The sequence below is a fragment of the Harpia harpyja genome, chromosome 2 (genome assembly GCF_026419915.1).
Source record: "Harpia harpyja isolate bHarHar1 chromosome 2, bHarHar1 primary haplotype, whole genome shotgun sequence".
NCBI lineage: Eukaryota > Metazoa > Chordata > Aves > Accipitriformes > Accipitridae > Harpia > Harpia harpyja.
The window spans coordinates 57,207,368-57,495,725 of NC_068941.1; the positions used below are offsets into that span (position 1 = coordinate 57,207,368).

The following is a 288,358-nucleotide window of genomic DNA, read 5'->3' on the forward strand; positions in this document are numbered from 1 at the left end:
TAGAGGATGACTGATTTCACCTTCAGAGAGCATGTGTAACCAGATCTTGCCTAGCTAACATGTGGGAGGAGGCTAGCTCAGAGAGGCAAAATCTCTCCTCAGCTCCATGATAAGGGTGACTTGGCTCCCCATGGCTGCTCATCAAACTTCTGAGCTATAACGGTCTGTCAGTGACCTGTGGGATGAGTGGCAGGAGTTAAAAGCTTTGAATCAATGCCTTTCTGGATTACTTGGCTGCTTTTCTTTCCCACATCCTCTGAAGTCCAACATAGGGCCAGTACAGAGAACAGTTTTGTTTTCATGCAGACACAGAACTGCTCTATTGAGAGAGAATAACTTTTTAGAGTTCTGACCCAGCCCAAAAGCATGAGCCATACTCAAGCTACCTTTCCGTAGCCATACTGTAGACCTACCTTTACTTTAGGCCACTATATCTCACCTTCACCCTGAACTAAGTAAAATATGTATCTTCTCCATACCAATAAGATTCTATGGAAGAGTTGCTTTTAGTCTCATAAAATTAGTCCCAGAAAAAAAAATTCTCAATTAGCACAGCAGATTAAGGATAACGGTAGACTGCAACGCTTATACCTCAAAAAGTATGTGTCAGTGAATAAATGCACGCATTTCAGCTTTCTAGCAGCTTGTCAGCCATGGCCAAAGTTATTTTGAATGAAACATTTCTACAGCAGCTGACAGGGATGAATCTTAGTACTGGAAGAATTGAGTGCTTTATGATAAAGTTGAATAGTAATGCTGATGCACACCAAAATAAAAAAATAAATAGCAAGCTTCTGCATAGAGTGCAGTTTTTCATCCACTTCTGTATCTGTTACGTGGAGAGCTGACGTTTTCACAATACTGCAGATGTGTTTCTATCACCTTTCTTTAAGCAGAACCTAGGTGCAGGTTTTGGTATGGAACAGGATTTTTGTTTGAAAAGGAAGCTGCTCTAAGAAGGGTAATTTAAAATTTATTTTTTTTACATTATTAGCTTTTTTCTGATTAATAAAAGCATGAATACTTTCATATAGGATATATATTCCCTGTGTCCACCTCCACTAGATTTACTATAATCAGCTTAGCCATGCAAAAGAGATAGTGAAGAAGAGGTGCAAGAAACCCTGTCTGGGGTCTCTACCTCTGGGCTTGGGAGCTGCATGTAGGCTTGGGCCCTGCCTTGGCGCCTGGTCCCAGCCCTGCAGGACCTCACCCTGACTCTCCTGGCTCCATGTCCCAGCCTGGTGCCCAGTGATGGCCGTGGATGACCCCAGTCCCTCTCAGCAGCCCTGTTCTTCTCGCCCTGGCTGGACACTGGGAGCCAGGTCCTGCTGGGGGACATTCCCTGCACCTCAACCTCACCTGCTGCCCCCAGCTCACTGCCCTTGTTGGGGAGCCCACTCCTGTTCATCCTTGGCAGTCATCTCCCACCTCTCACTAATGGTTTTAGCAAGGGTTGGTGGTATAGCTCAGAGATCATGGGTGTTCCCAATGTGTATAATGTTCACAAAATTCCTGAAAGAAAGATTTGTCTGCCACCTCTTTGGCTAGCATAGGTTTCGAGTCTATGACTGTCAAAGACAGTAGTGAGCTGATAGGCACTTGGTTGGATGCTAATATGGAAGGACCTCCGCAGAATTAAAAAACGGGGTAGGAAGGAATAACATGATAAATATGAAATATATTATGGAAATCCTGGAAAAACGAGATCACATTACTGCAAACAAAAGTAATAGTTGCATAATGGACTTAGGTAAGACAGTCTAGAAAATACTATCAGCAATAGGTCTGAAATGTCCAATTTGAGATGATCAGCTCTGTTGGGCTAGAAGAAACTGATGGAAAGCTAAACCCAGGTGTTGGAAGAGGTAACACACAAAAAATAAGACAGTGCCTTAAAGACACAAAATTTCCATCTCTGATTTCTTTTTAACTTTATATGATGTGAAATTTTGATTATATAAACTGATTCTCATGTTACTAGTATGGAGAAAGACACCTGCCTGTGCGCCAAAACAAAATAGATCTCACTACAAATAGCATAATGTACAGAAAAGGAAAATATAAGTTCATTTTAGTCTTTTATAGATAGGATGTGTTCCACATTTGTATATACACATAATATATGTAAACTGTTCAAATACTCACTTCCTCTGCTTCTCAAGTGCACTGCAAACAGTCCACCGCTCTGCTAGAAGATTAGAACACTTTGCCTCCTGAAATCATGATCAGAGAGATCCTGAAATTAGGAGTAGAACTCGATGATCATCTCTGGCTCTTTGCACATATGTAGCTCTACTTATCTCTTCCATTCTTTTTTCCCCCAAAGAATTGGAGTAGGATTTCTAGACTAAAAGTAAAGGTCATTAATAGTAGAGGACGGCGATTTAAAAAACACTGCAGTTCTTTTTTTTTCAATAACACGGTAAGAGTTGTGTCAAAACACTTGTGTCAAATGAAGCCTATTTGTTCTTCTAGCTGTATATGCATTCATTTTGTCCTAGTGGTAATTTTAATTACAATTCAGGTGCTATAAAGAAGCTGATAACTTCCTAAATTTATAGCTGAAGAACTGGACCAAAGCTAATTTTTCTTCTCCAGCACAGGGTTTGATAAAGAGCTTGATCTTCAGTTTTATTTTTTTTCTTAGATGTGCTTAATTTTTCTCCTTTGTCAAGGGTTTTGAGCTATCTCTTCCCATGATAAATGGGAATCCTTTCAAAAAGCAGTTAGGGTCAGACTGCATACTGCCTGCATGTGTAGGAAAGTTTGAAAAGGTTTCCTTCTTTCAAGTGTCCATTCCCATTACTATAGCTCTATTGCTTGCATGGCCAAGGTTGCTAGCTATGGGGACTGTTCCTATGGTGTGAGCCGAGAAAACCCTGACTCTCTAAGAACCCTCTTCTGAGAGATCAAAAGCAATTGTTCTTGTGATGGCTTTTTCTTCTGAAGTATCTGATTCACTGAGTTGCTTATACAGTATTCCCAGTCATATCAAATTTTAGCGTAAAAACCCCCTTAGTGTTCTTGACATTAATATAGGCTGTTTAAAAATAGTTTTTCTGTCATTTCCATTAGCTGCTTTGTTTATTAGAAAGCTTTCATAAATCATAACTAGGTAAATCTAGTGGATTCTAGGTATGGTCAACAACCCCCACCAGCAAAAGCAGAAACTCTCTACCTTTATAGAGACTAAATGAAAAGTTACTTTTGTTGCATCTGTTTTAATCTGTCAGTCTTACTACACTCCTACTTCCTCTGCTTTGATATTTATGTCAGGGTTCAATTTTTCTTTTCCAACAGAGACCAAATGCTAATCACATCAAGAAAAATTAATGGACACATTTTCAGAAGTGCTAATTAATTTGGCCTGATTAATTCCTGGCAGTTGATACTTCCCAGTCTTGATTTTCCAAGGAACTGGGCACCCATTTCAACTCTGGGTGCTAACTGAAGCAGCAAAACGACAGAATATCTATAAACCAGCCCCAGATCTCAGCCTGGGCATTCACACAAATGAAGGCATTTAGTATCGGTGAGTAATCTGGTACAGGGCAGTTTTAATTCTACTGAAAGGCTGAACCTGGAAGTCCAAATTTCATTTTTCAACTCAGTATCCCTGCTCTGAGGCCAGGGAATGCCTTCTGTATTCAGGAGTGAAAGGAAGCTGAGTCAAGATTTCAGCCTTTCGGTTCAATATTTAAAGCATATTTCTATTCATTAAGCCAGGCAGCAGGATGACTTTCTAACAATTATGAAAGATAGTATTCCTACTGCAGTAATACACCTGCTCCAGATCTGTCATGAATGATCTATCTCCACCATCTGAAATATCACTCCAGAGGATCTTATGTCTTTAAAGTCATGTTCCTAAACCAAACTTTTCAGCATTTCATTGACTCCTTTTCTCATTTTATTTCCTTTCCTTTCACCTTCTCATTTCCCTTCAGCTTGAATTAAGAAACCTATCCATAGCTCATCAAGGAACAAAAATAAGCATGCTGCAGATAACACTTTTTACAGTAACTTTTGAATTTGCTAGAAATTATTTCTAGACAGGCCAGCTTATTTCTGCTTATCGCATAGCATGAGGAAAAGTTTTAAAATGTGGCTGACTGTGGACAACATTAAAATATTTGGCCAATGTGGAACAGGAAAAAGTGATGTGAAAAGGCTATAATGAAGCACTAGATAATCTGTCCAAAATTAATGCAGTCCATTTTACTGACCGATATCCTATGGTACAATAAGCAAGAGACACAAGATGTCACTGTAGAGGTTTCTCACCAACCTGTCTCCCAGGTGTTTCCAGGGGTACTCAACACATCAGAGGGCACTTCTCCCTTCGCATTGCACCATGTGCAGCCAACCCCAGCCAATGATATTTGCTTCCAGTAAGTGACAAGCATGCTCAGCGGGATGGATAAGCTATCTGAATGCTAATATAGGGTAACATATTTGGATTCTCACTGATGACTGCATGAACCAGTTTCCAAAGGAGGGTCTTCTGGAGCAAGTAATGTGTTTAATGCATTTGTTAGTGCTGTGCACTTAATGCATGGTACCTCATATTTGAATCCTAGGTGTTTTAAATATATGGAGGTTTGGGCTTGTTGGTTGGGGTTTTTTTTAAATAGTATAGTAGGGAACTTATGGGCAATAGTATTCCAAATATACACGTGTTTTACTGTTTGCTGTGTCAAACCAAATTTCAATGTCATGTAACTAGAAACTCTTATGAGAGAATCTCTCAGTGGTCCCCACCCTGAGAGTCAGCTTTTTTGAAAAGTTGTCATTTCTGACTTACTGTGTTAGTCTAGTTTAGCTGTTGTCAAATCAGCATTTCAATATTTAAGCAATGTAGCTTTATAAATTATGATGGTAAATTTCTCATCTGTGTCTCATTCTATAATTTGAAAATCTCTTCTCCTGCCAAGTTTTTCTTAAGCACTAGGAATGTACTGTAATAATAAACATCAGAAATAATTATACAGATAGAGTTTGTCCTTTTGGGGGATTTATTTCCTTTACATCAGGTAAGCACTAAGTATACAGTTATATTTGCTGGAAGAACTAATGTGGAAATTGTGCCTAACTGGATAAATCAATGGATTGTTTGGGCAATAAAGCAAAAGATATTGCATAAGAAGCTGATAACTAACAGTGTAGGTGCTAGACAATTGAATGATTAGTTGGTCTAGTACATGTCTAGTGACAGACTTTTCATATATTTAAAATTATTTAATGAAATTATCAACCTCTATGTAGAACTAATGGAGTTTTCAATTTGCAATACTATAATTTTAGCATCTTTAAAAAAAGTGGTAAAGCTCAGCCCTGTTTCATATGTTATTGCTATTATATAAGCTAGATATAGGGAAGTTTGGGAGAGGAAAGGTTGTCTTTGAAGCAGGAATAGCTATTTGCGCCATTGCCTTATGACAGCACTGCCTCTGCAGGGAGAATTTACCTCTGGATTGCAATTACGGATAAGAAGTTGTATGGGAAACTCACTCTAGCTTTATATTCACCATCTTGCTTAGTTTAACCTTTAAGCCTTCCTTGGTGTGACTAGTACCTAGCATTTTGCATTTTTTTGTCTCTTCAGCATTCTCCCATAGCATTGTTTAAAACTGGACTGTAGCATCTTGTGTCCGACCCTCAAAGCCAGTTCTTATTCCCCAGTCTAAAATGTCACAGCCTGGGGTTTTTAAAGAATATTAGATAATTTTTCATGCTCACAAGCAATTTCTAGTACTCTAAAATTTTGAACGTAAATTCCAATATTTTACAAAGGAACTGGAAGAAGATAGTTTGGCATAGCATACTTCAGCCATCCCAGCCTCTCAAGATACTTTTGTTTGAAAGGATGTTGCCCTTCTATTGATACAGTTATAGACATATTGATGGCATTTATAGACAGATTCCACATCATCCCAACTTTATGTCTTCTGTTGTAATACTTTAGCAAAAATTTTTAAGAATTAATATAAAAGTCATCATGCTCTGATGAACTAGAGGTTCAGATACCCATTCTCAGCCAGCCACCAGACTCCAGACACACTTTGTGCAAGGGCTTAACAGAGGACAAATTATGAATCTCCTGGATAAGAACTCATACGCAGAAGGGTGCTGGAGAAAATGTGAACTCAGGATAGCTATGCTACCAGTAATAATCTAGATTAATCTTTGGATTAAAGACAGAGTTAAGTGAAGAGTAAACATATCTGTAGTCTTAAACTGCTACTATTACACTGCTAGAACATTTGTCTAATTTCTTCCATAGGTGGACATGCTTTGTCCAGCTAATCTCATCTCTGCTTGGTGTGACAGAAACCTAATTTTTAAAATCATATGTTTTGAAATTGTTGCTCTGAATATTCTACAAAGCTGTTTATCCAATATTTATGAATATGAAAGTCTGCCAGCATTGAGTTGTATTTAATAACAGTAGTTTAATGTTATTTGCAGGAACTGCATGATGGTTTTTTTACTCAAAACCAGAACAGTCTAAATGTTTTAAAACATTGCCACAGTGTAATTTATGCAGCAAAGTTTTTTCTCCAAAATAAGGAGAAACCCATATACAGGACTGCTATTTACCAGTCACATGGAAGGCATTGTATCAGTAAAAATGACAGATTATACTCTGTAATAAAACCACAGGTGTTCATTTGGATTTGGATTTGAAATTATGTAGATGAAAATAAAACTGCACTTCTTTCCATGACAATTTCAATTCTACTCCACTTTTATAAGGAAATAGTCTATGACATAATCAAATTCCTAAATTAAGTGAACATCTGTGTTTTTTAAAAAGATATGAATATAGCCACTTAAACCCTTAGGCAAAAGGAACACCACAGGGTTGTATTTTCATGAGCTCCCATTCCTTCATACACAGGCATGCCTGTCTGGTGAAAGAATCTCCAAAGTCTCTCTCTTTCAATAAAAAGAAACAAGAAAGGAAAAAAAAAAACCCAAACAAAACCAAAAACCAATCCCAAAACCCCAAACCCCCACACATAACAGAGAAGGATAAAATGCGGAGTCAATAATGGAGGAACTTCAGAAGCTGTTGGAATTCTTTACATTTCACAAAGATATTCAAAAATTCTGATATTGTGAGAACTTCCATAGTGGGAGTGCCAATAGCTCAACCTGTACTGAAAAAGGACACTGCGAAGGCATTTCAGCTCTGACCTGCCCATTTCAGATTTGAAATCCAAACTGGGCAATGGAGAGAGGTTTCTTATGTAGCAATTCAGATGTCAGTATAAGGTCCTTGGCACTGAATACCTTTGAATACTGCTGATCATTCACATGCCAAGTACTGCATTACTGGGCTTCAGAAAATGGAAGTATCTTGAACTGGAGGGCAGTTGTTAGTTAATTTTCAGTTTCAATTCACTGTGTCAGCTTCTGTATTGTAAATTTAGGATAAACATATGTTACCTCAAAATAATTAATTAATTAATATTAGTAATATACTACTTGAGAATATGTTTCCAATAATATTGCCATCTTTGTTCCCATCACTGAGTTAGGTGCTGTTTTTATAGATCTAGAATATAATTAGGCTATTTTAGTAATGTTCCACAATAGACAGGATCCAGTTCTAGCTCTCTAGCCCTATCTCTCATAACTGACATCCAAAGTTTTTTGAAGGGGCTTGTATTATTAAAGATACGATTCAGATCACCATTTTTTACGTAAGCAAACTCAGAAGATATTTTTCTTTATGTAGCTAACACTTATTTTAGAACTCCTGATCAATCACTATCTTACTATCTACTTGTTTAAGCAAGGGGGTTTTGGAGCGTATGAATTACTATGGTTACAGTCTGAATGGTAAAGAATGATAGATTGCCCTTGACAGCATTGCTTTGCAATAATGTTTGAAATAGTGGAATAAATTAAAAAAAAAAAAAAAGAAAAAAAAATGTTGTTCTTTGGCACTTTTTTTGCCTCATTATTCCTCAAAAAGTGCTGCATTGATTTCTATTATGACTGCAATTAATCAAAGGTTAATTTCTGATGTTCTGGCACTTTTACAGATCAGATAAATAAAATGAAATTCTGAAAGTGTCAGCAAAATTATAAGGTATTGGAAGGGTTAAAATATTCTTGCAGGTATGAATTTTTTAGCAGACATGAAAACAATGCCTAGCCTTTTTTCCTTACTCCCTTTCATTTTAAGAAGAACTTCATGTTTGAAAACTAATAGCTTCCGGTATAGATTTACTTTTCCAAGAGATTTAGAAAACAAATGTAAACTCGTGTGACCTTTTCCATAAGTTTTGAAAATAACAGTGTATCAATGAAATTGTTCAATATTGCTGAATGTGATTTCTGCCAACCGAGACAATGTATTAACAAAATCCTTCTCATACAGAATACCAGAAAAATAAATGAAACACCTCTTGATCCATTTTGAGTGAATTCAATGGAAGTTATATTAAAACTGGGTCATTTTGTTGAGGCATCTGTCTCCCTAATAACTTTTCCATGTTTTAAAAACTCATGCTACACAATTCTACAAGAGACCTTACTATTTGAAACAACATTTAAGCATCAATCTTGGACTATGAAGGAAGGAGGAGAAGCATTTTAATTATATATTTAAAAAATGCTCACTGTATACTTGGTTTCATTTTTCATTTTGTTTCTCTATTCAAAGTAGACTTGCTCTTAACAACAATGGCTTTTCTTTGATTTACATTTGTATTAGATGTGTTTATTAGAAAAGTACAAATTCTGTGGGATTCCATCTGTTCTGTGATCTTCCTTGAGACTGTTCTTTCAAAGGCTGGTTTCAATTCTCAAGACTTTTCGGTCACCCCAAGAAAGTACATGTTTTAGCATATATGCAAATGGTTAGGCCACGTGTTTTTATCACTAACTTCGACAATAATATCAGCAAAGCCAATCTGATCGATTACCTACATACATTTTATATTAGTCTTATCATAACATACAATTAACTTCTGAACAAAAGAACTGTGGGAAATTACCTCACACCTGAAAACAATAATGTAACTATCTGGTGTGAACAGAATGTGGCAAAACCATAGCAAGCATGTGCTTGTAGGTAGGGGGCTGGAAGGTACGCGCTGCCTTTTTTGGCTGGCTGCATTGTTATCTCTGAGTTCACAACTGAGAAAACGGCCTCTGCTACCCAGCCTGACTCTGAGAACTAGAGAAAGCTGGGTCTCAGTAAGGATCTATTCTGCTCATAATAGGCTCAGAAAAGATGGGGTCAGGCTGCATAGTATGAACACAAAGCTTTTAGGTGACCTTTTTTTTCTCTTTTCCTGTTAACTAAGTCTATTTCTCAATATTACACCAACCTGTCACATCCCATGTTACTAATGATACACTGACTTCGGAGGAATTGTTGTATGGAAGCACATCCAGGATGAGTCCAGGCTACCCAGAGAGGAAAGGTTATGGACTCCTTCATCAGCTCAGCAGCTCAGGATTAGCCACCTGAACCATCTTTTCAAAGAGTGGGAAGAGTCTAAGATGGGAGTGTGATGATTATACAATAGTAGATTGCTTTAAAACCTTACTAAATTTGGAAGTGACTGTTCTAACCCAGCACTTGATTTTTATTTGCTATTATAATGGAAGTTCAACAATGATGATAAAATCTCAACTGTTTGTATAATATTATCTGGGGGTTTGCAAGAAGTATCCACCGTCTTAGACAAGTGACATGAAACTAAGTATATATCAAGCAAATCCACAGTCCAAGCTGCCGTCCAAATCAGTGTTCTGGGAACTAAAATGGGGCTAAACATATAAATTATTTTTATTGTTGTTGCATGAACACAAATATTGGCAGATATTTTTCTGAGACAACCTGAAGTTAATTCCTTTATAAATGTTATTAAATTGAATAGCACACTGCAAATCCCCCCTAATAATTTCTGATTGAGGAAATATGTTATTTGACCAAATATGAAACTTCCCATTCTATTTTCTGTCCCTGTGTTTTAGTTAAATCAAAAGAAATCATGGAATTGAATTCCTCTTGAAAGAAGAAATTAAACCATTTTTATTTGAAAATGGTAGAATCAAGCATTTTGAGGTTTTCATTACCCCCCAAGCCCTTTTTTTCAGCCAAAAGCTGCTCTCAAATTTTGTAAAAGTGGTTTAAGCTGTTCTTCTGAAAGGGTTGTTTTTTTTTTTGGCAAGCTTTGGTCAGTTATGTCAGTAAGCTGTATATTGCACACATATTAAATGAAGAAGAATATCTAGTCCTCCTGCTGAATGAGAGAAAATGAAGCATGGACTTACCCTACAAGTAGCCACTTTCAGACCTTAAAGTCAAGTGACTATGTGTCCTTCAACTCCACCTGGCAATCTCACTGCAGGCACCTATGGTCACAGAAATAATGGCACCAACTCACAATATTTTCCCAGAGCACTAATCCGTGCAGTCACTGGGATCTCAGTTGAACCTTCAGCAAGAAGATAAACTTCCAGATATAATGAATGTAAGTAAGAGCTTGGAAATGTGACTCAAATGCCGTATAAAATTTCAGAAACTAAAAGTGATTCCACAGTCCCAGGAGTATTATCCACAAACGCTGTGCTTTTCAGGGGAAACAACCCAGAATTTTCAATGTGTGAGACCAGCAATATTGCAGAAGGCAGTGTAGGCAAGGATGGTTGAATGTTGTAGGAAATGTGGACCAGGAAGTGATGGCAAAAAATGTGGAACATTGTCGTGCCTTATAGAAACAGGGGTGAAGGAGGCCCTACAGGCATAAGTATGATATGCTCTGCGGTATTTGGATGTTTTGAGGAGCTCCAGAGAAAGGTTTGCAGAAAAGCAGAAGAGTGTCTTTGTCATTGTGTTAGCAGGCATTGTAGACATAAACACTGTGAGAAGCAATATACACCAAAAGTCAGATTTTAAGTAAGGATGTCATTGTTTGGGGATGTATGTATGAGACACACTTTATATATGGGAGGTAAGCCAATGTATCTCAAGCCAAGCAACCAATGCCTGTGTCAGCAAATGAAAGCATACTTCTTTAGGATTTTTGGTTTTGTTTTTGCAGATTTTAATCTTTTTAACTGAGACACAGCAACAACTAAATGCAAGGTATTTTTCTGCACCTTATGCAAAAGGATGAAATATGAAAGGAATGCTGCAGACAGTGGTTTTGAGCACCAGTTTTCTCTTATTTTTGTAATTAATCCCAAAATTTTGCTAGCAGAAAATGCAAGTGCTCTGTTGTGTTCTGACAGAACTGAGGTCACCAGATAGCTGTCACCAAATACTAATACATAATACATCATATAGAAAGATAAACTTGCCTTTTTCAATGACAAGATTTGATCTAAAAAGTTTTAAGGACTTCTAAAATCCAGTCTATAACACGTAATATTTCAGAGTTGGGGAAGTCTGTTCTCTCTTTTATTAATCTTCCACCTTATCTACACAAAATTTCCCATAGGCTTCAGTCAGAAAACTTGTCCTAGTGGAGAAGCTTATGTGAATTGCACCTGGTTTTGATTATTTTTAGCTTTTGTATCATATACTGATTCTCATTTGAGATTTTTCATTAAAGTTCATAGATGAAATCAATACAAATCAAATGATATCAAAGAAGTTGTTCATTTCTTTAAAATGTGCGCATGGTGTTCAACTTAAAAATGAAGTCTGGCAATTGAAAGCATTACCATTTTAATTAAAATGACTTTGTTAACAGATTGAAAGGTCGAACCTTGAAAGGTTAGGTGCTGTTTGCAAACTACCAATCTCCAGGTAGGTAAATTAAGAATGAGAAGAATAAGAAATGAGAATAAAGTAAGAATAGAAATCTACTCATACTATTATATAGTAATATCATGACATTTTCCAAATGGAAAGCTATTCCTAGCTCCCAAATGACATCAAGTTCAGGGAATTTCAAACCATGTCAGAGGAGTTCAAGTTTTTAGGTCTTTTTTTTTTTTAATAAACTGCTAGTGTGCAATGACAACTTTTGTATAAAACCAGCTTTTATGCTTACTGGAAATCTGAGAGCGTGTTGAAGTCTTACACGTTCCTCATCTTTATTATTCTGGCTTCAGAATATCCTGAGCTGAAGCAGTCAAGTTCAAAATCACACATTTGAAAACACAGAGTGCTATATGTTTCTTTCATCAGATGATGGGTTTGGGGCTTTGTTTTATTTCATAGGGTAGCCATTGTGAAAAAGGACCTGAGGTTTACAGTTCACTTTACCAGTAATCCATAAGCTGTGTGACTTCTTGTCCTGTTTTCAGCTGGGATAGAGTTAATTTTCTTTCTAGTAGCTGTTACAGTGTTATGTTTTGGATTTAGTATGAGAATAATGTTGATAACACACTGATGTTTTCAGTTGTTGCTAAGTAATGTTTAGACCAAGTCAAGGATTTTTCAGCTTCTCATGCCCAGCCAGCAAGAAGGCTGGAGGGGTACAAGACATTGGGAGGGGACACAGCCAGGACAGCTGACCCAAATTGGCCAAAGGGGTATTCTATACCATGTGATGTCATGCCCAGTATATAAACTGGGGGGAGTTGGCTGGGAAGTGTGGATCGTTGCTTGGGAACTAACTGGGCATCAGTTGGCGAGTGGTGAGCAATTGCATTGTGCATCACTTGTATATTCCAATCCTTTTATTATTATCATTGTCATTTTATTATTGTTATTCTTATCATTATTAGTTTCTTCCTTTCTGTTCTATTAAACTGTTCTTATCTCAGCCCATGAGTTTTACCTTTTTTTTCCAATTCTCTCCCCCATCCCACTGGGTCTGGGGGAAGTGAGTGAGTGGCTGCGTGGTGCTTAGTTGCTGGCTGGGGTTAAACTATGACACTTCTGTTTACTAAATGTTTGCCCTACATGTTGTGAAATCATAATTTCTGGTTGTTTGTTACTTTTGATTGGGTCCTAGCACATGGTTTACACATAAAAGAATTCTTTTCTCTTTCACCCTTCAGCAGAATTAGGCAAAGCAGTTAGCAACAGAATTCAAACACCTGGTAGTTTTTCCATAACTTCTATTCTTCCTACTGTACAGTGTTTTGATTCTATGGCAGTGGTGTCAAAATGTATAGTTTTTAATTTCAGGATTGCTGCATGAATGTGCTGTACATCATATGGATCCAGTTCCTTATAGGTTTAACTGTTTGGTAGTGCACAAGTTTTGAAAGCTTCACAATTTTTTAGGAAAATTATTCCTATTGACTTTTGGTACAAAACCCATGGAGCTTAAAATTGGTAGAGCATGGAAAAAAATTATAATATTACTTTATAACAATAAAATAACTAGCAGTGATGGGAAGAGTGAAATCCAGCTACAGCCACTTATCTTCCCTTACAGCTTTAACTCAGAACAACTTTACATATCTTAAAGTTACAGAAAATAGTGCTATACAGGAACTGTCTACCTAGGTCAGCCTGTTCTGTTTGAGGGGGCTTTGGTGAAAGAACTCACAGCTCTTATAACTGACTTATTGCAATTCATTGTTATTGCAGTTTTCTCTGACTATAGTCAGATCTGAGTTGTTTTCTTGTATGGGTTGGCTTGTTTCTAAACATTAAACTTTTTCTTTTAAAAAATCAAAAAAGTCTTTTTCTTTAGGATGTAAAGAGTGCAGTGGTGAAAGGACAACGTTGTGGGAAAGAGTCACTTCTGATCTAATGAATACAAAGGAGACATTTCTACCTCAGGAGGTGAATGTGTGGTCATTATCAGTCACATAAAATATTTTAACTGCCCTCTGGAGTTGTGACTTCTGGGCTCTTATAAATCAGATGAGATACTGGTGGTCAGACAGACTTATTTATATTCCCTGAGTCAAAAGAACTGTTTTTCCACAATCATTTTCACCCTGCACTCATCATCTAGTCCTATTTTAAAATAACTCTAAAAGTTATTTTCCACTGCTGGCTGATTTCCAGCAAAGGAAAACTGGTACCTGACTTCTATGGAGTGAAAAATGAGAGCTTCCTAGTATATCACTAACCTGATCTCCCATGAAATTCTACCATTTACCAATCAGCAGGACTTAGAAACCTAAATGCCTTTGAATGTGTGTGAGCATACACCTCTTGTATATGTACACAAGTGCTAACACTGAGAGCACTCCAGGAGATCCAGAAATGTAAGGCTACCCTGCTAGGAATAATGTCTCCTCCCACTCTTCAAAGAGCTCTTACATCTGAAAGATAGCTGAGCCCCTACTAGTGTCTTCTTTCTGTAATAACTTCTTGCTGAGCCTTAGCTTTTTCTTGTTGCTTTCTTCACATTTCAATAAGATGTCAGGCTCTTGGGGAGCTTGGAGATCAAATGAGTTTTATGTGCATAATGCTAGGGCAAATAAAGTGTCAAACTACAGATGGCACAGGAATGAAAATAAAAGACAAAATCAATCCCAGTGCCACAAAAAACAGTCCAGACAAATTAAAAAACAAAAAGGGAAATATCAGTCCACAAGGAAATAGTTTACCATGCCAGGGAAACTGAATGTGGTAAAACCATCTGATTCTGACTTGAACAGGACTGTCTTCAGCTCTGATCTCTTTTCAGCTCCTCAAAATAAAGGTTGAAATAGTCCTTCCTCAGGTATCAAGAAAGCCCTCAAATAATTTTTTTTTTTTTTAAACCTTTAAGAGTAGCAGTATTGGCCAGAATTATGTCTTCTTCCTTTCTTGAAGATGATTTGTGGTGGTATTATAGTGAAAAGTACAAAATCCCAAACCAAATGTGTGCTAGTTTGGGAAAGCAGGATTCTATTTTGTTTGAATTCTGTTAAAAAGCTGGCTAGTTTGTTTCATTACAAGTATTCATCAGATTATATAGTTGGTTAGGAAACCCAGCAAACATGGTATCAGAAATTAAATTCTAGCATTCAGTTCAACAGAGGGCTTCATCATTTGCTGTGAAAGAAGATGGCTATTTAAAATGCACTGTGAATAAATCCAGCTTCTAGGAGATGTAACAGAAGTTCTGTATGCAAAAGAGAATGAAGCATATTAAAAAAGCAAGCTCTTTTTGTAACTGAGCCATCCACCCAGAATCTGCCTTTTCATCCAGTGACCCAGCCAATATTGCAGCTCAAAGAGGTGTGGTGGTTGACCTCTCTGCTGTAAGTGCAGCTTGGTTTCTCCTGATTCACCAAGCACAGACAACCTAAAGAGCACAGACAGGATTGTAAGGACTGATGACTTGTACTCCCCTGCATGAAACTGGTATCAGGTCATCAGATGTGCAGGGTTTCTGAAGGACAAACAAACCAAGTGCTGGTGTGTTACCTTGTAGTGGCATAGACATACCATGGCCTCACAAAAAGAACTGCTGCATGTCAGGCATCTATTGAGTCTCAGCCCCTGGGGATGTTACATGCTGCTTGGTTGCTTGGTCACTCAATTACCATGTAGCCTGGAACTTCTGTAAAAGCATTAGACATGTCTTCATCACAGTTAACAATAACAAGAAGATAAGTAAAACCTTAGACTCTTTACCTGTGTGTCTATGTCCTGCACTACTCAAAAATAAAATTCTTGGAAGGGAAGAACTGAAGGTGTTCCTTGAATGGTAACTGGAACTGGAGTTTTTAATCTGTCCAGAAACTTTAACCACCAGCTAACAATTTCTCCTGAGGTGTAAAATTTGTCACTTTTAAGCATCCCAAGAAAAATACTTCACAAAATCTAAAGATGAGGCTAGACAGACAAACTGCATTTTGAAATACAGCTAGTTTTGCAGTATCAAGTCACATTTAACAATCAAGTAGATGCATTAGGTATCGACAAATTTATGTTTAGGTAGTGGATGGAATTCAGTGTTTAACCAATGGAGGTTAATCAATATGATCTCAGTTGAATTCTTCTCATACTAAAATAAGCAGGAGTTTTACAACTGGCTTCAGTAGTTGTAGAAATCACCCCCTTCCCAGCATAAATAAAAAGCAGAGCTGATAGTAAGAACCTGGATTATCTGAACTATAGAAGAAATAATTTGTAGTTACTGCAGTATGTAATATTTTACTCTCAAGTTTAGTGGGGTTTTTTTGAAGAAATTGTGACTTCTAATCCTGTCTACTTGCAGAGTAATAGTCATCCCTTTTAACAAACACATTGAATTTGTCAGCTTTATAATTTAAAGAGATAGTATTACATAGTATATAACTATTTGCATCTATATATATGCACATATTTTTATGTATGATTTATCTACATATATACAATACAGCTGAAAAAACCCTCTATACCTTTCGAACCTTCTTTGTATATTTTGAATATTCATTCCTCAGCTGACAAGTGAAAAAACTATTATATGCAATCTTATGAAAAATATTCTTCTAAAACTTAAATGGAGACTCTCTGAGGAGCCAGACTAAATTTTATGAAGAATTTAGCTACAGGGCAAATGCTTCCTATTTTCAATTTTTACAAGTCATCCCTCTCCCAGGATGCTCCCTAATACACTCATTTATAATCCAAATGATCTTTCCTACTGGATGGTTTTACCTAAGCTGTGTTTCTCATACCTGTGAGGTCAGAGAAGCCAATCTCATCAGTATTAAAGCTTGTCTAGAATTTTGAGTGACTCTTCTTAAGTTCACTGCAGCATGTCAAAAGCTCAAAAGACTCTTTCCAGCTTCCCTGGGAGTTGGTGGCTATACATGTAATTCCCCTCCCTTTCCTCAGCTCTCCAAAAATTGTATATTTGTAATGCTCTTTGGGCTCATATGTGGCCTTAGAATAATACAATTCTGGAATTCTTTCAAAACATACAGTTATTACACACTCTACATATCCTGAATAATTTCATAAATAACCAGCATATCACATGGTAAAACAAATAGGATATATTGAAGTGCATGGAGGGAGTGGTCAGTTGTGTGAGGGCCTTCAAAACCATATCCAGAGAGGATTATGCACCTGCTAAAATTGAGATGAACACAAGCTGTCTCTCTCTGCTGTGCACTACTCTACTGTTCCAAACACTGCATTCACTATAAAAAAAAAAAAAAGTCTTTGTGTTGACAAAACTTTCATTAATGGGTGTGTTCTCTGCAAGACAGGTTCTTGGTTTGTGCTAAAAAGACAGCCACATCAGGAAACTGCTGTGTTTGATACTAACGTATTAATAGAAATACAGTTTTCTGAGGAATGTTAGAATTGTTGAGACAGGTTGTGGAGGTAGTAAGAATACTGGATGGGACCTCAGGAAATCAAAGCAATACTCCTAATTTCACTAAATAATCCCTCTGTGACTTTTAGCAAGTTATTTGGGATACATTTTGCAAAAGCTCATAAGGAATTCAGATGCCAAAATCCCACTCATTTTCAGTGAGAATTAGTGTGCTAAATGTACCCGGGTCACTCACAGATGTGGGACATGGCGTCTGAAACTGCTTAGGGAAATGAGTCACTAGGGAATTAGGACGGCAAATTTTTTAAAGAACTTATTTGTAGAACAGTGTTGAATGATACTAACCTGTTTCACAGAGGTACAGGAAGAGCTCAAATGTTACAGAGTTTAACAGCTTAGAAAGATATATGGATATATATGCACAAAATGCATGTTTTCTATGTGACCTAGAGGCATAGTCTGCCTGGCTTCTCTTGATCAGGGTTAGAAAGCTCACCCTGCACAGCTGGAAATGAAGAAAGGTGATAGATCCCATCACTTCTGAAAATTATGGCCAGGTCATTTAAGTTACTTGAGAGAGTGCTGACTTCTTGGAAAATTAGGACTATTAATGCGTTGTTTCAGGTGACCCAGAAGTATCACTGAGGAAAGGGAACAGCCTTTGCTTTGTTTTGTTTTCTTCAGAGAGGTCATTGTCTGGAAAAAAGCTGATTCTATAATTCAGTTGATTATCCTGCTGATAATGAGGACAGGAAAGCACTGAAGATTTCTCATGTAGGACTGTTCCTTGTGATTAGCTTTTAATACTCCTAACCCAAAAGCAGCTTTCTCAGAGTCTAAGAGAAATCATAGTGTTTAATCATCTGGGACTGGGAAGGAGAATGCAGCCCTCACTGGATGACAGGAAAGGGTAGCACAGAAACATTCAGAGGCTGGTGATAAAGTAGGAGTTATTTCATCTTGTTTTTTGCTCCTCTGAAGGAGCACAGATAAGTTCACTGCTACAAGAAATAGGAAATGCCCTCAGGCACTGAAGATCTCAAGAGTGAGTGTGTGTCTCTCTCTGCCTCTCTCTCTCACACCACTGAACAGAGTAGTTCTTTAAAAATCTTGTTCCAGACAAATAACTGAACTCATTCCATAGAGCCAGGAGAGAAATGAAACTGCACTAATTTCCAGGATTAACTGTTGAGGAGGACTTTCACATACACTGGTCCAGCAGCTAGGGATCAGAAGACTGCATTGTGTTTTCCTAAAGGTAACAGCTGGTATTTCTGATTCACAGTCTGGACAAAAAAACAGACAGAATACATCATTTTCCTTTCCCTCTCCCTCTCCACTCCAAAACCTCCACAAATACATGCTCAAATATTTCTAAAAGAGGCAAGCATTTTTTTGTCTAAACCAATAATCCAGAAAAGCAGGTGGCCCTTTGGAAAAACGTTAATTAGAGAAAGTTTCTTTATTCTTTTGATGGTGAGTCAGCAAATAGGAGTAAACAGAGGCTAACGAGGAAATCAGAGGTAAGTGGAGGCCGTGCTCTTGGTGTTTATTTTTTTTGTTTTGACAATCTGTTCCCCTGTACATTTGCCCTCCTTTTGGGCTTCCTTCACCTTCCCCAGCTGGATGGTGCTCCTGGGCATGGACCTGTGTGCCAGAGCTAAGAGCACTCTCTCCACGTGCACCTGAACAGGCTCACCAAGGCACGACCTCTGAGAAAGAGAAATACCTTTACTGAGGGCATCTGACAGAGTTTGGGTGTGAGCCACACATCCAGCTGTTCGGCACTACCCATCTGGCAGGGCTTTAGGGATTATCCTGAAGCTAATTTTTAGAGACCTAGGGAAAATTAGTCTTGGCACCTGATGTGCCTGGAACTTTCAAGCATCTCCAGGGTTAAACAGAGGCTGGTTTTGAGGAGTTTGACTGTGTTCTTGTATACAATCCTTTTGGATGTAATTTTGTGTATGTAATTTATGTTTTGATGGGAACACAGGTGCTATTTGAGGCTTTGAATTCACAAATTAAAGTGCACCTCAAGAGGCATATATCCATGTAAATTGAAACTAATGAGGTTCCTACAAAGCCTAGCCAAGTTATGCAGCTTCATAGAGCTCTGCAATAAAGGCATTCTATAAAATTGAGTTAAATGTATTAATGCAGCAGTGTGCTACCATATTAAGTTAACATACTGCAGCATGAAATGAACTTTATCCCTTTAGAAAAACAATTATTATTCAATGTAATACAATTTCCTATGTGTTAGTACTGCAGAAACAAGGAACCATAGTCAAAATACAACTATCATCTCAGCAAGATAGCTTTACAGATTCCACTTATTTACTTGCCCTGGCTTTTTTTTTCAGCCTTGGACTTGCTAAATGTAAACAAACCAATATGAATTTCAGACAGTCATTTTCCTAAAATTATCTAAAAGAATAATACATTGCCCAGAAAATATGTAGATATGGTTGTATTGAATGACATTTCTAATGGTTACTCTAAGAAAACTGAAAATCAGCTGCTTTATAGTGTTTCTAATTTGCATTGGAATTCATTTTAAGCCAATTTCCATTATTTCAAATGTAACTGAACATGAGGGGTACTCCACCATTTATTTGAGGGATAATTCATGAACTTCTGTGCCTCTAAAATGAATATTCACTTTACCTCATTTGCAAGCTGATTTGTTTTAATACAGAAACATGACTGAGATCTACAGTTTCATTCATATACTGATTTATAAATATGTTTATTTCTTGTACTCAGTTAAATGTGATACATAAAAGGAACTTGACTAGAAAGCAACAAATCTTCTTCTGTTGCTAGTGCTCTATCAGAAATAATGTTTCCCATTTGTAAGTTGTGGTTTAGTTTGTATCCAAGATAATAAGCTATGTGATCTGTTATGATGATTGGCCAGACAAAATAAAAGATTTGTCTTCTCTGAGCTGGTACCAGCAGTTCAGCTGCAGATGTCACAAAGAGATAGAATACTGAATAGTTTTCCCTCTTTGAACATTACCTTTCCTATTTGGCATGGACCGCCCATCAGGAGCAAGCTTAGCAGGCTGTAGTGTCTAACCAGATTATTCTTGTGACTTTTTAAAACACTAACTGATGTAGCAGATTTTGCAGTTTACTACACCATGCCACAAAATTTACTTTACAGACGCATGAATGTATATGATTAAATGTTATGTTTAAAAGGCAACTGAATAATTAAAACTTTGCCTTCAAATGATGAAGTAAATGTGGTTAGAGGCTGAGATGAGCTAAGTGTTTTATTCCAAGGCACAATAGTACATTAATATCTTCACTGAATTAACTATCTATCCTAACAATCTTCTCTACTACCATCTCTCAGCCAACCTCTTTTCTTATGTATTGATCTTCACAGTAGCACTGTAAAATAGGAAAGTATTATGTCCCTTTTAGAGATGCAGAACTACTGGGCATACTTCTTAAGTGTAGGCAGTTAGCAGAGGTGTCTAAGTCAGGAGCCTAGATAAGTCAGGACAGTCAGGAGCCTAAGCAGTTTATAGAGTCAATGTATACCTTGCTCACATAAAACCTGAGTTTGTCTCTGACTATGTCCTTCTCTTGCATCTCACTGCACCAAGTGTTTCCAAAGACAGAATCTGAGCACATCTGGAGAAGAGCAAGGAGAAGAAGAGAAATGGGTTGTTTATTTTTGAAAAGTGTTGATTAAATTACCTTCATCATATGTTTCTTTAGGGTTTGGGTTTTTTTTTTTTCATGCTCTTCTGTGATATAGATGATCAAGGAAAAAACAGTGATATAAGATTAAGAGCTTTTCGTCTGCTGCTGATGCTGCAAATGCTAAGCCTGATAGGTGGGTATGTGCGATGCAGCTATTAGCTTGAGCTGCACAGAATTAAATAATAGGGCTCATTTAGAGAAACTTGCAGGAATTTTGTGAAAGTGGTCTGTGAGAGGGCTCTAGGTGGGGACTCTTTCACTATGACAAGAGTAGTCTATTGAAGGGACACCGGTTCCTTTAACAGGGAAGCTTGGCCATTTAGGGCCCACTTAGCCTACAGTCGGCTGCACACATTCAATTATAAGACCTACTGGGAAAGAAACCGGTGATTATAAAAATCAGCAAGTGGCTCAGTTCTGACTGAGAGCTGCAGGAGGGAAGATAGGATTCTGCAACAGGCCTGAAGCAGGGGGATTAAAGAGAAGACAGTGGGGAGTATATGTTTCTTCAATTTCCTTACCTGTGGTAGGCAGGGGAACTGTTTTGTTTTGATGTTTGCCTAAGTTTCATGCTGGAGAATAAATTGTATCCTGAAAAAGAAGCGTCCCTCCTGTTCTGGGGAAGGCTAAGCAGGTCATCTTTAATGAAATCCTCCAGTGACACTATGATTTAGCTGATAATATTACTTTAATGCCTCAAGTACTTCCAAGAATGATAAAAGATGGGGGGGTTTGTGGTTGTTTTCCTCTTTTCTTCTGTTTAACATACATGTGTTAGTCCTTGTAATATCCCTCTGGGCCACATCCTGTCCTGAAAACTATCCTTTCATGCCACCTATGGCATAATGGACCTGTCAGACTCTCCATATTACAAGTGCTGTGGATTCTGGAGTAGCATGAAGTTGCATTGACATCTCCATTGTCCCCAGAGGAAAGTGAGATTTTATCTTTCTCAAAGAAAGCCCTGGGAATCCTGAGCATTTATATGACATAAAAAGATACTTACCTTTTTGTCCCTTCCGCACTCACATTAGGTTGTGCAAAAAGCAGCTACTTCCTACAGTCTTTCAAATATATTACTGCTCAATGATTTTAACATGGCTTTTTCCAACAGGAAGAAACTATCTAGGGCATTTCCCAAACTATTTTATTTCCAAGATATTACTCATCTTTATTTTTTTAATAACTTTATAAATTAGTTTAATTCTAGAAAGCAGCAAAACCTGCTGCTCAGGAAGCAATTAGTGCTTATTAGCATGCAGAACTGGGTATTATTTTGCTTAGTGTGCTGTGTTTTAGAATAAACAATAACAATGTGACATTCAAATTCCTTGAGTATGTTGACAAAAACATATTTAGTCAATGGGGTTGCCAGTAAACAGCACTTTTTGAAGAGCAGGATATCCTGCTTATCACCGTTCATATTCGCAAACGTGACAAATTAACAGACATTTTGAAATACAGAACCAGATAGCAGATTAAAAAATACGCCTTAGGAGTTTCTGGCCCTAGTCCTCATTTTTGGTCTTCAGAAGACATCTTCTTCTCTAGCAGTCCACATGTCCTCTTCTTCTCAGATAACTAAGTAAATGTAGAAGTCACTGCACATAAACTAGGTGCATCTGGTTTACCAAGCATTACCCGGCAATATCAATTGCATTCTGTATTAGTCACTAGTAGGATAGTAGCTGAGGTACTACACTAATTTTGGAAAGACAGACACTTCTATCATCTTAGTTAAGTCTTGAACAACTATTTTTAGGTAAGTCAAAAAAAGTAAGTCAATACTACTTTCTGCACAGAGAGAAACAATGGCAACATACAAACATACAAAATTATACTATGAAGGCAGCAAGCTGTCACTCTCATTATTCAAAGTTTATTAGACATGAAAATTGTAACACCAAAAACTGCTCATTAATCCTTTATTTTGCCAAGTGAAGAGGGGGAATCACTGTATCATCTTCTAGCCAAACCTTCATAAACTTGGGGTTCACACTTCACTTTTCTCATTCTGTCTAAATGTTGGGCATGATTCCTACAAACATCTATGCCTGTAAATACATTGTCCTCACTCACATTAAGAAGGACATGAGTAGACTGAAAGGCCTTGAGAAGCTAGGATGATCAAGATGTCTAATCTCCTGTATAAGAATGGTCATGGAACTTCCCTAAATTAACTCCTGTTTGTATTTTTAGGAAAAAATAGTGCTTTATTTTAAAATTGCCAGCGATGGGTGATTGTTGCTTTTGGGCTTATGTTTTGTTCTCTGTCATTTAGTGGAGAGTAACAATAATTAGCAGCTATTGAGAAAATCTGGAGCTTTGGCGTAATTCCAAGAGATGGTTCAACATTTGAAGGATTACCTTTAGGGATTATTTATTCATCAATCCTCATATTAAAATACAGGAAATAGTGTGATGGGAAAAGGCAGGATAAAACCTTTAAAAAGAAAACCAGTCAAATTTTAATGCTTAAAAATATGCTTTAGTTTTGAGTAGCAAAGTTCACTCTATGAAGTTTGCTGGCTATTTATCACTCAAATTTCCCCACTGTGAAGATGCACTGAGTTACATTTGGGATGCCTTTAGTCTGTTATCTATGTAATGAAAAAGCAACATTGGTTTCACCCTCACATAACTTAAAAGAGAATGAACAGAATTTTCTTTACTTTTAAAAAATTCTCCTTCCTCTTAAATCAAGATTGGACCAAAAGTGCAAAAATCCAAACCCACCAGTTTCTTCTAAAAGACCTAATGGAATACTAACTACAGAGAAGGTCTGTTAACCAAATACTGTAATTATTTTCTGTGCATATGGGTACTTACCATTTGTCTTATCTCATCAGCTGAAATTTCCTTAGCCATCTGTCCACAGGAAAAGCATCTTTAAGATTTTTCAAGGTCACGGGTAAGCATTAAGTTCGGTCACAGTTTATGTTTCATCAGCTCTCTGTTTGAGACCACTGAACACATGATGCTCAAAACCAAATTTTCTTATTTTTGCACAAATACTGATTTTGCTTCCACCTCCACTCTCAAATATATAAAGGCAGTGACAATCTGAAGTCACTGGTCATTGGATTTAGCATCAAGGCACAGCCATATGAAAGCATAGCAGCTAGCTAGCCCAGTGCTGGGCCAAAACTAAGCAACGTGATACCTGGGATGGAAAAGCTGCAGGGAGAAGAGGAAAGCCCCATATTGCTGACAGAGTTGTCAGTAGAGCCAGAAAATGCTCTACTGAGCCGTGAAGAAAGAAGGCTTCTGGCAACTCTGTATGTCAAAGTGCGCTGAGGAGAGCAGATGCAGATGTGGAGACCTGCTGGCAATGCTGACACATGGTGCCAGAGGCTTTCTCCCCTGTAAGAGGGAGCGCAGAAAGAGTTCAAATAGTGAACTGTAACCATCAAAGCCTTGCAGTGGGTGGGTTGAATCTGCTCCACAAAATAAGAATAAGAGAGGTTTCTGTGTGGTTGTTGCAGTGTCTTTTGGACACAGAAGGCTTGGAGGAAACAATGAAGTACTCTTCTCTGCAAAACCCTGTGCAAACTCTCAACCTGAATTTGGAAGAGCCCAAGCAACTTCAGTATCTGTAGATTCCCCCAGATAAATAACTGCAGTATGTTTGCAGTCCTCTAAGAATTGTCTTTGTTTAAAAAGGTGAAACAGAAGATTTAAGAAGTGAAAATCAACAGGGAAATATAAGGAAGTGTTTTGGAGAATCTGAATGACTTCGAGTAATGCAGATTTTGACCCATTTTGCTCATTTAACCAAGAGTAACTCAATGTAGTTTAATTTTGTAGCAAACAAGAAAAGGGGGAATTAAAAATACTAAAACTAAACCACTGTAACTACATCAAACCAGCAAAGGGTTAAACAACATAATTAGAAAACCAAAATAATAATGTCTTGTAAGCCAGTTGGCTGCAACATTGCTGGCTTATTATTCTAAGCAAACTGTAGCCAGTCATCACATCACAATCCTGAACAGAAACTTGCAGGAAGTGGGTTTCAATGTAATTTCAAATTATATTTATTTTTTTAACAGTCTTCAGATTATATAAATTAATCCATTTTATCTTACATTTGCAACGGGCTAATTGCAAGCATTTACTGCATCTCAGCAGTAAATCTGAGTAAAATACCAACAAGGGGTATTTCACAAAGTGATGGTACCTCAGTCATTTGCAGTCCTGTAAATATGCTCTTAGGCATTTCAGTAATAGCTGGCATTCATATGTTCTACAAATGCCCGGTGTGCATTCATTTCAGAAAGGAGTTTAAATAAAAATAGTTCCCTCCACAGCGCTTGAAGGAAAGAAAGCAGCCTCCTTTAATTGTCATTGTGCTCAGGTCCAATTCATGATGAATAAAAATAGAGTGAAATGGGGTGATAAGGATCAACAACAGCTTCTAAAGTTTATCATTTTGCACTAATGGAAGTTCTGGGGTAAAAGAAATGGAGTTTATACTTCATGGTTACATACCATCTCCTCCTTTCCCTCAAGTGTGATCCAATCCACAGCCTTAAAAGCCAATTTTGTGATGACTTTTAAACTAAAGAAAAAGAGTTACTTCCCCTTCTGAGGGTTAATATTCTATTTTATTAACCTTTCTACTCATCTTTTTGTAGTTTTAATATACAGGGAGAAAGAAATCAGATAGATAAGGCACACCAATGGATAAAAGATTATCAGTGGTCAGGAGAATGGATAGAAAGCAGAAGGTACTCATACAGATGAGAGCTGTAGCCAGTTAGCTGAAACTGATAGTGAAAGATTAATCCAGCTAAGGAAATTAGTTTCTGGTCAGTAAAAAGTAATTGAAATGCTATTTATTAACACCAGCAGTCTCAGTGGCAAAACGGAGAAATAAGAATTGTTGGTGCAGGGCCTGAGAAATAATATTCTCCACCTGACAGAAGCATATTAGAACAGCAGCTGTGGCAGGAACACAGGTATGGAAAGGCATGCATTGTTCAGGGCAGACAGAAATAAAGACATAAGATGATTTTATCTTAAGGATATGAAAAACTTCAGGAAATAAGAAGATAGGAGATGCATAAAGCACAATCTTTTGGAGTCAAAAATCATGTGGAGAAGCATGATAAAAGATGAATTACAGGTAGGATACTGGGAGGTTATATATCAGATATAGATAAGGATAGAGATCTTCATGGAGTTTCTAGAGTGAGAAATATTACCAACAGTTATACATCTATGAGAATCTTCAGAACTACTGGAGGTAAACTGACAAATAAATGAAGCGAATATTCATAGGATCAGTTAGCCCTGGAGATGGTAGTTGAGAGATTTCTTCATCAAAAAGTTAGAGTACAAAAGAAGAAATGCTATTTTAAACTTAGTTTTGGTACGTACTTAAGATACAGCTGGTGTTAAAAATAACCAAAGTTGGAAGATTGTAAATTAAATGGTAAATAAGTAAGAATAACTAAGGTACTTGATTTTGAAATGGCAGACTTAGAGAAAAAAATATGAAACAAGTTGGGGAAGATCAAGCAAACTGCTGAGGGACAGAAGTGTGACAGAAGCCAAGAATTTACTTCAGTTGAAGGTACTATAAATACTCAGGATCTACATCTCAGAAAAAGGCAGAGAAATCCTTGGAGAAAAAAGGGTACACCTACCAGCATGAACACCTTGAGATAGATATTTGAACTATATATAGCATCTGAAAGGAGTGGGAAAAAGGAGGGATGATCAGCAAAGAAAAGTATGTCAAACTAGAAGTCAAGAAGTATAGGGAAGTATTAAAACAAAGAAAGCTTGCTCTTGGGGACAGAAGATGGAGGTGACTAAACAATGACGATATGTGAGAGAAGAGCTAGTGTGTGGTTCCCAAATTGAATTAATAGTTGGCTTCAGTGTTCAAGTTACAAAGATACTATTGGCCATGAAAGCAAACCCAAAATAGCCATATGAATGAATATGGAGATGGAGTTTACTCCCGCAAAGTGTACGCTAGTTGAGAAGCCTGGATAATCCCAGCCCAGAAAAGTTACTACGAGACACTGGGGGTCTCTTAGCATATTTTCTTTTTTTTTTTTTTTTTTTAATCTATTGTCTGATTCATGATTAGATTAGACTATTCATTTGAGGGTAGTCACAGTCATAGAGAAGAGCAAAGGTAGAGAGAACCCATATTAACAAAGAGGGTAAAATATCCTGAGGATCTCCCATTGTGTATCCCTTCACAAGATTTACAAAGGCTTTAAAAAAGGCTTGCAGAAGAGTAAAATGGAACCTGGACACAAATGGAAAACTGAATACAATGCAGCATAGTTTTAACAAATGAAGATCATGCCAGACTAATTTAATAACTTCCTTTGATTTTTCCATAAGTAAACTCATTTGACTTATAGGTAATAATTGATCATGGTGAAGACAGGATGGAGAAATTGGAAGATGGATGAAGAATTCACAAAACCTATTAAACACAACAATGAGAGGTTATTGTCTAGAAGATTAGTGGAGTTTCCATGAGATAAATTTGGGACTCAATGTTTTTAAATATTTTCATTAAGGATCTTAGCAGAAAAATGGCAGGGTATGGATGAAATCAACTGATATTACAAAATCAGTAAATGTACTCAGCATGAAGAAGAAAAGATCGATCTCAGAAAAAAAAAGGCACCATTGGTGAGAGTAAAGAAAAGAAATAGGATATATTCACCATTACAAAGGTGCAATTTCTGCACTTGGAGACAAAACATACTTCAGCTTATATAGGAATTCACTCTCTGAAAGAAACTGAAGAGAAAAATGTACCTCTATTGATAAAGAGATGTCCAGTAGACCTAGACAAAAATTGTATGAGTATATAGATCTTGAAAAGATTTCATGTCAAATATTACGCTCACTTCCAGTTGCTCTAACTGTCAGAGATGCAAAGATTAGCTACTAGGGGAGCAGAAATCGTACTAAAAGGAAGCCTAGAAAAGTTGGGGCTCAGCACAAAAGTTGGAAATACACATAATTCTCTGTGAAATGCATAAAATGCATTAGCTGGTGAATACTTGTCTTACCAAGAATGCCAAAAATTCATAGAAATTCTCAGATTGTGTCTTGAGGCTGAATCATAGTGCCTATCTCAATTCAAGCAAGGCACTTGAGTCCCTTCCATGTTATTAATGGTTACTTCGCCAGCTTTTTGCTGACTTCATTGCTGACCAATTCCTTCCATGCTTAGTCTGAAGGAGATGGTCCAACTATACATTTGGCATTGCTATCTGGAGATAACAGCCCCTTACATACCTTTGAGAAAATGGTCCTAGCTGTATAGATGAAGATTCATTTACAAGGTCTGTATTTGACCTTGTTCAAAACTTTGTTGTTATTTTCTACAAGCACAACATTGGATTAAAACCTATGCATAAACCAAGTTTAAAATACTAATAATTAATGTCCATTCTTATAAAGACAGCTCCTCTCACTGATACACAGGAGATAAGGAAATGCATTCATATTTGAAGCTATGCATGTCAGTCCTCACATAACCCTGAGGAACCTTTTCTTCTGGGAGCACAAAGTGTATGTGGTTGTTGCATTCCTGCTGCCAACCCCCCTGCTGCTTCCACTTAAGTAGAAAAGTTTTAGCAGTTACTCTATGCTATGAAATTTACATTGGATTTGCTACATAACTTTTTCCTAGCTGGCAACTGTCTGATTGCTCTGTTTGAGGCGATGGTGGGGCAGTCTGACCTAATCAAATCGTGCGTAGAGCCAGAGTTCAAGATGGTTTGGGGCTTCTTCGTCAGAAGAATGGTTCAGCAAAACTTAGTTCTGCTCCCGTGAGTTAGATCTGCTCCTTTCCCAAATCAAAATTAAGTTTCTGGAAGAGGCTGCAAACGTGAGAGAATCACACTGGCAGTGAAGACACCCTTTATGGGAAGATTTCATTCATTAACTGTAACAGCCAGGATTTTACTTGTTTAATTTTCTCTCCATAACATTTGATATTTGTTATTGTGTTTTGTGTAAAAATAATCAATTAATCTGGAGACTTTTTCTGCATTAATAGGTTAATAGCATGAGAAGAATTAGAAAACCAGCCATAAACTATATGTCAAGTAAGAAATTAGTTTATCCCAGCATAATCAGAATGGCACAAGAAAGTGAGATGGTAAAAGAACCATTCTGGTTTTGGTTCCTGGTGTCCTGAACCTGTGAGTACAGCTTTCCTCAATCAATCAATCAAAAAAACATGGAATTAGACCTTCATGCAAACTACCATGTCCTTTAATTCTTTTGAAACACCAGGCATTATTGCCAAAGGTCACGCAGGTTAATGAAGGTGGAGACCTCCTGGTCTCCAGGACACCTCTGAAACTGCGTGCTCTAAAAGCAGAGGATAAGTAGAAAATTCAAGTGAACCAGGGATGTTGCATCATGCTGTATGTTTCCACTTGAGCCTGTAAGATCCAATACAGTGGTTCTCTACCCTGGTCTCTTGCCTTCATTTCTAACCTGGGGCCTACTTATATCAGAGTTCAGGGAAAATATATTCATGAAAGAGTTAATAATGAGTATTTTGTTCTTCTTCACCACTTTCCAATGGTAATCTAAGAGCTGCAGAGAATGGATTTAAAAAATAAAAAAATCCAAGACATGGTTCCCAAACTGTTGAGCTGGTATAGTGAAACAAAGCAGTGGCTGAATATTGTCACTGTTTGCACAAGATAAGTATAAACAACAATTCAGTGTTTTTAAATACAGCAGCAAATAAAGCAAGCTGCAAAACCTGACTGTATCTTCCATTTCTCATCATATGTGATAGTATAAAACTAATATTAATTGCACCATTGTGAAAAGTATTCCATGGAAATTAAAGAATTTCCTGATCACCCATGTGTAGAGATTTTAACATGGAACCTGTCACAGAATTATTAAGGCAAGGTGGTAGTAGCCGGGATTTCCATGTTATCACTCGGCCCGAAGGGCAGAAGTAATTGGGATGAAGCTGGAAATTTTCTGGCTGTTTCAAGTGGCTTGGGTTTTTTGTTTGAAATATTTTGTTTTATAAATCAATAACAGAAAGCCCTGAGGACAGGGACTGAAACACTGGCACTGGTGAGAACATTATTCATCTTCCTCGGCTGGTTGTTCAGCCCACTGGCATACAATCTTACATGGAAAGCGATAGCCGTGCCTAACAGGAATGGATGATAACTTATCTAAAGGCTATATCTATTGAGTCTGTGTTATTATATTGCAGGTAAAGGGAGTTTTGCAATTGACTCAAATAAAATGAAGATTTGGCTATGAGTGAGATTTCTTATGAGTGGGGTAAAGTAACTTTAGGTTTTAAAGCTACATCAGAGATATAGTAAATACATCTTTTATTAGTAGAGGCTGAAACTCATCCATGTGTATCAAGCCAGCACAAAGTTTTTATACTGCTGTCTATAGTTTAGAGATTCCACTGCTGGAAAATATTATCTTATAATAATTTTTAAAGGTAGATAGGTTGTTATAACCTTAACATTTTTGCTTCAAAGAGGGAATCAGCTCCCCCCACAAAAGAAGTCTTATCAACTCTAAAAAAAGAAGGTAGTGAGGAGTTCTTACACCTATCTGTCAGCATGTGAAAGAAAATGTGATTTATTTTTCTGCACAGGCACTCTTATACACACAACTGACATGTATGTATATCCAGTTCAGTCACTGTTCATTTAATTGTGCTCCTTTTCATCACCCTTACCTATTCTATTGCATGTGGAAAGAAGGGTTAGGAGAGAGAAAAGAGTTTCAGAAGCACACACCCCACAACATATAGTAGAAGAAAGCCTATAGGTGCTGGTGACTCATTCTCGCCCACACTTCTGAAAATGTCCGCCTAAGTTTTCAAGCTCTTCAGAACAAAAACTTTTCTTTCCTAGTGTGTTCAGAAAACACTTGACACCATTATATATACCATTATAAAAACATCCATCATATACAGTTATTCCATGAATGTTGATTATTTCCTTCTGACTGATCTGAAAAATTCTTCTAACTCCTTACACTTGTACTTTGAGTATCTGTCATCTTACATCTATTCATTTATATCTGACAAAGCTAAATGTGCTCTGCTCTTTTCATCTTTCCTTTAGCATCTTCTTGTAGTCTTTTATGTTCCTCTCTGTGCTCTCTTAGATGTGTCAACATTAGTGATCATAGAAAAAGGGAAGACTTCAGGATGATCTAATAGATAGCTCTAAATCAGGAATTGGTTTGACAAAGTAACACAAGCTAACCTGCTCAGCGTGGTACACTGTGCCCAGTGAGGCAAATGGCAGAAATCATCCTAAGAGACAGCTAGACATTTTTATGGTGAGAGAAAATTGAAGGAGACAGTGACATATCAGAGGGTAAGGAGTAAGATAAGCTTAAGAGGGACAGACTCTTTGGGATAAGTTGGCTTTCCTTGTATAAGTAATTCTTATGCTTCTATGACACCTCTTACTTCAGCAGCTGATAATGCTGTATTTTACACTGAGGTAAAAAGTTTGCTAATAAAATCAAATTTGATTTTTTTTAGAAGCAGCACAGAGTTGCTTCAGGAGTTCAGAGCAGGTTAAATGTGACACATCTGAGATTTAATATTTGAAAAACTAGCTTTTCTAGCCAGAGATACTGCAGATTTAATGTGCTTGATAAATCACTGTCATTGCTACAATGGGACTGACATAGCAGGTATAGTAATAGAAGCCCAAAGGAAACACAACATGTTGAAGATGAATGATATCAAACAATACCTTTAATGGAAAACAACTTGGACAGGAATGCCCTGAGCTGCTATGGTTCTTTATCACAACATCTTTTAAAATGTTGCATTGTTTCAACAGTAATTTTGAAATTGATGTGTAGGTGTATGAATATACTGTAAGAATTCAGAAATGTAAGAGTATCTTATATAACATATATGTCATAAAATATTGAATGTAACTTTGTTTTATTTGCTCAAACCTATCCCAAAGTAAAATACATGAAAATAAAGTGGTAAAGGTTGGTTGAGTTCTAAGCCCTGTATACATTGGGATATTTCCGCTATATCCTTCAAGTGTTAGGCACCATAATGTAGAGTACGAGCAAAAAATACCAAGAATATTATGATACAGACTACAGAATGAATTTTCTGAAGCAGTTCCTCAGCTAAACAACGTAACTGCATTTGTACCTGGGCAAAGTTTAGCTGTGAAAAAAAAGAGGCAGAATTTAGGGGAGGTATTTGCACCACTTTGAACAAGTAACTAAAGTGTTTCTCATTTGAAAATTAGATTCCAAAAATTAAATCTTACAAACTTTGTCCAGACATTGTCATTGGTGTTTATAGTATAATATGAGAAGCCATCTTGAATCTGCAAGTTATAAGTGACAGTTGGCTCTGTTTAGTTGGCATTGTGCAGCACCTTAACATGCCATACACAGAAAAGCAATGATGTAGTCACTGACAAAGAAGTAAAAGTATGCAATTAAAAATCCATCTTGGGAAGCATGGTCTGCATTTAATTATTTTTTCTAATACACTCATTACATTTGTTTTGGAAAAAAAGATCATCACTTTCACACTCAGCAAGTTTGCCTCAGGGTGTGGCTGGATGTGTTATGTATGCCTGTCCATGATTAGTTGGTTATCTTTAGGAGCTAGAAATGTTTTAGGAGTGTCTCACTGCTATTTTTGCCCCTGGGCTACATTGACCTTATGCCAAATATAAATATTAGCAACAAATTGGATGACAATAGTGTAGGATTCCAGTATCATTCATCATATTGGTCTACATTTAATAAAATATTTTTAGGTTAAATACAGTGCAGCTTGGTCAGTTTGTGAAAAACAGGGCTCTGAGTGAGCGTGATGGGTTGATTCCCTCCACCAACTAAGCACCCACCCAGCCACTCGCTCCCTTGCTGCCCCCAGCAGGATGGGGGAAAGAACTGGAAGAGCAAAAGCAAGAAAAACTCATGGATCAAGATAAACACAGTTTAATAAGTGAAGAAAAGACACAAAACCCCCAGATGGTGATGCAAAGGCAATAACTCACTCCTTCCACAAGCAGACTGATGCCTAGGCAGTCTCTGGGCAATGGCCACCTTGGAAAGACTGCCACACCAGTTTTTATTATGAGCATGATGTTAGCATGGAATATCCCTTCGGTCAATTCAGGTCAGCTGTCCTGGCCGTGTCCCCTCCCAACCTCTTGCTCACCCCCAGACTACTTGTTGGGGGGGGCAGAGTGAAAAACAGAGAAAGCCTTGACACTGTGCAAGCAACAGCTAAAACATCGGTGTGTTAACAACACCATTTTAGTCACAGATGGAAAACACAGCACCGTACAGGCTGCTATAAAGAAAGTTAACTCCATCCCAGCCACACCAAGTCCCCTGTGGACTAAAACTTAATTTTAGTCTTCCCCTGCCAGGGTATGATCCCGCTGTCATTTGAGTAATTGCAAGTAGGCCCCAGACCCCAGTAAAAGTAGAATTAGATATTCTATTGTTTCTTGGAAGATCTAGCTACAATATTAAAGTTGCACCTGATTAAATGCCTTTGAAGTCAAATAAAATATGGAAGCAAATTAAATTGGAATAGTGAAATTTACAGAAAGTGCCTGGTGTAGTCCTTATGTCTCTCTGAAATCCAGCCGAAAAAAAAGAAACAACTGAAACCCTTACCACTATTATTTTCCCTATATCTTTTTACATGCATTTTCTCTTCAACAAAGTCTAGACAATCATGGACAACAAGACTATAAAGTGGACACTGTTTACCCACACTTGAAATATGCTAATTTTTGTCTTGTGCATGATTTTATGTAGACGTCATTCATGTTCAGCATTTATTGCCAATTTCAGATGTGCAAGTGGAAGTACCTGAGTCCGTCCCATCCCATTTGTTAATCTGCCTCCTTTCCTTCCAGCACTTCCCTGTTCTGAAGACTCTGAAGGTCCTTGTCAGGACTGAACAGTCAGATGTTGTTTTAACTGTATTAATCAGAAAACCTGTGGTTTCTGGCACAACCTGTGTCAGCTGAGCCATATGAATTAAATTTACTCCCCCAAATGGATAAAAGATAAAAAACCTCACTGTAGAGTTTTACAATTTGTGAAGTTTCTGTAACAGCAAGAAAATGAAAGTTGTAGTGTTTTCCTTTCTTTAAATGATTCAGAGTGGAGTGAAAATTGCAGATCAACTTACTCATTGGCGTAACTTCACTGGAGGTAATTTCTTTTGTAAGATTATGTCCTTCTGTGGCATTCTATCACCGTTGCCCTGCCTCCCATTTGCCCTAGATGTATTAAACAGCAATATATCCTTTCACGGCCTATATATGATATCTAAACTTAAGACAACACTGAACAAAGTAAGTTAATAAAGAAAATATATTCCATTCAAAATGTCAAACATCATAAACTCCGGAGACAGAAACAGTGTGGGTTTGGATCTAATAGTCAATAATATGTAGCAGCTTAAAAAACTGATCATATAATTTTGCTAAGAAACAGCTCTCTGAATATGTTAGATTTATGACTGCTGAAAAACATGAGCAATAAATCCTGCCTCGGCTGCATAAACATGGTAAGTAATGCCAAACTGGGAAACAACTTTACCTAACGGAAATGTAAACAAAAAATTTAATTGGTCCAAGGGGATTCCTTATGTCATTAAATATGCAGTAGAGTTTGTATGTAACAAACTTCCTCCCCAAACTGATAATAAGATTGGATCCACAGCAGAATTGCCTGCCCCAGCGCTAGGTACATATGTAATCAATCTGTTTGTATTGTCACAACTGATGCATTGGATTACTCACTTTCAATATTCTTCATCAAAAATTAATCAGTTCATAGCTGGTTGTACTGACACTCGTGTATTGACATAATCAGTGTCTCAAAATTCACTAAGCTGATGAGCACAGGCAAATAGAAGTAACTGGTTTTGCACAGCCATCTACCATATTTTTCTGTTATTAAAATTTATAACAGAATTTGAACATCACACTCTTTGCAAGACATCATTGTTATATTTTACGTATGCAGCTAGAATTATTGGCACTGTTGGTTGGCACTTGTCAAAAAGGCCGTGCTCTCAGTAATAACATTCTTCTCCTTTGGGAAACTTTCTGATTTTTTTTTTTCTTATTTCAAGAAATATCTGTAGAATAGAAGATTAAAAGGAGCATAAAGATCTTGGACCATCAGTATAGTATAGCTTATATAATTCATTGTACTATCATATTTTCCTTTTCTAGGATAACTGCCAATTAACAGGAACAGTGATCCCCTGTGAAACTTACTGATCATCTTAACTGACGTTCTTCTTCATACAGGTAATGATCTTTTTTTAAGATTAAGACCTGTGTTTACTCGTATAGGCTGTAACCATAGGTAGAAACAGCCATACAATAGAAATGCTGATGGCATTCCTTGTAGCATGGTAAGAAAGGAAGTCAGACATTACTTGAAATACATCAGAGCGTACTAGCTCTTTTAGTTTAAATCGGAATTGCATATTGGCAGTCACTATAAATACTGCTGTGATCTGGACAAACATAAAATGAATCATACAGTGCTGCACATGGCTGCATATTTGCTCCAGATTTTATCACAAAAAGTATTCTTGCTAGTGCCTGTATGCTGTACTCATGATCAAGATTAGTTTGTCAAAAGAAAATGTAAATAAAGGCAGGGCTAGAAATATGGGGCTTGCTAGAAAATGAAGTGAGAAAGATTGGTGATATATAGTGGAAAATGGTATTTCTGATGATGCATTCTTCTTTTTCCTGCGCCTAGGTTCATCCTGGAGAAAGGGCCTTTTCCTGGTGTGCTTGCAGGAGCAGTACTAACCCTGATCCCTGGTATGACTCCAGGTGGAGCAGACTGGCTCCGGAGCAGCACCTCTCCCACTTGCCAAGTCCTGATGACCTGCAGTGTCTTGGACCCATCCTGGATCTCAGGCTGAGCTCACCCCAAGCCTGCATCCCTGTACCCACAGAGGTCTGAATTCAGGGGAGGCAGGGAGACAGGAGCATTTATTTCTGTATGGATGTAGGATATTGCTTCTGTGGGAGGCAGTAATCCTGCTCTGATTACTTCACAACAGAGTGGAAGTCACAGACTTTTGCAAAGGTGGGATACAACCTTTATGAAAGGTGGTTTCTCCTTGGCTCCTGTCAACCCTCCAGATCAGTGAGAACCAGGATGCCATGGCTGTCAAGGTGGCAGGTTCTCACTGCTATGAAAGAAGATGCTTTATGCCCAGGTCCTTCTGAACTTGGCCTTAAACACTTTGGGAGCTGGAACTACATGTCAGAAGACATGATATTTCTCAATCGAAGCAGATCACAAAAGGAAGCGGGAAATGAGCACTAGGCAGAAAGTTTTTTGGACAGCTGAACAGATCAAAGAGCTACATCCCAAGCACCCCATAGGATATGATGGCAAGGATAGGCCATAAACTGTAGAGTGTTATAGCAATATTGGAAGCGTAGTTCAATCAAATAAGAATTAGCCACTTTTCCCTGCTTGGGTCACATGCTGGCTCAATAATTAGCGCACATTATCTTGAGAAGTGATGAAATTTCTAACGGAACAGCTTTCTCTGCACTTGTCTTCTCCTCCCCTTTTTCAGAAGGTAAATTACCTCTGCTTTTATCCAGTCTGGCTCATTGTTTGATTTTTCACTCCTCTCAGAGCTAACGTAGAGAATATTCATGAACATTTCCATCTTGCCCATAGGCATTATTAGCGTGAGGGTCTCTGCTTACCTTCTGTCAACTCTCAACTACATTGCTTCTTCCTAATACCATTTACCTATACAGAAACTGGTATCTTATTAAATTTAAAGGCATTTTTCCCACTCTCTCTTCTTTTCCTATGACAGAAAGCTCAGCTTTCCAAATCGGCTGTCCCCTGAAGGCATTTGGTAAGATAAGAAATAACCTTAAGGCAATATTGTGACTTTTGCAACTATTGCTGTTTTGGAGATGTAGGGTAATGAAGTCCATTCCTTCAGTTTTAGCTGCCAGAGGCATTCTGCCCACAGAGGACAGAGCTTATGTTTCACATTTCTTTCCTTTCATGGATAATGCTAGAACTAAGAAATCTTTGACATATTAAAGGAAATCTCATACAAATCCCTGTAGCTTCAAATTTTAAACATTTTTAAATAGGAAAGAAATATTATCTTAATCACTTAAATGCTGAGACATAAGGCTATTTCCAAACTTGTTACAGGAAGGAGGATGTGCTGTCCTGAAATTCTACTATACAGACTAGGTAATGGGGGAAATGAGGTGGACCCAGTAGTACCATGAGCTCTCCAGATGTAAAACTGGCATTAAAAAAAGAAAAAGCCTGACCAAGTAGCTAATCTTTGAGAAAAATATTAAAAATTACTGTCTTACTAAAGAAGTATTTCAAGGTTAGATCCCACAGCACTTTCAAAGACAGTCCCTGCTGTAAGGCAGTTATGATCCTGGAACATGACCAAATCTAGCACTGAATACAGTGCACATGGAAATTGAAATAGCTGAGATAAAATTTTGGATTATTCCAATTGCATTTATCTCAAAGACAAAGAGTTGAATCATTTGCAATATAGAAGAAAATGGGAGCTGAAATAAAAATCTGTAAATTTATAAAGTATAAAAGTTTGTTCTTATTCTGCTAGCAAAAACATTCAAATACTTCAGCATTTTCAGCTGAGCCCAAGATCATGGGGGAATTCATAGATGAGATTTATTCCCTGAGTTAAAAACATGGAATAAAATCATGCCTGGAACACAACATTAACCATTACAAGCTCCCTGGACAAACTGCCTATGGATTTCTGAGACTATGCTATGTGTTGTCAAAAGTGAGGAGGCATTGCATTCCTTCTCTGCATCCCTGTGAGCACAGTGCAGTGGGAAGCAGGCCCAGTGTTTTCAGAGAATGTGTAATAAAGGAGTATAACTGTCTACAGTGCTTATTAGTCACTTGCCACTGGTTTCCTGCTTGAGAATCACAGCACTGTGTAGTTCAGGTGTAGCCTGCTAACTACATTTCTTTTTTACTCATTCTTCCAAGACTTAAAAAAATCCCAAATGAGCTGAAGTGGGTCAATACATTCCCAAATATTCACTGAAGCAGGAAACATAATCTCATGGAATCCTGATTGTTTGCTCAAGAGACTCCTAAAAAAAGTGGATGCTGTGCATACTTGTTTAGGCTCAAAGACACTGAGACAAATGAAATTTGCTTGCATCTCACTCATCAGGATTTGATCTTTGTTTTTTCTTGCTGGTGTACAGATGTGACACTAACAGGAATTATTTCTGCAGACACGGATAACCACTAGAACTAATATTCCAGTAGCATTAGAGTCATATAACATTACAGCCAAGGCACAAAGTTCTAATATTAGCTAAGTCACAGCCTAATGAAGTTAATGTACTGCAAACATCATTTCAGGAAAACCAAACAAATTTAAAGACTTCAAAGAATACTGGTTACCTAGTTCTTCTAGATGAGAATATCAACTATGCTGCACTCTAATTTACTAGGAGTATTCGATTAGGCAATGACGATTTCAAATACTGAGTCTAAGTATTTTCCAGACAAGAGCATTAGTCAAAATTTCACTCAAACTATTGTCTGCTAGCTAAACTCAACAGCAAAAATGCCTAGGAAACTTAATAAGCTTAGTTTACACTGAAATAGAATTTCAGCCTAATGAGCGACAAGGGATATTGTTCAGTTAGTGTCCCACGAGAGACATAATCAAGAAATATGAGTTCTCTGTACTCTTTCCAAAGGCACCTAAATTTGCACTATAGTTGTGTGCATATTTCTCCATATCTATACATGATGCAAGTGCTTGCGTGATGAGTTGCCAAACTGGAGCAAATTGACTCACATAATCCCAATACATTATTTCTCAACCCAGGAACACCACTAGGGATTAAAGAAGAGAAGTCTGTGCATGTGAAACTCCTGAATACCTTCAGTGATGAGAGACTGTTTGGCTACAGCAGTCTCCATTTCTGCAAGGAGTCTGTCTGTCTCCCTAATGTGTCCCCTGGACTTAAACAGAGATTCCTGGTTGAGCATCCCTTGAACAAGTTACAAGAGCAAGCAAAACTGCTTCTGATCATATTCTAGTGTTGTTACCTCATCTATATTTTAGTTATGTTTTCCATCTGGAATTATTTTTAAAAATATCTCAAGAGTCCCTTCCCTTCCCTGCCCTTCCCTGCCTTGCCCTGCCCTTCCCCTCCCTGCCCTGCCCTCCTCTCCCCTCCCCATTGGCTTTCTGAAAGTTGCACAGCATTAAAACGCCTTTAAATCTCCAAAGGACACACCAAAAAAAAAAATCATGCGATGCATTTTGTTGAATCCTGGACACATCGTAATCATGTCTTAGTTCCTGCTATCAAAAAGAAAATCAAACCCATAATTGGATAAAGATTCTGACAGTGTCAAAATTTTGACAGTTGGGGCATCATTTTTTCTCTGTTTGGTAATGTGAAGTGCTGCTTTCTCTGCACAGTGGTAAATCTAAAATTATCTCATTTGCTACAGTCTGTTTGAACTTTCATTTCTCACCTTTCCTGTCAATCAGAGAATGAAGAAAGGGAAATAACTTCTTGGTGATTGGACACATGGAGCTTTAATCATCTGTCAGCTGCTGTAAATCAGCAGAAAGAACAGCCAAAGACTTAGTTCTAAAACTATAAACGAAGTGTCTAAAACTGGTCAGGTTTCTCTGATCACTGGATTAAATTAAAAAAAAAAAAAAAGAAAAAAAAAGATTAAAATTAAAATTAAAGTACAGTGGGCATCCAAAGATGTTGAATACCTAAGGGAGAAGTTGTAATGAGCCTACACTTAAAAGAATATGTATAACCTAGTGGTTAATTAGACTTTGGAGAACATAATGTGCTGAGGAATTTGGTTAAATGGAGAATATCATAAATTAATTCCTCTGCCTAGGGTTTTTGAATTTAGATGCAATCAGTCCCATAAACTGTATTCTTGCACTGGATATCCTCTCTGAGGGCACCAGAGGCCAGCCATCTCCTTCTTCCTACCACCAGTCTAGCACCAGAATTAAGAAAAACAGGTTCACAGAGATTAAACTGAAACAGAATTTGTATTAGGCAAGGTTCTTTCTAATTTAAAATGTGATCAGGAGATTAGGTGAAGGAGTGGTTGCTCGCCATGTCTCATCGCTGACATTTCCTGGCTCTTCCTGGGCTTTGTCATCTTACTCGGTCCATCCTGGCTGCAATGCTCAGCCCGTGCTAATGAGAACAGGGTGAGTCAGGAGGTGGTTTTTCTCTATGGCCAAGCTATTGACAGCAGTAGGTTATTTCATTTTGGCAGTTCCTTCCCCACTTCTCAAGGCCTTTTTTCTTTTCTTGCTTATCCAACAATTACTTTTGTTTCTGTTTCTATAAATGCTTGCTCATATTATTGTTTACATTGATTTTTGTGCTAAGTGTTTACAAAGTCAGATTTGTTGCTTCTTTTCACCCTGTAAAACATCAGTTCTCATGGTTAAAGGAATTCAAATAGTTTTCCTGAAGGAGCTACATTTTTTTTAAAGTTTTCCATTCATGAGAGAAAATGAATTTCAAGTCAAAATGCAGTTTAATGAATACTGACAATGCAATTAAAACTTTTCCTACGATGGGTAAATCCCAAGGAATTTGATGAGAAACAAATAAAGGTAGTTATGAATTGCAACTCCTTTTTCTTTGCAGAATAAAAAGAATGCAAATCAAGGGGCAGAGATAGTCATGAGCAAAACATCCCACTACATCGTCATCAGGGCAACTTATCTTCATTCTTTAAGTACATTCATATCTTTTTCCCCATTGCTTTAATGGTCCTCCATGGATCAGTGGAAATATTAGAACTGATTTCTGCTCTTGAGGCATTGAAAGAAGTAGTAATAAGAAATAATTCTGATAATATCAGTGATCGACAAACCTCCAAAAAATATGGAAGTATAGTTAAGATAAAGCTCAGTGCTCTCCTGTGTCGAAGATCCCAAGGCCCCTCTCAAGTGATGCATGCAGGCATTACAAACAAGCGCAAAGACCTTCGGGATACAGCAGTTGTTTAACAAGATAATATAATGATGCTATGGGATGCGGACAAAGTAAGGCAGATGCAGTTAGATTGGTGGGAATATTTACGTGCTTAGAAAATAAACAACTACAAAGTTGATGTTTACTTTTAGAAGTTCAAAATAATTCATTGCGTTATCCTTCCCCTTCTCAAAAAGTGATTTGTAGTCTAACCAATTTGTTATTTTTAAATGTCTAGAAAAGTGGAAGGGTGAGATGTGTGGCAGAACATAGGTGAGGCTCATCATATTTGTGCTATTTCAGAGCAATAAGGGTAGGAAATTCCAAAACCTTGGAATTTTATTGCAAACATCTAGTCAGAAATACTTTCAAAAACGTCACAATGGGCTCACACACCTCATGCACTGATTTCTGTGGTGCTCTGGGGAGAAGGGAGGAACATTACAGCAGTTTCCCTAGTAGCTGCATGCACTTATACACTGTGTGCCACCAATCCTGTGAGTGAGATCATAACAGTAACAGGTAAAAATAAATGTGACACAAAACATGAAGGGCATGGTGTGTGTGTGGGGGGAAATCAGTGATCAGTGATGTTTCATTATGTTGCTTGGGAAACAACACTTATCGGGGCAAAGTAGAGAAGTTGCCATACAAAGAGTGATCAGAGGGGGGAATGATCAGAAAGAAAAGATTCCTGGTAATGGATCTCCAACACACCAATCTCTACTAAACATTTGTGCAGCTTATTACTTTAGGAACATACTGATAAGATAACAAATGCAGACACTATTAAATATACTATCAGCATAAATAGAGTTATTTAGTATCAAGTTTTATGAACCTTTAAACTATTCCGGTTTCCCTGTGAATTGATCAGCATTTTTGTTCAAAAGTAACATATGGAATGGGAGAAGGAAGATCATTCCCTACAGTAATATGCATTTTATAAATGTATAGCTTAACTAACCAAAAAAGTTATCAACAAGCATTTAAGGAAGCATCTAAAAACACATTAATAATCAAAATCTGTTTACAACTTACAGCTAATTTCCTTGAAATATTTACACAACTGATAATTCTATTTTACAGTCAAATATTGCAACTATGAATATTTCCCCAGAAGATTTATGTGTAGTTGCAAATGGTGGGTAATTTTATCAATTGTAGTACTCTTCTACAGCTTATTAGACACAGCTTAGAAACAGCGCCACTGAATTCAACAGATTTGGTACCATTCTAACATATATTGATTAGACTCCAGCAGTTCGTTTTTCAGTTTCTTTGATTTATTTTATTTTGTTTTTTTTTTTTTTATTTCATTTCACTTTGGTTTTCTATTCTATTCTATTCTTTCTGTTTTGCTTTATTTTATTTTATTTTATTGATTCATCCAATCAATAGTTCCTAGTTGGCTCAGATTTTGGCATCTAAAAGCTCTCATTCTCCTTGGTCATATCACATCTTACCGATTACATGGGCAAACCACAACTGTGACTTGCATGTTTCTCTAGGATAGGCACTTTGCTAATTTTCATTTGTTTTCTTGATGTTCATAGAAAGAACTCACATTTTTTTATTCCTTTAGACAACTTCAGGGCCCACCCTTCTCCAACCTGCAGAATCCTACAGAATCAATGCAGTTTGTAGGATGCAGTATGAGAAATGTTGCAAGTATTTTAGTGTTATTTAATAAAGGTGAAATGCTTGGAGTTTAGTAAATAAGCACAGAGAATTTACTGTGCTTTCTGATTCACGAGAAAGCAAATTCCCCTGTTCTGGGCAGAGGCACATGGACTTGTCTCCAGAGGCAGGAAACCCTGCAGGTAAGGAAGGAGAGAGCTTGGGGAACGTGTGGTGGTGGCTCCTCCAGCAGACCTCCAGCCCGAGGAGGTATGGGAGCTGTGAGCAGAGCAGGTGTGCTGTAGACACCCTGAGCGATGCTGCGCTCCCCCTTTCCCTTCAGCCCTCCATGTCTCAGCTGGGCCAAGAGCGGTGGCTGCTCTTTGATCGCTGAGATGGACCCAGATAATGGTGTGTACACCTGGGGGAGGACAGGAAGCACTGGTGGGAAAGGGGAGTGGGTACCAAATGGACTGGCTATCCAGATTTGTGCTGGATACCCGCAGGGACTCAGCAAGGGCTTTTGCAGTAGATAGATGATGTCCATCTCTGTGGCCCTGCAGAGAGCAATGTAACCACAGGATGTCACCTACTGGTTCAGTCCTCTCAGCAACTGAACTTGCATTATTTTTGTTTTTATTTTTATTCCCACAAATTTTCCAGTCCTTCTTTGCAATTAGAAAAGGATGCAAGAACTTCACATTCGGAGTTGTGAGGACAGTAGCATTCCTTAACGTTGTTAGTACTTTTTCTTATAGAATCATAGAATCATTTAGGTTGGAAAAGACCTTTAAGATCACCGAGTCCAACCATAAGCCTAACACTGCCAAGTCTACCACTAAACCATGTCCCTAAGCGCCACATCTGCACGTCTTTTAAATACCTCCAGGGAGGGTGACTCAACCACTTCCCTGCGCAGCCTGTTCCAGTGCTTTTCTCTGTTACCGTAGAGGAAGAAGAAGGAAATGGATTCAGCCACAGTGCCGTTCAATAGTGTAACTACATCTCTCACCCTGGCAGCTAGCACCAGTACAACATACTTCATGAACAGTTACTTTGATGGACTGCACCGCTGTGACATTGGACAAGAGCAGTAATGGCAGGCAGTAAGTCCATCAAATGGATTCACATTGAAAAAGCTGCAGACCTTGTCAGAGGGTGACCTATGTGTGAAGGTATGACCATTAATTTTCTCTTTTGTGATTTTTTTTCCTTTTCATTAGCAAAGATTAGTCTTAATTAAACACTAGCTGTTAGATCAAAGGGAATTAGATCAAAGAAGGAAAAACCCCAATACATTAATGATAAAATATTTGGCATAATACTTTCCCAACAAGCCTGTGAAAAAAGTTTTTGAACCATACATTGGTAGCCAGAGCCTGAAAGATAGAAGCCTTGTGTTTATTTATAGCTAGAGTCCTGCAGATTACCTTTTCTTTTTTTCAAGTCATATAAACATGTCGCTTTCAGGACTGTCTCCCGTAAAGGTATCCAGTTATTGACAATCAACCTGGAAGTGGTGCCCAGCTTCAGTAATAAATACAGAATAGTCTTGCCTTCGTTACAAATAAGCATCTCCAGTTTAGGAGGCAAGTGAATTTGAAGATGATTAAGCGAAAATCTGCTCAAAGTTTTAAGAAGGGTTTGACAAGAGAAGCAATTTTCCTTTGAGCTTGTATTCAGCTTTGAATCTCACTAGAACAGAGCTTTCATTTCGCAGGCAGTCACTCACTGCACACCCGAGCTTTAAAATTTAATGAATGCACCCTTTGCAGGAGACTCTGGCAACAGCTCAGATATATTAGTAAGCGCAATGATGTCAATCAAAAAAAAGAAAAAGGAATGCAAGTGATGTCTTTCATTGTTATAATCATATTGGTAGTTTCCAGGCTTCTGTGTTTTGAATTCCAGAACTGTTCCCTATTTTGAACAAAACAGAACCTTAAAAAAAATAAAATCAGCAAATAAGATATATCTATTATTTTCCTAATTATACTAATTATATCATATTAATTAATATGCATATTTTAGAGAAAGTATTTCTAATTTAAAATAGCCAATGCTGATTTTCATTTAGCTGTTCTAACAGGTAGCCACAACTCACATATGTAACAATTTCAGCTAGTGTTATGATAGTGATTAATATTTATACATCGCACCAATAGGATTTACAAACATGCCACAGCAAGGCTGGGGTTAACCTCATGAATAAGGCAGGGCTGCAGGAAATGGGCTCAGCTGCTGGGAATAAAAGAGCAGGAGGAGGCAGATAAGGCTTTTCAGGGAGTCAGGAAGCCTCAGGGATGTGGAGGGGCTTGATTTCATGAGCCATAGTGGTATGTGACTGGTGTGGGGGAGAGCTGTGTTAGGAGGCTGGAGAGGCTCTTCTGGAGAGCAGAGGCTGTCCCAGGTACAGCTGTGGGATTTCTGCCCATTGCTGAGACTGTGCTGGCCTGTTGCCTTGTGAAAATTATTCCTATGTGAATACACAGGTAAACCTCACCTGTAACTTAGCATTATCTATCAAAGCACTTATTGCATGTCTTGTGGACTTGGGGGTTTTTGTGTTGTGCTAGGAACAGATGATAGGAAAAAATACAAGTTTCCTTTGTGAGAATTGCCATGTGTGACATGTGAAGCCATTTCAAGTGCTGTGTCTATCCGAGAGTCCTGATTTTCTTGAGTTGATCAGTGATAGCTGAAATTGAGCTGTTTCTATCTTCTCCTTGAAGTTAGGATGCCAAAGGCCTTGCTGTTTTTAAAGGTTGAGTTTTATTAAGGTACTCCAAATAAGAATGCACAGTGCTGTGTAAAATGGAACAAAAATATGAGTTATTTAACCTTGAGTTATCTTGCCTGTATCCTTGTACAATGGGCGATTTTCTTTGGTCCCAATGAAGTACGTGGTCTCTCGTGTGCTCCTGGGACAGGATGGTCTCTACCATAGCTGCGTTTTAGGTGTGGATCTGCTCTCTTCCACTTCTTAAGAGTGCCTTAAACCTCAGTCTATGCTGTAGATACCCTGCTTGCTTAGTCTCTCCCCAGCCTGCTGCCTGATCCTGTGCTCTATGAAGCCTGTGCCAGCAGAAGAGGTGCAGAACCCTCAGGGCGTGTCGTGTCCTTCACTCCTGGGGTTGTGTCTGACTGGGAGAAAGCTGCCTTTTTGTCTGTGCTCACCTCAAACAACACTGCAGGGCTATTTAGTAAATTGAGCAAACAACCAGTACCTTCCCTCACAATATCCAAGACAACTACGTGCAGATGGAGGAAAAAACCAGCATTGGTTCTTTTTTTATTTTCATTTTGATCAATTGATTTTATTTATCCACGTTCAAGTTACCTTTACCATCTTCTTGAGCTCACATCTGCTTGGAAATAATGGAAACTCATAACTTGCATTTATAACTGGAAATGTTCCATGTTTTTCTGTTTCATGTTGCCTGTTCTCTTTTGGTTTTATAGTCCTGGTTTACTCTGTTGGAAGTAATTCCTGAAATAATAGGTTGTCGTGGTTTAACCCCAGCCAGCAACTAAACACCACGCAGCCGCTCACTCTTAATCATGGCCCCGTTTCCGAAAACCAACAAAATAGAACCGGAGTCCTATTCCATTATTCCTAGCTGCAGTATGCTGGCGGCCCAGCTGAAACCAGGACATAGGTATAGGAGCCATGACTTGTAAATATAAAGGTGCTTTTTAGTATGAGACTTCTAAGCTTGATTTAATCTCTTTATCAGAAATACTATGCACTCTTGTTCTTGCCATGTCATTTTTGATTAGGACTTTGAAGATGATACTGATAATTAGTACAAATGTGTGCCCGCTGGAAGCATGAGTGAAGGAGAACTCAGCCCACCAGTCACCTAAACTGAGCAAATTGATAACCAATCAATTATTCCTAAGTAGGAAGACAACTACTTTGCATAAGAAAAGATTCATGTAAAATGTAATTGTTGCTTTTATAAGCCAGGATTATTCATTATTATGCATCTCATAAAGCTGTAATCCTAATTACATAGAAGGCTACATGTCAGATCCACAAGCCAAATTACTCCTATATCCTCTAGTCCTAAAATATTTACTCTAAAGACGTGGCTAATTGTGTAGTATTGTCTTTCTTTGTGAACAATAAGCAGATTTGCTTTAAAATTAATGTTTTATTGAAGCTAAATAGGATAAATATAATACATGTTTTAGATAATTTAGAGCAATGAACTGCTAAAGGGATGAGATGTTATAGGATCTAAGTAATATTTTCTGGATAATTCTTGCTGAATCCTGTTATGTTGGATGGGACCAAGAAAACCTGGCTGTATTCAGAAAAGTATAGTAATTCAAGAAAAAACGTTAGTAACACCAAGAGATAGTTACTCTAATGATTAACTGTAGTTGAAGAAACACAATAAAATGTCGATAAATTTCCAGTGCTTTGCATTGTATTAGATTTAACAAGGGAACACTGTGGTTTATATTTATGTACGAATTATGGATATGAGGTAAAGAGGTTTATTTTGAAGATTTACTATTGCTTTTAAAAAATAAAACTAATCATAAAACAGCAATACTGTATGTGTGAACATTTCCTTTCATTTTAAGAAGCATTACCTCTATGTAGAAGCTAACAAATTGCTCTTCAATTCCCCAAGTTACTCAGCAACTGGTAAGCGATTAGTGGTTTCTGATTTGTGCCTTATGTACACAGATCTAAATACCTTCCTTAATGGCTTTGAGTATGCATCTACTCCTCTTAAGCTCACAAAAGAGTTGTACTTACATATGCTTGTATTCGCACCTTTACAGGATCATGGTTTAGAAAGCCTGTAGCTCTTTGCATAATTTTTGGCATCTAGCTCTATAGTAGATGTGGTATTTTGTGCTGATCTGAAAGGCCACAGCAAGTGACAAACTACTACCTGATGAAAAATACTATCTGTAAACAGAATGAAGCATGCTTATTATTGTGTTTTGATATAATTGCAATCAAATTCCCATCAAAGCTGAAAATAAGACTTTTTACTGCTGTTCCTTAGGTGTTTTCTAGGATTTCATTGTTGAGAGCAACCACTTATGTTGTGGTGGTTCTTCCCCACAAACTGCTTTTAGAGATGGATTCTATATTTAATGATAAACCAGTGCTGATTGAAGAAGACTATCTGTTTTATTTACCTTAGCTAGTCTGTGTATGAGGTGTGACCCAGCATCCTGTATTGGTTGTTGTAGCCTATGTGATAAAATACCTAATTTGCAATATTTGCATTTAATCCATCTGCGAGGTGATGGTGCCATAGATAGCAAACAATATGTTGGTAGCAATTTTCTAAATTTTCTGCTTTGGTGGGCTGAATTAATTGGTTTAGAGACTTGGTTATCTTCTCCACTAGAGACCGTTGGATAATCTTTGTTTTATGGCTCTCTGGAAATGGAGAAACCTTCCCTTGGTGGAGTTAATAACACTGAAGATAGTTGTTTTCTTAAGCTCAAATCACCTGCAGCATCCTCTCTGTACAGAGTATGGGCTGAATGAACTCTTCCCAGCCATTTCCTCTAATGAGTATTATGCAAAAGCTTTATTTTGTGTTCGGTCTTCTAAAAATATTGCAGTTGGGTTCTTTGTGCAGGCTGTAGAACTAAACACTGAATGCCAGCAGTTCCTTACAACAAACGTAGCTTTCTGCTTTTAGTTATATTATTTAGGAGTACAATTTTCAGTTACTTACCTGAATACCACATACTGTTGACTGTAACTAACACATAAATTTAAATAAGGGATTATCAGCTCATAATAAATCCGAACGCAAATAATATCTATGGGGAGAATGAGGCCTAATTCCATTATTTCTTCACAATACAATCATTGGCTTGGGAAGTATGGCAAGTGGGGACACCAGGAAAGCTGGTATGAATATACTTGTTAGTAAACTGCAGCTAGCATGTGGTAACTGAGAGCCTGGTACGTATCAAGAGTACATTTTGTAGCTGTAATTTATCTATAAATCCACATATTGCGGAGTGCTCTTGCTTTTAGACTTCTGACACTCCTGAGAGTACTGCTGCCTGCTTTACCCCATCTGCAAATTGTCCTCAAAGCTAGTCTGTATGGAGGCATTCTATTATACATCTGCATTTATCTCTTATTATCTTGCCCAGTTTTTTGTCTTTATTAATGCCTGACACGCTAGAGCACCCTTCACTGCTTATTTATATTAGTGTCACAAAAATTGCGACCTGCAAAAAGGAAATTCTCTCCCTCAAAAGGATGATAAATATCTACTTAAGCCTGTAATGGCATTAAATATTAATGTTTTCCCAAAATGAATCAGACAGAAGAGGTGTTTGAAGGAAGAGTAACCCAGAAAGCATGACCAATTGAAACCAAAGTCTCTTAATGCACTTCTTCAGGTATCCCTCAGTGTGAATAACACTTGAAAGTACTAAGCCACTTCAGAAAGAAAAGTGATGATACTTGTGCGCTAATAGCAGTAGGGAGCCCCTTAAAGGAACAGTAAATTTTGAGGGTTTTTTAATATGCCTAAGATTTGGCAAGAAAGGAAGGTGAAAGAAAGACCATGAAATGAGGCTTTTAAGCAGAACCCAGGTTTAATACTGGATACCTTGGCTTATAGTGCACTGGTTATCCCTTCTTAAATTATGTACCGCTGTTGAAGAGCTCTTAGTGATCAAAATGTTTTTTCAGTTTTTCATGTAACTTAATGTCATGATAAACAGAGACCTCAGAGGCACTCAAGTGTCCCTGAATACTTAGGGAAAGAGGTGTAGGTTATTTGGGGTTGCTTCGTGGAAGCAATTTCTGGTGAGAGAGTTGCAAAAAAAAAAAAAAAAAAAAAAATCTGAATGTTAATTAATATCTCAATTGTTCCTGGCTTGTATCAGCTGGTTGTCCTGTTGATGATGATTAATATATCCCTGAAGAGCATGAGTTGTAGCATCTGTGGGGTTTTTATGGATATGAACACTAGGATGTAAGTAACCATGACTTGTCTGTCAGAGGACACTGATGTCTTGAGCATCCCTGAGAAACTGTGGAGACTTCAGATTTCTCCTAGCAGGAGTATCTGCGAGGACAGAGGTCTTGGGACCTTATGACATTTGCATAATTAAGTATGTAGCCACTTAAGACTAATTTTCTTGACCCCCTAAGAATTGCCTTGCCTGGCCACAGTTTAAAACATGAAAAATCCTGTATCTAAAGCTGTGGTGGCTAGATTTTTCAGGGTTATCTGTCTGCCTTAATTATAAATGATAGTGGCTTTGTCTGCTACAGTGATGCACTGGCATGAATGCTTTCAGTGTTTTTATTCTGTGAACTAAAATGTAGTCTTAGGATTTGTTCTGATGTGTGTGCCTGTGGCTTAGACACTTTTTTTTTGTGGAACTGGTCTGGGGAAGAAGCTATATGCCCAGCAGGAAATCTTGTCTGTCTTTGAGGAAATTCCCCCGAGACAGCATTTACGTGAGAACTGGGCACTGCTGGGCTACAGCTTTTGACAGGTGTGATTACCAAAAGGGATGTAGGATGAAGTTGTACCATTACTGTCATCAGTTTCTTAACTTGCAGCACTTTAAATGCTCATTAAAATTCTCAGAACTTATAAAAATTCCTAAATAACTGAGCTGTGAGGGTAAGTTTAACATCAACCTACAATGGCTTCAGGATAGAGGCAGCATTATAAACCCAATGAGCTGTGACTATATCCCGCTCTCACTGAACGAGAAGTGCTGGAGAAATGCTTACTCTGCTCTTTCTACGTGTTCTCTGTATTCAAGTATTTGTCTCATGATATGCTAATTGAAGATCTTAGGTGCAAGTAACTGCAGTGTTTGGATGAAAAATACTGTTTGCAAACTTTATTTTTGCAAAGCTGTATCTGTTGTTCTGTTGTGCTTTCAGCCTGTTCTCCAGAAACAAACGGGCCGCTACCTGTGGGAAGGCCACTCTGGGCTGATGCGACACCATACAGCAGAGGCTGATTTTTAGCTTTGTTTCCTCTTATGGCTTTATAATACGTAAGCTGTGAAAAGGAAAAGACTGTTCTGTTTCAGAGGGCAGGGGCATCGGGCCAGCCAAGCCCTCTTCTGAGAGATGATCACCATGGGAGGAGACCAGCAGGGAAGCTGGCAAAGGTGAGAGGCTGCTTGGGTCAGGCGGCCATGGGAAACGCTGTGTGTGAGGGCAGGGAGCTCTGGCCTGGGGCTGGGCACCTCTGGGGTTAATGAAATTCTCTGAGAAAAGTCACAGCACAATCCAGTTGAGCTCTGCAGCTCTGGCTTAAAAGTGGTGAGTCAGAGATGCAAGAGGAGAGCCTGGAGAAAACAGGGCATCTGAGCAGCAATTAGCTGATGAGGATTTTAAGTGTCATAGTAGTAGGGCCATCAACCTGCCATGACCCTATCTGAGAGGCAGGTGGGGGAAAGAATTGATTAAACACAGCTGAGGAGAGTGAATAATTATAGAAAAGGGAGGGCTAAAGGCTGTTCTGCACCAGGTACAATTATTCCTAGCTCCAAATACCTTGACTAGGGAGGACTTTCTATTGACACAGATGGACAGCCAAATCCAATCTCAGTATTGAGGTGATTTACTACTTGCCATCAGATGTGCTGGTGGTAGATAGCCCTCTCCAGGGCAAAAACTGGCTATGAGCTGCTTCTGATACTAATGATAACTTCCACTAGCTTTGACTAACAAAAATTTTCAGATAAGAAGCAAGCAGTTTTGTTTACCTTCATTCTGCAAAATGACTCCATTGCTAGTGAAAATACATACAATTACAAAACAAACTAAAACTGAACAGGACTTTAACAGCTCTTCTTTAAACATAATGTAAAGCTATCCTAATGTTCTCTATCCTTAAACCCAGAGAATGAAAATTCTGCACCAAGTGAAGTGAAGTGAAGGGGAAACAAATACTTATGGAAGTGTGTGCGCTACAGCCTAGATAAACTCATATTTTCCACTGTTTTTGCCTGAAGCACTCCTCAGTAATGACTTACCTTGAGGCTTTTTTTCTCTCTCGAGTAAGACTCCTAAAGCTAAAATGTAACTATTAGAAGAAAAAACAAAGCTTTCCCAAGTTGGGAACTTCTGAGGCCTCTTCGTTACTGTTTATACTTGTGAAGCATTTTTAAAATGCAAGGCAGAAAGGCTAAATACAAACCAGAGAAACATCCCTATTTAATTCAAGTAGTTTTAGAGGGACCAACACACGGCCTAGTGTTGCGGAAGTTACTAATCTCAGATAAAATGTACTGACCTGTGTTAATGCACACCTCCCTTGAAAATATGGAAAGATGCTTCTTTTGGCATCATACACTTCGGATGTACAAAGAAAGAAATTTGGGTTTGCTTATTTATGTTAGCTATATCTTGCATAATAATATAGCTAACTGGGGTGAATGGAGGACATGGAATTTAAATTTTTAGCATAGATAACAGCAACTTAAAAACCATTCCGCAAAGGTTTGCTCCCCTGCAAATACTGGTTTTATATGACAGTGTCAGAGAAAGCAAAAGACTTGAGCTGTTTGACCTAACCTTTCTTTATGGATGGTATTGGGTTCGGTTTGCCACATGACAGACAATAAGCTCTGAACTTGCGTGGCTTTTAGTGCAGCATGTATCTGTACTTCAGAGGAGAACATACAGTTCTCCTCTTCATACATGTACTGTGCATAGGTGAATGTTCACTCTTGGATTTGAGGGGTTTTAACAAGAAGTTGCCAGAGCTCCAAAATGTTTTCATTAAGATCTCCTAATGAGGCATTCTTGTGTATGTGTGTGTGTATCTGGGACGGATAGATATGGGGGTGAAATTCCCCTAGGACAGAAAATATAGGGGGGCAAAAAAAACCCCACAAAGCCTCAACAAGTGTATAAAATCAACTCATATTAGAGCATGCAAGAATACATCTATACTACATTTTTCTCACAGGCAAAACCATAAGCTATTTTTCTCTTGACTATAGTTATTTAGTACTACCAAACATAAAGAGCAAAATCTTACTCAGTTGTTCATGTATTACAAAGAATTGGAAGAATAACTACCAGAGTTTCTAACCTGGTCTAAAGACATCTTAAATCTTTTAAGGATGAGGTCCTGAGTTTGTGTATGACTCTGTCTGACCAGACACCTGCATCCATGTGGAGGTCTGTTCTAGATCCTTAACAGGACACTGAGCCTTGTTAATGTCGCTTACGTTACTGTGGAAAGAGTTTTATTTGGCTGTTCTGAAGAGTATCTGGAGTTGAATTTGATTGGAAAGAGAATGGTGATTTTTTTTTTGTTTTTTTTAATTTTTTTTTCACTTTCTTTGCAACATCAGTTGCAGGGCTTTGCTGCTATAAATCTTTATGCTTTGATCCTCAAGTATGGATTTCTTTTTTTTTTTTTTTTTTTTTTTTTTTTACAAGTTTGTAGGTGTCTACTGCTGCAAACATGAACTAGTGAAAAATGCCATCAAGATTTTAGTACCGTGCTCCTGCTCACTTAGAATCTGGGTAGTTTTAAGAAATACTGCTTGCTTATCTCCACTGCCAGATTTATACAGCATTTAATTTTCATCTAAATGGTCACTTTAATGACAACACATGCACCATTCCAACTACATCAACATCTAGTTAAAGTAACTAACAAAGTGCAGCAAAACAAATGTGGAGTGAGGTTTCCCCAGTCAGCTGGACCTGTGTAAAAACTTTAAGGCCCGTGATATAGAAAAAGGACACAAGGAAGAAGCTGCTGGTACACAAGGACGGAAGAAAACTGAGCTAATGCTTTTGAAAATGCTTGCTAAGGTCTATAGAAAAGTATCTAAAACTGGGTGTGGGAAGAAAGCATATGTGCCAGGTAGCACGCAGCAGAGTAAGCATAAGAAATGGAGGACTCCACATTGCCTGCTGCATGTAGACTTGCAGTTCCTACTGCCTGTGCTACAGCTGCGTGGTTTTTCACTGCTTCAGTTTGTTCTTTAAATCAAACTCCAACCTGTCCCTATACTGCTGTGAACGCTATAGTTAGGGTGATAAATTCATAGTACTGGAAGTGGTCACCTACGAAATACGACAGGAACTGAGTTATCAGCTCCTTATGAATGTAACAGGAAGGAAAGACTTACAACAAATAGCATTCACTCTAGCACTTCATAAAATGTTGTGCATTAGCATCAAAAGAGGATCCCAAGATTTTTGATGCATCACATGTGATGAAAATGTTTTGAAGTTGTTAATGACACATTCCTGTATATATTTAAAAACATGGTTGTATGTGTTCTTGTTGCTCAGCACTTGAGATCTAAATACATTGTGTATTTTTGTTCCGTTGAATTTTGTACTTTTCTTCCTATAGGGCTTGCCTGACCACATGCCTTGGGATTGGGGTCTTTTGAAAGGCTGCTTATCCTCCTGAGCTCTGTCAATACCTGTGTCTGCCTCTTCCTTGATTGCTGGTGCCTTCCAGTCCTGCTTATTTGTGCTGTCAAGAGAACAAAAGTTGCAGTAGATCACACAGGTCTTCTTAATGTCACATCCTTCCTCCTTCACAGCTCTTAATGAACTGACAAAATGCCTTAGGAGGTCAGACCAAAATCCCATCTAGCTCACTGTTCTGGCTGATTGGAGATACTATTTAGAGAGAATGTGGTCCATTTCCCTAATACTCTCTCCAGCATCCAGAATTACTGTATTAAGGATGGTAAACAGAGTATGCTTGCCTTTCCTTTAGAGTTTCTTGTGGAACTGTGACCATGAATTTTCTGACTGTATTCTGAACCTGCTGATATTATCTAGCTCCACAACCTCCTGTGGCAAAGAATTTGAAAAAGTAGAAAATTTTAAATCAGCTGCACACTGGTTCTAGTATTGTAGGATTTGGGAATGTTTTGTATTCAGCTTATCTAATGCATTTACAAACTTGTAAGCCACAATCCTAGTCGCTCTTCGGGTTTTTTCTTCTTTTCCTGGTGAAGAGTTCCGGTCTTCTTAGGGTCCCTTCATAAGGAGGGTCTCTATCTCCCTGATCAATTCTAAGTGCCTTTTCTGTACCTTGAACTGCCCTGTGTCTTTGAGGTGTGTAGATCAGAACTACATGCAGCACTCATTCAACAGGAGTGCACAGAGCTTTTGTGTAGTTGCAAAGTGTTGTCCTCTGTTTTGTTACCCATACCCCTACTGGTGACACCAAACACCTTCTCTCTGGCTGCCAGTGCACACTGACAATTCTGTTAAAATCTGTTCAATTATGATTCTCCTGTATCTTTCCTGAGTTTTAGCTGAGTAAGGCATGATTTATTTTTCTCTAGATGCATTGCTGCTCACCTGCCAACTTTTTACCCATTCATTGAGTTTTGTGAAGTTCTTGTGGACTTTTCTCCCCATCAGCACAGCACCACGAGCTTATCTATAATGCAGGTTGCACTGCACATGCCCTTCTACAGGTCACTGATGAAAATGTATTCAAGTGGTCCCAGCACCAGTGTTCAGGAAGGTCCCATTGCTGACTTTTCTGTCATGAGAAGTGACCATTAAGCCCCATCCTTTGCCTGGTATCTTTTAATTGGTTTTCAAGTCATGAAAAGGACATCTCTCCCAATTCCAGATTAGATTCTTTAACAAAGCCTTGCCAAAGGATTTTTATCCTTGTGCCTTTCTGACACTATTTTAGCCCTCTACAAGCTTTGTGAACTTAAATTCTCCTTTATACAAGTCATACACCTTTCTCAGCTGACTATGTTTAGCCTTGCTCTCAGTAAACTTACTCTTCATTGCAGACTTGACCATCCTGTCAGGATTGGAAATTGTTGATTGGTCTGTAGCTCAGTCTTCCCTCTAGACTCTCCTTTTTATAGATGACAGATGTGTTCACAATCTGTCAGTCCTCTGATACAGAGGCAATCTGTAATGATAGGTGAAGGCACCTTGCTCAGCAGTTCTGCAACCTCACGTCTGACTTCCTTCAGAGCTCTTTGCTAAATGCCATTTGGTCCTGAGGTCTTACCAGAATCTAGCTTATCTATTTAAAGCAATTACACAGAAGGTGCTAGACCACGTTGATCTAGATCTTCTGGCCTAGCTGCTACAGAGAGTTTGGCTTCTCTGTCACAATCTTTATCAGTGGGTGCCCCTTCTTAAACCTTTGCCATCAGCTCTCTCACTAGGTCCCTACCTGGTCCCCTGCTTTTTATGTATTTAAATAATTCTGTCTTACGATGATACCACCCTGAGTATCATCTTCAGATTATTTTTTTAGACCTGTTATGTTTACAGTTGACCTGTGATGTGCTGCGAGTTTTCCTGTTCCTCTTGCCACCATTCAAAATGCAGAACTCTGAGTAACTTTCCTACTGAGCCACGTAAGTATGTTTTATTTCTTTTTGAGTTGTGGCACATGTTTCACCTGGGCTTCTAATACAGTATTTAACAGCCCTAGGCCGGTTGTAGGCATCATGCTATTTGGACTATTCCTTTATTTGTTGTTTGTTGTGGGGTTTTTGTTTGTTTTTATTAACTGCCTTTATTTCTACATTGCTCCAACTTATTAGTTCAGATTTCACTTTGACTGCCTTCTCTTGCAACAGTATTAACCCTAATGTATTGTGGTTGCTATTATAGAGTAGCTTTCCCATGAATACTTCTTATGCTAGTACCCATGCACTACTCAAGCTGCTACTTTTGATTTGGTTATTATTTGAGATCTTCTAGTTCCAGGAGGCACTTATGTATAACTGGAATACTTTACACCTCATCATAAGCTGAACTACTTAATCTCATTAGGATGTGGTCTTGAGATCTCTCACTATGACCACCTGTCTGAAACTTGCACTTTCTCTAGTCTCACTTCCTGATTGCTATTGTCATCTTGATCAGGGGTCACAAGCACAGTTCTAATTCTTTTTTAGAATTAGATTTTTTTTTTTTAATTAGGTCAGTACAGACTTCCAATCATGAAGACCTACTGCTATGCTTTTTTTCTTGCAAGATGTCCATGCTGTTGTGCTTTATGTAATTTTTCCTATATGGTGCCGCTTTGTCACCTGCATATCCTGCTGTACCATTCTTAAGTCAGTAGCCTGGCAACAGTGTCCTACTGATTACTTTTTTCCCCACCAGGTCTCTGAATGTCTGTTATACCAGGGCTGTTGTATGTAGGCATATCCAAAGGTTTATGAGCAATTCATGTAATACGAGATGTGTGCAGCTACAAAAATGGCATTTTTAAATGGCATTACAAATTCCTATGCAAGATTTTCACAAAGCTGGGTGAACCCAGACAACTGGCAACTGCTGTAACTCCTGTTCCAACAGACTCATCTGTATTGCTTTACAAACATCATTCAGGATAATACATTCCTTCTGCTGCTACCTACGAAAAAAAGCATGTTGTGGATTACAAAATATTGTTGCCTCCCATCCTCTGATTTTACCACCACAGAGTCAGCTTAAAAGGATCTGAGTGCTGACTGATCTAAGCCTCCTTGCCTTTAAGATTCCACAAACTATTTTGAATTCCATCCTCTGGCATGAAAGAGAGATGAACTGGCAATGTATGTGCTCCGAATACTGCAGAGCCAGGAAAAGAAATCCAGGATGAAAATATGTAGAATATAATTTTATATTAATGGCTCAACATGTTTGAGATGATCAGAGACTACATATACATATACTGTTTCAAAACAAAGTCGTGGCAAGGTGCATATAGTCATTAAATTATAGTTTCCACCATGGTATTTCTCTTAACAGTAATTGAAGAACCAATGATATTTTGTTCAGCTCTAAAACACATCTCAAAACCTTGTAACAAACTTCAGGTGAAAAGTCTTGGCAATACCCTTTGGATTCATGTACTAAAGTTAATGACAAAGACTTAAACAGAAGCCCATTATAATGAAATTTATTTAAATTCTTGAGCACACTATATTCATAACTTTTTAGCACTTCCCAATGAGGTGTTTACTGTATTTTACTGTATGTTTCTATAAATTATGCATTCATTGCATAAAACTGCATTTGTGTCTCTAACAGCATACTATATAAATTATCACAAAAACAGGTGAACCAACAAAAGATTCTTGAACACATGTAACATTGGTGGGCAGATAATATCAGTAATAGCTTATCTTCATGGTAAGCAGCTCTAAATGAATCCCTCTTGAATTCATTTAATTAAGAAGCTGAAAAGAAAGAAAACAAGATTAAATGCTGAAAAATGCATATAAAACATAGCATCACAATTATTTGAAAAGAATAAACACAGAATTCAAAACATTCATTTGAAAAGTCATTTGACATTTGTGTAATAATCTCTGAAGTTTTTATATCCCATTTAGTAATTACTAAACAAGCATGAAAGTTATCAAATAAAACTTGAGTGACTGAAACTTAAATTTGCCTATTTAAAAAAATTAAAAAGCAAAATGCACTTCAAACATCTGTTCCCTTTAATCAAGTTCTGCATCTGCTCTTACTATTTAAAGGGAGAACTACCTCTCCCAGGATGCTTCCGATTTATTTAAAACATTCTTTTCCTGTTGAAGTTGCTCCAGAGTGGGGAAGGTATAGAGAACTTGGCAAGGCTCTGTAGGGTTGCAGACTCTTAAATTCTTAATATTTTAATAGATGAAGAAGTTTCAGATGACATTCCTGTTTCTTTACTCCTGGAATGAAACTTTGTATTTTTAAAAACGTAGACTTACATTGCATATCACACCTTTCTAAGTACTTTACCAAAGAACTGTTATCTCGTAAATTGGGAAATTGGAACACAGAAAGACTTGTGCATGACTGTAGACTGAGTTAACTGTACAAACACAAAGACAATGAACTACTGAATGGAAGGGTTTCTTCACTGACTCTAGCTTCACATGGAAGATCTTTCATCTCCTTATAGATATGCAGTGTGCTCTAGCATACATGTTGTAGTAATTTCATCAGTTTTCCATTCATGGCATAATTAATTAATCATTACAAAACATAAATACAAGTGCCATAAGCTTAAAAGACTGTGTCGGTATAAAGATGTTTCCTGCTGCAAAAAGCTGACAAGCTCATTAGGCAAGACATACAAACCAAGGCAAAACAGATGGCAACTGGCTGGGTGCTGGAGGGTGAAGTGATTATTGAAAGGGAAAAGCTAGCAAGAACAACTGCATGAAGAGGTGAAGCGTAGGGTGCTGTGGAATAATTGCTAGAGGTGACTTATTGATATGTCCCCCTCTTAAGGGAAGGTAAACCTCCAGGGTGGAATGCAGTGGATATGCAAGGAATCTGTTCCATAATAATTCCCTAAGCAACATAACCTTAGATGTTAGCAACACCAAGGGAGCTAGGGTCAGCACACCAAAGAAAGAGAAGCAACACAGAGGGTGGAGCGGAGTGGAGATGCTGCAGCCAGGCTCTGTGATATCATCACAGGGATAGGGAGCTGGAACTACTGGAACAAGAATGGAAGGTCCCTGCATTGAGTCCACTGAAGCAAGGAGGTGACACAATGGAGTTCTGTCAACGCTATTGCCTTACTTCTGATTTATAGTGTAAGTGCTCAGTTCTGGAGTAGTGACATGCTAAATCATGTTCTCTGGGTGACCTTTGCTCATTATAATCTCATTATAATACCAAAACACACCTCCATCCCCAAAACTACCTGCCTCTAGGGTGTGACCACCCCTCACTGAGCACGCGCTCTGAATTTTCTCTAGCATATACCTTTTCTGAAAAATCTAGAATGACAAATTGGACAACATGTGTTGGGATAGATCTCTAAAAAGAAACCATGTCCCCTTATGCAAAGCAGGGGAAAGCAGAACAGGAAAGGCTGGCCAAACTGTGCCCTTCCAGACATTAACCAGCAGGAAATGGGTAGAATAGGTTGGAGAAAATGGTAAACTGTAAGACTTGCAGGAAGGCCACAACAGCAAAAAGAGGCATTCTTAATGGTGGTAATCACAGAAGGAAAGCTCTACTCATAGAAGAGCATGCAAACTGTTTGCCACAGGAAGAAGTAGTATACACAATTTGCCACAATGTAATTTGCCACATTAAGAGAAGTAGTATAGAAAATGCTAAATGTTAGATGCTTTGTTTTGACAACTGTTTATTATTGTTCTCCCATCTTTTAAAATAATCCTGATTTCTGCCATTTTGAAGAAAATAGCTGATTTTGCTGAGCACTATAGACCTGAATGTGAATGCTGGTGTTTATCAGAAGTAGATTTACCAGTTCATAAACTTTATGCATGAAATCAACATGGAAGATCTGAACAGTTGTTTGTACTACTCACATTTATTTATAAATTTAATTTTATATGCTGCAAATACTATTTGTTCTACTTACTAATATTTTAACAGTATATCTCCAAGAAATAACTATTCCATTTTATTCACTTGCATTTAATTTCAATTGCTCAATATTATACAGGATTTCTTTAGTGAAACTAATTTAATTACAATGAGGGTAGACATTTCTTATATCGTGTATATAGTGAATACAAGGAATTTTCAAGCTCTGGGCATCTTGCAATTTGTCTGTTCTTGTTGCATTGACTGTTTTTCTCTAAGCACTGAATGAATACTTCATGTCTGACTTAACATTTATGTTTTTTTGATGAAAATAAGGCATCTTTTATTTATCATGCTTTCTTGCAGCTTAGTTCATTTTCTCTGCTAGTCAATACAGAATATATATTTTCCATTCCACCAATACAGAGTTCAGCAAGCTGATTATTTTTTATGGTTTAATTAAAAAGTCTCCACATTACCCTTTTCAATAATACCCAAATACAATGGCTATAAAGGATAATCTGATAATGAAACACTCAGCTGCAGGTATGAAAAAATTCTTTAAAAAGCTACTTAATGTAAGCTGGTTAATGAAAACTTATATCATAACTTTGAATTTTCAGGTGTTCACATCATTTAAATTCAGATTAAAACAACAGCAAACGATAAAATGTAGACTTGAAAGGACAACTGGAAGTGTCAACAATAATGAAACCATGCTAAAAGTCTCATCCAGAAAACAGCAGAAAAGACAACACAGGGCATTTAATAAGTTTCAGCCAAAGCTAAAAAAAAAAAAAAAAAAAGAGAAACTTTTTTTAAGATCAGTAAACAGTGGATAAGACTTTTGTCTGTCTGTCCTCTTGAAGAAACTAGTGTTACAAATATTTACATTCCTAACATTCCCAGCAATACAATACTGTGCTAGTGTGCTGATGTCTTCTGTTTTGTTCTTACTATCCTTCCTCATTCTTTTTAATATTCTGTGTGCTTTTTGGACAGAAACTGCCTAAAGTGAGGTTTCCAGAGAGCCCTCCAAGCTCTTTCCTGACTAGCAAAGCTAACTTAGAGTTCGTGTTTTTGTCTTATAGTTAAGAATAGTATCTCTGTCATTCCCATGTGTATTAGTTGACAGATAAAATTCTGTGTTGATATAATGAAATTATATTGCTCAACCACCGAGTATTTGATACTTAATATATCACTTACTCACTTTAAATATTGGGGTGAGAAGGCTTCCAAAAGAGATTGTCTCAGATATATATTAACACTCTTGTCTTACCCAGAAAGCATTATAAAGGGGAAAACGTTCAACGGTATAAAACAAAATTATTGTATTATCTTTCAACAGTTAATGACAGCAATTAAAATGAAAGTTTTAGCAAAATGAAAAATTTCATCTAGTTCCCATAAAAAAAGTGGATTAATACAGGCATGAAAAAGCCCTGCCATGGTAAAAATGGCTCTAGCAGAGAGATTTGTTACATGCTATCTCATCCATCACGATTTTGTTCGCTCAGTAAGTAACCTTCATTATGACCTCCATTTTGCATCACCTCTCCCCTTCCAAAGCTTTATTGTATAAGGGTATTTTAGCGGCATATTAATTAAACCATTTTTTCCCCAACCCTAGCCTTCAAGAAGAAAATTCTGTGGAAGGAAGAACCAAAAACTTAACTGGAAAGTGTCTGAAGTGGATGAAAAAAAATGTAAACAAAATGTTACTCTCCCTTCCTACATACATACCCTCTAAAGAGCACACTTACAGACCTGTGGACTTATCTAGCACTCCTCTGGACACTTTTCTGTTTGTCACAAATTAATAATGACAATGGCATTAGCAGGGTCAAAGAAATAACAGCATTCCCAGTACTTTTATTTATGCACATTAGAAAGGAAATAACAGTCTTTCTCCAGTTTTTAACTCCTGTTTATCCACCTCTGTTTTGATTTATCTTCACTACATAGAGGTCACTGGCGAGAAAGAGGATGCACAGCAGGATGTGCTACTTTTTTATTGATGCATGCTGCTTCATAGAGGACTTACTTGGTTGTTCGGTGACAGAGAACAGAAACAATTTACTATATTTGATTTTTTTTTTTTTTAAAGTAGGACAGTGAAGTTGATGCTTCAGATCTTGCATATGGCATTAAAACAATTTCAGTTTTCTTTAATTGTTGCTTTAGGCATGCCAACATAAACATTCTTTCTTTTTTCGGCCAGATCATTAGTATGCGTTGTTGTTAGTATTGTTAAAGGCAAAGCTTTACTAGCCTGAGGACAATTTATCACATAAAGATTGATAGTTTCAAGGTGAAATCTACAACCAGTGAAAGTAAAAAGACAGACATATTTCACATTTAAGATATATCTACACTGGCATCAATTGATGAGACATGGAAGTCCTTAGAAGATCCTAAGGAATTCAGATAAAAAGATTAATGTATATCAGCATATATAAGTGAAGTTAAAATGCAGGATATTAAGTTAAAGGGGGAACGAGAAAATAACAGAGTTTATATACTTGGTCCTCCTTAGTGTTTTGCATGTTCACTTAATTAAAATTCAGAACAACTATGCACATAAACCAAAAAGGCTTTTTTAAGAAACACTATGGCATTGTCATGAAGATGACATGGTTGAGATCACTGAAGTATCAAAGAATCAATAGTATGTTTATTTAAAATAATGCAACAGAAAATGGGGTCAGAGCTACCCAAGAGACCAACAGAAACCTCAAAGATTTAACATTGGAAAGGACCAGATAAGTAAATTATACATTTGGGAAACTAGCAAACGAAATTTGATAATAGCAAAGCAAAAGGATCAGTTCTAGTGACGGTTTACAGTAATTCTACATTGAGTGAGGATTTAAGATTGTATGATTAATTTATTGCCATGAAAAAATGAAGAATCTAGGACAGTCCAAGTAAGCCTGTAAGATCTTGCTTAATTCTGCAGGAGCAGTAACATTATAAAAAAACCAAAGAAAACTGCATAACACTTAGCCAGCTATTAAATGTTTCTCATGTACTTATGCATCCACAGGGTTCATTCTTTTATGAATTTACTTGATTGGTGTTACTAAGTTGTGATATTGAATCTACTTAGCTCCTTAAGACAGAGTTAGGTTTATAGATGTAATAATTCCTTCACAGTAATGACATGATGCAGCACTATCTCATTTTAACAAGATTGTGATGAATCATTCTTTTCAGCACTATGCTGGATTTCTTCTCTTTCTTCACCAGCTTTAACATACTAACAGGTGCATTTCTCTTCCACATGCATTGCATATCAAATTAAATTTCTTAAAATTAAACTTTTAATAGAATTCAGAAGTTCTCTTTCTCTTCCTTTTCACCCTACCCGATTCTTGATGTCCTTTATTCTTAGCTTGGATACGAACAGAGGAGTACAAAATCTACATAGTACAAAATCCAACTTCTGCTAGACACTCCAAAGAAAAGATGTCTGATATTTCACTAAATACAGGTTCAATTGTGGGGAAAAAAAAAAACTTAAAAAAAAAAATCCATCCCACCCAAAATTTACAGCAAACAGATTAGCGAGAAAAGAGGGAAAAGCCCTACATTACTTAAATTCTTAAAGCTTACAATATCTGATACTACAAGATATGTAGTAGACCTGAGCAATTAGGTCTGCAATAACATCAATGGTATTGTGTAGGCATGCCAACTCAGAGCATACTAATGTTCACAAGGTACTGTTCAACCTCAGACATCCTAGGTATCATACAGCAGTCAAAAAACCCTAATGCAAACACTCACAAAAGTCATGCAAGGTCTGGAAATTGGCACAGCCATATAAGCATGTTATTAATAGGTGATAAGAACATTCCTAAGATGAAAGAGCTAAAAATGAAACTAGTACAACTGTCAGGTGTTCTTTAATAGCTGTTAAATCACATGGCAAGGAACACAACAACAGCAACTGCTTTTTCCTTTTAGTAAACTTGTTATGAGAAGATGCCAGTGAGCTCAGGCCGTGGGTTGACATTCTTTGGGAGTGCATCTCAAGTGAGCTTACGAGCTGCAGATCAAGCTCATAATTCCTTCTTCATTTAAGTTTAAGACTTAACCACTTAACTGGAAGTAAGAATATCTCACACTTAGGAAAACTGGATCCTGTCTTTTACCTCAAGTCAGTCGAGCTAGAAGGTAGTCTCCAGAGATGATGCTGAGAGGCTGTACAGACTATCCCAGATGGCAAACTACTAACTCCATACTAGTGAAATCTTGCAATATGATACTACTGGGCCCTTTAGAGACCTCTTTCCTTAGCAGAAATGAGTAAAAAGCAGGAGCACATCTTCTGTGCATATTGCAAGGGGAAGAGTTTCCTTGTCTTGAGTATGATGTTATTAAATGCTAGAACTAATCTGAGGTGATCTAAACTAAATGTCAATTAATCTGTATAAAGAGACCAAGCTCAGTAAACAAGAAAATAGTTCTAAAGTCTCGCAGCAGAACCTAATAGAAAAATTTTATGTATTAGCTCAAATGTTAGATCTAAGTTGGCTTCGCAAGGCTGGATCCTTACTAGTGGAACATAACACAGAATATAAAGCTAGATGCTGCACTAATCGCAAGACCTAGTCATAGAAATCAAAGTATCTGAGAAAAACTGTAGAAGTATTTCTCATATGATTCTTTAACAATGGCTGTAAAAACAATAGAACTGTTAACATTAATACAGTTCTTTTGTTCTCTACTTATTTCAAAATATAACTTTCTGAATCTGTTGTACTAATGTTTCCCTTACATATGTATTAGTCGACATTTCATCATGCCAGATCTTTCAGCAAAATGTTACTATGTCTACATTGCAACACACATGCCATCCACTTACTCTTCCATACATGGTAAGAGTAATGTAGACTAATATTCTGTAAAGGATTAGTCTACTAGTTTATAGAAATTAATGTCACTGGAAATAAGGAAATTCTCATCTTTTTAAATGCACTGTGGCCAACTAGAGGGGGGAAAACAGCGCTCATGCATATTATCTCTATTGTTAAAGCCTGGCATAGCATGTTAAGACTATGTCAAGTGTACACATATATAAATATTTATATACATATGTATATATATAGATCTCTGCTGAACTGAAGAGTGAAGCAATGGGAAGAACAGCATCATTTCAAATAGGATCAAAAGTCAATGGAACAAAATTACTAATCCTGGAGAACAAAACAACAGGAAAAGGACTCTTCCTCATTAAAAATATTTAGTCATCTTACAAAACAAAGCTTTGGGAGAGAAAAATTAACAGGTGTCTGTTTTGTTCGACAAACTTAGTGACTCAGGAAATGTCACTGTATTGCTTTTACCTCAGTAGCCTGGTCCATCATTACTACAGCACTGAAGATTTGCTTAATTGCACCTTTCCTTTTCCCCTACCTAGGCTTTTTCATGTACATCTGAAAATGGTACCAGGATCACAAGAAAATACTATGGGCCATCTGCTCCTGACAGGCTACTAAAAAAATATACAGCAGAACAGCAAGAAGAGGTGAATCAGAAGTCCAGACTACCTCTGTAGGTGACCTTCCAGCTGAAAGCATCCACCTACAAAAGGTAAGAACTGCATTTTCTTTCCTATTTTTCTACTTTTTCTGCTTTTCAGACAAATTATAACTATTTAATTGACAGCTGTACATATAATTAAGAAAGACTGTAAGCCTTTCTTTCCTCTCTGGTGTAGCTGACAAAAGAAGAGGGTACTTTCAGTGATAAATCATACCTTAGCACTGTACACTGGTTTGGTGGTTTTGTGCCTTTCTTATGTACATCTTAGTTATAAAGATGCACAAATAAATATCTAATAAAGGTTTATAAACTCAAGCATACGTTTTCTTTTGCATTTTTCATGGGGCACTGTGTATACCACGTCTGTGCTCAAACCCATTTAACTGGTCTGCATTAACAGTCATGTTAACAACATTAGCTTTCCAGCCCTTTTTTGGTTTGCTTGAATTAATCACTATTCTTCCTTCTTCTTCCAGCTCCCATAAACTTCAGTGGTAAAAATTAAAAATCGTTTACCTGAAAGCCATTCTTAAACTTATACAAAGCTATTAAAATCTATAAGATGAGAATGTAATGAGAGATTACCTGTATGGGTAGCCATGGTATTTGGAGCGAAATATCGACAAGAGGAAGCTGAAGAAAAAGACCACCAGACCAAGGCCTACCAGGCATATTACTGGAAAGAAAAGAACTTTGTTTATTAGCACATAAAAGATTTAAAACTGGAATCTCTACAAAGAATATTATTTATGTCCATCATTTATGGAGAATTTTGACACAATTAAATAAAAAAATGTTACTGCCTTGACTACTGATGCCCACTATCTTCTGAAAGGATTTCAAACACATATGGAAATAATATTTATGGTTATTAAGAAAAAATAACTTGTCAGTGTGAATGTATTTTCAAGAAAAAAGAGCAGTAATTTGCAACTCAAATGTATATGGATGCAAACACCTTACTGCTGATAACGGATTTAATAACCCTGTAAATTCTATATGTCAAGCAATATGATTTCAGGTATTTGCTTGTTCTTTCTGGAAAGAAAATTACATTTAGAAAAATATCCCTTGACTAATGGAATCATATTCTCTCTAGTCCACCATCTAAGGCTGAAGTAACTGCAAAGGCAGTTTAGTAACTACTTTATCTAGTTCTTAGTGGCTGAAACATTTCACTGTTGTAAGTTCCAAGGCTGATAGCCAAATCACTTTTTACTCTGAACTTGATAGCAATATAAATCTTTAGGTTTTGAAGATAAATAACAATGACGCAGACCTTCCGATAGCATCCAGATGCAAGTGCTTTGACCCTTTTCAGGCAAAGAATGAATTAGCAAAGTAAATGCTTAAATTAAATTAAAGTTTGGAACGCCAATTGGCATCCTGTGTAATAATAGCATAAAACATTTTTGATCATGATAGCTTGCTCAATTGCGTGTAAATAAATAAAAAGAAAAGGCAACATGTTAGAAGCTGATGCATATAATTGAGATGCAACTCATCTGCGTTAGATAATGTTTCGGTTCTACCAAGCTACTTTGATTTTAAAAGCTTCTCTTCTTATACTATTCCTACTTTAGCCAAACTTTTGCTATTTAATTGCAATATTCATGCTTCAAAAGTTTGCTGGCTTTGAGCGAAGGATGAGCAACCATGAAGCCGAGGAAACTGACAATGATGCATTTTTTCATTAAAACTGACCATGTGGAAACTGACATACGTCAATTGAAATATAAAATTTCTGCAGTTATTTTGAGAAAACTAGCCATGTACAAATCTTATAAACACACTTCATTATAAAGAAATCACCACTCACAAATATGATTTCAAAGCATGGATGAATAAATTGCAAAGAATGAACAGTGCAAGGCAGGTACACGGAAAGCATTCACATAATGGCCACAAGCAGAAGAGAGTCTGAATTTGTACTGCAGCCCACTGTTATTTCACTGTGTCCATGTTCACAGACCCAGACCTCAGTTGTGATCTAAGATCACATTCCAATTAAATTCATGTCACTGTCTCTTTTGACATCAGTATTAAAGCTAGGTACCGTAAAAGATATTCAGAATTAAATTATACATCTACAGCTCATTGAAGACGATCCTCAAATCACTATAGATTAGAGATCTCTAGCCAACATTCAACCAGCTATTATCTAGAATTATAGAATGCTTGTATAGAAAATAGTTGGCCAGCCCTATCTGCAATACAGTGTATTACATAGAATAAGCTAAAGAACTGATCTAGAAAGAAAGAGGAAGCAGCGTAGGAAGTCTGGTATCTTTCAAAGGTCTTCAACACCTTATACAAGAAAAAGAATAAGTGGCAGGGGATATGAAAAAAACATATTATAAAAGGTACAAAGGCAGATGGGCATACTCGTTTTGACCTATGTCATACTCAGTAAAAGTTTGCTCGACATAACAGGAAGTTTAAATCTGGATAAAATAATTTCATGTTGTGTGTTTATGCAATTAATTGCCAAAATATCTTGCAAATATTCTGAATGAAAACAACATTCAGAAAAACATAAAACTTGCAATTCAGGCTAAGAATCTTTAGACATTACAGATGAAGATGTGTTCTGTACTATACCTCCTGTTGGGCTTTCACCTTCTTCTGGAGACATGATACTGGCAAAGCATACCAAGTAAAAGAATTTTCACACTCCTTTGGATGCCGTCATCTTAAGCATCTTAACTGCCTAAATTCACTTTGAAAACAATGTTTTGAAACTCTTGTTCTTTATGTCGCTGACTTCCAATATAATACAAGAGCCAAAAAGCACTTATGCAGTACTACATTGTGGAGATACTGTGTCAAGCTGTACCTTAGCTGAGTATGCTTAAAAGGTTTTTTTTACTGTTACAACTTCATGTGAATGCAGTTTTATCAACAGAATTTTTATACTCTCCTCTTCTCCACCCCACAAAGGGTAAAAATTCATTCAAGGTAGAGACCTTCTGAAAACTTAATCAGATATTCATTTGTAATTTCTCACTGTCTTCTAATTGTCTAAACATTGTCTTAGTTGTACTAAATAACTTACTTCTCCTTTTTCCAACATCCCCTTTGGAGGTAGCAGCTTCATTCAGGAGTACCATTCCCATGGTGATAGCAGCATCTGTATCGCCATTGTCAAGGAAAACAGCAGATGTGTAGATACCTCAGAAAGCCACAAAGGTACATCTACGAACTAAAGCTTTCAAGTTCATAAAATGAAAGAAAGTATTTATATATAAAACTGTATATCACCATCTGTACTGTACCAATACACTCACCTGTGGCAAAAATGTGTAGTAAGATCTTCCCTTGTGCATTCTAGATAAAAAAGGAAAGAAGGTTCAAAAAGCTTTAAAAAACAAATCATCAAGTAGGACACAGAAATTTTGGACAGTTATGGAAATAGCTATTCCCCAATATCTTACAATATTCTGTGTATTGGTAGGAAAGGATTTTAAAAAATGAAAACTGTAAGAACCAGAAATCATTCAGTGTTATTGCAGACAATTCCTTGGTTATTTGATGCAAACTGAAGCAGTTAGACTGCTTTATCTTCCTCTGCTTTTAGATAAGACGTTAGCTCCCTCTTTAGTGTCATATTGCTTAATAGTTTAGCAGAGAAACATCTCAGAGGCAAAGTCCTCAGTCACTTTCAGTGTTTTATTGTCTCATTATAACTGTTACAAATGTGAACAAGTACATAATGATAAAACAATTTAACTAATTTAGCAAGATCTTAAACCATTCACTTAACTGTTTATTTGAAACCGCATAAACAAAAAGGAACAGTTACTACCGTGCATAACATCTGTTCTAAAGAGGAGGCATGCCTGAATGCCATACTGAAGCAGGAATGCATCATGGGAGCTATATCTTGCAATTTCAGGAAATATGAACTTCACCAGAGTTAACTGATTCTTGAATAAGGTTGGATTTTTAAACATTACTTACCCCAGGGCTAGGTAGCAGGATGACTACAAACTTTAAGAATGACAAGATGTTTCTGTTTACACACAGAGATTAACTCATGGGAGATGCTTCAAACATGCTACACCCATAAACAATACCTGCATCCTGTAACAGAATACTTGCACTAATCCTATCAATGTTCATATTAACATTTTTCATGTTAGAAATGTTTAAAATGAGACCAAAATGCTCAAAGACATGTGAAATTTCAGTTATACAATTTCAGTAAAGCTGAGCCTGAGTAAAAGGATTTAGAAATGTCAATGCCAACATCACCATACTTCATCAGAGATTAGCAGCCTGATTCAGGTTTGAGACTTCCAAATTTCATATACATAGAATGAGAAAAGTCAAATGAAGAATAACAGGATTAAAAAAAGCAAACACTGGTGGTCAAAGGAGGCAGATGCCAATAGGCGACATCAAGGAAACATTAGTTTTAACACCACCTCTTTGATATAGACATATACCTACAGTCCTAAATTAGACACTAATTAGAAACACACTAGTAGCCCAAATTACTTTCTCACACCTGCACAAGGTATAAGGCATAGGGTCACTCTTATGAATAAATGGTTATATTCAAGTCTTCCAGAAGCTTATTACTGGATTTGACAAAATATTAAAAAAAAAATATTTGCAAAATATTTTGCAAAAAACCAACCTTGGAATCCATGAGACTATGCAAATTGGAAGGGAAGGCCAAAATTACTTAGTAAAAACTTTGCCTGTTAAGATTCAGATTCATGAACCTAAGAGACTGGAAATCTCCTGTGCTACTGCTATGCTTCAAGTAAGAAAAAGAATTGGAAAGAATGCCATGAGAATCATTTAGTTCTTTGCTTTCAAAAGTTACAAAAGCATAAAAATGAATTTATTGATTAAGCTGCAAAAAGAAGGGCTGAGGAAAAAAATTCCACATATATTTCTACCCTATTGAGGAAAGCCCCTAATGTAGCATTATCTAGTAACTTTATTTTACCAATCCCTCACTTAGATTTATAATAGTGGTTTTGTTCTTAGTTTAACTGAGTCATGGGAGAAAAACAGCCCCAAGATGTCAGGGTAACTCACTAGACCCTCTCAAGGAAGTGCTACTTTTTGTAAAGGTTTTGGACTGCCTTGTGAATGGAATTTATTTGCTTGATTATCTCATGCAGTATTGCACATAATGTGGTCCTTTGCTATTTCCTTTACCTGGTTGCTTCTGAGAAACAAACCAACCAACCACAAGCTAAAAAGCTGTTTGGTAGACAACAATTCTGTAACTTAGTTCCTATTTTCTTACCAGACCATGAGTTTAATTCACTTTTCATACCAGCAGGAATAACAGCCTCACAAAAGTAACTGCTCTGCAACTGAGTGTTTTAGATCTGTAACCAGCTGAACTGTGCTGGTTTTTTTCCCTCTTTTGGAGTCTCACATCATTACCCCTAAATCTTCCCTCACATTGTCACTATTTTTGCTTCAGTTGTTGCCTTCTAACTTTAGTCATCATTGTTGAGCTTTCAGCCTCACTAGTTGCCTTTTAGCTTCAATGATATCAGCTTCATAACTTCACACTCTTAACACTGAGCATCTCACTTGCCTCAGCTCTGTGATGTTGAAGTAAATATTCGGTCTTACTGAGCTGTGATTTCAATGCAATAATTAGCTTTTAACCACAGAATATGTAGCTTAAGTTGGTTTTTTTGCTCCTGTTTCTAACATTGTACATTATGTCTTTACATTATTTTGATATTCTACAAAAGAAAGCAACAGTCCTAGCTCTGAAAGTAATGTTTTACAGTATCATATTTCTCTAGCAGTGTAGAATGCAAAATTTTAGCAAGTGGTTACTTGGACAGTTTTCCATCTGAAAAAAATGAGATGGTATCAAAAGATGTACTGATTTTCTAATTGCTCTTTATCTCCCTCACTATGCATTACGAAAAGAAGAGGGGAATGTGGTGCTCAGATAAACCATGGCTAGCAAATGTTTTAAATTCAGATGCTCATGTTTTCTGATAAATGTATCCCTCTGTAGCAATTTTTTCTCTGTGTAAATCCAGCTGTATGTCTTCTCAAATTTGGAATAATTTCACTTTTACATATGAAACTTCTGCTGCTCCTTTTCCCAGCTGGTACATGCTTTTCTTAGAAATTGACAAAATACATTAGTGCTTTTGAAAATTTTCTGAATGTTTTGATACATCAAGAACAGTTTTAAAGTAGGATGAAAAAGACAGTGATCATCAAAATTCTTGAGATTATTCAGAAAATGATCAGCCGTAATAAAGCATAATATTTAGCCCTGCAAAAGTCAAGATGCCTGATCGGAAGTATTAAAAAAACCCAAGACACCAAACCCAAACCCAAACCAAAACAAAGAAGATTGGATCAATAAACTCTAGAATGATAGATACCTTACAAAATGAAATTGATTACTAGTATATTTTGGATAATTTTTGTTAGCATACTTTAATAGAAAATTTAATCACTCTTAATTCCAGCCAGAATACCCAAAAGGAAGAAAACCTGATAGTTCATAAGTTTATTGTGATATATAATTTATATCTTTACTTCACAAATTTAGTCCTAATTAGTAGTGAGTAGGGAATAAAAGAAGGAGAGAAAACAGGTTGACTAACACTTGATTACTTTTGTGAAAAAGTTTTGTGGTCTCATTCATATTCTGCTGGATTTCTGCCAAGAGTACAAAATCCGGCATTAGCATTATACACATAAAGAAACAATTATCTTTTAGTTGCAGATCATGCAGTTGCTTAATAACATGAGCAAGAAAAATAGAGAACAAAATATTTGTCCACTCAAGTCTGTGCTCAGTTTACTGTTAACTAAAATGGGGATAGATTATCACACAAACTTTAAAACCTTCTGGTTCACTTTATCATACATGGAACAAAGAAAAGCACATATATCTTTCATGAAGGAGTAATATGATCAATGGGAAAATCTATGGTGTTTTTTCTTCTCTCTCTTTTTTTTAGGGTTTTTTTTTGGCTGAGGTGTGATAATTAGAACAGGAGAAATTCTTTGCTGGCCCCTTACGAGGGGGGCATATTTTGCTGAGAGAGATACTTGTCTTAACTTTTCATACTAATACTTAAAGGTCTGAAATACCTGCTATAATTTCAGAAATACTGACCACATTATAGGTTGTTTATCTGAACCATTTCCATGTGGATTTAACTTACAACCTACATTTGAAAAATGCAAGCATAACATGCATTCTAGTCATTCTATTTGGGAAATATTCTTCAGCTACATGCAGTTCTTGAAAACAAGGTATTAGCCACTTTTCCCAGCTCGAGAATCCGATTTTTTTTATCACAGGTTGAAGAAATTAATGCAGACAAAACATATGGTTCTGCAATGAAACATGGTTTCTTTCAAGACATTGTTGCTCCGGTTCAGAAAGAATTCTAATATTCCACTTACACTATTCAAGGTGCAATCAATTCTCAATTAGACCATAACCATCCCAGTGGATGATTCAACAGGCCTTGAGGTCTGAGGAAGGAGACAGGTTTAAGATACCAATCACTGTATGTTTCATCTCAGTGAAGAAGGATGACTCCTAACGCAGAACTTGAAAAAGTGGAGCACAGACTGAAAATTATTTATTTGAATATGAATTTAATTTAAGCATGAATTGTACACAATCAAGATGTACTTCAGTATTTTTGAATTGTCTGAAATCTAGTTGTACTGATACTCACAATAATCCTGAACATTCTTTCAGCTTAAAACCTTCTGGCTTCAGCTAGACCAAATGGCTTTTCAAGAATTTTAGGAATTATTACACAAGTTGGCACTGGAGTTCCCCTCAACTCCTTGAAATATGCAACTCACAACAGTGAAGTAGCTGGAAGTTTGCATTTCAACCATTTAAATGCCAATCAAACGACACCACTTTCCTTTTTGATGTTTTTTCATCATTTTAACAGAGCAAAGAATCAATTTGATACTAATACAGAATCTCCTGTAGTGAAAAAGTTTATTATTCATTTTATTAGCTTCAATTTATGAAACTGTCTTTCCAATCCACAGATAATCTGATGGAACCGTCCCTCTTGTGATGCTCTTAGACACTTCAGAATGGAAAGGTCATGTAAAAGTTTCAGGAGAAGAGAAAGACTCTGGAATCCATTTTACTGCAACTAATCCAACTGCAACAAAGTAGCATATACCTGTCTAAGTTTGTGCTAAATCACTAATCAAACATTCAGGGAGTTTCAGCCTGATTTACATCCTAATTACTCATATTGGTGTCATCTTTTAGGATCACTTAAAACTAACTCTGGAGAGATGATTTTTACACATATTATTTATGACCTTTTTGGTTTTGTAAATTACATCTGATGGAGGTTCAGAGTTAGTCCTGTCCATCCAGCAAATTCTTATAGTATGGTTTGCCACTGTACAAAATAAATATTTTTTTCTAACCTTATTTGCATTTTATAATTTGTCTCTACAAATTTTCTTGCCTAGAGACATACAAATCACAGAACTATACACATCTCCAGAACAGGTAGATGTATAACAGTACTTTAGTTTCCTTCATGTTAAGCATACCAGAGATTAAAATAATTGAATGAATTTTTCTTAATAGTTTCCCTTCTTAACTTTTAAACACAGATACATTGCCTAAAACAAACTCTGAGCTATTTATAAGTATTTATGATGCTATATCATTTTCTCTCAGTATCCTAACACTTTATGCCAAACATATACCTTATTTTCAAGCACTATTTCAAACACTAGACTTCATGTGTTGTCTCATGTTTGTTAGTACACACTTGATCATTCAGCATGTACACACACCATCTCTCTTGCTTTCTCTAAGCACCTATAAATCTTTTTAAGACTATCACACATTCTTTTTCTATATCATAAATCATCATCAATATGACTCTAAACTGGCATTATACTTTCCTTCATTGTTAAAGACCCGTGCAGTATCTTAATAGACACAGTTTATTCTTAGCTGAATGCACTTGAGGAATATTCAATTTAGTAAAAGCTATCTGTGGATCCAAAAGGTAAAACATTTAACTTTGGACTATGTTTCTGCATCTTTTAGCCACTCAGACAAATATGTTTCTTAACAATTAAAATAACCATTCAAATTATTAATTGATGCCTAAAGAAACCCTTAAAAATGCTGTTGTCTTCAAACTGCAGTCAGTGAACGCCTCTTGGTCTGTGGACTAGTGGTCAGGTATTTGCAAAAGGCAAATAAAAATGGGGCAATTGCCAGAACAGCCAACAGCTAAATTTGCTTTGCAGGGTCTGCACTTCCATTGGAAAATTTCAGAGCCAGAAATTGAAAATTATTGAAAATCACTGAACTAGAGAGTTGATAATTTCATACAGAGGCCAGATGCCATATTTGAAGGTAATTCACCAAATCCAGTATCACTCATTTAGCTGATGGAAGAGAATTATGTTGTATGTTGTATTGACAAATGCCCAGGTGTAAATTTAAGGTCTCTGCATATCTCTCTGACATCTAAGAGACTTTAGTATCTTTCTTAAAAGGTCATATTATGAATTATTTTAAGGTCAAGCAGTAGGAGAATGAGGTAATAGAAGGAAATTTCTTGATTTTTCTAGCTATCATCTCCTTATACTTTGTTATGGTTAGGAGGAGTCAGGCAGACTCCAGAAGAGCCAGAAGAGCCTACAAGGTTAACAGACAGTATTGGTGGACAAGCAAGTAAAGAATAGAAAACGTGCAGTATGTTTTGCTGCTTTGGATATTGATTTCCATAGTTAATTAAGAAGCATATTTAAATATGATATAATTTTGTGCTTTTAGTTCTATCTTTTTCCACAGTGGTGTTCTTCCCTTTTTTCTTATCCTTAAGATCAAACATACAAAAACCTTATCTCACTTCTTTAGTTGTCATCATCATTCACTTTTACATAATCTCTGGGGAACACAATTTGATTCCATTATGCACGACTGATAGTCTTACTACCAAGAGCTAAATGAGTATTGTTCTACTGACTTTGACTCAAAATTTCAGGTTCTTATGCCCAGTGACTTTGCATGAGCCCTACTGGCACACAGAAAGACATCTCCCATTTAAATTCATTCTGTGGTTAAGCTTCCTTATACCAAAGAGGCACTTAATACACTTCATTTAAATTCACTCTGTAGGACAGGAAGTGTCCTTCATAACAGGTGTAATTTTAATGTTACAGAAAAGATTTGTCCTTTTCTTTGTAACCAATCAAATTTCTTTTTCCTTCTCAGTCAACATCTCATCCACCTACACAGCTGTCACATTAAACTCTGCCTTAGGAATTCAAATTAACAAACTGAAAAGACATTTCCATTTTTACTTAGGTACATGTGTTTTATCAGCATCAAAGTTAACTAAGTTTAATATTAATAATGAGGAAAATTACCAGGTTAATAGTAACTGCTAATTCCTATAATAATGGTTAAGATTTACCTCCTGCACAACAAATAATTTGCTTAATAACTGAAACTCTTTTGATAATGAAAATATTTACTGTAACTTTTAAACTTACTCCATATAATAAGGATTCATTGTTACTGCTAAAGGAAAAAAAATGTGACACATTACATTCAAATCAGTTTTATTTCTCCAGGGAATGGCATAAAAACTTGATCAAAATGGATGTTCATTAGAAGTACTGATTAGTGTCTACCAAAGGGAGAAATGAAAGAATTGAAGAAATCTTTCAACTTCAACACAGCCTATCCAACCTTACTTTTCCTTATCTTTCTTGCTGTACCTTCACACCCAGAACTATATTTACAGCTCAACACTGCATGCTCCAATGGCTGTTCAGTTTACTATACTCAACATACTCTATCTATATTCAACTATAGTTAATTACAACAGTAATACTGATTGTGCAGTTTACTTCACATTGTTCCTCTTAGAAAATGACAGCTCTTAATTCCACAGTTAGTTTTCTTCTGTCTCTGTCCTCTTAATAAGTCTATCCTCCCTAACTCTACCAACAATACTTCAATACTCTTGTCTAGTTCCTCCTCCTTATCTTTCCAAGAATGTCAAACTACCCTGCACTTTTTTTCTTTTAATAAATACCTGATTATTTCCGCTGACTCTTATTATCTATGACCCCATTTCTGTCAGTAAAGGGTTGCAAGAATAGATACCAGCAGCCTGGAACCTCTTCTGCATGAGGAAATAGTAGAAATTTTCAACTTGGAAAGGAGGAAAGAAAGAGAAATCTATATGGCGAATTCTATAAAGCCCCAAATAGATGGAAAAAGGAAAAAAAAAAAAAAAAAAAACGGACTACGTCCCATGACTTATTAAAGTCACAGAATACAGTTATCATGCAAATTATAGACTAAAAAAACATCCTAAAGGAGTAACTTCTGCATACTACATGAAGTTAACACTGAAAATTCATTGTTACAGAATGTTGTGCCATAATTAATTCAAAAAAGGATTAAAAAGAAATAAGAATGCATTCATCAGTGGCTAGGAGCTATAATATTCTGTATGCCTGAGCTGGCTCAAAAATCCCTAAATCATTGATTATGGTTGGATGTTTTGTTTTGCACAGTCCTTCTCTAACTCTCTTCTTAACAGTCATTGCTGCACTTATACACATGGATGTAAACTGTGATGATAACTTGAGAAGATGCTAAACTTTATTGTTAAATCATGTGTTTAGATATATGCTCTTCCTCTGTAGTAGAATTAGTTATGTAGCCAACAAATAGATTGTCTTACCAGGATTACTCATGTGAATAAAGTTATTAATCTGTGAAAATTATGCAGTCTTAGGGTCCTCAGAGATATTCAAACTCTTCAGAAGCAAAAACCTTGCATTACAGTCTGCACAATGTCTAGCATGTTGATAGCTCCACATTAAGTTACTGCTTTCATATCCATTTAATGAAAAAAGACTTTTTTTTAAATAAAATCTATTCCATGCTCTTATTTTAAATAATTTTTGTTTGTGCAGTCTGCCACATTTATTCTACAGCAGCTATAGGTCCATTTCCTTGATGACTTTTTGTCGTGGTTTACTTTTTACTTTTACTTGATAACTTTTCTACTTCAAAGGGAAGTCCCGATATTGATATAATCCTACATAACCCCCCAAATTATTATGTGTGTAAATTACACCCAGTTGCTTGAAGCAGTGATCATCAGGCTGATGTGGGGATAAATACTATCATATATTGAATAAACCTGCCTTCACAATTGCAAATGATAACAAGGTTCTGTTGCTCCTGGGAAGGAAATCAAAGTTGGTCAATTTCAAAGAAAACTGAAAGCAGATATTTAAAAGACCAGTGTATCTTTATGGATGATTAAATGCAGCCTCAAATTATATTTATACCTAACTGTTATTCAGTATTACTTTTTCTCTAGAAATAAATACTAAAGCATGCTCTCTGTGCCAAAAAAAAATAATTAACTCCCCCCTCCTGCCAATCTACGGCTAGGAAGGATCTGTAAAATAGCATGAATAAAAGTAAACTTTGCCTTTTGTTTTCTTCCTAGGCAATAAAAAAGCTAAACCATAATGGATCTCATTATTCCACCCCATGGAACGTTCTCTTCATTTTTGAATGAAAACATCACTGAAGACTCCACTAATTCTACAAGGCTGGCAAAAAATCCAAAGGGAAGCCAAAACCTTATGACAAACAAAACTGTTATACACAACAGCACGAGCCATGAATTGCAGCTTGGGAGGTTCAGACTGGATGTTAGGAACAACTTCACTTCTGTAACTGCCCAGAAAAACTATGCAATCCCCATCCTTGGAGTTTTTAAACACTTGCACTAGACAAAGACATGGAAGACCAGATCCAGTGTTGGGGATAATCCTGCTTTAAGAGGAAGACTGGAGTATGTGATCTTCAGAGGTCCCTTTCAACCAACATTTATTTGATTTCCATGATTATTTCTTGAAGTTAACTCCCCAAGACAAGAGCAAGGGAAGCCAAATAACAACAAAACTGAGTAACAGTCATGTTGTCAGCATAACATAAAGTCCTCAAAGTTTCAGACTAGTAATAGCCTGAAAGTCACAGAAATGTATAATATAACATATCCAACCATATTCTTTCACTGTTCTCTGCTAGGGTGCTCACCCACAAGGACTTTTACTAGCTCGGGCACAGTTTTGGATGTCAGCTCTACGTATTTGCTCCATACCTGAGACAGCAGCCTCTTTCCTGAGCACCATCTGAGTGACTGAGCAGGCAACAGTGTGCGTGCAGCAAAGCTTATCAACTCTGGATCAGCTTGAGCACTGGCAACCGGGTACTTTGTACTGCATTCCTACTAATAGGAAAATTGTATTGGGATACCAAGACAACTCTGTGGATTTGGATATATTACAGTTTAGATAGATGAGATTTCTGTCTTGGCAGGGTAGAGTTAAACTGTTGTGGACTACAATGCTCTTGGAACAAGAACAAAGGCAGTGATGCCATGCTGTGCTGGAGTTTGACTGGAGTTACCTCTGTACTCAGAGACAGCCCGGTGTCTCCACATGCTCTGGACCACACAACCGTTTCACCTCAAACACTGCAGTCTAGAACTAGCTTGGGCAAGTGAGTCTGAAAGATCTATAAATCCTTATTTCATAACGTAAAAAGAATATCAGAATTATGGGGGCTACTTCTCACACGAAGGACCGTTTCTCATTTTTTAAAAGCCTATTCAAATTTTTATTCACTATTCTGCAGCCTGGAATTCAACAAGGTCTATGTCAAAATATAGTGATTTTTTTTTCTTAAATTTCTAAAAGGAAACTTTGCCCAAGGTATAAGATACTATGGACTTGGTAACATGGCCCCCATCAACCACCTCTAAGGAGCCTCAGAATGAATCAGAACCCAGTTTGGGACTTTGGAAATGAAATAATGCCTCCTTGTTCTGAGGTACTTGCTTAGCGTGATTTTTTTAATGTCTTCAGAAAGTGTTAAATCTAACCCATTTCAGCTAGTCTGATCTGCTGCTAAATGCAATATCAGTATTTTGGCTGTTAGAAAACATATCACAGAAATAAAATTAAGTACAAAAATAATCAAAATGCCCTTTTTTTTTTTTTTTTTAGAAGTGTTTTACTGATATAACATTGTACGTGCTGTATTATTACAATGACTTCCATTGTGTTACTACTAAGATGTTGTAAATATCTGTTAGGACTAAAACTACTTGTTTATAATATTATTAAAATTTTGGACATACATCTAGTATGTAATCAGGAACATCGTATATATTTTACTGAATTTAATTTTGCTTTATAATATAATTGAAACAGAATATCTGACATCTTCACAAGTCCTTCTTACCCATGTCCTAATTATGTAGCTACAGCTCTGGAAAAAACAGCAGATCTTTATATGGAAACCTTCTAGCAGACTGGGTAGAATCACTATCTAAAAGCAAGTATAGAAATGCAATGGAAATTCATATTTTCTCATCAGAGGTATTAAATACTCACTTTATAGAGAAACACAACATTGCATTTCAACATCTAGCAAGAAGTGACAACCTTGTCCGTGTTCTTACTACTACAAAGCGAAAAGAAGCAACCAAATGAAGTAGGTACATTACCAGGATAGTAATGTCTTGTTTTAAAATTCAATGCATCTTTTAAACTTTAAAGGATAAAGTGAATGTACTACTGTTTATCAATCTGGCATACTTTTTTCTAATTCCCACATCTTCTATCAACATTTCCTGAATAAATAAATAATGAAGAAACAATGAAGCAGCTAAAAATTACTATCAACATTGAAAGGATAAAGAAATATTAATTCTTTCATGCATAACTGTTAAAATCTGTCAAGATTTCATGTCACTTGTGAAATATGTGTGTGACCAAAAACTCAGCTCAATAGTATTGAGCCATGAAATGAAACCTTAGAGAATTCTTTTTGCAAGTGGCAATGAACAACCTCACTGAAAGGATTCTTTCAGCCAGCTGCTTTAATGCAGTTAGCCAACTTCCCAGTTTAAAGAGAGTCTTTGCCAACAAAAAGATATCACTTTCATGCCTGAGTCAGACAAACAAAATATGTCATGAACAAAAGTTTTATTTATTTTTAATCTCAGCTGGGGTTTAGGTTTAGTTTTCCAATTTTCAAGCAGCCAACAGGATTTGTTTTAGGTAACAGATTTGTTTAAATTGTGGCAGTTCAGGAAAAGCAAAAAACTTTAAAAAATAAATTGTGGCTATACAAAAGAAAGCAAAAAGATGATACTATATAAGATGAATACTATCTATTATTCAAGAAACTTTTGATCTGAAATATAATAGCTGGTTTTGTGTACTTTTTAAAAAATGTAGCAATTAAATTAATAATCACTGAGTTTTGACTTGACAGTTTTCAGGTAAAGCTATTTATCTTTAACTCTCTCTTCCCAAGAAAAAGTGCCCAAATTTAGAAATAATGAACAAACAAATGTGCTTCCAAAACTTTAATGAATACAATGTGATTTTGACACAACATTAAACAGGGTATGATATAAAACTTGGAGAACTGACAGAATCACAGAATGGTTGAGATTGGAAAAGACCTCTTGAGATCATCTAATCCAACCCCTCTGCTTAAGCAACCTGCTAGAGCAAGTTGTCCAGAACCGTGTCCAGTCAGGTTTTGAATATCTTCACAGATGGAGACTCTACAGCCCCTCTGGGCAACCTGTTCCAGAGTTTGACCACCCTCACAATAAGAAGCGTCTTCTTGTCTTCAGACTGAACTTCCTTTTTTTTTCAATTTGGGCCCACTGCCTCTTGTCCTGTCAGAGGGCACTACTAAGAAAGTTTGTCTCCTTGATTTCTTCCCATCAGGTATCTATACACATGGATAAGATCCCCCTGAGTCTTCTCTCCTTCAGGTTAAACAGTTCCAGCTCTCTCAGACTTTCCTTACATGAGAGATACTCCAGTCCCTTAAACATCTTTGTGGCCCCTTGCTGGACTTGCTCAAGTATGTCTGCATCCTTCCTGTACTGGGGGGCCCAGAACTGGACACACTATTCTAGTTCAATAGGGAATATTGCATTTACTCTGCAAAATATGATCATAACTTTGAAATTAATTTTGCAATGGCTATCTACAGAGCAAATAAGGTTTCACAGGTAGCAAAATTGTTGTGAGGTAAATGAATGTAATGAAGCAAGAAGATATAATGATGGTGTTCTCTTTGGATAGTAAATGCCAAAGACGAAGGTAGATAGGGAAGCCAGAGGAAGGGCATGATCTAAGCCAACATAACCTCAGGGAGACAAGAAGGGAGTAACTATGATCATCAAACTCCGAAATCTGGCCATTACTTCAAATTGGGAAATGTTGTTTTCTTGCTCTTGTTCTCCTTACAGGAATGTATCTGTGACAGGATGACTTTATTTTAATAGCGGTTAAAGTTGACTACATTTTTTGTTTAATGAGCAAAGCTGATTAGAAGCAGGGTTTAAAGAAACCAGATAGTATATGAGTTTTTCTTATAGATTATTAAGACATATTCACAAAAAAATTAATTTCACTTGCTCTGACTCAGAAAGAATGAAAGAGTAAAAGTAGGTCTCAGAGTCTTTCTGTGAGGAATTGATGTCAGAACAAATGGAACTGGGTTATTTGTTTCAAGAAGTAGTAGTAAACTGTGTAGATTAGGTGGGGAAAAAAAAAAAACAAACCCAAAGATTATGCAGATCATCTTCATGAATCATTAGTAGATTTCAGTATGCTTTCCTTGTCAGTTAAAAGAAATAAAATAATATTTAATATCAAATTTTTAACCTTTATCATAAAGAGTGAAAAAGAGAAGAAAATTAGTTTCTGCTACTGAAAAGACAACATTGAAAGGAAAAATATTAAGATTAGTAATTAGCCATGAGTGTAACATAGGAGATAACAAGGTATGTATTAGTGAAAAGCAATGTCAGCTTTACTTGGCAGTAAATAGCAACAACATAGAATATTTATTTAAACATATAGTAAGTAAGCCAAAATACAATACCTGCTCAATGATATTCACCGGCAGAGCAATTTCATTTAAAGGCACACTGTGCCTCAGCTTGCTTTACTTCTATTCATCACCAGTTTGAAGGATACTCAGCAGAAGAATAATATGCGATTCTGCAACAAACTGAGCCTGACTGCTTCCATGTATGTAACTCTGTAAAATAAAAATGAAAAACAATCCTCTTTACAACAAAGAAATTCACTTACAATGGCACAAGGGGATATATGAGGATCAAAATAAAACCTGTTTTGCAGAAAAATACAGACAGCAACAGCTACAGGTGAACAGCACAGTTTATGTATGTATGTTTAGTAAAAAGGAGTGTTAAACCCAGCATATTTAGGCAAAGCACATATATACAGTGAATGTAATGTTTCATACACAAGTGCATTATGCTGGACTCTTTTTCACGCTGCTGCCAGTGTGGAATAAAGAACATGCATTTATTTGCTCAGGAAATACAATTTTTGAGAAGGGAGGTGATGAAATCAAGGACATGCCTCAGCATGGTTTTGACAAAACGTAAAACGGAACCTTGCCTTTAAAAAAATCAGTCTATTTTAGTCTTACTCAGATTGAGTGAAGTTTCTTCATACAAAGTCTATTCCATCTTTCTCCATGAAGGTACAATTGTGTCCATAAAAAATCCTAATGCATACAATGTCTTGTTTATATAGAATTGTAGTAAATGCAATCACAGATGTTAATACTAAATGTAAACCTAACATAGTCTACTTTTTTTCCACAAAATAATTATTGTTAATGGGCTCATTTTGTATGTTTATTATTAAGAACATATAGCATATTATTCAGAAGTTGTGTTTATCATTAACAATCTATGATAGCAGAAAAGGAAGCAAAAATTTGAAGGACTGCAAACATGCAAAAAATGAGGGACATTCTCTCTCTTCTACTACATCAGTTACAAACATTAAGTATAGCTTGTCATACTATTCTATGTGAAATTAAATATATCCATGTTCTCAAAGTATTATTTGTATGTATTCTTGTTAGGCATAGATGCAATTTTCACCCCAATTAAATAGAAAGAAAAATGCTCATTCCTATTAAAGTAAAGAAAAAGGAAAATTTTTGCCCTCCGTACAGATTCAGTGTTTTGTTAGTTTGTTTATTTTTTAACTTATACATTTTGCTTTAATTCATTTTACTCCGAATAATTCTGCCTGAATGGCATCCTTGTCAAGATTCAGAACAATTCCGATTTGAAATACTCTGATGCTTCAGCATACAAAAGAATGCTTTCATCTGCACTGGTTAAATTCTGGTTGATGGACTGTCAAAACATGCAGTCCACAAGATATGATAAAGTTCTTACTCAGTGGATGGTTATCTACTGTTTTCAAAATTCAATTATATTATGCTTATTCAAATAACCAATTCAAAGCTAAACCAGGCAAGAACTTCATGTATTGAAAGATACCATCTCTCAAAGAAGACATCTTTTTTCTTTAACAAGATGAAAATCACTGATCTCATAAGAATATCTCATTGCAGTATGATATGACAATGAGCCAATCTGTATTTCTTGATTTTTTTCAGGGCTCCTTATAAATCTCACAAAAGCTATACACACACACACATATATATGTATAAAACAAAGGAAGGAAATAGGAATATTTCACATTAACAAAAATTAATGATGAAGTTAAAATGCTTAATAGATTGTGTACTCTGACTCATTTGTGACAACACTCCTGCAAATAGTGACCCTCTGTCATTATTCCTCATGCAGCTAAAGCAATATATATACACATAGGCATACATAGACACTTGTAGGATCTGGATTCAAGTGTACCTAACAGATGGTAAACATCTATTTCTTTTTACAGTCATAGCACCAAGGTATAGCATAAAGCTTACAATAATTACAATACACACTGTATTTGTTAATACAATGTGAACTAAAATAAAAACCGAGCCTTTCATCAGAAAAGTGTAACAGGGTCTAGTAGCGCTATTTAGTTATTCAGTACCTATATGCATTTATACATAATCACAACTACTCTTTCTCTGCACACATGCTAAATTGTATAAAAATGAACATTGGGAACTAAAGAAATACAGTCTGTGTTGAAGAGCAACTTTATTATCACCAATTAATAAAACTGGTTGTCACATGACTCCTAAGACTACAAATGCCTTCTGTATTTGTAAAACATTTAGATGAGAGATGTCATTTTTATTGATATGCTTTATACTTTGTTAAATTATTTTTCTCTTCCTCCTTATGGTAGCAATTTAATTCACCATAACACCATTGAAGGAACAGAATCTAAAGTATGTACATAAACACATATACATGCAGTGACTATATAGTGAAATCATTCATTTCCTCAAAACAGTTTACTGACATTAAATTGTTCGGCTTTCATCCTAATAGGGAGGAAGAATCTCACCTCCAAAAAAGTAAATTTATGCTACTGCTTCTGATGACAAAAATCTCTCCCACACTGGGGAGGAATCACATTTTAGGTGCTAGTCTTCATCACCCAGCATAGTAACTTTATTTAAAAATATCACTCAAGTTTGCGTGACTTCTGATTTCACTTGGGAATATCAAATAACTACAAAGAATTTTGTTAATGAAACATGTCAGCTTCATAACTATCTAGCTGTCAAACCTGTACATTAATGATGTTTTTAAAAATGCAAGCAAATACACTCTCAAATCTGAAAATTTCAAGCATGATTTTTCATTAGTTATTCACACTTGAAAAATTGACTGAAAAATTCTCTCTCAATCTGAAGATGATCAGACTTCACAACAGGTAAACCAAATTTGCCATGCTGTACATGTAGACTACTTACAATGCATAACCGAAACACCACAAAGAAAAGACTAAAAGCTATAAAAACTAATTAGATTGTTAATGGTTTTTTAATCATATTCTGATTAAGAAAAAACTTAAGTCTTGTCTACCTGAGAAGGCAAGTTTTTATATGTTACAGCAGTGGTATGGTGATTTGATCTAAGGTACTAGCAGCGTTGATATCACAACGATATAAGAAGGATATGGCTATTGGAAAGACATTCTCAATCAGAAATCTTTGCCTGCCTGTTTGTTAAATTCCCAAAGTAATTAGTTTTATTGCATGATGTATATGTGTCTCAGGCTTTTTTCATTTGAGGTTTTTCCAGGAGCCGTTTGAGAAGCTTTCAAGGTATGAAACGCATCACCAGACCAGTCTCTCCAAAGATTAAGTCCTTAAGAAGACAAAATCATGAAAACAAAGATATTCTCCTTACCACTATAAACTAGGTGACAGATAGAGTCCTAGCTACCACCCGATACTCAGTGTAAAGAAAAAAACATGGACTAGATATAGTTTATTTGCAAATGCTGAAACTTCAACCAACAAAACCCAAAATAAAACCTGAAACAAACAGAACCTGCCTAGAAGACCTGAATCAGAGACTGTAATTTGAAAACTAACTGATGAATATGAATTTCTGACTAAACATCTCATAGGGATTAAAGTTGTAACTATAATTCTTTAAATGTGAATTGCTAAAGGCATAGCCTTGCTTGCAAGGAAGTGGATGTTCTTTGATTTAGTCCTGGAAGCATTACGTGTATACTAAAAAGCTAGTAAGAGACAATTGTTACCTACTGCTCTGTCCCCAGAGAGGGGACAGGAATGGATAAATGTAAAGTGAGTAGCTACCTTAAACACAAAACCCAAGCTTCATCTTTATTTGAGAGGGCAAGAGATCTCAAGTTGTCTTAAAGAGAGAGCGTGCTAGTTGAAAGCCAGTTAGTTAAAATGTTAAATAAGGCAGATGTTTACTGTCTGGTATTGCCTTTAACAAAAAAAAAAAAAAAAAATCATTTTAACTGTTAACTTCTAGTTATAAAAATAGTAATAAATCTAGCTCTTAGGCTCCTCAAATTGCTTCCCCAAGGCATTGTTCTCCACATACTCAAAACAGCAGCATGGTACATCTCCTCTATAGTTGTGGGTCAGTCAGAGCGATGGTAGTGAAGAAGTCAAAGAAAGTGAAAGACTGTTCCAGTATGAAAGAGAACCAAAATAATTTGCATTTGACAACATAATGTGAATCACCTGAATTTATGACAGTACCTCACCCCATTTCTGATGAGGAATGGATCTTAACCACTTCAAGAGGGAATTAACAGGGTGTGTTTTTTCCACAATGAACTTTCAGACCTACATTCTAAACAACAGACGAAAATCAGAGTAGAAGTTTTCAGATGACAGAAGACCAGTAGTTAATGTAAAAATGATGGCAAAAAGCTTTTCTTGAAGGGAGAATAGTGAGAACTGTGCAGCATTTGTCCTTGTATCTTTCCCTGCAGGCATATGACGACACTGTGAGCCCACTCGAAGCATAGATTATATTTGTATGCATACCTATTTATGCAAACGTATGCACACACACCAGTTTCGTACACTGCAATGGCCACTGACTCATGAAATTTTGAAATTCATGGCCATCTGTGGCTCACGGTTACCTAAAATACAACACATTTAAAGACAGTATTTTTTTAAGAAATTTTGACAAATTAGATTTTCAACAGTTCGCAAACAGTTTTCTCCACAATTTTTTGTGGTACCTCCATAGCTTTTCATTGGGTAAAGTTCTTGAAGTTATATCCATACAACCAAAATAAAGGATCTGGTCACATGTGAGGTTTCTTTATTTTCATACTGCTTCTCTTCCTCTATAATAAGATTGCTGAATGACCTACATGCAAGGTGCATATTCTCATGAAATTTTATTTGAGGCTACAAACTATTAAGGGACTGAGAAATAAGATTTCTGGGTTTTGTTATCTTTTCTGCTTTTTGACACTGAATCCATTTAATATTTGGAAGCTCTGTGAAGTCTATCTGGTTGCAAATGCTCTAAGCAAATGCTTTAAATAAATTGGAGAATAAACTTGGTATTTCTCTTTCATTTAGAGGCATCAAGAGGGAGGACCAGGTAAGATGCAAAGCTAAAGTCCATCAGAAGAGATGCAACCATGGTTTGAGCAAAAGAGCTGTACAGCCACACGATGGATAAAACAGCAAATGCCATGCTGGTAGGACTAATAGGGGAACCAAAGCATGAGTGACTGACACTTTGAACCAGGTCCTTTTCCAGCTTTAACATTCTCCTATCTCAGGTCTGATTCCACAGAAGCAATTTGAACTGCTGAGATAATCATGTCCCCAAATCTGGCCATTTTCTTTGGCAGGGACAAACAACTATTCAATGCATACACATTTCTACAAAGCTGTGTTAAATATTTATCTACTATTCGTAAACTCATTAAATATTTAGTGTTACTGAACTGCAGATGGTGCATATATATAATCCCTTACTAGGATAGTCAAGGATAACAACAGTGTAATATATTTTTAAATTTCCCTAAATACAGCATATGCTTGTGATTTCCCTTCAAGAGTGATAGTTGTCATGGTTCAGTAAAATACTTAAGTGTAATCTGTGCTCTTTCTGTTAATGCAATGTAAATAAAACAGAAACAAAGTAATTGCAAATAAGGCCTCTGTGAGTTATATGTTAATTCTTAAGGCAATCCAATTAACTTGTGGAGTAACCAAGGTCAAAATTGAAACATGATTTCAGGTGCTCCAGTACTCATTCCTAAAATAAACATTATGATGTTTATTTTTTGTGGGTATGTGAATGACAGATGCTGGGGTGGAAGGACTGGATTAAACTGAGTTGGACTTAGTAATAGCATACCATACAAAGCTACTTCAGGAAATATTATCATTTTCGATAACTAAGAAATAATTTGTCCTGAGCATACAAGACATGACACACATCTAATAAAGTGTACTGGAAACCAATCAAAAGCAGAAAATTTTGATAATGATTATCATTCTTAATGATAAACTGAATTGGGATTGCATGTTGAAGAAACCTCTAGATGGAGACTACCCCTGGAGGAGACAACAGGCCAAATTCAAGGTAATATGTGTGGAAAGAGGTGAAGCAACACACTAGTTAACTGCCCCCAAAGAGAGAGAGTTACGAATTCCACATCAATAGGATAAACACTGTTAATTTTTCTTCCTTTACTACGTTAACATTCAGGCTGAAATTCATCAGAGAGAGGAACATTATAGAAGGCCATGGATTACTTAATTACATGGATTAAGCCTTCACAATGGCCTATTTCAATTAAAGTCCATCAATTTTGCCAAGAACATATATCAGCTATAAGAATTTGCACTTTTCTCTTAATTTCGAGGGGAAAAAGAACCCCATAACATCATATGCGTATTTCTCCAGACAGGTTTTTTTTCCATGTTAACTATGTAATACTTCAAAAGCAGCACCTTGCCCAGCAAGATTAAGAATAAAATCTTATGCAGCTCAAAAACCCCAGCTTTCAGAATCTTGACTCTTCTACACCTGTTTAAAAAGTACGTTTTCTAAAGAAGAGCATAGTTTCACATAGCTTCACTTGAAGCAGTGTTCTCCAAATATGCTTATTTCTTTACTACATAGTAGTATCTGTTCAGTTCATACAGGCAGATCAGAGTTTTAACTTGCTTAAGAACCCAATAGGGGACTTCATAGGAAGTTATTAGCCTAGGCAGGTCTGTGAAAATCTGAAAATAGAAACCTAATGTAATTCCCTGGTTTCTTTCCATCAAAGAAGATAGTATTATCTGCTGGGGATAGTACACGTACAGCAGCCTATTTTCCCCGTAGCAGCCAGCCCTCAAAAGCCCTCATCATGACCACCGATGTGAAAAACATGAGATGATGCTGTTTTGGGTCTAAGTTGTTCACATGTGAGAATAGCTACCAACTTAGAACTTCTATTAGCATATGGACATGATTTGCCAAAATAATTTTAAACCTTTTTTTAGACAGGTGATGTAATATGGGTATGAGTTTATTTTAAAGAACTTAAACAACACTGAAACTGAGTAATTTATATTTATATATACTTCATACATAATAATATATGAAGTAACATCTCAAAAACTAAACAAATACAAAATGTCTTGACTCAAGTTCATTTACTAAACAACTTGGAAACCTCTGACTATTCTAATCACATATCAATTTCCAACAGTCAGGATAATATGCAAGTGTTTAATAGCGCAATTTCTTTTATTGTAGATATTCTTTTATTGTAGATACCCAGTTATAAAAGGGCATATCTGCAAATAACGCTTAACTGCTTCAAAATTTAACGTAGTATTAAACACAAAATAAATCTAAACTCACTTACTGCTAACAGAAATCCTGAACTAATGAATTTGTGTTTCTGGCAAAATGAAGACCACATATGACTATAGTAAGAAATGGGCAGCCAGCTATTTGAGCCAGTGGTTTTTTCAGGGATCTTAATTTTATTTAACAGTGAAATAGGAACATTTTAGTTTAGCACTAACCCACTTGAAATAAACACTTTCTTTCAGACAGTTATTATCTCTATGAACATCTCCAACTCAAATATAAGCCAACAGAATGCCACGCTGGTGAAAATTTCATTTATTATATTCCTAGCAAGCAATCACTCTAAGCAATGTCTCTACGTGAAATCCAACACAGCTCAGATACAGGCCAACAAGACCAGGACTAAGAAAACAGCTCAGGTGCACACACCAGCACACACAAAATGGTGAGGAATAGACAGAATTACTAGAGGTGGTGACTATGCACTTTTAGTGATTTTGTTCAGCTTACACTCAAGTGCTTCACTGTAAAAAGTAGGACGATAATCTAGAAAATCAACATTGGACCCGACGAATAAAACTCCACATATTTACACCTGTCTCAGCATCCATGGTGTAAGTTAATAGAGGTGTTCAGAATCCCACTTACTAAACATGACCACAAAACACATCAGCCACTTTTGATGGGAGAGTTTAATAGCTATGGATAAGTTTTACCCTAAGAAATATTTAATGTTGAATTTTTAAAAAAATTATATAATACAGGTGCACATGACAATCTCATACAGACTCCTTGATTCACTCATATATTAGTTCAATGAATGAGAGTTACATCTTCTGTGAGCTCACTGCTGCGTTCACCATTGCCCCAAACCAAAACAGAGTCCAGAGACAGCAGCTAGTTTTCACAGGACTGGCTGGCTGAAACAGGCTGTGCTGGCTGCCTTCCACAAAGTCCATCTGGCACCTAGCACAGAATATGATCTGGGTTCCCAGCCCTAGAGCAAAAGTGGAGAAATGCTGCCTACTTTTGCAGCCTAGCTGGCTGGAAAGGGTAGTTGGTATAATTTAAAATCGTATACAAATCCTAGTTTATGCTGCTGCTTTGGTTCTCCCTAGGCAGCTTTTATAGCTATACTGCATTATTTAGGGTGTCTAGAAGTGCTATCAAAGGAATCAGCTAGTAGAGGTGATCTCACAAATCCAGCAACTGCAAACACTCTGCTCAGCTATACAGAGGCTTTGATACAACCAGCTGAACAAGAAATTCTGAGGGACTCCTCACACATTTATTAATTACTGAATAATAGTAAGACAGAAGATACAGCAATCCTTCGATGAATCATTACCTTGTGTGTTTCAGAAAAAAACCAGAACTTAACCTCTCATTAAGAATAAAACATCGGTATCCTTATAGCACTTAATTCCCAAGTTACCTAATAGATTGGCATGCAACAGATGTCTTCCCCCAAATGGGCATTATGACACACAGTGTCCACGTGAGAGACTTTAATGAAGATGAAGGTAAGATTTCCAGGATCTCTGAAACAGCATTCTGGTAGTTTTGGGAAGTTTACATGACACAGCTTAGCCTAGCTGCCTAAGGAAAGGAAATTTTTGCAACTGTGATGCTTTGCTTAACAACATGATTACTACTTTTTAATCAACTTAAGATGGCAAAAAAATCTCAGAGAAAACTGACATTCCTACACATTTCATTACAGCTGGACACCCAAACCAGTGATTCTAATGAATGAAAAGCTGCAATTGAAGGTCAACTGTTAATAGTTGTTTCGGAGTACGGACTGCTTGCTTAACACATGGAAGCCAAACTACAATACTTCTTCTAATTAGGAAACAAAAGAGATTTTGAGATGATTTTCATGAACAGCATTCCCCTAAAAACACAAACACATTGTTAAAAAGAACTATTTTCTGAACTCTAAAATATCCCTGTACTTTTTGCCCTCATTCTGCCACTAAGCACAATATAGGATATCTCTCATTGGTCATTAACTGCCTTTTTTTTTTTTTTTTTTTTAATAATAGTCAAAGGTAAAATATCCACCTAGATGCTGCCATATACCTACAGTTACTATAGGTATACATACTATAGTATAGGCAGCACTGATGACACAAGTCCAGACAACCAGACAAGACCATGGTTAAATAACTTTACTTTTCCCCTTGGCACATTCTAGGGTGGGAACTCTGCTTCCCTACTCCACCTCCTGAATCCTTTTGTCCAAGATAGTGTGGAAGTGTGATGGAAAGACTGGTCATGGCGTAACACAGGAAAGACAGCTACCATATAATAGACTTAAAGAAAAATTTCCTCATAGATTGTAGAGATGGAAGAGATGAAATAGCCATCCAGCTGAGCTCATTTTGTTGCTGTTATTTAAATAATGGTTTAGAATCTAAGGCTAGTCTGGGTCTGCAGTAACATTTTCTTTTGACAAAGAAATTACAGCCATTTTGGGAACAGTCTTCACCATAATAACCTATACCTTTGGGTCACATTTATGAACTCAGAGATGTTTTTAATTTCTTAGTCAGGACCTATGATATTTTCTCTTTTGGAATATCAAAGTGTTCTTTCAATTGGTTTCCAAGCTGTGAGGCAAAAAAGGTTGTTTGACCTGAATGTTGAAGTGCTGGAAGCAGAATTGAAGAAAGAGAGGCTTTACTATGACACTAATCCAAAATAGACTTTGCTGAATTCAAATGCTGTGAAAAACACAAACAAAAAGTTTTACTTTGTAGCAGAAGCAAGGGGAGGTGTAAATCCCAAATTACCCCAAAGCTACAATCCAACTAACACCGATAGGGGAATGTGAGAATAATCCTGTGTTTGATGTAGTTACCTACCCCAAGCAAATTGGATACTGCCCCTAATTCAGCCACACGAAGTTCAGAGATATATATTAAGTTATTTCAACTACGGGTTTCGCAGATGACCACTAACTCCAAGTTCTATAGTAGGTTAAGTCATTTTTTGGATTTGGAATAGCAGAGAAACTTGTCGAGTATAGGGGAAATACCTGTATATTTGGAATGCTGCTTTTTAAATGCCAATTAACTAGGAAGGTGAGACATAATAGGCAGGCATGACAGGCATGCAAAATTGAGCATAAAAAATTAGTCTATATGATTGAGTAGTTCGATACATGCCAGAGAGGAAAACTGCACTAGTCATTCTTGCCAAAGTCATTTTTAGTACCATCTGAAGCACAGCCTGTACATTAATTTATAAACTTTAACACTTCCTTTAGAAAGAGGTATCTGAGTAAACACAGTACAAACTAACAGCTTCCTGAAATGAAAAGTTTATTTCTTGAATACAACTGTGGGTCTCTCATCTCCTTTCAAATTAAACTTTTCTGTAAACACTGGATTATTCTTGAGAGGAAGACTGACAGCTAGTTGACAAAACACAAACACAAAGGGAATGGAGTTACAGCTGCCAGTAAGGGACAACAGTCATATTTGTAGTAATGTATTTGCTTTCAGCTATTTGTATTTCAAGATTATTTTTTTATAGTAACAAAAAAAATTATACTTCTGTCAAAAATGTAAATGTTTCAAATTCTCTGAAGTTTTATAACCAATTTTTTTACAACATGTCATATAGCACATATCGTCACATATACACATGCATGTCTTGGGATTTTATATCCTCTGGCATTTTGTCATTATGTGACAGTGAACCAGAAGAAAACCTTAAAAATTAATATTATTAAAAACAATTTTATGTATCAAACTATGCAAGTACATAAAGTATCAACATTTAAGTCAGTAAAAAGGGGGAAGTATATTTTCACTACAGCAAGAGTTTTATTATTCTGTTCAGATTTAAGTGTAACTTATTATCTGATGTTGTTATAATAAGATATCATTTCAATGATCTAAAACTCTAAATACTGAAATTTTAAGTTCACTACATACTATTGCTCCACAGCATTACATATTAACATTACTCTTAGGATAAAGAGAACATCTCATCAAATTATTAAAAAAACAGAATTCAGGCTGGCACACATTGTTTGAGGAAAACTTATTTACACTCCCTCATTAATTCTCCTTTTTCCAAAACCTTTTTTTTTTAAATTTAATCTCTCTTCTCCTCCTTCCTCTACAAGCTAACTTAGTAACTTCCATTATGATGGGAAACTCAAATCTACACCAGAATTTTCTTAATGGAAAAGAGGTATATGCTTGTTATCTTCTTCTCAGTACAAACTCTCTCATCTGGTCTTTGTTTCTGCTAAATAACTCTTAAGATTACAAAGAAGCAGTCCTTTGGAGAAGGGGACTAAGGAAAAGGAAAGGCCTAATATGATTAAACAAAAAATTCAAAATAGAACTGAATGCATAGAAAAAAGGGTCAAAACCAATCCAAAACCAAGTTTTGCTGTACTGTTTTTAATCTTCATATCAATATTCTAGAATAAGCCTATATTTTTCAGAATTGTACAGCTGATTTATTAAAAAAAATGTTCTCTGTTGCCCAGAGCAATTTTTTGCATGGTATATTAGGTCTAGTTAGCACATTGGAAGAAGTACTGCTGACATGACATAGAAACTGAGCAAAATGAAGCCTTTACCAGGACAAATTGAGAACAAAGGAATCACTTCATGTTTAGAATATAAAATTTGAAAGTAGACACACTTGACAAATAGTAACTTATTTCACAGTAACAAATGCTTTCAATTCATGATTTATGAAGGCAGCTATGGGAGTCACTTATTTAAATTCATTGTTTAACACACTGGCAGATGCTTCCTAATTATTAGAATATAAGGGTGAGAACATTTTTTTCAATGGATGTGCTATGCCATTAAACATCTTGTACTTCAGCAGCTATCAAATTTGTGATGATGTATTTTATAAAGTTCTGTTTAGGATGGCAGGCATTGACTTAATATACCATAAAAGCCAGTAGCTAAAAATTTTATGACACAAAACCTCAGACCTATTTGCTGTGCTATCCTTAGCAAGTATTCCAGCCTGCAATGAATACAAATCAAATACTGCTGTCAGCAAGACAAGTTGCATTTCAAGTTCCTTCCGTCAGCTGTCTCTGAAAAAAACCCACCCAAATAGTCAAGAGCCAAAAAGTTCCAGGAGTGCAAAAAACAGCACAAGTCTTATAGACATTCAGAATGATCATTACATTCAAGCTTATATAGAAATATTTAAAATGCTAGCTTTACTAAAGAAGTCATAAAAATTAATACCTAGAAAAGGAAAGGTCAATAGAACATTGAATGCCCATGTATTTGGGACAAGGGAACCTAGGAATAATTTGAGGTAAAGTGAAAAATTCTCTTAAGATGTAATAAGTGTATGTGAGACTTTCACATTTGTACTACAGTGTGCAAGGAAGTTAAAATATTACAAGTATTGAATTGTGAAATTGTAGAATGTTTTCAGCTCAAAGTAGAGAATAAGCTGAGTCATATTCTACAAATATCAGAAGTCAGAGCTGTTCAAAACTCAATTATTGTGCCTAAATTAATAAAATAACAAAGTTGTACTTTCATGACACATTCAGTGTTTTGAAATTTAAAAAAAATAAACAGGCCACTGTGGACAAATAAGCTTTTAGGTCAAAGGCAAAGGCCATATAATGAATTTAATTAACAAAGTGGACTGAAATACAAAGTAGATATCTGAAAGAACAGATACAATACCTCATGATAAATTAGTTTCCTTTCTTTGCGGTAAGGAACAGAGAAGAAATAACTTTCCTTTTGCAGATCACAGCTTTGCAGAAATGAGGGCAGTTTGCAAATAAGAACTATTAATTTGGGCAAAGTTGTTGAAAAGCAAAAACCTTAGATGGTTAACTTTTTAGAACAGTGTATTAATTTACCCAGAAAAAGGCACAATACTGACATCAACACCAAATTTTATGTAATAGCATTCATACGTTTAATACGAAAGCACAATGATGCCTGAAAGAGGTAGATGAGAACATACTGAGAAGAAAAGTGAAAGAGAAAGATCAACATTGTGTCTGAGAAGGGCACCGTGAATAGGCAAAAAAGACAGGACAAGGCTACATGAAAAAAAAAGAAAAATCCAGAAGTTAAATTGCTCACATGAATTTCTGAAAAGTTGATATACCATGAAGGAGATGGCAACAAAGTGAGTAAATACAGTGAGATGTTTAAGATTTTGAGGGCTTTTATGGCTTAAACTGCAAATTACTACTGGGGGGGGAGGGGAGGGGGGAAAAGAGAGAGAGAGAGAGGGATGGATTAGAAAGAAAATAACTCCGTAATAAACCACACAAAGAAGAATCACACTACATGACACTGATTAAGCAGGTGAAAGAACATCACAGTGAATTATAAACATAAATGAAATATAAAATAAAGCACATACAAAACTGTTCTCTTAATTAAAGCAAGAACAGAAAAGTTCCAGGTCTGAAAAATGTTTCTATGGATGTCTTCAGGCTGAATGGCAGTGAAAAGATGCTTTCAGTCTGTGCAGCCTAGATATCTGGACAAAACTGACATGCCTCCCAAGACCAGCAGCAAGTGAAAAGAATTTACAAATTACAGAATGTTCTTTTGGTGCTTTGTATTTAGTGTTTTATGTTGAAGGAGGTCCTGAAAAGAATTTATGAAACAGTAAAACCAGAAATATCAATTGAACAGTGAGAATGAAAAAAACCTGAGGAGGCCAAAGATGTTGTAGCAAGCCTCAGGAGCACAAAAAACCCCTACCCAAAACATTATACAAGAATTAAAACATTCTTTGTACATCACTAGGGGCATTTCATTTGGTGACACTTAGCAATAGTCAATATGGGATTTCTATATACTATTTTGAACCATGGCATTACATTGAATAGTCTGCTGCAAAGCTGCCAATAAAAGTTGCAGATACAAAAACATCAGTGATCTGCTGTCTAGAGAGGTGCAAAACAAAGTTAGTACTATTATCTTACCTGTGAAATGCTGTAACGTAGGTGGAAAAGGAAAGCCTGGGAGGCTTTAAGAGACAACAACTTTCTCAGCAATTTTAAGTAGGCACGTAGAGTACAGGTTACTTCATCGTATGAGGTACTGCAAGAGTAGGTCAATAGTTTTCATGCTCAAGGAAGAAAAATTTTACATCTTAAGACAAAAATAACTACCAAGGCAAAAAAAAGAGTAAGAGTTGCAGATTCTAGATGAAGGGGAAAAACTGAACAAGTTAAGAACCATACGTTGTCTAGTAAATTAATATAAAAGAGTTCTTCAAATTAAAATTAATGCACAAGAACAGCCTGACAAACTGATCAAAGATCTAGAAGCACTGTCAGAAAGACCTGCGTTCAAGTAGATTTTAAAAAATGTTCTAGTTGTGAACCATCATGACATATTTCAGGTGGCTTAAGCAGTTACAAATTTAGCATTCAGATACTTAAATGCATCACAGTACCAGATGACTGAATGCTTTGAGAACACTCAGAAACTTCACCAACTTTGAGGTCATTAAATATTATTTTCCTCTTTTCTTGGCATCCAGAAAGATCCAAACTTCTAGACCTTTAAAATATCTACATTACAGTTGGACTATGATGGTTTAATTTTGCTGTTAAAAGTGTTTTTTTTCCCAAATGTTTGTTCCAAGCCAAAAACTTTTGTACTTTATTGTGGTGCCCATAGCAGCTAACTGAAAATTAATAACAAATAAAAACATCTAGCATAGGAACACCTATTGCATATATGATGAACCTAAAACACGGTTCTCTAGCAAAGTGGCAGAAAAGACCATGGATGTCTGGGCTTACAAAGCTAGCATAAAGTAAGGATGCAAAGCACAGCCTTCATGTATGTGATTGGCAAAGAATTGTTTGCTTACCCATTGAGTTCCTTAGGTTTAGTCCCATTGTACATAAACTTGGACATTATACATAAATACATAGCATTTTAAGAATATTTTTCATTGATACTTTCGTAAGAACAGAATTTCAAGACAGCATGTCAAATCCAGGTAAAATTTAAGACTTTTACAACACATATAGCATTTTCTTAATACTTTCAGAGTCCTTGCAGCCCACTGAAACTAAGCAAAAACTCCAAGGTTGCATTTTAGATGCATGCTGGACTGAAATTTACTCATTAGCTGAGCCTGAATCAGGGTCTGACAGGCAGAACCCTGCCTCAACCTGCTATATTTCTCTGAATTTAACTAATTCACTAATTTACTGCTGATAGAGACAAGCAAGATCTAGTGTGGTCTTTCTTGTTTTCTCTAAATGAATTACAACAAAATTCCAGTCAACGATTGCAAGAAACCTCAGTGATTTTGTCAGTTTTCAAAACTCATCTATACAGGCAGGTTTGTCTTTAATTTAACAACATGAACATGTAATCTGAAGAATGTTTCTCCACACATCCCACCACTTTAGTACAAAGGATTGTTCCCAGTGTTGGAGGAGGAGTTGTTGGCTTTGTAATGAATTTTGTCCCCCTTTCACCTCCCTGGACTTTCAAGATTCCTTTCAGTTCTTATAGACTAATTAGGCACAACAGATGATTTCTCAAAGTATCTTTTATTAAAAAGAAAAAAGAAAAAAGAAAAAAAAAGAAAAAAGAAAAAAGAAAAAAGAAAAAAGAAGAAAAAAGTTTTTCCACACACCTATCTCTTTAGTTTATACGCAGTATGAAGCTCTAGTTACAAAACCTCACAGTGACTTTGACCTAAGCAGATTTCCAGTCCCATGATATTTGTAGAAGAGCACAGCGGTTTCTTCTCTGTACCTAGAATAATTTGGGTGAAATGCTGATTCAAAAGAAGTCAATAAGCATTTTGCTATTGATTTCAACAGAGCAAATAATTCATTCTGATGGTTTATTGGTGATAGAATTTCAGAACATCAATATTTAGAAAGATATATAGTATATAATAAGCCACATAATTGCATAGAACAAACCATAAAGTAAAGCCATTTACTCTATATAAAAGAATTTCAATCTAACATATTTATTTCTATATAACATTTAGCTGCAGAAGACTAAACTGGCTGCCACAAGAAAAAAGCAAACTTTCAATATAAAAGAAAGGGTTCTGCAAATAACCTCAGACAAGAGATTCAGCAGGTAAACTGTCATCCACATGTTTTTGGAGGTTAGAAATGCCTCTATCCCAAGTTCCTTCTAAACTGACCTGGAGAGTGAATTATTTAGTGAACCAAAATATGGCTAACACTAAGCACTTGAATGAGAAGAAACATCTAGGGAAGACCTCATGACATGACATCCTCTCAGTAATGCTCCACATGCAGCCTAGTATCCCCTATTTCGCATTTGAAGTTTCTCTGGGGTGAGCTCTTTTCTCTGCTCCTTATCAGAATACTTTTTTTTTTCTTTTTTTTTTTTTTGTCATGAGGCAACTACTCCTTGAAAAAGGCAACTAACAGATGAAGCACTGATTTTTACTGCAATGTCTATCTCAAGAAGGAACTGCGATGGCTAGAAGCTGCTGTATGTAATGTACGTATGTGCTCACCCTTCTCAAAGATTATGAAGGGAAAAGGATTTGATCACACATCAAGACGAGGACAGTCACAGTCCTCTAAGTACTACCTCTACTATCTCAACTTCTCCTAGTAGGACGTAAGTTTCTCCCAATTCAATCTAAGCATCTTTTACATGTCCTAAAACTCCTTCAAGTAATAGGGAATGTGGCATTTGCCTTGATAGTACTCCCATAAATATAAGTTATTTTCAACACTATCTCTTTGCCTAAGCAGTTTAAAAGCCCCCTACTAGTGAACATCTTTTCTGTTTTTAAGTATCTATCTCCAGTGATCCATATTCTCTCAAAAGCTAATCTCAACAGCTGTCATGCACTGCAACTGCATGTATTAGCAGGACTATGTATTGCTCCCTACCAGTCCACATCTCATTTTCCCTTCCTCTTTTAATCTGGCCAACTTCAAAGGATGTGAATTAGTATATACACCATGTGAATGATGAGGGTATTCTAGTGTGACACAAAGACAGCTCTAGCACAACTGCACAGAAGACTTTTCAATCTTGCAATGTAACAACAAAAATCCACTAGTTTCTTTTTAATGACCAACTACTGAAAATCTTTATTCTTGTGACAATACTTCCAGTGTTTTCACATCTCTTGAAGTACACACACTTGAATCACTTGCAGTCAAATTTTATTCTATCATTTTATTAAATGCTGTGGACAAAGAAAGAATAACTTTGTACTTGATAGTCTTTTCACATACTCAAAGATAGATGCTATTAATGACACTACAGTTTAATGTTTATGTTGAGGTTAAGATGTAGAATGTTCCTTTTAAGTCTCTCCCTGAGACACTGTCTCCCAGGAAATACTCCTGATTTTTAGGCAGACTACCTGAAACTACCATCTTGAAGGTGTTTTAATAGCTATAAATTTGTACAGTAGCTTTTTGAAAGCTGTAAACTTTTAATATGTGTGATAACCTGCAGCAAAGAGTTCCACAGCTGTGTAACATGTAGAAACATTTGAAAAGTCACCTTCAAATTTAATTTGAATAAATTAAAAATTATTCCCTTTATGCTTCTCTCCATGTCAGTCATTATTTAATGCACCTCACTCAAATCAGCTTGTTATCATTCCTTCCACAGAAGCACTTCCATACTTTACTTTACCATGTGTCATCTCCTGAGCTCTTTCCAGACTGTATTCAAACAGTGCATGAAACACAGAATTTATAGCATTGAAAGAGTTTTTCTCTCCTAATAATTCTAAACTTTATTTGCTCTTTTGTCCACTGAGTATTTAGAGATTGTTTTGATTATGCTATTCTAACCAAAAGACCTTACTCCTGAATAGAAACAGTCTGCTGAGAGCAAATCATTTTACAGGCTTTTTACTTTTATAGGGAAAATGTATGATCTGCTTTTTCATTCACATCACTTTACAGTTGTTACCAATACAGCAATAAAATGGCAGGTAACACTCTTGCACAGGTCTTCTGCACAGAACTCCACCTATACCTCTTTGCAGCTGGCCCTTCTCTTTACCCTTCCAAATAACTTACAGCCAACAGCAAACTGTCAAGCTCTTGGAAAGGGATGAACAGTAAATAGCGATGGTCATAACATAAACCCCTGTGAAACAGCACTGATTTCCTTTCATCTTGAAAAGTGATAATTTACACCTATCAGTTCCTTATTCATTCATAAGAACTTATTAGACGTCATTCTGTAATTTCTTCAAACCTATTTGATGACAAAACTTCTGTCAGTTCAAGTGGACTGACAGCAGTAGCACTCTCATTCCTGTTGATGCCTTCAAGGAACTTCAGTAGATACATGAGGCAAGAGATAAGGCAACTAAGAACAACAAAGTCGATATGAGACAAAATTTAGTCCTCATTCTGTAAGATGAATACTATAGCCTGACCTTTCATGTATTATAAAATATATATATATTATCAGCTATGTAGCTTGCTAAAATCAGTAATACTCTGACACTGTTTTCTGTGGGGTACTTGGAAAGTAATGGGCACATAGTGAACAATCCAGACTCGATAGAATTGATCAATTTGTGAGCCAAGGATGTTTTGTAGGCAGCAGGCTTCAAGGACGCTTTGCTTGTGGACACATATTTAGCTAATGGTAGTAAGAGCATTCCAGATGCCTTTAGAAGGCCTTGAACAGAATAAACAAGAAGACAAAAAAAGAAAGATGCCAATTAGAAGAACACAGGTGCGCATTCCACGATAAAGGGAACTTGGCACAAAGAACCTCAATTCGGCAGCTTATCTTGACCAATTAGACTGAGACAAGTTTCGCATGTTTTAGTTAATACAACCAATTATGCCTTATGTTTATGCGCGTGTACAGTGTTGATATAACCAATCATTAGGTGTAACTAGGCGCGTGGACAGCTCATGCTAACCAATCTCTAATTTGCTTATGCGTGAACAGTAACTAGAATGAACATATAAACCAAGCTATCTTGGCAATAAAGTGGCATCTGCTTGATCATATTGATTGTGTGCAGTGTCCGTGACTTCCACGTCAACAGTTTTCCACTGGCAGAGTTCTTAGCACAACATCCAAAGTTGATCTAAAGGCCATTGTATGAATTCATTTGGAGTCTTATTGTCAAAAACAATGTGTTTCTTATCACCCTGTTGAGTGATGCTAACAGGGAAACAAAAATACAGACTACTTTTTGTGATACTAACAAAAAAAGGTCTAGCTTTCAGCAGAGCCATGATTTTGCCTACATACAATTCTCCAGACACTTAGCATATTTGATGATTATTGAATTTTAATTTAATTTTTAATTTTTAATTGGATTTAATTTTTAATTATTAGGTATTAAGGGCTATTTTCATACATCTGAAATACTTGAGATTGCTGGTAAAACCCCAAGCCCTGACATACTTGTCAATCTTTATTTGCTATCCTGTATATTAGAAGATCAGGGATGAGAATTTAACTCAAGTAAAACACAAATATTACTTCAGAATACCTAAATGCAGTAATGATTCAAAGACTACCTAAATCTGGTAGTGGACATAACACATAATTCTTGCAGAAATGATCTTGAATAACTGAGTTAATTGACATATGCTAACAATGACCTACAAGTCAATGCAAATAAAAATAAATCCTCTATAGCTCTCTACAGTCAGCCCTTGACTAATTTCAGTGTAAATGTTAACAAATTTGAAGTGGGACACACATAAAAGTTTAGCACAATTGTATTATCATGCAAAATTTGCACAATACTTTTGAACGCGTTGAGATTTTGTGCATTAGCTAGTCCATAGAAAAAAATAACACTGTATAAGAAATAAAAGTAACAAGCCTATAAACAGCAGTTCAAACCAATTCACACAGTCAGCAGTTAAAACACAGGGCTTGAATGCCTTATCAAAAAAAGCGTAAAAATTCATACTATGGTGATCATAAATAGCTTGTAATGGTATTTGTATATTATACAGTGTGCTAGGTTTTATTCTGTATGCTTACATTCCAGTGCTAAACTTTGAAGTTCCGACTGGCTGACAATTCAACACACATCCCAGAAAGCAATGCATATTTAATGTCAATTTCCTAAAAAGGAGGTTAAAAATATGTTTGAAAATCACTTTTTTTCCAGAAAATGCTCATAAAAATCTCTGAAAGAGACCAGAGTGGAATTTCATACTCTATCAAGACTAACAAAAACATTCAGAATTCAGTTTAAAAGTCTGACATATTTATCATTATACTAATATCTAAACTGCATTAAAAACTGCATTTTAGTACATGCAATGAGAAATTGGCTACACTATAAAAACACTGATAATAGTGTTATCTCTTCTGTTCCAGCGAATATAACCTCAAAGAGGAAGCTTCCTCTATTGACAATTCAAAGCCTTCTTGAGTATTCACATTATGACTCTGACACTTGCATGACTGATAAGAGACAAAGTCAGAAAAAGTTTGAAGGTTACTCTTTTGTCTCGCTTTAAACCGGTATTTTTAATACTGTCTAGCAACCCTTTTCTCGCAGTGTCTCTGTTGAGAAATGCACTATTTTTGGGTACATATTAAAATGCAACTTCTGTATGTTCGAAAGTGTTCTATTCCCTTTTTTTTTAGCTTGCTAAATTAAAATTGTCAGGAATAATAGAACTGACCTTTAAAATGAAAAGAGGAAACATTAAAATGAGGAAATATATACATAAACACACACCCCAACGTATTTCTTAGTTCTGTTAAAAGATTGAGCTTTTTAAAATGTTTCTGTCTAGGTTCTAAATATCAACTTGAATATGTATTTTTACTAAAATTTCAAAAGAGTTATAGAGAATTATACAAACATTAAAGGACTGGATATTGTGTTTGAAAATCATAAATAAGAGGATATAAAAATATTTGTATAGCATGACCTGTTAAATACAGGAAAACCATAGCATATTAAAATAGGAAATTATCTTCATAGCATCTTAAAAATAAATATATGACAAAAGGGGCCAGGATTCACCCACTTAAAAATATGATAGAAAATCCACACTGAAATGTTTGTTACGTACAAAGGACACAGTATATTTTAAAACTATTATTACACATTAATAGCATTTAGGTATTTAGTTACTTTTATAATTTCTCAGTTGACAAAAACTTGATTTGATAATTAAACAAAAATTGTATCAACCTTTTCTCTGTAAGACCTAAAGTAAGTCAAGATGTAAAACTGAAGAATTCATTAAAATGTTTGTGAATTTCTGTTAGCTATTAATTATATACAGACCCCTCCTATAACACATTAGTTAGAATCTCATCTCAACACCAAAATTGTTTTACAAATTTGGAATGAAAAAAGCAGTTTACCCTTTGGTAGTCATATTTTCTAAACATTCATTCAAAGAGGCACTGTCAATAGAAAATGGCAAGACTGAAGAGGAAAGACCTTCAACTTAAGTAGACTCTTCAGAAAATACATTTTCTCACCTGACATACACTCTAGCAAAGCCTTAAAAGTATAAAAGCAAAGCAGGCAGCAAAGCATTTAAATCAAGATTCTGAGGAACCTACTGAGGTTTGGTCTTTTCAAGAAATAGAGGAAAGACCAGCACTGAGCTACTAAGATAAAAACAGACATGACCCAAAGCTCTATCTAGCTGTCGTTCATATATACATATATTAGCAGGAAATAGATATACATTCATTTGACAATCCATTACCAGAATATATCCGGTAAAACATAAGACACACCTTCTCCTAGGAACAGGGGTATCAGATACAAATCTGTGATTTGAAATGTCTTCATGGAAGCAGAGCCTCCTGCTCAACATCACCGTTCATATCAGAACAAATTTCAAAATTTGACTGGAAGAATACCACCAGTACTGATGCAAAGATGCTTATGTTGAGCTGCTGAGGACTCAAGGGCTATGTTTATATTAGCAAATAGTGCATATTAATTCTCCAAACCCAATATCCATACTACACACATCTCAAGTGGTTCTACTTCACACTAAATCCTCTTTGGTCCAATGGACTGAACAAACCAGTAGCAGCTGGGAGTGTACTGGCTGAACTCCTGGAGTCCACCTTCTGACTTCATTTCATCCAGAAGGATCATAGTCCATGTGCCCTGTGTAACGTGAACTGAAGTATAGAAGGTGGGAATGAAAGTGGCATGGGCTTCAAAAGAGTACCCCTTATCTGAACTAAGCACTGGTGCGGGTGAACTCACAGAAAAATGGAAATGAGAAGATAAGCTGAGCTTCAGCAGAACATTCCAGGCTTTGGAGGAGGAGAACAAGGTCAGGAGGTAACTCAGACCCCACTCGCAGAGAATGATATTACAGAGTTCAAGAACTGAAAAGCATTCAGAAAAAGAACTCCTTGTGGTAGACTGGAGACTAATTTTCTAGACAGAATTGAAACAGATACTACTAACAGCAGACCTCAGTGATCAGTATGTGACACCTGGCAGATTCCATCCTCAGTTACTCACTAGTTCAACAAGAAGCAGTAATATTTTAGGTGCATTTTTCATAGAAAGAGGGCATTGTAAAGACACAGGAAGTCTAAAATAATTTCAGATAAAGTGACCTGAGTTGATTCAATGAGTACCAGAGTAAATTAAACTGAAAGATTAATAGTAACACATTTAAAACTTTCAATTTAAGTTTTTACATTTCAAAAGAGTTCAACTGAAAAGAAAAATTAATGAGGGAAGTCATCTACACTAGAGAAATTTGGTGAATTTAATGAGTCAGAGACTAACAGTTTAAGTTTCTTAAGCTATCTTGAATCTGTATCCCACACATCTAAAAAAAAAAAAAAAAAATAAATAAATAAGTGACCTTTCAGGGAAGGATTCCAGACCTTACTGATTAATAATCCCAAATGGAATACAGTGAACAACCAGATCTTAGAAAGAATGGAAAGAGACTGAGTAGCAAATACATTTGCCTCTTAAAAGGTCAAGCAGCTTAGCGATAAAATGAAAGTTGTCAGGAGTTAAGCTGAGGTAGCCCTGCAAATGAAATGAAAACAGATAGTTCATATTTCAGCCATTAAAATAGAGAACAAGCAAAGAAGTTAATACACAGTAAAGGGTGATAATGACCCAATTTCTGAATTCTGTTTTCAGCAATGGTTACAATGAATAAAAGGGATACACAGGTCCACAGCTGACAGAATGAATCTGTACCACATAAAAAGTTGAAGGAAAACTCAAAAAGCAGAATTCCAAAACTAGTACATAAATCTTAAAGCCTAGTAGCAATTTTATTTTTTTATGTATGTATTCTAGCCAAGTCTATCTGAGTATGTTAGTGTAAATCTATAGAACTGCACACAAAGAAACTAAACTCATTCTGGAAGGAAGGAAGTTAGATTTCAATAACATGAAATGCTTCTGAATAAATTTTGAAATAAAGAACAATTAAACGTATGAAGAAACATGAAAAATGAGAGGAAATATAGCACACTTATTCCAAAGAGACAGATACCAGATTCATCAGGCACAATCTCTTTTTAAGGTAATTAATCCTCTTGACAAAGAAAATGTGCTACTATTTATCTGGACTTTGGCAATTCATTCTATAACATGTAAAGCCAGAGAAAAATGGGTTTGGAACAAACACTATAAGCAGGTTGAATAACTGGCTCAATGGGAGACAGAATAGGCTGTTTAAAAACACATAAAGGAACTCTAGATCTTGGGACTAATTTATTAAGTTTCAAGTTGATGACTTGAGTGCAAAAAGAGGTACTAATGAATTCAGCTGATGCCAGAAAGGAACCAAAGAAAAAAACACCACTACATTACATGGGAAGAAATGAAGGTTATATACTTCAAAAGTCAGAATGATTTCCACAGATTATGTTCTCATTATCTGAAGAGAACTCAGCTAGAAAAAAAGTATTCACTATATAAGTACAGGCTGAATATGATTCATTAATGTGATCTACCTATTAAAAAATGAAGTAAAAATCAAAGTACAAAGTATCGCATCTGCAACCCACCCAACAATTAAAACAAGTTTCATTTGAATACAAAAGATGGTACAACAGCACTGTAAAACAAGTCTGGGAGCAAAATCTTAATTAAAGTCAAAGATTTTGATAAGATGCCCTTGCCCATGACTGGACAATGTACAAGGGCCCTCCCACTACTGTGTACTCTGTACTGTGCACTATGAATTAAGCATTAAAGTTATTTGCTGGATCAGAGCTATATGAAACAGTGTAGATGGTCAAATGCAAAAAAAAAAAAAAACCAACAAATTAAGGGGCAAAGAAGAAGGAAAAAAACCTCAAACCAGTATTATGCATTTGGATTGAACTTGTTAACTTGGTAGTATACTTATGTTAATAACCCAACCTTACAGTATTCTTTAACTCTCAAAGGGAATAAGTTCCACTAAAAAGAGGCTCATTTTAAAGACATTAAATATATATCAGCATACATGTGTACTAGTCACCTATACCAGCAAAATCTAGGATTCTGCGGGAAGATTTTTCTGGTTTGTTTTTTTTCCAGTTGTCCTTTTCTTTTTCAAATTGCTGTTGTGTGTTTACAAATTGCTGTTGTGTGCTATCTATTTTCAAGTTTCATTCTACCCTGTGGTATATCTGCTATCTTTTTTGGAAGGTATGTTCTTCAATTTATGCAGAAAATAATCTTCTGAGTAACAGTGGTTTGAATGTCCCTCTAATCTGTTTCTAGAATTTTTTCCTCACCTTTAAAGAGGCTTGTTTGGAGGGGTTTCAGTTGTTTGTTCTTAGGTAAATGAAGCTTTCCAATATTTTAGTAGGGTTAGGGAAACAGGAAATTAAACAAACAGGAGAAAAAAGCCAGAAGAAATACAAATTAAAGTCTATGTACTGTTTTTATTTTTCCAGTTACTCAAGGTTTGCAAAATATTTGTAGGCCTGAATTTAATATAGTGTTTTTAAGGGATGAGAGGGATACAGTGGAAAGACCACAGTAGCAAACACACTATGGTCCCTCTGTAAGCACTACCTAAAGTGGCATATACATTCACATCATATCCTTGTGGTTCTGAATTTTCCAGAGATAATTAATAATAGTACAAGTGATCAATTATTGGGATATTAAATTGCTAACAGCATGAATTTAATTCAATTTGGTTCTTAAATCGATTCTTAAAATCCATTCTTAAACCGTGCAGCTGATCCAATGCTTGCATTACTTCCACTTACTGTAACATACTTCTAGTTAAATGCACGTTCAGGTGAAGAAGCTAACATTGACAAAACTCTCCCTAATTCTTTAGTGACACACAAAAGGGCTGTGAGAACTACTATGCCCAAATATTTCTGCACATTTCCAGAGCTCAATTTTAAAGTTTTCTTTTTACACAGAAAGCATTTTAATGGCAGTATACCTACTTGTGTTCTAAAGGCAACCTATGTCTTTTTTTTCCCCATTTCCAGCATTAATAACATCTTAAATGACAGCACTGGACAAGATCAGATGGTGTTTGTTCATTCATTATACCATTCATTGAAGTGTTCTCTGTCTATAGGCAAATAAAACAACAATAATTCAAAAAACAATTTTCAGTTTAGTTCTATGACTGGTATTTAGCCACAGAGAAGACTATTGAACAATACCTGCCTTTATCTGACAGGAATTACTCAGTCTGATTAATATGAACTACAGAATTATGGGTGTGCAAAAGGCACATGAACATTTTTTTGTTTGGAATGTTTTTTAGAACAGTGATTATTAAAAAAAAAAAGTCATAGACCAAATTCTTCTTTCGTTTCATTGACCCGTATTAGAAGTGTGAAGGGCTGGTAAATGCAGACAACTTCCCTCTTCTAAACGATAATGCTAGTTTCTCTTACATAGAGCATTCTGCTATGCTAAGTGACCTCAGGACCTGTGAACGTGAAGGAAGTTATTTCATGTTTTTGTTTATTGCTCAAAACCTAGATTTGCAAGATGTTCAGTAAATAACTCTTTTTAATTTGCTCTGTACCTAAAGTTAAAGTGCTCCAGCCTTTAACAGCTTTCATATAAATATTAGTGACAGACTTTTAAGGGGAACAGTGAAAAATGTCTCCTCTTTTCAGTTCCAACATGTACAAAAGAACTACAGTCTATTTCTAATAGCACGGAAGCTTAATTCTTTAAGTACTGAATACTAAGAAAATGTGATGTACATGAAATCTGCTCCTCAACCCACTTCTGTGCAACATATTAGCTTGATGCAACATGCTTTTGAAACATTTAAAGAGCAGATCAATCTCAGTTGTGTTATGCAGAAGTAAACTCTAAGAAGGGCTCTAGACCACCTTTTCTAACCAATACATGTGGCAGTTCTGCAATGGCTTTTTAAGTGGCAGACAGGAGTGTGCTTGTCTAAAGGGTAGTGCAAAATGAAAATAATTCTTTGTTTAAAAGCTTGTGCAAACCCCACTCTTCTTGTGAACTTATTTCTCAACAATGTGGACATAAAGAGAGTTTGAATCCTGACCAGCAATCAGGGTAGAAGTTAAATTCTCTCCTCATCATCTTCCAAGGAAGACAGATGGAGCAGCTGGAAAATAGTAATTCCCTTTCAAATATTTTCAGTGACTTTTTTAATAAATATTGCTTACCACTTACATAGCCACCGCAAGACAATCAACTTAGCAATGTCTGCTTCTACATATAAGCATTGACAATGTAACAGCCACATAAGCTACCTTTATGAGAAAAATCTAATTGAACTAATATAAAAATAATTAAATAATTTGAACTTTTCACCAGAATCTTAAATTAAAAGACTATAGTTCACATATTAGAGTATATTCTAGAGAATCCCAATAGTTTAACTTGAATTTATCCTTTGGACATAACAGAACAGCAGAAAGCTTTAATATTAATAATACATGTTGTATGACATTTCTGATGACATAAGCATTATCGATTCATTGAGTATAATCTTCCAACAATTTTGAAATAGCTTTTTATATTTTCAAGATATATTGTAATGAGGAGTATTGAGAAGATGAATGTATATACATACATTCCAATTCTTTTATAATTACAACCATTGTAATAAACAGAAGTACAATACCAACCAATGAGCATTAGACAAATAAACTGTATAAATTAATCTGAGAAATGCAAAAAAATCAGGAAACAAGGGTCTTCACTTATTTAAAGATTCTCATTGTTTATTCTAAAGCTAGACCAAATTCATTTCTGCTACTAAAGCATTACTGTGCTGAAAGAAAAATGAATACATACATGTTCTTTGGATACAATTTTTTTGAACAGGTCTACTGTTATAAAAATCAGTGGTAATTTTACCACTGACTTGGGGGAAAAAAAACAAACCAAAACCCAAACAACACCGCCCCCAACCCAAACAAAAACCCTGCCAACCCAGTAGTCAACCCTTGCCTTTACGAGAGCACCTACTCTCACAATTATGCTCATATGTATAACCTTCCCAGGTAACAGTTTATTCTATTTTAATTTTAGTATAGGAATAGGTTTTGCCTATCTGAGCACACTATCTGAAGCCAAAACCAGTTCCTCAGTTACCTGGGTTCAGATTCTGTTGAATTCTTACATAAGTATGCTGCTTGGCAGCGGGGACCCCTCCCCCCCCCCAAGAATAGGGCACTTCTAAGTCTCAAAATGACAGGTACAAAGAACAGTAGTGGTAACATCATTAACCTTGTGAATGTTCATAATGCTTCAAAAGAATATGTAAGGAAAACTAATGAAAACAGGTATGTGTGCCTGTCTCTCACTGTATTATCTACAAGATCTGTGTCTCAACATATATAAAGAAATAAAAAAAGAAATTATTATGAATGATTCAAAGAACAGAAAACCAAACAAAAATAGATATCCTGCGATTTAATATCCAGGAACTCTGAGAAATATTTGATATCTAAAAGGTGGGATGTATAATATTACCCTACTGCTTTTTAGAGGCTCAGAAGAACAACCTGCATGTACAATAAAACCTTTTAGTTTACCTTTAATTTAGTCCTTATGTCTTCTTGTATTGTTTCTTCTTCCAGGAACAGCTAGTAAACATGAAAGCTTAGCCAAAGAAAGGAATTAATTGTTGGCGCCAGAGCTAGGCAAAAAACAATGTCAGAATAATTTTTGTTTCCATGAAAACATATAAAAAGCATTTTATATTGCTCAAAATATAGCAGTAGCAAATAACTGTTGCTTTGTAGATTTTAAAAAAAGTATCAAAAGTTCCTTATGTTTAATAAAAAATACCCACCATAAAAAAGAATAACCACAATAAAAAGGTATCTCTCTGAACCGGAGATTATGGGTGAATTAGTCCATGAAGGACTGCCTGAAGTACGCTGCTTCATTTACATTAACACACTCAAATGCATGTTCCTTCTCTTGACATTGTTCACAGGCATAAGAGAAATCTAATCTGTTACATTGAAATGACAGCATTAGAGCTTACTAGCAAAACTATATGGAGAGGCAAGAGCTCTCCAATGGAAAAAATGCACCAGGTCTATAACTCTAGAAGGCTCTGCAGGATAAAGAATATTTTGATACTTGTTTAGTAATTCACAAGACAATTCCCAAATGCTAAAATTTTACTTCAGCAAAAGGAACATCTGCACCTTTGTACTACAGATTATCTTTCTGCAGGAAGATGAAAGATCACAAAATAATCCATCTGAAGTAGTGAAAGACTGTGTTGTGCAATAGGGAAAATGCGGTAGAGTTCTTTCCTCTCTTCTCCCTTCCCCAATCTCTCAAAATTGTTGAAAACTTGTAAGATTTCAGAAGAAAACAGACATGCTTAAGTTGTTTAATAGCTACAGGAAGAAGGTCTGCACAGCTCTATTCAGAGAACAAAATCTATACAGAAAAAAATATCTCTGACTACTCCAGGCTTAATGTTTTCTCATTTCCAGTGTGGATATTGTAGTGATATCTTAAGAGCGCTAGTGCCACTTAAGCAAAAGTATGCTGTCAGGAGCTCTGAAAAGGTGTACTGCTAGGCTAAGTCTAATTTTATTAAAGCCAGTGTTAAATTCTATTTAAGAACTCAGCTAAATCAGCTTTTACTGAAGAGAAGGATAAAATTTACCTTGACTGTTCCTGAGGAAAATAAAAAAAAAAAAAGTATAAAAATAAATTAAAAGGTAAAATTAAAAGAATGATGTGGATGCTCAAACACTGGAACAGGCTGGGGAATGTCTAACCATGGAGACATTCAAAATTTGCTTAGACAAAGTCCTGAGCAACCTGACCAGCTTTCAGCAAGCAGCTGGACTAGATGATCTTCAGAGGTACCTTCCAATCAAAATTATTTTATTAGAGAAGGCTCTTACCTTTTAACAACTACACAACCAGTAAAGTCCAGGAAGACAGAAAAACTAGATTCCTGCTTGGCGCTCAAGCTAGGTTTAAGAAAATGGCTTTTTTTTCTACTAGTAACAGAACACCACGAACAGGTTTTTCCCTTGTGTCATTCTGTTTTTCTGTCTTAACATACATTTTTCTGTATTGCATTATGATTCTATCTTCAGACACTTCATAACTTCTTATATTTGAGGTCTCCCTGACTTCTGACATAAAAAGAGCTGTTCTGTACAAAACAGTTGTTCTTTCAAATGAAACTAAATTGCTTCTAGGAGCCCATCCACACTTAACAAAAAGCGGCGAGGAGGAGTGTTTGTTAGTTGAAAGTAGTATCAATCAATTAAAATTGGATTTCTGTTGTGACAAGCAGCAATTAAAATCTAGTGCTTTTTTTTATTTTATTGGATTTTATCATGACAGACTACTTGCTGCCTGATTACTTGTCTAAAATCCAGTTTTACTTGATGGGAACATGTTCCATCTTTACTCAGCCAAAACTACAGTACTTGCAAAACAATGGTATTATGTTGCCTTTTACAGCATATATGCTTCAAGAATTGACCATTTGAAGAATCTAGAGGTTCTAATGCCTCATCTCAGCAATCCTTCTGTCATGACCATTTTCCTACCTCCTTTGCTTCCCACAACAAAAAAGGGTACAAAATATTGCGTAAGGCTTCCCTTCTCTAATATCAAGGTAGAAACATGTTATACAGAAAGTTATTGAAATGCCAGCTACAATCACCCTTGCAATCTCAAAAATTAGGACAGATGTCTTACAGAGGTTAATAGTTTTCCCAACACTAGTTGAGATATGGGTGTTGCCCATTTGTTAATGTGCTGATCTGTTAACAGAAATAAGATTGTTTTATACTAGTTCTACATGTTACACTGCCAATTGTTAAGTTTTTTGACTAAATCAAGATAGAAGTTTAATTTAAAGGCTTGAGAAACCCTTTACTAGTTGCAGCTTCTGAGTAGACTCACTGCTTTGATAACCACAGGAAAGCTATTTCATTAAATAACAAAACATAAATAACCTACTTCTTATTTCTATCAAGCATATTAACATAAATAATTGGCTATTCCAATAAAATATTAAGAAGTATTTTCAATAGCACTATGGTTGTGATTACTGTTGACAGATGCACCAAAATATTGCTGCGGTAAAAGTGACGCCAATCTGGATATTTTATGTTAGATACTGATATAATAACCTGTATTAACTTTTTTTTGTCCAAAAGCAAGACAAATATATAATAATACATCACACAGTACAGTGACATTTGTATATACTGAAACTGCTACCAAGCAACGTGGCCACTTCAGAGAAGTCAGGCATTACAAATACAATCTTGGCAAACTGTACTTCAAACATGTTTCCAGATAGATAGAAGGCAAAAGGACAATGTATTTACTGTGACTTACTGAGCTTGAAAGGGAGAGTTATTCTTTAAAACTGTTCCAAGAAACAGTTCCATTTATTTTAATTAGACTCATATGAAAAAGTCATGTCAGAAAACACAGAATATACTTTAATAAATGACATTTTGTCCCCCTTAGTAGTAGAGGACTAATGTGAATTAAGAATCTTGATATTCTAAGTATAAATCTTTCACACAGAGCACCTTTATTTTGCATTGACAAATGCAAAAATGATACTAGAACTCAAATATATTTTTCATTTAACTTCAGAAACATACAGATTACCACATACCCATACCAGCAAGACCATTTGAAAAGTGGTATTTTAGAGACTGTTCCTGAATAAAGATCGGGGGTTATAAAACTGTGAAAGGTAAGTACAAAAAAAAAAAAAAAAAAAAAAAAAAAAAAAAAAAAAAAAGCTAAATAAACTCCATAACTGAACTAATATTTATATTTGATCTGGTATTTCAAGGGGTCTATCTAAAAGATCTGTTAAGCAGATATAAATTGCTTCCTAAGGACATAATTTGTGTTATGTAAAAAAAAAAAATCCAATTAATATAGTGGCAAATAATACCATTATCCATCTCCCAAAGCATCAGCTTATGTAGGAAAACCATCTAATATCTGACAATAAAAATATTGTATTTTCCTCTTCACACAAGAACTTTTCCAACTTCTAATAATTTCTTCTCAGAGAAGGAAAGAAAATTATGAGCTTTGGAAATCATCTTAATTCAGTATTTTAGATCAAGCTTGTCCTTTGCCTGTTCTCACTTATAGCAAACTTTCAACCATTTTAAACATGCAGTCTTGAGCATTCTGTACAATAAAAATTGTAGAATTTGTATCCAAATCCAAAAAATGGCTGCTAATCCCTGGACAGACATACATAAATGCTTTCTTAGCCATTGCTGCTATTTGATTAAAAACTGATGAAAATCTAATGAGAATTCTTTGCTATTTGGTCGATTAAATAGCAACAGAACTACCTCTGCAGGAGGCTCAAAAATGTGTAATTGCTTTCTCCATCTCTCTACTTGTCTTACCACCAGCTCTATACAGATCAAGCTCTGAATAAAAATCAGAACTCTCCCAAGACTGTTTATACACAGACACCAATGGGACGTTTAGTTTTCATTCTCAATCCTGGTAAAATAGGTACAGATTTTAGTGTCAGTCAGTAAGGGCCTAATCCTAACAAAATTATTAGGCAAAAGACGGAGAACTCGAGAAATATAACAGAAATAAAGAATGTGTCAAGATAGAAGATTAGCACCAGTTTCATCAACCTAAACTAGAACTGAAATATTGAACAATGGTACTGTGTGATTCAGCTTTCTACATAAAAATTGATACTGCTTTCATGTGGACCCAAAAACTGAAATTAGCTGATGGCCATGGGGAATAAAGGAAGTAACTGCAACAACCTCAATAAGAGAGCACATCAACTTCACAGAATAGACCCACACAGAATTACAAAAATATGGTTTAAAAGCTTCATTCAAAGAATACAATCATAGAATTAAAGTAGTTTAGGTCATCAAGCAAAGAATCACAAATGCAGTGCACAAGCCAAAAATTTTAAGAACTGGTAATGTTACTTGTACAAGATACTGGCACTAGTAAGTAGTGCTGTTCAAGCAAAGCAAACAAATGTCTTCTCATCTTTTGAAAAAATAGGAATTTAAGGAAAAGAAATGAAGTGTCATCTAAAATTATGACAAGAACAAAGCAAGTAACAGGAGATATCTGAGGCAAGGAACAGTTTATGAAGACAGAATATTATCACTTTCAAAGTCTGGTGGCATATCAGGCTTGACAGCTAGTACAGAACTGAACCACTAACTCCTATGAAACAAGAAAAGCTAAGAATTAGTAAAACTGAACCTAACAATAAACCAATTAAGCTTGGTGAGCTATTCCATGCCTTCTCTTAAAACCAGAATTTCACACGGTAAGACTGTTCACAAAGTTTCAGAGTATTACATACAAGTAATCCTTGCACAAAATTGGTACGCAAATTTGGAATTGGTACTAAATCCTAGACACTGGAAAGAAAGTCATGAGTTAAATTTCATCCAGATGTAAAGACAGTAGTTGCTGACTTAATGCAGAACAGTGTTACAGTGAATTATCATGGTTGAATAAATCTCACAGAAGTGTTAGATAAGCACTTTTATGACTTCAAATTCACAGGAACACAGATAAGTGCTAGAAAAATGAAACATGAAAATGTTCAATAGTGTTATTTGAAAAAAACCCGCAATGTAAAATAGGTAAAGTTTTACAGACTACTTATTAAGCTTCTAACACTGGTAAAAATCAGAGCTTTAAGTTACAGTTATACTGGTCAGTGATACCTTAAATAAATCAGGAACTTGGTGATCCTGCATTTTTTTAATTCTTAGAATCTGACTGTTTTACTTACTGACACAGACATAGCTCCAAGGAGATGAAAGTACTGACACATATGAACAAGGAGAGAGGTGAATCAGAGGCACAAAATAACTTACCTGAAGTCATATAATGAAGCAAAACCAGAAAAGAAGGTATGTATGTTGACTAATACAGTAGGTTAGTATCTAGAACTTAAAACCATCTTTACCATTATTTTCATTATTTAGTTTTGTATGCTAACACTCCCAACCTAGCTTTTCAGACACTCAGATAGGATATGAGTTCACACTCTGAAAACTGAGACAAGATGGCACAAATTCAGGAACAATTAAAGGGATATTTTTTAATTATTTAATATAGGGTATACTTCAGAAACAGATCTTTAAGAAGAGCAATATGTATAAAACTGGATATGGTAAAAACTAATTTGTCACAAACGGTGCTTTTTCTATGCAGTATTTCTCCTTTCTGTCACTCCGTAGGAAAGGCTCATAAATTTAATACTGCAAGGCAGTAATGAAAAACTCTAAATTTTTATAAACACAGTGTTTTACAGAGATTATTTATTACGTTATCAATTCTACTTCTGCATAACAAAGTTGACAGATGGAATCATGTCATTTTATGAATTTATGCTACATTCCTGATAAAAAGCAGATCAGTAATCACATTCAAACCATCATTTTTTTGCTACTCCAATTAAGAAGACACAAAGGGAGCTTCAAATAAATTTTTGCTTTAAGACATAAGGCAGTCTCCTTTAACTAGTGATAGTCAAAGCTGAAAATAGCTCAACAGGCCACTAGTTATGAAAAGGCTTCCTGACCACTAAGTTCACTGCCAGTTTCGGGGATTCCATCCCAATAACTTGCTTGAAAAGTGGTAAACAACAAAGAGTGGTAGAAACTAGCCAAGCTCCTCTTTACCTTCACAGTAGGCAAAGAGAGTTTCTCCTTCTGAACTCTGATGAACGTTTACTAATTTGCGAGCAGGAAGGAGCAAGTAAAAGAATTCCTTCAAAGACAGCGGTAGCAGGATATAACAGTAATTTTGGCAGTATTCAACTAGTGGTAACTTCTTAGTAAAGCTGATAAAGAATTTAAATTGAAGGAGTAAAGAGGTATAGGAAAAAGCATTCCGTAAAGTTCCATGGAAGAGTTACAGGCATGATGGAAAATGGTACAAAGCACATGAAAATATTTGCCATCTCCTTTTCTACCTAAAATGCTCAAGAAACAGGAAGATAAGAGGTTACAAGCCTCAAAGGTTTGTGTAAATGGAGCCTGAAAAGAAGAAAAAAACAAATTGCTTCTCACTTTGTGAGGAAGCAGGTTTCTGCAAAAAGACACAATATCCATTTATCTTTGGGCAGTGGAAATTGTGTGGTATGGAACATTTTATAACACATTCACTACAGCTGGGAGCCTGAGAGAGAGAATTTTTAAAAACATGGCCACTCATTTCACTGCTCAAATTAAAGATGGTAGCACTTTCTAAACATCTGAAATTCCAAAACAGACTCTGCTTGCAACTGGAGACTTAAGACTCTGACAGACTGTCATACAGTGCTACGGAACTGCAATTATTTGCAATTGTAGACTCACTATAGGAAGTGACAATCTATATAATATTTCCCCTCAAAATAAAATTAAAAGAATCAACTCACCACTTGTCCATTCTGAGGATTTTTATGTGCATACGGGGGTCCACGGATGTGATTCCACATCTGACCAGATGTCATAGCAAATACAACACACTAGAAAAAATAGAGAAACAATATACTCATTTATTTACCCGGAGGAATTGAATAGAAAACCATTCTGCTGGTGATGCTTGTTTTAGATACATAATTGTTTACCTAACCAGATACAGTATCTACCTCTATTTGATTTTTAGGATAGGGTTTTCAGATGTGTTGGTGTCATAAAATTCTTAATGACTTCTGTTAGAAAATTAGTTAGCTCAAGACAGAGATTTTCAAAATCTCACTTGAAATAATCCTGTCTTTATGTGCATTTGAAATTGCCACATTTACACATCTATATCGCAAAAAGCACTCACAGCAGTAGAAAGCATTCATTGCAAATATTCTGCAAACTAGTGTTCAAGGTTTATAAAAACTTTCATGAAATTATTTCTGCCTCTAATCCAATACAAATATTTAGCTTACCTGTTTGCTTTCAGGTGTATGAAATGATATATAAAACCATAAGAAAAAAAATACAATTATTAAAAAAAAAAGTCTGTCCCATTTTATGAAATTCTCATTGTGTGTCCTATATGACTGTGATTCATTTTAGCTATGACAAATAACAATGATTGAGTTGGTAGAAAAGTGAAATTCCCTACGGAAAGAAGTATGAAGTTAGGTTAGGGATGTATGACAACTGTAAAAACAGACATTCATTCTTGTAGAAGGTCATACTACAGAATCTACATGACAAACATCACAGTCATAGCAAGAGTCATCATGACTATCTTAAAGAGGAAAATCTAGTATCTTTTGATTACCAAATGAGAAAAACAGAAATGGAAAAGTTGGATCATCTAAGTATGTCTTCTGACTTATCAGTACAGATAATCCTTACAAAAACTCCAAGATAATTTAAGTACAGTTTTTACATATATGCTCATTTTTATTGTACATCAATATTCCCACCAGCATAGTATAGCCACAGTGATTTAAGCAGATGGATTATCAATGTAAAAATTCACACCGTGATGGTTAACTAAACCAGGGTTTACTAAAACCCTTTAAAGGGTTTTCTTTAAAGAATGTTTAGTAACACATTCATGAATTAAACGTAAGCTAGTGTAGCTTTGTAACCCCATAAATGCAGCATTGACGCCTCTAGCAATATGAACTGAACAAACTTTGCAAGGCCTTAGGACTGAATCTTGTCAGGCTTTATCCAAATCTGTCTTGGCTTTCCTGGATTATTTTTTTTTTAACCTCTTTAGCTGAAACAGCGATTTTTCCGAAGACCAGGTGGCTATGCCTAGTTTACATTACTTGTGCTTATCTTTGTATGGCATAATCATTTTTTTTTCTACTCTATTTAGGACGAAATAATTAGGACCCACATACTGATGTAGTATAGGCATGGGATGACAGCAGAGACGACAAAACTGGAAATACAGGATGCAGTGTACCAGTACGGAATTGTAAGAAAGGGGGCACAGGATTATGCTGGAGACCCCAAGCTTCTAAATATTATGCCAATGGTGAATTAAAGAAACACAGACATGGGAGCTGGTCAAAACCAGTTTTAGGGGTAACAAAGAGAATAAAGGACAAGCATCCAACGTATGCAAGACAATCTCCATTTACCCAGTAAATTTTGATATAAAATGTAGTTGCAGGTCAGTGAAGGAAGCACAAAGGGTAAAAGTAGCTCCAAGTGAACCCTAGAGCAAGGAGGAAGAAAGCCGCAGCATCATACTCCTCCCAGCAAAGAACCTGGAATGCTGACAACTCACCATAGCACCCCCTTGCCCCAAACCAAAGCCAATGAATGATCTCAAGACCAGAGAGAAACAGTAGAAGAGTAACCATGACATCAGAGAAAGGGAAAGATACTAGAAAGTGTGTGCGTAACAATTTTAATTGTATTGTTATTACTGAGACTTTTTGCCCTTGTAATAGAAAGAAAAAGAAAATAATGAAAAAATACTTCTTCAGATCCAGTTTAATGATAATTCTTTGTCGCAGTGTTAAGATTTCAATTACACTAAGAACAGATTCTTGGCTTTAAATATAAGGTGTGTTTCATTTTCCCCTTAACAGGATTTGGAATGTAACAGTATAATAATTAATATGGCAGATGAAAGCATACTGGTAGTTATTATTAGCAAATGGATTATGTTTTAATTAATAATATGAAAAAACTGAAGAAAGTATATGCTTCCATTACTGGAAAAGGGTAACATAGTTATTTCTATACCTTGCAAATTGTTTCAGAAGATAAATTTATACTGCAATTTTGGTGATGAATCACACAGGAGGTAGCTTATGTGAAAGTACAAATGTGTAGAAACTGAAAATGTGGGTAAAAAAAGTGAGGTGAAAGAGATATTTTGAAAGGCCAAAAGTTAGCTGAAAGGTAAAACACTGAAAGAGAACAGATGCATAGAGTACACAAACTGTGGCACTCTGAAAGAGAGTTTTCTATGAAAGTAATTTTACTCATTCTTAAGTTACTGTATTTAATTTACATTCTCTAGGGCCAAATCAGCTTCCATATGGAACAATTAAAAAAACCCACTCCAGTTTATATACAAGTCATATACTTTATAACAGATAAATCTCTCAAATTCCTGAGATCTTCAATATTTGCCAATACAAATACACTGTCTCACAACATGGTAACACCTAACCAAAAAATATCTAGGAGACACAATAGTGGGGAGAAACAAATTCCAACTATTAATATTATTGAAAAGGAAAGAGTTAACAGTATGGTTGTTTATCCTGAAGGCATCTTTCATACTCCTCCAGTTCAGACTGTTAGTGACCATGAAAACTAATTTAGTACACCACATCCTGGATCTGCCATGATTTCCTTCCACCATGCACCTCTTTACTGTGTATTTCCAAATGACCTTTTGGGGAGCCAAAAAACATTCTCCAGCTTCTCCCTTGTCCTCTTTCACTCTTCATCTATTTTAAGTATCCTAAGAAGAGGGCATTTCCACCATATCCCTTAAGCAAGTATTTGGTATGCTACAGATTGCACTTGACATTCAAGTTCATTTTGCTGTGTTCTATATTCTCCTATTACGATCATCCAGGTAAAAATAACATTGGAAACTACAGACTTCTACTGTTTGTAAAATACACCTGAAATACACACCATTATTTGTACATTTGTACATAGATGCATGCGTCTATGATACATCACACTGATACACAATGCTTACCATTCCAAACCCCGTAGTTTTCATAGGAACCCATGCTTTGGGATCCAGAATTTCCAAAACACCTAGTCCACTCACCATTACTGTGACTTGGTGTTTCCCAGGATAAAACTTCACCAAATTAATTCCTATGAATGAGCAACTTGTAACATGTGATTAATGTCTTCATATTTACCTTACGGGTTTATATTGTATTTATTTTAATGGAAAAATTAATATGCAGAGGAATGGCCCCTTTCTGCAGTTTTCTTGAATCTTGTCAAAGTACAAAGGATGAGAACTGGAGAACAGGAGAAGATTCAAGCCAAGGCACCTTTCTCTGAGCACTTAGAAAGATTTTCAACTCCACTTATCCAGAGTAGAGTCTGTATTCAGCAGTTCTACAGAGAGGAGTACCACGGACACCCCTTTCATCCACCTGCTCCCTTCTTTCTCCTCATCACACTGCAAGAACAACACTTTAACTACTGAATGCCACCTGAATTATCAGGGGAGTTCAGGGTTTAGCTATTTTAAGAGCTTCCAGATTTAGGTAGCTTATTCTGCATTTAAATGATAAAAGCAGAGTAGATCTACATTATTGGCTGGTGTAGTATAGAAAGGGAAGGAACAATGATTTGCTACAACACATTATGGTTCCAGGACCAAATGTCCACAGGATGTCTTTAGCAGCAATGAAGTTCACACCTACTACCAGTCCTAGGTGAGTACGCTGTATGTGTAGACAGGACTGCTCAAGGACCTTGTTAACAACTTGCAAGTGGTGCTTTCTTGATAGCTTCACAGCACATGACTTTAGCCTTAGTTTCCCTGAGGGAAACTGCTTTGAGCTCACCCGTGGCACACTCGTGTGTGTACCACAAGGCTCCTAAGAGCAGACACAAGGTAAATAAGCACGAGGAGTCCCACCAGGACATAGAATTGCTAGCAAGACACAACTTTACAGGTACGTGGGCAGAATTTCTCGACTGTTCTTGGTCTTGCAAGATTTGTCAAATGATTCGGGTTTAATATATCACGTTCTCAAAGGCGTAAGTTTTGTTTAACACTATCTCCCAGTTTATTAAACAAAATTACTAGAGACTTAAAAAGCCATTTGGCATGCCTTTTGAAGTGAAGCTTCCTACGAGCAGATACTATACAAAGCAGATCATTGGATTTCTCTCTGCTAGTTTAGACCCCAGAACATGGCAAATACTTTGTAACATAAGAAAAATAATGACATTCTAGATTCATTTATGAATATAGTTAAATTCAAGCACAGTTTCAAAAAAAGGGGAGACATAGGCAGCCAGTTCTGTACTTAATTTCCATGCTGTTCTATATATGTAAGTTTTAGCCATTTCACAATTACTGTTTTATAGAAATTTAATCCTTTCTATCCAGTTTAATTTTGCTTTTGTACTCAACAAAGGCTACAGCACTGCAAGATCTGTACTCAATTTCTAAATAACGATCCATTACTTATTACTATCTCTAATAAGAGATACACAATTCAAGGACAGGGAGTATAACACAAGCAAAGAGAATGTTTTTCTGTATCTTTAAAAGGTACTGTGCATCTCTAAAACCTTGAACTATGGAAAGAAAAGGAAATTAATAACCTGCATTTATTGCTGTTCTTTTGAGATGTCTATCTACTCATGTAGAGAAGCATGACTTTTTCTACCTGCATCTTTGAATAAAACACATTATTTTTTTATCCTCATTCCCAGAAGGGGGTAAAGAAGCCACTAGTAGCCATGATACCTTTCAAGCTCTTTTGGAGCAATAACTGATGATGAATGTACTGTACAGTGTAGGTACTGTAGAGTGTATCAGCACAGAACACATTTCTCATAACCATTAACTGTTAAGACAACAGTAAACACATGCTTTGTCTCCTCATTCAAGTGACTTGACATATTCTGCCCAATAGAGTCAACTCCTAGGCAGCTGCCTTCTAATCTGAGCACAGACTTTGCTTTCCCAGATTCCACAAGTATACAAGCAAGTCTGAAATATACACATAAAATAAAACTGAAAATTACCTGCAGAAAACCACAGTGGCAGCCTGCTAAAGAAAATGCTTTAAAAAGCCCCCTAGTAGCCCACATCCTAGCCAACCGAACAGATAAACTCTCAGCACCAGTACTGTTGTCTAAAATGTAGCAATTCCTTATATAAAATGTTAGAAATTTGCCCAGTTTATACCATCTGACCTTTTATTCTCTCTGCTTAAGAAATGAAGAGTCTTGACAAAATCTGAATTGCTTCTTGTTATCAGTATGAAAGGACAGGACTTTGCAAAAATCTAAGGACTGAAGTCCTTCCTCATCTTTGTGCTAGCATGTCAGAGGGAAAAATATCCGTAGATGAACAGTAGGATTTGAATTAAAGTCTAAAATAATCTAGGGGATAAATTTTGGATGTGATCTCAAAAGACATCTTTTGGGATATTATGTACTGCGACTCAGTCATCCTGGTTTGCCATTCTAAAAGTCTTCTGGGTAATGTTGCAAGTGAAAATGCCTAAGGCATGCAAGATACCACCAGAATCTGCAGTGCTTCAATGAAGGGATGAAACTGCTAATAGCATTGCTGTTGCACAGTCTAATGTTGAGGACAAAACCAATCCAACAGTCTTGTGTGAACTGGCATTGGAATCAACATGTGAGATGAAAGCTCTGGTCTTGCTTCTGAAAGTCCATCAAAACCATTAGATGGATCACTAAAACCTGCATTCCTTAATATTCTCCTAAAACAGTGCTGGAAATACTACCTACGAGACAACTTTTTGGTATCAATGGAGATATCAAATAAAAATTCAGTCAACATTTCTGGGATCCTCTGTTCTCCTGCTAGTAAAAACAGCAGAGGCACTTTATGCTGCAATTTTTTTTCTAATTTTTAGGAACAGATCATTCAATCAGGCAGAGAGGCACTGTCCATTTTTCATTTAAATAAAAATATCCAACATTTGGGAGCAAAAAAGCTCTTCAAAACAAACTAAGAAGCTCTGAAAAAACAAGGAAAAGAAAACAAGAGACTTGACTGTTTGCAATGACACAGTTTTCAGTTACTGAATTCCAGGATATCTATGAAAGAGTTTCAGCTGAAATGAAAAATATTATTTTCCATATGGTTAATGAATGCTGGCTACCTAGCAGTACACCTCCCCCAAAACAATCAAAACCCAAAACTGTACCTTTTAGAAGAAAGCTCCTGTGCTTTCTCAGTACTGCAACATCCGTAAAAAGAACTGCCAATAAGGAACAAAAGAATTGCCAATACTCCTGTCAAAAACATGGGCTTCCTGTAGTTTTTATGCATCTTGCCAGGCTTTCCCTGTTTAATTTACTTTTTAAAGTTCAAAAAGGAAAAAATATTCATGAAGAATATAATTCTTTAAAATTAAGTATTTATTAGTTATTTATACCCTTCATAAAAGCATTTTATTAGGCATGACTCGTTCCCCTCAACTAGACACCATCTTCTCCATTTTTCCTTTTAATGAGCTTTTATGAAAAAAGAAGCTCTAAGTTTTACTGGTAGAAAAAAGGACCATGTAAGAATCATAACTACACAATACCTTAGAATGAAAATATATTAATATATAATTAATGTTATATATATAAATATTTATTAATATATTAATGATTGTCCATTTTCTTCTATGGATCTTGACATATTCTAGTCATTTTACAGAACTGAGGTCATCTGTGCAAAACCCTGCAATCTGCAGTCCCTGCTGATTCCACCAAAAAGAACTTAGAACATTAACTTGTATGTCCATGTAGATCTGAATAAAATCAAAAGGACTTCTGGTAACTGCACGATCTTTGCTAAAACATCATTTTGCAGTATGGGGCTTTGACAACATTGTGAAGGCAAAAGAACAGTAAAGATTTAAAAAGGGAAGCATCAGCTCAACACCATGATTAATTGCTGTATACTTTCAGCTATAAGACCTTTTTCTAAAACACCCTCTAAGTGCTATTCGTTTTTGAAGTAAACAGAATTTTACAGGAAATAGTATGAGCAACAACAATAAATGGCATTAATGCCATTTTAATTCTTTTTAACTCTATTATTGCTTGTCAATACAATCAGCAGGATGATTGGCATTAATACAATTTCTTTATATGTTTGGTCACATTTGGACATTGACCCTGTCAACAGGAGTTCAGTTGATTGTGATTATAAGTTTTCTACATTGCAATTTGCAGTTATGTTCAGATGTAAAATGTCCAGCTGCTGCTAAGGAGAACAGCAAATATTTTAAGAAACAATTATGTGTTAATTTTCTTAATTTAATTAGGAAGTTAATTATGTCTTCAACTATTTATTGAATACAGATTGTAATAGAATGATTCTTGGTTTGAAAAACTGATTTTTAACTTCTGCAAGACAAAAAAAACCAATCCCTCAAAACATTCAAACATTAAACTTCTGATCTGAAACCCTGAGGTATGAAATTGGAATAAAATTGTTGTCTCCAGAGGTACAGTGCATGGTTAAACAATGGAAGTACCACTGATTACATATCTTTATATGATTTTTGACACAAACATCTATTTTGGTGAGCTAATTATCGTTTTACACAGGTGATATCTAAAGGTTAGGAGTCCAAAAAAAAGTTAGACTGATACATATCAAATTTGAGCTTTCTGGTGGTAGTGTATCTTTAAAAAGTATTATCATTGAAAAGTACTGGTAATCTAGAAAAATACATGGAACTCAATATGACAGACTTACTTTGGAAAACTGTCAAAACTCTGTGCTAGAGCTCAGGATGTTCCAAATGACATCCTGGAAGAAAGAAGACATTCTGCCCCTGGCTCTCTAGATCAAAAGGAAACATTATTCTACTTGAAATCTAGTCCTGTAGGTGGTTTATTTGAAATCTTGTTCTTTATTCCTTCTTCAATGTATGGCGTAGATTAACAAACTGCTTAAACAAAGAATGTATGCCATGTACACTAGTAGGAAATGCTATGATAGCACATGAGAGAAAACAGCATTATCAGTTGCCATTATTCAAGAGTAATGCCAAATATCAAGGAACTCTGAACAAAGAGCTTGCTTTAAGATCTTGTTAATCATTTAGATATAAAAATTAATTAAAGCCCAACAGGTAGTAGGTAACTTCACCTTTGAACAGATGTAATAAAGGCTGCCAATGGGCCTATCGCTTGAAAGTGTCACAAAATAAGGTATCTTTTCATTGAAGCGGAATAGAACAGCAGACCATCAATATCACGTGGCTTTGAAAAGGTGAAAATGATTATAGGTTATATCAGTGACCTTCTTCTAGCAGAGCTAAAATAACACAGAATCATAGAATAGCCCAGGTTGGGAGGGACCTCTAAAGACCATCTGGTCCAAGCTTTCATGGGAAAGGGAGCCTAGATGAGAAATATGAATGCTGCTGCACAGGTAAACTCATATTCCATCTACAATCCTAGCCATGTGCTTTCAAGAAAGGTTAATTCATATTGACACAAGTTGAGAAAAAGTCTTCAAAATGATGAAGTGAATAAATAACCATTTACATGGAAAAAGAAAAAAGCTTGGCTTATGATGTATAAAATAGATGGACACATTTTTAAAAAGCACTGTTCTCAATTACTATGTTGCTAATACAGAAGGAAGGGGCTCTATTAAGCTGTAAAATGTTGGATTGGACTTGATAACCCTAGACACTATTCTAGTGTTGATAATAAACATGCTCCTGACTCCATGTCCCTGAACACTAAGCCTTAGATGCTGCTCCTCAGAGTTTTCCTCTTCTGTCGGTCACAATGATGGCAGAGTAATGAGTACTTATGAATATACCTTAACCATCATCCACCATCCTTGCATGCTATTTCCTATCTAAAACTGAGACAGCTGACTATGCTGCACAGTCCACATTTTTCATCAGTCTACACAGTTATTTGAAAACTATGATATAAACAAACACACTGCAATACACTATTAAGCATGTTAAACCTTAATTCATTATTTACGACCTTGAGTATTTAGTTGACTAATATTTCAAACAGACTATTGGCTAGTTTTAGAATTTCCTCAGAGTTAACCCTATAAGATCATCCTATTCTCATTTAGCTTAACAGTGGAATGTTAAGGTCAGTACTACTGAAACCAGTTTTAGAAAGAATTCCATCTTTTTCTTTGTTTCTTAGTTCTTTTAAAATTTTCTTGCAAACATACTTTTCTTAACCTTTCGTTACTCTGAAGTGATACAGTCTGACATTAATATCCATACTAAAACAATCATAACGTTACTGATTTTACAAAAAAGGGCAAGTTGAACGATAGCAGTGAACATTAGTAACACTTTTTATTAGAAATATTTTCTTGCTAAAGTTCAAACAAAAATCTGCAGCTAACTATCAGAGAATTTGCTAATTTTCAGTGAATCACTCATAGTAACTGATACTCGCTGCTTATAAGAATTAGCCCCAAAATCTAGATTACGAATCTTTGTCTGATAGTACCATTCTGAACAACTTATTAATGCAATGGTTTTTAATTTACTGTGCAAATAAGGAAGATACATATGCTAAGATAAGAAACTAATAAAAGCATATTAGTAAGGAAAATCTGCATACCAGAGCTGCCATGGCCCAGCCAGTTTTGTTGTAGATGAACTCTAAGTTATTTCTTCGCAGATATAACAAGCCACCAACAAGAGATACCAGAAGAGCCAGTGCAATTGTACCAGAATAGTTAGGAGGCCTGAACACTCTAATCTGGAAAAGATAAATGCAAATACAGATAGCAAATAAATGCATACATACAGATCATCTTCCATATAAACAAACAGGGAGCATCTGAAATCTTGTTTCAGAGTCAGAAAGACTAATCCCTAAAGGGGAATAAGAAAATAAGAAAAATAGTACTTCCTTCAATAAGCACATAATATGAAAAATGTTTTAAGCATCATTTTGAACTGTTCAACTCCAAAACATTACTTCTTCAAGGGATTTGCAGGTTGTGTCTGAATTAGAAGCAGCTACCTTTGGATCGATCTGGTTTGTATATAGTTTTGCAAAGCACCTTTTACTTATTAACAACTAATTTTCACAATATCACTGCTTGTTTTTATCCAGAATAAGACTACATAAAATTTAACACAACAAAAATGGAATATAATCTGCAAACTGCAGCAATTACCACAAGTACCATGACTACATTTCTTTTTTTTTCTGTGTTCTAGAAACTACACTTGAGGGAAAAAAGGTATTAAGGAAAGATGGAATTTGTCATCAGCCTGTCTCACACTACAAATACAGATACATTTGGCTTCAACTTTTAAAATTGTAGAAAGACTTACATGAACATCTGTTCTGTCAGCTATCCATTTAGCTAGCTGCTCAGCTGCAAATCCGATTCTCTGCAGGTCAAATGTGTCAGCTCTCTTGGGTTTACCTTTTGGAGGAAAATGCATGAAAGTCGGAGCAGAGTTCATATTCAGCTATAAAACCAGGAAGCATAGCAGAAAAAAATTAGTAACTCTATCCTCAAAAATGTTTAGCTTTTATGTATAAGACAACACAAGTCTAATTAGCATGAAAAATATTATTTGCCTCCATACATTACTTTCTTTTTATACATCTTCATGTACAGTCCTGCAAAAAGAGTGCTCAGAATATTCCTTCCAGTAGATTCTTTGGGATGTTTAATTATTCAGAGTATTTCACCCACAAGCTTTTCTGAGTAAGAGTATCTTATGCTTTAAAGTTCTCACATGCTGTAAGAACTTTCCTGTAATTAGTAAAACAGAGACCCTACACCCATCCATCTATTAAAGTATATTAGGTTATAATTCTAAGGGAGGAAAAAAAGCGTTCAAATAGCTTGACATTGTTTCTCTTGCCTAGCTCTCACCAATCCAAAGTTAACTAGACTAAACTATTCTTCTAGCCTTCCACTGGCTTCAAGACAGACTACCCACTAATGACAAGTCTTTTTTAAATCCAGAAAGGCCTAGATAACTAGCTTAGACTACATAACTTGGCCTAGAAATTACATGACTGTTAATCCATGCATTGATGTCACTGGACCTATTCACAGTATATCGAAAAACTCAAAGGTGACAAACAAATAGATTTACATTTACATTTGCCACTTTAAATTTTGACTTCAACTTTGCAAGGTGGTATAGGAGAATATAATTTCACTATATAAAATTCCTCCGTATTCAGTCCATCTCAGAAACGGTGCAATAAAACGCTTGAAAAAATGAAAATTAACATAAACAAAATCAGGGGAAATACTTAAAGACGATGCAATATGGAGATCTTTAAGTAACAAAGGCAGAGTAAACTTGTTTGTTTCATTCCTGCAAGATGAGTTTTAACACATTACCAAAACATCACATTTAATCAAGTACAGAACTGAATTTATCAATAGAAATTGCCAGCTATTAAAATATTTTCCATCTAAGCAAAAAATAGCCCTCTTCTTTAGTGAACTGATTTGGAAATAAAAAATTTTCTGAGAAAGTCTAAGACAAATGTTCTGAAATAGTTCAATAAAACATTTTATAGGATACAGAAACATTCTGAGATACAGAAAACTTCTGACATTGTATAGAGTTTGGGGGCAGGTGGTCTGCAACTGCTTTGACATTTCTCTATAGACAGAGTAAAAGCTGAAAAATCAAAGTCACGTTACTTTTTGGGTTTTTTTGCTATGGCATCAGTATTACATAACTTGTTTGCACACATAAACCTAAGGTCAGAACTACATTTCCCCCAAATCCACCTTAAAATAGTCATTAGTTTCACTTATTCTTAACACTGTATTTCTCAAAGACAGTCAAAAACTTATATATTTTATCTAATTTGGTCTTCTACATTACTTTAAATGCATACCACCTGAAAATAAACTGAATCTGTGCCCTTTTACACAAGCAATAAGTTGGACTGGACTATTCTAATATGTACTGATTGGCTTCAGACAAGATCAAACAACATATTTTGTATTATTGTAACCATGTAGGATAATCTAAGATGATTTTAAAGCTTATTTGAACTAAAATTTTTAAAGCAAAATCTTAAGCCATTAATAACTATTCTTTACACAATACATTCTAAGATGTCAACTGGAAGCAAAAATATTTACTAAACACAGTAATTAAATTTATTAAATTAAGTATTTTAAAAATCAATATTAAAGTTTTCCCCTGAAAATTTTAAATCACTCACTTCAAAAGGTGGTTAAAAATACGGAGAACTTCAAAACTTGTCACTCCTCTTAATCTGCATTTTTAGCTTCAATCAACGGATAAATATCAAAGAAAAGCATGTCAGTATTTAGTAGTAATTTTCAAGGGATGTGTTTTGACTTGACTACTCATTTAAGACAGGGCCTTAGACTGTTCTCCAACAATTGATTTTTCACTCTTCATAGCCAATATATAAAATCTAAACCAGTCTCTTCTCTTTTCCCTGAAGAACTTCCAGACTAATACAAATATTACTGGAGTTGAAGAATATTGTATTACATAAAAGCAATTAAAGGCTGTTTTAGTTAAGAGCTTTTTTCCCCTAAAGATAAAGGAAATCTTTAAATGCAAATGTTAGTTCCATTGCACTTAATTCTAAAAAATGACATTAATAATTGGTTGAAAAAAAATCGCATACATATAATGTATTCTATAAACAAACATTATAAACTACACTTGGAAAATACTAGAAGTGGCTACTGGTACAATCTGCCTTCACGAATGTCACAGAAACTGCAGTGCCTGGTGTTTTTAACCAGGAAGAATTTGCATACAAAACACAGAGGTACACACCTACATACAGAAAATAATGTCTTGTATCATTTGGCAAACCAACACGTAGTTTTAAAAATTAAGAATATTTTACAGTATCCAACATTTACCTGTTGAAAAACATCTGCCCCTTCATCATAATCCACTATTGTGAAAAACAGTTTGTTTGAAAAAGCAGATGAATAGCGCCATGAATTAGCCAGAACTTGATATTCTTCATTAGCTTGCCTGTTAAGGAAAAGAAACAAATGTACATCCATGTGGCATTTGCTGGCAAAAAAGATCCTATAACCAGCTGCAGCTGTTAGATGAATTACACTAGCAGTATCATTCTCAACACCCATAATAGGAATTAAAAAAAGTTTCAGCTAGTTATGCAACACCTCACTTCAAATTTGCCTTCTCCAAAATAAGAAATGTGTTAAGTCAAAATATACCAGAGAAATCCCAAGATGATGTTAACAAAAAGTAATGTTTTCCATACTTAAAAGTCTCAGAAAACAGGAGTGGCCTGAGTGGCAAGCGTCATGCAAATCTGCTAACAGAGCCATGGAAGCAGATGCTTACATGGCCCTTGAGTACGATATCAGGATTTACTTGCTGGAGACAGCAGTGCATAAGGAATTCTGAAACTAGTGGAAAAATAACACAGAAATGTGACAGTAGTAATCTTCCTAAAATAGCAGAGCCATAGAAAGAGCCATAGAAACTGCTAAGCACTGGGGAAATGATACTAACTAAATGAAGAGTAGGCTTCTAAGTAGCATAATTCATGCAAAGTTATTTCTATAAAACTTGTTTTAAAAGTGATAAAGGATAATTTTGTACAACATATAGGGTTAAATAATCTTTCCTATCATCACCAGAAAGTCATATTGCTACTACTCAAATTTGTCAGAAAGCCTCCCCTTGGCTTTACTCACGGCTCTATATTCAGGTGAGGTTTTTTTGGTTGGTTGGATTTTGTGTGTTCGTTCATTCGTTCATTTTAAAAGGAAAAAAAAACCCACCAAAACAAAACAAACAACTTTGCCCTGTCTGCACCGAGAGGAAAGGAGAAAAGTAATTCCAGGAGAATTCTGGTATCCTTACCAGCAGAGACGTTCTCTATACACACAATCACAGAACCATAAAACCACAGGTTCTTCTACAGGACAAATCCGTATCAATGAATAATTCAGAAAAACAAAAGAAAATAAAAAAAACCTTGAAAGAATCCTTGCAGTACTTTTGGCTTTACACAGGCTCCTTTGCTAATTATTTCCATATTACTAATTATTCATAAATGCTGTAGAGTCCGAACCAAGATTCTACCACTTGGCAACCTATCTTTGCATGTGGTAAGATGCAGAAGTAGTGTGAATGTAGATGAATAGTAGATGAATAAATGTATCCTGCAGCTTTTGTCGAAACACTGTTTCTATAAAACCAGTTCCATGTGTTTGATGGTGCAGAACGCTGTTTATTTAAAAGCTGTAGATGCAAAAATCTGTTTGTTGCAAGAGAAACTCTGCACTAAACACACATAATACATATTGCATTTTGAGAGAACAAAGAGGGGGAATAGGATGACAGGACCACAGAAGTCATAAGACCTTCCCCATTTCCTCATAACTGACCTCAGCCTTAGGCATGAAATATATTACATACAGCTCCAGCAGAGTTGTGTTGTACCAATGAATATATATTGTACACGAAAAAATCTAACATAAAAGTTAAAATGAAATTTTATGATCTTACCCCCCCGCCCCCCAAGAATAAATCTTATGAACCACAAAACCCCACAACTTTCACCCTTAATTATGTGATTGAGTAAAATTTGCTACTTAACACACTTACTCAAAGTTTGCAATTATAAAAAAAATGTGATTTAGGCATTAGATTGGTTATTTCTAGAAACAGATACTAAGATTAAGTAGACTAACATATTCACTGTCATCCTGAAGAGGGCAGTCATACAACATCAAAGGAATGCTGTAAAATCTTAAGTAATAGCTGTAGGGCACTGTTCTGTTAAACCTGCTATATTAGAGCTGGACCATTTTTATTATAAGAAGATGATAAAAATCACTTCATCTTGATGCCATCACTCTTCTTAGTCTACCTTTCACTTGTGATGAAACAGTATTTCTGGGAAATTCAGGTACTGCATTCATACCCCCACTATTTGAGAGAAGACTCTTGTTCCTGTTGATCTCCATGTATTTTGCATCTTTGAACTATTTTGAATTAATTTAATAGGTAGAAAGTATACTTCTGAAAGTATCATTTGGCAAAACGTTGTCTTGGATTTTCTATAACAGATTCAAAGCACAATTTCATCCTCACACTGAAGATAGCAAAGCATTCTGTAATACATCCTCACAGCAGCAGCTCTTGAGGGGTGTGGAGAAGCAGGAGTGAAACAAGGAGGGGCAGGAATACAAAGTTACAGGATTACCACATACAGAACTGAAGAACATTCTACAGTCCACTATATAATAGCCAATAAATACAAAGCTGATACAATGATATTAATAATTTTTTGTAGTGTTGGTTACTCCTTTTCAGATAGAATAATGGTAAAAAGCATAAGCACTTAGCTGAAAAAAACGCAGCCTCCAATTAACGTCAGGCAATATCAATTCTGCCACTTCTTATCTACCTATCTCTATCATTAGTTAATATCAATTCTGTCAGTTTGGTTCTATGAAGTAATGTTAATTATATGAAATTCTTACAATAATTATATGAAATAATATAAAAGCATAGGGCAGAACTACACTTGGTATCAACTCATCAGAATAATGTTAGGACTGTTCTTGTTTGAGAGGATTTTTTGGTAGGTGGAGAAGATTTAAATGTTACTGCTGCTACAGTCACCTCTTTAGAATTTCATCATAACAGCAATACAGGAATACAGCAATAACAACAGTAATATTAACCAGCTGCTAGAAAATAGTGGCCATATCAAAAGGGAATGCTACTATTAGACTTATCTAGAAAATGCAACATACTGAAAAGTAAGCTGCTAAGCAAATGCTCTACAAAACTTTCTTCCATTATGCAAGAGGTGCTCATGAAATATTAAAAGTTTTATTTAAAAAGATTAAATATGTGGGTGTCTATGGCAGATAGTCAGATTTGTATAGCTTGAGCTACATTAAATTAGATTAATTTGATTCTATTAGTCCAACATTACAGTAAGGAAAACACAAACAGAATATTAGGAGAACAAAAGAGACTGTGGAATTATTTGCCAAAGAACGCAGTAAAGCATTATTTTTTGGCATGCTACGGACTGTACAAAACACTTACAAATGTACAATTGGCAAAGAATGCACTACCAGGTCACCTACCTGCTCTTATTTATCTGTTTATTTAAATTGTGACCAATGCTGCAATCTACCTCCAAAACAACTTTTGTTTTTTATTTGGAATAGTTTTCCCAAAATGAAGAGAAGAAGGAGCTAAGTGCATATTTTGATGACTTCTCAGTATTTAGAAGATAGTAAATTCAGAATGCTTATTTGCTTTTATTTTTGTTTAGGGTGACTCATAATGTCACGCTGAAAAGCACTGAAGAATCTACAAATGTGTCGAGAAAATTCACCACACACGACAAAATGAAGAGAGTATGGACACTAGTTGAAAACTACACTGTTTATGCAATCTAGATATCTATAGTAGGAGAAAGCAAGCTAAAATCCATGCTATTCCATTTACAGCATCCCATGAAATTTTCAATATTCTCCAGATGAAAAGAAGCTACAAGATCATATTTTGTAGGAGTTGCAAAGTTAAAAAAAAAAAAAAAAAGAAAGAAATTGTGACCACTGGAAGAATAAGGAGTCTCTTATGATCCAAGTATAAAATTACTGCCTGTTAAACAGGACTCATCAATACTTCTATCAAGATCCTAAAGTGCACTGGAAAAGCAATTGCAGAACTTTCAACAGCTCCTTCCACATTTCCTGTTCCTTCTTTGAACAAAAGTTCAAAAGATAACTCCCTCTCAGTACAGCTAAGAGACCTGTCAATGATTTTCTCACTACCTGCTCTTGATCAACCAGAAAAAAACTGAAAGGCAGAGGATCCTGTTTCTTCTTTCTGACGACACCTCCTTGACTGTCAGAATTCTTTTTGCTGTTGACCTACTCTTTGATCGGCTACTTGAAAACAGTTTTCTGAGATATCTTCTTGAACAGGGAAACCAACAGAATTACTCTCTTTTCTAGATTAAAAACCTCCTCTTGGAGGTCTCACTGATAGGGTAGATGTTAATAAAACTATGTGGAATCTCTTCTCTCAAATATTTTGTCATTTCCTTTTGCACAACATGAGTCAACAGCAGAAAGCAGCTACATTCAGAGCCCTTTATGAAACACACACTACGTTAAGCTCAAAACTTAAAAATACACAAACTATACATTGAATTATAACTTACCTTTTATATAATCCTGTAAGAAATATAGAAGGAATAGCTTAAGCAGTTGACTCTCAGCTCATTCTGCAGCAGGCTTTCTGCAGTCACTACAAGCTTGTTCCAATAGATGCCATTAATAATTTCTGACAGAATTCAGCCTTGTCACTCAAATGAAATAAAAGTAGTCTTTAGAAAATATGTGCCACACCTGCAAAATTGACCTATCTCCCTCATGTCCCACATATATATTTTATGTATATGTAGGTATATTTACACACACATATGTATTTATAGACACACACACAACTTTAGCTAATGGGAGTAATCAGTGCTCCTTTCAATATAATGAAACTTCTGACGCTTTTAAAAATGCAATAGTCTGGTCAACATGGGGGTGAAGAAAATTACTGGCTACACAAATTCCCCTGCATTACCAGCCACTTCTAGCTGCTTCTTCATAAGTACTGTCTTTGCAAAACTGTGTTCTCCCAGAATGTGGAAGCAGGTTTGTTACTTCTACAGTAAAATACTATTCAACATCCTCCAGGACTGAAACAACACAATTTTCAGTTTGTGTGGTTTACAAGTTTGTCTCCACAAGTGGTCACCTGCCATTACTATAATCTTCCTTTGTTGCATTTCCCCATTTTTCTCCTGATCATTTACGACGCTAATTGTAGGCTTTAATCTTGATTTGCGATGATTCAAACAGGCTCAGTTACATCTTTAAAAGAAACATTTAGGAATTCACAGGCATAAACAAGCATAGTAGAAAGAAAGCAAACCAAAATCCATTTGTTTCAGGTAGCTTGAAATTCAGAGAGATGTACATGTCTAATTTACATGATTTAACCATTATCTCATAAAAAAAAAACAGTGGCACAGGTCAAGGTATAGACCCTATCCACTGAAACTTAGCATCTTTAGCCTCTGACACTGCTCTGATCTTTTCAAGGAACACTAAGGAAAAAAAACAATGAAACCAAATATACATCTTTTTGTTGATGGGCTTCAGCTGTTGGGGAAGAAAAACCCGCAAGTGACCAGTTTCATTTCTCTGACCGAGATATCCCTTTCTAAATGAAAATACCTCAACAATGAATTTGAAAAACGAACCAGACAAAAATGTGAACTGTTTGGCAACAAACAAGACATCTCTGATATGTACCTGCATGCAAAGCAGAGATGATTGCTTCTGCCAGTGAGATGAGAGAAGCAGAGCTTAGAAAGGAAAATAAAAGACCTCATATAATTTGCTTAAGGAGTGATTAGATAGTACGGCAACAAACAAAAAAGAACGAGTTAATGATAACAATGAAAGATGCAGAGGAACAGTAAGCGCAGCGATGGTTTCAGCAGGCTAGAGCTAAAGCCCATGTGCAGCTGAAAATCAAAGCACTAATACTCAATCAAGTGGAGGGGGGGGGTCGTTGAAGTCTGGTTGGTAAAATGGTGCTGATCCCTTTGGGAAAATGTAGTGATAATAAAATGGGGGAACAGATTCCAAGTACAGGCAAGAAGACAAAGAGCAGAGAAGCTGGAAGAGAATTTTCACCCAAAAATGCATTCAAGTCAGGCTAGTAGTTACCGTTTGCTGGGATGCAATACAAAGTACAGGCTGAGAAACAGTCTCTTCATCCCTGTGAAGATGCTGCTGTCAAAGTGACCATTCTTTTGTTCTCCTTCTTAAATATACAAGTAGTTTTTTTCAGTAGTATGACTGATGTGGTAACAGAGAGAAACTATCTAGCTGAGTGAATACCCAAGCACAAAGGAAAAAGTGAAGCTGGCCTTATATCCCAAGGACTCACTGTTTAGAGTTAGATTAGTTCTGACTGTTCATCCGAACAAAAAAAAATACCCAAACTGATTCATCATCACAGTGCATCAAAGCGCCCTTTAGGATCTGCTTCCAATATGCTGTTGCAGAATATATACACCAAGAACAGTCAATTAAGACTAACCAAGTTTAATTTCCTGGGACCAAAACTGTTTAATCAAACAGGTTTCCAAACATGCATGGAAAAAAAACCCCACATGTTCAACTGTTAGAAACACATCCCACTTCCACCAATGACTTCACATTCAAGAGTACAGAGGATAATCTAATCTGTTATGGTTAATTCATCTCTGAATACCAGCTATGTCATATTGAACCTAAACAATTGGGTCAATAGGAAAACCGACATTTATGCTACTGCTTACATAGTTGTGAAGGCATCAGATGGCTTTCAATAGCTTTTTTTGAACAGAAAATTGAAATTTTCTTGTTCACAAAGCTAGATGGAAATGTTGTACTCCAAATTCTGCTCTAGGATAAAGACAGAATTTCCTTGAAAAACACTCAATAGGGATGACTAGAGGCACTACTAACATGTATACAGAGCTGCTGGTTTACAGAAGCCTTCATGTGTTAGGACTGGATTGATTCAGATAGCCTACAGATATATTTTCCAGTCCACAGTTTGTGAAAATATTTCATTAAGATGAATACAGAACTGATATCTGTCTCAAAGATGACAACCTGGTAGTTGTCTTTTAGAAACACCTATAAATCAACCTAATTTGTTTTGGGCATAGAACAAATTTGGATCAGTAATGCAGACATATTTCTAACTTTTAAAAGTATATATTGAAAAGGGATAATGTAAAAAATTAGAAGGAAATCAAGCAAAATTAAGTAAAGGGAAAGCATATAATACAACAATATGATGTATATCAGGAATAAACAAGCCTAGCATTGGATGAACAGGTAAGTTTCAAAAATTGGCAAACAAAGCATTCGAAAATTTTTCTAATTGATCTTTCTCAAGATGATACATAAGATTATGTATTCATCTCCTGTATTGATAAAGAAACCCTTCTCATTCCATTCGAAAAAAAGATCTTAAGTAACTTTTGCTAGAGAATACCTACAAAACACACAATACGCTTTGGTTTTACTGAAAAAAGATATCCTTTGACTGAAAGGATAATTTTTACACACAAAAGTTTCACCTAAATATCTGGAGTCCCAGGGACTTCTTTGTATGTGGCTTTTTAAGAGTAAGTTGGTATTATTTCCATATACATTCACAAATCATAACTGTTAAATGATTTATGTGATTGATGTTACAATGTCCTCCTTGCTGCACACAGAAAAGCCTTGGATTCTCTGAAACAAATTTGGTCAGTGTTCCACGTGTAGGTCCTTGCTATATGGATAGGTAAGACTTTTTTAAAATGTTTAAATATCATGCTTCCAAGCATTTTAAGACTTGGCTAAGATCACCTCAACCAAGTTCTATCCAATATTTGGAACTTCTTCGGCATTAAAAAGGATGGGGGAAGGAGGAAAAAATCCTTCCTTCATACCTTCTAGACAAAGTCCAAACTACAGCACTTTTCAGGAATGGACAGGCACAGTAGCGTTCTCTGGTGGAGAACTTGGAGCACCAAACTGACTTTGCATTCACTTTGAAGAGTGCCAAAAGTGACACCAACTTTCTGAATGCAAGAAGCTACCTCTCCATCTTTGGTGGCACAACCATTCAAAAAATCTGCCAGAAAAGTCATATAGATTTTACTGTAAGCAGGGGCTCATTTTAACAACAAACATTCTAAGTATAACCAAATGCAAAATCAGATACACAAAGAATATAGTTTAACAAGATAGGACACACATGATCTCTTCTGGCCTCAAATATGCAAATCTGCAATGGCCTGCTCTAATGATGATCAGGTTTCACTGCTCTTCTCCAGAAGAGGACCGCTTTTCCTACCATTGCTCCCCATCCTGTTATTTATCTTTTTTTGTATAATGCTGTGTTTTTCATGCTTAGCATTTGATGTAGCTTTATGCAACAGCAGCACACAAACACCTTTTTTTTGCCTTTTGAAAATACTGTGCCCGTGTTCTTTAAAAGCCGGACATTTAGAAGAGATAAAATACTGAAATGTCAAATCTAGCCACCAAAGGGAAAAGACAAAACCTTTTCCTTTTTTTTGTTTTAGATAATCCTGTGGTGCATAAACTAACCAGGCTCAATTTTTAGGAGAAAAAAAAGTACTAATTCTTATGACAAAGTTATTCAAAGTCAAATATTTCAGTCTAGGTGGTTTTCTGTATTTGAAGTATGAAACTGATTTTTTTGTATGCAATTGTTCTGAAAATATTTTGATGAGTAACAATTAACTTAAATCTTAGACAAAAGCATCCTCATACAACATTACAGATTAAGTTAAAAATCTATTTTTCCTTTAGGCAAAGTGGCTAGTGCATAGCTAACAATAAAGTAATGCATGCATTTCAGTTCTGTATATCCTTTCAGTGGTCCTGTCCATTAATTAGCCATTGATTTGAAAATATTGATTTTCCTGATAATGGTTTTATGTGCAGTACGATCAACCTCATTAAATTCCTTTTATTTCACATGAAAAAGTGAATCACACCTTCACATTTATTTAAACAAACTCAACTGAAAGCAGTATGTTGTTTTTTTCCTTCATTTTATGCTTAAATATTTTCAGTTGCTTCTGTACATAAATGGCTAGCCTGGTATATTACAGGATGAAGTTTATAAGCTCTTTTTCAGTACAGTAAACAATATACAGTTGTAAGCAAAATTAACTTCTTTAAACAATATACAGTTGTAAGCAAAATTAACTTCCTTAACAGCAATATTTATGTTGTTTTCACAAGCCCTACAAAAGAGCTGTACATCATAACACACAGAAAGAATTTGCTATGGCCATTATAATGATGAATACACTGACACTTATAAAGCTGAACTTAGTACATCTCTTGTAGCTTTATCTACTGGGTAGGAAAATAAGGAATGACTTAAAACAATATGGTAAACTTTCAACTCCTATTTCATCTCCTAAAGTTGAACTCTGGCAACACAAAGAAGAAATATAGCAACCAAGTGCTGCTATATTTAAAGAAAAAATTCCTTTGATTTAAGAAAGCTTCTGTACCTACTCCTTCACCTTCACAGTTCAGATGTGGAGGGTGAGCTCATGGGAATGCAATTTATATACTCTCCCTCAAAATTGACCAACTGACTTCAATGACAAAAAATTAATCTATAAAAAAAAAAAATCGAATAGAAACCATATATGACTACAGATACACAAGTTGAAGTTTCTATTGTAAATGTCGCATTCCAACACTCAAGAAAGCTAACAAGCTGCTATATTTACCAACTTCGTGCATTGTTTAAGGTACACCTATTTAAAACCAAGAAATAATATTTCTTCATATAAAGCTTATGTATTTCATAGTTCTACAGAATATTTTGCTGCCTATTTAAATACTGTTTAGAACTCCCTGCACAATAATCCTACCTATTACTAAACATAATAATTTCTAATGCATATTTTGGCTGAAGAAGGTTTTATTAGCTCAGTTTCTGATTTAGTAAGGTAATTAAATGCATGACTACCTTTCAGTCCCTTGGCCCTATTTCCATGTCTATCATTAGTCATTTTTGGATTAACTTACTGAACTAGGAACTTGCAGAGAAAGCTCTTAAACTTAGAAGAATACCAGAGCCACTCGAACATATCAAAGTGCAGTGCCAGACAGTATTTCACAACAAGCATGTCCTCGTGGAAAAATGTACTTCCATGTAAGAACTGTCCAAAGCTGTGAAATCACAGGGTAACTCACACCTGCATCAGAGCCTTGGACATCACTTAACTGAAGAAACCAGTGAAGTGTCATATTATTAGATGGCAATGAATCACTTCTGTCACAAAACGTCTTTGGAAAGATCATGGTCGACTGATAATAAAATAAAGCAGATTTCTTAAAGAGAAAGTCTTGGTCAGTTCTGTACATTTTATTCAACTGTAATTTAATAAAACGCAAAACTAGGAAGACTTCTAAAACTTGACATATAGATTAAAAGGCAGTTGAAAACATCATGTAAAAAACACATGAGCCTGTTAAACAGTAAGCATCTATCCCATGCAAAGAACAATTCTACTCAGTATATTGCACATTGATTAAAACATTCACTTGAAAACTGTGGTGAGGAAGATGAAAAATATCACTAAGGTATAAATTACCTGCAAACAGAGCACTGCCGCTGCGGCTGGAGAGCGGTGAACATCACTATCACAGAGTAGTTACGAGGTGGAGCCTTCACAAATCTTCGGAATTTGTCTCCGTTCATGCGGATGACAGAGCGCCTTGAGCTCCACTCCATCAGCTGTTCCACCTTCTCAGCCAAAAGATTCTGTAATTGAGGACAAAGATGAGGAATGTTTAAGCTTAAACTTCAAGCACTTCGTACCCATATTCTGCCTTTGCATCCTCAGAGCTCCTATGGACTTAAGCAGGAGGTTGGGGGTACCTCTATATAGTTTATAGCACAATTTAGTCTTCTATGTAGACAAGTAAATTTTAAGTATTTTAAAAAATAAATCGATGTGGTCTTAAACACAAAGGATACATAAAATGAAATCAAACAGGTTGCTACCGAAGGCAAAGGAGTAGAGTAAGGCTGACTGTCTAAATACAAGATATCAGTACAGCAATCACTTACTTTCATTAAAAATTGGAAGCTTTAGAAAATGCAGCATTATGTTATATTTATTCTTCTTAGTAAAAATCACAGCAGGATATTGTCAGTCACTCAAATATCACAATGAAAGAAAAATGTAGGTACAAAGAGAAACAAAAAGTTATTACATTCAGAATTTCCTTACAAATATGTATCATATTGAATTTAAATTAATGTAAGTTTTATATTTTGCTACAGACAGGAATGCACTGTCTTATAAACCCATCTAGGCACATTCTGTTATGAGATCAACACACGAGATCTCAAGATTGAGATCCCGAAAATATGTTGGCTGAACTATAAGTGTATAAGAAAAAAAAAAAAAATTGTTTGTGTGTGGCTTTTCTTTTGCATGAAAGCATTCCGTCACATGAATGATTTAAAAGCAGGATGAGACATATTACAAGATGGCCCTCAAGTTAAATACATTCATCTAATTATTCCTATGAAAATCTATCTAATTTTTTTTTTTAAATCAAGTAAGCCATATGTCACACATGCTCAGGAGAGACTTTTTAGTCTCCTAAATTACCTAGGTTCAGTGAGGTTGCACTAACCATGCTAGAGCAGGTGGATCTACACCTACAGCGTATCAGGATGAACGCAACAATCCATCTTGTTTTAAGTCCTCAGTTTCCTGCTCAAGGACACTGTGGAAGCTGCCTGTATCAAATAAGAGCTAAAAAGAGTGGAAAAAACTGGAATAGTACAACTTGCAGAGAAGCTGAGTGTTGAGAAAAGGTGGGAAGGACAGAGAGGGGGACAGACAGAACAAAGACTGGAAGTGAAGAAGGAGCACCAAACAAAAGAGAAACTGAGTTCAGAAAACTGGAAGGTGAGAGACCTCTGATAAAATACTCATGAGTTAGTGAAAGGCTATACAAACTGATGAGGGTCTGCAGTGGAAGGGAAGAATAAACTAGCTTAACAAACATATTGAAACGGGGATGCTCTGAGGACAGAGAACATGATGACAGGCAAGGCAAGGATAAAACTCAAATACTGTGCAGTAACAACTGAGCAAGGATACAAGGTGGCTTTTGTAGGACTTTTTAAAAAAAAAGAATGAAATAGAAAAATTAGCTCATCTAGTAACATATTGAAAAATCAGTAAGGCTATAAATAAGAGTATAGATAGATATATGAGGGGAAGGAAGGACTGAACTACATGGTTAAAGGAAAATTACATTTTGCCTGTGTCATGGTTTCACCTCAGCCAGCAACTAAGCACCATGCAGCTGCTAGCTCACTCACTCCCCCTGCCCCGGTGGGATGGGGAGGAGAATCGAAAACAAGTAAAACTCCTGGGTTGAGATAAGAACAGTTTAATAATTGAAATTAAAAAAAAAAAAAAAAAAAAGGAAAGGAAGATAACAAAAAGAGAGTGAAATGTAACTCAAGAAAGACAAGTGATGCACAATGCAATTGCTCACCACTCACTGACCAATGCTCAGCCAGTCCCCAAGCATCGATCCACTCCTCCCTGGCCAATTCCCCCCAGTTTATAGACAGGCATGACATCACATGGTATGGAATATCCCTTTGGCCCGTTTGGGTCAGCTGTCCTGGCTGTGTCCCCTCCCAGTGTCTTGTTACCCCTCCAGCCTTCTTGCTGGCTGGGCATGAGAAGCTGAAAAATCCTTGACTTGGTCTAAACATTACTTAGCAACAACTGAAGACATCAGTGTGTTATCAACATTCTTCTCATACTAAATCCAAAACATAACGCTATACCAGCAACTAGAAAGAAAATTAACTCTATCCCAGCCAAAACCAGGACAGCCTGTCAGACCTTCCATCTTAAAAATTAGCAGATGATGCCCCCTGGAGCTCCTTATAAGGCACAGTTGGTCATCAGAAGTTTTGAGTCCAAAAGAAGCTTTGATCAGCATAAATTATGAACAGTTCTGAGACAGCCAGATTTATTTAACTCTGTAAAGCCTTTAAAAAAAACATATTTTAGGGTTTCATTCCTATTCTCAGAATTTAGCTGAGATTTGTAATCACAAATGGAAGGAGAGATTACAACTCTGTTTATCATAAGAATACCAATGAATCAATTAATACTATAATTTTTCTTCTGCTAAATGACACGTTTTGGGTAGTTTTGCTTCAAAAAGATATTATGTAAGTTCTTTTCTTCAAAAAGAATCATAAAGCAGATTACATAAAAATGAAGTCTATTCATTTGTAAGACTTCCTTGGATTAGCAGTGCCCGGATTAAATCTTTCTGTTCATTTCAAAAGATTCACTAGTTTTGCATGAGGCACTCCAGTTGGTAATGTGCAATAAAACATAAGGAGCTAAAAAGGATGTGGACTCATATTTCCAAAAGCTTTAATAACTGAAACAAAAAGATAAACCAAAGAGAACTAATAAAAGACACAACTTTTAAATTAACACAGGAAGGATGCATAATATCCTCCTCAGTACAGAAAACCAAAGACTTTTCAGAATATGCCTTATTCTGAGAAAAGATATAGAAACCCATGAAGTATCATTCATTAAGGGTATTAAAGCAAAAGCATGATCTTGACAGAAAAAACAGGGGAGAAAAATACCAGCTCTATTACTGCTATATAATTTGATTCTACAAAATAATCAGTGATATCAGAAGAGTCTTAGAGAAGACCCGCACAAAGTTTTACTTCGAAGCTTGTTGCCAATAAACAATTGCCTTGATTACTTCAGATTCAGCCATGTATAATGTCACCTTCACATAGATCTTGTGCAATACTGTGAAGTTCACCATAATGTTCTCAACCACTTGGATCTTTTGTTTTGCTTTTTCTTAATGCACTAGGTAAAAAGCTAGTAACTAAGCTAAACTAATATGTTTACTACACTAGGTAATCAAGCTAGTACTTCAGGAGTATAAAGTCACTAGGTAAGATTTTATTACTTGCTGCACTGGATTCTGAAGAAATCTACTTTTTTCAAATAGAAAGTTATCACTGATTAGATTGCAGATAATCACATATATCATAAAACATTCTGCTATAGGCCAGATTTCTCTTAGGTAACTGACTGCACTTAGATATCCTACCACTTTTTAGTCCACTTTATTCCAGAAAGTCTCCTTTTGCAGAGTAATTGATAGAAGAGACCTTGGACTGCCAGCTCCAGAATTCACAATGAAGTCTGTGGAATATCCTATATTTTATGGCTTTCTGATTTGTAACACTTTACAGATAGATGAAGGTCTGATATGGTTTTGTCATTTATAAAACATTTGCACAATATATGCTGCTGAGTAAGTTATCAACCTTTTCCTCAACTCATTTAATAATGAAATCCAAGAAATAAATCTAGTGTTAAATGAGTTTCCATTTTAGCTGTGCATTTTACTTTAAAGTTGAGTACCTGCGTTCAGGAAGTGTGGCACATTTCAACATTCCAACTGTCTACTTTAGCTTTGGATCAAAAAGGCACCCACTTTTCAGACACTACACTCAGAAAATTGACCAGTCTGTTAAAAAGGGAAATAAGTGTATATTTTAAACAAATGCTCAAGCTACTAGCAGACTAGCCTTGTGGATTTCATAATTCAGAATGTAACTGATATTTTTATAAGAAAATTAAAAGTTTGTAAGATAACAGTGTACAAAAAAGAAAAACAGATTGTCGAATAAAGGTGTGAGTATGAGGTCTACCTCCAGTGAAAAATTTTCTCCTGTGTAAAAGAACAGTGTTGAAAAGTGAAGAAAAATTGACAGAAAACATTTAGAAACAAATGGCAGAATTGTCCCTATTACCCTAATGGAATAATAATAAAAATAATAATCTCCTAATACCCAGGAAAGCATTGTTAGAAAAGACAATGATCTATCCCAAATTATTCTTGCCATGAAGGTACTGAAACTGAACATGTGCTCCAGTATTTTTCTTTTACCATTTACCATCCAACTATACAAAGCATACATAAAACTGTCACCAAAATGAATTCCCATTAGGATTCCAGACATTTACAAAAGTTTTATTAACTTCCATCTTTCCACCCCCTGGGGAAACTCTTCTGCCAGAGAAAATCTGGAAATACAAGAGGATGGCTAAATCAGACCCACTAGACAAAACACATCTTGTGATGAGTGAGATACATGAACAATTGTTACTCATGTCCAGAAAATGAGACACACTATCTGATTTTTGCTCTAGACTGCTAATTTTCTGCTCCTTTCCACAGTCTATACAGGTAAAGACCCTACATTTCTTTAAACCCGTTTATTTACAGAATTCCTCTGAGCACTTACTAGCTTTACACTGGTAACTCAAGGGGGTTGTTTTAGTTGAAACACTGAACAAAAAAAAACCACAAGCATAAATTTGAGAAGGGAAATTCTTCCTTTACAAAGGAAACTGCAGTTTTGTTGGTGCAAATAACTACAAAAGGGTCAACAGATAACAGTCTACTGATAAAAGCATAGAGAACATTTAAACCAATGGGTGAAGAGGCAGCCATGTATAATTTATTTATTTTTATTAGCTGATGCCCCAAGCAGAATAAAAGAACCTATATGACCTATGTGTGGAAACAACATGAATGCTAATATCTGTAAAACAAACAGAACTATAATATAACTTGCTGTTCCTACGCTATTTTGTAACAAAGTGAAGATATATGGGTTGTAGTGAGGTGGGTGCTGGTCTCTTCTGTCAGGTGGCTGGAGATAGGACAGGAGGAAATGGCCTCAAGTTGCGCCAGGGGAGGTTTAGGTTGGATATTAGGAAAAAATTCTTTACTGAGAGGGTTGTCAGACATTGGAATAGGCTGCCCAGGGAAGTGGTTGAGTCACCATCCCTGGAGGTATTCAAAAAGCACGTAGATGAGGTACTCCAGAACATGGTTTAGTGGGCATGGATGATGGTTGGACTCGATGATCTTGAAGGTCTTTTCCAACCTAAATGATTCTATGATTCTATATGGCACAACAGCATTTTTTCAAAACTAAATAACCCTTAAAAATGTTTACTGAGAAAATCCAGAATCCAGGAATTTTCTGATGCAACAAGGAAAGCAGTTCTTTATTTAACACGGGGATTTCTCCATAAAGAGATCACCTGTGAAAATTATTTTTGTTGCTGGAGTAGTGGCAGAGTCATTGGTATTTTGGCCTCAATCCCCTCAAGCAGACGAGCAGTCCCCACTGAAATAAGCTGCTTGGGACAGCAATGCTAAATAATTCTGCTTTTGTCCCTGTGGCTAGCAAGATTTTTCCATTTGCAGTTGTCCGTATCATTGAATCAAGAACAAAGCAAAAAAATAAAGTTAAAGTTCATCTATTATAGATCTCAGTTTCCAGTGATGTGATGAAACAACAATGCCACCTGTCAAAAATGTAGGCAAACTGTGACAAGTTATAAAACAGAAAATACAGGCCCAGCTTCTGGCATCTGCACCTGAAGCAATTCCCTATTAGGGACTGCTTCCCAGTGATCCCCCGTATCTCCTCTCTGCTTCTTAACCCAACAGAGCTTGGCATCTACAAGCCTTCCCTTTCGTACTCTGTGACTAGCAGATTAGCTACTCAAAACACAGCTTTATTTATTCACCCTCCCAAGACACAGTGCCTACAAGACAAAGCATAAACAACAATAACAACCACCCCGTATACACACATTTTGCCTCACTTGACTGTTAATCTTCCTTGGCCAGATTTTCTAAATTTCTTCTGGCCCAAATTAAACCATATCTCTCTGGAGGGAGAAAAAAAACCAAAACAAAACAAATAACAAACCAAACCAAACAACCACCCAGATTTCCTAAATGCTGCTTGCTCTGTCTGTCCAATGGGTGCCACTGACATTTTCAAGACAAACCTCTTATTTTTAAAACAACAACAAAAAATTAAGATTTAAATACTTGTTGATTCAGGTTTGTTGATCTGGGAAATATACATCATAGCAAAATAGCTGGAGTACGGCAAAGGGAAGTTTCTCCTTGGTTCTCACAGAAGTTTTATCAGATTGTCTTCATTACATAAATGTATTTCTGATGGGTTTACATTACTGAAAATGTATTTTGAATTAAATTTCTTCTTTAGACCTCCTTTCATTTACTTTGCCTTCAGTCAGAACATCACCACACAGGTAACTTAAGGCATAAAGGGCTATTCAAAAGGGCAAAGAACAAAGTCCCAATGATACTACTCAATGCTTCAGTGTCCAAATTAGCCTCCTTTCATTTGAAACACACTGGCTCTGACCAATTTGCTTCTTTCAGGTTTCAGAAGAGGTTTCAGCTCGTTCTGATGTAAGAGGGTGCCTCCCAAATACTAATAGACATGAAAATGGAAGCCCTCAGCTCTAGAAAGGTAGGGTCAAGATCTCTAAGATGAGATACAGGTACCAGGAAAAGTCCTCAAAAAACTGGGCAGGGACTCAATCTACTGTCAACTACTAGTAAGGTTGAGGCATTGGTTATTACCAAGCCATTCCCCTTTCCTGATGAAAAATTCAAGTTCAGTCCAGTAGCTCAAATTTCAGTTTCTGTAGTGAAAGCAATAAAGCAAGGAGTTTCTAATTAATGATTTGATACTATATTTGTTACTGCAGGTAAATTAACTACAGATTTTGTTGAGTATTTCTTAAATTATGATGTTGCAAATAAAAATGGAGATGGCTTGACTTCCATGTTTCCTTTATGTGTATCTTACCAAAACCAGATAATGTAGACTGATGAAGACTCCTTTATTCACTTAGGCGAATCAAATCCCCAAGAAATGTTAGCTTTGTAGGTAATTATTTCAGGACAACACTCGTAAAATAAACCCCAAGGTTGCACTGATAAATCATAGTCTCTCAATCCGATGTATGTAGCTTAAATTCCAATTTGTTTTAACAGTCGTCTTTTTTTAGTCTTTTGTTACACTACAAATAATAGTATAGAGAAACTAACTGTACTAATAAATGCATTTCTGCAGTATGTTGTAAGAACAGTTAACTCTAAAAATGTGTCTGATAAACATTCACAGATATGTAATTCTGACTCCATTACATTAATGGCAGAGAGACAGTGGAATTAACATTGAAAGTGTTGTTACAGCCTATTTAACCTTACAGTCATTCACTATTCTCTTGTCCCTTGTTCACCTGATGCCTGCATATAGATGTAATTTACACTGCCAATGTATCAGTATCCTTGAACATATCAAAAATAATTTTATCATTCGTAAACCTTGACAAACAATACTTGCATATACTTAGGTAATTTTAGGTACTTATATCATTCCCTACACACTAAAAAGGGAGAAGATAGATGACTACTTTCCTGCACAAGCCTTCTAAACAAGACCTCACATGGCTCATGGACTTGAAGGTGCTAAAGAAGAGTAATTTCTTTGATCTGCCTAGATCTTCACTCTTCTCTCCAACACTTCCTAGGTTATTCTGGAACCTGGCTAAAAACTTAAAACATACTTCATTTTTATCAAAGTTTATTCCTCTTCAAAGTAAGACATGCAGCACCAGTAGCTTTATCCAAAATATTTATTCCCTATTTTGAACTTGTCTATAATCAAGAATAGAAACCGCGGGTCATGTCAAATTTACAAACTCTGTTAAATGTAATTTCTTGATTCACAACACAAGAAACCCTAGTTCTAGTGGAGAACTCCAGGATTAAGTATCTGGATATTCCAGTGAGCAACACACTTTTCTGCAGCAGAAATTAGCAACATTACATCAAATTCTGGAGGCATCAGAAGCACAGTACAATCTATTCTGTAAGTCATAAGGTCATAAACTAATTCTTCTACTGAGAATGGCTGTATCAGTTTCCTTCCCTATCCCCCTCTCCTCTGCAGCTTTCCATGATCTTTCAAAGGATGTTTTTCAATTAAAAAAAAAAAAAAAAAAAGACCATGAGTTAATGCAAATATTACTAACCACTAATATATATAAAAATCTGTTAGGATGCTTGTTTCCCTTTCAGATAATTTATTTATTTACAAAAAGCCATTGCCTGACTATAACTGAGAAGCCATGTAAGCTGGCACGGCATGACTGACTTGATATTATGCTCCATTGACTTCAACTCATTTAGCTGTGACTGAGGATTTGCTTCTTGGAATCAGACACCGATTTTCATCTTTATGCAAAATAGCCTAAATTTTGTGGTATTAAGCCTAAGAATATTCTTTTAAGGCTGAGTAGGTAAATCAGAGAACTAAAAGTACTGAGGTTTTTTATTTTAGCCCATGAGTTGCTCTATTAGTGATTTAAGAAAAATCTGGTTAATTTCCTATTGCATGGGGCTGTCGTTTTCTGATCATTATACAAGAAAGTATTAACATTTAAATTTTTTTCCACTGTAGAAAACACAAGATAGAAAGTAACCTGCGTAATGGTTTACATGGATGTATTTTGTCCAGTTGATTTAAAAAAGATCCTTAATTTCCATGGAGTTCAATCAAAAATTGACAATTTCTTTCAAAATATAAGAAATTTATCCTATTTTGTTATTAATACTTTTCAAAGTTTTCACAATTTGTCACAAATTTTATTTTTTAATGAATGTAAGTATTCATAAAGTTCATCTAATTTAAATAAAGTCTGTAAAGTCAACATTATGAATTACAGAGCAGGACTCTAGTACTGTAAACAAGCACACAGTTTACTTCAGGAAAGAGAATCCCTACTGTACTGCACTAAATAAACACAAGTTAAACCGTTTAAGAGTTTACAGAAATAAGCCTGAGTAAGAAGCCCTATACAACTATAGGCTTTTTCCCTACCGTTTTATTTTACTATTTTTTTACAAGCATAGAAGTAATTAAAAACATAATGAGAAATATCAAAAGGATGAATTATGAATTAGAGAAAAGATACTACAACAAAAGTATCAGCTAAACCTTAAAGTACATTTTGCTTAGGTCACCTTTACACTGAAAGGATATTAGTCTCGGGAGAGCATAATATAGGACAACCAGGATGATTCCAAGAGTACTTGTTACACAAAAAGGCTAAAAAAGTTTCATTTATTCTCAGTGGAAAACACTACAGGGTGACCTAGCAAAAATATTGCAAAAGTTCTTGATTAAAAGGTGGGAAAAAATCCATAGCTAAATACTAAAATGATGCAAAAAATGTTAAAAACTAACATCATTTTGCACAGGTATTTCAATTCAATAAGATGATCAACCTCCTAATTCTAAATGACTATGTTTTTTCAGTATTCAGAACCTTCAGATTCCTGGGAACTGGATATGACCATACCTTTTAGAGTGCTAAGTTTATGATTTTTAAGCAGATACTTCAAGTTAATTACATGCACAATTATTACTTCACAAATAAAAACTCTTTCTAAATCCAGGAACATATCTCACAGCTAGAGACTATCAAGGCATGTGTGACTAATATACTCATTCAGCCTGCCATTTTCAAATATTTCTGAGTTTTAGGTAAGATTAACTTAGCTAAGACAGCCTTTTAAACTAATTGCTATTTATGTTGCCATTCTGAGTTTCAGAAATTCTTCCACGCATCCCCCAAGATTTTTTTAGGAAGTTCAGCTTGCTGCAATACTCATCTCACAGCATTCAGCAGCCTGGCTGAATTTACTGTGGAGAATTATGAATTAACTACTGAAAGCCATTCAAGAACAATTATATACTTTGTGTACCTCCCCCTTGCCACAAAGAATATTTTCTTAGACACATTATTAACATTGTGCCTATTTTTAAATATAACGTAACTTTTGATCTCATTCTTTTCCCTTCACTTCTTTAGTGTTTGCTGAAATCAGCAGGCAGCCTTATTTAAACTATCTAGATAATTTGAAGAAATGGCATTTCTCTACTAAAAGCAAAGGCTCAATAGCACACAAAGACACAAGCCACTTCTTTTTTCTCCCCAAATGTCATTTTTTCAGTTGTTTTCTAAGGCTAGAGTCCAAAGTGTCTCTGAAAACAGGAAAGTGAGGTTTCTCTTGAATTATATTCCTATTTGACTACTCTCAAGCACTATTTGTGAAGTTGAACATTTCTCCAAACAGTGCTACATAACCCACTGTTCCCTGTCAACTTTATTGCAAATTATTTTGTTCAGCTGAATCTCTTTAAAATAAGAGATCTATTAAGAAAAAATAGCGTTAGAGCAAGCCATAAGAACCCCCTAATCCAGGATCAGGTTGCTCCTATACTAAACAGTTTTGTACATACCAGAGCATGCAGCTCATGTACTTTATACAGATTGAGGAGATGCTGCCCAGGGAGAAATGCAAATAACTTAGATAGTACGATCCTTTAAAAAAAACCCCAAACCTCTTCAGAATTAGTTTGTTCTGTAATACTTTCTGTATCCATAAGACAAATACTGGAAAAAAATAAAAAAGTCAACATTGACTTGAATTTGCTGTTTCTTTGAGATACAATACAGGCAATCAGAATATTGACTTCAAGTCTGAAAATGAAGAAAAGGGCCTGCATTTCTTATCTAGTCTGGTTGCAGGTTCCATTTACAACTCTAAAGCAATTTCGCCGAAATCACAGTATAGCTGAGGTTGGAAGGGAGCTCTGGAGGTCATCTAGTCCAACCCCCTCTGCTCAAGCAAGGCCACCTAGAGCTTGTGGCCCAGGACCATGTCCAGACAGCTTTTGAGTATTTCCAAGGAAGGAGACTCCACAACCTCTCTAGGCTGAGCCTTGCCAGTGCTCAGTCATCTTCACAGTGAAAAAACATTTCCTGATGTTCAGATGGAACCTCCTGTGTTTCAGTTTGCGCCCATTGCCTCTGGTCCTGTCACTGGGCACCAATGAAAAGAGTCTGGCTCTGTATTCTTTACACTTTACCCTTCAGGTATTTATATACATTGGTAAGATCCCTCACAAGCCTTCTCTTCTCTAGGATAAACAGTCCCAGCTCTCTCAGCCCTTCCTCAGAACATTTTCAATTTCAGAACATCGGATGGAAAGCATGATATTTAAAGGATGTGCATGACAAGACATCACTTAACTAAACAGTAGTTCCAACCTATTTTTTTTTTATTTGTGAGTGTAAAGCAAGTTCTGCTCTATAGAGCAAGTAGCACCTAGAGGAAAGGGGACTTGAACCAGCACAGACACCAACAAAATTGCCCTTTTGTTCAAAGTGTATTTGTTCCATGTTTCATGATAAAGTAATTCAGAAATCTACATTACTGGAAAGACCCTCCTTTTCCTAGCAATATATACACAGTGCTGTTGAATTAGCATACTGTCACTCCTCTCCCCACCCCCACCCCTTACTTGCACATTCCTCTGCATATTTGTAGAACGACAAGATTTTATGTTGAAAGTTGATATAGCAATGATGATGGTAGCACCACAGAGAGGTAAATCACTTTAGAAATTTGAGGTTGCTTTGCCTTTTGTGGAATGCTGGCAACAAATCACAATTTGAAACGGGGCAAAAAGCCAAAAGAGCAACAAAAGTTCAGGGTATTACTGGATTTTCTCTCCAAAAAATCTAAAGAACTTAAATGGCATGCAGATCTTCTCACTCTCTGTAGACAGGGATTCTAGAGAGACATTTTACAAAGCCTTTGACAGCTCTGCTCTCTTCACTGTGGTATCACCACATAGAGACTTATCCCTCAAAGCCCTGAAGTACTGTGCTACCACTGAAGAATTACCCAGCAATCAAGCCAGACAACCAAACTATGGGTAATGTTAAAAAAGAACTTTCTTCCTCTTCTTCAATTTTCTAAGTTATTTCAAACACCAGGTTAAAATACAGATGCTGTATTTTCAGTCACTGAAAGTACAGAATAGATGACTAAGCTGCTACAATGAAAACAAGTTTTATTTAAAAAAGAAGCTTATGAGCTGCTAGCTATGAAAAAAGCATCAAGACTTTACAGTGAATTAGACTATAAAGGAAGACTGGGAAGGGGCAGGAGCATGTCCTGTTAAAAGAAAGAATGCTAAGAACAAATTAATTCAACAACCACTTAAGATTTAAAATGCATAGTAAATACAATACAAATCAAGAGATGCTTTGGTTCCATAAATGAGTGAAAACACACCAGAATGAAGATGAATAAAAGGGCAGAAATTAAATTGTTATAAGGGCACTTAAGCACTCTCTGGTAATCAGAAATGTAACTGCTTGAACAGGAAAACAATGAGACCTCAATCAAACACACTGAAATAATTCTGACAGAATCCCCTTAAGAATAATGAATGAAAAAATTTTATTTTTTTAAATTGCTCCACAAGGAATATAACAGTACTTTATCTTACTTTGTTATTATATAACAGACAGTTAAAATGAAGGCATATAACATAAAGAATTTTAGAGGAAGCTAAGTGACCTTTAACTATATCAACAAATCAGCAGAGTTCTTATTCATAAGTTGCTCCAGACAAGCATAGAAAGACCAGATAAGTTGATCTAGAGGCCACATAAAGCATCTAGTTGAAAAGCATTCTGGGTATGAGCTCTCTGGCTATTTCATCTCCCAAAACTTAACAAAAAAAACAACCAACCAAAAAACAAAACCACATAGGAAGATGTCATGGATTTGCTTTTTCGGCATTACCGAGAGGATTCTCAAGTACCTATTCCTTATTGGCACCTTTACTATTAATAAGAAAGGTTACCTGGCTGATTAACACACTGGGAAATTAAAAAATAGAATTAAATTTCTCATCTGATTCTTCACAGCAACTGAATAGTAAGCGAATTAAAAGACTAATGGCAGAGGAAAGATGTGGTGGTGATAAGCAATAAACACTTTCTATCTTGTGACAAGCCAGTTAGGTACTTTCTGAAAGAAGATATCTAACTATGCACAAACTAGTCTATGTACAAATTAAGAATTTCAAAGGTTATAATTAAAAAGTTGCAGGCAAGAGAGTTATCAATCTTGAGAGTGGAAAAAGTTATTACCAAAGACACTGAAACATCTTCTAACTACCTACCACATATATGAGTCGCATTTCTTCCTTAAAATTCCAGGTGTTCTTCATGTTTTACCCATGAACCCAAGTACCCGTAGGATTAAGCCTTCAATGTACAAACATGGTAGAAAAGAAATAAATATTACATAAAATATTATTACTATTCTCACTGCACAAAAATGATAGCTCTTACACCTGCTAAGTCTGGAGTTATCATGGTTAAAAATAACTGCAGATTTTCCACAAAAAAAATACTAGATTATTCTTTTGCTAAAGAGGAAAATGCCAATTTCAAGACCTAAACAAGTCTAGAAGTATTAAGCTTCAATTCTGTAACAGAACCAGTACAGACCACTGATTATTCTGCATCTAAAGTTAAGGAAAACAGAATACATGTGCTTTTGAAGTGTAGGGTGTTTAAAGATAGATGAGAAAGGGAAAGAAAACAAATTATTTGGCAGTTTGGTTTTTGTGGTTGATCTTAAGGAGTTTGTTGACATAGAATAATGAAAAATATAAAAGGAGAAAGGAAGCATGACTATAAAATCTGACGTTCCACAGACCTATCCTAGAGATTTGCTTTGAAAGCAATTAGAAGGATAATTTTGCAAAGCACTTTCCCTGATTTTTTTTTCAGCTGAAGAAGACAAATCACTGTTCCCGATTACATAAATGCGCTCAGATATATTCTGAAGTCCTCTGTAGATTCCGAGTCCATCACTGTAAGGACATAACAGAGGCTGTACCAGCTCAAGCCAAAAGTCAGCCCAGTCCACATCCAACAGTGGACTCCTACAAAACATGGTAGGAACTCAGCAAACATATTATATATCCTAGTATATATTCTCCCAGCCCTTACCATTTGCATCTCAGGGATGTCCTGACATAGAAAACGCTATCTTTGTCTTTAAAATAACTCCACAAAGGATAAACACTGAAAAAGTAGATACCACTTATCAGCTCATTCGAATTTTAGTCTGGCACAATTTACACTCCATGTTGTTCAAGGGAGTCAGGGTTTCGTATTACATGAACTGGACACTAAAAAAAAAAGCGTTTCCTACAGAACTGTATTATTCATTGTGAAAAAATTTCCTTCCCCCTTTCGGGGTGGGGGAGAGAGAAAGATCAATATTAGCATTATGTATGTGCACATCCCTAAATAAAATTCTCAACTTGCACAATTAATTTTTCCCCCTCTATATTTAGAAGAAAACAATTATGGAAAAACCTCTCATTCTGGCAAGCCTAGAGATGAAATTTAAAGTAATAGGAATTACATTCAGATTTAAGAAATCCACTGCAGACACTTCAACTCCTCCCCACACATTTTCAGTGAAATAATACATCAGTGACCGCAGGGAGGAGAAAGCATCACCAGAAGTTAGATGCAATTACTGTCCTAATCCCTACAGACACAAAGACAGAGAATACACTTTATCTCCATTTGACAGAAACCTATCCTTTCACAAGAACACCACATGATTTGCTATAAACTTTTAGGTCTGCATCGCATTTAAAAATAAGTACATGAGGCATTACTTTCCAATTTACTTTCCTGGTACATAAGTACTTATCTCCCACTCCAAGAATGTAGTTCAACTGAATTGAATTTACTCTGCAAAACAATATAATTCTAATAAGGAAAACATTTTTGAAATGTATAAAATTATGAAATGTATATAGGACACAAGAAAAATAAAAATTAAAAATAATACAGTTAAACATTCTGCACTATATATACACACAGTTACATATGCACAACTGAAACTGGATGAATATTAAAGCAACACATTTTTATGGTTGATTATACACACAATCCAAATAGCATTCTGATTTGACTGAAATCATCTGATTGCCTAACTGACACATTGTTAATTTGGCTCGTTGGGTTTGGCCAAATACCCAATAATTTAACATTTTGTGGTACAAGGTGAGAAGAGACAGTATTTTTCTGAAAAAATACTGCTTTGCCAAAAACTACACAAACATATGGTTCAAAAGACAAGTAAGAGTACAGTAATGCAAGTATTTAAAGATCCCATAAAATAGAACAGAGAGGGCTTGTGGGCCAGGTGGCTTTTTACCAGCTCTTTGTAAAAGAGGGTGGGGAGAAGTAGTCTGGAGTGTGACTAAGTCGCTTTGCATATACATAGTTCTGTTTTCAGGCTAAGTTAACAGAATCTGTAACACTAAAATAAAACTTTGTATTTATACACAAACACCTTGTTTGAGGCACATAAATTTCCACTTAAAAAATACAGTTAACACAAGAGGAAAATTTACTCTCCTACTACTTCTAAATGGCATTTAAACAGACTGGCAGTGAGAAGTAACAAGATGCAAATAAAGCAGTGTTCAGACTATTAAAACTGCAAATTTCAACGAACACAAGAAATTTCAAGGAAGGGTATATTTCAAAAACATTAATGCAAAAAGCTGTCTACCAGAGGCAAGCCAATGCTTTCACAGAGATTGCGGATTTTAAAGGAAAGTTGAGCTGGAGAGAAAATTCAGTTCCTGAATCAATTGCAGAAACCACTTAGAGCAAGCTCCATTACCTGCTGATCTTTCCTCACAGTCCATACTACCTTTAACAGCTCCTTTTTCCTCTTTCCCCCTTTTCCATCACTCATTGACATGAAAGTACACACTCTTCCCATGGAAATGAATGAGAAGTAAAGAGAGAAAAGGACTACTGACTTACTACCAGCAGACTGGGCCACCAGAATTGTGAGTGGAGCATATAGAATGGAAAAGAAAGATTCAGAAAGCCATGGAATTTCTTCTTCTGGGAAGAGGAGATCCAGAAGATCTCCAGAAGATATTCTAGAAGTAACACAGGATCAACAACAATAGAGGGAGGAAAGCAGACCTGGAAAATGGTTGAGATGGTATAAGCATAAAGGATGCAAGCTTCTGCCATACCTACAGCATATGGCTGAATAGTATACTTTAATATGTGCTATAAAGCTTAAAGAAGCAAGAAGTTACATTCAAGTCCTTAAACAAAAGCCTGTAAAAGAATCTGTGGCAGCTGTATTGAACTCACAGTTGAACACACCTTTTACACTGCATTTCTTCTTCTCCAATATTACACTGATAAAGAATTTACAGACCAAAGTATGTTCTTCAGGGTACGAACATAATATTGTTTGTTTCATTTATGGTTTTAATTAATTTTGTGCAAGGAATTATTATTTCAGTATGTTTGTTATTTACATAACCAGAGCACTAAGAAATCCTAGTCAAGGAGCAGAATTTAATTGTGCAAGGTACTGGAGAGGCACATAACAGATAGTTCTTGTCCCCAAGAGTATGGAACCTATGAATCAAGGAAGACAAAGCAGATCTTGTTTGTTTATTTATTTATTTGTTTATTCTGCACACAGAATACAAGAGACCAATGAAGACCATGGGTTAACATGGTCCATAGTTCCTTCCCACATTTACTGTCTAACCACTGTCAAGGTTTTAGAACCTTGACAGCAAAACAGACTTAAAGAGGGATTTAAAAGAACAGGAGTCTTTGCAATGCTTTCTGACATGCTGTTTCAATGGGAAAATATTAATAAATTTTGTCCAGAGATACTTGTCTTCAAGATTTAAATGAATGGACAACAAAGACAGACACAGCAGGATAATGAAGAGTAGGAAGTTGGTAAAAAAAATTTGTTTATGCACAGAAAGAGTAAAGTAAAATACCTTCTGTAACTTTTGTTTATTATCTGTAGTTGCAGAAGTAAATGCTATGTCATTTGTCACAAATATTGAAGGACAAGGGCTAGAATACAAACAGAAGACAGACGTGGCAAGTAAAACACTGTCATTTTTGTAAGTTTTCAAAGCAGCTGTTGCTTTAATATTCATTAACTGTAGAGACCCTTTATTTTATCTCTGAAGCCCTAATTATTGTGAACCCACATTGTCATCTACGGTTTTTTGCAAGACTGCATCCTCTCCCTTTTTAGAAAACTTAATTAAATCTTTAATAAGCCAGTATAAATGTAAAGGATGTGGAACACAAAATATCACCTTATGCATATTTATTAAATTTCTGCAAACCCTAAAGCATTTCTCCCCAAATTAATGGTATGGAAAAAATTGATTTCAGTTTACCTGCCAATTTCTTTTCTTGTAATAATTCCATCTGTTAGTTCTCATGACAGTGACCTTACTACTAAATACTGTCTGGATATATTCTCCAGAACTTGGTATCATCCCTACAGCCTAAACCACAGCTGATCACTTCCTCAGGTAATTGATTAAAATAATGCTGTTCTAATCATTGTGTGAAATTAAGCGTGAAATCTACCCACCCTGAGCAAGTGGACAGCCTTGTTGTCATATTCTTGCTCAAACACTAGCATATAAAGTAGCCTAAGATCATTGAGGCAGTTAGCAATGACATTCAAGTGGTGTTACCACCATACAGATATGAGATCTCACACTGAAACTGGTGATATTGTAAGTGCAATTTCTAAAACTACTTAATCCAATACATTTACTTCAGGTAATTCATTAGACCTTTTTTGACAAGCAAAGATGGTAAGATAGATATGACAGATCACTGAGCTGAATACTGATGGTTGCATATATGCAAGTAATCTTGTCCTAACAGCAAATGCTACTTTCACATAATACTAGCATATTCAAGTCATCCAGGGGACAGAGGAGGAGGGAAGAGCAGAGAGGACAAAACAATGTTGAAATGTTCTAAAGAACTGAAAAAACTGCACTGGTTTTGGAGAAATTACATTAATTTAGGAAAAAAAAAATCTTAATTCCAACTCTGAGGCTTGTGATGAAAACCCTATAAATGAATTGATTGATTAGACATCAGCACACTGTTGATTTCCTCAGGTTGTGGAAAATTCAACAGCTATGAAAGCATGACTTGCATTATTCATCTGGTCTAACTTTGAGATCTACAAATGGCATTTAGAATGTCAGCACTTAATTTCAGTGCTGAGTACTCTGATAAAAACATTCAGCTAATATTCTAACACACTGTATCCAACCAACTTTCAAATACCCAAACCCCAATGATTAACAAGGTAGCAGTATATCCAGTTTGCCACTCTGCAATGCAGTTATGCTTTGTTGATACAAGTATGTGGCATAAAGAAGGACAACACAGCATACAAAATGAACTGCAAAACAAAAAACAGTTACAGAAATTGGGTTGGTTAAAGGTAGTTTTCATAGCTTAAGCCAAAAAGAAGCCTTAGAATTGCTAAATCTAAATGACAAAAAATATAAAATAAATTAAATCCCCAAGTAAACTAACTAGAAGTTAACGAAGTATCTTACAATACAAAATTTGCACTTAATCTCTTACCTCACTTTGTCTAAATTTCAGCTTTCAAAATTTTCTGATAGATGAGACACACCTTTCTAATAGATCTTTCTTCATGTAAGTAGTTTTAGATTGTGGTCAAGGCCATCTTTAATGTTTGGTTTTAGCCAAGGACTGAATTCAAGCCTTTCCCTTCCAGGCAGATTACAAGTATTTGTTGTAATTCTTTCCTAAATACCCTATTATTTGCCAAACACATTCTTCAGCACTGATATCAGAACTGGCTATAATACCCTATCAATGGTCTCACCCATGCCAGTACTATGTGCATATGCAATAACGTAATCAGCTAATTATTTCCTCTCCACAACAGCTTAGAATTGGTATTCACTTTCAAATGGCTGCCATTATTCTGCTCCCCCATCACCACAGTATTCCAGGACCATCTTGTAAAAGTGACCTTCATACTTTGTTCCCAGTCACACAGAGCAATCATGCAGGTGAGTTCAACATACAGAACTACTGCCCCATTAGTTTTAAATCACAGGAAATAACCCATGTCATGTATAAACCTACTTGTTTCTCTCCAGATGACTGATGGAAGATGAGCAATATATTAGACAGAAAAGAGACATCTAGAATCATCTCATTCAAAACAGTCATGTGAAATCAGCATTTCTTATTTTTAGCTATTTCAGGATCTAATGACTTGGGGATCCTACCACTCACCACAGTATCATCCCTTCTATCAACATGTAATGTAGATTCAATTACAATGCTTTTCAAAAATCGTATCGTCTTGATACTTATTGCTTCTACAAATTTAACCACAAGTGCCATGAACTTTCAGTTGGACCTTCTCGTTTCTACTATTCATGGTGTTTCATGTGATCTGTTGTCATGGTAGACATTTTACACATTTTATGTTCTATCCCTCAGATAGCATCTTTCCTCTGGAGGTGTAAGACTTATTCCATAATATGTTTTTTTTCTAGTCCAAGCTTTCATCTTTAATAAAAATACAACATAGAGAGCTACTTCTTCAAAATAATGAAAGTTCATTTTTGTTACTAGAGCAGGTTCAAGAGTTAAATTATGATTTGAGAACCAGAACAAGGTTCTCCCATTCAAAACATAAAACCATATTTTGTGCTGTTGTTAATGTAAACTACTGTTATATGATCATGGGTTTAGTTCAATTTTTAAAGAAAAACTGCTACTGTACTTCAAAAAGCAGTCAGGTTTTATACTGGGTTGATCTCCATCACAAGTTCATTCCACATTCGAAGGACCATCATTGAAAGTACTACCTCATGCCCTCACACAGGCCATCCTAAACACTAAAATGAGCTGTCACTGTGTCTTTAAAACCCAGGCATTTTGGCATGCAATAAATACAGGCAAAACAAAGATCATGTTGCTGCTTGTTCAAGGAAGTGTATTTTATTATTTTTTTCTTATAAATCTTCAGAACAGATGGCAGGCGATTACCTCCAAGTGACAACTGTCATCTCTTTGCCAATTGACCATATTAAGCTTTGGGGTTTTGTTTCCTCCATAGATTTAAATCACTCCTATCAGGCACTTTCTGTTACAGTTCATTCATGATTACCTATTAAAGCATGCCGTGTGCACTCAACAGCTTTTGGACAAAACCCACAAAACAATGACATTTCTCAAAAAAATGTTTTTTCCTGGAAATTTGGTCCAGGTAGATTGAGGAATTTTCACATTTGTTTACAAATGACCAGGAATCCCAAGTACACCCACTGAGCATACACAGATCCAACGCACTGTTCATACTTCCATCGCATATATATACACACAGTACGGAATTTCTAATGAATAACTGTACTGTTATACTGCAACTAGAAAGCACACTTTTACACAGTTATAAAAATGTGAAATGAAAATGGCCTTTTCTCCGTTTACAAGCAAGTGAAAAGTCCATGTAAAATTAAGAAGTGCATTGCAGATAATCTGTTCAGGGAATGCAGTCATTAGGATTTTCATCATTAGAGCACATCTGCTAATTAGGTTTAAGTGTTGGAGTACTAATGTTCTGATGGATACAAACTGCAGTGTTCTACACAGACATACACTTCACAGGACTACATATTACCAAACATTATATCCTGTCTCCTTATATTATTATCTGATTATTTTTCCCCCATAGCCACAGTAATCCAGGACCATCTTATGAAAGTCTTTAAAAAGATGCATGAGACATGCAAGCAGAAATGGTCAATTCAGAATCAAGAAAAATAAGCATAAGTTTAGTATTATGGCCTTTAAAGTGTTATGTTTCATACACAGTCCAAGAATCTGTATTATTCAACTAGTCAAAATACATTTTTTAAAAAATCTTATACTTGCTACAGAAAATCTTGAACTTGGAGAACTAAAACTGCAGATGGTACAAAACAGAGTAGTTCATACAACAAATGATTGTGCTGCCCATCAGAACAACTTTGACAGGCTAGAGAAATGGGCCAACAGAAATCTCAAGTTCAACAATAGGAAATGCACACTTCTAAATCTGGGGAGGAAAAGCCCCATGCACCAGCACACCCTAAGGGACCACCAGCTGGAAAGAAAAGTATCTGCGGTCCTGGTGGACAACAAATTGAACACATAGCCAGCAATGAGCCCTTGCAGCAAAGCAGCACCCTGTCCTGCAGCAGGAACAGCATCACTAGCAGGCTGAGGGAGGGCATTACTCTTTCTTCAAAAAAAGTCAATATATCAGTATTTAATATATCAGAATACATCATGCTTTTCAAATGCATAAAATTTTTATTCAGTTATTCTCATTAAAACTTTTTGTGGTAAGTAATGACTTTAAGTTGTGAGAAGAATTAATTTTAGTCATATAGTTGCAATGTTGAGAAATAAGACCTATCTTTAATACTTCTGAAACAAAATCTTCCTCTTTGCATAAAGTACCCATTATTCAAAATGAGTATAACTAGCTCAATCTTTCCCTAAGAACCAATATTATCATATTCAACACATAATCATGGTAAAAAAATGTGGTAGGAAGGGATCTCCAGAGGTCATCCTGTTCAACCTCCTCCTCAAATCATGGCTAACTTCAGGAGTTACACTGAGTTGCTGAGGGCCTTGTCCAGTAGAGTTCTGAAAGTCTCCAAGGATGGAGATTCTGCAACCTCTCTGGGCATCCTCTTCATTATGAATTTTTTTTTTCCTTCAATATGCAGTGAAAATTTCCATCTTGCTGCATGTTGTGGCTCTCACTGCTTGTCCTTTCACTATGCAAACTACTAGATTATGGATAACATGTCCATACCCCATGTTTCTTGTGAAAAAGTTAAGGAAAAAAAAAAAAAGAATGAACAGCTCTGATCTTTCACCAATTCAGAAACTGCATGACTTGCAGAAGGGCATTTATCCACAGGAGGGAAGAATCCCTGCTCAGAGTATGTACGGTATAAAATTAATACCATCTGAAAAACTGGCTAAGTCTGACAAGATATACCAGCTATCTGTATGTCAGTATATTGCATAGAAAGAACCAAACATACCTTTATCATAACAGCAAAATGCAGTCCAGTTTTGCAATTTTCAATCTGTTTCAAGACAAAAGGGTAGTGCCCAATTCAAAGGCCAAATGACCACATATTTACTCCCAGCTCAATCTTACTTATTTACTCTCAGTCCCAGAAAGCTGAAAGACTGTGTTCACAGTCTAAGAACATCATCAATAAAAGGTCCAAATATCAAACCAATTATCCTGAAATAAATATGCCCTTCAGCAAGAGAATGGGCTTTCACATCTTAAGTAGAGAGGCCAATATTTTGCTACAGTCTTGGTGGTGATATAGTGGAAAAAGGAGAACCTTACCCTCTCTGAAGAATATATTCTGTGAAGAATATATTTCCATGCAATGCTGATTAAGCTGTGAAAGCAAGTATTCTCAAGATGTGAACAAACCCCCTCAACAGAGGTGGTAAAGTCATCATCACAATCAAATTTGTGCATGATAAAACATAAGTTTGAGTCCAGACTGATTTGGCAGTTTCACTTCATTCAGTACTCAAGGCTAAGAGAGAGAAAAAAAAATCTACTTCCTGCCAAAACAGGTGTGAGAGACTGAAAGAGTTAATGTCTCAAACATTGTGGTGGGGCAAGTTCTGCTTAAAGACAAACCCTGCACAACAAGGAACCAAGGTGAAAAGCCCATCACCTCAATCACCAGCAACAGGAAGGGGAGGGCATGCTGGAGGGTGCGCAGCTCCCTGTTCTGATAAGCTATTCTGATACAAAGATTAAACAACTGCCACGTCTGCAGGGAAGGAGAAGTTACTCCACAAACGACCGCCAAGCCCAAAGGCTCACAAACTGCTCATTAACCTGACGAGTTTGGGTGCCTGCCCAAAGGAGGGGCAAGGATGATAAAAGGACACAAACTGAAGCCCCAGTCGTGCAAGCCCACTGGAACTGGACCCGTTGGCTGACTGAACCAACGCTGGACCCAGGACCAGTGAAATCTTTCTCTCTTCCTTTCTCTCTCCCTGTCTTCTCTCTTTCCTTTTCCACAATCCCTACAACTCATCCATTTCAAGACCTAAACCGTTGACCAAGTCTGAGACTAAGACTGGATCCAGCCGCCCCTGGGCCCTTCTCTGAGGAGGAGTCTAGAAAGCAAGCGGGTCTGCTCTGAACCTCATGACTCAACAGGAGGGATCTCCTTATTCCCTGAATCGATGTATATGGTTACCACGGGTTACCTGCTTTACTGAGGTAGTTTCAAGACATAAACCGTTGACCAAGTCTGAGACTAAGAGTGGATCCAGCCACCCCTAGGCCCTTCTCTAAGGAGGAGTCTAGAAAGCAAGGGGGACTGCTCTGAACCTCATGACTCAACAGGAAGGATGTCATTATTCCCTGAATTGATGTATATGGTTACCCTGGGTTACACGGGTTTACAGAAGTAGTCTTATGCCAATTCCTGTTGTGAGAAACCCTGCCACCTTCTACCACACCTCCCCAGTTCAGTTTGCTTCTGTCATGAATAAAAATCTTTAATTGATCGTTTGGTGTGGTTTCACCCCAATTTAGCCCGAGGGAATTTCGAATTAAACACGACTCCCTGGTCTGTCCAGTCTGGGTCGTGACAACAGGTTCTTATAAAAGAACAAATTAGCTATGGAGCAAGGTAGCTGTAAGGTGTTTTGAATAGTAACTCTATTCAGTAAATTCAGAGGGATGTCTAGTGGATGGTAGGAGAAAAGAAAAGCACTCACTTTCTTTGACACCAAAATACTTGGCAAAGACAAAGAGCAGTAAAACAACAAGGTATGAGCCGTAAGACTTGCCTGAGCTCCTCAGCCAAGCTTGTAAGATTTGAAATTCAGTTTCTTTGTGTTAGCATCTGAGAGGATGCTGAATGAACATAAAAATGAAACAAACTATTTCATGCATGGTTTTACCAATCTCTGGATTAAGAAGAACACATTCCTGCAACAGAAGGCACACAACAGCAGAATTTACATCTGATAAGATACTCTCAGTTTGGGACCAGTTCAATCCTTTCCAGATACAGCTGTAACTACAGATCTAGATTCCTTAACAGCCTCTCTCTGTAAAGCACAGAAAGAGAGGTGCAAGATCTAGGATTGCTGACTTAATCATGACCAAGCATTCCTCTGAGAGATCCGTTAGTGGAAAACGTTAGACTCAAGAAAAACAGAGCTGAAAGCAGCTGAAGGGTGGGAGATTATGGGTTGGTGAGGGTGTAAGGCTTCCCCTCCCTAGGCATCCATTTGCAGATGTTGTTTTATCAAGAGTAGGTGAACTCAGCCTGAATGAGTTAAGCCATTCTTACCCACCTTATATTGAGATCCTAGCCAATTTGATATTACAGAATATTCAAACCACAAGGTAGTTTTTCACCGCTTCTCCAGAAGGAAGGAAAAAAAGATTTCTTCTGATTATCAAAATATGGTGCACAGTTTGATGTTCTGGAAAGAGATGTCATCTGAACCATTTTCACTCAACAGATCACAGCAATAGGACAAAAATCACTTCTGTGAGGACTCCTGTCAATAGATGGATAACATGGGAGGCAATGATTACAGCTTAATGAATGAGCATCATCCCTTTTATAGATTAGCACAGAGAGTGGTCATCATGAGATCAGAATCCATTACTAGCCTTGTACATATCAGGGAACTGCAATAAGGACCGGAGAGGGAAAAATAAAAGCATCTAACAGAGATCATGTTTGTTTTGATAGCATTTCACATCATGCCATCCAGTTATTTTTCTTCTCCAAGTGTAGCAAAGAGTTTATAGACCTAATTCATGCAGCCTATTTCAAATTTTCAGGGAAGAAAAAAACCTCAAAACCTATGAGACACAATGAAGACCTTCAAGCCAAAAACAAGGAACCTAATAAATCTCAAAGACAAAAGGAGGTCACAGAGAAACAGAATCGTGCTGAATCTCTGAGAACTTCACTTTATGTCACGATTAGAAAAGCCAGGTCCAACAGAATTAATAAAACATTTTCAGATCAACAATCTGTGTCGAGTATCTGTAAAACTAAAAGTCCTTTAGTATCTTACAGTTAGAAATAGTACTTGAAGGATTTATCCTTGTTCTTACTTTGCAGTGTTTGGAAACACCAAGAAAGCACATGACACTTAAGTATATGCTAACAATCAGATTAGTATTACTAGGAATTTTCACAGAGAAAACCTGAATCACACCAGATAGCCACTGGAAATCAGATTTTGATTATTTCTAACCGCAGTATAAAACTCAAGCTAGCTTTCTAAGACAATGATTTGATCAACCTAGAAGCAAATGGATGTTTTGATTTTAGGGAAAATTAACTCCTTAATAGCCCAGAAAAATAATAATAAAAAAGTCCTTCAATTTCTGTCTTCATTTGCAAGGGGTATGGACTTTGAAGGAAAGCTGATGTGAAGCAAAAAAAATAACTTAAGTAAGAACCAATGCAACATTCAGTGTCAACTCAGCAATGGGGAGGAACTCAAATAGTGGCAGACACGCGCTGATGGAAACCAGGACGAAGAATGACATAACACAGGCTACACTTTCTGGAATGTTGTAAACTGAGCCTGTTTGGGTCCTGACTGACAGGATATATTTGCAAATGTACCAGCACTAATGTGCACATGGTCTCTGATTTTAGAATAGATCATACAAACCAGAGGGTGATGGAAAAGAAGAGATGAGTACCACATAATGAAATCAAGCCCTTGACTCCTTTCCACATTTGTCTCCAGATACCATAATGATTACAGATGTGCCCTCCAACCCCACCCCAAACAAATCCAGAGGGATGATACTGAGATTTTACAGGAAAGAAAAAAAGAAAAAAATTCCAAACAATACAGATCTCTTCAGATACATCAAAATTTGACTCATCCTAGCTTGTTATTTCATTCAGTTCTCTCCTGAAAGGAGATCAACATCACAAGATCAACATGACTATCTTAGAACAACAGATAGAAAACAGATCGTGGGAATGACTTTTAAAATCCATCTGTACATACCAAGAAAAGCAGAATATCGAAAAGAATAAAAGGAAAAAAGAAAAAAGTTCAAAATTCTTGATAAAATATTGAAAATATTCCAGAAAATCATGGGAAAGATGAAACCAAAGACTATAAGGAAAAATATCTAGATAATCACAAAATGTAACATTAAGCAAGAAGTATGATGATGAAAACATATGAATGAAAAACATCATATGAAGAAAAAAGTAGAACAGTTGGGAGTTACAACATGAAGAAACAGAATGGATTAAAAATAATGCACTCTAACACTAAAGGGAAGAGAAATACAACGTAATTCAGGAAATGAACGGAAGCAGGCTGAAATTTGACTTTGAACAGACCTAGAGAACAATTTTTGGCAGAAAATACACGAGTAACTTTCCCCAAGGCAGCCACAAACGTTCCAGGATAGAGTTTCCTCTCCGAGTTGAGCAGGCATCAAGGGTCCATCAAAACATGTGAATATTCCATTTCTAGAGAAAACAGAAAAGCTAAGATAATAACAAAACCTAAAAGAAATTGGAACTAAATAGAAGAAGCAATCCAGACACAAAAAAAACCTCACCAGTTGGGATACAGGAAGGAAATAAGTAGACTTTTTGTTTAAGCAGAATATCAATGTAGTCACAGGAAGAAAAAAGTAACTTTTTCTGTGATGACTTGAAACTGCAGCTGGTGACTCTGCATTTTATAAAAACTCAAGAGCGTTTGAAAGACAAGTTATACCTTAAAAACAAAAGAAAAAACAGGGAAAACAGACAATGCAAAACCGTACTAGAAGAGTTGAAAGTTATTTCTAGAAATGTCAAAAATCTGCAAAATTCCTATTGGAGGAAAAGATGAGGTTACAAGAGACCGACCTCTTATTATGCTTTTTCTTTATTTACAGGTTTTATATATAAATATTGAAGGACAACATAGATACTAAACTGCTCCCCAAGAGAATTACATAGAAAGGGATAACACGAACAAAAGGAAGATAGCCAATAAAAACAGTCCACATAATGACAAGAGAAATATTTTTCTGATCTGAAGTCATTTAAAGCCAATGCAACGAGCAACAGATTATAGAATAACTGCCTTCCCTATCATAAATTTAGGAAAGAATTTATTCTGAGTACATAGGGGAATTTCAAGGAGAAATGATAGGTCAGGATGACTACTAGATACACGAAGAAGAGTATCTGCTGAGGTGGCAAATTTATTAAAAGATCTAAATATTACCCAGAGGATGAAGTAACCTGAACTTAGAAATGCCATTCTGTATCACAGAAACATAGCTAAGATGTACTCATTACATACCTCCAGTTCCACTTAAGATACTTTATTTACCATACGAGTAACCTACTGATTGGACTATTCCTTAATTTTTTATTAAGAATGAGCATCCAATAACTGAGACTATGAAAGGACGTGTAGCAGGTAAGAGATAAACAGACAAAAAACCCCCCCACAACCCACCCCACACCCATTTTATTCAGGCTTCCTTGGGAACCCTCACTAGAAAGTGTTGCTTTTCACTGTCTGTTTCTATGGTGCCATTAAAACTAAGGCACACCTCCTCTCCCTATGAAACACGTAGTGTTATGTGGGTAACTGTTAGACCATTTCTCTCTGGAAGATACAAAGACATATTACTGAGCAATATTCTCAGTGGTCTAAATTTCCCCTTTTTACACAGTAATTAAAAAAAAATAGGAGAACTCTTAGTAAACTACTCACCCTTTTTGAAAAATTAACCCAAGAGAAAATGATTAAGAAACTAAAACATATAGAGTTTTAACAGGAGAAAGGGATGACTCAAGAGACTAAAGCAAGGAAAGAACAAGGATATACCCTGAATGCAAAAGAAGCCAACCTGAAATGATGGACAGATGGTAATCAGTTTATTTCCATTTCATATCTACTTTATAAAAGATTTGTGCGTGTGTGTGTGTGTGTGTGTGTGTGTGTGAAAAATGTAGCTGACTACACCTAAGATGGCAGACATTCTGGGAGACACCAAGTTGGGGAGGTGTGCTGGTTTTGGCTGGGATAGAATTTTCTTCATAGTACCTTATACACAGCTATGTTTTGGATTTGTGCTGAAAGCAGTGTTGGTAACACAGGCCTGTTTTCATTACTGCTGAGCAGTGTTTACACAGAGCCAAGGCCTTGTCTGCTTCTCCCACCACCCCACCAGCGAGGAGGCTGGGGGGGCACAAGAAGTTGGGAGGGGACACAGCTGGGACAGCTGACCCCAACTGACCAAAGGGATATTCCAGACCATATGATGTCATGCTCAGCATATAAAGTTGGGGGAACGAGAAGGAAGGGGGAACGAGAAGGAAGGGGGGACGTTCGGAGTGATGGCGTTTGTCTTCCCACGTAACCATTACGTGTGATGGAGCCCTGCTTTCCTGGAGATGGCTGAACACCTGCCTGCCTATGGGATGCAGTGAATGAATTCCTCAGTTTGCTTTGCTTCCCTGCGCAGCTTTTGCTTTACCTATTAAACTGTCTTTATCTCAGCCCACGAGTTTTCTCACTTTTACCCTTCTGATTCTCTCCCCCATCCCGCTGTGAGGGAGGTGAGTGAGTGGCTGCGTGGCTTAGTTGCCAGCTGGGGTTAAACCATGACAGAAGGCCATAAAGAATACTCCTTTTAATTTAGATAGTTGTTCTCAGAAGTCCAAAATTGAAGTACAGGATTAATTTTCCTTGAAAAGAGGATTCTTTACATAAACCAGTAATAGCACACTAGTTTTGTCATCCATTATTGAAGGAACATTATAATACATTGTTTCAGGGAGGTATATATCTATTCCACCTACCTAAAATATATATATATTATTGTCATATACTCAAAAATTAATACCACTTTGTGCTACACAATTTGGTAAATTTTTGTAAACAGCAAGTTTAGGTTAGATTATTTCCAGTATTTGTCATGTGATCCAGTATACTGTTCATGTGGCAATATGTGCATTTCAGCAGTACAAAGACATCTGACCACAGCATAGTACAGTCATAGGAACTGCAAGAAAGGCTAACAGAGAGCACACCAGTGGAACCAGATGGATTTGTTCAAACAGGTCAGATTCAGCCTGCAAAACACAGGACGTCTAACTCTGTCCATAATCACCATGAGACCATTTCAGCAGCCAGTAGCCTTAATGTAAAAGTGATGCTGCTTTTCCCTGAGAAACTCCTAAGAATAAAAAGGTAGCCTACATAACTGTACGATACCTTAGATCTGTCCACACTGCACTATTTCAACAACTTTACTGGTTTCTAGATATTTACCACCACGAAAATTAACAGAGTATGTGAGGCAATGATCTGGACCAACCCGTTTACATTTTGATGTGTGACTTTAGAGAATTAAATAAGTAGCTCTTTGGCAGATAAAATACATAGTGTCCTGTTAATAATAAACATCTAAAGCTATATGTATTGTCATTAGTTTTATAATACACAATACTTTCCAGTAAAAATGGTTTGATTGTAACTTTATGAAGAACTGGACTTCAAAAGTTTCCTACAAGAGTTCAGAAGTGATCTGCTAATGTAACTTGCGGCCCCCAAAATTTTAAAGAATTAGAAGCCTTCACCTAAATTATCAAATTGTACAGTTTTTACAAATTGTATATTTTAAGTTTTGCATTATAATCTTATAGTTCTCATACTGCTGCAGCAAAAATTTGCACATGTTCCCATCAGTGTGTAAGTGTCCAAGACTGATGACTTTGATCCATTTTTCAGGGTTAAATATACATAGTCCACGCACTCAAACAGCTGAACCTGAAAGAAATACCTCTCTAATCTTGGTGCACATGCTACCTAAAGGGTCTTTTTAAATGATGGCCATACTTTTATGATCAAAGAAATTCAGAGGAGGAATTCTTTCCACTGCAGTTGAGTGTAAGCATGCTGGCTGCCTGCCCCTTAGCAAGGGCAGCCACAAGACACACGAACACAGTTGCTCAGCATGTGGAGTTACTAGGGAAAGAGGCAAATCAACAACCAGGAATGCACAGTGGTAAATTAAATAATCCATAGAAACATTTAGGTTGGAAAAGACCTTCAAGATCATCAAGTCCAACCATCAACCATGCCCACTAAACCATGCCCTGGAGTACCCCGTCCACTAGCTTTTTGAATACCTCCAGGGATGGTGACTCAACCACTTCCCTGGGCAGCCTATTCCAATGTCTGACAACCCTCTCAGTAAAGAATTTTTTCCTAATATCCAACCTAAACCTCCCCTGGCGCAACTTGAGGCCATTTCCTCCTGTCCTATCTCCAGCCACCTGACAGAAGAGACCAGCACCCACCTCACTACAACCTCCTGCCAGGTAGTTGTAGAGAGCGATAAGGTCTCCCCTCAGCCTCCTCTTCTCCAGACTAAACAGCCCCAGCTCCCTCAGCCGCTCCTCATAAGACTTGTGCTCCAGGCCCCTCACCAACTTGGTTGCCCTTCTCTGAACACGCTCCAGCAACTCAATGTCTTTCCTGTAGTGAGGGGCCCAATCCACATTTGGAATGTATCAAAAAATCCATCCAGGAAGATACTGGAAATACAGAGGAAAAGGAACCAACAGCAGCCCTTGACCTGAGACAACAGTAAAATAGATCATAGCATAAACCGAACATTGAGAGGTTTGGAGAATTTTTCACCTTATTTCAGAATCAGTTTCCTGAAATTCTCAGCCAACTCAATACAGCTATGAATACTAAAACATTCACAAAGCAAAATTTGAAATAGCCTAGCATATACCTGTATACCTTCTAACAACACAAACCCAAAGGTGCACTTTTGTTTAAGAGGGGTTATGTTGAGCATCCATCTGAGAATTTTTTCGTATAATATTAACTCATGACTATTCACCCTCCAACCATAGTTTTTGGGACAGGACTGTAATAGATGCTTTCCCAAAAATATGCATCAGTGAAGCGCAGAAACCTCTAAGCCGTCTGTAACACAGCTTACAGGTCAGAATGACTTTTTGCTATTGCTTATGACTGTTTATATGACTACCTTATGACTTCTGGAGGCACACTATATACAGCAGTAATTTGTACTGACAAAAGACTTGACATCTATCCCAAACTTGAAAATAATGGAAATAAGGAAAAATATAGGCAATTTGAAATTGGAAGAGAGCCCACACACCTTTCTGCTCATCTTATTTATACTCATAAGAATCTGAGCAAACATAACATCCTCTTGTGAACGTAAAGACACAAAAAACCTACTGTTATTTGTTCAAATAAAAATTCAGTACTGGAGTATAACAATATTTCTAACTGAAGAAGAAATTCATAAAAATCTACACCTACAGGGGAATTAAAGAGAAAAATTATTCCTGGCATTACATAAAACTTTTGAAGAATGCCAAGAAACACTTATTATAATTTTTGTATTCTATAATATGAATTATAACACCACCAGTATTAACCTTTGATTGAGAAATTAATTACAGTAAAATAAACTCATGTAATTAGAAAATATCATGCCAGTGGAGATGAGTTTGACTGTTACTGTATCTTCATTTTCTAAAGCACCATTCATGGATATCTGGAAACCAGGTACATCCAGCAGCAACTGCAGCTGCTGATGTAAAAGTCTGCCTTATACTAGGACAAGCACGGTATACTTTCCATCAATACCAGTATGCAAAGAGGAAAATGTATCTTACATTGACAATGGACATTTATGCATGTGGGACAGCTGCCATTTTGGATATCACTCAAATCCACCATTAAAAGCTCAACCCTTACCACTTTTTGCTAATCAGACAGTTCTAATCTTGACATCTGTTGCATACTCTACATCCATAAACTGTGTTAAGAAGATCAACCAATGAACTGTCCCAAAAATCATGTGATGAAAACAAAAACGCATGTTCTTTTATCTTGCATTGAGTATATTCCACAAGATGAAATCATAATTCTAACTCCATAACTGAGAAGTCTTGAATGTCTTGTCAGTATGAATGCCCTGGATCAAAAAAATTGCTCAGTACGTTAGATGTTATTGAGCAACACAAGTTGTAACTAGCCACTTCTACACAGCCCGGCCTCCAGAGGAAATGAAACATTTCTCTTAAGCTACTTTTTTTTTTTTTTGTGTTTGCTGTCACCAAGAGAATATTGATAGCCAGGAAGCCTAGATTCTATTCCCAGCTCTGAGAAATAATAATGGTTAGAAAGGAGGTGGCAAATTAGTTTGGTCACTTTGAAAGGCAGGATGAGATAGCGAGTAAGATTTGGACAGACAATCAGTTTTCAGTCCGACATCAGCATTTTGGGTTTTTTGTGGGTTTTGTTTGTTTTTTTTTTTTAATTTGGAAAATACTGCTTCCCACTTTCCAAGAACCATTTTAATTTTCTTGTCGACATCTCTGGCAGCAGTCCTCCAGACAAGACAGATAGAAATACAAGTATTTCCATCTTCTTTCATCCATATGCTTATCAGGAAGTTAACACTATTTGACCCATGGTAGATATGTAGCCAAAATCCACTGGACTTATCTTGGTACATGAATTCTCCATTATGGCAGCGCCCCCCCCCCCATAATCTACTTCTATAATTGAATTGGCTAATCAAGAGATTATATACTATGTAGCCCAAAGACTCCAAAAAGAGGCTTATACTACATGTAAACCATGCTATTAAAGAAAATGAGCAGTAGGGCTAGAGTGGGGTTGAAATAGAAAAATAAGCATTCTTGTATCAATACTTTTTCAAGACTGTATGAAAGATTCTGATATTGTCAAAGTTTACATTCTGCACATTATTTTTTTCCACTTCAAACAGATGAGCAGGAAAAAAAAATAACATTTGTTAAAACTGAACTCCAACAAAGCCATAATTGAGATGTAAGCAAGGTCTGACTCAAAAATTTGATTTAATCATTCTGCAACTTCAGTTTTAAATGCATTAAACTTACATTAAATACATACAAAAGATGATCTCAGAAGGCAGGTGGGGGAAAGTGTGTAATTATAACATTGTGTTGGCTTGCTGAATGTATGCAGTGAAGAGTTTGAAGTGGGATGTAGGAAAAAAGCTCAGGACCAGATGGCCTCCTCTAGTATTTGCTTACAGTGATTCTATACCCAACCAAGAGCAGCAAGGGTAAATGAGAGAAATTCAGTTTAAAAAAATGCTGCCAAAAAGAGGCCTTTCCAAAAAGAGCTGTAACCCTTTTACTGAGCTCTTATTTTCTCTTACCATTTTTCATGAGTGTTATCTACATTAATTTAACTCAGGTCCTTGTTTCAGTAATATGAAGCCTACAATCTTCACAAAGAGGGAAGGAAAGAGGAGAGAACACTTGTCATCCATCCTCCTCTATTAAGAGAATTGCAGAATATTACTAAAGGAATCTACACTACCAGCAGATCCTTGGCATCCTGGAAACTGGTTTTAGAGAAGTTCACAATTTCCTTCAATTTATTAGTTCACATACACTTCCCTTCACAACCCAAGTGGTATACAGAAGTGATGACAAAAATCACTTATTCTTTAGACTGTTGTTTTAAGTATTTCAAAGCAACTGTTATTACAGTATGTGTGTAATATTACACATTCATTCATAAAGCAACCACCTGAATGTATTCTTGTTCCTACGTTTCCTTAAAAGGTGATTTTTAACATGGCACAACAGGAAAGTCATTGATAAAAGTGTTACTGTTAAAAAAGTTACAGATAGTGCTTCAAATGACATAAAGGGAAGTTGGTTTTGCTTGACCATGTGTAGCTCTGTATATTTGATGGACTTTTATTGTACATTCAATTTCCTCTGCTTTCATGACATTTCATAACATATAGCATAAAATTTCATAAATCCTTTCGATTACAGGTTTAACAGTGTTTTGCAGATTGACAAAAACTACCATGAGCACTTACAGCACTTTTTTTTTCAAAATCAAATTAACTGAATTTGACACTTATTGCATGCTACCAAGACAGACTTTAAAATATCAAAATCATTAACATTAGAGAGCTGAACTGGCCGAAAGGTAGGCTTTTCAAGTAGCTTTTTTTTTTTCTTTTTTTTTTTTTTTTTTTAAATTGAAGGCTTCTAAAGTTTCTGAATTTACAGAAGAATTACATAGCACAGAGCGCATACCAAAACAACCTGTTTCTTTTTCCAAAAAGAATTTAAAAGAATTTGTGCTGCCATATCTCAAAAACAAAAAAAGCAATTTATCTGTTTAACACATCCTTTTCTTGGCTATGAAAAGGAAAAAGCAGGAACAAAGGGAAGTACCAACCTTTCCATTTTATAAAATGAACAAGTAACAAAAGAAGATTGGGTAGAGTTACACAGGAAACCAGTTACACATCTAACAACTGAATTCAAATACCTCAAGTCTCCAGATGATGCTTTAACATTAGGTGTGGTCTTCGCAATGACTCTCTCAAGTGGAGAGGGTAAGAGCAAATCTCCTTTTTCTACAAGGATATTAGAAAGTAGTACCTTGTTTCATTGCTTCACTTGAAATTAGTGAAAGCTCACTTCAGTTGCAAGGTCAAATTGTTCTCACGATGAAGAAATTAATTGTGAGCTCTCTTTTTTTTTTTTTTTCCTCCAAACATCAACCTGCCTCTCTGAACAGACATGCATTTTAAGGGCATTAACAATACCTATCAAAGATAATCACAAATATTTACAGCACTTTACATGCATAACAGTAGCAACATGATCTAGTCAATTTAATGGACAACCTACTATAAGACAAGAAAGGAAAGGTTCCAAATAAAAAAATCCAAATTAATAAAAATCCTATTTAATATAAAGGAAAATTCACAATTTTCTTCTTTGTTAGAAATGACAAATTGTAATACAGAAGGGTTCAGATGACACAACTACCTAATCACAGAAGTTTGGATGCAAGTTCAGACTGCTGATTTTTCCTTCTTTCATCATATGTAAAGAAATCCTCTTCCTTCTTTTTCTTTTGGTAAAACATTTCAGTAAAAAGATTCCACAAGCAATTAAAACCAAGTTAGAAATACTAGGCAATAAAGAAAGTTTTGAAGGCATCAAAATTAATTGAGTGTAAGCTCCACTTTTAAAAATTAGGCAAGTTGTATATTGTACCCATTATCCCTGTGTTAATGTATGTTTCAGAGTAGCATGCCTCCTAATACTTTTTTTTAACATCTTTTGATCATGATTCATGTTCTTCATTGTGAGAAAAATCTTCATCTATCCTCACTGACATTATTTCACTGTCATTTTATTATTAATAGTTATTCATATATTCTTCACCATCTCTGACATTTGTTCTCTGTAGTTTTATTCTATTATGCCATCCTTTTATTGGTCACTTTATTGTGTTTCCTACCAATTTCTATTTCTTGGAAGGAAAAAAACCCACACAAAAGTATGATAGGACCACTAAATTTAGCATTCTTCTCTGTGACTAGTATCTCAACATTTTCAGACAACAAAACCTTTTACAAAGCTTTTCTTTTTCCTGTCAGCCACCCATATGAAGTTCTTGCATACTTGCAATTACCGGTATATTAAGGGGCAGAAGTACTACACAGTTCCTTGAGCAGGAGTTCCTTTCATTGGAATACTACCTTTCCTGGTAAGTCATTCATTAGAAGACAAAGGACATAGCATGGTGCTAAGTTAACAAATGGATTCTGTAGTTCAACAGGAGGTAGACAACCTCTAGTGATGGATAAAGCCCTTAATCGTTTTAACATAAAATAATTACTTTGTAGTTTCAGATCTATTTCTGAGTAGTTTAAGGAAAGACTACTCCTAGATAACAGCACATAATTTTGATCTAAATAAAAAAAGTACAATTAATAAGACTAAAGCAGAAGTTCATTGTTGAATGCTAAATCAAGACTGTACAAGTGGTCAGGAAGCTTTAATGCAGAACCTAATGGTTCAAATATGTTAAGAAACAGCCATTTAAACACCCATACTCAGCATTAATTTCTGTGTTGAATATTAAAAATTCAGGTACTTAATAGTGGATAACTCAATAACTCACATTGAGGGAACTGGAAGTGGAATTAATGTCTACATTAGAAAAGTAAGAATTTGATGTTTACTAAAATAACATTCTGTTCTCACAAAAACATGGATATATGATGAAGTCCAAATTTTTTACCTTCTAAAATTAATGTCCAAAATTAACCTGGAATCCAATTCCTAAAGGTCTACACATTTTTCATTCTTAGGAAAAGTGACTATAGATCTAATGATGAAAACCAGCTGAAAGTGTCTCTCTAAGCTCATTTTTAAAGCACACTCTTAACTCTTTGTAGACTCAAGATTCAATGTAAAGACTTGAGTGAAAATGTGTTTCCTCCAGAACATTTTTATTATCAAAACAGTTCATTAAATTCAGGAAAAGTTCCATTTTCACTTCTTGGGAGAAGTAAACTTCAAATTACTTTGGAAAACAAAGCTACTATATCAGCTAATAAACTTCTAATTTTCTCCCTCACAGCCAAGCAAGCAGGAGTTCTGCGTGAGAGCACAATGCATTCATTGCTCAAAAAACTGATGTTGCTATAACAGAACAGCTTCACCTAGATTTTTTGAATCACTTAAGATACATGCCAATAGACTAATACACTAACACAACTGTAATATCACTTTAACACAGTAGGACAAGAAAAATGCAATTAAAGACAAAAGTTCTACTTTCTATGAAACTACATGTCATCTGAATATGCAATATATACTTGGACTTACGATCTCTCCAACATAGCTCACTTGAGGCTCTTGTAAAATGAACATACCTAAGGCATCAGTATATTTGTCCTAAATTTACAAAGGGGCTGAGGATGGAAATATCAATCAGTTCTTACATAGGTGGAACCGTCTCCATCAGTACCATTACTGATGGCACTACAGGTTGCTAAACCTCCAAAACCAATATCTCAACTAAAAGCCTGGAGTGGGATGACTTCAGGCGTCATTGTTTTCTGGTGTAGCCCACTTACTAAGATGTATTCTACAGTATAAAGTATTTTGCACTAAAATAAACTTATCGGCTTTAGTGCCTCCACCCCCCCATCTAGCATTCCATTAAAACCAAGTCAAATATGGTGATATTTGACCACCTATAAACTAAATCAAATACCACTATAATCTTGTGCTATACTCTCTTTTGCTTGGTATCTGTAGATGTAACATGGTATTTAGTTTAACTAAGTCACACAGAAGCAGTTAACTGAGGAATGTGGATCTACAGCAAACAGGAACTGAGACCAGAGCTAGCAATTCCAGATCTGAACAAATTTCTGCTTGCCACCAGGTACTTACAACCCAGATTTTGTGTAATCTCCCCCTCCTCCACATTGTCGTAACACACAAACAGCCTAGAACAGCAAAAGAAAAATGATGATTTAAGCACCTTTATGTTCCCAGCAAGGTCCCCATTACTTCTAAATACTCAAGGGCTGGTACTTTGAGCACTGGGCATAGGGCACTTCCTTCAGCCACCTCCACTGACAAAGGCAGTTACAACTGAGAAGGTGATAATAGCTTAAATGGAGAAAGTGAGGGTACAGAGGTTATCCTGAAGAACCCTCACTACTTAAAAGTAACCTTGATTTCTTTCACTGCCCTCCATGTGTTCCCCAACTTAGAGGTTTGGCAGGCAGCACTCATGTCCAGATGGTGGACAAGTAAACCTACTTGAACAGATTGTATTACAATGTTTTACACTAAACAGTTATTGGATTAAACATATAAATAGCTGTGGGAACTCGGGACTTCCCTGTTTCAAATGATCATCATTCAGCTAGAAAATTACCTTCCCTCTTGTTGCTCCTCTGTGGCCCAGTGAATCCTGCAACGTTCTTTGAAGCTCTGTGCCTGTGCAAGAGGACAGTTTGACTAGATCGATATCAGCAAGTAGTGCAATGCAAACGAACGGGTCTACAGAACACAACAGCTGGTACTGAAACCTTAATACCCACACCCTGCAGGATTCTGCTTCAAACTAATTCTAAACTGGTTCCAAGGACTGAATGTGGATTAGCAATTGAAGTGCATTACCTGTATTTCTGGAATGCACGCTTCAGTTTAATTTCAGTAATAGAATCCAGTTTGCACACTCAGAGACCATTTCAGAGTGCAAACAATGCATTGCAGAGGGAAAGCAACTGATACGCTTCAGAGCAGGAGCCTGCTTTTTGAATTAAAACAATAATGCAGACTACCTTAAGAGGATCCAAGCACCCAGAGGAGCAGACAGACAAGTGTTTAGGGTCTTTTATGTGAAGCAGGATATCATTTCCCAGAAACCAAATTAATATCAACTGCTCCCGCTATTTCAGTTTCCCAGACACGCTCTAACCACAACACTCCTGTAGAAAAGGTTGAGATGTGACATTTCATTGACAAAAAAAATCCTATTGTGAATGTTACAAGTTTATAGCACACAATGACATAGGAATGCCTAGTTTCTGCACACAGAGTGGGCTAAAACACAAGATGCCAAAATCAGATGAGGATTGTCCTTCCATACGTACAAAAGCAGAACTTCAGGTGCATATTACTTTTAAAGAAATTGAATAATGTTGGCAACCTCCAGAACCAATACGCAGTTACTCAAGAGCATTTTAGATTAACATTTTACTCTGAAAGCTACATTCTCCATGAGGTCTGGTTAAAGCACTTTATCATTTACAGAATTTAGGTTTAGAGTTACAGGAAGACAAAAACTCACAGCTGTCAATGCCAAGGTAAATGCTATTTCACACAGAACAGGGCAAACCAGTGTGTGTATGTGTGTATATATATCTCTGTGTGTGTATATACATAAAAAAAAAAAAAAAAAAATCTATCTGTATTGACTGATTTATCAAGCTTAGAGGAAACAAATAGAAAAATGAGAAAGCCTACCATGCATTTTAAGTGGAAAATGATTAGCAAGGCCCCAAACCAAAAAAAGCATAGAGGAAATGAAAAACAATGATAATATCTGCAGCCTGCCCAGCGGATATTAATAATGTTTTATCTTAGTTTCTAAACAAATTGCCCGCTAAAGAAGTTAGTGCACTACTATCAATAAACAGAGATTTGAAGAAAACTTATAGACAAGAGCTTCTATCCACACCTAGCTTAGAAGAGAAAGTGTCTCACAACAGAAGGAAAATATTTACCCAGTAACTTCAGTATTAATGCACCATTCCTGTCAAGTTCTGAACAATTTCTGCCTCACCCACTCAAAGCACCGTCACATTGTCAACAACTGAATCCTTCTGCTGTGGACAAGTAAGAGGCATAACAGTCCTACATCTTGAATTTGGATTAAGCTTCCTAGGACTGATGTCCTCCTTGAAATTCTAAAGAAATTCCTGCCATTCTCTTTCCACTTCATTTGGAAGCTTTGATAGAAATCAGGCATAGAACTGAAAGATGAAAAAGCTCCCAATGAAATGCATTAAAGCTGAGCCATCATATGGTTGCCAAGAGCACAAACCTTGACTAAAACATTTAGAAGTGTGATGCAAAAATAACGTAGAATTCAGACAACCTAGGACTACCAGTTTCTATCCTCTAACAGATTCCTAAAAGAGTTAAGGACTCTCACTCCTGCATACCTTTGATCATTGAACTTGGCTTCTCTTAAGTCTTAATAGTTAAACCTGGTAAACATTTTTAGTATTTTATAAGGCAAGGTCATGTCGTGTTTCCTTAAAGAAAAAGAATACTGTTAGAATGATTTCCTGAATGAAATTACCAAATATTGCTATCTGGATTTTGTGATAACAATTACTGCTTAACTGTAATAAAAGGACACATTTAAACAGCATGACCAAAATATTCCTGCTGGATCAAAGCAATATCTGTTTGGATGATCAAAACTTCTCTTTTTAGAAATGTGTGTATCTTATTGTGTGCTTTTTAATATATTTACATGCAATTTGTGTGGCATCATATTTCACAGGCATTTTGCCTCAAATTCAGGTCAACTGCTCATAGAAAAGAAAAAGTTGATCAGATTTAACACTCTTACCTGATCAGGCCACTCATTGAGCAAGTCACATTTCAGCATGAGGTAAGTTAGGAGAATCTAGGACTTGCTGAGTGAACATGCAGAAGGAATCTGGCTACTAATGAAGTTTTATGTGCCATTAACAGCAATTCCATTTAAGGCATATGGCTGGTAGCTGATAAGAAGAAACCTTATCAACTTCAGTCATTCATCACCATAAAGATTGATCCACTTCAAACTGATTTTTGCAATACTCAACTACTAGATTAATAGATAGCCCAAAAGCCTTCTTACAGTGTACCAGCAACACAAATGGTTGATAAAAATCTAAAGCATTTTTTGGAAATGAGGTCAGAAAGGTACAATTGTAAAAGCAAATTAAAAGTTTCACTTCTTCATACTTTTACAGTAAAGCACTGCATTTAGTGTCATATTAACCTATTTATATATTCCATTAATTCTGCTAGTCTAGTTATTGCAGTAAAAGAAAAAATCTTCTATTTCAAAAAAAGTAAGGCAAGGTAGCATCTCAAAGAGATTGTTGTATACAATAAAGCTAGAATGAACATAAATCCCTGGCAATTCATGCCCTCTTCAAGACAGCTTTTAATAGTTTTTATTTTCCCTTATGTACTTTTACTATCCTCCAGCCCAATAATAATAAAAAACCCAGCTTCATCAAAGAAGTTAACTTCAGCAAGTTGCCTTTGTTTTCCAAAACACACTGTTCAGGGAAACATGGGATGGGATTTCCATTTAAGTCACCAGGATGTGTAATGTTATACTGGACATGAGGTTTGCATGTTTAGCTAACTTGTTTTTCACTGGCGAGATGCATAGATAGAAGGTAATGGAGTTCATTAACCATACGCATCTACAAGTTGTAGTAATTCTACTTCATATCCAACTACCAAGTTGCATAGCCTACATGTAAAAAAAAAAAATATTCAGACACAGCAGTAAAGAAGAAGGAAGAACTCTCAATGCTCTCTAGACCTCTGAACATGCCCTACACTTAAACATGCCAGACTTTGCAGTGAGATCAAGTTACGGCCCCACTGAAGAGACTGATGAAGTAGGTAGCAAGTGTATTAATTCCCCTAGGCTTCTGATCTTAAGCACAATCTGAAAATACCTAATTGATGCCCAAAAACATCTCAGTAAAAGGCATCACAGTAAACATACTTTAAAAAGCATGCTTGAAAACAAAACCCACTTATTGCTGTGTGCATTTGTGCACTCTTCTAAATTTTAGAGCGTTTGACCAGGTAAGGTGAAGGGGATTCACTATGATCTTCATCAACATGGAGATATTCAAGTCCCACATCTCAGGAGAAATCCCTGAAACCATATCCTGTAAACCACAATCAATAGGCATAGTTGCACCACCTTACATGATCTGAACAGGAACCAGAGTACATACTACCTTAACCATAAATACATCACCATGTGGAGAAAGAAAAAAAAAGAAAACAATACTCTCATCAAGCAATTACATTCTTACTTTGCTTTTCTATTGTTATCATTTTTAAGGACCATGTACATAGTCCTTGAAGTATTAGCATCACCACTATCTCCTCCTGTAGCTGAAGTCTGCACAATACTTTACCAGGACATCTTCTATGTTAGGAAATTATACCAAATTCTGGACAGCCCAGAGTGGACAGCACAGCCTTACAGTTCTGACTCAAGCATCCAAAATCTAGAGAAGGACAAGATTTCAGGAACATCCTTTCGCATCATCTATTCCCCAGTTCAAGATCACTGACTATGCAGAGTGCTGGCAGTGCAACCTATGATGAGGTGCCCTACTCCTTCCATTACTAAGTTGCTCCACAATTGCCTCACCTAATTGTAGCTTGAATTCCTCTCTTTGGAGAAACACCTAAACATATGCTGGTATAGCTAATTTATTCCTTCAGTGTATGTAGTCCTAGCCCTGCAACTTCTAGGGTATCTAGAAAAGCACTACCTCTGTCAGTCAAAACAGATTTCTACTTGTATTCAAATACCTTCTTTATACTGTTAGATAACCTTCAAAAAACAGAGTAGAGAAAGGAGCTATATTTCAAAGCATCCTGTCTGCTCAGTTTTATCATCCCCCACATTAATCACCCTTGCAGAGTCTGAGTCTCTAGTTGTCTTTTACAGAAAGATGAAGATTCACATTAAAATACTTTAATAGGATTAAAAATAAAAATTATTTTAAGTTTCATATTTTTAGTATATCAGTACCCCAGTGAATTTAGTAATTATGGATTAAATGCAATTTTGATTTCATTCTAGTTTACTACCAGAAGTAGAAAATGGTCATATGGAGTTCATGATAACTAAGAGAAGGAAAAAGAACAAAATGTTTTAAGTAATAATTTGAATGACTGAAGTAAACAAAGACAAAGCAGCTACAATTACCAAGAAAAGTTTAAGCAGCACCAACCAAAAAAATGCCTCTCTTAATTTATTGTTAAAATAACTATATTCTTCAGCATAGTGCAGAAAAAACATTGCAATATAAATATAAGAATTCGTTATTCAAAAGAAACAGACTCTTGGAGGACAGTGCAGTTTTGAGTCAAAGGCTTAACTTTAGATGCAGAATGTATGGCTGCCACTGACAAGATCCAAGAAACAAAATACCTGAAAAAGCCTGAACATGTAGTCAGCAGGACCTGACAAAATGCAGTATTAAGGGAGTTAGCTGATTCATTAGCTGAACCTCAAGCAACTCTGTGAACTCAAAATGTCATTCCACAAAAGGACTGCACAACTGTAATTACCACTTACGTTATAAACTTGATATACAAATGTTTTATACAACACAGCCAAACTCTGCAAAGCTTAATGACCAGTACTTCTGAAATTCAAAAGTAATTTGCTTTAGATTCAGAAGAACAAGAAAAAGTAATGTAATGGCATAATTAGGCTAAGGACTGCAACAGCTTAAGACAAAGATGAAGAACTTGGGGTATTGCAAAATGGTATTATCAGATACAATCATCAGAAGAAAATAAAAACCTAACAGTAAATCCTATTAGGTGGGAGAACAGTCTCCCCAGAGAAATTACAGAAGTCCTGCCACCACTTTAGCAATCACAAAGAAGAGTGTTGTCATGAAGAAGCCTATACTGGCACAAGTGCAAATCTTTTCCATTTCAAATTTCTGGGACTATTTTATGTCACCAAAATATTGCCAGGGTTTTTTTTTTTAATTCTGTCATAAAAGAAGCAATCCATTCAATGCAAGTTATCAATCTGCTTATCTTTCTTAGAATGTGAAGGACTTGCAATAATAGCATATAAAAATAGGAGTTTCTCTATCTAAAATGCAGCTTTGAGGATCACTATAAAATATCTTTCAACTTATTTCATGGCAATCCCTTATTATTGAAGTTCTAACAAGAAAAAGAATCATTATTACATTTGATATATGCACCAAACATTAAAGAACATGTTTATATATATATTATAATATCTCATAGCATTCGATGAAAAGATAACAATACTTTTTTATTATGCTTGCTTTCAGATTTATTAGAACATGAGGAAGAGGCCTAAAACAAATACCAGGTAAAGTTCCTTTTTTTAGCTCTGATCATTATCTTACCCAATAAAATGTGACCTTCAAAACACTTTCAAAAACAAAGAGGATAAATCTGAAGACCCAAAACAATAACAAAAAACCCCAATGCTTTCCGACTCTAATTGTACTGACTGATTTTTCCAAAGCACTTAGAACTCAAGCAGATACAATCTGTATTTTCCATGTGGTTGCACAGGATGTGCTGTATAAATGGTTATAGAACGGAACAGGGGAAAAGATCAATTACGCCACTGATCTGTCTTATGACAGCAAGGATGCCAAATGGAGACATCTGGGACAGAAAAGTTTCAGTAATTCAATTACAAAATGCTATCAGGATGCTGTAAGCATCCTTTATTTCACTTATTGTATGCAATCACTGAAGACATCAAGGTTTTCTGTACAGATTTGTTAAAATAAGAACTGCTAGTTAATTTTGCCAAGTTTCTCCAAAAATTTAGTTAATTAGGAATAGAAGAGGAAAGTATATAGAGGGTTTTGCTGCTTGTAAAAATCATCAGAAAATAAAGAATTGTTGCAAACACTTTTTTTCCCATTCTTTTTAGGACAGAGTAGAGAAAAACATTTAGAATTGCATTTAAAGAATTTTACATTTTCAGACACAACTTATCACTGTTATTTCACTTCAAACCCAGGACAGTTATTTTAAAGCTTTAAGCACTAAATTAAAAAAAAAAACAAAAAAAACCCACTCCTGTCTCTCCACGGCAACAATAGATAAAATGGCAAATTACACAACTGGATATAAACCCTCCACTTAAAATACATCTTTAAAATGGTTTGAAGCCAAATCTATAGACAGAGTTTCCCTTCACAGATTAAACCTTTGTCACATCTCAATTGTTAATAAAGATTTAAAGAGGAGTCTATACTTGGTATAACTGCCAAACATTTTCCTGCATGCTGTTTGAAAAGCAAAAACATGCAGTACTCCACAGTCTGGAGAGCAAAACCAAAATTTTAATGATTAGAAGACCAAAAAGACTTTATATTCAAGTTTAATGTTAAACAGAATTTCAAGAGATAAAGAGAAAAAACTTAAGTTGTAATTATCACTATTTTGTTGAAATAGTATCAGAGATCCTGAGACATCAAGAATCTGTCTCATGCTACACATGCCATTTAATCCATGCTGAACATTCCTCATTCATCATACATCTTTTTTCTTCTTTTCTTTTTTTCCACGTGTTCTACCACATTTCTCGTAATTTCTTTCTTTAAATTAAATAGGCAGGCAGAACATTGATCAGAAGGAAAGAATGCTACAGGTCATAGAAAACAGCATCAGGAAACAGAGGAAGAAACTAATTAGTGCCTTTTCCATTTTGGAGCAAGAGAGACCAAGGGCAGCAGGCTTTGCTGCACGTTTTGCAGGCCCTAGCTCTGAAAGGGTGAGAATTGCTACATTTATGGTGAAACACCACCACGAATGACCTCGGTACTGGGGAAGATTATGGAACGGTTTGTCTTGACAGCACTCACATGGCAACTCCAGGACAAGAAGGGGATCAGGCCCAGTCAGCATGGGTTTACGAAAGGCAGGTCCTGCTTGACCAACCTGATCTCCTCCTATGACCAGGTGACCCACCTAGTGGATGAGGGAAAGGCTGTGGATGTTATCTTCCTTGACTTCAGCAAGGCCTTTGACACTGTCTCTCACGGCATACTCCTTGAGAAACTGGCGTCTCATGGCTTGGACAAGTGTACTCTTCGCTGGGTGAAAAACTGGCTGGATGGCTGAGCCCAGAGGGTTGTGGTGAATGGGGTGAAATCCAGTTGGCGGCAGGTCACAAGTGGTGTTCCTCAGGGCTCGGTGTTGGGCCCCATTCTGTCTGATATCTTTATCGATGATTTGGATGAGGGGATTGAGTGCACCCTCAGCAAGCTTGCAGATGACACCAAGTTGGGAGGCAGGGTCGATCTGCTTGTGGACCTTGTAGAGGAAGGCTCTACAAAGAGATCTGGACAGGCTGGATCGATGGGCTGAGGCCAATCGTATGAAGTTCAACAAGGCCAAGTGCCAGGTCCTGCACTTCGGTCACAGCAACCCCATGCAGCGCTACAGGCTTGGGGAAGAGTGGCTGGAAAGCTGCCCGGCAGAGAAAGACCTGGGGGTGCTGGTTGACAGCCAGCTGAATATGAGCCAGCAGTGTGCCCAGGTGGCCAAGAAGGCCAACGGCATCCTGGCCTGTATCAGGAACAGTGTGGCCAGCAGGAGCAGGGAGGTAACTGTTCCCCTGTACTCAGCACTGGTGAGGCCGCACCTCGAGTACTGTGTTCAGTTTTGGGCCCCTCACTACAGGAAAGACATTGAGTTGCTGGAGCGTGTTCAGAGAAGGGCAACCAAGTTGGTGAGGGGCCTGGAGCACAAGTCTTATGAGGAGCGGCTGAGGGAGCTGGGGCTGTTTAGTCTGGAGAAGAGGAGGCTGAGGGGAGACCTTATCGCTCTCTACAACTACCTGGCAGGAGGTTGTAGTGAGGTGGGTGCTGGTCTCTTCTGTCAGGTGGCTGGAGATAGGACAGGAGGAAATGGCCTCAAGTTGCAGCAAGGGAGATTTAGGTTGGATATTAGGAAAAATTTCTTTACTGAGAGGGTTGTCAGACATTGGAATAGGCTGCCCAGGGAAGTGGTTGAGTCACCATCCCTGGAGGTATTCAAAAAGCGCGTAGATGAGGTACTCCAGAACATGGTTTAGTGGGCATGGATGATGGTTGGACTCGATGATCTTGAAGGTCTTTTCCAACCTAAATGATTCTATGATTCTATGAATTGGACTAGGAAAGGAATTTTAAAGCAGAAGGTACAATTCTGACTTCAAGGGAAGGAACATGATAATAATCATCAGTAACCCCGGACAAACAAGACGGGCTCAATATATAAACCCAAAGGAAAACAAGAACACATGGTGCAGAAACAAGGGGATCCTGCCAATCTATCCCAGTTAATTTCACATAAAACAGAGGAAAGTATGTTCAGGACTGAAGATTCTCTCAGGAAGATTACCACATTTAATACTCAAAGCCTTAAAACATTACAGAGTTGCTTCTATTTATAAGAAAAAAAAATAACTCTGGAAAAACTGTCAAATGCTGCCTTTAGTCTCTGTCTAAATGCAGAAGACATCTAACAATAATCTGTTCTTTACGGTCATGATGAGGACAAGAAATAACAGGCTCAAAAATGTGGATATTGAACACACTGAAATTCAGGTTAGATCTTTGGGAAAAAAATCCTTTTAACAATAAGACACAGTAATAGGTTACCTAAGGAAGCTGTAGTGTCACCACCACTAAAGGCTTCTAAGGGCACATCAGATAGACATTTGTCAGGAACAATAAAAGCACAGCTGAGCTTTGGGATAAAGCCTCAATTAGATTGTCCTTCCAACCCTATCTTCTACAATTTCTCTACAATTGCCATAACTTCTACACCCAGTGGGGGAAAGGGTGGAAAAGGTAAGGAATAGTGATTGAGAGACCAGTCTTGAAATACTTCAAAAATACTCAGGTCCAACTAAGACATTACAGAACTTTACATTACAGAAAAGTAAGGCAACTACAACGTTATTATACGTCATCAGAATGTTTTTTAGTAGATTTAAGCTCAACAAGAACAAGATACCTCCACTTGAACAAAGCCGATATGTTGGTCTACACAGGCAGCTTCCCTGCGTCAGATTTAGCAGTAATGAAAAACTTACCTACAGAAAAATCGCTGCTCCGATTGCATAGCAGAGGTTTAACTAAGCTTCTGAATCATCTACCTGAAAGCTCAAAAATAAACTTTACCCTCTATGAGAAATGCTTTTAATATTGCAAAATCAACGTTCTTCTATGTGTTTCAGTCAAGAAAAATCTTGTCTTTATAAATATAAATTGCCCATGCGAAGCAATTTATAATAAAACACCAAGCGGTATATTTCAAAGTGTAATATTGTCATTCTGATTCCTTTCAATTTTAAAGTTTTAACAACTTAGAATTTGTATAAGAGATATAAAAAGGATCAAAAGGATTGGGAACATGCCTTACAGAAAATGTATGAATGTTAACACAAAATATAGTATCTCAGACGCTGTGAAAAGAGTCAATTATTATTTTCTCCCATTATGAATATAGTTTCCAAGAGAACAGTCCTTCTTCAGTTACTTGCTGCTATTTTCATAACCAAGAACTGGTTTTTACTCCACTTTAAATAAATGTACTGCTCAGCACCAGAATTAAAATCATAAAAGCAGTCTTTCCAAATCTAGTTAGCTCTTAAGTGTGAGCCATGGGAGAAAGTTATGGTGTTGCTCTTCATCTAATTTCCAAATTATTACACTTTATCTGTGGTCATTTTAAGACAGTCCAATGTTTTCTATTTATCTCCTCAGGGGTGAAAGCTGTCATGGGTGTCCGCAATAGAGAAAAGTGAACAGCAGGATTAAAGAGAAGCAATAGGAATGTTTGTATGTTTACATATTCATGCTGCCATTCTAGAAATAGCTTCCATGACACCAGATGACTATTCATCAACTAATTCAAAGAACTATTAGAGAATGGATTTGAATTTTTACAAATTTAATCAAGTTGAAGATGGACAACAGTACTTTTCAGTTATTTGCCACAGGAGGAAGTTTCTTTAGTTATCATTAAGAATATTTTACGAATATTTTACTGTATAGGACAATGTATTTTAGTAATTTAAGAACTTACATATTTTCCACTCTAAATACAGCTATAACATAGTATTTCACAATCAACACAGAAAGTTACACCAATGTTCTCTAGTTTCCCCATTCATCTTTCTCTGCTAGTAGTAAGTCCTTCAAAAACACCTAATACCTTAACTTGGTCCTCTCCTTTCAGCAAAGCCGTTATTTCCACCCTCCAGGCTCATACAACTGATCCGGACACCTCTAATCATTCAGACTTTATGCATACTTTTCTATGTAGTCAATGCTTTAAAAGAAAAAAATAAATAAAAAAACAAAACATTGTCTTCACCAAGGATACTTTCCTTGCTTAAGCTCCAATTCCAACATCTCAAGTTCTTCTTATTTTCAAGTATTTAATTTTCAAGTACTTTTTAAGTACTCAAGGTTTTCAAAGAAGTTGATTGGGAAGGAAGTTTCCTCTCTCTACTCCTTAACCTCTTTTTCCACCCCCATGAAGACACACACAAAGCAAGCAGGAAAGAGGAAACTGAGATGTGACTTCTTTTTATCTCATGAGATACACATTTTAACCCTACTACATTAACCTCCCTCTTGCAGGGTGCACTTTGAAACAATTCACTGTACATTCAACCATTTTTCCGACTTCCATAAAAGCTATAGCAATCTTATCAGTTTTTGTATGGAAAAACTTAGGTTCACTTTACACATTTAACCTCCATCATCTTTGCCTTTTACCACTGTGCTTCTGGCCACTATTGTGAACAGGAACCTCCCATAGCACAAGATCCTTTGCTCTTTCAATTCATATAATTTTCCTCAGAACAGTTTTAAAATGTTATTTCCAAACTGCCTACTGTAAGAAAGTTCAGGTTTCATCTTTCACATACAGATGTTTTTTCCCCGTATATATTGGGCAAACTACTAGAGTTTTCAACATGAGGTTAGTAGGGTATGAAAAGGAGCCAGACTTCAACTGTAACATATACAACTCATACGAAGTGATATTCATAACATAAAACCCTGAAAACCTTGAAGTTACACTTTCCTTTAAGCCTGCATTTAAAGTGAAGCAAGCACTTACAACGTTGCACTAGTTTCTGTAAAGGTGCAGTTGTAGTGCATAAAAACAGTGTTTTGTGTGCACGAGCAGTATTTAGTCCATTGCATTAACAGAAAAAATACTAAACAAGAATGAAAAGTGGAGGTAAAAAGATGCAGAAGACTGAGAAGTGTTAATTAAATCAGTTAAAAAGGAAAAAAACTTAATAACAAGCTTTACAGAGGAGAAATACCAGCCTGAACCATAGTACCAAATGGCTAGGCAAAAAGTATCCATTTCAATCCCGTTACGTACCACGTCTGCAGTAGGATTGGGGAAACTTTACAGAAAGTAATTGTAGATGTCCATTTTAATTTGCCATTATTTACTTGTTAGGAAAGGATTCCATTTAAAAAAGAAATAAAGATTATTTCAGCTATCTTGGTAGCACAGCTGTCACTCCACATGAAAATGTCAACAGAAGTCGCAATGCCAGTACATCACAGCAAGAGAGAATCAAGAGTATTAAACACATTTTATTAAAAAACCTAATGTTAAAGTTTTGAAAAGAAATTAATTATACCAGCAGAAGAGCAACACATTACTCCCTACTCTTTCCAGAAAGAGGAAAAAAGAGAATGCCTAGAGTGAAGGGGTTTGTTTTTTACACTGATACCCAAGGGATTTATCTCAATTATCAGATTACTACTTAACTTGGTAAGACCACAAAGTCGGACCACTATTTAGATACTTAAATAAGGATTTTACATACTAATTTTGGCCTTTTAGAATCATAGAATATCCTGAGTTGGAAGGGACCCACTAGGATCACTGAGTGCAACTCCTGACTCCATACAGGGCAACCTAAAAGTTAAACCATATACCTAAGAGCATTGTCCAAAAGCTTCTTGAGGACCGACAGGCTTGGGGCCATGACCACTTCCCTGGGGAGCTTGTTCCAGTGTTTGACCACCTTCTCAGTGAAGAACTTCTTCCTAATATCCAATCCACAGTTCCCCTGAGACAGCTAAAGCTTAAAAGCCATTCCCTCGAGTCCTGTCACTGGACAGTAGAGGGAAGACATCAGCACCTCCTTCTCTGCTCCCCCTCACCTTACTTCTTTGGCCTAAAAGCCTTACTAACCTATATAGTTCTTTAAAGAACAACAAAGCAACAAACAAAAAATTTTCCAGCCATTCTTCTCTTTGTCTGAGCAGATAGTTCAAAGAGAGGATCTGTTAGCAAAATTGTTCTTTCCCTCTCCTTCCCCACCACAAAGCACAAGTCCTCTGGCAACACTGACAGCGGAAAACAGATGTAAAAAAAAAAAATCAAAAATAAAATTCTACAGTTTGGTAAAAAGTCATCTCCTCCCCTAAATCAAGTTACAGAGAAACTGTAAAGAGACTCTACTGGTTGGCCTAGCACTGGGTATACGAGAACCTGACCTGAAATCCAGGGCAAGCTAGGGAGAGAAGCGTAGTAAGCTCTAGTACACCGAAGCCTGAAGAAGGCAAATATTTTCACTACACATTTTTGCACATTCCCCTACCGAAGTACAAAAGTTGCTGAAGATAGACAGTTGCTACTGGAACTGAATTAAAACTGCTCCTTCCTCCGTGTCTCTCTTATGCGGAAGCCACCATGAAGAGACGGCATCGGCACCCACACCAGCATACGTGCACACCTGCTGCCACTGCTGCAGTGTTATTTATGAACTCTGGGCATTTCTTTTAAGTTAGCTCCACAAACACGGGGCTCAACTTCATTCGCCTGACGGCTCGTCGTGGGTCAGCGCTCCTCGCCCTCGGCTGGCTGCTGAGGCACCCGAGGCCCACCGCGGAGGGCAGCCGAGCACAGGACGGCGGCCCTTGCCTTTATGCGCTCAAACCCGTGGAGTTAAAGGCCCGCGACAACGGACGGCACCCCGCCTGGGCTGGGACATCACGCCGGGGACCGCGAACCCGGCGCGGCGCCGCGCCCCGCCGCCGCGGCGCTGGCTCCCAGCTGCCCTGGAGACGCCGCCGCCGCCGCCTGCGCCGGCCATCTTCCGCGGGGCGGGGTGAGCGGCCGCCCGGCGCCCTCCGCCCCGCAGGCGCCCCCCTCAGGGCTGGGGCGGGAGAGGAGCCGGCGGGGCAGGAGGGGGGAGGCCCGCGCCCGCGGCGGGAGGAGCGCGAGGGGGAGGCAGAGCGCCGGGCGGAGGGGGAAGCCGCCGGTGCCCGCGGGCGCTGCTGGGGGGGGAGGCGGCACGGCAGGGCAGCCCCGGCCCCTCGGCCGGGCGCGATGGCGAAAGAAGCGAACGTTTCTACCTCCTTCTTCTTCTGTCCTCCCCCGAGCTGGCCGCAGAGGAGGAGGAGGAGCAGCAGCAGCAGGAGGAGGAGGCAGCTCCCGGCCGGCAGGTGCAGCAACCGCCGCGATGCCCTGGTACCCAGCGCCATGTTCCCCCCCGCCGCCCGGCCGCTAGCCTCCGCCGGCGAGCACCTGCGGCTCCCCTGCCCACCCCCTCCCCGCTGATTGGGCTGGGGCCCTGGCCAATCGCATCACCCCGGGGCGCGGCGGCTCCTGGGAAATGTAGTTCTTCCTCCTCCCGCTCGCCGCCGCCGCGTGCCTGCCGAGGCGGTTCGACGCCATTTCGGCGGCGGTGGCGGCAGAGCGGCGGCGGGGCTGTCGCTGAGGTAGGCCTGGGTGCTGGGCACCTGGCGGGCGTCCACACGCTCAGGCCTACACGCAGATGGCGTGTAATGGAGACTTGCTGTCAGCTTTGTCAGGGGCAGCACGTTGTACCGAGGCTGTGGCCCTGTAAGTAGTGGTGGTCCCCTCCAGGGTGGTGGGTATTTCTGCTCACCTGAGGTTGGGGTGAGCAGCTTTACCTGCTGCTCCGAGTTCCCTGCTGCAGCTGCGTGAAGCACGAAGCGCAATCTTGAAAAAAACCTGAAGACCCTTTTCCACATGTTTGCATGCATACACTTCGCAGATTTCACTATAAACACAGAAAGCCGCCTTTTCAGAAAATAATATTAATGTAATACACTAATACAATTAGTTTGAATTTAATTCCCAGAGCATTAGCCATGCAGCTTTAATTTCATACTCTGGTTCACTGTACAGTCTTCAAATCAGTGATTGCATATTTTTTTCCATGAAGGTACACGCTGCAGCACACAGGCTAGGTAATGTTAAATTAATGAGTGTATACTTAATTTTTTCCCTCTTTTTTTTTTCCTAGAATTCCAAGTACTCGCCTTATGCTACATTAGTTATTTACAAACATCTGCGCTGAAGACTCAGAAGATGGAACTATTCATTTCTTCAGAGATTTTGCTATGTCACTCAAAAATTTTATGAATTTTATAGTCAATACATTATAATGAAACAGAAAGCTGAGGCACTGAGAGAGTATTCAAAAGTATTTGTTTATTTTGGGCACAGCATTTTTAGACGGTATTTTGATGGTAGTGTCAGGTGCTACTTTGATGATACTGCTGACATCTTAGCATTGAGCATTTAAAACATTAAATAGGCCGTTGTGTTCCCTTCGGTTATATTTGCAATGTGCCTTTCAGAATTTACTTATATCCATAGGAATTGTAAATCATATTCAAATAATCTAGCAGACATTTAAGATTGATCTAAGTGTCCAAGAGTGTTCAGACCATCTGTTATCCACATACATCAGATTCTGACTGTCACTGGACAATAATAATTATAAAATGGTATGCAGTCTGGACCCTGCTTCTCAAGTATGTAGGAAGGTTGGTCCAACAGCCCTTGACTATAGAATTTGAGTTCAGACACCAGAGCTGCCATAACTCTTCAAAAAAGGTGATATCCATATGCCAACTTTTTTTTTTTTTTTAAAGAGAAATCACAGTCCTGTCGCTCCAGATCTCAGTTACCCAAAATTTACGCTGTTCAGTAAATAGCTGTGCAAATGGGGAAGGAATGAGTTCAAAAGAAAGACTGAAAACAGAAGGAAATGGAAGAGAAGACAGGACACGGGAAGAGGGTCACGTGGATGAGTGAAGTGAATGTAGGAAGATTAGAGCTGAGAAGCTTTGGTTTTTCCGTATGTGTTCCAGGGTTTTGGAGGTCCAGTGTCTTTTGGAGCATGTAGACCTCTCCTCCCCCATATGAACTGGGTAAGAAAGGGATGGAGAAGTCACTATACCTCATCTTTTCTGTCTCTTTTTGTGAACTAAGGAGAGACTGAGCTTATTTCAGTTATGGAAACCGTTGTGCTACCATTAATCTCTGAGTCTCCATTAATCTCAGATAGATGGAGTGGTTTTTTCAGATAAGAACATGGTTTTTAATTAAACTTGCCTTTTTATCACCTTGAAAACTCCTATCTGTTCTAAAACATCCACTTACAAATATTCTAACACCCACTTTCTAGGGTGTGGCTAAAAAGGAACAGCAGGAGCAACTTACTGGGAAGAAAGACAGAGCCATATGCTTGAGAATCTTACACTTCCAAGATAGTCTCTCTTACATTATTTGTATTAGTACAAATGCTTCAACATGACCGTGACAAGAAGTTTCTCAGTATTCCCACCATCAATACCCCTATACTATGCTAGCCACTTCTAAGTAATTTCTGTAATTAAGCATATAATAAGCTAAGTGACCTAGTGAACATAGTGTGAACATAGTATTGCAGGCCACCCATGGTATCTGCCTCCCCGCTCCCCCCCAGAAATGAGGACAAGGATAGTAAGTGATTAGAAAAATAATAAAATAAAAATAGCCATCGTTATAGTTGGTTACAGAGGTTTCTAACACAGACCTCTGCTCTATAGAGACAGGATATACCTATCCATCAGAACCGTGTGTTTTAAAAAAGACCTTTTTTTCTCCTCTTCATGTAGGAGCTAAGAATTCAATAAAAACTTTGCACTGGAACAAGAGAGGCATATCTTAATTAGTGTGCTAAAAAAATAATATTTAATTAAAAAATCTCAGGCCACTCTTGCTAAATCCAGAACGTGGTTTCATTTGAACCTTGTTTGGAAACCTGCTGGTCTCTTCCTGAGCCTAATAAAGCATGGACCTTTCACATTTTCACTGTATGAAAAGAGCATTAAAACTACTGAGAACGTGAAAACCACTGGGAGCTCTTCATTGCCTGAAGATAGAACTAGCCTCATAGATGGTATATACAGGCATAGCTGCTGTATCATGACATGTATGAATATGAATCTGGTAAGGAAGGCCTAAAGTGAAAGGAAAACATCTCTTCCTTCTTTCCTGAAGGAATGACAGAGGAAGGAGTACAAGCCTGGAAAAAAAGTGCAGTGCTGGAGAAGGGGAGATTAATGGGAAGGATTACATGAAATCCGATTGGTTTATGTTTATTGTGTTACTGTTCTTGGGAGTTAGCTCTGTTGAGTTAATTCCGTCACAAAATTACAAAGAGAGTTTGTATTTGTAATAGTGTGTATATATGTCGCCCAAATAACTGTGTAAACGTGCCTGGGGTGAGTGTCCTGATCTTAAAAAAATAGAACATTTTTTTGGTACTGGGATGCAAATTCATGACCCTGGGACAACAAGGGCAGTACCTTTTGGGTGAAAATCTTCTTAAGGTTTAAGAGAGAAAAAAAGTGACCTATGCATTTCTTGTGCAAGATATGTTAAACAAGAGTGTTGAAAAGCCTCCTGTGAGCTGGAAGACTATGCTCTTTCTCAATATTACACGAGCCCTCCTAAGAGGTGATACAATAGCCAGTGAGCAGAGCTGTGGGAGTTGGCTAGAGTGATTACCAGAGCAAAAAAAGCAGCATGAGGCTCAGATAGCAGAGATGGGATGAGTGCAGGAGCAGACAATAGAGTGAGGGTGCCTAAAACAATAGCAAATGAAAACAGGTAGGGGAGCAAGCAGCTGCCCAATGTGTGGCTCTGGAGACAAGGAGTGCGGTGAAGCTTGGCTAGGCAGAGTGAAATGAGGAGCAGCTAATGTGAACATGACAAACCAACAGATCAGATTAGCTCAAATCAGACCTTGCAATCCAGAAACACTTAAAAAAACTTTAAAGAGTGAGTGAAGATTATTGTATGAGGGGAAAACAGTAGCCTGACAGTTCCCTAGAAGATAAAAAAGGGAACTTGTTTTAGTAACACTTTAAGAATTAGTTATTCTTATCTTGCGTACATACTTCGTTAGCTTTTTTTCCCTTGTAATAAGAATATTCTTTGTATGCTATTTAATTTCTATTCATGAGTGAGGAAAATTAGCTCTCACAGAACCAGAAAGTTTAATATAACTATCCAAAGGTTTATAAGTGGAACTCAAGCCAGCATTTTTTTTCTTTTTAAGTAATCCCCTTAAATTTAAACCTGACCTTTATTACAGCCAATCAAGTCCTGACAGAAGAGTTACATGAGTTAGGCAGCCATATCCAGCCATATAAAAAAAAAGTTACTGCTCTGGTTGTCAGGTATCATCTGCTACTTCTTTGAGTCACCATTAGTTTTATTTAGGATATTTTTGTTGGACTTTTAGTTGGGAAAAAATTTCCACAACCCCCCAACATTTTCTGCAGGAGTATAGCATTACATCTTTTAAAGCTACGCACCCATTCAGCAGTGTGGTTTTGGCTCTTATCAAGCCGCTCATCACTGGAACGTTTAGTTACAATAGCAGCCTGGCCCAAAGAGAGAAATGTCACATGATGAGGCTTATATGCTACAGCTTCATGGAAAAAGGAATTGCATTTGTTAAGTACAATTTAATATTGAACTAACCTGAAACGAAGCAGTTTGGTCATTTTATTAAGCTATGATGGAACATCTTAGCTCTGGGAATGGTTATGTGTTTCCTTAAAATTAATGATGCTAAAATATTTTGATGTTTCTTAATTAAAATTTCAAGGATATGAAAAAAGGTGAATTTTATTGTGACTTGTGATCAAAATAAAATAATGTGTCAGAGCTTTCTGCAAGAAATTGAGGCTTATGTTCTAATTCCTATATATGAAATTTGTAAAGGTAGTAAGCTTGGAAAGTGATCTATATTAGTATAATCCTGTTCTTTAGGAGATGGGTGCGGTGGGTAGGTTATGATACAGACAAAGTGTTGAAGGCAGTAGCAAAGGCTACTTCCAAAAGATTACAAACTTCTGGACAAACACAGTTTCTTAAGGACAATCTTTTACTACTTTTACGTGGTCATTCAACAGTCACAGGTCAGAAGTTGCAAACTTTAATGTTGAAAGATGGATTTACTCCTACAATCACATGGAAAGATATCTTCTCTTCTGGCTTTCAGCCGTCAGCCTTCAGAGAGCTCTCTTTCATTCATGCCCCATTGATCTCTCTCTAACCAATGAGCCACATCACATCCAAGTCAGGTCTGAAGGGTGGTGCACTGAGTTATATTTTTTCTTCCTCCTATTAAAGATGAAGCATGCAAAACAAAACTTAGGAGTTGCTGGGAGATGCTGCCTTCCAGAGAGGCAAGTTGCCATTAATCAGTTGCTGTCATTAATAGGACTATTACCTCTCACAGATGTGCTTTTCAAGATACTGAGGCTCTTGGGTTTTGGCATCGGACAGATCCTAATGCACGCCATTAGAAAAAAATCTGCTCATGGTATATGGTTGGCAGTAGTGTAGCAGTTGCTGATTCCTGTTCTGGACTTTGTTTACTCTGAGTAAAGAAGATAAAACTACCTAGCTACCTGTCAGCATCCAAGCTTACCAGCTTATTGAGTGAAGTATTGCATTCCTCCCTTTTTTTTTTTTTTTTTTTCCCCTAAACAAAAGAAAGGCAACAGTGGACCAGGCTGGTAATACTGAAAATGCCTTCTTAAATTGAAGCCACAGTAACAATTTTTTCATAATCTTTTCTTCCTGAACAAGGCACTGATCCTTTCCTCGGGAGTACAGCTATAGTACTTGCAACAAAGCATGCTGTGTTCACTGTTGCACATAAATTTTATTAGCGTGCTTTATACCCCTTATATAAAAGATAAGTGCTATGAAACCAGATTGACTACAAAACCTCACATCGTCTTCACTTTGGTATTTTCTATTACATTTAATTTTAGTAAACTTCTTATTTATGTATACAATTCAAGTGATGTAAATTTTTGTATCGTCCTATTTCACTGACTTCAGCTAAGATTCCAAGAAATATTATACAAAAAATTACTAGATGGAATTGAACAACTAAGTAATTTACATCTACACCAACACACCAAATATTTAAATTTCTTTTGGCTTGCAAACTTTCCTTTTGCTTTGTTCATAAATTAATTTCATATTATTTTGATGAATGCATTGCATGTTATCTTGGATAAACAGACTCATACAGAATAGAATAATTCATGTATTCAGGAAAACTAAACCAGCAATCTAAGCATAACTATGAAATTTCTCTAGTACGTATATTTAAAGATATAAATATATACATATATGTGTATAAGTCTATATCAGCAATGGGTGTTCTTATATTTGAAAGCAGGACCAAAGCTCAGATTGCATTACTGATTTGTCTAATTTTGCACCCATATCAATAAAACACAAGTAGCTATGGTTAGGGATCCTGACCCTTGTTAACAACTATCAGGCTGTTACGGTACAGCTGTAGGATGGGGAGATGGGGTATAAGCAACAGGGTTGAAGTTTAGACCCTGGGATTGTTCAAACTGTCAGGCACTAAGAAACACTGTGCAAGTATCTCTTGGGACTCCAAAAGATACATTTTATAAAGAAATGGAGGAATCTGGAAAAAACGTGACAGGCAGGTAAGTAACACATAGTGCTGGTAAGTTAGTACATGCAATAAAAATTTGTAAGCAGACAGAGCTTTTATCTATTGAGAAAGTATCAGTTCAGTGTGCTTCCCTCTCTGTGCATATGTTTACTTAAAGACTAAATGGGGAAAAGAATTTATTCTTATGAATAAATGTATAATCAGATCTTTGTCTTCATAGTTGTATTTTGAGTGGATTCAGATTTAGATTGGTTTCTCAGCCTTCTTACAAACCTTGTTTTGGTTTGGTTGTCTAACAGGGTTTTAGCTAATCTTGTTCTAAAAGTTACTTTACCTGTAAGCGGCAGTGTATCATCTGTAATATCACAGAAATACTTTTAACCTTGAAGAAAAGTTACAGACATACATCAACAATATTGGATTGTGAAAAACTTGAGTTAGGAAAGCGAAAACCAAAACATTTAGAAAAAAATGCTTCAGTTCCCCAATGAACAACAAAATCATTTGCAAACAATGAATAAGGTTTTTAACTACTCTGTAATAACTGCAAATTCATACATTTTTCCAATTAATTTAAAATTTACATTTTGTTTTTTCTTTAAGAAGTTTGCATATTCAATAGCTTAAATAGGTTAGAAGGATGGTGAAGCTATATACGTGATTTGTGGATAAGCTGTCCAGTTCTTGCTCATGAACATCTAGGCTAAAAAGCTTTTTGAAATTTTCCATTGTTGGCAAATAGTAGCAAAATAAAACTTAAAAACTATGCCAATGGTCACCTGTAATTCTTAAAGGAGTGTCACCATAACCCATTCCCCTCTCAACAGCTATGCTATTTTGTATGAAAATTCGAAGTTTGGCATTTGATTATAAAAAAGGATGTGAAATTGCTCATGCGTTTTAATACCTCACTCCAGAATCAAGACTGAAGTAAATGTTTGATATGCATCATAGAATATCCTGAGTTGGAAGGGACCCATGAGGATCGTTGAGTCCAACTCCTGACTCTACACAGAGCAACCTAAAAGTTAAACCATGTATATAAGAGCATTGTCCAAATGCTTCTTGAACACCAACAGGCTTGACATGAGTGTCAAAGTGACCCCTGCCAGGGATATAGGGTGGATTTATGTCACCTAATTCTGTTTGAGTTGAATTTTTCTAAACTAATCAAAGATACCAGCTGTTTTAGATAATTTTTGGGGGGATCAGATGAATTGCTCTTTGAGAGCACTTATTTTCATTGGCAGTGTAGGCAGCTTATTTCAGAGTAGACATCAAACTGCTGGTTGGTAGAAATTGGGACAAATGAACACCATTCATGGAAATATAATGGATAAATTTAATCCTTTGGGTGAATGAAAGGAAAGTGGTCTGCACTTTGAAGTACAGTCACTACAATTACTTCCTTGAGAATGCTGGACCTTGCATTTCCTAATGGTTGCCTAGAATAGGAGCTTTCTCTTGCCACACAAGAGATTTTGATTTCTGGAGATACAATGGTAAATATATCGTTAGTATAGGACCTATGAGGAAGGCAGGAATATATTGAGGGATAAAGTGCACAAAAATTCTAAAAATTTATAGTATTGAAAAATTATAGTCCCAGTTTCAATCATTGTCTTGATAGCCATGATGGTGGAAGGTAATTTAGGGATGTGGTGCAGCACACCAAGCTCACGGGTCATTTTTTACTATGTCTTGAGGATCATCAAAATTAAGGACACATAAAATACTAGCCTTAGGTATGAATATTTCATTAACAAATGAAAAGAGAGGAGTATGAAAAAAATCCCAAGTCAAGCAGCACAGGTGGTTATTTCAGTAACAATCTCTTTTATATGTCTCCCTGTGGAAAGGTTTAAATAAAAATTACACCTTTGAGAATGCTAGTTATTTCTTCTCTAGGAAAGTTAAGACAAACTTACATCATTTCTGCATCAATAATGAGGCTTTTTATTGTACAGAATAAGGTTTGATCTGTTCCAATAATAATTGTAATAGAGTACTGAAATGCTGTTTTACTTGAAGATACTAAATATATCTGTTAAACACCAGTTCGGATTGTGTACTTTTCATGGAAGAACAAATTAATGTTTGTTTAGTCAAAAGAATATAATTTAAGGACTACTGAATATTGTTTAGTTTATTGTGGATAGTCAAAAAAAATTTTAATCGATAAAGGTGAGAAGAACATCAGATGAAACTAAAAATAAGTGTTTCGTCTCTTTAAATAAGCCATTACAGAGTTAGTCAGCTGCAATAGCTACATTTCAGTTATAAATAACCTCTTAAGGAATGATATTAAGAGAGAATTAATGTGCATTCACCTAAGAATACTCTTAGGTGAACGCCAATAGCACACAAAATTTTAATTGCCCCTTTTTAGTAGTCATCACTTTCAGACTTTTTTGTGTGAGTATAAAAGGTCCAATTTTCTCTAGGGAGTGTGCAATGAATGAAAGTACGATAAAGGGCCCTAGGCTCAGTTTGTGAGAGATGTCTAGACCATGGGTGGATAGGCAATGTATGACCTTCTTTAAGATCTTAGAAAAAAACCCCAAAGTTCTTCAAAGAGGAAGCAGGATTCTGCTCTGTACGAAACTCCTCTGTGCTCTTTATTGTTTTAACCAAAACAATAATTTTAGTTAAAACAATAAGTTCCAGATTTCAATAGCTCTCCCTATGATCTAGAAAAATCAAATGGTTCTAGCGAGGCAAGAACATAACATGGTAACTTAAAGTGTATCTCTCCAGCATAACAAAAATAGACGTGTATTGAAGCTTTTTGCCTATGACATTTTCAGAGGAAAAGGATTTTGTAAGTTTAACTATCTTAAATATTTTACTTAATAAAGTAAGCAACAACATAAATATGTAAATTATTATATTCATCAAGCATATGAGGATAATTTTGAACATCTGATATTAGGCGAAGGTAATGGAAACATCTTAATGACCTATAATAATCAGAGCAAAATATTATAATTTTCTTAATGACTTCTTTTGCATCCCTATGGATATTTATTCCTCACAGAAAGCAATTCTAACTTACTGTGGATAGAAAATTACACTGAATTTCCTAGGCTTCTAACTATTATTACTTGTAATACTAATGTTCCTGAAAGATCACATATTTCAAACTACTGGTATGTCTCCTACTTTGTATTTAATATGGGAGTGATTTTTTTCTGATACCTATTTATTTCCTAAAAACCTCATCAATTCCACTGGAAACAGGCCTTAGTCACCCTCCTGAAAGGCTTCGGGAGAGATTCTTCAAATGGGAAGACTAGTAGGTGATACTGTTGGGATGGCAGCTCAGTTTACAGACTATGAATGTCTCCCAGTAGCACTTCATTTTTATCATTCTGAATTCATTTCAGCATTCTTTGAACGCTGCAAGCTGTTTAATATACTAAGAAACAGAGGTTTTCTCCACTGAACAAGTCTTTCAAGCTATCATAAGGCAGTCTTCTCCCTTACATATAGACACATTTTTAACATTTCATTTACATGTATTTTAAAGCTTACCTATATGGCTGTATTAGAGGGAAGAGAGGGAATACGGTATCAGAAGCCTAGTGGGCAGTGAGAAGAATCCCCCTTCAGTCTGCCTCCCCTGCTAGTCTGTGAAGACATGGGACTGATAGACAACTTTTTCACTACATCCTTCTGTTTCCCTAATATGGGTTGGGATGATATCTTAAAGAATAAAAATGATAGTACCCATAAGAACTGCCAACCTGCATCTTGTTAACTTCATAAGATTAATTAGTACTGCTCTCCCTAACATGAGGACTAACATGCCTCCATAAGCTGTGTATATTGAGAGCTTCAAGAACCACTATTGCTGGTCATACATCATCTCTCTCACAGTTAGCTGGTAAAAACAATCTCTCACCTCACCCTTTCCCCATCCAGCTTTAATATACTCTCTGACCTCCTCCAGAAAATTGTAAACCATCCATCTCAAACAGCTTATTATAAACATCACACAAATATTCTACATAATGATTCAGCTGTTATCTGTGGTGCTGTGACCCAATACCTGATGCTGTTAAGGTAAGACCATTGCCAATGCAGAGTTCAAATGCTTGCATGATTAAGCAAGTCTGCCAGATGTGATATTTAATAGGTTCTTAGTTTTGTGATCTTCGTTACAGCTGCTGCCACTCATAGAGGCGGCTTCACAATATGGGACGATATCCTTGTCCTTTTGAAGCTTCATTCTGCATCCTCTTGCATTTTAAAAAAAAATACCATTTAATAATTTATTAAATGTGGGTACCACATTTTAATAACAGCAAATGAAAGCCAAAACATATGAACAAATTTAGAGAACAGTTACAGGATAGAAAAACAGCAATTACATGTGACCTAGGGGTTATGTTAGTAACACATGTAATATGACATCTCATGGCTATGCAGTAGCCATGTGGTGATTCTCTAACACAATTCTTCCATGCATATGCAAAGAGATATAAAATTGAATTAGAAGAGTATTACTGCTTTTCTATAGCAATTAGTGAGACCAAAATTGGAACATTACATCTACATTCAGTACCTACATTTCATGAAATGCAGTTAAAACCAGAATAATGTATAAAGGCTAATTATTCATGAGATTAATGTGAGCTCTAGCTTATCTTACAGTAAAGACTGAGGAAGTTCAAACTATTTAATTCCAAAGAAGAGTACAGCATAACATGATTACAGTCAACAGGTATATGTGGAGAGAAAAGACTTCTGACAATAGCTATTTAACATATATGAATAAGACATTAACAAGAATCAGTGATTAGAAACTGAAGTTAGATTTATTCAAAGTAAAGTGAAAAATGTCAACAATATTAGCAGTGTGCTGTGTGAAAGGCTTCTCTAGATATTCCCTTGAAATCAAGACTGAATGCCATTCTTACAGACATATTGTAGTCCAAAGTTACAGCTTGTTTCAGGAGCGGCCAAATGAAATTAAGTGGCCTCTTTCAGATAATTGAAAGCATGTTTATAAGACCACTCTTTGCATTCATAATCTGTGCGATATTGTAATACAATTGGTTACCTTGAGTTTTGTTTTGTTTCATTAATGGATATTTTAAGTTTTCTTTTCAAAGCTCTTAACCTTCAAACAGTGAAAAAACTGCAGCTTTTTAGGAAAAAAGTAAACACTAAAGAAGCTGAAATGGTGTCTTTCAGCTCAAGGACATTTACGGAAAGTAAAATTACTTGATTTTATTTGTAAAAATGGTCTGAAATATTATATCAAAACAAATTATTCTTGACACAGAATCAGAAATATGTAAAAATGGTTGATTAAGCAAGAGATGTCAGACTTGTTGTTGATTGTAGTCATAATTTCCTAAAATTTGCCTCAGTCTACAAAACTTCTTAGATACATTTGTTCACTAAGTACTGCTTACAAGTTTCTTGCCAAGCAATTGAAGTTTATATGTACTGTGGTATAGTGGAATCTGGAGGACAGAATCTGTGATAAAACAAATTTTATTCAGATGATCTAGAACAAACAGAACTGCAGGAAAGAACAACTTCTATTCCTTCATTTCCCAAAACTCAGTCAATCAAAGAATCATAGAATCACAGAATCACTGAGGTTGGAAAAGACTCTTAAGATTGAGTCCAACCATTAACCTAGCACTGCCAAGTCCACCACTAAACCATGTCCCTAAGCACCACATCTACAAGTCTTTTAAATACCTCCTGGGATGGTGACTCAACCACTTCCCTGGGCAGCCTGTTCCAATGTTTGACAACCCTTTTGGTGAAGAAATTTTTCCTAATATCCAACCTAAGTCTCCTGTGGCACAACTTGAGCCCATTTCCTCTTGTCCTATCACTTCTTACTTGGGAGAAGAGACCGACACCCACCTCACTACAAACTCCTTTCAGGTAGTTGTAGAGAGATAAGATAGAAAGACTTGCTGTGATTTGGATGTGATCACCAGTCCTACAGAATCAATATGCTTAAATTCTTGAGATCTCTGTTCATAATGAAAATTAACGCAGGCAAAAGTAATGTGTTCCATATTTACCATTTACGCTGTCATGATTGTTTAATTGATATCAATAGACAAAATTACTTGAATGAAACAATTATGCCTGAGAACATATGCCTGGTACCAAAATAACTGTATTCTTTATTTCTGCCTATATATAAATTAGTATGTGATTTGCATAGATATTTGACATCTAAACAGAGTATAAAAAGAAAACGCTAATTGCGCAGAAAAGGTGTGTTGGGATTAAAACCCAAAAAAGACATTATGCTTCAAATGTTCATAGGCTTCAAATCAGCTTTTATGTCTAAAGTTTTAGAAGTAGACTGAAATTAGTAAAATATAATCAGTATTCTCACAATCTAGTATCCTCCATCATTCCTGAACAATTTAATTAAAAGATGGGCAATGAATCCTATGTCAGCAGATGAGTGTATCACCATACACTGTGAAACAAATTAATCAGAAAAAATAGAGCACTACAGAATAGTGTTGCAATAACCTTTTGCTATATAAGCAAGGACTTAGACTTACTTTTTAAACAAACAAATAACTGTTCATTTCTTGACTGAACTTAAGGTAACTGTCATGTCATGCTTGTGTTATCATTATCATGGCAAATGAAAAAAAATTACACTCTGTACTAAGCGCTTTAATGGGCATCTTAGATTGAATCATCTCTCCCCATTAGGGGGTATTCAAAAAAATATGAAATGCGAGTGCTCTTCAGCTCTGTATTAATATGATGGCTTAGTCACAATTTAGGGTTATATAAGCATGAAAAGGATAGAACCTCTTGAAAAATGAATCCCAGCAGTCTAATTAATCTAATCACGACAAATTATATTCTCCCTCAGTAATATATTTTCTAGTACACATAGAAATACAAAAAGTGTAATTTATAGATAGTCCAATAAACTAACCTGTTCTCTGTGTTACTGTACTGTTACTACCTCCAGTATCATGAGGTGTGTTAATATTTGTTGAGCTTTTGGGTCATTTTTCTTTGAAAAAACACTTGGGAGAGCCAAATCAGCATTGTATTGCAAGAACATATCCACACTACAAGTGTAAAACATCTGAACGCTACTTTTGAGTGCATTGCATCTAAGTGCAGTGACACAAGTGGTGTGAGGACACCTGAGCTAAGTTGGCTTTACAGCTGTGAGCTGTGCATGCTACAGGGTCTCAGTGCAGTGCTGGCCTGGAGGAGCCTCCACAACAGTCTGTCATGTCGCAGGACTTTGAAAAACATTTGGGTATATGTCCATTCTGCAGTCAACACAACAAAGTAAGAAAACCCCATAACATGAGCATTCAGGACTTGTGATACTGAGGGCAAAAGTGAATGGTTGTATGTCTTTGTTGCAGTTGCATGGAAGGAGGCATTTCTTCCCTCTGGATAAATTTAATGGAAGAAAGGTTTGTTCAGATTCTTACGCCTCTAAGTGAACAACAGTGTTTCTGCTAGTACTGCTTACAGATTAATTTATTAAGAGTCACAATTTGGGAGTGTTATAAGGCATGACCTCTGCCTCCACCACTGTTACTGCCCTAGCCTAACTAACTGCAGCTGCCAGTTTATGTCTGACAGGCCAGCACATGTGGCTGTGGATGCAACCACAGATGAAAATGAACACTCAGGAATAACTGGCTATAAAAGTATATATTAATGAGATAAATAACCAGGCAAACTGAAGCATCCTGGGAGAAACAAAAGAAGGAAACATAATAAAAAGAAAAAAACCTCGTGGCAATCTGACAACATGGACAACACATTCTGTTATCATTTCATTATGTAATGGGCATCAAAGGGAATGCTGACCAGCTTTTCTGTGTAATAGTCCACCTAGTGCTTGAACATAATAAACTTCATGTTTGGTCATGACCTAAGTTGCTATTTTCTTCAAGTAGTCTGCCAAATGTTCCACCAATAGCCTCACTGTTCTGCTGCAGTGCAAGGGGACTTTAACTAATAGTTTCTCTTGAAAGGTACTTCTCCCTATATAGTTCTCAGTGATGCCAGCTTCCAGTTGGCCTTTGGGGCATTGAGAAGCCAGTAGGAAATTCTGACCTTGTGCTGGGCACGTGAGGATAGACCAGTCTCACCATTTAGACCTGCCACTTCCTAGGGAGTGAAATTCCTGTGACTTGGCAGCTCCCTTGAAGTCAATGACAATATCTGGAATGCACTGATGTAGAAACTAAGTAAATTTATTATAGAAAAAAGCCAAGCTCATGAAATCAAATATATTTGGAAAGAGATACAGGAAAGTAAAACAGGACATACATGATTGGTTTGATTTCTGGTTTCCTCTCTTCAGTTAGCAGTCTCTGATGCCATGCTAACTTCCAAGAATATTCCTCCAGCCTGTCAGAGCTGGGCTACAATTCCACAGACAGGGCATGCACCCAAGTTTCCCTTCACAAAAATATTGATGATTGGGTTGTTACTTGTATTGGCTTTGTGTGGCAAGGTTTTGGTAGTGGGGGGGTTACAGGGGTGGCTTCTGTAAGAAGCTGCTAGAAGCTTCCCCTGGGTCCGACAGAGCCAATGCCAGCCGGCTCTAAGACAGACCCGCCACCGGCCAAGGCCGAGCCAATCAGCGATAGTGGTAACGCCTCTGTGATAACGTTTTTAAGAAGGAAAAAAAAAGTTGCTGGGACACAGAAACGGCATCCAGAGAGAGAGTGAGACCATGTAAAAGAAACAACTCTGCAGACACCAAGGTCAGTGAAGAAGGAGGGGGAGGAGATGCTCCAGGCACTTGAACAGAGATTCCCCTGCAGCCCGTGGGGAAGACCATGGTGAGACAGGCTGTCCCCCTGCAGTCCATGGAGGTCCACAGTGGAGCAGATATCCACCTGCAGCCCATGGAGGACCCCATGCCAGAGCAGGTGGGTGCCCGAAGGAGGCTGTGACCCCATGGGAAGCCCACGCTGGAGCAAGCTCCTGGCAGGACCTGCGGATCTGTGGAGAGAGGAGCCCACACTGGAGCAGGTTTTCTGGCAGGACTTGTGGCCCTGTGGGGGACCCATGCTGGAGCAGTGTGCTCCTGAAGGACTACACACCGTGGAAGGGACCCATGCTGGAGCAGTTCATGAAGAACTGCAGCCCATGGGAAGGACCCATATTGGAGAAGTTCATGGAGGACTGTCTCCCGTGGGAGGGACCCCATGCTAGAGCAGGGGAAGAGTGTGATGAGTCCTGCCCCTGAGAAGGACGAAGCGGCAGAAATAATGTGTGATGAACTGACTGAAAACCCCATTCCCCGTCCCCCTGAGCCTCTGGTGGGGGTAGGTAGAGAATCTGGGAGTGAAGTTGTGCCCGGGAAGAAGGGAGGGGTGGAGGGAAGGTGTTTTGAGATTTGGTTTTATTTCTCATTACCCTACTCTGGTTGATTGGTAATAAATTGAGTTAATTTTCCCCAAGTTGAGTCTGTTTTGCCCGTGACGGTAATTGGTGAGTGATCTCTCCTGTCCTTATCTTGACCCACAAGCCCTTTGTTATATTTTCTCTCCCCTGTCCAGCTGAGGAGGGGGGAGTGATAGAACAGCTTTGGTGGGCACCTGGCATCCAGCCAGGGTCAACCTACCACATTACTGTACTCAGTAAGATTTCTATTGCATATAAAACCATTTAAAGGCTTATGGTAACTTCTAGTCCTGGTGACCAATCCAACCTCTTCAACCTTGTGTCCTGTGCCATGGCATTCTGCCTGTACATGGATTCATACTTCTCCCATGAAGATACCTTTGAATGTAAGTTCCAACTAAGTGGAGTTCACTTAGTCTTAATGCATTTGTTTACAGTCAGATGTGTCAAACAAATGTAAATATGCCTTTTTTGGCAGCCAGTTGGTGAAAGTAATGTCTTCTCTAACTGCATTTATTTAAATTTATGTTTTTATAATGTGTAGCTTAGAATCATTTGTTACATAAATTTACAAATAAGAATAGTGACTGTTTAATAGCTCTTGTTAGAAATTAAATGTGACTAAGCAACAATGCTGTGTTAAAAATTGGTAAATCCACAATATAGGTAAGACTGAGAACTATGGTATAAGGGAGATTTCTTATATTTTGTTACAAAAGCTTTACAACAGTTTGGTTCTCTGACCATTTTGGAGAGTATGCTAAACTAGAAAGAAAAAGTACAGTACTGAAGAGGTGCTAAAAAAGGACAGAATGGAGCTTTAAAAGTTCCAACAGAACAGCAACCAGAACGACCAAAGATAGGAAACAACTTCAGTACAGGGAGCTGGGCTTCTTCACCTGCAGGAGAGACTCATGGAAAAGACAAGCACACAATGACCATCTCTCCTAATACTTAACTGAAATTAGAGTATGGCAATCTCAAAGAAACCAGAAATATCATTTGCAGTCCACTTTTGTACTCTTCCCTGGTCACCTACTACTGCTCACTGTTCAAGATCAGATATCTGGCTACATACTCTGAGTACAGCCATTCTTATGTTCTATGGACCCATGCTAAATATATCATGGTAAAAATGTGTGCAATTTGTATTGTAGAGTAGATGACTGGGAGTTATGTTGCCAGAATTCTCAGAAACAAAATAGACATTTGGAAAAATGGATTTTATCTGGCTTTTAAGATTGATACAGTCTTTGCAGTGTTCCTAATACAACAGAACTCCTATTGTCACAGTCACTGGGGAAGGAAGGATAGGAGACGGAAATCCTGGGCATTTTTGGGCACTCCTGGTTTAGCCACACAAGGTAGAGCTGCTTTAGTTTGTAAGTGTCTGTTTGCAAACCAAATAATCTGAGTGGGTGACTGCAGTGGTCATATCCCTTTTTCTGGGTACACGAACGGCTACAGTACAATGAAGGCAGCAGATCTGTCCCTCCAGAGGATCCCAGGGAAAGGAAGATTCTCACAAGTCTAGCCCTATTACCTTACAGATTTGTGTCTAGAATTGCAAAAGTCAGATGGAGGAAGGCCCATAATTTTGCTGCAATACTTTCACAAACACTAAATCAAGCTTCTCAAAAATACTATTCTAGAATTAGAGCTGAGGGTTAATTTTAAAAATCATAAGCATATGGTTTGTCTGTTCCCAGATGAAAAGATAAATCAGAAAAAGATCATAGTTGGCTTGAAAGCCATTTAAACATCAGTTTATATAAAATGTCTTCAATCTGTGTTAAGTTCTGTGGGGAGGATCCTTCAGCTAATTATTTTAAAAATACATATCTATAGAAACGTAAGTACTCAGAGCAAAGAGATTCAGCTCTGGATTAGGGAATGCAAATCAGCTCCAGGAATACAAGCAGCAAAGCTAACAAGAGATTAGCATAGAAGCTACAAAGCTAACAGGGGATTAACTTTCAGAAGAGCTTACCATTTTATCATTAAGAACAAAAAATGTAACATAAAAGAGATGAGAACAAAAATAACCATGAAGGAAAATATACAGGGTAAAACTACTAAACTATAGCTGTAGTGAATATTTTGCACTGTATTTCTAAGCACAGGCCTGAAGCACCAACCGGGTGCAAGTCCAAGGTTAAGCAAGGTGCTTCAAAATTAATTTCAAAGCCTCACCCACATTATTCAGCAGTTGAGCTTCAAGTTTGCTTCTGTCCAGAGTTGGATAGCATCCCACCATAAATAGGTAAAATGGGTTTGCCTTAGAAGTCATAACAACAGTTAGGCACAGACCTTGGCTACTTGGCTGATACTACTTATGTTCCCAACACACACACACATATACATATATGTGAGTACAAACCTGAATAACCCATCAGTCAAAAGAAGGGTGTAATCTTTTTACCATACAGTTGAGGGACACTAAGGACAAGAAGTTAGAAGGTTTGTACAAATAACAGATCATATAAATAAAATGTTAAAACAGTAATGTACTAGGAAACACTGGAAATTATATGAGTGCAATTAAAATTTGTCCTGAAATGTGGAAACTGGCACCCAAAGTTTATTTTTTCTGCAGAACAGTAGAACTGCATTGGTTGTTATTTCACATATACCTTCTAAGTTTTATTTTTATATGTTCATAGTGTAATTACATCTCACTTTGAGAAAAACAAGCTCAATATGCTGAACAGCACCATCTATCTGCATGGGAAGTTTGAAAAGACTGAGAAAGCTGAATTCAGCTTAGAGTGGGCCTCGCCCTAAATCATTAACAAGGTTTTTCTTGCAAGCTGAATGCTCCGGCTCCAAGTTCTGCTTCAATAGGAAGGAGCATTTGCTTTTCTTTACCTCTGCTCTTGTAGAGTGGGTAGCAGATACCTTCCTGATAAGAAGCTTGGACAGATTGTTCTTGTGATTATCAGACATACCTGACCTAACTCTCATACTCTTACCCGTGCTGGTTTTCTTTCAAAATATTGGTTTGACCTGTTTTTTAAAGTTTTAGCTGTCAGTAATTAGGTACTGGTTTCCATTCCAGAAGTAATAAAGTTACAACACATAAGGGATCTGAAACATAATAGCAGTGCACTTCGGGTCCTTTCCCAACAGGCAACAAAACTCCAGTCTCTTTAGAAAGTTAAACATTGGAAGAAATAACCTCTATACACTGGCAAATGAATTAGGAAACCTTCCCTTGGTAAAGCTGGGAGTATAGGTAAAACATATATTAAAAAAATTATGAAAATCACAATTTGTTACAGCCTGCCACTACCACAGTGGATACATGTGAAACATCATATGTATTCATTTCTGTCCATCTAAACCCAACTCTTTTGTCCTTAACTGTATAAGGAGTTAACACACTTACTTGATGTTCATTTTACTCCTAATGAAAGGCCCTTAAATTTTTAAACATTTTAAATTTTTAATTTTCAAGGTCTTCACCCCAGTCTTGTCTTTAGATTACAGACAGTGCAAATTGAGTACCATGCCATACCACGTTCACTAAGCTTCAAGTACACATTTCTGATGGTCTGGACTAAATTCACTCAGAAACATTTGCTCTTCACAAATATTTCGATGAATCATACCTGTAACAGATGAATTAGCAGCATCCTGAAAGGATACTTAAGTAAATCTGTGTACCTAATTCTCCACTGACAGCACCTTGCAAAGACCTTTAAACCAATGCAAAGGGCAAATCCTTTACCATCCCTATTTAGGAGGCTGTTACATTGCCTTGGGCAGGTGTAAATTAAAATTATCCACACAAATTTACTTGGGATGCTAGATTAATTACATTTCCAATTTAATTATGCTGACATAATATCTGTGACAGGCATATTGCACATTATTCTGCTTTTGGGTCAGTCAGTCTCAAACCATTCATTCTTGAAGCCCCATCATTACTACGCCTGCATTAAACTGAAGAGTGTATTTGTGATGGTGTCACACCTGAATGGTGCAGGTTAAGGAGGACATGGTACTGTTTGCCAATCTATCTTCCCTCCATTGCTATAGATAACTAACCTTCAAGACAAGTGTGCCTGCCTATTTTACTCAGATTTCTGTGCTTATTACAACTGAAACACAGAATAATATCTGCAACTTTTGAACTGCAGCACTACCTTTAAAATTTAAAAATCTAATCTTTAAGTCAAAAGAAATGACATGGAATTTCCTGTGGAACCTGTAGAAGTAGATGTCCTGTCCTTACGGCAGTTTTGTGGGATGTAAGCATCTTAATCTTGTAGGCTTTACTGACAGTCTCCTAAGAGTCTGGGAAAACAATTTCAGGCTGACAGCAGTTACGCCTCCAATACTGAGATCACCTGTTTCTATTTAACTGCGATGTAACTGCTACAGTTATAACCCTCTACCACAACAGTCACAGAATATGCTATCAATCAGGCAATAGCAGAAAACAGCAGAGTTACTTAAGAGAAATCTGAAGACTTGGCTTTTTAATTCCCTTAACATATGGTAAATGAAGAATTCAGAGTCTATTTTCGGAGTTTGAACTCTCCTATATGCTGCTGGCTAGTCTTGGCTTAAATCAAGCTGTGGGTACTTTGCATGCTATGCTCTGCTGAGTGTTCAAATTCATCTTCCTCCCACCTTTTTTCCTCCCCCCATGCCCCTCCTGAAAGGTAGAGTTAATAATGCCACCCATTGTATGTTCTGGAAAATCCTTCCACCTACCCAATATTTGTACTGTACTCACATTTCTTCTTTCATTGTTAAAAAGACAATAAGCCCTTGCCTGTGGTGGGTTGCCTTGGAAAGACTTTATATATAGTTTTTGCTTGAACCATGGGCTTCAGCTGGGTACTCTGGACTGATTCTCAGGCAGGAAGGCAGGCACCTGAGATCTTACTACTTCATAAGTTACTTTGACATACTGCTTACTAAGTCTTGGTGACTTACTGCAATAGACACAGTTGGATGGCCAGATTCAGAAACAGCCTTTAAGAGTGTTGGGCTCATGCTTGCTAGTTTGTGGAACAAGGTAAAATACTGACCTTAAAGCCTTTAACAGATTTGAATGCTGTAATTTTTTTTTGTTTTTCTTTACACAGAGAGTAATACTCTTTCAGTCTTAAATTACTTTCAGGTTAGTTTGAAATAAAAATTCTGACCATTAACAAGTCAAATTTATATGCAAGAACAGAAGAATATGTATGCGAGTTTTTCTTTCTAGCAGCAACTTGGACAATACTTACATGTGCACAAAGTCAACAATTTTAGACGTTGAAAATACTGGATACAAAAAATCCCTACATGATGTCAGTTGACTAGCTACACATAATGTGCTTAAGAATTACATTTACTTACTATTTTTTGTTCTTACAGGTAATTGAAGTTAAGCAATTATACATTGGTGGTTTTTTTTACCATAAATGACAACATATTTTAAGTCATTTGTATTAGATTGTAATCTGTACATGACACTGTCTAAATTACTTGCAACAAATGTAGCACAATTTTCTAAACCATAAACCTCTGAGGTCAGGCTCACAGTTATTGTAAAACTTCAGCTCTGGAAGTTTCTTTCCTCATTGACTGATTGATATGTCTAGATTTGCTCTCTGGTTGTTGATTACTTGTTTTCAGAAAGCAAAGTCTACTTATCTGGCTTAGGAAATTATAAGGGATCAGGAAAAAGGCAAACTCTTATAGTCTCTGCAAATATGCTCCTGACCTTTTAGTTAGATTGCTAATAATGGGTAATGTGGTGGCCATGACTGCTCGAACAGACTTTTTCATTCCAGCGGAACTGTGGGGACACTTTGCCCACTCCTTTCTTAAAGAAGGTTGGTCAGGAAAACCTACAGTGAGGATGAATTGCTATTCTGGCTTTCTGTGACACTTCAAAGTGCAGAGTGACACACTATGCCACCTAGTGTAACTTTAATATCAACAACTACAAAACACTCAGATTAACTCCATGTCCATTACTAACATGCAAAGCTGTAGTTGACACAATTTGATCTAATGCATAGAGGAGTCTGCCGTCTGGTGGTGTTCTACCTTGGGTCCTGGTGCTGCTGCTTGGTAATGTTAGGCAAGGACCATTTTCAGGTTTTTATCTCTACCACCCTAGCATGTCAGTCACTCATAGATGCTATGCAGAACTAGTTTCTTCTGCCAAATAAAGGTCTTTCTTTGGCAGATCTGCCATGAACAGTTCATCCATTCTTACTTGTTGTAGGAGTTGTGGTAGAAGTATCTCAATCTCTTTCATGTAAGCACTACTTTCAAGAGAAGTAACACATTGTTGCAAGATCAGCTATTTATCAGTTCCTCTCTGGCCATCTCATTTAGCCAGGTGATTCTAGCAGATTTCTAATACTATGGGAGTAACAATGCCTCCCACTGATTCTTCATGTGGTGCAAATACTTCTAGGATTGACCACTAGTAGTGGCACAGCCTGAGCTCACCAGAGCAAATACATTGTACCCTTGCAGGTATGTGGAGCAGTGCAGGCACTTTAGCTCACTGGTGTCACTGACAGTTTTTCCTGAGGTTTCGCTCATTCACTACTTTTGAGGCATTATGAGGTACCTCATTACTCAAAAATAACACATTGGCAAGGCAACATATTTAAGATGTGTACCTATTACTATCCACATGGCCACATCTCTTTATTTACCCTTGCATCATACAGCGTGGTTTTGCTGCTTCATTCCTTATGTGATATTTGAACAGAATTAGGGCCAAACTGAGATGCTGATGGTGCAAGATGCCTTTACTACAGACTTTCTATACAATTTCTTGCTATGCAATCTAAATCTAAATGTGGCAGTCTTCTGGAAACAATGGTATGCATGAGTTTTTTTCTGTTCATATTTCCCTACTTGTGTGCTTGTTTCAATTTGCAAACCCAATGTTCTCTTGATATATTTTTGTTTGAATATGTAACACTAAAAGTGAAAAAATATGGAAGTACAGCCAGCTACCTTCTAAATCTGTCTAGCTACTTCTTGAACAGATGCTTGACTAAAAACTGTGGTTATACAGGCACACATGTGCTACACTTGCACATTGGTTTTGTTTGTAAGTTTCTTCCCTTTTATTTTCCTCTGACTCGAAATTCTCTGTGTTAAATATTGCAATACATAGCATAATACAAGAGAAACAAAGCAACATTGTGTGTTTTTACTATGCTCAGAAACCATAGATGGGAGAGTATAAAGAAAGAAAAAATAGGCAATTTTCATCCAAAAGCTCGACATTAAAAAATTTGGGATGACAACCATAAAATCATAAATGTCCTAGTGAAATTGAGGCAGGTGGCAATGGCAGCTGTTTCAAAATTTATCAAAATCTTTGGGGTTTTTGAATTATTGGGGATATAATACATCCACATGGATTATACTCAGCTTTTGATGAGATTACAATTTTGGTGACTAAAGGTAACTGTAAATCTAATCAACTTGGTCTTTTGACAGGTTTTTTATGTACAACAACATGTTTTTAACAAATTAACATTAAGTAGCTTCAATAAAGCAGATCTAGAACAGCTACTTGTCATATACTAGAATATCTGTTAATAAAGAATCATCAAATCAGGATGCTTCTAGTGGGGCTCTGCAAAGAGCAGCTGAATGCTACTATTAAACATTTTTATTACTGTTCTAGAAAATAAAAAAAAGTCCTTAGACACACTGCTGACAAAACCTGGAGACTGGTGATAATAACAAAACAGTCTTGTTGAATCACTTTAGATCACATAGCAGGCTGAAGGTATTCAAGAAAATAATCCTTAGTAGATCTATAAAGAAGAACCGCAGTCCTTAGTTATGGACAGGAGAATCCTGAAAAGGATTTACAAGAGAAAACCAGTTCACAGTAACCTCAGTGTAATCTGATCCTTGGCTGTAAACAAAGAAGTGGGGACTTAATCTCTCAGGGTGATGTTGCTGACTGCAGTGTTGGAATACTACATATTCTACTGCTGTTCACATTAAACAAATTGGAGAAAGCAGAGAAAAGAACCAAAAATCACTGAGTGCTGAGAAAATGCCTTAGAGGAAGAGACTTAAAAACTTAATCTGTTTAGCATGCCAAAAAGAAGATTGAAAGATGATTTGACACAATGCTTAAGTATTTCCTTGAGGAGCAAATGCCTAGCATTAAAGGTCTTTCTACCTCAGCAAAGAAAAGCTTTAATAAACCATAATAACTACAAGCCAGTCACAGTCAAGGTAGAAAGAGGACATGCATTTTTAAAGAGAAGTATGTTTGTGCACTGATTCAAACTGAGGGAAAGAGACAGAGTCTAGCTGTTGATCTTTGGTACAAGACCAAATGTCTTTTTAGAAAACAAACTGTTGGCATCAACTGGCTGAAATTCAATGGCAGATATCATACATAAGGTCAGAGTAGATGTTCTAATGCTCTCTTCCGGCCTTAAGCACAAGCAAAAAAATACCTTCCCCAAAACACCTATGAATATTAAGTATCAACTACAAAGCTAAATGACATCTGCGTTCACTAGTCTGTTTCAGGATAGATGCTAATAATTAGTTTCATTAGTAGATGCTAAAAATATGCAGCTACTTCTCTGAGTGTTGAACTCTACAATCAGAAGTCTGAGTAGAATATTGTGGCAAACACAGCTACTTAATTCATGTAAGATAATCAACTCAAACGATGGTATATAAATTGAGTTAGAATCTTGATGTGGTGAGGACAAAATCTGAGTGGCAATAACCCAGTGCAGTATAATATAGTTCTGCTTCTGTATTGACAAGAGCAAGACACTTGTATCCTTCATCAAGTCAGCAAGCAGATAACCAGTAAATGAGTTTTCACCACACATACTATGTTGTGTAGCAATATTATTGCTCCTACTCCTTATGCAGATCCCACCTGCTAGAGCACAAAATATTTTTTTCAGCAGAAGAATCTAGTGCATGTAAAGGGTCATGTCCTTTCAAAAGGAACTTCATGCAGCTATTCGAGAGCCCAGGAATACTTAACAGATCATGACTGGCTATACTGCAAGGCACACAGGTCTTCTGCATCAGGAGGCTGGCATCAGCAATGCCTGGCTCCCAACTAACCCAGCATGTTATGTACTCTCCCACCACATAACAGCATGCCAAACTAATCAATAGTAATCAGTCAAAACTATCCAAAACTTTGGATCAAAGGCTATAAATTAATTTCAGTCATTCTTCTTAACTCTGTGCTGTTCTTTTGCCTCTGGTTGTCATTTATGTATTAAAACATAAGAATTAATCCAATTACTTGGGTGACTTAGCCATATAAAACAGAGGAAAATCAACATTCTTAACAAAAACCTTCATTTAGTAGACAATAAAACATTAACTGTGTATCTTACCTTATACTATCCTATAATGCTAGTACAGGTAGTACTAGAAAAGAATAGCTGGAAATGTTTGCCAACCATAAGAATATTGAGGAGGATTTAATTTCAGTTCTGATTCATGCAAAATGATCTTCACCTCATTTACATATTTTCTTAAAGATTGCAAGTTAATTCTAAAAATGGACAAATGCACTATATTTTCCAGAGAAAAAAATGAATGCAGCAAATTAGCAAAAGTCAAAATTCATATGGTGGTATTTTTCTCTGTGGCCAAATCTGAAAACATAGGTAGCAGTAAGTCCTAATACCTAGAAAAAGCTGTTTCATTTATAGATTTGCCTGATTTAAAGTTGAAGCTTCCAGGCACATAATTATAGCTTGCTAGCAGTTATAATAGAGTTTAAACCCTGTGAAATTAACAGGATTTTTTTTGGCAGCTATTTATTGCTACATCAGAGTAATCCTGAATGAAGAATAGAACTGGTAACAGTCTAGTTAAAAACAGTTTTCTGTACAGAAAAAGAAAATTAAAAAATTTGCAGCATTAGTATCTCCAAAACAAAACATGAATGCAAGACCTTAGTATTCCTCATTAGGATTGTATTTTACATAATGTCTGGATAGGAATTAAGTTTCTTTTAATGACTTTTGAAACATTTCATTGAAGTATTTGTTGTGTCTGAGTTTAAAGTACAAGTGGACAGGTTTTAGAGAAATTACAAGTACACACAATAAAAAATTATTCCTACGTCTGTGTAGTGAGGTCCAGAACATCTCAATTTCGGAAGCAAATGCAAGCCTTCATAGGTAGATTTTGATGAACAACTCTATAACCAGAATTAAAGGGTTCATAATCAATACCTAAATTGCATGTTAATGACTAAGCTTAAAGACTTAATGGTTCAGAAACTGACACAGGGAATTCGCCCTTGGGAATAAGTTGAGACATTGCTTAGTTTGTTTCTAGAGGTAATTATTATTAACTTAGGGTTTTTCTCAGTAATGCCTCAAGGGCAAATGAGTAAATCAAATGTGTTTTGATAATTTGCATATAAGGTACCTTCTTAATTGCATTTAGCCATAAAGCCAAGGCACTTGAATGCTGCTTGGGTAATTGACCTCCTAAGTGCGTCACCTATGTTCTCTCCCCTGCATATTTCAGGTTGACATAGATGGCTTAGAAGAAGCATTCTTCTTCTCCCACTTCCCTTTTGGGGCAGTCTCATGCTCCTAGAAATGTAGTGAAAGAGAAATCCCTGTGCTCTACCAAGTCCAAAGTCTACAGTTATGCAATGTCCTTATGTAAGCCCCACAGGCTCTGGATGAAGAGAAAAAGTTGATTCCCCTCTCTCTCTCTGCATACATCTGCATAATTTCTGGGCACAGTATGGCCCCTTGTGAGGTAATATACATCTGTTTTGCAAGAAAACCATCCTTTCTGCCTTAGCAGCATCTTTGAAGGTACTTGCCAGTGGCAAAAAGAGTTGTAGCTCTTGAAGAACGATCACAATGATCACTTCAATTACCAGTGAGCGTGCTGGGCCCCTAGCAAGATTGATCTGATCTTTTTTGAATTGTCAAGCCTTCACTGTAAAGTTGTATAACCCCTGTCTCTACATTAACAAAGACACTGCTGACTCAGGACTGTACAACATCTTTGACTGTGAAACAAAGCACACAGACTGTCATGGTTCAATCTTTGGTCTGTTGTAAGAGTCAAAATGGGAATCACTTGTGCCTTATTTCCTCCTCTAAAACCAATGGACTGACCACATTCCAAAAGGCACATGTGAAATACAGCTGAATCAAGAAAAAAATCTCACTTCCATGAACTATCTCCAAAGGCATCTAAAAGATGCAGCTTTTGCTTTAGAGCAGTTTAAGGCTGTCCTCTTACTGCCCAACCTTTAGTACTGTACTGAATTTTCCCTTTATGGAGATGTAATAGAAATAATAGTTTACATCTTGAGGTAGTTCTAGCCTAATAAAAGTGTAATAGTCTGTATGTAATTAAGTAAGTCTTTGTATAGCTCCTTTCTTTTATGGTTACTATGGAAGATACTGTAATTGGCTCATGAGAAAAAGAAAAATATTCATCTTTCTTACAGAGATCAGTGATAGAGAATGTAGTGTTTTTAATGGTTTATGGTTCATAAAACTACTTTACTTATTTTCTAAAACAATCCCTACTAAAGAGAAAAGAAAAAGGGTTGTCTAGCTTACATCTCCAAATATGACAATGGCAACCCTTTTAAGATTTATCTGAAGTTAATTTCAACTAGTTTAGGTTGTGAGTTTATAGTTCCTCTACCTAAACCATTATTAGTTCCTAGCCTGTATACTCTGAATGTATACTGAAGGCAGACACATGTCATAGCCTGAATTAGAGAGCTCATCTGAGCAATGGACACCTAGAGTACTAAGGCCACAAGGTATTAGCTCATGTCTGGATGAAGTGTAGTTTACTAATCTGTAGAATTAAAAAAACAAAAACCAAAGCAAACCCGACCTTTGCATCCAGACATGAGCCTTTCACCTTGATTGTCTCTATTCCCTTGCACTTCTGTTTTGGAGATAGTGTAGACAGAGATGTCTGCCTCCACCTGCTGGCTCATACACCCAGGGCAGGGAAACTTTAAAAGCTAGGTAAGCTTGTGAGCAACTAATGCTCATTGTGAGTGCCAACAGGTGGAAGTAGCATCAAGTAGCAAGTGCTGTAAATCACAGCCTTGAATGCTGTGTACTAATACCCACTTGCAGACAAGCTCCCATAAATCTTTTAATATAACTTCTACAGTGAAAATGTGTTGAACCTCCAGGTTGTTTAAAACGTCTTTCCACAAGACTTTGCACAGACTACAGTTGTTAATGGCAAGACACAAAAGAACACAAATATCTCCACATTTGAGGTCAGGACATAGATGCCCATTCAGTAACATCTTTGATAACTCAAAAGAAGCCCTGCGTGTGGAAGGATGGAAAGCTTGCTCTTTACAGTTGTACAGGATAGGTTGCCAGTCTGCTAAGCACTGTCCTCTGTTACATGCTGTTGCCCAATAAACCCTTTATATTCTTGAAACAACGTAAGAGCTTCCCTGTAGATGAGAAAGTTTCAGTCCCAAGTAGGCATGTATCTGCTTCGCCTAACTTCTATGCCAAGTTTCAACTCTTTTCCAGCGACAAGCAATTCCTGTTATAATTGAGCCTTGTCTATTAGTTTTTGCATTTCTAGATAAGCATTAAGACAATCAGAGGTTTCTCTGCACTCTAGGTTTCGATTTTCTCACTCAGTCCTATGATACAATGGTGCTACCAAGAAAAGGTTTCTGTATGTGGGATCTTGGTTCTGTTATATGCAGAAATACAAACTGCGACCGTTTCACATCAACAACCCTAGTAACACCATTCCCCAGGTATCTAATCATATAAAATATACAATTTTGTACTGGGTGTGTAATACAACTTATTTTCTACTTTAAATGGATGACTATATTCTTAAAAATCAAATACTTTTTTTTTTATAAACCATCCACAGTGCTTTTCTTATTCAATACTGCTGTTGTCATGGTTTCACTAGCTGTGGTATTACGGGTTAACCCCAGTAGGCAGCTCAGCACCACACAGCTGCTTGTTCAGCCCCCCCTCAGTGGGGTGGGAGAGAGAATTGGAAGGGTAAGAGTGAGAAAACTCGTGGGCTGAGATAGAGACTGTTTTACAAGTAAAGCAAAAGCTGCGTGCATGACAAAAGCAAAATAAGGAATTAATTCACTACTTTCCATCAGCAGGCAGACATTTATCCATTTCAAGGAAAGCAGCACTTCATCACACATAACAGTGACTTGGGAAGACAAATGCTGTAACTCCAAATGTCTCCCCTTCCTCCTTCTTCCCCCAGGTTTTATTGCTGAGCACGGTGTCATATGGTATGGAATATCCCTTTGGTCAGCTGGGTTCAACTTCTTGTGCACCCTCAGCCTACTCGCTGGCAGGGCAACCTGAGAAGCAGAAGAGGCCTCGATGCTGTGCAAGTACCATTCAGCAACAGATAAACCCTGTGTTATCAAAACTGTTTTGGTCACAAATCCAAAACACAGCACCATACCAGCAACTATGAAGAAAATTAACTCTATCCCAGCCAAAATCAGTACAATCTCCGTTCCTTACACCCCTTATTCCACACCATTTAAGTCATGTTCAGGTCCCTTACTATCTAATAAATTTTCATTAACAACCAGTCCCTTTCCCCTCCTTTGATTTATATAGATATCATTCCCTTAGTCTAGGGGCCACTGCTGTAAATTGTCCACTCAGTTCATTTAGTCCATGACTTGGGGTCTATCTGTCATGGTGGTCACTCAGGACAGGAGAGGTGGTGTGTTGCATGGAGTTGTAGGGCACCAAAGCCAACTCCGGTCAGGTCATTGCTGCACTTGCACTGCTTCTTGTGAGGCTCGTCCTCCATTGGTTTGGGTGCTTCCTATTGTAGTACATAGCACCTGTTAGTGTGCTGCAAGCTACGGCACAGACATACCTTGAACTTTTCTATGATTTCTCTGTCAGTGATCTGGCTTAAGTTTCTAAGGAAGTTTTAAAAACTGGGCAAATGGCTGGGTCCCATGGGTGATGGGAAAATGCCAAAGGTAGTTTCTTCCATTTCCACAAAACTGGAAACAGTAGCACTGTAGAGAGCACTATAAGCAGATAATTGTTCACATGAAGAAATTTGGACTAGTCTCAAATGCTCCCCACAACCCAGATAAGAAGTGAGCAGATGCTGTGATTACAAGTGAAATGAGTGAAATAAATATACTTTTTTTGTGAAGAAACATAAATGGAAAACTGTCAGATGTCCTCATCACTAGTAGTGAGCATTTCTAACAATGCTTAAGCAGTCCATGTACTTCCTCTGTACCTGGCATTACCTTCTCCTCCATTCTTCTCCCAAAAAAGAACAAAATTCATTTGCCTTGTAGAAAGTGAATGGTGGTCACTGTCACTGTGACATCTACATTTTTAAAGTAAAATGCTTATAAATCTTTTGCAACACCTTTTTAAAGGACAATTAAGCTCTATTTTTTATGATATGCATCAATATTATTTTCACCTCTTAAATATGCACCTTATTATGACCAGCAGCAAACTTTTGATTCACCAAATAATCCATGATATTAAACTAGAAATTTTGTTCACAGTATAATGATTTCTTAACTGGCCATGTATTCTATAATGGATTAATTAATCAATTAAATAATGACTGATTTCTTCTTAAGAATATCTTTACCACTTCTAAACAAGATTACTCATAGTACTAAACTTTAAGCCCAAAACCATAAGTCTTAAATATGCTTTACTTTTATTAATAAATTGCATTTCTTTTTTTGTTTTCCTTTTTTTTTTCTCCACAAAAATACTTGCCAGAATAATAGTCATTTTATGTACAGCTAACTCTGTCATTATAATTTACAGGGGAAAATTGCACTGTTTATAAATTGGTTTTATAGTCCACATTCATCTTTTTTGGAATACATGCCATCGAATTTTCAAGGAAAGACTGTCTTATTTCTGGCTAGGACTCTTCTGAGCAGGGGTATGTACACAGGTGCTGTTTAGCAAAGGAGCAGGTCTAGAGGAACTAAGCTGCTGGTAAAATCATTTTATTTGTCCTCCTCAGAACGGTAACAGAAGGCTTCAACTGTTGTTCAACCTTCAGAAGACAGAAAGCTTTTCTAGGTAGCAGGTCTTTGCTGCTTTGTCTGCAAAGCCTTAAGCAACAGCTGTAAGAATGTGGAGTAAAATACAAAGCTCATGGACATTTGAGCAGATCAATATATGCAAATTAGACCTTGTTATCAGACAAATATCTACTGCATCACTTACTACAATCTGGGTTCTTGGCTGTTCTATATAAAACTAGGAAATGACTACACACAACCACCTTCCCCCACTAATTTAAAATGAAAATTGCACGCTATATTTGAAAGGCTGTAAGAGAAATAAGAGCCTAATCTGCACTTGATGTGAACTGGGAAGCAACAGAGTTATACAAGGGAAAGCTATCAGTTTAAATCTGCTGAAACAAGTTAAAGCAACATTTACAGGTAACTGAAGTTCAACCTGCAAGAACTGCACCTGTATCAGCAGAAGTTTAGAAATAAGAGCTGCCAAGGCTTTCTCTGAAAGGGGTTAATGGAGACACATCACCATACTTGTCAGATCATTACATATAGGCAATGGAACTTTCTTCCTGACTCTCTGGAAAAATCCAATCTTGTAAATAGCTTCTCTAACAGACAGAAGCCTGAATGTGAAGATGCAGGGTTTGTGGAAACAGTATGGCTTAAGGAGTTGCTGCCTTAGCAAGCTGTCACAGCTCACTGTCCCCTTCATTCAGCTGTTTGCTGGATTCCCCTATGGACTGAGGGCAGCTTAAAACATAAGCATGCATAGAGAAAAAGGGAGGGAGGAAGAGAGACCAGTATTTAAAAAGAATATTTTGGTCCAGATTGAGCATGGCTACACAATCATCTGGTTTGACACAGCTGACAACCTGGCAAGTTGCAGAGGCAATAACAAGAGCAGGGATGGTGAGGGATTGGAGGGTGACAGGAGCTCCTGAAATCAACATTGCACTGAAGCCCTTCATCCAAAAATAAAAGCATTGCTTTCATGTCATAAGGCGTGAATGACAAAATGAAAATCAAGTTTTATGGCTCGACAGAAAATCTTTCTACCACTTAAAGATAAGAGAATAAGGAAATGAGGGAAGGATAAATAAAATTGCATTAACAGCATTTGATTTTAAAGTTAACTAAAATAAAAATAACGTCATCTTTTCATTCAAAATCAGCCATGCTCCAGTTACAAGACAGACAATTAAAAGTTAATAAAGGAAATGCTTTATTTGCCTGGATGTGTAATGAATCCAATATAGAATCTACTTTTTTTTTTTTTTAATAAATGTATGGATTCTGTAGGCAAGTTCAGAATTCACCATAAGATCTTCCACAGTTACGTTAGAGAAAATGAAAAGAAGCCATTGACATTTTCATGCTTCAGGACATGTGCAAAAACTGACTGAGGGGAATTGAAAAGAAACTTCTAAAAGTAGGTTACCTCATTGTTCTTGCATTTTTCTCTGATTTACACTGATCATTGTCAAGGAGAATATATTGGATTAGAGTGATCAGTGTTCTCATCTACACCCTATCTGTGATTTCTACTGAATAGAAACAGACTTGCCTGATTTTGTGTTATGGGTATAACATTGCTAATAACTAATGGTGATTCTCCTAGTCTGTGATATAAGACTAAGCACAGTAGCAGTAGGCATAGAAACATATCTCCAATGTCACACAACGCTTGACAATGCTGTGGCATGCAATCTAAGAATGTTTTGGTTGTCTTACAGGGGCTGAAGTTGGGGCTGAGTTCAGCTCCAGCTGAAGCTGGTGTGAGTCTTTTCAATGAATTAAGCATGAGCTTAACCCCACTCTAAACCAACTCATAGATTTCATACAATGATTTTGTGTATGGCTTCCTGTATGACTTATTTTGGTTGTAACACATATGGATCTACTCATCTCTAAAGTATATCTAAAGGGACTATGTAAAAGTGCATGAAAATCTGTGCCAGTCAGACTGTTGCCCGTTTAGGATCACAATTAAGTAGAGGAAAACAGATACTGTAATGGTTGGAGCAAAAGTCCATATAATGGCTTTTTCCTATAGGTTTTCCTAAGAACACTGCTATGATTTCTATCACCAATGTTATGGGCTACTTGTCTTGAAGGAAAGGTAGCAACCCTGAATTACTGCTTTATAGAAGTGTTTTTAAAACCTGACATAAGCCAAAAAGGGCCAGGCAATAAATAGCAATCATTGGTAAGAAGTAAGCTTTTTGGAAAGCACTGAAACTAAATTAGGGACATAAAATAAAACAAATCAAGTGTGTGAACACAAAATCAGAATTTGGAGGAAAATATGCTGAACAATAAAGGGGACATACAAATGAAAACATTCTAAACAATCAACAAGTAATGAAGTCTGAATTTCAGTGCAAGACATAGTGAAGGTACTGTCAGACAATATCACTTGGTCAAAGACTCAAGCAAATTGTGTGTGATCTTTAACAAATTGCAGTGTAGGCATCTGCCAGATGAAGGGCCTCATGCAACTCAAAAGAAATCTTACTGGCTTAGGGATTGTCTGACAAATGTTTCAGCTGGTAGTTTGCAGTGATGTGTAGTTACATGCCAGCTTATGGACATAAAAACTCGTGTGTGTGTGCAAATATGCAGGTACATTATGTCAGCAAATTAATTGCATTTTTCATCTCTGATACTGAAATTTTCTACAAGTCTAACAAAGATAGGTAAAAAACCCCCATCATTTCCTATGCAGACAGCTTACAGGCAGAAAAGCTTTTTACTTTTTATGGTGTGTGAGATTTGAAACTTAAATAACTAGAATACTTTGAGAGAGATTTTATTGGATTTCTTTAACTTTTTTTTTCCCCTATGTGCACTGAACTAGAATTTTAGGACTTCTGAGTGATGTCATTTTCCTTAATAAAATTAGCTGGAGGGTCTTTGAAATTTTATGGCTTGTACTTCTGCAGCATAAGAAATCAGTATTCCCAGTCCTTGGCAGGAGTTCCCAGAGGAAGGAATTAGTTTTCGCTGAACCACAAGAGAGCTTAGGTCATGAGGAGAAAGACACAGGGAGCATCAAACTAGGGTTTGTTTCTGAAAATGTTAAGACTCATTTGATGTTTCATACTTTGAAGAGAAGCTTAGCTTTGCTGAACACTGAAGCTGCAGTGAAGGATGACAACTTGTTCAGAGGTGCTTTGAACAGAAATTTAGCACTAATTACAGCAAAGGCCAAACAGAGACCCAGGCACTAACACTTCTGCTAAAGAGGCACAGCAGGAACTAAGGATGAGCTAGTTTCGAAACAAAACTGATTGCTAGAGCAAAGAATGTAGTCGTCTTGTTATGTAGTTTCTGTTGTTCTTTTTGTTAGGATTTTGGCTTTGTTTTTACTGTGCTGATGGCTTGAATGCCTTTCAACGTTTCTGCAATAATTTCAAGTAATATGTCCTGAAAATTATTGGAAAGGACAAATGAACCAAGTCTGTAACTTGCGTTTTAATACATAAGCTATACCTTCAGTTCAGATTACTTTTTCCTTTTCCAATTTCTGTTAATTTTTGCTTTGATTGTTTGAATAGTCAGTATCATTTTGCAAGAAAAATTATGCCTAAGAATGAAGACTGTCAAAATGAAGGTGACAAAGGAGAACTCCCTTGCATAATTCATTTGGACATCTAAAACCCTGAAAAGTCATAGAGGAGGGAAGAATTGCATAGGAAAAAGGATTGGAAAAATTAGAATTAGCTACTCCAGTAATTAGGAATTATAAGGGGCCTCCATAGAATAGTCTTGAGATATCATAGCTCAGTATAGCATGCAATTCTTTTCTTAGACTGACTGCACTACCTGTAACGGAAGTTTTCTTGGCTCCTTATACTCCACTTGGTAGCTTCCTTGGTTCAGACCATCACTACTGCAGTATTTAAACCTTCTAATTTCTAGGTGAATTGTGTTGTGACCTGTTTAAAACCCCTGTTCTCCACTAGCATCATCATTTAGTTCAAACAGTTCTCCCTCCCAATATATATCTCTGCCCCTGATTTATTTATGGAGAGAAGTCTTAGCCCCTCAGGCGTTGTTTCACTGAGCTGCGCAGACTTCTAGTTCTTCGCCTCATCGCTACTGGAAATGCCCATTCCAATGCATCAGGTAGCCATGTCTTCCTCTCTCCCTCCCTCTTTCAGCATGGCCATATGCCAGTGGTAGTTCGGGCATCCTGCACCCCTCTAGTACATCAACTCACTGATGCCACCACTCAAACATTTCTACACTGCAGTTATTTCTAACAAGACAGAGATCAAAGCAGGAATTATTAATGTGTAAGAGGTACCTTGCATGTTGCACCGCTGACTTCCATCCATTCTTTGAGCACATTCAGGACAGTATCTCTTCTGTTTTCTGCACTGACACCATTTTCCTTCATGGTGACACCTGCAAGTTTCATCAGGAATCTTCCAACTTTCTTGTGAGGACTGTTTAAAAAAAAAAAAAGTCTAACTGTTCATTGACATCTTTGTTTTAGCTATGTGCATACAGAGTCATGTGGTACATGCTGACCTACTAAAAACCCTTGCTACCGAATCAGACACTTCGTTTGTTCATTACTGTGGTGCTTTATTTTCCACTGAATTTCCTACTAAGAGTTTATTGGTTCCTCAAAATATCAGTGCATTAAACTCTTAGAGAATGATTTCGAATGGAATTGGCAATGGAAATTTCTCTTCTCATTTCCAATAGTCTGGTTTTCCAATTTATTCACCGTTTTCCCTCATTCGGAAAAACTGATAAAGGTTCCATTTTGTCTTTTGGACTGTATCAATATCATCTGAACTGCTAATGACCACTCTTTCCTTATTCTGTTTTTAAGGTGTAGCTTGTTTTTTGTACATAGAGTGTTTAATGTTTATTATTGGTTTTAATATTGTAAGATCAAACTCAACCCCACTTTACGCTATATTTATTTTATCCCTACAGTTGTTGATCTCTAACATTCAGCTTTTTTAAAATCAAGGGTTTTGTCCCACTTTTTCTAAATTTACCCTTTAATCCTAATATGCCCTGTGCATGGATTTTAAATCTATTTAAATTTCTGATAACATTTTTACCTTGCTTAGAAATCAATTTTCTGTGATTTTGAGAAACTCTGAACCTCTTCTAAATTCAAGCCCTTAAGCTCTTAGTTCAGATACTTTTACTAACCAACTCTCTTCACTGATCAAATTTGAGCTTATGAAATTAAAAAATTTATCAATCTTCTATATAACAGAAATAAAGTTATGATTGTTGATAACACTTGTCCCCACCCCCTCTTGCCCCCACGACCACCATTTTGATCACATTTTAATGTCTTACTGAAATCACTTCTGGCATCACTTTTTGTTAGTGATTAGCTGATGAAAAACTTTGTCAGCTATGAAATTCCAGAACGTAGACACTTGTAACTACATTGTCAAGTCTATCATTAGGAAATTAAGATCTTCGGTACTGATGTAATCTTCTGTACTTATCCTCCTGCTTTATTTCTGCATCCTTTTTTTCTATCCAGATCTGATTCAGGGACTCTGTTACAGTACTATCCTGATGCAATTTGGCTTATTAACCTTCCCCAAAATGAATTTTGTCTTGAAGCAGATTTTAGTTTATTCCTGGCTATCTCTTCTTTTATTCTTTGCACCTGACACAGAACCACATGCAGTGGTATTCATCATCTTTACTTTTATATCTGTCTTTCCTGAATGATTTGTGCCTGTCAGTAGCTGTGCTTTGCCATGATTGCCACGTTAATAACTGCTTTCAGGTTCTACACTAGTAATACTGGTGGCATTATTTGATGTCTCGAGTCCTGAACTGAGCACAAGCCTTTCAGCTACTGCTTGCTGGTTTGTTGTCCCATCCAAGCCTTTCACTATTTACATTACTTACTTGCAGTTCTCACCTGTAACTATATGTCTTTCAGGTATCTGATACAGTTTTACTTACTGCCGTACCCTCATTTATCAGTGCTTCTCTATGTTTTATAGTCATGCGTAAAGCTACATACATACCTCTCAAAATTCTTCATTTTTTAAAGGTTTTCTTGCCCGTTCAGACCAACCTCAGCCCAAACAATGTTATTTCCCTAGGCTGTGAGGTAAGTAATCCCTTCCCTATTCACACTTCCAAGTGCTCAAGCTTTCTTCAACCTCCCTTGAAGATTTATTAATATTTGAGCCATTTGTTCATCTTCCTTGTTGTGTTTCCCTTTCCTCCCACAGGTCAAAAAAATTTCACTGAAGATAAAAAGTTTCCACTGCTTTAACTGTCTTCCCTGCCTGCCCCAATGGACTTTTCCATGTGTTCAGGTAAGTCCTAATAAGCATTATTTTCTGAAATTTGCCTGATGATCTTCTGTGTATTGAAATGGATCCTTTTTAGCGTCAGGTGCATATCTTGTAACAAAAATTCTGGTGCTATAGTTTGTATCTGTTCTTGGCATTCAGGCTGGTGACAAACAGACCTGTCTTTTGGTAGGAGTCTAGAAATCTCTCTACCTTCTCTGCTGTGATCAAAGAGAGGGAGTTTCTCTCCAGCTCTGAGCTGATGACTTACAACGCAAAGCCTTCCATTGGCAAAAACACAGCAAAACTAACCCCCGGTGGAGCAAGGTGTGCTGTTCTTTCACTAGGCATAAGTTCCTTTCATATTTCCTCTTTCAGCTTTCAAATTCATCTCACAACAAGAGACTAAAGCTCATTAAAGGCAATGAGAAGCTTTGTCATATTTTCAATAAGGGACCAAGTCTATACCATCTGTAGTGCTTCTAATTTAGTGTTTTCCTGCAAATATACTTAGTTTTACAGTGTATTGTCTTGCAGTTTCTTTTAATGTTCTTCTGTTGTGAGAAAGGGTCTGACTATTTAATTTATGTCTCCATTTTCGTCTTTATTCAGTATACTTCTTACATCCCCTCTTATTCACCTGTTGTCTAAAGTAACTTATCCTATGAAATAAATTTTAAAAGAAAATTTAAACCCCCCTACATTTCTTTTCAGCTATCATGTTAATCACAGGATGAAAGCAAAGCTGATGAAAGCATCTAACAGACATTTCTAACAGCTGTTATGACTGGCAGAGACATGCGAATTGTTCACTACATCCTTAATCTTTCTTTTTTTCCTCCAGATTTATCTAGCTTGATTACTAATTTGCAGTAACTAATGTAATCCTAAAATAGGCAGCTCCTGAACAGATCAAATACTTCAATCATACACAGGAGTGACACAGATTTCTTATCTGGCCATTACAAGTTTATAGACTGCAACTGCCTAGTTTTCTCTTTTGGCTTGCTGCTACAACCCCCCCCCCCCCCCCCCAAAAAAAAAAACCAAACCCAACAACAAAAAAAGAATTTTCTCTTTCACACTGTACGACTTGCAAGATATCAAGAAATATATATAAAACACAGAGACCAATGGTTAGGTAGTAATTCATCAACACACATTATATCAAGCAAAGAGCCTCAATCTTTACATTACTTTAGAAGTATCAGAGGAAGCTCTGTAACTGGAGTCAACATAGGGTACAGACATAAGTAGCATTCAACAGACATAAATTTCTCTCCTGACTTTTTCCCAAATTGAGTTATCTTAAAAAGATTATAACGAGGAGCTACGCTAGCACCAAAGATGCAAACAAAATGTTCTTTCTAAGACACAGAACCATTACTGAAGATGATGCCAGATACAATCTTTGATAGGGTATAAAAGTCTTGTTTAGTCAATCTACCCAGATTCATATAATCTAAGAATTTGTCCCCAAAATTGCAAATTTATCCCACTTAAACTCCACTTCTGATTACCACCCTTTGCATGCACAATCAGGTATTTTTTTGTCTAAAGGGACAGAGTCAGCATATTTTCTTGCCATCCTTACTCCAAATTGGAAGGTATAGAAACTCGGTTTAAACCAAAGCGTTCAGCTGTTCCCATCATTAAGTAACTGACTTGTCACTTCACCAGTTAAAGCAAAGCCAAAACCAGGGTTTTTTTGGTGTGTGTGGTTTGTTTTTTTTTTTTGTTTGGGTTTTTTTTAAAGCCAAACTACTTCAGGCAATGTTTCTAATTTTTAACAGGGGAACAAGATTTTAAAGATTTTTGGAAAAATAAAAGGGGTTTTCTCAATGAAGCAGTTGCAAGTGATGCCTGTTAAGCCCAGCACCTGCTTTAGGGAGCTTAAATTTCAACACAGAGCCTGAGGCAAGTCAGTGCCCTGGGATGGGATATAGCTACCCAGCAAGCTGAGCAGGAAGCCACTGAGTTAACAGGAAATACTGGGTACAAGAACTGTTCTTCAGATTTCCTTGGACATCTTATTTCAGAGCGCTAAGGCAACCCTCCATCCATCAGCCAAAATAATTCTCTAAAAAAAGATTTCCTTACCCTTCCTCCCCCTCCCCACCACGGATTTGACCAGGGCATTGTTTTTCCTTTTCACCTCCATTTCCCCAATGCCTGTGTCAGTGGAGAGGCTTCTTCTCCCCCTCCTAACAGTCCCTGGGAAACAAAAGACTAAATCTCAGCTTTCATCTACTGCAGGGACCAAAGCCACTTTACCAGGAGTGCTCTAGAAGCCAGATGAAAGGCTCTTTCAGGGTTCTGAAGGAGAAAAAACCCCCACATGTTGGCTTTCAAGTCCTCACCACCTTTTCTGAGTTCTTTTTCAACTGGGGACAATGTGCTCTTTTTTACAACCATTAGGAGCTGTCAGTGGCTGTGATCTTTTGTCTCCAGGCTCAAGTTAGTGAGTCACTAGGCATCTCTGCTGATGGTATGCTGATGAGCATGATGCTTGTACTCACTGGTTTCTGTCTCCTTATGTCGGTGTCTAATGGCTCCAACTTGTTCTTTATTTTCTTGCCATCATCTCTTACTGGCTTCAACCTATTGTTTGGTTCAATCTGTCCCTCACTTTCTTCTGCGTGTCTCCTTTGCTGTTTGTTTTAGGCTGTCTTGTTTTTCTGGTCTAGGTGTCTTGGAAGCTGCATGTAGATGTATGGTAATATTCATGACCTTCTGACAAAGATGCTATTAACCCATGCCAATTTTATTCTTGTACCCTTCCTTCACTGCTTCCACACGCAGGCTTTCCCATTCAGATCTCAGCCTTTTGACCTTTCTCTGTCTTCTTTTCTTGTGTAGAGGGAACAGGCATTTGAGATTTTTTGTTATGCTATTCAAAAAGTAAATTATTTAAAAGCAGTACAACTTGGTTGAATTAAAAAAAAGGTTTAGCTTATTTAATAAAATTTTCGAATGTGCCAACACATCGAATGTTTATACTAAACATTTAGTTTAGAAAACTTGATTCTCAGCATATTCCTGTGAATCGAACTCCTTTTCATCCCCCAAGGGCTGAAGGATGGATCTGATATCTTTCGGGTTTTTAGTGAAACTCAGATATTATTTTGGGGTTTTGCTAGCTTTCTTTCTGTATCTGTTCATTCGACAGAGTCCAATTTACAGTGTGGAACTTTAACAAGATCAGCTGTAAATATAAAACACAAAACTAATATTGTTACCGAAAAGCCGGTCAAAGAAACTCTCTAAGACCCGTTTTGGAGTTTTAGAAAGCAGGCATTCTTTATTGCAGCGCTGGATGCATGGGGGATAATTCCACCTAGTGTGCATGCCACAGCTTTAGCACTAACAGGTTATATAGAATAACTAATTGCATATTAATCAGATTAGTATACATATACATAAAAATAATTGCAACTGATTATCTTAGTACTGCCTACATCCGATCATGCGCAATGAAGGATCCATTTGAGTCGAAGGGCTGCTTTTGCGACCACTGACCCATTTGAAGTTCTTGTTGGCTGTCCTTGAAGTCTTTATTCTTGTCCTTGTTCTTTGATCTTGAAGCTTAACACAGTTTCAATCACATGTGGTCAGTTTCAACATTGTTCTCATCTAGCGTACAGGAACATCTAGTCATAAAAGCAAAGAACTGCAAAACTTATGAATAATTACTAGTTAATCACTTGACTAGACTTTGTAATTATCTCCCCGGTTACCCTTTGTCTATTGTTTCAACCATAATGTTAATATATGATCATTTATCAAATCTCACTTGCACAGTCACCTAACAGCAAACCAGTTTTCATAGAAGGCACAAAATATTAAAACCATAAAAGTTTGAACAAACCACATGAAATGTATGGACATATGCTATCAATATTAGATGGTTTGGGCAAACCTTCCTCTGCTTATTCTTTCTGTGGGTATCCTCCACCTTTTTTCTGCCTCATTCTTTTAGGCTCAAAATCTATACTAAATTCCCCCTAACTCCTGACTTACGTTATCACAATGTTATTCATTTAGAAATGAGAGAGGTTCCAAGACTGCAAAACTCATTGCAGCATGAGCACCAGACAGGATACATTTTTTTTTTGTCTCTGAACTTACCCCAGATCTAATCAGTACCACCAACTACTATCACAAAAGAACAGAAGCAACAACAAACAAGGGGAAAAGACAGTGAGAGATATCTTCACATACTTTCTTCTGTTCTTAATGTTAAGAAGATCGAGCTGCTTTACCAAATTCCACTCTTGGAATAGACAGGTTCCTATGTTAACTATATATTGCATTTTTACCAAATAGACTTTAAAGATTATGAATCTGTACACATTGATAGTTTTTTTTGCATATACTATATAAACCTCAAAAGTTATTATTATATTCATATCTGTAAGAATAATGCAGCTCTGCAGAAGTAATATAAACTGGAGGTATGCTTATCACTTTAAGAAAGTTTCAAAAGTGATCTTGGGTGATTTAAGATTTGATTCACTGGCTCTCAAATGTCCAAAATGTCATTGTCTTTACCCACATAGCCTTCCATGATAAGTGGTTTATCTAAGAGCAGTTTTTGTTTTGAACCTCACCTTTTTTGAAGCTGAGGAATTTCAGTTCACCTAAAGGCTTTGATTCCATGTTCAGCCATTCAGTTCAGCTGTTTACAAATGACTGCCTATCATGTTAAGATTGCAATTACAGACAGCTTGGCAAATACCATCCACTAGTACTGTAATTCAGCTTTAGATGTGTTTTTTCCTTCCATGAGGAAATTTTTAAAGAAAGTGGTCTGATACATTTCTTAAGCAAGAGTAACTGTTTCAGTACAATACCAAGAATTATTGTTATGGAGCTGATCCTGAAAACACTCATACAAATACTGATTTACATGTCTGACTAAGGTGAATCTTTTCCCTTAAGAGCTCATGGGATGGGATCCTATGGTAATTTTCAAGGAAAGGCATGACTACATCGTAACGCTTGCAGGATATCAGGTATCTTCAACATACACTGTTCTTGGGAGAATTGGGCATTACTCAAATTCAACAGGAGATGCTAAGTAAATAAAGAAAATATTTTTGGATTGGTGTCTCTATGAACATTTTTCCCAATGACTCTGGACAGACATTTGTATAAATGGGTAGAACTGTTGTATTTCTGTTTCAGTAAGTAAAATGCTTCCAGGAAGCATCAGGCATATTGAGATTGCTTTGCACAGATGGTCTGTTCATGCACAGTAATTGGAAACTTTTGGGACACGCCAGACTTATTGTGCCTACAATCATAAGAAAATAAACCTAGAAGGAATGTGGGGAGATCATCTAGCCTAGTGTACTCTCTAAAGCAGGATCCATCTCCAGACAGGTGCTTGTTTAACTTGTCATTAAGTATTTCCAGTGATGAAGATTTCAGTTTCCCTAAGCCACCCATTTCAGTGCTTTGCAGTTCTTACATATAAGAAAACATAGCCGGTGTCTGACTGGAAACCTTCTGCTGCCATTTAAGGCCATTCCTTTTCATCCTGTGTACCACAGACATGGAGAACAGCTCATAATCTCCCCTCTATGGTAGGCCTTTAAATGTCAGAAAATGGTTCAACCCCTTCACAGTTTTGCAGGTACATATCACCACAGCTTATCAGTCGTGCAGTCAGCTGCAGGGTTTCTGACTGTCAGTCTAACTGCACATGTGCAGCGGGTCAGTGCTTCATTCCACTCTTCTGAACGTTGCTGGGTCTCTTATAACCCAGACCAGCCACTCTCCTGCAATATCATAGTCAGCGTGAGAGCTCTCAAGAGCACCCCCTGTATGGTGGATGTGTCCTCGGACTGAGCCACACACGGCGAACACGTGCAGGATTTCCTGGATGCACAGAAGCTACCTGAGGACACAGAGCTGAAATACATCTGGAAATCCCAAACACAGTCTTCAAGGTCATCCAAAGCAATCCTGCATAGGAAAAACTGCTTGGGAGAGCCCAGATGTGTGGCAGTTCTGTCAGTGGGGTAGCAAGCTAACACTGGCTTTTTAAAGTTCTAGTTGTTTAAACATGCAAATATAAATCTACAAAACACAACAGTAAACTTTCTGGTGGTAATCAGCTGCCCCATCTGCAGTGCTCCACTATCAACATCAAGCTAAAGTTAGCAAGAGAAAATGTCTCCGTATACACTATGCTGTAGAGAAATGACAGCTTGAAAATATAGTCTTAGAAACAGTCATTTGCAGCTTTGCCAGTAACAGTTAATTAAAGCACTCGCTAAGGGCCTATATTCAGCCTCTGGAAATTCAAGGATTAGCATCTATATGGGTTTTATCTCTTTGATCTCAAGAGTGAAACTCCTCCTTTCCCCTGTGCTTCTTGCCCAGTAAGCTGAAATTTAAGTGAAACTTCTTTGCACTAGTAAGGTAGAGGATTGAAACTCATTAAAATATGTCCATGCACTAACAAACACTGTGGTAGTTATCAGTAACATGGATTCTTGCAACTCCACTACCATTTCACAGTATTTCAAGGGGAAAGAGAGTAAGTAGGAGCTTTTACTTTAGGAAAGAGGCATAGGCAGTTAACTGATGCCATTTACGTTTGGGTTCAGTTTGAGATCAATGTATTACAGAGGACATTCAAAACTAAATGGAAGACAATGGTTTAAAATAAAAACCAGGAAGTTTCTTTTCAGTTTTGTTAGGATTCCCCCCCCCCCAGCGAATAATCATGTTTATGTGGGAAACTTTTGAGAGGAAAAGATTGAAAAGATTTTCCATTTCAGCAGAGAAAGTATATTTGGAATTACTAGAATCTGGAGCATATGGAAATGAAGCTTCCCAAGCAGACAGCTGAAAACAGCACATTCAGAGAGCAGCAGAGATCTATAGGGGATGGATAGCTGCCAGGCTCTTGGGAATGTTTCAAGACTATCACTGGAGCCCCCAAAAACCCTGTCAGCTTTTGCTGGAAGTAGGATATGAAAGAAAAAATATTATGAAACAGAAAGCATCCTAAACAACTAACTTCATTAAAGTAAAATTTCTCCACCTAAGATTCACTGTTCTCCTATATTAAGGATATTCTGTCTTAAAAAGTTACTGAAGTTTAGTTTTATGAGACAGAAATAAAATAGCAGACATGTGAAGTGTTCTCTGCAATCAATGAGCTATATCACCACTAAGCATGTGTCTAGCACTAAAATTATGCAATGAGATATAAAACAGTTACCAAAGATTCCTGGCTAAGTACCACACAAATCAGTGAAGGAAGATCTATATATAGAAATCCATCTGATACCTAGTAAAGGTATGCTGGGAGAATAAAAATCACTTTGACATGGTGAGACGTTGGAGTTTCTTGGCTCATGCCTGTCCTCTTCCTTATTTATCTACGCCCTTACTATTCTTCTCCAACCATTCCCTCCTCCAGTCCTTGCCTATACCGTCCTTAATGCCTTTGGTGTTGTAAGGTGGTTAATAGCCATTTCATACAAATCTCCATCTTGGGACTCATTTTGGCATAACATTTAACATTTACTTAATTCTTTCTCAGTCCCCCAAATTAAAACCAATAAAACTTATCAAATATAACTCATTTAATATTCAGGGCAATATGATGTGAGATAATCTGTCTGTCTTCATCTGTATTCAGGTGAGTTCAAGTCAGATTTAGTTCCTCACTGAACAAAGTCTTTATTTCTATCTATCCAGTAGAAATGAAGAGAGCAAGTGTCATCTTCAGGTTTTACTTAGTACTAGGGTAAAGTTGGGTACACCAGGGTATTTGGTAAAGTTGGAGGATGTGGTTGTCAACAGCTGGTTTGTGTCACAACTTGGCCAAGTTCAATGATCAGAGGGAGATTGACTGTGGTAGGAGAGTCCTGCAGCTACGAGTTCAGTGGCAGATTAGTAGAGACATCCCCACTCCCCATTTTGCAGGGGAGGAGACCATCACTTTATCACACATAACAACAACAGTGTCTTCTAACTCAACCAGAGAAGGTCCTAGCCATATAGGTCCACTTGGAGTGTCTGAAAGAAGTGATATCATGGCACAGTTCTTTCTCGACAAAAAGGAGAAATACTCTGAAAATAGAAGGGCAGAAAGCCAAAGGCTGGGATACCCCACTTCCCATCACTTTAAGCACCAATCATAGAATCCTTTAGGTTGGAAAATACCTTTAAGATCATCAAGTCCAACCATCAACCCAACACCACCATGCCCACTAAACCATGTCCTGAATACCAACTGTGGTATTGGTGTCCTTCAGAATGATGGTGGGTTCCAATTCCATCTATTATCTGCCATTTCCCAAAACGCAGCAATAGTAGCTCCTTCAGTCTATTGAGTGGCTCCAGCTGAGAGGGGGAAGAGGGAAAAGGGGGCCAGACTCTGGGAACAGTGAGGAACTGAGCCTCTGTAAAGGAGTCTGGTGAGGGACTTGGTGCTTGGCACTGGAAGACAGTCTGATCATTTCTCCTGCACAGCAAAGAGACTTTCAGGAGGTGAATTGATGTTCATGGATTTTATAGCTCAATAGTCCTAGGTGGTTCCTTCTACAAAGAGATGGAAGTCCTTGAAGGAAAGAATTGTGGAACAAATTTTCTCCCTGCTTTGCTGATTTATATTACAAAAAAAGCCCTCAAAATTTTAACTCCTTTTCACTATCTAAACACTACCGCCTTTCACCCAGTTCTTAGCACAGCACAAGTAATATATTTCTATATACACCTTTGGTATTCAGGAAGAGCAAGAATGCAGACTTTCCCTTCAAGGACTGTGTTTTTAAACATAAACATCTTTTTGAAATGCAAAGCTAACTGTTTCTAGTGAGAACAGAATTATGAAAACATGGACCCAAATCCTACCCTCTGTAAAGTCATTCACATCAGTGGGATTTGCATACATGTTGCAAAAGATAATTATGCCTGCATTTTTCTTATAACTGTCCAGCACATCTATGTCATCACTCTGAGTTAGAGACTAGCAGGATACAAGGGAGATCAAATACTAAACTTTCAGAATACTTCAAGGAAAGTTGGATGTTCAAATAATATTCTTGGGATAGACTTTCAGCATATAATTTCTCCGCATCTTTGGAGTTCTTGTTCTTCATTATATTCTTTTAAGCATAACTGTGGACTGAGTATTGCCACCAGGGCTGTTAAGACTGAATTCTGTACTACACCAAAATACCTGTTCTGTAGACTCATACACAAATTCTGTTGTGGTCTCCATCACTAATCCTTGATCTTATTTAATTGCTGCTGGTAAGTATTAGAAGTCCTAAATATCCGTAGGAAAGAAAGTGTCGTAAGTTATTTAACTGACACCTAAATCTTGAATGTGTTTGAAGTTCAAACACCTTCAGATTTGGAGCTGGAAATCAAATATGAGTGCAAATACACCTGTAAATACAAAAAACAATTCAGGGCTGGCTCTGCTAACACAAATATAACAATTTTCCTTAAGATCTCCAAAACTGAGAAAATAATCATCAGAAGTTCATCCAGTTTGTCAGTTTAAGTTACAGAAGAAACAATAAAAAGACTTTTTAAAGTCCATTATTTGACAAATTCCATGAAACCTGTCTCTCAGAACATGAGAATTTTCTTTTGAATTAGGAAAGTATTTAGTATCCATATTTATAGAAAAAAAATGCTTACCATTTTTCAGTACCCAGCAACTCACTTCAGACTTTTGCAGTGTCTTAGCTTCCTCTCTTATTAAACACAGACTGCAAAGAGAAAGCTGTCCGAATGTTAAAATTGGTGTGGAAAAGAGTTTTAAACCTTGTGTCTTATGTTTTAGCTAGATTCATAAGGATTATTAGGAGGAAAAATATAGGAGGTGGGACAGAGATGATCTGTGTAACTAACACAAGCAAATAGATGTGTATTAAGACATGTCTCTCGATCCACATCTTATTTCAGTCAAGTTGAACTTTGTGCTGCATAACAATGACAGCTGCATAAGAACTCACTGCAGTGCTTTATACCTTGTCTGTTCTTCCTGCGCTCACATCATAGCACCAGTTTGCTAAGTGCTGCTTTACTAGACTATTAAAACTATTAGAAACTCCTGCAAAAGGTGCAGGACAGTCTCAGCACAATATATTCAGTTACAAGTCAAATTTTGCCAAAATCTTATACTGAAAAACATGGGTAATAGTGTAAAAATTATTAACAAATAGTTTTATGTATACCATCATTCCAGTGAATAATCAAACAAAATTGACTCAATAAGCTAAGGCCTTCAAAAACAGATATTTGAGTTCAAGTCTTCCTGCTGAAAGCTATGCTCCCTCCAACATTTCACTTAAATATACTTGACATGAAAATAATCTTTCATCCTTTCAGAGTTGAGAAAGCTTGTATTTTTACAAGTTATCTACACTTTGTTTTACCAGACAAAAGAGATCAAGCATACCATTGCTGATCATATCAATCAGCTCCATGAGTTACTTCTTTAGAGTATCACCAAACAGCAGGATTCTTCAAACGCAGGGTAGGATCATGCCTTTGTTTCAGGTTTCCCTTTGTGTCTGTCACTCATCAAGTTGCAGCACCTTTAGCTAGAGAAGTATCTCAGCAGTTCCTTAAACCCAATTTAAAGTCTGGAAGAACTGCAGGCTCACAGAGCCAGGTGTAAACAAGTCTTTCATCCTAGAATTTTCTGAAAGCCTCTAGTCTTGTGAAGGCTGGGCTTTTTTCATCCTTCCTTCATCTGCTCTTGGGTTCTACTCTCTCATTTTGCTCTTGAAGTATTAGGGAATACCCCAAACCTCTTGTTAGTTTTTACATTTCCAAAATGCCCAATCCTATAACATTATTCCTGAACCTAAACTCTTCCGTTTCTTTATTTTGTGTGCCCATCTCCCCCCAGTCCTAAAGATTTTCCTACATAACTTCAGCTTTACAAGATTATTATTTTCCTCTCCAAGTCTCAGTTCCTAACAAAACCTCCACCTTTTCCCCTTTCACTTCTGAAGTTTTCTTTTGGGGTGGCTATTATTTCTCAGAGTTATTTCCTAGAGTTATCAGTACATCTTTCTGTCTAGAACAGTAAGTGAAAAATCAACAAAAGAACATGGAGTTAAGTTCTTAGAGTGCTACCCTATAATAAGATAACTAAAAAACACCTGTTTGAGAGATTAGAAACTCTCAGTAAAGGGAAGAAAAAAGAGAAAGTTCTATAGAAAATACGAAGCTCAAGGGTGTTAAGACGTGTATTGGTATGATGCAAAAGAATCATTTGTAAGCTTGAACTTTTGGTGATTTAGTTAATGTGTTCCTCTTAATGCACAGAAATGATTAGTTCTTGTGTCTAAGTAATATTAGAAGGTTAGGTATCCTATTAATTAGGCACTTAGAATTCAAAGCATAGATAATATTCAATGATTTTTGAAAATGAAAGAAAGAACATTAGCTATTACTAGGTCCACCTGTCAAATTTTATTCACTTTGATATTAGGAGGAGAGAAACATCCTAAAAGTTTTATGAAGCATCCCACAGAAATCAGTAATGAATTTCTTTCCTGCTGTACACTGTTTGAACCATATAGAATGGGTCAAACAGATTGGGGGAAAAAAATAAAATATCTCCAATCTATACATTTTCAGTCTGTTTTCAATATTCTGCTACTCTTTATATACTAATCACGTTTTAATCATGAGAAAAATCTCCAGAAGAGCTAGAGTCGCATTATGGGATGACTTCTGTAGAATTTAGAGATAGGCCTGGAAAGTTGCTTTTTTAAATTGATGTTAAGGATTAGTGTAATGTGTAATATAAAGCAATAACAAAAAGGCTTTCACAACACTAGTCAGAGCTTCCCCTCCCCCCACCTTCTAGAGCTTCCAATGTGATGCTTTTACAGTTATGTAGTATGATTCAGTGTTGATCACAGAACTAGGTTACGTGTTATATTGTGATTAATATTTTTTCCTCCCACTTCTGCTAGTTCAAGGGACAATGTGCTAGCTAGTGCTTTTCATACTAATTATTGCAGAGCTACAGATAAGTGTCTGCCACAAATATTTCAACTTTAAAAAAAGACTTCAGAGTTGTCTTTGAAGAAATCTTGCACAGTATAAAGCCTTTTGGCAGTTAATTTTCTGAAATACACTGGGTTAAGGTTGCTTTATTAGGAAACATGCTGCTACCAGGTTCTGGGGAAAACCACCACACTAAATTCTTGAGGGGACGTGTGGCTGAGAAGGATGCAAGTGGATATTGATACCTTCATATGCTGGTGCTACACATAACATGAATGATGTGGAGAAGGACACACAGTGGCTCTAAGAGCCATCCACGCAGCCTATTGATGAGAAAATTACTCCAGTCCCTGCATTTGTAAATCTGGTACTGACTTCTCTGAAACATATACATATTTAGAAAAAAATAATCACTCACTGATTCATTTCCTGAGCAGAGACACAAAGAATAAACAGTTTCTATGTTTTCTTGTGAAGAGTGTAAAGTTAGAAGCTAAATTTATTATTATTTACATTAATGGAGGCATAGAGAATCTGAAAGGCTACACTCAACTGCTTCTCAAGGCAGGTGTGCACAAGTTTGGGCTCAAATCCAGCTGACCGCCAAGGTGAACATTAGTTTAGACCCACAGCATCTTTGCAAGAACAAACTTCAATGTGCCTTTACAAATTTATACTCCACCACTGCTAGTCTGACACAGACACCTCAGCTTTACTTGTCTGTATCACACATACAGATCTTGTTCGAGTGCCTATTTTGGCTCCTTGATAGCCACACTGCACTTTCAGTGCAAGCTCCTTGCCTGCTTTGATTGCTGATGTGAGATACATGACCAGAAAGCCAAGCTCAGCATCATTCTGACACTCCAGGTTGCAACAGTGTTCAAAAGAAAGAAGCAAGACTTTAGTCCCTAATCCACAAATGAAAGAAATGTCCTAGCCAAAAGGCAGAGAAGGCAGAACGTAAAGCAGGCAGTGGTACTAATGTTTTTTATAGTCCAAATCCTAGTCAGGTGGACCAAAAGTGATTATTTGCAGCTGAACCTTCCCTCAGCCTAAACCCTAGGTTCTCCTAGTATGGGAAGGATGGATTCAATGCACTGAAGCATAGGGGGTTCTGCAAGATATACATGAGTACAAGCCCAATAAACACATTTGAAGGGGACTATGAGAAAATCCAATAAATAAAAAAACAGAATCCTCCTTCCTTGGTGCAAATATAGACTGGCAGTGGCCACTTATCTATCCAGATTTGACTAACACATTCATTGCCCTTGTCAGAAACACAAAAATACTGCAATGGAATTTTGTAAGTCAGGCAGCTGAATATGTTTATTCTTTCAGTCTGCATTCATTTTTCATTTAACCCTTTTGACAACATTGGTTTTATTTTTTTTTTTTTAAATAAAAGCCAATTAGTAGTAGTAATAGCATAATACCAGTCACCCTAACTACTTGTCTCATGAAAACTTGAAGATTTTGTCAGACTGGTGGTTGCAGTGTAGCTCATTTTCTATACTTGCTCCAGGCTAATAGCTTCTTGATGGAAGAAACTAAATTTTTAAGAATATTGTCTGACCCACTCAATAATTTTGAGTTTCACTGCATTCCTAATATTCTGATAATCTGAATCTTTCTGATAAGCAAACAACACTTACACTGACACCAGTACTACTTAATAAAATCAACAGGAGGTGAACTTGTCATTTTAGCCAATATGCACGTGTTAAACTGAGAACCACCTATCAGAGAAGAGTTTATAGGCATCATTAATCCAAGCTTTATATTAGTTGAAGGCCATGCATCTAGAAAGCCTTAGGGCTTTTTTATTTAAAGGAGAATTTAGAGAAATAAAGCATGATAGTGCATAATCTCTAATGTGCATAACAGCAATATGCAAGCAAACAGTGGGTGGCCCACTGAAGAGTAACAGAGGCACAGATGAATGAACTGAAATGTCAGCAGCTGTGGTGCTGTGGTTTCAGCTGGGTGAGTACAGGCTAATACTGCAATGGCTTGCTCAGCTTGCTTTCTGCAGTTCTAATGATGACTGATCCCCACAGTTTCTTAACCAGAAGCAAAATTCAGCTGAAGTATAACACAAGAATGTTTGCAGAGACTATACACAGCTTGTTCAGATTTCTACTTGCCTTTGATTTTCATGCCTGTTTACTGGTAGTATAAGCAGCTGACTATATGATCTTATGTAGACTTTAATGAACTTACTGTTGGATGACAACTCTAACAGACACAAGGTGCTTCCTGGATCCGAGCATCTCTTCCACTTAGAAAAAGACAACTTGCAGGAATAGAATCATTTAAGTTGGTGAGTTGCTAAACAGAGACTCCACCCAGCATAACAGGGAAGGAAATAGCATCTAAATTTTGCTGAGTACTTATCACTGCAGTCATTATTATAAACCACAAGTCAAATGTTACAATTAAAAGCCTATTGATGGTTGACCACACTCTTTGTCTCCAAAGTTTAAAGTATTTCCAGGCATGGCAGGAAAAATCTACAGGAGATAATTATGTCAAGCATTCAGAATCTTCTAATACTGATAGAAAGTCTGTCTCCTTTGGGATATACATTATAGCACTAACATCAGTATTTAAATGTTTTATATACAAGTTTGTTTCTATCCAGATATTAGCATTACATCCACAAAAGGCATATTCTGAAATGCCCTTAAACATTTAGGTATGCAATGATGACAAAGGCCAACAGATAAATCCTTTCTCTCTTATGTCTGTATATAGCCCTTAGAGGCTTATATAGTTACATATACCCATATATATGCCTATAAAATTTAAATTTGTGAATTGACCTTTGTGGTATCTCCTTTGACTAATTATAGTAATATTATTTTGCCATGCTATTGTGTTGTACAATTATTAAGTGAAGAGAACAAAGAGGTAACTGAAATCCCACTTCTTAGATGCTACTGTTTATAATTTTCCACCTTGCAGCGTATCTTATGTACACTAAATACCTCACTTGTTGACACATTACTTACATCTTGGCACTCAAAAAAGCTTCTACTTCCACACTAAGTTGTGCTACAGAACTAAAGCTTTAGCACTTTCCTAGCCATTTTGCAGCTTGGTGGACTCCCCACTGATTCAGCAGACTCTGTAAAGACTGCTGTTTATACACATCTGAAACACTTACTTATTGGGAAGGTGGTAGGGAACATCCAGAGTTGAGCTGCTCCTCAACAGAAGACAAACCAGGAGCTGAGGATGATGGCCAGGTAGGCTCACTAGCAAGCCATACAGTTCTTAAGCACTTAAGAAAAGCAGAGCAAGTCCCACAACAGTAATCAAGGTTACCCACGGCTCAGGGACTGCTGGAAAAGTCTGTAGCAGCAAGACAGGTCTGAGGGTCATGCCAGAAAGTCAAATCAGCAAGCCAAGGTGAGGTGAAGCAAGGATTAGCAACATAGAAAGCTAGGCACATGCATGCCTAAAAGGCAGCAAAAAATAATAATATAAAAAAAAAAAAAAAAAGCCAGGGCAGGGGTTTAAATGCAGCTCCCAAGCCAATGAGAAGAGGGTGTGTGGGTGGAGGCTTCCACAACACTTTTGCATACCTTAGCTGTTGCCACAGGTGCCTGGTGTAAGGCCGTGGTATGTCAGAGACAACCTTCAGTACAGATGCTCAGTCCCCCGTGGGGAAGAGCAGAGGTGGTAACATCTGTCTGTGCACTCAGGTGGCTTCTTAGGGAGGACTGCAAGCTGAATGCACTGCTCTTTCCATACACTTTTCCCTGGTTGTGGTGAGTGTGATTGACTCTGTAGGATCATTCATTTGTGAATACTTGTCTGAATATATTTCTCTCTGAGTTACTCCAATGTAGTGTCTTTGAGTTTGCAGTTCAACTTCTAATTCTCAATATTATAATTCTTTTTTTATGTTCTGCAAGTTTGTCTTCTGTTCTTTGATGCCATTATTGTCAGTAATTGGCTGTTTCTGCATGGCATTTGTATCAATAAGTACAAATGTTTACGTAAAATAAAATTGATTTCCAGGAAATGGAAGAGTTCTGTTTACTCAACACTGCCAAACTTGCACCTTCAAAAATCATGTTCTCCTAAAAATAATAACATATGGAAATCATTTTTATTGCATTTTAAACACTTGGGGGTTAGATTTACAAGGTGTCTGCAGTGAGATCTTTGCAACTGTCAATAGAAGTTGATAGAATGTGTTTTCTTTTTTTTAAGTGCATGCTAAAACTGTTATAAAATCATTGAAATCCACAGGGCAGGGCTCTATGAAAAGATACAGCAACTGCATCAAAACTTCTCTGCAGTGCTGTCATGGGAATTTCATACAAAAAAATGTTAATAACTTCACAAATGTTTTCTCTAGGTAACTTTGAAGTGAAATATTCCAGCAATGTGTGATAGCAAAGGATTAGCCATGTACTGTAGGAGTCATTTTTCCTTTTTAGGCCTGATTCAGCAGTAAGCGTCCCTTCATTTCCAGTCTTACAGCATCTTCAAGAAATCTCACCTTGCCCATGAAAATAGTATCTTAGATTTACAGTGTAGTTTCTTATTTAATGGCAGCACAGCAGTCTTTTCATTCTTTTCAATGTGAGTTTCTGAAATACACTCTTCAGATGTATTTCAGAGAGGCTACAAAATATATTCAGGCTACTATTTGCCATTTCTTAGAAACAGCAAGTTTTATTCCACTCTCACCTAACAGGCCAATTTTGAAGTGATGATGTAATAGTTCAGAAAACGTGGATTTTGAGATGTGAGCTGGGTTCATGACACGTATATTATTTAACTTAAGCTGGAATACAATGACCATGAGACAACAGAGCTATCTTTATTTCCTGAGTTGTAAACCAGTCTTGACTTCTGTCAGTGTAACAGCAGCATGATAGGACTTTTTTTATGATTGTGACTCTGTACCATATTTGCTCAGGTTCTAGGTAAAAAATGAAAATCCTCCCATCTGCAGCCCTGCATGCTTAGCCTGAGATCTCAGACATGATATATCCTTTCAGGCTGTCATATATTTACTAGCAAAAAAAGCAACTACAAGGCCAAAGACTCTCTTTGCATGCGCTATTCTCTCCATTAGGTTTCACAGGTGTAATTGAAGGTAGAATTTGACACCATTAACGGAATTTAGTTAACACTTCTGTTGCAGGTGTATGAGATGGAAAACCCTCCCTAGCACATTATTCAGCTATTTATCTCAGCCCTGTGGCTGTTTTGGCTCTCTAGTGTTACCAGGTATAGGGAGTAATAACGGTTTATTTTTTCCCTTGAAGCAATCTGATGGAAACCTGAAAACCCTTGAATAGCAAGTCTTGGAAGAAGATGTCATTGTTGCACAAGTGCTTTAACAGTTGAATGGATGAAAAACCATGTAGCTGAGACTATTCAGAGAGTCCAAATTCCATGAACTACAATGTCTGGCTTTACACAGCACTAGCAGCAGACAACAATTATACAATAATTTTGGAGTGTGTAGCGATATGTAGTTGTGGTTTAACCCCAGGCAGCAACTAAGCACCATGCAGCCACTCGCTCACTCCCCCAATACCTGGTGGGATGGGGGAGAGACTCGGGGGAAAAAAAGTAAAACTTGTGGGTTGAGGTAAAGACAGTTTAATAGGACAGAAAGGAAGAAACTAATAATGATAAGAATAACAATAATAAAATTACAATAATAATAATAAAATGATTGGAATGCACAAAACAAGTGATGCACAATGCAATTGCTCACCACCCGCTGACCGATGCTCAGCCAGTCCCCAAACATCGATCCACTCCTCCCTGGCCAGTTCCCCCCAGTTTATATATGGGCATGACATCACATGGTATGGAATATCCCTTTGGCCCGTTTGGGTCAGCTGTCGTGGCTGTGTCCCCTCCCAATGTCTTGTACCCCTCCAGCCTTCTTGCTGGCTGGGCATGAGAAGCTGAAAAACCCTTGACTTACTCTAAACATTACTTAGCAACAACTGAAAACATCAGTGTGTTATCAACATTATTCTCATACTAAATCCAAAACAGAACACTATACCAGCTACTAGAAAGAAAATTAACTCTACCCCAGCCTAAACCAGGACAGTAGTACATGGCAAGCTAACTAGCATTTTGCTGTTTAAAGCTTGTCCCCGTGGATATATGTGGAACTCAAATTATGACTGATTATGAATTTATAGCTAAGCATCTATTATTTCCCCTCTTCAGCCCTGTGAAGATATTCCAGCTATAGAAAGAGAGTAACTAATTTTGAACTGGCTTAATCTCTTTTCTAATATGCTGCCTGCTAAAATTACAATAACAGAGGTAATTATTAGGGCATTTCATTAGACATGAAATGTACAAGAAACACGTATATCAGGAAAATGAGGTGCCTACAGGCTGGGTCACAGACTTAGATTTACAAAACTCAGTTCTGGCACACCCTATTCCTACTGCTTGTGTCCCTAAATGGATTTACTAGAAAGGTTTAGACTCTTGGTTATACTCACCTGGAGCCTACTGGAATTGCTACCAGCCCATCAGTGGTGCCACAGGCTGAAATGGTGCAGTCCCTCGGTGTGAGCAGACAGTTCCAGGGTTATGTGCACTACGTTAGCCAAGTGCCAAACCTGGCGTCGCTGAGGCCACAAGTACTTGCAACGCCATTGCAAAGGCTGTTCTGACACCCCCTTAGCTCTTACCATGGTACCCCTACATCAGGTTCCTCTAGTGTCTGTGTGTGTTTTGGTTTTGGATATTCACCCTCCCCATACACATACTCTCAATTATCTCCTTAATGTTCACAATTTAAGCTATTTTTTTTGCCCATGACACTGTGTCTGCATGGTGCAAATGTACACTAAACAGAACTTTTCAAAAGCAGATGGTTGTCAAATGCCAGAATCGGTAAGATCTTCAAAATTTGGAAGATTTTACAGGGTTTTCACCCTTTATGTTAGTCTTTGGAAAATAACCCGCAGGGACTGCTGACCCACCTTCAGGAATTCTGGGAGAAATGAGGCACCACAAATCAGAATGTTGTACAGCACATGCTAGGACAGAATACAAAACATTTTCTATCCTTTCACTGGAAAAAAATCTACAGTCAACAGCAATACTCAGAGCAATTCTTTAATAAGATTACCCTGTTATTGATACAGAAATGGGCAATTGGGTATCTCCAAGGTTTTCCCTTGGAGAAAATGAATAATTGTTCCAAAGTCTTTTGAAGTTATGGGCACGTAGGGAAATCTAGCAAAGAAATTTGCTAGTGAGAAAATGGCGAAGGGCTCAGATTTATCATATTACTATCGTGAAACAGTGGTAGACATAGAAGACACATGGCAAGCAGCTCGTTTCAGAAGCAGCTGGAACCTCAGAAGTCTGATGAAAGGACCAGAAATACCATTTGGGATTACTCAGCTCTTGGGCAGTGTGGAGAAGTTAGATAGCTAATTAAAAGCTTTTGGATGTGATTACTTCTATAGCAGAAACACCTGAACCTGGAAGAGTTTTACAAATGACTCAGATCTTGAACAGTTATGGAATATAGTAAAAGGCAAATTATGGGAGATGCTACAGTTAGTCATTACAGCATTACACAGAGAATGCTGCAGCCTAATTACATTAGTTCCGGAACCTTACCAGCATATCTGATTTCTGTATCGATTTCTGGAAGCTAAATGTAATATCTGGTTCAGATGTACATCCAATACCTCAGATTAATGAAATGCTACTGGGCTTGGGTGATGGCCAATATGTAACTAAACTTGACTTACCAAGTGATATTTGCAGATGCTTTTGGCTTCCCAGATTCCAGAAGCCAACTGTCTTTTCTATACTCTATGAGGCATGCTAGTTTTAGCAGTCAATTTAATTTATGTTAAGCTCCAGCAGCATTTCCAAGACTGATGGAGAAAATAATTTTTCTTAGCCAGAGATGCACACCTTGATGCAGTGATCTATACCACTCACTTATCTGGATATAGGTGGGACACCTAGAGAAGGTGAAAATGACCCTGGAACCTTTCAGGGTGCTCATGCTTCCCTGCTAACCCGGCTAAATGACAAAATGGGTGTGCTGAGATGAAATACAAGGATTAATTTTAAAAAGGGAAAGAATAAGACTGCATACTGGCTTTGGCTGGGAAGGAGTAAATTTTCCTTATAGCAGCCCCTATGGTGCTGTGTTTTAGATTTGTGGCTAAAACAGTGTTGATAACACACCAGTGTTTGGGCTGTTGCTAAACGATGTTTGCACAGCCTCACAGCTTTCTCTGCCCCCCATAGCGAGTAGGGTGGGGGTGGGCAAAGAGTTTGAAAGGGACACAACCAGGACATACCTAGATTGACCAAAGGAATATTTAACACCATGTTCAACAATAAAATCTGTGGAGAGAATATTCTGGGGGAGGTAGCCATTGCTTCGAGGCTGGCTGGACATCAGTCTGCTTGTGGGAGATGGTGAGTGAATGCCTTTGTATCACTTGTTTCGTGTATTTTTTTTATTTCTTCTTTCTTTCACTTATTCAACTGTCTTTAACTCAAGCCATGAGTTTTCTCATTTTTCCTCTTGCTATTCTCTCCCTTGTCCTGTTGCAGGGGGGAGAGTGAGCGAGCGGCTGTGTGGTGCATAGCCACTGGCCAGGGTCAACCCATCACAGACTGATGAAGAAAGGGCTTCTGCAGAGTGCTCCGTTCTTGCCAGTAAGCAAAAGATCATTCTTCTTTTGGCTTTACCTGAATATTCACAAGCTACAGATGGCTTTTTACCTTAGTAGGTTTGTTACAGAACAATGCATTCTGTAATGCATAGTTGTAAGCAACTTGTGTGAGTGCAGTAGATGAGATGCATCTTTTGCAAAACCTCATTTTCTACGTGAAGACTTTCATTGGAGCTTCAGAGTTAAAGGTGTTCAGATCCATTCCTTGATCTTATTTCTCTCTTTTCCGTAGAAGAACAATTAGATGGTGATAGAAAATGACTGTCTGTTTACCCAGAGGACAATTGAGATCTTAAATACCACCTGCTTGAAGTCTGTTCTTTTAAGTAACTGATGTTTACCCATTAAAATATTTGCAGTTTATACATGAGAGAAATCCCATACTGATGTTATGACATTAATTGGGACCACATATATAATTTACACTTTTTCTCAATGTTCTCAATATTCAGTAGAAGAACCTATGCAGGACATCCTGTTTTACAGATTATACAAGGGAGAAGAAATGCAACCTTTCCTTCTGCCTCATGGTCGTCAATTATCCTATCATGTCTCCTGCCACCCCAACCCAGCAGCCCATGTCTGCCCCAGCCTGTGACTGCCTACTTGAGTATTTTTAAGATGAAGCTTTTGGAATAATGGAATGTTTCAGTCAAGAAAAAAACCAAAACCATCCAAGATATCCTGTGGCTGTAGATAAGTTCCTAGATGTGAATATTACTTCTATACAGCAGTCATGTCAGAAAAGGTAGAAACAATCCAATGCAAATCAGAGCCAGCAACAATATGTGTCATAGCACAGCAGCATGTGGATTTTACCAGGTCAGGAACAGACGTAGTTTAGATGCATGAGTTCACAGTAACATGGAAAATCAGTTCATGCATTCTTTAAAAGAGAACAACAGTTGTATAATTGCATTAGTGCGGGGCCAAGCCACAGCTAGCATTGCTTTCATAAGCCCAAAATGAGGTTGCATTTGATTCCAGTGTCTCTGAGATCACATAGATTCTTGCACATATCTCTGCCAGACTTTGCAATGAATGTTGAATCTCCATCAAACTTTTGAACATAGTCAATTTGTTCCGGGTTGACTCAGCTCTATGCTGCACTTAAGAAATCCCTTTCTTCTTCTATCTATCTGCAGTTTCATTAACAGTGACTGCTGCTGTTTTCACATGCATAAATGCATGGATATTTTTTTAGAATAGCTCAGAACTAAACAGGCAACAAAAATATGTGTATTGAGTTCTGCTATGGGCAATCTCTTGGGACCATACATAAATTGCACTGAGCTGGAGTATACAAAAGAAAGAATCTGTACACAGCAGACTAGAAAATAGGATGGAGGGAGGCAGTTTTTAAAGTTGGCCTCAGCTCCTCCATTACATTGTCTGTTTTCACTGAAAGCAGTCCTATTTAATGTAGATTAGCAACATATACGAGTGGTGACCACAGAATAGGCACTGCACTTGAAATCCTCTTCCTTGTCTCCTCTGCAGGAGCTCCTTTGTGGGACTACAGTCCCACGTATATATGTGACTTAACAAACATCTTTTTTTCTTAATTTATGTGTATAAACTCGGGGGCAGATTGTGTTCCCTATCACTGCTCTTGTTATGGGACCAATGTTTAGACATTAAAGTAGGTGAGATTGGTTGTCTTACATGTGGCCATGAGAGGTTAAATGAGCTCCAAGCAGTTTGACATCATTTAGTTCCTGAATGATGAAAAGGGAGAGAACAGCATGAATGGAGCTCTCCTTACTGGAAAGACAAAAGACAGACAATGATTGACCCAACTCTAGGTCTGTCTCAAACTTCTAGAAAGAAAAGTCATTTACTGTTATCACTCTATCCACAAGTTACTTAGAGAAATAACATATCCATTTATTCCCACCTCCTTGAAAAATAACTGCAACTTTGGTAATGACTTTAGTATGAACAAGACCAAGACATTATTGCAATATTACCATTAAAGTTTCATGGGATTTTTCTGTAAGGATAAATAACATTCTATTGAGTTGCGGGTTCCAATGAGGTGCCCCTTTTCTTTTCCCTGCCCCAACTTTTTCCACTCCTCCTCCTTTTTCATGAATTCTTTTTACTCCATCATGATTATGAAATACCCACATTTCATCATGATCTATGTGTCCTTGAGCATATTATCTTAGTTGGGTTTTTTGGTAAAAAATACATATTTGTTTTAAATCCAAAGATAATAGAAATGAAGACATTTGGAAAGGTCCTTGGTCAGATGCTTAACGGTTGCACATATGGTAGGCACAATAGATTACATTCAACATGACTGTGAGAAGTAAATAAACTCTAAGCAATTTCACATAATTTCATTCCTGAAAGAAACTTTGACCTTCATATTCCTTGTTATGTATATAAATAAAAATAAATGAAGATGCTTTGTGCTGAGCTGACTAGTGGGTTCTAGAATAGCAATGAAGCTCTATATTGAATCAAGGTGTTCCATAAACCTTTAATTTCCTTGAAAAAACAGTAATTTATTTCACGGTAATCTCCTTTTTGCTGAACAAGTGGTTGCGTTTTCTCAGTAGCAAAGTAAACCAGCTGGAGATTTAATGTAAGGAGTAACTCAGCACTGCAAAATACTGTGTATTTGCAGTTTAATTCAGAGGTCAAAAGGCATGTTGCTTCTAAATGATATTGGAGAAATAGCTTGGAATGATGCCCCTTCCTTATTTCTGAGCAGTAAAGAACAGACAAATTAAAATGTCAGTATACTGAATTGAAAACTGTTTTATGATAAGACACTTGAGCCAGCAACCAACTTTCCAAATACCATACGTGATAGTTGATTTACAGTTCTTGATGGGAAGACTAGTGCTAATTTTCAGCATTCAACATATCAGTGAGGCAGTGCTGGAATTCAGTGCTTACTTTTATATCACACTGGTATTTAAAAACTAAAATATCCTAAATTGGGGTAGATATGGCAACCTAATTCAGACCACAAAAGCTATTTCTGTTGGAAAGAATTGGGTTTACTTGTTACAGGCACTGATATTTGTAGTTTTACTTAGTAGAATGCTGTGAATAACTTCGTATCAGCTTATACAACTGACAGAGAAATATTCTACTTGAGACTGAAGGAAATAGATAACTACGAATTAAAAAAGAATAGCTTTCTCCATGGCACAAGATGATGATGAAAAATATAATGGTATTTCACTAATCCTGCTGCAAGCCTATAAATTCTGGAGATATGTATGCTGAGCAGATTCCTTTGTTTAGCTATGAGTTCAATAAGCTCTTTGCTTAATAACAGCTGATTTGGAATGCAAGTATATTTGGAGTATAAAATCCAAGAGTAATGGCTCAGTCAATATTTTCATTGGCTAAAAAACTTACCAGCTGATTCATAGCCTTATCTTCTACTTCTCAGGATAAACTTCCTGTTCTCAGAAGAGTGCCTGAATATTCAGATAGCGGGATAAAAATACTGTTGTCAGATGATGAATTTTTGTATTGATAAGCTTTCTTAAGTGCTATATTGTACTAAACTCAAGCAGTTGAAGATCCCACACTCTTTCACTGCTACAAACACTCAACTTGAGACTGGCTTTATCAAATCAAATACAAATAATGAAAGATAAAATTTGGTGCATTTTTTCTCTGCAAATATGGTTGTTCCTTTAGGACTTCTTTGTCTCAGTTCTCTTAGCAGCTTATAGGCATCTAAGAGCTCTTTTACAGTTGCTTTAAAAATTTCTAGTCATACTGGTATCTATCTGCAAACTCTATTTACCTTAAAGAGCTAAGGATTTCCTCTCACACTGGATTCATTTGGACTCATAGACTTCAGCATTAATACTTCAGCACTTCTGCACAGAAATGGCTACACTTCGAAGCCCAGCTTTTAGGAATTCTCACTTCATCACATTTTGTTCAGTGTATTTTAAAATATTTTCCCTAGATATCCTAGTGTTTTAGAGCAAAAAGTCTCCATTTCAGTCTCTCATGAGTGTACGTGCAACCACATCAATACACAGAGGTAATCTGATGCACTTTTCTGTATCTGGATTCTGAGGGCAAATATGTGGATGGCAAGAGGAGCAGCTTCACAAACAGCTACAACATAAGGTGAAAACCAGAAAGTAAGAAATGGAAAAACATTTAATCTCCAATGTCCCAATAATCACCTGTCAATTCTTCTTTCCTTAGGATAGTGACAGCTTCCTAAAAGATAGATTCACTGTCCTCTTAGCAAAACACTATTCATTACATCTCAGTCCCACAATTTTCTTGAATTATCTAGGAAAAAATGTGTCTATAAGTACACACATCATGTGCTTACACTATTTAGGATTAACTAAAATCAGGAGGAATGTTTGGCATTTATTTAAAGAAAAACATCTCTCCTGCAACCTGGGATTCTTGTAGGAATATTCTCGTCTCTGAAACTCCACGTGTCACTTCTCTTATTTTTCTCCTATTTTTGCATATGGGATTAGACATGTTTTTCCACTGGATATAATTTGCAAATCAGTTATTTGTTAGTCCTAAATCTATTTAATAGAGGTGTGCTAGTTACAGATTCAAATTTATCCTTGAGGACAGAGGGATATTTGGGTCTGGAGAGCTTGGAAGAAGATCTGGTGGTTTGCTCCATTACAGGTAGATGTGTCAAGAATCAGCCTGAAGTTATACAAAGCAAGACTAGAAATAAAACACATATTTTAACAGTAAGAATAATTAATCTCTGAAATATTTGATCTATAGAGGATGTGTATCCTCAACTCCATGGAGAATTTGCATCAAGACAATTAGCTCTTTTTCTAAACTATGTTAGCTCACCAGATGATGTTTTTGAGATAACAGATGACTCCCTGAAATTCTATGGTCTTTGCTAACTCAGAATGGATGTTCTTAATGAACCTCTCTAGCTATAAAATCTATGGGTGAATTTAGAAAATTACATTTCTCTAGAAAATACACTGATTTCCTCTATCTGATGTGGAACTGATCTTCATAAGCGCATAATGATCCTCACCTGAGGCTTTTAGTTCAGTATTTTTTATGTGCTTTGGAAGACCATGACCAAGATAGAAATAGCTGGAGAGCCACCTATCTTCTTTTGTGACTGTATCCTTGCAGGCTTTTTACTCTCACATGACACTAGCTGACAGGCAGCTCCTATTCTTTCTTTCTTCCCACATGTGAATATTTCTGTTGGCAGATTAGCCAATTTGCTGGCAGAGTAAAAGAGAATAGCGTGCATATAAAACCAGTAAAGTGAACGTAAATAATTTCTGCTGCTGACAATGTTTGAATGGACTCTACCACAATTTGGAATTAACAAAATTCCTTAGATACTACTCTCTGGAAACTACTGGCAATTGCTGACTTTAACAGCAATCCCTGCACCTGCAATTAGGTCAGCTATTTGCAGAGTGCCCCCAGGGGGACTGTGGCCAGCCAGGTGTTCCAGTGTCTATCTATCACTACTACCCACTCCAAAAAAAAAAAAGCATATCTGTGCTATATGTTGCTGTATCATTTTTCCTCTACCTTTGTCATCTATTCTGCATTTTATCAGGATAGTTTTCTGGCTAGGTAGATGCTAATGTAGCCTTTGGTTCAATCCCTCAGCTGATATATATTTGTGGGAAAGGCAGAAACAACCATGCAAAGGCAGAAAGTTTCTTAACCGTGTTCATACACAGTAACAAGCAGACATGCTCCAGTGTTAGGGATGTAAATGTCACCTCAAATCTGCAGGGTACCCATTAGATTTCTTCACTATTTAGGTTAATATAAAACACATTTTTTAAATGGTGGTGTTTTTGTGAGGAAATAGCCACTGGTGTTAAACGCAATTACTAAAGTGTGTTTTCTATTAATTAATGTTCTTTTTCACTGGATGTCTGTTGTCTACTTAAATATACTTTAATGTAGTTTCTTCTTAGGGACGATGTTGGCTCAGCTTAGCAGGTGACTACCATTCTCTGACATTTAAATAAAGTGACACAGTCTTCTAGGACTCTGTTTCAAATCTATGTTTAGCAAAACTGACATCATTTTAGGACCTCCTTATTCTCCATTTTCAAGGGCATGGGTTTTGATCTTTCTCAAACGCCTAAGCTCTTATTATGAACCCATTAGATGTATGCCTTGATTTCTAAATGTATGTAGCTAGATGATTTTCTGGTTAAAAAATATAAAACTTTAAATGATAAAATAAAGCATTTCTCCAGTACTAATCACTTTATGCCTTACTTCATAATATTTGATTTGTAAAATTTTTTACTTATTTTTCCACATTTCTCCTTTCCTTTTCTCTCTGTAATGTAAAATAGTCTGGTCTATCAGTTTGGTTTATTCAGATTATTGTTTTGTATGACGAGTTAAACATTTTCCAACAATGCATGATGGAACTGAGATGAAAAGTTAGAAGTCAGAGGTTAATGCTAATACACTTCAGGAATCTTCAAAGCTGGAATTTTAGTTCAGGCCCTCCTCTACTTTGATCAGAACAGTTATTTTTATTCTTTTTTTTTAAAGATGGCCTTATTGGGACATTCCTGAAAAGCAAGACAAATATTGGTTGGGGTCCCATTATCAGAATATAGTAGATTTGACAGAAGAACACTGAAAGGAATAAATGCAAATAATCAAACAACGAATCTAGGAAGTCTTTTGGGGCTTGTCCTCGTTTCAGCTGGGATAGAGTTAATTTTCTTCCTAGTAGCTGGTATAGTGTTGTGGTTTGGATTCGATATGAGAAGAATGTTGATAACACACTGATGTTTTCAGTTGTTGCTAAGTAATGTTTAGAGTAAGTCAAGGGTTTTTCAGCTTCTCATGCCCAGCCAGCAAGAAGGCTGGAGGGGCACAAGAAGTTGGGAGGGGACACAGCCAGGACAGCTGACCCAAAGTGGCCAAAGGGGTATTCCATACCATGTGACATCATGTCTAGTATATAAACTGGGGGGAGTTGGCCTGGTGGGGATTGCTGCTCGGGAACCAACTGGGCATTGGTCAGCGAGTGGTGAGCAATTGCATTGTGCATCACTTGTTCTTTATATTCCAATTATTTTATTTTTATTATTGCTATTCTTATAATTATTATTTTCTTCCTTTCTGTCCTATTAAACTGTACTTATCTTGACCCACGAGTTTTACTTTTTTTCCCCAATTCTCTCCCTCATCCCACTGCGGGGGGCTAGTGAGTGAGTGGCTGCGTGGTGCTTAGTTGCTGGCTGGGGTTAAACCACAACAGGGCTTCAAAAAAATCCACTCACATTCCCTTTCATTTTCTCATGTTTTATCTTCTTTCAGGGAAAGCAGCTTGGAAAGATTCAGGTGGAAGCATTAGCAAGCAAATGAAATTGTGCACAGGCAACGATAAAACTAGTTACCTCCTCTACTCATCACCTTCCAACTACAATAAGAACTGCTTTGGGCAAGAGAGGTGCACCATTAAGCAACCTAAAAGATGAGAAAAGGAATATCTACTAAATTTCTAAGAAGATTTTCTACTGACTGGGACTGAAGGCCATTTTAGTTGCTCACAGACTAACATGCGATCAATATTAATTATCAAAGAAAGGAATGAATAACATTCTTGTGATAAGATCAGCACAGAGTAATGAACTGAAGCAACATTAAAGCGTTCTTTCAATATAGTGAACTCATACATGACATCAGAATTTAAAAAACCCCACAACATTATTATGAGAAAGCTAGAGACATTTGACTAGACTTCACTTTCATTTTTTTGTCTGTCTGCAAAGTTAGATACAGGATACTGCATAGTTATCTCAGAGAATAAGTAATAATGGGACCCTGACTGAAGTTTTTTCAATAAGACTATATACACATAGGAGAAGTCCAGTTCAGTTTTTAGTGCTAATTCCTTATACAGTACCAAGAATGTCAGTGTTTTACAATGTGGCATTATCAGTTATTTAATCAATATTCTCTGCCAGAGTATGCTGTCATAAAAGGCATTCTAAAATAAAATGAAACATCCTTCACTATGCATTGTTAAGCTCTATAGTCTGACCATTTTCATCAGTTGTTATGCACTGCATAACATTAATGATAATCTATTTTACTAGGTAACAAAATAGATTTGGTGGGAGGTGGAAAAAAGGACATGGAAGAATATCATGGCTAAAATTGTTTTCCTTCATTTAATATTAAACAAGTGCTGATTAAACAGATAACAAATGTAAGGCAATTGGAAATTTATCATTTTTGAGCTTGATCCCTCCTACTGATAGGGGTCTCCTTTTTGTAGGACAGTAGACTTCGGAAGACAATGTTTCAGTCACACAGAAGTGTTGAGAATGTGGTGGAGATGTATCAATGTTTACATTGCTCTGGACTACAAAGTTGTGGAATGAACTGAGTTGCCTTTGTGCATAGAATATGCCCACTCAGCACAAATACGATCTGGTTGGGTAGCATGCAGTAGTGAGTCAAGAGGTCTGGACCATTCACACATCCTACAAAAAGTACCCAATGCAGCTGCCAGAAATATCCTCCTAGACTTAGAATACTTTATCTCAGATGCTAAGTTGTTCAGAACATTCAGCCACACCACTCTAAATCAGATTTTTATATCAATACTTTTATAGATTAATTCTATATTGCACTTGCAGCAAAACTGACACAGTGCCACAATTCTGAAACCTTTAGGTGGGACAAAACATGTGAGTTAGTTACTGAATATGTTCCAACCGAAATGATTCTATGATTCTATGATTCTATGAATGCTAATAAATGGTTCATAATCTGGCCAAACAGGAATACTCACGGAATAAGATTCTACTAAATCACAGTGTAATGATCCAAATCCTACTTTTACAGAAGCCACTATTTGAAAAGCCAGCACATGCCATACAGTGTTATAGATGATATCACAGTTATCCACTGCTCCAGAAGACAACTACTTGCTCAATTTATAGAATGTCTTGAAAGCATCAGATGAATCAAAGGAAGGAATTATACTGAAGTATTTTCAAGCAATGCACCATCTCTTCACCACTAGTGATTTTATTAATTTCCTTTTTTAAAGTATTGTTCCAATTTCATTTGTCAAATGCTTATAACTGGATTTTACATTTTTCTTTATTTAATGAAAACAAAACCAAATGTGACTAGTATTTCTTAGTAGAAAACATTCTGTATGCAATTTTCATCTCTTTTCCAGGGTAGCTCTTTTATTCTTGAATAGCTTTTAAGGGAAGCTTCCAGTCAGACTATATTTTCAGTTCTAGTTTGTATCTTGCACAACCTCTCTTGACTGATAAAATTGTGGATTCTTGTACCTATCATCTAGTTTATCATACTAAGGGATGTTGACCCCCCAAGCCATAAATGTAGTAAAGGACTGACTATTCTTCTGGATCATGGATTCATAAGACAGTACCTAGCTTGTATTCTTACTTTGACAGAACCTCTTCTCTCATTTCTGTCAGTCTTCAGAGACTTATTCAGCACTGGAATTTTATTCTATAGATACTACAAGGAGATAGATAGTTCCTTTAGGATCAAACCCTGCAAGATATTCCACTTGCATTAAAACCTTTGGAGACCAATGCTGCTTAGTATGCAGAAAGACCAGACCCTTCAGCTCCCCAAGTAAGTATTTATAATAGAGTTGGTCAGAAATTGGAATACTTCCATGGAAACATCTTGGTCTTGGCAAAACTACAACTTTTGACAGCAAACTGGTCAATATTTTTCTCTAGTGCTAGTGTGTATGTGTAGCTTCCATCAAGAAACAGTATCATTATTCTTTTCAGGAAGAGTGTACATTTAACAGGGATGTCAGTTAAGGGTTTAGTATTCCTTTTTTCCAAAAAATGTTCTCATTGTTATGCTTGCAATTACTCTTACCTACTTATTGTTGTGATGTTGATAATATTGATTATAAGAATGTTCTCAGACTCTTTCTCTCTCCACAAATTTTGCTTCATGACAGGGTGTTGTCAATAGTGGGGAAAAAAAAGGTCTGTTTTCTGTTTTATATATTCTTTTAATATTCTGTTTCTAGATAAATATATCCTACCAGGACATTTCTTGCTATTGCAAACTTGTCCAAATAGACACTGGAAAACAAAGACCATTAATGCCGTCTGGGTATTCTGAGGTGTGGTGCCTGCTGCAGTTCTTCATTGAACCAGCTGGAAATTATGCCACTTCAGACTTTATCTTAGTCTAATAAAAATAAAGATTAGTCTGCAACTTAATATTGGCTTCAAATGGGAAAATTTTGAGAAATTAAAGGAATTAAGAATGACATTATCTAGGCTGAAGAGCTTAGAGACCTCAGCATGAAAGCTTTAAAGGCACAGAGATTTTCTGGAAACTATGTTTCAAATAAAGGAGAAAAAAAAACTTATTAAAAAAGACTCCAAACCTAATTTATTGAAAAGTGCATTAGGAATAGCAGCAATGATACAAAATAAAAAAGGTGGATTGTCAAAGAAAGGAAATGCAGAGCTTAAGAAGAAACTCCAAAAAGGAATTTGATCTTGAAAACAATAAATACAACAGTAATAAAAAACGCAACTGTTTAAACAAAAAGAGAATAAGAAAAGAAGAAATGTGTTCACTATAAACTTAGGAAGGCTAAATTGTAAAGGTGAACTAAGTTATGCTGAAAAGCTAAATAAATGTTTTATCATCTCAGCTTTTGATAAGGAATACACTATTAGGAAGGACAGAGAAACCCTGATGGCTAAAAGTAACTGAATTGTTTACAGTCAGGTGGAAGGAAAACTCAGAATTTAGTGCACTCCATGCTGAGTGTGCGAGAGGGCAAAAAAAATGTCCATGTTCAACTTCTGACAGAACCAATGAAGACTGCCATAATTTAAAGGTATATAAGCTAATGGAAAAGGTAATAAAATGCAACATGTGTTTACCAACAGTGAATAATGATGGACAAGTGCATTGTCTTTTTTAAGAAATAAATGATTGCATAGTTAATCTATGTGAAGAAGTCATATACATATATGCATGGGAAATTACTGGCTAACTTCAGAAATGCAGAACTATAAACTGCAACTGTAGAGAGGATACAGAAGGAGAAATTTAGACATGAATATGGGATGTAAGAAAAGGAGAAATATCAGGCGACAGGGAAGTGTTTTGTGGAGTTGTACAAGGATTGGTTCTGGGACAGATCTTACTTAATAACATTAGTTGCTTTGGCATAAAACAAAGAAATGTATGTTCTGTTCAGTTATGAAATTTGCTTATAACTAAGTTGGCAGACATCATCAATACACTGCAGAATTGGAGTATTCTAGAGGAAAAACTAGAGCTTAACAGTAGAAATAGGATGGCATTTATTATTACAAAGTCAAAGTTATTGCAATGCCGCAGATACCAGTTTTGTTATTGGCCTCTACCAGTGAGTGCCTGTCACCTGGCAACAACAGGGCAGGAGAAAAAAAAATTGTCCCAAGACTGTGAAATCAGTTTAAAGATCTTCCAAGTTTTAGAGGTCTTGTTTACAGGATGACTAATATGTATCAAAGTAACATACCATGAAGAAGGTGTAGAGACTATAAATAGTAAGATAATTCTATTAGATATTACAAAATATTACTGTTATTGTACAAGGGCGTGCTGAAACTCCATCTGGAATACCATATATAAATCTGGTCACCTATATTCAAGAAAGATGAATATCTATCAGAACAGCTACTAAGAAGGACTATTGAAATGCTGAAGGGAGAACTAAGTTTGTTTAGCCTAGCAAAAAATAGAGGTTGTAAGGGTATTGCATTGTTCTCAGTCAATACATAGAAAATATAAACATTGGGAAGGAAAAGTCATCTATAAAATCATAAAATATTTTTTGAAAGAACAAATATATTTTAACAAGAGAAGAGTAACTTTGAAAAAAACTTCTAACCATGAGTGTCGTGGTTTAACCCCAGCCAGCAACTAAACACCACGCAGCCGCTCACTCACTCCCCCCCACCCAGTGGGATGGGGGAGAAAATCGGGAAAAGAAGCAAAACCCGTGGGTTGAGATAAGAACGGTTTAATAGAACAGAAAAAGAAGAAACTAATAATGATAATGATAACACTAATAAAATGACAACAGCAATAATGAAAGGATTGGAATGTACAAATGATGCGCAGTGCAATTGCTCACCACCCGCCGACCGACACCCAGCTAGTCCCCGAGCAGCGAATCCCTGCCCCCCACTCCCCGTTTCTGTACTGGATGGGACGTCCCATGGTATGGAATACCCCGTTGGCCAGTTTGGGTCAGGTGCCCTGGCTGTGTCCTGTGCCAACTTCTTGTGCCCCTCCAGCTTTCTCACTGGCTGGGCATGAGAAGCTGAAAAATCCTTGACATTAGTCTAAACACTACTGAGCAACAACTGAAAACATCAGTGTTATCAACATTCTTCACATACTGAACTCAAAACACAGCACTGTACCAGCTACTAGGAAGACAGTTAACTCTATCCCAGCTGAAACCAGGACAATGAGATTGACAAAATCCCAGAAGTAGCTATGCAGGAAGCCAATTCCTATTCATAACCAAATTCAGAACCATAATAGCTGCCATACAGGCATGCTATCCAGACTATTGCACGGTTTTCAATTTTACTTCACAGACAGAACACCTCCTAAATTTGGGTACCGCCAAATATTATATCAAAATCCTACACCTCAGATGTAGCATCTTTTGTTTCCTCATGTGTGTCAGAAGGGGAACCATTAAGCAGAACAAGGATACTGTTAAAATTTTCTTGATGAGGACTTAGTAAATTGATTTTAGTTTTGGGGGTTAGCAACATTTTTCTAGATGATATTTTGGAACTTCCTCACCAACATAAATCCTCTTACAGGATCTTCTATCACACATGCAACAAAAAAGACAGTTTACTCTTTCTCTTTTCCTGAGACTCATGGCAGAGAGACTGTGGAAGGGACTGGTACTACAGTTGGCCACCCAGTCCTTGGAGGAACATATGCCATTTGGTAAAAATTGCTTCTGTCCCTGGGCTGCTGCAGTTTGGACCACAGCAGAGAGTGAGAGCGCCATGACAGATGCTGACAGCTGCATTCATAGGCTCTGCTCAGTGTATTCTGCTGAGGAGAAATAAGTATTGTGCCCTTACTTACTGAAGTCAATATATTTGACTAAGTGCTGAGTCAAAACTGAGACATATTTCAGTAGTTCACTCTTTCTTAAAGTAGCAAAGCTGTAATAATTATGAATATCATTGATGGAAAATTTTATTCACTCACCCTTAAGCTGTACAGTTCATACAGCATTCATTCCAATAATCTTGTAATTCTGCCCTTATAAACAGCATTCATTATACCTCCCTGGGTTTCATACAAAGAATGTCGCAAAAACACATGAACAATATAATTTAATTACAGAGACATAAAAGATGTTAAGGGTGATAAATGTATTTTATGACCTTTAAAATGAAGCCAGACAACATTCATATCATTTCTGCTTTTGCAAGCCTTGCTGAATGTCTTGAGTTTCAGAAAAAAACCCTATTTTGATGGAAACTGATTCTTATTCCACATTCGTAGGGGATTGCATTGCTGGTGCTATGAATGATATATCAGTTTTACAGTCACCACACAAGGTGCTCAGATAAACTTTCTGGAGGTCCTGTCATACAAAATTGTATTAAAATAGACAGAAATTACTCATTTAATGACAGACTAAAATTCAATATTGTGACTCCAGAATATTTTGTAAGTACTAGGGTTGTTTGAAACCAAAAGGAATTTAAAATATAAAATGCTAGCTGCAGATGATACTACTCATAACTGTGCACAATATTGTATATAGCGATATTGAATTGGACACATTCTTTCTTACATACAGTTATTTACAATTTCACCATCAATAGAAATCATTACAAAAATAATCTCTGCCAAACATTAGAATTCCAAAGATCATCAGGCTGAATGACTGGGACTGTAAAATAAAGGTCATATTGAAGTTTCCTTACGTTCCAAGAGGTTATATATTTATTTTACTTCCCTTTTTTTTTTTTCCTTCCACAATACTCTGTATTCATTTATTAACAGAAATTGGAATCCAAGTAGAGAGGCCTAAATAGTGTGTGGAATCACATTGTTTGACTATAAATCTTGGACTGGCTCTATTGTAACTGGCTTAGAATTACTCTGAGTTTAAATCAGAAAAGGCAATTTTGGTGCAGAAATCTTTCCATTTTTAGATGGTGGAGCTAATGTTAGTATACCAATGATTAAGTAATGTATAAACATTATTTCTCATAATTTTTTTACTGTTTCCTCCTATTTTACTAGTGTTATTTCCATTTCAGAGATATTGGTGGCCAGAGTTTTAAATTACATTTCATACATAATTATTTTTATTTTCCACAGTGAGACCAGTTGTTTTAATTGATCTGACTGCTTTAGTCCAGAGATCATATTTCACATCATATGCAAGGGTAAGTAAAAATCCCTCATGATAGTCTACAAGCTTAATTTAGCGCTTGAAAAGTTGCGAGTTTCCCATCTGCTGAGATTTAGAAAATACATCTTTGTAATGGTCTCTTTCTGCAGATGTTAAAATTGTAACTATGTGATAATTTTTAGCTGTGAATGTCAGAGATAGCAGGTATGTTCCACAAGTAACAAACAATACTAATTTGTCTTTTTTTTTCAATTCCTTTTTCAGGCCCAAGGCAAAGGAGTTGGTCCAGTACTGAAAGGAGATTAACTACTGCTAGAACTACTGCTCAGCTGTTATTGCCTAGTTGGATGACAAAGAACAGAAGAGAAAGGTCACGGTGAGGATTCCTAGTGTGGCCAGGGATTATATAACCTGTAATTAATTTCCTTTTCCCTTCTTTACTGGAATCCACATTGAGGCCATCAGCATTAAATGAATATAACAATTTATACTGCTTAGAAGAGGAAATATCTGAATGTCTTACATAACACAGTGAATAACTGCTGGCATCCAACTTTATTTTGACCACTGCACATATGGAATTTTGGTTGTCGTGGGAGTTATTTCGTTTGCTAAATAAAAGTTGCTCTTCTCTTTTGCATATATTATGCCTGAGTCAATCCAGATTTCTTTTGGCTTTGCTGTGCAAGTCTGTATTTACATCCTTCTTTCTGCAGACAGAAAACCATGTGTTGATCACTTTTATTATCTCTTTTTTTGTTATGGCATAAGTATATTACCTTTTCTCTCTGTGGATAAGAACTTCACTCATGAGCTTTCTGAAGCTGTGCTGCAACAGCTTAATTCTGTTTATAACCTACTTCCAGGCTTTAACATCTACTTGTAAATTGATTTTCACACTGTCAACTGAAGATCTTTCCCTGATACCTCCTTCTTCTAAGTCACGGCAAGCATACTTTTGTCTCATACTAGCCACTGTTCTTGACAATACTTACCATCCCTACAGGAAGTAAAATTTCACTTAGCTTATCCATAGGATCTGGATATATTTCAGTCATACTTAGGCTTTAATTATAAAGAGCAAGGCACTTCACCATCTCTGCAAAATGAAGAGATACTCAGCTTGAATAAATATCAAAATATCCTAAGGTCTGGAGTATCACTTCAGAGGAATAAATATTTGAATGTTTGATTACATGCTAAATACAGTAATCACTGAGGACAGTGTGAAAAATATTATTTTTACTCTATAATCAATCCTGTGTAAGTGTACACTCTAATGGAACTAATTACCAATGGAAAAATTATTCTTATTTTTGACAGAGTTACAGAGAAGGGTATGTTTTGTCTATATACAGTCTATACTTTAAAACACCTAATATATGCTGTAACTACCCAAACACTATACATGTAGTATTAGAGAAAGGGGACATCTGCATTAACTCTGTCTAAATAAACTCATTCAGATCCACTGAGGCTTATTCACCCTTACGAGCAAGATTAAAGTTCCTCTCCAGTGCCAAGCCTAGGCAGATGGGTATCTCTTCCCCACCTCTCCCCCCCCCACCCCGGAACTTGGTTCTCTTTCCTTTTGCTGTATAACAAGTTGAAATGATAAACTATATTTCATCTATGTGAAAGGCATTCTTTAGCATCTGCATCTTCCTTTCTCACTACACAACCTTCTTCCCTCATGTCTATGAAAATTATTTCTTGTCAAAGAGTAAAAGGGACACTTTTATCAGCTATTAGTGCTGTACTATGACTTCAGCTGTGAATGTGTCTACCCAGTAGGTAGAAAGACTTGGTCAAACACTGCTCTTGCTTACACTGCAAATACTCTGGAGTCACAGCAGTGAAAAAAAGTCTAATTATGTTGATCTGTCCTTTTCTACTGTGTTCAGGGTGGCGGCAAAAAGTTAGTCCCCTTCCTAGATTCTCTGCAAACTCTTGAAAGCCTGTTCATGCTCAGCTTGAGCAAGTATTTCCTGGAGCTTGATAAACAGGGTTAATACTTTGTGGAAGAAACATGACCAAAATAACCAAGTATCTGTCTAAGAGCAATGAATAGGAAGAAGACAAATACCACTCTGGGTCAAAGCTAAAAAGCTTGAGGGAGATCTTTATAACCAAAATTTAAAAAAACTCCTTTTGATCCCAAATGGGGCAGAATAGTGAAGCAAGTCACAAGGAAATGCAAGAAATAAATTAATGCAGAACAGCAGCAGCTCAAAACGGAAGTTAACAAGGTAATACACTATCTTTCCAACTCACAGGATATAAAGACTGAAATAAATACAAGACATGACCACAATAGATTTGGACACCTATTTAGATGTGGTGTAGTAACAGTTGCCCCAGTTTCCTTATTTTGAAGGTGTCAGGGCAGCCTCCCCTCAGGGTGAGTTGAAATACTGTGAATTATCAGCTGTTTTGCTAGTTTTGTTTTTTTTTTTTTTTCCCCTGCCATTAGCTGTCCTGGAGTTTCATGCATAACTTTGCTGTTGGTACATTATTTTCTTCTCATCTTCACAACATTTTGCAGCTGATGATAGAAAAATATACATGCTTTGAATATATATGAATGTATGGTACCTAGCACAATGGCCATCTAACTGGGACACTTGGGTACTAGTAGTGTAAAAATAGAGGAGGAAAGAGAATTATCCACAGATGAAGTAATCCCTGAAGTGTAGATCCATCAAACTGCAAAATTTTAACTGCAAGGCATCTCAGCTATAAGTGAAATGTTAGCTTTCAAAATGGAGAAGTCATTTTGTGCTGCTTTTGGCTGGGATAGAGTTAATTTTCTTCACAGTAGCTGGTTTGGGGCTATGTCTTGGATTTGTGCTGAAAACACTGTTTGTAACACAGGGCTGTTTTTGTTACTGCTGAGCAGCGCTTACACAGAGCCAAGACCATTTCTGCTTCTCCCACCACCCCACCAGCGAGGAGGCTGGGGGGGCACAAGAAGTTGGGAGGGGACACAGCTGGGACAGCTGACCCCAACTGACCAAGGGATATTCCAGACCATATGATGTCTTGCTCGGCATATAAAGCTGGGGGAACGAGAAGGAAGGGGGGACTTTTGGAGTGATGGTGTTTGTCTTCCCAAGTCACCGTTAAGCGTGATGGAGCCCTGCTTTCCTGGAGATGGCTGAACACCTGCCTGTCGATGGGAAGTGGTGAATGAATTCCTTGTTTTGCTTTGCTTGTGTGTGCGGCTTTTGCTTTCCCAATTAAACTGTATCTCAACCCATTAGTTTTCCCACTTTTACCCTTCTGATTCTCTCCCCCATCCCACTGTGAGGGAGGTGAGTGAGTGAGCGGCTGGGTGGGACTTGATTGCCTTCTGGGGTTAAACCACGACACATTTATAGGCAGGAGTTTTACTTTTTAAAGTATGGAACTAAACACAGCTCAGGTTCAGATCAGAATTTTTCCTGGGGTGCAGTAGCTATATGCAGATAGGCATATATCACAAAATTCTGCTTGTAGTCTGGATGTACTGGATTTACTTATTGCAGTTATTCCAAAGCATATAGCAAGCCCTACTCTTATTTTTAATAACTAGTTTCAGTCAGTCCCTAATGTCGTTAGTACAGCTCATTAATATCAGCTATCTCCTGTACCCTCTTCCGCTTTCAAAATTAATTAAGCTAGTGCCACATTAACTGGAAGGAAGAGTCCATAGCTTTATTTATGCAGAAAACAATAAGAACATAAATCAAGAGGAGTAATCGTAATGTTTTAGAATTTACCTTATGAAGGTATACTTTGCCAAATGACAACAGCATCTGTTCAAACAGAAAAAACCATACCAAGTGAAAGGAATGCATCCACTCCTCTCTCAAATATTGTGGAAATGTTGCTCATTTCTTACTGTGCCCCACCCCCATCAAGAACCCTCTTTGGTACCTATCATCCAGTCCATTGTACCATTAGCAGTCAGATTTTCCTTTTACTGTGTATTTTTTCATCCACCAAAAATCTTAGGAGTCTTTATTTGACTATAAAGATATGTAATGTAATAATGATAACTGATGTGTTATTTCCCTTCTGTGTCTGATAATATTTTAAAAGAAAGGTTAGCCTTCTGAATTGTATGCTCTTATATAAATATATATATTTATACATGAATACTACCACAGAATTAGCTTAAAACAGCTACAGAAGGTGGATACACCAGGTATTTGCAGATAGGCATGGAGAAGGACTGTTTTTCTCTGCAGCTGTTAAAACAGGTGGCAGAATGTATCAGGGAGAAATGTTTGTGAGGACTGACATTTTATTGGATCTTAATTCAAATATCGGTGATTAAAAGGTGACAGACCTTCCCCTGCAGGTCAGCCACTACCACATCCACAGCTGCAGGCAGCGTTTTGGCACTGCAGGCTGGGAGCAGGAACTCCCCAGTGGGATGCCTAGATGTTGTGCTGAGGATGCCTCCCTTGGCACACGACTGGAGAAGGCTTTCCATCGCATGCCATACGGCAATGCATGGCTCTGGCTCCTTGCTCATCCTGCGCAGCTACGGGGTCATGACCCTCAGCCCTGCTGAGGCAGCATCTTCTGGGAGGAAAGGAGTGGGGATGTCAGGGGATCCCTGTGGTCTGAGCACAACCTGAAGGGTGTTGGGAGGCCCCCGAGCTTTCACCAGCCTTTCCTTCTGAGATGAAGGACCAGGATGTAACTACCCATCTCCTAGGGTCACTGTTGACTTTTCAGACTTATTTCCACACGCAACCTGCATCTACTCTCCCCCATTATCCCTCAGGAGGAACAAGCTTTCTGATTTGTAATTAAGACACTTTGGATACTGTGTTAGACAGACGCTAACTGACCCTTGGGGACTGACTTTGCTCACAGGTACTGAATACACTGCTGATTGCTATTTAAAGTAATAATTCAAAAGGCCCTTCTTCCCACAAGCTTACATGTCTTTGTAGGTCCCTGAGATCTGATTCTGTTCAGTCTGGCTGCTTGTGATCTCTCTTTTGTGATTTCGTTTAGATGAGGAGTTAAGACTACCCCTCCCCTCTTTCCCACTACACAGCCCTCTCTTTCTCTCCCCCTTGGACCCATGTCACCTGCCCCGTGTACAAGAACCTGGATTCCTGATCAGGACCAGGCTTCTCCTCAGTTTCTCCATTTCTGAAAGTACTTGTGATATCCACAGAATACACTGGAAAAAATACCAAGCAGATGTAACATTTTGGACTCTTCATTAGCAGAAAGTATTTGGGAAAGCTATTGTCATGGTTACCAAGCTAAGAGACACCTTTCAGGACCCCTTCTTTGCAGGGTCTGAGTGCACCCACTCAGATGTGTGACCTTCAGCAGAGTACACTACAGTAATATCGCTCAGACCAAGGCCTGAGTTACTTTGAGGTACAATTTTGAATTAATATAGGAGGTTTAAGTTTCCCTTCAAGGGCTTCCTTCTGGCAGCCTGTGGCAAAAGTTGATTGAAGCAACTAATAGAGCTTTTTCCAAATACAGCACGTTCTGTCAATTTCTCAAAGGTATGAAACATTTAGAATAAAGAGGGCTGGTTGCTGATGCACCTGTATTATTTAGACCTTTTTATGCTGCTATCAGCCTAGCCAGCTCCCACTCTGACAGACCCATCCCAAAGTGCTTACAGACTTCACTTTTCTTGAGGTCTTTCAGCCCACCATCTTCTTCCTCTTTAGAAAAAGCAAAGGGGTTTGGATTGTGCCTGGTTCCTTGTGTGTCCTTTAATATAGACTTGAGACTAATAAAGTTGGGATGCAGCAGATGATAATAAGTACTTTCTTGTCTTGCCCTTATGGTGACATATTAACTTGCCACTGCTTTGACTGGATCTACTCAGGCAGCCTGCCACCTCCAAAATCTACCAGGATTTTTAAGCTCAGAATCCTGGTTTTGCTTGAGCAAAAAACTGAAACAGTGTTAAAAACAAACATCTATTAAAACAGAAAATCTTTTGAGCAGATAAGTGAGACAGAATGAAAGGCATCACAAACACACTTCCTGAAGGGCAGCTCCTTTCTTCCAGGCTTTCTCTCAGCCTGGCAGCCCTTCAGGGACTTCCTATGCTGTGACCACATAATCTACATGCAACTCCACACCATATTGTCTGCTTCCTGGAATATCACTTTTTCCCCCCCATCCTGTCCTGGAGTTGCCTTTGTGTTGCCCGTTACACCTCTCATGGCTTTCCCAGTTTTTGTGATGCCCAGTCTCCCTTGTGAGACCCATCCTGCCCCAGGAAAGCTCCCCTTCCCAGCACAGTCAGCTAGCACCAGCTGCGTGCCAGGGTGGGGAAGCGGACAAATGGATAACAACATGCAAAATCCCTTTCATTTCAGAGACTTACACCTTATCCAAACATTCCTTACTTTAAGGAATCTGGCACAGTAAAACACAGCAAACAGGAAAAGCAAATGCCATCTATCATGGATCTAAAAAAGAGAAAAAAATTGTTTTGAGCTTATACATATAGATGTTTATGTACATATATATGCATATATACATATATTGCACACACACAAAACTAGATATATTTATATACATATAAATTTAGAAATGAGAAGCAAAAGATAATAACTGTAGATGGCATGAAATATTTTTGTGATATGAAACACAATAATTTTACTTCTGTTTTGAAAATATTTACTGAAAAAAAAATTTAAAAAGAGCCTGACTAAATACCATTCACAGAACTAAGCATATTCATGGTGATGCTGATGACAACTCTTCTCTTGCATACTCCAGACCCTGTGATTTGTATATCCTCTCCATACCTACCTCCTATGGTGCCTGACCCAAATTCAGAGTTGTCCTCTGACTTGTCAGATTTCATCTACCTCCAGAGTGTGTTAAGTACCATATAATAAAATACTCTGGGGTAAGCTAGTTTCAATTGCACCTGCTGATGCTTTTCTACTTAAATATTCAATGGTTGAGAAAGACAACAGCACGATATCTTAACTGTGGGGCATATTTAATTGAAATTCTTGTTCTCAGTAAAATTTTCATGTCTCAGATCAAATCGCCAGGCTGGAAGATACTCAAAAGGCAGCATTTGCTCAGTATCTGCGTTTAATGCAGGCCACTAGGCTCAGAAGACAGTCTGTCAAACCTGGGGGAATGACTGAAACACCCTTAAAGCTATCAGCTTCTAGAACCAGTCTTCCTGATACATATCCAATACTTACAGGGTCACAGTCAAGGGGAGATACTGAGTGTAACCCACCCCAAAATACATCATAGTATTGTGAGAAGGAGTCCTTGTTGCAATATGGGATTAATCCCTTTCAAGCAGGGGAGAAAATTGATTTTGTGCCTCCATCAACCGAGATGAATGTCCTAACCACTAGGTGGGAAGAGAAAGAAACAGAATCTGTATCACTTTCTTCCAAGTTTTATTAATCTCCTCTTTCCTACTTTTTTTGCAGAAGAAACTATTGAGTAATTTTAAGTCAACTGGACTATTTTTAAGGAATTATTTTATCAAGAAGGAAAATATTTCCTATATTACACCAAGGCTCCTACGCTGAATATGGGCAGTTAACCAATTTCTCCCCAAAAAGTTGTTCCATCCGTTCTTAATTTGCATGAAATAGGACACCTAAGGCTGACTTGTGTCAGCTGCTTACCCTGTCGTTCAGTCTTCTTTAACACAGTCTTCATAAACTCCTTTTAACTATTCAGGCAGCCTACAGCAATATACAGTTGGAAGACAGTAAATCATGTAAGATTCACAAAGTTAACACAGCCAGTCTCCCAGATAATCTCAGCCATAACAAATAATGCTACTTCATTAACAAATAATCCATAAACTTTATGTATTAATGCACTAAATGTTTTTGTATAGAATTTATATTGCAATGAAACCTCTGAATTTCTTGCTGTGTAATTTTAAGTAATAATGAAATGAGAACAAAACACCATTTTAAAACTTCTAATCTGAAGTTATGCTTTAACTGTAATTAGACTTTTAGCAAACTTCTCAAAAGTTTAATATTCTACATGACTTAAGTTTCCAAGTAACTTCTAGCATTCACAATCATACATACACACTGACTCCCACTCACCACGTAAGATCAGCCCATTATGAATGATAACTCCTCATTGAGACATACCAGGTAGGAGACAGATATTTGAGAACTAAAGTTTATGAATAGGCAAAGCTTCATTTAAATGAATGAAACTACAATATTTACAGCAGCTAAACATCTGACATTCATATTTCAACTTCTTCAAATTATTTCTGTTCTATGAAAAATGAGCTTTTTAAAATACATCCTGTTTTTTAAATAGATGCTGTTTTGTTTTTATAAAGATTCTTGGTGTGAAAAGTGTTTTGCTAACTAAAAAAAAGCTGAACCCACTTCAGTCAACCAGTCAACCAAAATTTTTAAGCTCAACCTAAGCATAAGAAGTTTGAGCCCAAAAGTAGAAATCTGGAATGTTATAATAGTGGACAGGGAGCTGTAAGGCTGCAACTCAGTTGTCACTAACAATAGCTTTTACTGTGGAGAAAACAGCAATGATAGTAAATTTCATTTATAAGGTGCCATTCTCAGAGTCTCAGGGAGTTTTGCATCCCAAACAAGTAAAAACAACACAGAAAATAGATCTTTCAAATTCTGCTTTAAAAAGCCAAATCCACAACCATCTTTCAAAATATAAATAGGAATTTCATTGCATTGTGAAAACATACACTAAAAGCTCAGATACCCACAATATTTAAATTATATTTAGGACAAAATCATGAATCAGGATATTCTGACCTAAAAATTATACCAATAGGAAAAGGCAGAAAAGAAAAATTGAAGAACTAGGGCCCAATATTGCCAGAGGCCTTATAAATAAGGAAAAATACTTTAAAATCAAGAATATATTCAAAAGAATAAGGAAACAACTAATATGTTTTTATAATTTCATACATTTTTCTTATATCTATAATTCTGAAGAAAAATCTTTAACTCAGCAAAACAATATACCAGACTATATATATATTTAGCATTGTGATAGCTAATATCCCACAGGACAATGAAATAGAAAAAAAATGTTTGACTTGTGATCCAACACATATGATGCTCTGGTCCTTGAGGGCAACCACATTAAGAAAAAAAAGTGTATTCTTTTCTATAATGGGAACAGAACATGGACTTCTTGTGCTGCACTTGTATTCAGATTTCTACACTGAAAGGATTAAATTTGTTCCTTGCTATGGGGAAGAGACAAGATCAGTACACTGTAGAGGAGGATATATCAGCTCTGACTCTTGAGAATGCTATGCTGGCACTCCAAAGGAAAGCCTTCACCAAAACACTAAAATCCTATTCAGGTCTTTTGAAAGGGAAAGGAAGAGGCAGGTGGTATATGCAATGGCTCTCTGCTGGCAGTCAATCTGTTTCCATGTGCTTTTCCCCAATGACAAGGACAAAGTTCTTGCTGGGAATGGCTCTCCCATGTCCTTTCTTCCTTATGGACTATGGTATGTCAGCAGCGTAAACTGTGGTTACAGATGAGACATGACATCTCAAGGAGGACACAAAAAGTTGTGCTATGGTCAAATTCTAATCATTAGCCTGGTTGTATGCCATAATCTGGAATTTTTTAGTTGTATCTGTAGTAAGCAGCTATAATCACAAGTATTCTACATCATGTCATTACTTTGTCCAAGTCACATTATCTGGACAAATCCATATTTGGTTTCTAAGTGATAAGTTCTATCACAAAATTACTAATTATTCATTGTTGACAAAAAATGTGTTAACACTGATACACTGTAGATAAAGAGCTCCAACACTCTATTTATTTGCTCTGTATGAAAGCTAAGGAATAAACAAACATCTTTTCAAGCATGTAACTGAGTACTGAAAATCATGGGACAGACGTTATTTTCAAGCCAAAAGTTATTTTGGCTGGATGATGACACTTTCAACCATGCTTTATTATAGTCTGCACTTTCCAAATCCACGTTGGCCCAATGTGATGACTGTGTCATTACAATTTTTGAATGGGACACGTTTGTCTTTAGATGCATCAGAAATAATAGACAAAGGTCCTTTCCCAAAAATAAGTACTGAAATTAGCTAACAGTGTTGACTGATATGTATTTTTATTCTTTTTCTTTAAGAGAATCTATATTACATGGGAAGAAAAGGCAGCAGAGAATATATCATGCCACCAAAGAGAAGACACACCAGTGGAAGAGGGTATTACTTACTATGACACTTTAGATTAATTATATCTGTTCATAAACATAAATTGTTATACTAGAAGGATCTTAAGATTGAATTGGAAATTGACATTTTCAAATGTGACAATGAAGTAGAACATCTGTTTTGTTAATGAGGCAGATATATATATGTTATAATTATATTAGCCAAATAGGCAAAAAATAAAGCCTCCAGCCCCACTCAGTGTCCAAAAAAAGAGAAAGCATTCTTCTTCTGAGTGTGCAATTAATTACCAATGATAATTACAAAGGAACAGAAGCTTCATCATTAATGAAACAAGGGAAAGAAATAGAATGCTAAAGCCAAATGCCAAGGGTAAGGTCAACATCAATTCACAGAAGTGCATTACACACTAAACTATGTCATGCCTACACTGCTTTAGAGCAGGCTACAGCAGTTTGTCTGTAATAAACAAGGCAAAGTTTCATCCACATTTTAGCCCAGGCTTCTAAACCTTCAGTGTAATGCTGCATTCAGTTACCAGTTTATCCTGCTACAATAATTTCTTTACCTCTCCCCATTTCTTTATCATTCAGAAATATATCCAGTGCTCAACTGTCATTGCTCAAAAAAGGTATATACATCTTTCCTTTTGCTTCATTTAAAGCTTCTGTAGACAGTCCCAGCATTTTTTGTCAATGTGCTAACTGAAATTACATTTTTCTACAGTCATCCTCTAATTCTAGATGAGAAACAGTTCTACTTGCTCAGTGCTGAAAGCCATTGTTCATGACATTTGAAACATAAGGTTTGCAGTGCTTTTATAGCTGAGCTCAGGTAGAAAAGTCCTTAGAGTGTGGGTGGTTAACAGAAAAGCTGCAGAGTGGCACCAACTGGGTGATCAATATAAAAGTACCTGTTGCCCTTTGAGTCTGCACTTCAGTAAGGCACAGTGAGAAAAGGTGTATCAATTTTCTTTGACTAAGATCCTGCCTGACAGATAGAAAGCCATCTGCTCTAAGGACTTGAGCTTTACCAGGTGTTGCCACCTAGCCTCCATGATGAAGAACAAGGGATTTGTCCTGACGTTACAGCCCCTTGTTTGGGACTCTTTGTCCAGGCATCTTTAGCCAGGTGCAAAGAGACTCTGCAAGCAGGGTATACACAACTTTAAAGTATAAAGGAGTTTTAGGGAGCTGTTTGTCCAAGCATTGTCATGCTCACCTCCCCTGATACAGCACACCAAGACCGTACAGCACAGAACACAGGCACCAGAAAGGTAGCCTCCAGGGGAGAAGAGTTAGCCTCTGTAGCTACGTGGGACTGGTCCTGGGTGTTGCTGAGCTGCTGTCTCCCATCAGTTGACAGTACTGTCAACTCGGCCCAATGACTCCCAGCAAAACTAACTAGCTTTGGGTTTTATACCATTCCTTGCTGTCGTTTTTCCTCTTGATTCATTAATGAACCTGTCTCACCAATCCTACTTCTGCAACTTTTACCTTTTTCTGTCTCTACAGACTTCCATGGCTCTTTCTCAGCAGTCTGAGTCAAGATAACACAGCTAAGCCACATCAGGGCTGGATCCTGGGTCCTTCATACCCACACAACTAAACCCCTGGGAGTCGGGAAGCTCATGGCAGGGATTTCAGGGAGAGGGTTTCATCAGAGATCCTTGAGAAGATCTGCAGGCACAGAGCTGGCATGGAAGCTGCAGGTTTTGTAAACCTCAGCAACTATGACCTTATATTCTTCACTGCTATATATATGTCCTTTGATCTAGTACCTACTTCTTTATGTATATACAGGCAATTTTTTTATTAATGAGCCCCATAATAACTCTTGTTTCTCATACACATATAGAAAAGGACCACTTGCACCAACAAAGATCATGAATGCAGCTAGAACAGATTGCACAGCATCTGCATGCTTTACTCTTAAAGTTATTTCTTCTTGTTAAATAATCATTATCCTAAAATCTGCCACAGTCTTCTATGAAATATTACAAAACTATGTACCTTCATGACTCAAAAACATTTTTCTTAGTGTTCCAGGAGAGCAGTGTAAGGTTAAAGCTGAACTGATTATCCAATTAATAACTAAAAAGCAATCATTAATTGTTTCAAAACCTTGCTTATGAGAATAAATTAACAAAGAATTAGTGCATTTTTCAAAAAATTGAATAGAACTTTCTTTGTTTATGAAAAAAGTCAATTAGGTTGCTTTTCAAAGCAACCTGTTTCACAAATTGTGCCTAAAGATAGTAAGAAATACTTGTCACCAAACATAAAGTCAGAAATGGCAGAAGTAGCAAAACCTCCACTATATTGTATTGTGTTGATGGTGATTTTCATTTTCCAAAGCAACACAGCAGTTGTTCATTTCTACATTTGTGTCTTCATCTGAATAATGGGCAAAATGTCCACTGACCCTTTTCTGTAGTTCTCCACCTGCAGTCATGGAGCGGAGATTGCATTGTATTGCACTGTGTTTCACAGCGTGGTCAAGGTTGGTTGCCAATGTGCAAATTCTAAATCGTGTTACAAGCATCTATTTTAAGACATGAGAAATACCATTTTATTTAAGATTAAGCTTTCTGAAACACTATAGCAGAGCTCACGAGTTGAATAACAGGTGGTTTTATGTCAGTAATGGCACCACTCCATGAACTGCTGAACTCATGTACAAAACGTACTCCAAATGCCTCATTGATATAACCATTTGATTGCAAATGTGCTCTCTGGTATTAATTAGGAAGCTGTTAATCTTAATATCATCATGCTGTCACTAGGCGTTTCCAGTAAGTAAGCAGTGTGATAGGGAACTTTTTACATAGATATGCCAATAAATGTTTATTAGTTGTCTCCATATGCAGTGAAAGACTACAATAAAAATGGTATGGGAAAACTCATCTGGCAACAACACAGAGATCATGGTAGCTTTGTATATAGCCTCCAACATCTTGCTACGTAGTCTTAAGACAAAATTTGCACTAGGCCTCTTGCTTTCTGTTATCCTCAGGTGTTATGGTAGAGTACAGAAGAGTATGTTAGTAGCTCCAGGTTTTCCATGTAGTAATACATCCTAAGCTGAAGATTTCCTACAGCTTGCTCCATTTTTCTTTGCTGAGTCTTTTCTTTTACCAGTGACTTCACTGAATGGCAGATTTCGATTTGTACCAGATAGAAAGAGACAACAGGTATATCACACAAATAAAGGCACAAGGGCTAGGATCTGGTTTATATTTTAAACAAAAGGTAAATATTTTGGGCATGGTATGAATGAAGTAAATTATTTACTTGTAAAGAATAAGGTTGTAAGAAAAAGAATATAAAATGGTCCTGGCACAGAAACACAGAGCACAACATTAAAAGGAACTTTCTGCATTATCTTGCTATCACTGTAACACAGAATCTTATTCTTGTGTTTATTAACGTCTACCTCAAAGCTTGTTAAGTGGCTTGTCTCCACTCCACTCTTACTTAAACCTGTTTTGGAAGGTCACTGCACTGAAATTGGGAAACTTTTTTTTCCCCTTAATTTCCAACTAAAGTTATTTTTGCAACACCTACATCTACTTTATCTTGGTTTGAATTTGCTCCTTTGAATTTTAAAAGAGTCTTCCCATAGCTGTTGTGTAGTCCTTGGGACATTCAGTCTTCACCTTCAAACATTCATTTTGCTAAATAAACCAGCCTCTCCATTTACTCTTACAAAAGACCACTGGTTCTCTGGTTCTGTTACCTCATCTCTGTACCAAAATCAGCTAGAATTCCCTCTTGCACATGAATGTCTTGGAACTGTATAAAGAAGTTTAGATGACAAATTTTATTAAACAATTATATTAATACTTCCCCATCACTAGTAAAACCAGATAATTTTGCTGGTGGCTTCTTTCAGGATCTGTCTTCCACTGGCCACTGGCCATTTTGGCTCACTGGCCATTACTGGCACTGCAGGGACTCCTTCTTCAGTGACCACAATTGCCATCTTAGAAGCTATTTCTAACATCAATCCAGAGATGACACTTATTTAACCTTGTCCAGCCACAAAGCTTGGTCAAATACCATAGCTGTCACTCAGTGTCCTTTATCCCACAGTCTGGCAAATAATGACCATAACATTGTGTAGCAGTGATTAAACAGCACACAGGAGGTTTCAGCAGCTGGCAACCAGGGACTGCAACTGATGACTATCCTTTATATCCATATGTTTTTCTATTTTATACTGTCTTCTGTCATGCATCTACCATGCATTTTAATAGGTATTTAGATCAGCCAAACACTAAGCATGTTTTCAAGGTCAGATGCCAAGTGTTTAAATCTTTGCATGCCATATAGGGCCACTTCCTGATCTGCTCATCCTCCCTGCATGATATTACATCTGTCTTGCATAGATCCTCATTAGTCCTTCAATAGACCACAGACATCCTGCTCTTTAGCATACGATCAGTTGCACATCTGCAACTGTTTTTAATGTTTTTCAGGCCTTTCATAGCTGCATAAAAATGGTAATTCATATATTTGTGTGTACATGTATACATATATATAATACACACATATATACACTGAAATGAAAAATACACTATGAACTCTCCAACTGATAAACTGAAGCTTATGGATTAAATTCAGATTAGTTCCTAAGTGTTTAGCTTGTTAAAATTTTATCTGATTTATATTTTGCCAAATGTCAGGATCATCTGTTATTTTCTGTCCAACATCTTGGAATTCATCTACACAATGGCCATGTAGCTTCATGTAATCAACAGATTTACCCTCAGTCTTTCTTTCTGTGCCAAGATTCTCAGTGAGAGGTAGACCTTTATGGCCCAATAATTGTCTTTTCAATACAGTCTGTTGTCTCACCTTTACTTGCTTGCTTTTCTCCCCTACAGTTACTGCATTAATCCTGTGTTCCCCCTTTGAACTAGTAGTCTTTGTGGTACCATATCAAAACCTTCACTAAATGGTTATTAAAAGAGATAGAAAAGTCATTGTCTTGAAAAATTAATTGTTTTTTTTAAAGCCAAAGATTGCTATCACTAATATGAACTATCATTGATAAACCTACATTATAGGGTTTTTTACTTTTTTTTTACTTCCATGTTGAAATCTTGTTCAGTACCACTGCCTGCAGGATCTGACTGTTAAAACTATGATCTTCCGTGTTATCTTCTTTCCCACACCCTCCATCACATATAAGGACTATATTTGCTACTTTTCAGCCATGTAGTCTCAAAAATAGTTAAAAATACTTCCTTTCAAACTTTCATTTTTAATGCTAAATACTTCAGTTTCCTGTAATCAGCAGTCTATTCTAGTTAATTTGAGTGATAAAGCTGTGAGTGTTTTTGTCCAAACCTGACACTGCTGCCTTCCATTCATATTGACAATTGCCACCAGTGGCTATTTGATAAAGAAACTTTCATCTACATATAAACACAATGGTCACAAAAGTCCTGCAGTTCCTACCAATACCATCATAGAACCTTTCATTATTCACCTCCAAAGTGACTTTAGCCCAAACAGATCTTAAACTGTCCATGTTAAGAGAAGGCTCAGGAGGACCTCATCACAGTATTCCAGTACTTTAAACAGTAGCTACAAAGAGGACAGAGGCTCTGTCTTCACAAGGAGCCACATGGAGAGGACAAGGGACAACAAGTACAAGTTGTACTGGGAGAGGTTTCATCCTAATATAAGAAAGAAATTTATTACAATGAGAACAATTAATCACTGAAACAACATCCCCAGGGATGTGGCGGAGTTCCCATCACTGGAGATTTTTAAGGTGTGACTGGACAGGGTGCTAGATAATCTCATCTAGCCTCCCTTTCCCATGAAAGGTTGGACCAGATGATCTTCAAGGTGTCTTCCAACCTGAGCTGTTCCATGACTCCGTGTTACCCTTCTAGAATCTTTTATATGGTTACCATGCAATAGGACACTACCAATTTTACCTTTTAAAAAAAATATATATACATATAAAATTCTTGGGTTTTTTAATCTTATTTGCAATGTCTTTTCATCATGTCTTTGGTATCCACATTACTATAACAGGTCTTGCACAGCACTTCCATTTTCTTTCGTGAATTCCTCAGTGTACCCTCATTTTCCTTATTTCCTTTATCTTGATCATTACAGCCAAAAGTGGAAATCATTAATTTATCTCATCCCACTCTCTATATTCTTTAGTAAAAGGTGTTCTTTCATGCCAGCTTCAATCCTAAATGACTAATACCTCAGGTAGAATCAATCCATCAAAAAAGCCTCCTTTGTTCCATCAGTGGTCCCAGTAGTCATATATTCCTTACAACACCAATCCTTGAGCTTGTCACTCTCTAATCAACTTTGACAGGACTTGGAAAAATGTGGCTGAATATCACCTAAGTTGTCACTTTTTGACTATCTGCAATCACTGGGCATATGTATTTTGTTCCTATAATTTAATTTACCCCAGCATAAAGGGTGATCAGTGAATTCTCCCATGCTCCAGCCAAAGTTCATTCTTAGCTTCTGTGCTACTCCTAAATACTTACTCCTGCAACTTTCTGTCTTCTGTATCCTCTTTAGATTATCAGTTCTTATTAATAAAGGATCTTGAAATATATTGCATTGGCTGTGTTCAGTAGATGCCTACAGATCTTGTAATGTAGAATCTGAATTGCATCCCTTCCTTGTTCTCCTGCTTTGCCATGTCTGAAACTTTCTAATATCTCCAGTTGAATCCTTAGTCATTGGATCTTCTCTTCCATAAGACTGATCACATGATATTTTCTATATAATCAGCTTTCACTCCTTTTCATCAAATAACCATTTTGCTGTCTTTCTATCTCTTCTTTTTTCAGCCTGTTGCACTCTTTCCACATGATCTTCTACTTCTCCAGTCCTTCTTCTGTTTGTCTTCTTGAGAAAGTACTCATTTTGTGACTACTGAGTTCAAGAAGACAGTCCAATATCTACTTTCTATCCTTTCCCCATCTTATCCTATTAAAAGGAAATAAAGCTTTTAGCCAACATCTCAGAGACCACAGAATGCAGGTGAAAGCTAGACCACCAAGAAGGCTGCTACAAGACATCCACTGTCACTCACTATACCACTCATTCATAGGTCAACTAAGAGGTCTTTTCCATCTCAGCAATGCAATTATAGTAGTGAAACTTGCAATACATCCAACTGCCACTTTTGCATTCATCTTCAAACAGGAAGCAATTCCTGCCATTATTATAATTTTAAATAGAGTTATATACCTGATGCCCCAATTTAACAGTTAACTGCTCTGTGTCCTGAATACTTCTCTTTATATCAAACTAAGCAGTGAGAAGACAAGGAAAAAAAATAAAAGAACTTTGTATATCTCAGTCGTGTAAAAATATTAAGCCAAGTACTGAAAATTAATAGATTTGAATAGTGGATTTGTGAGAAAGACTGATTTGTTTTGTCTTTTTTAGAGCAAGTAGGATTACATCTTTCAGTTCACCTCTTTATTCACTGTAGAAAGTTGTTATGTAATGTAAAATTCTAATTTAATTTTATATGATCCCAGAAGCTAAATCTCTCAGAGAAGCTTTAAGATGGTTGGAATTTGTGATACTAAGGTATTAGTTTCCGCTACCCCTTAGCTCTTTTTTCCTGGTAGAGTGAAGCATCCCACAACAATCTACTAGGTCTCCTTGCAAGACTATCCTCCAGGAAAGAAAAGAAAAAAAAGAAAAAAAAAAAAGAAGCAGCTAAAAAAGGTTTGGCTGATTCAGTTTTCATTTCTGTGAAGTCTCTATGCCTTCATGGAATTAAAGAGAGCTGAAATAAGATTTTGAATACAAAACACAAATAGGGGCTTCATAGCTCTTAAATGTCATCCCTGAAGGATAAGGCTATTATCTGGGAGAGCAGGAAAATCTTGTTAATTTTATGAAAAGGTAATGATTTGCTTTCAGCCTGTTTTCAACTTAGGCTAGTCTGCATTTTCAAAGTTATATTTTGCATGGGAAAGATCTGCAATCTGACACTTTTAAAATGTGAACAATAATTTACCAGGTTCAAAAGGATCAACCTCTTAATTCCATGAACATTTCTTTGGGTAGATCAGTGAGGACTTGAACAACTATTATGCATTACTCCACAAATCATCCTTAAAAAGGCATTTTTGTTTGAACTGTTAACATTATTTCCACTAAGCAAAAAGGCAGGACAATAATTTTTATTCTACTTTCCAAATAAAGGTATGTTTTGTCAAGCTTCCTGAAAATATGATTACCAGATTCATATTGCTAAATATCAAAGGTCAAAAGTTCTCATTTAATGTCATTGTAATGGATGTTCTTATTTGAGTTCTAGTTGGACTATGAAAGTCTTGAATGCTATAGCTGATGATGTGTTTACTTTTTGCAACACACATACACTCATCCATTTTCATTATCTTCTAGTCAATGTTTCTGTTCTTCTTTAGCAGACATCAACACACACAAAAAATATTCCTGATTTTGAGTCAATTCTTACTTTGTCGTAACTGATTCTCTGTAGTGTAAAAATGCAACAGCAATTACCTTGTACTCTATATCACCTGGGTGTGTTGCCATATTTGCCTGTATTGTTTAAAATTTTCCATTTCCACTACTGAAGAATCAATGTATAAAGTATGGCCATATGCCATACACAAAATGGGTATAAAGCCAAAATAGTGTGTGCACCTTCAAAATTCGTTTGTTATAACTAAATATAATTTTAATATTTCTCCTAAAAAAATTGCAATTCCTTTACACATACTTTAAGTTCTGCTGTAGATTTATCAACACTGAGTATTTACAATAGAGTAATCTGCACTCTGCAGAACCTCTATACTCTCTTCTTTAAGAAAGAGGTGTAAGTTAATTTATTACATATCAGAAGAGAAAAATTTCCTGGCTGTAGCCAGTGCTCAGGGAAAGCATGTGGTGTGCAAAATTTTGCCCATGAACAGACTCGTGGAACAGTTTTGTTCCTGAGATATTTAGAATTTGATTCTTATTAAATTTTAATAGAGTTATGCTTAAATATTGAGTGATCTCCAAGCAACTACTCTAATAACATTAAAACCATGAGTATCTAGAAATGCTTTATATAATAAAGCAAGAGCATGCCGTTAAGTATCAAGACTAAGGGAATGAAAGCAATGCATGTAATTATTTTAAATTGATTATTTTAAACAAGCAGTAATTAAAAAAAGAACCAAAATGCATTTATGTACAGTTTAACCAAATGGTAATTTATGCCCTGTAGACCTAATCTGCTATAAATATTCATTATTTCTGTTCTTGTAATGAAAATACAAACAAATATTCGTATTTGTCACTACAAAGTTAATAGATAAGGCAATAACACATTCCATATACAGATATCATGGTAAAAAAATGAAGAGGGGTCTTGCTTAAGATTACATTTCTTTGCATGAAATTATTCTCAGAAGATCCAGTGGAAGGCTCAGTTGCTGGCTGTTTGTTTTGGAGCTCTGATGGGGGGTGAGGCAATGCTCAGGCCAGTGGGGAGTACGGAGATCTTTTTTTCTCAGCACAATCCTTAAGAATTTCAGCTTGAAATCCAACAATGCTTTACAAGTCCATTCCCAGTGCATTTTACATCTTACCAAAACCTTCTGCCTTTAATATAAGTTTGTCCTGTCATGCACAAACAAAACACTGAGGCAGGTAGACTTCTGCAGCTACTTAATCTGTTAGCTTTGCTTAAAAGTTAAAGAAAGAAGAGGAAAATACAGACATAACCATGTTTTTTTCCTTTCCAGGGTTCTTTTGCAAAACCTGTTTTCAGAAGGGGAAAATTTACCACATTTTAATCAGATAGATATTCTTTAGATTTAAGCAGCCAAAAATAGTAAATGCTATAGGTTAGCCTTATACTTTGTATTCTAGCTGTGGTGTAGTTCATTAACAAGTCTGCTGCAGGGAATGATAGGCATTTACTAGGAAACCTCTTTTCTAAGGTGATTTTCCCAGCTTTCTCCCAGCACTGTTAATAGGAGTTACCATCTAGATTACTTTAACATTTGAGCCATTGACCTGCTGTTATTCTCTGTCAGAACTTCTTAATAATTTTAGTTCAAATGAAAAATGAAAAGCAGGAGGAAAGGAAATATCAATATATGGCTTTTTTCTTATAATGAAAAATGAGATCATAATCTCAAGATGAATTAATAGACACAGTACCTAAATCATTGCAGTATCCAAATAAAAATACCGAAGCATGACACAGTCTTTTAAAAATGCCAAAGTAACCCAAGTCTACTAAAACTTGACTGCTAGGAATAAACCATAGGGGCACATATCTTCTAAGAAAGTAGAAATTACTCATTTTGCATGTAGATTGACTCATGAAATCCAAGCATACAGAGATGGATTTTGTTACTGGCCTAATGTTATTGGAGAAAAAGGTAAAGATATTTAGTATGATGTGCCAGCTGAAGAGATAAAAATCAGTGTCAGCATGAAAGATAAAAGTGCATGTGACATGCATTTTTGTAACTAAATGGAAGACATCAGAACATCTGAGTTTAATGATAAAGTAAAAAATTGACACCTGTATTTGTGGTATGTATAAAATTACTTGAGCCAGGATAATATTTGAAATAAAATCTCTGAAGTCAAAGAATTATTGCTGAGTTTTATTTACTGGGAGTAGTAGATATTTCTAAAATAGTTGAAAGAGTCCTCAAGTTCTGTTTATAATTAAATAGGAATAAAAATTACATGCATAGTTTTAAGCAGCTTTTGATCTACCACAAAATCAACAATACAAATGGACAGCCAGTTTGCATGTCTGAAAGGGAACGGAAAAGAAAGTGGTGTTTTGAAAGCATAGGAAAACAGGTGAAGTAGATGAACATCCACCAAATTTTTAAAAAGTCAAAATGTTTTAAAGGAGATATGAAAACCACAAAAAAATACATAGTCTCAGTGAGAAGCTTCAATAGAGAACATATTTATGTGAAAGTAAACACCAATGCTAGCTCAGCAGCAACAACAATTTTAGCTACAACAGCTCAGCCAGGTACAGACCAAATGCTTATAGAGATTACAAAAGGGAAAAATATTAGTGGGCTAAGTTTAAATTAGAGACTGATGTATAATTCAGCATAATATCCATAAGGGCATATGAACAATTACTGCTCTGAAAACTCTTCACATCTGCCACAAGAAGATTGCTTGGTCATGGAGGGGAGAGGCTACACTGAGGGCAACGGGTAGGAATAATGATCACAGATCACACAGAAGGTCGATTTTGCACTGAAAACTCAGAAATACCCCAAGGCTTGATCGAAAAATGTGCTTGGCTCTTTCATTAATTAAATTAATGTCGCGGAGGCTCACACAATCAAATTAAACAGGTGTTAAACTCAACGAAATTTATTCTTCAATCAAAATTGTTTAGAACTCCGACAACACCAGCAAACCACAGATTCAATGATGTAAGGGGAAACTAATACTGCACAACTGACTTAAAAATTCTTAAGCTTTAGAAATGATGATGCCAAATGCACATATCACTCACCTAAAAGATGAGGGTTCTCAACCTGCAGGAGTTATCTTGGGTGGCGTCCTGACCCAAGGGGTGAGTCTCCAACTGCAGGCCTATTGCTCTGAGGAAGGCTGGCTCCGTTTGCCCTCCAGTGGGGCTCCATTTATACCCTGGTTGAATCTGACCTGTAGTAATACATGATCAACCGTCAAGAAGTTTCTTTCAACCAAAGTGTTTCATTGGCTCAGGGTCTTGCCTTTCAACCGCAGTGTGTAATGATAGTTGTCACTGGCTGGTGTGTAAGTGACCGCAGTCACCACACGGGCCAGGCATCTTGACCCCCAAATCATGGCTTCTAGGGGTTTTTTTGGTCGAAAAGCTTCAGTCTCTATCAGGGTGGGTGTACCTGCCACAATTAATAACAAAATATAGCTTTCCAAGCCTACTAATACACAGCAGGTGATTTACTCAAGGGCAATGCAGATGTACCTTATGGAAAGGGCACAGTTCTGTTGAATATAGATCTCAGACACGTACAACTATGAATCTTCCAGTAAGTCATCCTTCTCCCTCCCCTCATGCATTGTTTTTACATGGGTTTTTCATACAGGAAAAAAATAGGAATAACTGTGAAACAAACTATACAATAGGAAAATCTCCTATAGGAAAGCTGATGCTGCATGAAATCAGCAGTGTCAAGGAATGTACAATGAAACCAGACCATTAGCAGATGATGTAATGAGCTAAACTGAATGACATTTAATTTTTCAGTGTATAACCCCTGGAAGATAAGCTCAACACCAGCTATGAAAATCAGAGATTCAGTGTAAAGAACTGTCAAAATATATACATACAGAAAGAATTGGGGGATATGGATCTCCAATACTGTAAATACAGGTTTCTGCATCTATGTAAAAGAATATGATACTCTGGACCATACCACATTGGAAAGATAATGGGGCAGAGAAGATGCATTAAATCCAGTCAGATACAGCACCACAGCTACAGAGATTTTATATCCTACTTATGTTTCTTCATTAGAAAATATCAAACTACTTTTGTGGAGATAGGAAAAGGGTAATCAGGAATATAATCTCATTCCTGATTACCCAAGTCCTGTATGTATGTACCCAAGAACAGTGTGTTTGTGTTGTTTCATTCTATAATTGTACTTACATGTATGAAGTCTTATATCTGAAGGTGAAATCTATCTTTCTGGGTTTCTGAAATGATTAAATTATGTCCCTGTATTATCTTTTTAGCATTCCTGTAGCATAAACTCTTAGTATCCTTGTTGTTACCATTAAGAGAAGTTTGGATGTCATGCAAATATTGTCTTTCTAATTATACAGAGTGTATAATTTTTTTGGTCTCATTTGATTAATTTTGTTATAACCAACCTTTAGCAAGGGCGGGCTGAGAATTGCTGGAACCTCTAGGAGTTAATTTCCTCTATCTATCTCAATAGTTTTCTATCTTCCAATCTTCTTACTCCAAGTGCTGTAACCTGTGCATATATATAGTTATTTTCATAAGGAAAAAATTTATTTTTTTTATTCAAGCCCTGTTGCTTAGTAATATGTATTTAAAGCAAGCATCTTTTCATTTGGTCCTTGGTCCTAAACCTACAGATATCATAGAATGATTGTGTGAACAGTTCTTGC

At 36.8% G+C, this 288,358-nt stretch overlaps 1 protein-coding gene across 1 annotated transcript; it reads right to left on the reverse strand.

The window, feature by feature from the left end:
* Positions 1 to 57,455: 57,455 nt before the first annotated feature.
* Positions 57,456 to 192,910, reverse strand: TUSC3 (tumor suppressor candidate 3). The gene is made up of 10 exons (XM_052779978.1): positions 192,728 to 192,910; positions 140,920 to 141,089; positions 130,571 to 130,688; positions 128,013 to 128,153; positions 127,288 to 127,428; positions 117,441 to 117,530; positions 82,491 to 82,554; positions 68,464 to 68,538; positions 65,994 to 66,084; positions 57,456 to 57,751 (listed from the first exon to the last, which is right to left on the reverse strand). The coding sequence occupies exons 1-10, from the start codon at positions 192,854 to 192,856 to the stop codon at positions 57,736 to 57,738; spliced, it is 1,035 nt and encodes a 344-aa protein (XP_052635938.1). The 5' UTR covers positions 192,857 to 192,910; the 3' UTR covers positions 57,456 to 57,735.
* Between the last annotated feature and the right edge of the window lie 95,448 nt (positions 192,911 to 288,358).

Bases quoted from the DNA above. Each gene is read 5' to 3' on its own strand.
- TUSC3 (XM_052779978.1), bottom strand. From the start codon at position 192,856: ATGGCGCTGGGTACCAGGGCATCGCGGCGGTTGCTGCACCTGCCGGCC. The intron at 127,429-128,012 runs GTAAGTCTTTCT...TATCTTTTCCAG, and splicing joins CTGACAGAACAGATGTTCAT to ATTAGAGTGTTCAGGCCTCC. The intron at 68,539-82,490 runs GTATCCTTCAAA...ATGGCGATACAG, and splicing joins GCATATTATTCTTCTGCTGA to ATGCTGCTATCACCATGGGA.